Source organism: Mus musculus, chromosome Y (assembly GCF_000001635.26).
Source record: "Mus musculus strain C57BL/6J chromosome Y, GRCm38.p6 C57BL/6J".
Lineage (NCBI taxonomy): Eukaryota > Metazoa > Chordata > Mammalia > Rodentia > Muridae > Mus > Mus musculus.
Genome location: NC_000087.7, coordinates 72,316,530 through 72,604,887, shown reverse-complemented (window position 1 = coordinate 72,604,887; position 288,358 = coordinate 72,316,530). Strand labels below are relative to the sequence as shown.

At 38.8% G+C, this 288,358-nt stretch overlaps 1 protein-coding gene across 1 annotated transcript; it reads left to right on the top strand.

Moving 5' to 3' along the window:
* The first annotated feature begins 221,625 nt into the window (after positions 1 to 221,625).
* On the top strand, positions 221,626 to 222,309 carry Gm20844 (predicted gene, 20844). Its single transcript, XM_017318819.2, has one exon. The coding sequence runs from the start codon at positions 221,626 to 221,628 to the stop codon at positions 222,307 to 222,309; it is 684 nt and encodes a 227-aa protein (XP_017174308.1).
* Positions 222,310 to 288,358: the final 66,049 nt, after the last annotated feature.

The window sequence follows — 288,358 nt, the reverse complement described above, 5'->3', positions numbered from 1 at the left end:
CTCGAGTAGGTATTATATGCCCCTGACCATCTGGTGCAGATAGGTAGTGTTCTGGATAACCTGGCAAATATAAAAATTTCTTCTGATTTTTCTGGCTAGAAAGGAGAGGTTCATTAGTGTGGGGAACATGATGAACATTGTATGTTGAGCACATGGAAAAATTTTGAGAGCCCTCTAGTGTGTAGATTGATATTTGAAAGACTTTGTTAGAGATGCAGAGTACCTACAGGTTCTTGTTTGGGTGTGAACAGAGACTCTTGGACAGATAGGGAAGTTCCCAGAACCCTTTGTACAGATGGTCATGATCCTACCATTCCCTCTGCAGGTAAGGAAATTCCCAGAAGTACTTGGTAAGATGGAAAAATTCCTATTTCCTGCTTGTCACTTTCTTTATAACCTGGGCTGGACAACAAAAGTTGTTGAACTCCCTGGGCAGCTATGGGCTGTCCCAAAGTAGATTCTTGATTGAGGTAAGCTTGTCCATTCACCTGAGTAGATGGTGAGAACAATGGAGAGATTTATGCTACAAGAGTTGCTTGTGAATACAAGTTGTCACAGTTTCTTTTCATAGATGGTTGAGGGGATTGACATGCTTGTATTGGTGAGGAATGTCCAATAGGCTTTGGGACTTGTAGCAATGTTCCTGTCATCCATAGGACACATGAATACATTCCCAAAGAACCTGAGACGAAAGAAAAATGTTAATGAATACACTTGGCACACTCTGATGTTCCCAGAATCTTTTGGGAAGATGATGACTGCTGGATAGACTGTTGAGCATATAGTGAAAGGCCTAGACATGCCTCAACAGATATGAAAATTTGGTAGACTTCAAAGGTGCTAGATCCCTTGGGACTTCTAAAGAATTCTCCTGAGATCATTGGTCAGGTTGTGAATATCCTGTATGACTTGAGGGATGTGGCAAAGGGACTGTAGTACTTTGGAATATTGGTGAGGTATCCTGAGATTCTACCATGTTGACTAGTTCCCTCGCTTCTGTTGGAAAGATGCTGAATGTTCTAGAAACCCTGGGAATCGTCAGCAAAAAATCCAAAGTTTCCTGGACAGGTATAGAATATTCTGGAACTGCTTGTTTACATCTCACAGTTGTTGGAGTACCTGATGTAATTAGTGGAAATTTCTGAGCACATGGTACAGAAGACAAAGGTTTCACAGTCACTTGGGAAGATAACAATGTTTTTTTTTTTGTTGTTTGTTTGTTTTGTTTTGTTTTTGTTTTTTGTTTGTTTGTTTTTCTTTCTTTTTTTTTTTTTTTAGTTTTCCTGGTGGATGAAGAATTTTTTTCAGATGGAGATGTTTCTGACTTCCTAGGTTCAGATTTGGGAGGTCACATAACCTCTGTAGAAGGCAGAGGATTTGTAGTCCCATGGAAAGATGGCAAGGTATCTAGAGATTCTACCATGTGTGACAAGTACCATAGCTTCTTTTGGAAAGGTGCTGAATGCTCTTAGAATTCCTGAGATAGAAGTAAAAATCCCTCCTTCACCTGGACAGGAACAGAATCTTCTAGAGGCCCTTGGTTACATCTGACATTTGTTAAAGTTCCCGTCATTGTGCATGGAGGTTTCTGAGCATGTGTTGCAGTTGATGAAGGTTTCACATTCCCTTTGGAAGATAACAATGTTTTCTTAGTCCCCTGGTTAGATGGAGAAGATGTAAGAACCTCTGTATCAAATGGTAGATGTCACAGGGTATCTTACAAAAATAGAGAACGTGTAGAAGACTTCCCAAAAAAAAAAAAACTGAAAATTTTCTCAGGTCCTGGTTCAGATGGTGAATTTTTTAGGGCCTAGTTTCAGATTTGGGTAGTCCCATAGCCCCTCTAAGAGACAAAGAATGTTTCTCAGTTCCTTGAGTAGATGGAAATATTTGAGCCTTCCCATGAGCATGTTGAGTAGATCCTAAAGCCCTTGTATTACTTTGTGATAGTTCTACAGTCCCCCGTGGTGATATAGACTGTCACAGAATGTCTTATTCTGATTTGTATTTTGTACCTTTCCTTGTGGGATGATATAAAGACTCTAGTGTTCCTTGTGCCAGTGATGACATTTCAACATTTCTTTGCAAATGGAAATACCCTAGTGTAGATATTGAAGAATGCAGAGTCTGTTTATAAGGTATGTAAGTGGGCAACATGCTCTTGGGTAGACAAGAAAGTTTCCACAGTCCCTTGGTCATTTGTTGAACATTTCAAGGTATTTTAGATAGAGATGTTTTGGGACTCACCTGAGGAATAGTTGTAGCTTTTGATGTTTTTTTTTTGTTTGTTTGTTTTTTTCAGCAGGACATGATGCAAGTATTACCTTTTAACAGAATTTCTGAAGTGTCCTATTTCAGAAGGATCAACAATTAACCTGGTTTTTTTGTTTGATTGTTTGTTTTTTTTTTGTTTTTGTTTTTTTGTTTTTTGTTTTTTTTTTTTTTTAATTCCTAGAAACTGGATGCCTGTGGATCACTTTGGTAGAGGGCAAATGTCTACTGCTTTCAACCAGACAAGACAAGGAAAATAAACACTCTAGGGTAGATGGAAATAATTGTAAAGCACCCTGTTCAGATATGATAGACATATGACCTTTTGCACAGATGGTGAAGGTCTAAATTTCCTTGTGTATATGTACAAGTCTTGACAATAGCTTCAGAATTAGGAGAAGGCCCTAGAGATACCTGCGTAGATGTGGCCTCTCTTAGAGCTTCATGGACATGTGTAAAAGGTCTAAGAGCCTCATGGGCATTTAGTGAAATTTTTAGACCTCCTTGTGTAACAGTGGAAGTTCCAAGAAAATTTTCTTCAGCTAGAGAATTGGATAACAACTTCTGTGTAGATATTTCAGGTGTCATAGACTACTTGATGGGCAAACAGGTTCCAAGGGCCCTTTGGAAGATGAAGTAAAATCCAGAGCTTTTTCAGGCATTTGGAATATATTATGGAGACTTATGCAGGCATGGAGAAGGACCAACAGCCCTTGTGCAGGTGGATAAGAATGTGTATTTGGAGAAGAGGGCTGATCCTCTTGAGAGATAGAGAAGTTCTCATAGTCTCCTGTGAAGTTTGGGGAGATCATATGAATTCTTGTGCACAGGTAGAATACATGGAATTCCCTTCTTAGGCTGTACAGGATGCTACAGACTCCTGTGCGTGCAAATCACATCCGATAGCACCATGTTCACATAGGATTGGATCCAGACCCTTCTTTACAGATGGAATCTGTCCTAGAACATCTTTTGAAGATGTATCATATCCATGAGCCATTTCTAAAGATGGGACTGTGGCTAGAACTCTCTTCTGTAGATTTATCCTGTACTACAGTCCCTTTATGTGATAGAGTAGTATGCAGAGAGTCCTGTACAGGTTTTGGAAATCCTAGAAACTTGGACATATATGGGGAATTCTTCACAGCCTCTAGTGTGCCCAGTGGCAGCTGAGAGGGTGATATCCTCTTAGTTGTGTATTCTACGACAAATATTGAAATTGTTTAGCTCACTGGAAGTGTTTTGGAATAATCTCTCAGGTGTTTGGGGCCTGCTGACAAATCAAGAGGGCTCTTTTGGCTGATAAGAGATATCTGAATAATTCTTGATCAGATCAGGACTTTCTGAAGACCCATTGTTTGGACAGAGCATCTTTCAGTCTTCTACTAGAATGACAATGTTTGTGTCACATTTCATAGCAGGAGAATGATATAATCTTCCTTTCTGTGGTAGAGAAAACTTAAGAACTGTCTTTGAATCTGTTCCATAGAGGGGGATAATCTTCTTGGCCCCCTGACAGAATGAGAATTTATCATAACCCCTGGGGAAGTTGCCTATGGTTCTAGTTCACTTTGTGCAGAAGTAAAGTAGAGTCCCTTTGGAGGACTTAAGTGATTCTACCACATCTTGAGTATGTGTGGAACACTCAAGTGCAATTCCATGAATGGCAAAGTACTTGAGCTCCTTGTGGAATTTTTTTCTCTCTGCTTGGGCAGGTATGAGCTGTGTGAGGCTCACTTAGGAAGTTGTGCATTTAATTCCCTTTTACTGTAAGAGATGACATGAGCCCATTTTATAATGATAAATGACTTTGAAATCCCTCTTGGTTTAATGGGGAAGTTTTGAAACCCCCTTGTTCAGCAGGGTCCGCTCTCAAACTCATTTTACTAAAAGCAGATTGCATATGGCACTTTGGGGGAGAAAGGGAACATCTTTGGCTGTCATTTTGAGAGGACTTAGCTCTCTTCCCCGCCTTGGCATCTGTCAAACATGTTGAATTCTCCTGGGAAGAGGAGGTGGGACTTGATGCATTAGGGACTAATAAGACATCACTGACATTACCGTTAGGCGAAGAAGGTTTGGAGCCCTCTTTGTCTGATGGGGCCTGTTGCTTGACAAGAGAGTTCTTCTCCAAAATGCTTTGGAGGAGAATTGGAAAGAATACAGTTATGTAGGGTAGGGAACAAACTTTTGAACTCCTTCTGGAAGAGGAGGCATTTATGAATTTCTTTTAAGCACACGTGGGAAGTCTATGGGATGCCTGGGCAGATGTGCAATGTCCCATAGAGTCTTGGAAACTTTGCGTTAGTTCTCAAAACTTTTTGGTACATAAGGACCTGCCCTGAGAATTTGAAGATCCCAGATCTCCTTGGTTAGATTGGGAAGGGTGTAGGGAACCTTGAATGTGTGGGTAAATTACCTGTCCATGTTGTCCAGCAGACGATGGCCCAGGCACTGTGTTATCTTCTTTGAATTTGTGACTGGTATCTCCAGCCCTGTGTTTGGAAGATGCTGCAGGCACTCTGGCACCCGACTGGTCAAAATCCCTAGGTTCTTCAAACCCAGTGGACATAGGCTGGCTTCTTTTCACCTATCTATGCATGGACACAGCAGATGAGGCCACTCATTTTCTGGTGGAAGGTGGTAAAACAGATTGTCTGGTACCCTACTCAGTGGGTTACTCATGAACTCAGGAAACATCAGAGAAAGTGTAACTGATCATTTTTTTTTTTGTTCTCTTTTAGCTCCTTCAGAGGGCCCAGGGTCGTGTAAATGGCTAAACGCTTTATAAGAGCTTTGGGTTTCTGTAGCTCGTCTGCAACATGAGCATCAGATTTTTTTGAATGTGTGGTCTTCATAGGGCTTTAGGCACCTGAACTTGTGCCGTTTCTGTATAAGGAGCCCTGGAGGCACAAAGTCCTTCGGGTCTCTGCTGGTCAAATGCTTCCCCTGTTGGCTTAAGGTGTTAAATACAGCTGGGGGTCAGTGAAGTGGGCCCCAGGCTATTCCCCGATTGGGGTAGGGTATCACCTTTCTTTGGGCGACACTGAAGGCAGTACCAGGCTCTAGAAGCAGGGAAACCTGTGGTCTGTGGTCATAGGGTCAAGTCTGTGCTGAGGCTCGCTGCCATCTCTCCACATGTCTTGCCATTTAATCATTAAGAAAATTGTTCAAGAAACATGAAATGGGCGACTGACCCTTAAAGGGGCAAGGAATGGACTTGCCAATGGTGACTTGCAGAAAGAAACAATGAAGCAGCATCCTTTAAGAGTGATGCTCTCTCCTGAAAATTTTGGACATATCGTAAGGCAAATCGCACAGAATATAAGTAACAGTGGCCTCAGGAATCAAGCAAATTTTGAGAACGGCTGTCCTCATGCCTTCTCGGGCCTGTCCCGAGCCTAGATAATGGCTACCCTCTTGCCTGCACAGGCCAATCTGGAACCTGTAGATTGGTTGTCCTTGTTCTTGCACTGGCCAATCCTAGGCTGCCTCACTTTGCAGTTCTGCTTCAGGTAGCACGGCAATCGTCCAAAGTTTCTGAATGAGGAAGGACCCCAAGGACTCTCTTCTTTAGGGTTCAGAGTGCTACCTGGTCTGGTGCCCACTCTAAGGGGTCATGACAAGGAATTGTTGAAGTCAGAGCATGATATGAAATAATGGACATGTTCTTAGGAGGCTGTGATCTCAAGTCCATTTTAAACCAGGATAGATCCCTATAACCTGTGGTAGTCAGTGAGATTTTCAGTGACGTCAGTTTCCATCTCATAAATGAATGGGTAAGTTTTATCCATACAATTCCTCCTCAGAGGCTATGGGGATAGACAAACACTGGCATACTTGCTAGGGAAAGAACTGGTGATAGTATTTGAATAGAGCAAAGAATGCATGGAATTGATATCACAGATATTATTCTGTATTTTAAAAACGAACTCTCCTAGATAAATTTGTGACAACTGTGAGTCTAACTGGATGCTGAAAGACATCTCTGAATGACTAATACTTACTGAAATATTACTGTGCAATTAACATGTTATTGTTCAGAGAATAAGGGCAAAACAGTAATCTATTTATAGTACAGATGCAAGTTTTATTTCCAATATTTTAACTGTTTTTGACTAGATTCAGAACACAGACAAAGTTGGACTCCTGAATGTAGCACTAGTGGCCTTAAAGAATTGTTTTGTCTGGCACAGTTAGCAAGTTGGGTTCTTATTCATTTTCATATTTGGATTGCTTGTTGAAGGTCATATAAATCTCCTGAAGCACAACAGGATAATGGCTCACATCAGTGGCAACACATGGAAAATTCAGTTTATGTCCAATGATGCAGCTGGAATATAGTTGCACAGGATTGTTTATTAAACACTTAGTCAAGCTGATTCTTTGAAAGGTCATGTTTTATAGAAATTGGTACACTGAGAAAGTGTAAAATTGAGGCTATAAGTGAAGATCCTACTTTACTGACACAGAAACTTGTTTTGCCTGTTTTGTACACTTTGCCAGTTTTCTAAGAGCAGTTTTTGATCTTGCTGGATGAAAGGTGTTTATTGGCTCCTCTCTTTGATTTTTGTGAAGGATTTCTGTTTCCCTTTGGCTATGCAGCAATAAAGGCTTGCATCATTCAGAAACTCAGGGACACTTTCTATCAACCAGTTATTTCCTTGTGCCATTGCCTCAGTGCTATGCCATAAGTTCTTTCTTCTTGGAATTCTTGAATGCTTTACCACCCCCTCTCTTTTTTTTTTAACTCCAACTTATCTCAGGAGTTTATATTTAAAAGCTATTTGCTGTCAGAATATCCACTCTTCTCCTACAATCTGGGGTAACTTGTATTCCTGGCTAATTCTGTATTAACTATTCTTATCTGAATTTCTAGTTGGTCTTTTGCTATCTCTGAAAACATTGAATTTAAGTTACTGAACAATCCTGGTAGGCATGAAGAACTTGCTGCATGGTAAAATGGGTAGGAAATTATATGTACCGATTCAGATAATATACACCTTTTGAGAATTAGCTGTGCAATCTTAATGTCAGAACAAAATAGCTTTCTGGATTTAAGTTACTGTTACTATGTTTCTTTCAGATAATCTATAAAGGCAAAATGAGTAGTGGTTTATAAATGGAGAAATGCTTGATTTAAGCATGGTGATATTGAAAAGAAAGTTCAATTTTTCACTTTGAAATTAAATCTATGAAGGTGATTACTTGACTTATGTTTTGAAAAGTTTTCTGTGAATTTTTCTAAATATTGGATATGTTTTTAAACATATCATTATTAATAACAGCATTATAATGTTGTTCAAATAAAATGACTTTTATTCATTGTAAATGTAATAATGAAAATAACTGAATAGGTTTGTAGCATTTAACACAGTAATTAATATTCTTTAATAAAGCTTTTAAAATCTATTCCTTTTCTTAAGTTTATTCTCTTACATGAACAAACAACTGAATGACCAGGAAAGACATAAGACCAAGTCTTTTTGTAAACTAAATTAATATCTTTTGACATTTGGCATGTTAATAGCTTGACACTGGAAGTCAGTCAAACAAAATGTTGGTTTGGATATTTAATAGGGCCTTGGTGTACTTTCTTTTTCATGACTGGAGCTGTATTGATGACACCATTGTGCTTTTATGCTATTTCTCCTAGCAGAGTTTTGTGGGAACAGTAAGACACTCTTGTTTGTCCTGTCTTAATGTTTTCTTACAATTTATCTTCTTATGACTCCTCCTCATCCCTTCTCTCTTTCTCTCAGTCTCTGTCTTTCTGTTTTTCTGTGTCTCTGTCTATCTTTCTCTGTCTCTCTGTCTCTGTCTCTGTCTCTCTCTCTCTCTCTTTCTCTCTCTCTCTCTCTGTGTGTGTGTGTGTGTGTGTGTGTGTGTGTGTGTGTGTGTGAGTGTTTGTGTGTGTGTAGAGTGGATGAGGGAGAATGGAGGTGGATCTTAATGGCATGTATATATAATGTTTTTTCATGTATGAAGCTGTACATATATGTAAGTGTATATGTTCATGTGTGTGCATGTGCATGTACAGACCACATGTTAAAGCTGTGTAATTTGATGACTTTCACTCTGTTTACTGAGCAGGGTTTGGGTTGTCTAGCAAGGCAGCTTGACCCAGGATTTCCAGTCTTCCTCTGCTCAGAGTATAGGTGAGCAGACACACTCACTCACCACTGGGTACTGGGTTATCTGAACTCTTTTCCTCACATTTGTGTGGCAAGCACAATATCCCCTTAACTATTTCCCAGCTCCTATTATTTTTAAAAAAAATGTTATTAGGAATTGGCTTTTACTTCCTTTATTTCTTTCTCAGCAAGTTCATTGATGGCATATATAAATATGTTGATTTTTTAATGTGACTTTGTATCACTCCAATTTGCTGAAACTGTTTGTATATAAGTTTTCTGTTGAAACTATTAAGGACAGGATTGCATTTTCTACAAATGGGGATCAATTGACTACTTCCTCTCCCATATGTATCCATGGTGGTATGTAAACATGGGCAGCACTGTGTAAATTAGTACACTGGTTTTCAAAACTAGACTTATGAGATAGTCTAGCTGTCACACACCAAGACAAATACTTAAAGATCCCACGTCCTACATCTGATATATGTTCAATGCATGTTTATTGCAATATTCACAATAGCTAGGAAATGGAACCGTTTCTTTTCCATTATGAACTTAATAGATGAAATGTGGTATATAGGGCCGGTGAGATGGCTCAGTGGTTGAGCGCTCTGACTGCTTTTCTGAAGGTCCAGATTTCAAATCCCAGTAACTACTAGGTGGCTCACAACCATCCATAATGAGATCTAATGCCTTCTCCTGGGGTACCTGAATAGAGCTGGAGTGTATATATATATATATGATATAATTTTAGTCAACTGAAAGGTAGCTTGCCACAGACAAACCTCACTTGGGTCCTTGCTCCATGGGCATATCTTGGATTCTGAGTAAAGGTGGGCAAGGATTTAACAAGAAGAGAGGCTGAGAAACAGACAAGACACAAAGGAGTGTGGATCTGAATGTAATTTGTCTCAAAGGGAGCAATAGTCTTATAAGTGACTTTTACACAAAATAGAGGAATGCCTACAAAGGACTGGCAGGGACCAATTGGGATAAAATTCAATGTTAAAAACTGGGATCAAAAGTAGCCTTCCCTAAGGTTTGCTTAATCTTAGAAGTCATAGGCAATGGTTTTGCGCCCTTGCAATAGTTCCTCTTCTAGTCTATCATATAATACCTCGGGCCCCTAGGTCATTGCAAATTCCTGTGTATGTTTGAAGCTCAAATATCTATAGTTCTAATTATCTATTCTGGTTTCTTCTTATAACACAACCTTTCTTATTCCTAGATAATAGTAAATTCTTGCATATGGTAGTAGTTTGCCCTGAGAATTCTAACTCTGTGGAACAGATAGTAATGCCTGATTTCTTTCATTATCTCTCTTACAGTACTAGAGGTAAATCTGAATGTCACTGAATAGGCAGCATCCTTGGTGAATTCAAAGACCATAGTTTGCTCAAGGAATGCCTAGGACAGGAATTCCTAGGTGAGGTATCTAACTTAGCAATATGTCAAAATCAATCCTTAGAGGCACTTACAAAAACCAATATTAAGGGAAAGCACACAGATCCATTTACCGACTAAAACAAGGACATTGGAACATTCATTATACAGGTTACCATGAATACAGGAGACTAAGTTTCCGTGAAGTTTTCGCCTCGGGACCATTTCTAGGCTTTTCGGCCTGTCAGGTGGGTCACTACTGGTGTGTTTGTAGCAGTAGCTGAAATCAAGGCATTTGGAGGAAAATGGATGGAAGGAGAGTGTTTTGTTAGGTGAGTTAACACAGATTTGGAATAAGGTAATTAACATAGTTTTGCTCTCATACGGGTTTGAGGCCATTTTTATATAATTTCGTGCATGTGTGAGGTTGAGTGATAGTATTCTCTTGCAGAAAGATAGAAAACTTAATATATTACTTATCATAATGAACATAAAGGGGAGTTAGCAATTGCTGTATTATTGCTGTGATCAACCACTATTACCAAGGCAACTAGTAGAAGGAAAGCTTTTTTTGTCTTATCATTCCAGAGGGATAAGACTTTATCATGATGCCACAACTCTTCCCTGCAGCAGAGCTGGTGCTCCAGAACTCCTCCCACATACAGAGATATCTTGACTACTAGGAGGTCTGTCATAGCCAAGCTCACAGATGAGATACCGCTTGCCACAATACTGTGCCTACCTGGGACCTCAAGGGGCCCAGTGAAAGCAAACCATATCTGTCTTGCCCTGGTAGAGATACATTTTCCTTCTGGCCGAAAACTCGGCCTGGGCCAGAGCCACTGCTCCAGATCCAGTCCCACAACCATCGACAACTTTGATTCCCGGAAGCTCCACCACAACCAGTTCACAATCAGCTCGTTGGAGGAACAGGATCCAGTCAGAAACAATAAGGCCAGTAAAAATGTGAGATAAACAAATGGTGAGAGGCAAATATAAAAATTGCAAAAGACCCAAAAAACACTGAAAGTTTAAAAAAATCAGGAAAACCAAAAAAAGAAAAAAAAAATATATATATATATATATATATATATATATATATATGCATATATATATATACATATATATATATATATATATATATATATATATATATATATATATATATATATATATATATATGACCCTAAAGCCCTAACAAAATATACCAAATTTCTAAAAAATAAAATAAAATAAACAATGACAAACAAACAAACAAAACAAAAGCCTTAAAAAAATAGAAATTAAAAAAAATCCTAAAATCCTTTAAAAGCCCTAAAAGACCCTAATACCCTAAAATACTTTAAAATTCAAAAGAAATCAAGAAACATCCATCCCTCTCCAAATATAGACCTCAAGAAAACCCTAAAATCCCAAAAAATCCAGAAATATTTTTAAATCATAAAAAACTAAAACCCTACATAAAATCCCTGTCATTCAAGCCCCCCATCCTAAAAACTCTAAAATACTTAAAACTCCCTAAAAGACTCCTAAAATCTTAAAAAAGAAAACCCTAAAACACTTTAGAATCTTTAACCAAACACTAAAAGAGACCTAAAAAGCTTTTAAAATAACCTAAAATACTTTATATTTATCTATCTACCTATCTACCTTTCTAACTATCATCTACCTACCTACCTACCTAACTACCTACCTACCTACCTATCTTATCTATGTATCTTATCTTATCTATCTATATCTATCTATCTATCTGTCTATCTATCTATCTATCTATCTATCTATCTATCTATCTATCTATCTATCTATCTATCTATCTATCTACCTATCTACCTACCTACCTATCTATCTATCTATATACTTTTTACGGTTTTTCAAGACAGTGTTTCTCTGTGTAATTCTGCCTGTCCTGGAAATCACTTTTTAGACAAGGCTGGCCTTGAAATCAGAAATCTGCCTGCCTCTGCCTGCCATATGCTGGGATTAAAGCCATTGGACATCACAGAAAGGAGACCCGAAAATACTTAAACAAACAAACAAAACAAAAAATAAAACAAAAATACAAAACAAAACAAAACAAAACAAACAAACAAACAAAAAAACAGGAACTCTAAAAAGACCATTAAAAATTCTAAAAACACTTTAAAAATGCCCTAAAATTCCCCAAAATCTCAAGAACCCTAAAAAGACCTTAAAAATTGTAAAAGCAAAAAAAAAAAAAAACAAAAAAAAACAAAACAGAAGAACAAAACAAACAATAACAACAACAACAACAACAACAACAACAACATGTCTTTAAAAAGTTGCCTGAAACACTGAGGAAACCCTAAAATTATTTTTATATGAAAGAACTTAAAAAAAAAATCCTAAAAGACATAATTAAAACTTTACAAACCCTAAAGAAAAATCTAAAATTCTAAAGAGAACTCAAGAAGTCTTACTAAAAAAACAAATGAAACAAAGAAACGAAATATAAAACAAACTAATGAAAAAAAAAACCTAAAACTCTAAAATAACCTTAAAAAAATAGAACCCCAAAAAAGACACTAAAAACCGCAATGCCCAAAAACCCTGTGTACTGTGGCATGAGAATAGGCACACACGAATATATTAAATGAACAAATGAATTTGAATAAATAAATACAAATATTTTGACTTTAGGCCATGTTTCTGCTATAAGCATTAAAGTTGGCAAAATCAGAGCTGGCAAGAAGGCTCAGCAAGTCAAATTTCTTTTTTTGCTCCCTGGCATCTGGATTTCAAGGACTGAATCCATATGGGAGAAAGGTAGAATTTCACTGAGTTATTCTTATACACAATAAACAAGCAAAAATAATCAATCTGTAATAATTAAGGCCAAATGTTGGCTATTGCATTAACTGTGGTGGAATTAGAACTGGTTATGCTATACATGTTGCTGAATTCCAAATTGGTTGATGAATGAGTTTTACTGGGATTCCTTACAGGAATAAGTGTGAGGGGTTACTTACAGGAGCAGAAATGACTCAGGGACAGCTGCACCACCAAACCCACCCCACTGTGGTCCACAAAAACGGGAACCTGGAGAATAGAGCAGACAGCTCAACAGGTTGGAGAGAATCCTTTCAATGTAGCTCAGTGGATCTAAACCTCTTCCAGGCAAGGTAGCTCCAGCTCCCTCTTGTTTCTGCTTCTTTCAGACAACTAGTCTCAACTTCACCAAGACTCTGTAAGACCCCCAAAGCTGGGCCTCCACTCAAGTCCCAGGATGAGCTGCCCAGCACCCCAAAGACTCAAGAGAAAACCACACCTAATGCAAACTGCAAGAGGTTTTATTATCAGGTAGCTGAGGAGGAACTCCTTCTGCCATGCAGGGCAGGGGAGTTTGACCCTGAGCAGTAACATTACAGGACTTTAACAGCTAGCTGAGGAATTGGAAGAAGTTGGAAGGAGAGTTGGCTATAGGTGGGGGTATAGTGGGGGAGTAGTCTGCACCTCCTCTCTATATCCATATCTTTGTAGGTCTTCCTACAATTATCGCATCTCTGGCTGTAAGGCACAGAAACAAAAAGCCTTTTGCTGGCAATAGAATACAAAGAGCTTCTTTCTGATGTTTATTTAGAGATCAAGGGAAAAAAAAAGGTTGGGAAATGTCCAGGGGCTCTTCCTTCCAGGGATAAATGCTATAAGACAGGGTCTCACATACCCTACTCCTTCTAGTAAATAGTTCTAATATTAGAACTAGGAAAATTAAACCTCTGGCCCAGCTGTCAAATAAAGCCAACATGAGGTCACATCTTCAGAATTTGTTACATTGAGAGCCCCAGAAGCGCTTTAATGAGACTAAAGAGTTTCTCACCAGAGGTGGGATGGAGGGAGGAGGTTCAGTTCCTGAGCCAAGGCCAGTTAGTGCAAGCAGGGCTGGGTCAGTGGGCCTCAGTGGGGCCAATAGGAGGAGCCAGACACAGGCTGGAGGAGCAGCAGCAGAGCTTGTCACAAGCACCAGTTAGGGTCCTTTTCGTCTGGGTTTATGGTTGTTAGAAAGGTGGTGTCAGGCAAGGATAGGATGCTCTATTTGAAATTGATGTGGTCCCATTGTGGTTCCTGGTACCTATGTATTGTTTGTTTGTTTGTTTGTGTGTGTGTGTCTGTGTGTGTGTCTGTGTGTCTGTGTGTCTTTGTTTGATTTTTTTCAGCAATTCCCAGGAATCATTTTTGATCAGTTATAGGGCCTTCAAGTGAGCTGGCAGGGGTTGGGAAAAAGGAACACCAGGTCAAACATTCTCCCTGCTTCATTAGGTCTCCCATGGAGGAGTTCAAAGGGTGTAAGTATAAATTTCCCTGGGAACAAGGCGAAGGAGTGTTGTCCAAACTTTTCTGCTGGTCTCTAAAGCCAATCTAGTTAAGGTTTACTTTAATGTTCTCTTTATCTGCTCTATCTGTCCTGAAATCTGGGGTCTATAAGCAATTGTCTTATCTGAGCAACGAAGGAGGGGATGTTGTCTGATGAAATTACCTTAGGGATGTCAAATATTGGGAAAATTTCCTCTAATATCTTCTTTACCATGACATTGGTGGTCTCCTTCTTAGTGTGGAAGGCTTCCATTCACCCTGAAAAAGTGTCTAAAAAAACTAATAAATATTTATTACTGTACTTGGCTGGATTAACGTCAGTAAAATTTATTGCCCAGTATGCCCCTAGTGTGTCACCTCTTAGCTGCTTTCCCGGGGCGAAGCCTGAATTTTAACTGTTAGCAACAGAGTATTCCCGGAAGACTGACAAGGGAATAAAACACCCAGTTCTAAGAGCCTTTTGAGGTGAGGTCTGATGCCCTTGAAGGCCTCTTTGTTCATGGGGTATTATCATACCCCAATAGGAGTCGCACCAGCTTTGAGCATCACAACGATGGGGGCACCCTTTTTGTCATTTTTATACCTGCAGTCTCTGGCCAGGCTTGAGGATATCTCTCTAACCAGTTCCCTTCTAGAACTTTTCTCTAACAGGTTTGAGGCTCACTTTATCTATATTAGTTTTCTGATTTTCAAGCTAAAATTATAGAGATGGTGGAATCCAAGAGACTGAAGTTCCTTCTGAAAAGAAACTTATGTGGGCTTTTATTTTGATAGTAAGTCTCTCCCCAACAATGGGGTGGAGCATTCAGGAATGATGAGAAAGTAATGAGTTACTTGGCTTCTTCTTAAATCAACTTTATTATCAGTGGTCCAAGAGTATGGATTCTGACAAGTAGCCACTATTACTACAGTTATCTTGTTCTTCAATTTCCCCAGTGGCTCTTTCAGGACTAAAAATTCTGCTCTGGTATCAACAAGGAAATATGTTGTGGTCGCCTCCACAGTTAGGATTACCCTAGGCTCGGGGAGGGGGGCCTGAGGCCCATCTGCCCTAGGCATTGTCATCTGGGTTAAGGACCTTGGGAGGACTGATATCTATTTTTTTGGGGGGGGGCAGTCTTTTGCCCAGTGTCCATTTTTTTTTTATTGGTCCTTATCTAGAGGTGGTTGCGAAGGTCCTCTGGAGTTTTGACATCTTCTTGGTGCTGTGTTACCCAGGTACACTGTCTGCCTACATCCTCCTCCCTTTCTATAATATTCCTTATCACCTGGAATTATGTCTAAAACCCTAGTTAAATTTCTTACAGCCTTCTATCTCGTATAATTTATTTTTTTTCAGACTCTCTCTTTACTCTTTCTCTTTTTTCTTCTCCAGTCTCTCTCTTATAGTACACTTTCTCTGTCTCCTTAACCAGATCTTTCAAACATAATATTTGCAGACTCTATAGACACTGTAACCTTTTAATGTCAGAAGCAGACTGGCCAATGAAAGCCATGGCCATCGCTGCCTGCTGGCCCTCTGATGTAGGGTCAAAGTGAGTGTAAGGCCTGTATGGTTCTAAGAGGTGCTCAAAAAAAACACTGCTGGGTGCTACTTTTCCTCTTGTAGGATCCCTCTTACCTTGGCCAAATTAGTGGGGCACCTGCCAGCTCCTTTCAGCCCTGTTACTAGAGCCCAGAGGAAAACTGTCAACTGCCCCCTACTGTGAGGATTTTCAGGGTCCCAGTCAGGACTTGTCAGAGGCAAGCCTGCATCTATTTCATTCAGAAGATGTGACAGCCATTCATTGACCCCTAGCATGTTCTTTCTGGCCTCCAGCAGTATCTTTTTTTTCTCCTCTGTGGTGAAAAGAATGCTCAAATTCTGTTGACAGTTATCCCTAGTGGGCTGATGAGAGAACATGAGAGATTACATTAGATGAGTATGGCTAGAGGGATTTCCAGAAAAGGGGGCATGATATGCCTTCAAATTATAGGATCAGTAGAGGAAAATGGCCAGTACTAAAGGGACTGCAGTTGTCTGGGTTCTGATGGAGGAGGGCCGTAAGTATATAAAGGCAGCACTGTGCAGTCTGTTTCCTCTAGGTTCCGAGCTCAACAGCCTCAGGTTCCAGCTGCTGGTCCCACCCCCACATCTCCAGCGGCACCTCAGACATGTTGAGAGGTCTGGGAGGGGACGAGTTGGGGATATGGTGGTAGGGTGTTATGCCATTGTGGAGGTTCTTCTAACTCTGGATATATCTTTGTGGGAGCCAGGGTTGCAGTTCAGACTCCACTATTTTTATCTCAGTTTTTTTTTTTTTCTCTGAGTGGCAGAGAGTTAGGTCTCAGGAGTCTGGCTTTTTCCACTGAACTCAAGGTTTCAACAAGGATGGGGGGGGATCCTTGGCTAAATTTTTTTAGATGAGATTCTATGGCACTTGATTTGGTTGAGACCCTGGTCCCCTCTGCCTAAACAACATTTTTAAGGGCAGAAATCACAATCAAATCAAGAGTGTCCTCTGGTGTTAAACCAACACCAAAAGTGTGCCATTCCCTAGAGCAGAAAGTTCTTCAAAATCTCTTTCTGACATCTACAGACGGGTTGTGAATCCTAGTCTTAATTTCAGTCCAAATCACAAGACTCATACGAGGGGAGTGCTAAGAGTCTGTCTCATTGTCAGAGTCACATTCAGGGAGACAAACAAGATATACACACAATAAATTACGATAACTGCAACCAGTACCCAATCAGACAGCCGAGTAAGCACACTCTTAACTTTGCACCCAGTAACAGAAACAGATGACTGAGTGAGCACACTCTCACTTGGCACCCAGTAACAGAAATGGATTGCTGAGTGAGCACCTTTCAATTGGCACACAGTAACAGAAACCGATGGTTGAGTGAGCACCACTCAATTAGCACCTAGTAACAGAAACAGACGGGTGAGTGAGCACAGTCTCAATTGGCTCCCCGATGGGAAATACCCAGGCATCCCTGGAGCTCCCTCAGACCTTCTGGGATGTCTCCCAGGTTGGCAGGCAGTTACTCCTGACACGTCTGTCAGTAACACTCCCCTCCATCCCAGACAGGGAATTTGTTGCTCTCATGTGCACAGGCTACTGTAAACTAAGAATACAAAATTCAAAAAAAGCCTGCAGACAAAGACATAGACAAAGACATAGACAAAGGCAGGATCTTACCTCTCAGCAGGGATTTCTGAGAACTGGGGTAGGCCACAAATCTCAGCAAATGAGCACCCACATGTAAGACCACCAAAAGCTGGGCCTCCACTCAAGTCCTAGGATGAGCTGGCCAGCACTCCAAAGACTCAAGAGAAAACCCCCCCTGATGCCAAATTCAAGAGTTTTTACTAAATCTAGCTGAGGACAAACTCCTTCTGCCTTGCAGGGCAGGGGAGTTTGACCCTGAGCAGTAAGAACAGGGGGTTTTAACAGCTAGATGAAGAATTGGGAGGAGTTGGGAGGAGAGTTCGGAGGAGATGGGGAGAGTTGGGAGGAGTTGGGAGTAAACTTGGCTATGGGTGGGGAGTAGTCTGCATATCCTCTCTATCTCCATATCCCTATAGGTCTTCCTACAATTATCACATCTCTGGCTGTAAGGCACAGAAACAAAAAGGCTTTTTGCTGGCTATAGAGAACTAAGAGCTTCTTTCTGAATGTATTTTAGAGATTAGGGAAAACAAGGTTGGGGATTGTCCAGGGTTTTACCTTCCAGGGAGAAATGCTCTAAGCCTTGGCCTCATATTTCTCTTTTGTACCTCATCTTTCTGCATATGAGAGGGACTCTCAGCTTTTATTCCTTTCTCTGGCAGGGAGAAGCCTACTGACTTTTGTCAGTTTGAGGGACTCCTTGAAGCTCTTTGAAGGTGTTTGCCTTCCTGCTTAAAGAGCTTCCTGGATTTCTTTTGAGTTGTTTATCTCTCTGCTTAAGGAGCTTCCTGTAGGGTGGAAGGTTTCAATCCTCTGAGGATACTATTATACAAATGTATATTAAGGGCTTTTGGAGTTATAGTAGTAATAAATTCAATGTTTCTTGTATTGTACAGTTAATAATTTTATGTCACAAAATAATATTATACTAATAATTATTTAAACTGTGTCTTATACTGCTAATATGGTTTCACATATACATGGGAGTTTTGTAGCCTCAGGACTCTGTCCAGGTAGCTGGATCATGTTAATGAATTTTACACTCAGATTGCCATTCATTTTATTTTTAGTTGCCAATTTCAAGGGCACACCATTTACTTTGCGACTACCAGTACTTTAGATTTTTTTTTTTTATTTTCATGACAGGGTTTCTGTGTATACCCCCAGCTGTCCTGAAACACACTTTGAACAGCAGCCTGGCCTCGAACTCAAAAATCTGCCTGCCTCTGCCTCCAAAGTGCTGGGATTAAAGTCCAGTGCCACCACCACCTGGCTAGTACTTTAGATTTCTAAATGGTCCCCTCTGGTAAGTTGGAACAGGAAGAAAATTGTACAGCTAGTCCCCAAAACACACAATCCTGACTAGGTGAGAAAAAGTATAATCGAGGCTGTGTACCCAACATATCCAGTATAGCCCACAAAGGGCATGGTACCTGATACCTGCATTGACATTTTTTTTCGGTCCTGTCAGAGATTAGAGAAACTAGACAAGGAATAGATGTTTTGTTCAAAGTGGTTTGGGAATCCACACCATTGAATTTCCCAAGTGACTGCATTAAAGAATGTTTGGCCCAGGCATGTGGGGCTTCCAGCTGAAGTTTAAATCACCCTTCCATTAGGTAGGTCAGTTTTCCCCAACAACTTAAGTATTAGTTCAATTTTGGTTTTGGTTTTGTCCAGGATCTCATTATGTAGGTCAGAGTAATCTGGAACACACTGTGTAAACCAGGCTAGCCTCAAAATCACAGAGGATTCTGACTCTGGAGTGCTTAGGTTTAAACACATGTGCTATTACCACTCCTAGTCCCAATAATTGAAGTTTTAGTGAGTCAAGATTTGTAGCAGGACCGGGGAACCTTGTCTCATACAAAGGATTACAGGAATCCAGTTCTTTTTTTTTTTTTTTTAATCTATCCAGGCCATAGTTCTTCCATGTTAGTTTTTTCACATGCATGGCCAAAATACACCCTTAGCTACTGGACTCTAGTGTCTACCAGGATGCCGCACATGCACACTGTAGTGAAGTCTGCTTGGCAGTCCAAGAGCCCTGGAAGCACTCATGAGTCAAAGAGTTTCAAAATGAACTCAACTCCTGGAGCTTTGGCATTCTCATAACCCACATATTCATACCCTATCCCCTTGTTAGTCTGGTGTACAGATCCATGTGCTCTCTTTTAGTAATATCTTATTATAAGTGCCTTTTAAGATTGATTTCTGACATAGCTAAGCCTTTGCCAGTGTTCCAATGTCCTAGAAAGTCCTTGAGCTGACCATGGGTTTGGAATTCAATGTTGCCTATTCAGTGACATTCAGAATTGCCTTTGGTATTACACTATCACTTAGAATAAAAGCCAAATCACTCCCACATACAGGAATTTACAATGGTTTAGGCAGTAGATCTGGCTGTGGTTTTAGGGTAATGAGATGGTTAGCTAGAGCCAAACTCCCTAATTAGAAATATGAATTGGGTGTGAAAGCCATTGCCCTAGGAGTGTAAGACCTCACACCTGGCTTCTAAGACTTTAGGTGACCTTAGATAGGGCTGACTTTGTCTCAGTTGTTTTATTGACCAGTTCCTACCTGTCTTTGTGTTTACATTCCTCTGTTTTGTGTAAGAGCCATTAAGCACCCAGTAACCTCATTTGTACTTTGCCAAGGTGTCACCTAACTTCCCTATTTTCTTGTGTATAAAAAGTTTGATGCTCAATTTGACAAATGACATTCAGATAGTACACAATCTCACGTGTTCATCTTTCTGTCATTCGCAGACTCTTTGCCCATCTCAGACTAGTGACTCTTTCCATGCAGAAAGAGGGACCCAGAGGGTCTGTGGCAACAGGACCAAAAACAGATTTCTTGCTATGGGAGCAATGAGAAATGGGCTAATTTTTATTTCCTCATGAAAAGAATGGAAGATCTGGATGTCACTTAATGCATGATAGAAACTCTCTTGACATTTAACACAGACACTGTGATCGTGCCCTTTCCAATCTGCCAGCCAGTATTCTGTCAGGGGTTTCTTAAGTTAGTGATATTGAAATTAGAATGTTTCCAGGTCCCTAGTTGACAGTCTGATGCAGAAGGCTCCTTTTGAAGGAGCTCCATTTTTGCACTTGTAGTGCCAGGTTGTTCATAAGATGTGCTTCCAGTAGGAAATGTAAAAATGGGCTTTAGGGGTACATCTGGCCAGAGTTGAAGGATGTTCACATATATAGTTATCATTTAGCCTGTATGCCCACTCTGAGTGCTACCACTGACTCAATGAAGTTGATCAGCCATAATCTAGGTTTGCAGAGACATATAAAATTATTGACACTGGTTGTCCTAGGTTAGAGAATAGTAACTTTTGGATCATTTGTCCCTGTCCTAAGGGATGGCTCTGGTCGTCTTGTCATTCCACTGTTGGGGAAAACTGCATATCAAAAAATAATGTCTCCCATGTTGGTAGATGGAGTTTGTGATTTTTTTTATACTTGAAAAGTGGATGTGACAAATGAAGCTGGGTCCAAGTAAATCCTTATCCCAAATGAGTCAGACAAATACAGTAGATAACAGAATTAGCAGGCTGGGCCCACAAAGCAGGGGAAGATCAGTCCAAGCAAGTAGTTAAAAAAAAAAATCTGTTCATGCTGTAGGCAGCCAGCACCTAAAAGATGGTGCTGGTCTCCGGTACACCATCGCAGTAAACAACACCACTGAGCAGGTGCTAGACCAAATCTGGCACCAACCCCTCCTGAGTGGGTGCATGCAAATTAACATGTCTGCAGACTGACCAACCCTAGCAGGAAGCATAGCCCTCCCCAGTGCTGGGGTGTATTTAAGCAGTCCTCCCTGGGTTCCTGGGGTTCCTGTAGCATTGAGGCATTCCTGCTCTTAAGCTGTTGAAAAGAATTCAACTGTGTTGAATTCTCTTTACCAGGAAGAGGTAGGCGAAACATCACCCCAGCAATTGTGTTCCTCTTTTCTTGCCTTTGGGAGGGCCTCAGCAAACCTAGCCCTTTCTGAGCTTCCTAAAACTTTGAAGTTTTATTTGCTTCTGAGTTGTAGGATCCTCCATCCTCCTTATAGGAAAAAATGTATGAGAATTTTGCTTCCTATAAAAACCCAGCAATGTTATATGTGTATTTTTTTTTATTTTGTTTTGTTTTAATCTCATGTCTGTCCCCAGCTGCAGATAGTTTTTGTTTGAAATTCTAGTGATTCTTGAGAGTGAATAAAAGAAAGAGCTCCTGAGAGGACCTAGGGCAGATGCTGCTCCTGCTGCACCTGCTTTTGTTATCACAGGATTAAATGAGCAATGCTCTTGTGAATGGAGCAAGTTTGTGGATTTATTTGTGTCAAAGGGCACTGATGGACATACATTGTTGCAAGGAGAAAAACAAGTGCATAATTTAGCATTCTTAGTGATTAGGTAAGGTTAGGTTATCTGAATTTATCTGAAGGCCAAGCCAAATGAAATGTTGTTTTGATTCCTTTTTGGGAATACAAAAATCCATGTCTCAAACTAATATTTATAGATTTTGTCAGTTGCTTTTAATGTGTTAGTGTTATGAAATATTACATGGCAAGGGAATACATTTGCTGGACCCATGCATGTTGTGACCTTCAGAAATTACACCACGGAACAGACCTGGTATAAAGGGAATGATTGGGAGAGGGTAGAGGAGTGAGGAAATGGGGGAGGTATAGAGGCATAGAGGCAGAAACAAAACCATTAGGTCAGAAAAATGTGGGGCAAAGAACAGATAGAGGGCTAGCTGAAAACAAAGAGAGAGACAGAGCTATAGAAACAAGAACAATGGGAACAGAGAGGTTGGGCCTAGAACAGAGAGAGGGGGCTAATCAGTCCTTTTATCCTGCCTTGAAGTTAGCAGTTTAGTTTCTTTCAAGAAAGAAATATATTTTCTATGAATTTTGTAAGTTAACAGGAAATATTTTCATCTCTGAGAGCAATGTTAATTTTAAAGTGTTTATAGGAAATTTTTGTGGGACTACTTTCTTAAGAACAATATAAGCCTGGTATGTTGTCACATACCTGTAATAATACCTACATGGAATGCTGAGATCACCTGGAACCTAAACATTCTAGAACTTCTTGGACAATACACAACATACTATGTGCCTATTTCAAAAATGAAATGAAGTGAAATAAAATCAACCCAATGTACCTTCTTTATTTGTATCTCTTACCTTTGGAAACTAATAAGATAATGAATCAAAAAATAAATAAATTTCAATTATCTGTATGAATGAAAACAATTTTAAATGTTAAGAAGGTTAAAAAAATCACTACAGTGATGGGGAGGAAAGAGCCTGGGTGGGAAATGGGACAAGAAGGTGAACATGATCAGGTATTATGTGTGTGGGGAACATAACTGAAGTGCTGAGGAAAAGCAAAAAGAATGGAAACAGGCAACTTTTTGAGGTAGGAGGTGAGAAAACCCTCGGTTATATCAGAGACCTGGGAGGTGAGAGACCCTAAGGACTCAAAGGGAGGGACCTTAGAAGAAATGCCCTACAGTGGGGAGAGGGAACTTGTAGAGTCCTCCTCCAGTGGAGGGACAGGACATCAAGTGGAAAGATTGAGTTACCATCCCACAGTAAAAAGCTCTAACCCAGAATTGTTCCTGTCTGAAAGAACTGCAAGGAAAAATCATGGAGAAAAGCCTAAAGAAAAGGAGATCCAGTGACAAGACCAAATTGTGATAAAGCTCAAGGAGAGGCATCAAGGCCTGACACTATTACTGATGCTATTCTGTGCTCACGAAAAATGGGCTTATCGTGACTGCTCTCTGAAAGACCAAACCAGCAGGTGAAAGAGTCAGATGCTCAAATTTATATGCAACAAATAGACAGAAGCTGGGAACCCCTGTGGATGAATTGGGGAAAAGCTGGAAGAAGCTGAGGAAGAGGTCTACCCGGTAGGAGGACCAACAATCTCAAATAACCTGGACCTCCCAGGATGTCTCAGACACTGAGCCAGCAACCAGGCTTCATACACCAGATGATATAAAGCCACCAACACATATACAGAAAAGGACTGCCAGGTCTGGACTCAGTCAGATGAGGTCCATCTAATCCTCAAGGGACTTCAGGCCCCAGGGAGCAGGGAGGTCTGGTGGAGAGGGGACAGGATGGTGGGGACATACTCTTGGAGATGGGGATTGTGGGCTTGGGGCCCTGGGAGCATGGGGGCATATAGGCAGGAGATATGGGGTGTGGAACAGTAAGAGGGGGAACTAGGAGAAGAATAAAATCTCGACTTTAAAAAAAGTATAAGAATAAATTTTAAATAATTCAACTATATTAGTGTGTGGAATTTCAGTCCACGGGACTATATACCATTCACATATTCATTTAGATTTCCTTTGGAAGTTAATATAAAGATGCACTTACACTTAAACAAGAAAATGATTAAAGATATTTAAAAATAAAGAAGTTCTATTTTAACTCTAAAGGTATAACTGCTAGTTAACTTTGTAATCACATCACTGGGATTAACTTCCTTCTCAGAATCATCAGAATAACAAGGATTAAAGAAACTTTAAAACTCTGTTTCATAGGAAACAAAAAAGTTAGAGATTTTTTTATTTGTTTTATATATATACCAGCAAGTGAAAATTTTTCATGCTTCATTTTTCTGAAGATGGGAAAGTAGAAGAGTACTTCAGATTATTCTCCATGATGGCTCTTTCAAACATAGACATTTTTTTTTCTCAGTTCACCATCTACACCAAAAAGCATATCTTAGTTCTTGGTCCCCAAGTTCATCAAAACCTAAAACAGAAAAGTACCTCTTATTAAATAAATTTCCAAGGATACAAATATGAAAGATTCTGTGCAGATGATGTATAGGGTAAAGGTTAAGGTCAGGATTAGGATTAGGGTTAGTGTTAGGGTTATGTTTAATAAAGCAGGATAATTATAGTGTTATTAAAGTATGAGGTACATCTGAGGTCAAATTCCCATTTTATCATTTTATATCTTTAATAATTCATACAAAGCCATTAGGATTTTATGGATAATAGCAGTCATTTCAGTAAGAAATAATTCAAAATAATAAGTAGTTAAAACTTTATGATTATTAAAACATATTTAGATTCCTAAGGTCATTTTATGGACCATGTGCAACATACCTCCATGGACTTCTCATGCATTTCTTTAACTGCTTCCAGGGTCTGGTTCTGACTACATTTGGACAGTTTCAATGCTTGTTGTTCTTTTTGACAACTATTCTACAAATGTAAAAGGAAAACATTAGTATAACAATTCTGTTTATTTTTGTTGTTACTGCCATGCAACATGCATGGCAGTCTAACAATAAAACACTAAATGTATATCTAATACTAAAACATTTATGTAAGCAAAAATAATTCTATATGAAAGTTAAAAGGAATAGTTTTCCAACTGATTTAAAATTTTAACAACTATTTTGACTAAATATATATATATATTTACAATAATATGAAATAACATTATGCTACCAATTGTGGGGTAGGAATTTTTTTTAATGTGAAAGAGTTTTTCATAATGCACAGACTGGCCTTAGCCTCCCAAGTTCTTATGTTTATAGGCATGCACCATGTATACATGAACTCGGTAAAATCCTAGTCTTGGAAGCTTAGATTGGTTTTCTCTAGATTCCAATCTCAAGCAACATATAGAAGTAGTAACATAAAGTTCTCATTGTATTCTTTAGGGTTGCGCACAACCTTGATAATTTGCATTTAAAAAAAATTAAGACAAGCCCTTTACACCTTTTCACCTTGGGCTACTACAATCCTGTTTTGCCCTTTATTCACTGTGATCAATTTTTTACCTCACATTTGCACTCAAATCATCACAATTAAGTAAAATTACCTCTAATTTGCAATGCTTATCTTTAAAAAAAGTGCACCTGCATACATTTGGAGACAAAGGGTTAATATTGGGTGTCATCTTTGATTTCACAGTACTGTTTCAGAGACAGAATCTCACTAAACCTAGAGCTCATCATTTATGCTACACCTGGTGGCTACAAAGATCTGGAGATCTTCTTTTCTCTGAACTAAATCTGAGATTGGTTGTTTTAAAATGCTCACAACCACACCAACTTTTTTTTTGTTGTTGTGGTGGTGGTTTGTTTTTAGTGTTGCTAGTTTGTTGTTGTTTATTTTGTTGTTGGTGGTGGTGGTGTGGGCATTCATCCCAATGCAGGGAATATAAGCTGGGGTCTCCATGCCTACACGGGAGAAAGATTACCAATTAAACCATCTTCCAGCCCTGTAAATCAATCTTATTGGGCCCACATGCAGCATATGACACATTTAGGGATCTTTTCTTCTTTAAAACTTTCCTTCACTCATGGTAGTTTTCTTTCTACCAGTGGTTCTCTTCCTTTACTGGCTCCCTCTCACCAGCTGCCATATGCAGAATTACAAATTTTGAAGTACCCTGCTGTTCTGTCTTTAGACTCCTTATTTACAGGGATGATCACTTTCCCTTAAAATGTCATCCAGAGTCCAATGTTTAAAAACTGTCTTCAATTGGAGTATTTATTATTTATCTTTAGTTCCTATCTCTTTCCAGAACTGACTCATAATGGCAGGTTCCTCAATGCCTTCTGAGGCAAGAATGAATTTGCTGTTCCTTTCAAATTGAATACTTTCCAAACTATTAACCAGTAAATAAAATAAAATAGTTAATATGATTATCGTTGTCTCAGATCTTACTTAGAAACCAGGTGATGACTCTACAGGTAGAGTAATGGAGACGTGATCTAAAATTGTTTGCTGATATTCTTCCACAGGAAAATTCTTCCAGGGCTGTTGAGATTGTTTGTTTCCATCCTCTGTTGTTACTAAATCTTTACTAAATTTAGGACTGTAAGAACTGATTTACCAAATTGAGTTGGTTTTTTAATATAAACAACAGAGTCCAGGTGAAACCAATAAATAAGCTTTCTCTCTTCTTTGAACTCTGATATATTGTGGTTTTTTTGTTTTTTTGTTTTTTTGTTTTTTTTTTTTTTTTTTTTGTAGTCACTGGTAATCATCTCTTGATCTTTCTGCAAATGTCTGCCTCTTGAAAATTTATGATCTGGTATACCATAAAATGCCTAGTCGTTTTCATTGATATAGTATGCAATCAATAGTTTATATCTCAGTAAGACTAGAACAGAAGCAAGGATAGATAGATAATGGAACTTAATTTAGTTTCATATGCTCAACTCAAGGCTAGTTGTTCCATTCCTACTTAGTAATACTAGGTTAAATATTAAGTTTTTTTTTATGGTACCAACCACTGATTTTTCTTTTTCTTCATTGAATTTCTGTACATCCATATCAGACTTCTGAAATGTAGTTATATACTGCTCACAAAATTTGTTGTTGATGTTCTTCCTGTAAAGCACAGTAACAAAAGCAGGCACATTTCATACCAATATGAAAATGAACACTCAGAACAAATTCAATTGAACATTTCATACTATAAAAAGAAAAATAGCAGTATAAAATATCTAATGGGAAATCATTATAGATTTTTCCGCTAACATATTATCAGAGAGGTTTTCATTTACGTTTTAGCTTTTCAAAATTAAAGAAATATAAACACACACAACACACACGTAACACACACACACACACACACACACACACACACACACACATATATATATATATATATATATACATGTACAAAATTTAATTATATTTCAATGTGGTTTTTTTTTCATTATTTTCTACCAAATATAAGTTCTAATTTATTTTTCATACATTGCCTTAGTAAAGACAGTGCAAAACATGTCAACTAAAATATACAAATTGTCTGCATATGTAATTGTAGTTGTTCCTTTTGAATATTGTTAAACATAATAATCCATAAATTACATTCCTAAGACTATGTGCAAGACTTCTGTATTTCCACAATGAATGTAAATTAAAATTTAAATCTCATTAACATTGACTTAAAGCAGAAAATAAAATTTTCATAGATTTCTATGAATTAGATTTAGTTTGCTTGAAGGCATGATGTTATAGGGTTAACTGTTTAGACAAAATCAAAGCCACACATTTTTACTAAAGAATCAGACATGATATATTTTTTTTTTAAACTTCAGCCACATATAATTTTTAAAATGATACACATTTGACCCTACAAATATAACAACTCTACCTCTCTCGTTCGTTCGTTTTGCAAAATCTTTCTAATTTCTGGTTGCTGCCTTTGAAAGATTCTTTGACATAAGTTTCCATCCATTTTCTCTTTATGTGAAGCGTCTTATAAATGTCATCTATATTAAAAATAAAGAGTCATTTTGAAGAAAAATTAGATGATTCCATGTATTTAAGTAAAAATAGATATAGATAAATTTCATTCAATAATGCTATGGAAACTTAAAATTAAATGATAGATATCACAAACATGCTTCATACTTTAGAATACTTAGGGTTTGGTATGTTCAGATGAAGGATGTTCAACCTGTAAAGTCTACAGAAATGTTCCACAACATAGAAAAAAACAGTCCATGTATTTTGGATAAGAAATATCTAATCTTATCTGAATTTTAATTTCTGTAAGGAAAATAATTTTGAGCTTCAAGAACAGTTTTCAAAAGAACAAATGCACAAAACAAAGGATCAAAAGTATACTTAATTCTTCATAAGGAAACACTTTTAATAAAGGCTAATTCTTTTCCAAATCTAAAAAAGATGATGCAACTGAAAGAACAAACTTGACTGTGGAACTGTTAGACCCATTGTTTAAAATATTCAATTAAAATAAGAGGGCAACCGGTCATATTGGTTCCCATGTTAATCCTAGTATTCTGGAGGAAAAGGCAGAGAGATATTTGTGTGTTCCAGGTTAACCTGGTCAACATACTGAGTTCCAGGACAGACAGAGCTACAAATGAGACCCTGTCAGAATCAAACCTGCGTTTGATTCCTAGCACCTACATAATGTGCACAAATATCTCCAACTCCAGTTCCAGGGGATGTGATGCCCTGTTCTAAATTCTGCATGCACCAGGTACATATGTATATGACTCACAGACATACTTATAGGCAAAATACCTATATAAATAAAAATAGATAAAAATGTTAAAATCTATGTTTAAAACAATGATCTCCAAGTTTTTTTTTAATCAAAATAAAATTATTTCTAAAGTGAATTGGTAATTATATTTCAGAACATATCCTTTAAAAAAACACTTGAAGAAAATTATGGTAGGAACTTTTGATCAGTAACTGCTGCAGTTCATGAAAATTGTAATGCTTCAGAAAATGTTTAGTACCTTTCTAGCATGCACAGTTAGCTTTCAGTAACTAGGATGAAGCTATATTTCGGTGTACATGTTTAATATTCTCACCATACATAGTACTAGACAAAATCAGATTATTAAATGATTATTCTGCCTCCTCTAAATAGAGCAAATCCTTCAGTTGAAAAAAAATAATTTGGTAAAATGGGTAACTTGAAAGAAGCAAAATATTATTTTTTAAAATATAATATTGTTTCATGGGGGTAGAGATATGGCTCAGCAGTTAAGAGTACTTCCTGTTCTTTGCAAAGGACATAGGTTTGGTGTCTAGCACTCATATGGTGGCTCACAACTATCTGACTCCAGTTCCAGGTATCTGAAATAATCAACTGATATCTGAACAACAGGTACACATGTGGTGCACATATATAACTGTAAGCAAAACACTAATACACATAAATAAGTCCAAAAATAGGTATTAGGAGCATTGTTTAGTAAGCCATGTAAAGATGTTTTTTTTTTGTGTGTATGATCCTAGTATTGGAAGCTTAAGCAGGAGATTTCCAGTGTAAAGACTGCATAGGTTAAATAGGAAAATGCAGGCCAGCCTGAACTACATAATGACACCATATCTCAAAGACAAGTTACTGTCTTCTGAGAAAGCTCACTTAGCATTCAGTTACATATAATTTAAAACAGATACTTTAGAATCTGAGTATCATTCTCTCATTGTTTAGTAAGTTGTCTTCCACTTACAGTTACATAATTCATTTCATAAAAAGAAAAAAAAAAACCAATGAAGGGATTGGAGAGATGATTCAGCAGTTAAGAGCACTGGTTCCCTTCCAGCTTTCTGAGATTGGAGTACCAAAACCCACAAGGTGGCTCACTACCTATAACTTCAGTTTCAGGGGATTCAAGGCCTTCATCTGGCTTCCTCAGGTACAAGACACACTAGTTGTGCACATACACACGTGAAAGAAAAAAAAAATAACCATAACATAAAATTTAAAAATAAGTTATAAGGGTTACATTAAAGAATTCAGTTTTGCACTGTGCCATATAAAGAAGGAAGCACAGAAGACTCCTAGAAAAGAAACTGACTTAATATAAAATTAGCACTGGATCAATGAAAATATGTTTCATGTACAGAATTTTGTATACATATCACTTAGCTATGAGTACATGGAACTGTGAAATTGTTTACATCTATTTTTTTTCCTTTTAAAATTCCTTCAAAGCTGTTACAAAAAAGCCTCAGTAGTCAAGAGGGCCTACTGTGAAAAGAGGAGGTTCACAAAGTACTTTTTTTTTGTTTTTTAAGGTAAGTAATGTTACTTCATGCTTATCAAAGGATAATTCATCAAAGATGAACTCACAATTCTGAATATCTATGCTCCAAATACAAGGGCAACCAAATTCATAAAGAAATTTTACTAGAACTCAAAGTACATATTGTACCCCATATAATAATAGTGAGAAACTTCAACACCCCACTCTGAGCAACGCAGAGGTCCTGGAAAAAAAGAAATGAAAAAGAGACACTGTGAAACTAATGAGAAGTTATGAAACTATCGGATTCATCAGATACATATATATGTATCTGTCACACACACACAGACACACACATCCAAACATGCACACATATATTGAAGCAAATTCACACACAGTTCTCACTAGATGAAGAGAAATTATTTGAAAAAAAATCAACAAACCTTCATGATAATAGTCTTGGATAGATTAAGAATTTTAAGCACATACCTAAATATAGAAGCAAACCAGAAGCCAACATTAAATTAAATGGAAAGAAACTTGATGCAATCCCACTAAAATAAGACAAGACAGGACTAGACAAGGCTTCTTACTCTTTCCCTACCAATTCACTATAGTACTACAAGTTCTAGACAGAGCAACTAGAAAACAAAAATTGGTCAAAGGAATAAAAATTGGAAAGGAATAAATCAAAATATCACTATTAGCAGATAATAAAATAGTATACTTAAGTGACCACAAAAATTCCATCAGAGAACCCATAAACCTGAAAAACAACTTCAGCAAAGTGGCTAGATATACAATTAACTCAAACAAAACAGTACCTTTCTTCTACTCAAAAGATAAACAGGATGAAAGGCAATTATGGAAACAACACCTTTCAAAAGTCACAAATTATAGTTCCTTGATGTGACTCAAACCAAGCAGGTGAAAGATTTCTATGACAAGAACTTCAAGTCTCTGAAGAAAGAAACTGAAAAATCTCAGAAGATGGAAAGGTCTCCCATGGTCATAGATTAAGTTAGTAAAAATGGCTGTCTTCCCAAAAGCAATCTGCAGATTCCATGCACTCTCCATCAAAATTTAAACTCAATTCTTCGTAGAGACAGAAAGAGCAATATGCAAAACCATTCGGAATATCAAAACTCCAGAATATCCCAAAACTATTCTCAACAATAAAAGAACTTCAGGGGGAATCATCCCTGACCTTAAGCTGTATTATGCAGAAATAGTGATACAAAAATGTATGGTAATGGTACAGAGACAATGCCTTCATGAAATGGAGAGATCTAAAATATATCATCCTGTGTGATCTCAAAGGAAAAAAAAACATGGTATGCACTCACTGATAAGTGGATATTATCCTAAAAGCTCAGAATACCCAAAATGTAATTCACAGACCACATGAAGCTGAAGAAGAAGGAAGACAAAAGTGTAGGTGTTTCAGTCCTTCTTAGAATGGGGAACATAACATTCCTGATAGGAAATGTGGAGATCAGGGCAGAGACTTAAGGAATGACCATCCAGATTCTGTCCAACCTTTGGATCCATCCCATATACAGAAACCAGGCACAGTCACTATTGTGGATACCAACAAGTGCTTGCTGATAGGAGCATAATATGACTGTCTCCTGAGAGGCTCTGCCAGGGCTTGGCAAGAACAGAGGCTGATGCTCACAGCCAACAATCAGACTGATCATGGGGTCCCCAGGGGAGCAGTTAGAGGAAGAACTGAAGGAGCTGAAGGGGTTTGCAACCTTACAGGAAGAACAACAATATGAACCGAGCAGACAGACCAGAGCACTCAGGGACTAAGCCACCAAACAAAGAGGGGCACCCATGACTCTAGCGGCATATAGAGCAGAGGATGGTATTGTCAGACATCAGTGGGAGGAGAGGTCCTTGGTCCTGTGAAAGCTCCATGCCCCAGTGTAGGCAAATGCCAGGGTAGGGAGGTGGAGTATGTGGGTGAGTGAACAGGCTCATAGAAACAAAGCAAGTGTCAAATGGAATAGGGATTTCCTGGGATTAAACCAGGAAATGGCTGATATTTGAAATGTAAATAAATACACACACACTCACACACACACACACACACACACACACACACACACACACACACACACACACACACAGATGGCTTTAACTGTGTCTTCAGGTGGGTTTACATCTAATCACAGGATGATCTAAATTTTTCCCATTCCTGCTAGTTTTTTGATAAATTAGAGTAAATGTGTCTGCATCTCAATCTCCAAATAAAATCATAGTTGCTCTTATCACAACCAAGCTCCTCAACCTTTTTCATCACAATACAAATCTAAGACAAATCTTAAATATAAAATTCTTCCTGGCTGGACAAATATTTTACTGCTACAGCAAGAAGCTCTGGTTTCAATCTTCAGGAATGAAAAATAAAAACCCCCAAAATTTAGATATAAAAAATAAAGAAGGCATGATTCCTCGGGCCCCATTACATTTCTGAGGCTGAGGACTTCAGGTACAAGGCCAGTCCAGGCTGCAATTGAGGTTTCAGACAATCCTGAGATATAGAGCTAGAGGTTACTTTCCTAAACCAAAACAACAAATAAATAAAGACAGCCTGGTCTGAATTATGTCTGAATTCCCAGCACTTCTGAGGCTGAGAGAAGCCTCTAGTATTTGAGGCAGTTTGGAACCTATATATAGAAATTTCGGCAATGTGGCATTTTCACAACACGTTAAAATGTAGACTGGTCTTCAGTTTCTTTTTAATAAATTCCTGGTGGGAAGCAGTTGCACAGAAGAGGGTTTTGTCTGTTTCATCCACTAAGTGAAGTCCAGTTTACTCACACCTCACATCCCCAGTCCCCAAGAATACTTTCAGGGTCTCCATTTCCTTGGCCTTCCTGATTTCTGCTAGGAGCTAGTCTGTTCAAACTCTTGCACTTACAGTGAAGTTCTCAGTTTTTCTCAGCAGAGGCCTAAGTGGGAAAGGTCGATTGTGAACCTGGAAGTAGCAACTTCCTGAGTCCAGTGAGGGTCACCTAATCTCATTACTCCTGAAGAAACACCTCCAAAACTCCACCTTCATCCCCACCCAGACCCCTAGCTGAACCAGGATTAACCAACAGACAATTGACTACCTCCACTGAGACTTCATCCTACCATGATTCCTCAAGAATTTTGCTTCCTCAAGAACTCTTTGTAGCCACCATACTGGGTAACAGGGTTTGAACAGCAGGAAAATAATCTCAGCCAAGCCCATTGCTGATTGGCTGTGTTTGCACATGAGTACTAAGGGTAAGAGAGGCTCTTTCAGTCATCTGTGATTAAAGCTTCAAAAAGCGGGTAGTATTTTAACTTCCACTACTACCCAGAGGCTTTCCATTTTCTAAGTTTGCAATACTAACTTGAAAGTTAAAATAAAATGAACTCCAAAGACGACTCTCCTACTTTGTTTCAGATGAAGGGACTGTTCTGTGTAACTCTAAATTGTTTTTTTTTGTTTGTTTGTTTGTTTTGTTTTTTTGTTTCTTTTTTTTTGGTTTTTTTTTTTAAACTAAAGTGTTTTTGCATGTTTGTATTTATATAACATGTATGACTAGTTCCCCTAGAAACTAGAATAGGATGCCAAAATCCCTGGATCTAGAATTAAAAATGATTTTGAGAATTATGTGGGTTCCAGGAACTAAACCTTGGTTCTGTACAAAAGCAACAAGTGTTCTTAATTTCTAAGCCATCTTTCCATTCCTATCCTGTGTGTGTTTTAAGGTGTGCTGGACCATTTCTCACGATAGATGTTTAATTTTACTATATAATGGAGAGTATAAAAAATGACTTTGTTAATGTTGTCTATTTCCAGAAACAGAAAAACAAACAAACAAACAAACAAAACAGCAACAAAAAAACCATAATTTTAATGGATTGTGTAAATCATAAATAGTTTCAGGATAAAAATGGAGTGTATACATTTCAGTATATGGGTGCATAAGGAGGCCAGATATAGACATCTGTTTTATTCTCAATTATATTCCAAATTTCTTTTTCATTTTCAGTTTTTTTTTTCAAGTCAGGGTTTATCTGTATAGCTCTGGTTAACCAGGAACTCACCCTGTATACCAGGGTGGCATCAAAATCAAAAATCTCCCTGCCTCTGCCTTCCAACGTCTGGGATTAAGGCATGTGCCACCACTGACTGACCCAACTTAAAACTTGAGATAGGTTCTCTCTGAATATGCAGCTAACCAATGCCACTACCTCGGCTAGCCAGCAAGCTGTCTCCACCTACTCAGCACTGGTTGGCAGCCTGCATTTTAGAAGTGGATTCTAGGCCCCCACTTTTATTTTCAAGAAAAACATTTTACTAAAACAGCCATCTCTCTAGCCACTCTTCAAGGTTTGTTCTGTTGCTATAGACACTGCAATTTTTTGTTTGTTTGTTTTTTGTTTGTTTGGTTTCTTTTTCTATTTCTCTAATCATGGCTAAGTTTAGGCTCCTAAAATGCTTAGTGGTGGTTTTGCTTGTTTCCTTACAACAGCAAATTGGTTTTCTTGCTCACTTTACAATTTGCAGCTAATTTGGCACACTGGACGAACTGACATTTCATTTACTAGTCTTATTGCTGTGTTTTGTTTCTTTGGTGCTTTTTTTTTTTTTTTTTTTAATTTGCTGGGTTTGTTTTTTTTTTGCTGGTTTTCTGTTTTTGTTTTTGTTTTCACCACTGAAGATGAAATTTATAACTTTTAATGCTGCTTTACCACTGAGCTACATCTTTAGTTAATCTTTAGTTTTGAATGTTGGATGAGAAGTTATCTGTGTGTATTTTTTAACGAAAACTATAATTTCTGTGAAGCCTACAATTATCCCCCTATGCTATAGGTTCTATAGAGATCTGTTTCCCTCGTTTGGCCTCTTCAAGAAACAGGGAAATATTTCTAAAACACATACCTCCAGATTTATCCAACATACTGCCTACTTCATGTCTGTGAAGACAGAACAATAAAAAATTAAAGCAAGAAATATAGTAGACTGGTAGGCCATTTTTTTTTACCACACACAAAACTTTACACAGAACCTTCTTTAATTTTTTATAATAAATATATAATGTTTGGTTTGGAACAAATGTCATATGCATATAAAATATATGGTGGACTACCAACTTGAACTTGAATTATTTACTTTTAACAATTCATACGTTTACACCCCACAAGGAGTTTATTCATAACTCTCCCACAATTGCCAAGACCCTTTTTTCCCCCAGATAGTCCCCTACTTATTTTTATGATGTTTCTCCTTTTCTTTGAGTGTGTCAAAGATCACATGCAGGTGGTCCTATTGTATGAGTTCCTATGTGTTTGTGATCACAAAGTCTAAAGGATCCCAAGCTGGGCTTGAACTTAACATATATCAGCATCTGACATTGAAATGCTGATCTTCCTGAATCTAGTTTTCCAGTGAAGGTAACACAAACACTACTTTTGAAGTACTCTATTGAACTGGCAAAAAAAAAAAAAGAAAGAAAAAAAAAGAGAAAAAAAGAAAAAGAATTGAAAATATTACCCCATGTCTTCATCTCCTTTTACTTGAGGCGATATATTTTCATCTTTACCAATTGCTGGATTATTTACTGTATTGACAATAGAAAATGTAAACATTTGAAAGTATGCAATATTAGTAATAGTTAATAAAGTACTATCAATTTGAATTTCTTTGGAAAAACTGCCCATTTTGAGTTTTTGAAACAGATTTTAAAAATTAAGTAAAATTAAGTACATCCAGGAAATCTAGGACACAAGGAGAAGAAAAAACATAAGGATAACAGGTATAGATGAGAAGTAAGATTTCCAAATTATAGGGCCAGTGAATATCTTCAACAAAACTATAAAAGAAACCTTTCCTAACCTAATGAAAGAGATGTCCATGAACATACAAGAAGCATGCAGAACTCCAAATAGTTTGGACCAGAAAAACAACAACAAAAACAAAAATCCCTGCCATCATATATTAATCAAAGCACCAAATGAACAAAACAAAGAAAGAATATTACAAGCAGTAAGGTAAAATGGTCAAGTAACATATACAGGAATTCCTATCAGAATTACACCTAACTTCTCCCCAGAGACTATGAAAGCCATAAGATCCACGGTAGATATCATACAGACACTAAGAGAGCAGAAATAAGAGCCAAAGCTATAATATGCAGTAAAACTATTTTACCATAGATTGAGAAAACAAGGTATTCCGTGAAAAAACAATATTTACACAATATCTTTGAACAAACCAAACCCTTCAAGGGATAATAAAGGGAAAACTCCAATATAAGGAGGGAAATCACATGCTAGCAAAAGCAAGATATTAATATTGAAGTAAACCTAAAAGAAGATAGCTACATGAACAAAATTCCAACAAAAATAACAGGAAGAAACAAAGACTTTGTCTTAGTATCTCTTAATATCACCATATTCTATTCACCAATTAGAAAGAAATAGACAAACAGACTGGATGTGTAAGCAAGACCCAGCATACCAGAAACAAACCTCAGGGACAAAGACAGACATTTCCTCACAGTAAAAGGCTGGAAAACAATTTTCTAAGCAAATGTTCCAAAGAAACAAATTTGGAGTAGCCATTCTAATATCAAATAAATTTGACTTTCAACCCAATGTTATCAAAAAAGACAAGGAGTGGCACTTCATATTCATCAAAGTTAAAATTTACCAAGATGAATTTTCAATTCTAAACATTTATAGTCCAAATGCAATGGCATCCATATTCATATAAGAAACTTTAGTACAGCTCAAAATGCACATTGCACCACACACAATAATAGCAGAAGACTTCAACAACCCTCCTCATCAATGGAAAGATCCTGGAAAGAAAAATTAAAAAAAGACACAGTTAAACTAACAGAAGTTATGAAACAAATACATTAGTTGATATCTATAGAACATTTTATTTTAGAACAAAAATTGTCCATTCTGCTCAGCACCTCATGACGCCTTCTCCAAAATTAACAATATAATCAGTCACAAAACATGCCTCAACAGATATAAAAATATCCAAATAATCTCATACATCCTATCTAATCACCAAGGACTAAGGCTGATCTGAAATAATAATATAAATAATTGAAAACCCATGTACATGTAGAAGGTGAACAAAAATCCAGTCAGTGATAAATCAGGTAGGGAAGAAATAAAAAAAAAAAAAATAAATGTAAGACTTTTTAGAGTTTAAAAAAAAAATGAAGTTACTACATACCGAAAGTTGTGGAACACAACTAAAGCAGTGTTAAAGGGAATCTCATAGCTCTGAATGCCTCTAAATAGAAACTGGAGAGAAGATACAGTAGTAGGTTGACAGCACACCTAAAACCCCTTGAATAACAGGAAGGAAATTCACCCAAGAGGAGTTGAAGGCAGGAACTAATCACACTCAGGGCTGAAATCAAACAAGTGGAAACAAAGGAACTATAACATAAAATCAAACAAACTAGGAGCTGGACCTTTGAGAAAGTCAACAAGATAGATAAAACATAAGCCAGACTAATTACAGGGCACAGGGAAAATATCAACATTAACAAAACCAGTAATGAAAAGGGAGACATAACAACAGATACTTAGTAAATCCAAAAAAATCATCAGATCCTACTATATAAGCCTGTAACTTAGCAAAAGTGGAAAATCTGGATGAATTGGACAATTATCTAGACAGATGTCAGGTACTAAATTTCAATCAGGTTGAGATAAACCCTGTAAACTCTCCCATAATCCCCAAAGAAATAGAAGCAGTCATTAAGAGCTCCCCCCTCAAAAAAAAAAAAAAAAGCCCCGTATCTGATGGGTTTAGTACAGATTTCTATCAGGCTTTCAATGAAACACCAATACCAACAATCTTCAATCTATTATGCAAAAACAAAAGAAAATGAACACTACTTAATTTGTTCTATGAAGCCACATTTACTCTTATACCCAAACCATACAAAAACCCAATGAAGACAGGATACTTCAGACCAATTTAACTTATAAATATTGATGCAAAAATACTCAATAACATCCTGTTAAACACAATCCAAGAACACATCAAAATGATCATCCTTCATGATCAAGCGGCTTCATCCCAGGGATACAGGAATGGTTCAATATATGGGAATCCATCAATGTAATCCAATATGTAAAGAATCTCAAGGAAAAAAACACAGTATTATCTCATTAGACGCTGAGGAATCATTTAAAAAAAATCAACACACCTTCATGATGAAGTCTTGGATAGATTCAGAAAGCAAGGCCCATAACTAAACATAGTAGCAAACCAGGATCCAACATCAAAATAAATGGAGAGAAACTCGATGCAATCCCACTAATATATGACAAGGCTTCCCACTCTCTCCCTACCTATTCACTATAGTACTATAAGTTCTAGCCAGATTAAATAGACAACAAAAAGAGGTCAAAAAGTTAAAAATTGGAAAAGAACAAATGAAAATATCACTATTAATAGGTAATAAGGTAGTATATTTAGTGACCCCAAAAAAATCCTCTAAAGAACCCTTAAGCCTGAGAAACAACTTTAGCAAAGTGATTGGATATACAATTAACTCAAATAGATCAGTAGCCTTCCTCTACTCAAAGGATAAACAGGCTGAAAAGGAAGTTATGGAAGCAACACTCTTCACAATAGTCTCATATTTTAATAACTTGGTGTGACACGAAAAAAGCAAGTCAAAGTTCTGTAGGACAAGAACTTCATGTCTCTGAAGATAGAATTGAAATTCTCAGAAGATGGAAAGATCTCCCATGGCCATAGATTGGTGTCCCAAATAATTTAGTAAAAATGTCTATCTTGCCATAAGTAAGCTCTGATTCCATGCCCTCTCCATCAATATTCAAACTTAATTCTTTATAAAGATAGAAAGAGCAATATGCAAAATCATTTAGAATAACGAAAATCCAGGATATTGTAAAACTATTCACAACAATAAAAGAACTTCAGGGGGAATCATCCCTGACCTCAAGCTGTATTATAGAGAAATAGTGATAAAAATGTATAGTGACCATAAAGAAAAAATGACTTCAGGAAGTTCACACGCAAACGGATAGGTCTAAAGTATATCATCCTGTATGAGGTAACACAATCCCAAAGGAAAAAATATGGTATGCACTCACTGATAAGTGGATATTATCCTAAAAGTTCAGAATACCCAAAATGTAATTCACAGACCACATAAACCTTAAGAAGGAAGAAAAAAGTGTGCATGTTTCCGTCCTTCTCAGAATGGGGAACAAAATACTACTGGGAGGAAATATGGAGACAAAGTGCAGGCCAGAGACTGAAGGAACGACCATTCAGAATCTGCCCCACCTGTGGATCCATCCCGTATATAAACACCAGACCCTGTCACTATTGTGGATACCAACAAATGATTGCTGAAAGGAGCCTAATAAGGCTGTGCCCTTAGGGGCTCTGCCAGAGGTTGGCAAAAACAGAGGCTCATGCTCACAGCCAACAATCAGACTGATTATGGGGTCCACAGTGGAGGAGTTAGAGGAAGGACTGAAGGAGCTGAAGGGGTTTGTAATCTTACAGGAAGAACAATAATATGAACCAAGCAGACCGCCCCCCTCCCCCCAGAGCACTCAGGGACGAAGCCAGCAAACAAAGAGGGGGACCATGGCTCCAGCTAAATACATAGCAGAGGATGTCCTTGTCAAACATCAGTGAGAGGAGAGGTCCTTGGTCATGTGAAGTTTGGTGTCCCAGTGTAGGCAAATACCAGAGCAGGGACATGGGTGTTGGTGGGTGGGGGAACATGCTCATAGAAGCAGAGGGAGGGTGGAATGGTAAAGGGAATTTCTGGGGTGAAACCAGGAAATGACTAATATTTGAAATGTAAATAAACACACACACACACACACACACACACACACACACACACACACACACACCTAATATGATGGCTTTAACTGTGACTTCAAGTGGGTTTATATGCAATCACAGGATGATCTAAATTTTGGTCCCATTGTTGCTAGGGTTTTGATAAATTAGAGTAAATGTGTTTGCATCTCAATCTCCAAATGAAATCATGGTTGCTTTTATCATAACCAAGCTCCTCAATTTTTTTCATCATAATACAAATCTAAAGCAGATCTAAAATATAAAGTTTTTCTGGCTGGACAAATATTTTACTGCTACAGCAAGAAGCTCTGGTTTCAATCTTCAACAAGGAAAAAAGGAATAAAAAACAAACAAACAAACAAACAAACAAACAAAAATTTAAATATAAAAAATAAAGAACACATATTTCCTCAGGCCCAGGTACATTTGTAAGGCTGGGGACTTCAGTTTCAAGGCCAGTCAAAGCTGCAGGTGAGGTTTCAGACAATCCTGAGATATAGAGTTAGAGCTTACTGTCCTAAACCAAAACAACAAATAAATAACAACAACCTGGCCTGAATTATGTCTGAAGTCCCAGCACTTCTGAGGCTGAGAGGAGCCTCTGTATTTTGAGGCAATTGGAGCCTATACATAGAAATTTCGGGAATCTGCCATTTTAACAACAGGTAGAGGTAAATGAAGACTGGTTTTCAGTTCGTTTTTAATGAATTCCTGGCAGGCAGCAGCAGCTAAAAGAAGGTTTTAGTCTGTTGGCTCCACTAACTGACTTCCAATTTACTCACTCCTCACCTCCCCAAGCCCCAAGAAGACTTCCAGGGTCTCCAATTCCCTGGCCTTCCTGATTTCTGTTAGAAGATAATTCTGTTCAAACCCCTGCCCTTAGCGAAGTTCTCTGTTTTTCTCAGCAGAGAACTAAGTGGGAAAAGTTGATTGTGAGCCTGGAAGCAGTACCTTCCTGAGTCCAGTGAGGGTCACCTCCTCTCCTTACTCCTAAAGTAACACCTCCACCCCTCCACCTTCTTCCCCACACAGGCCCCCAGCTCAAACAGTATTAATCATCTTTCAACAGACAATTGACTACCTCTACTGAGACTTCTCCCTACCATGCTTCCACAAGAACTCGGCTTGATGACTACCACAAAGCATACTGGGTAACAGGGTTTGGATAGCGGGAAAACAATCTCAGCCAAGGCCCTTGCTGATTGGCAGTGTTTGCACATGTGTACTAAGGGTGAGAAAGGCTCAATCAGTCGTCTGTCATTGAAGAGCAAAAAGGAGGTAGTATTTTAGCTGCCACTACTACCCAGAGGCTTTCCATTTTCCAAGTTTACAATACTAACTTGAAAGCTAAAATAAAACGGACCCCAAACAAGACTCTCCTACTTTGTTTCAGATGAAGGTGCTGTTGTTTGTAATTTTCAATTGTTTTATTTATTTAAGTAATTTGTTTTTGCATGTTTGTGTTTATAAACATGCATGTGTGGTGCACATAGAAACTAGAAGAGAATTCCAAAACCCATGGATATAGAATTAAAAATGGTTTTGAGCCATTGTGTGGGTCCTAGGAACTAAAACTTGGTTCTGTCCAAGAACAACAAGTGCTCTTAATTTCTAAGCCATCTTTCCATCCCTGTCCTTTGTGTCTTTTAAGGTGTGCTGATCATTTTTCTTGAAAGATGTTTCTTTGTACTATACAGTGGAGATTACAAAATTATAACACTTTCTTAATATTGACAATTTGCTCATAGAGAAAAAACAAAAAGACAAAAACCATCATTTTAATGGATTGTGTAAATCAGATAAAGAGTATTGTAAAAAACTGATGTATATACATTCCAGTATAAGTATGCATAAGAGGGCGACAAATAGACATTTGCTGCATTCTCAATCACATTCCAACTTCCTTTTTTTTTTTTTTCAAGGCAGGGTTGTAGTCCTGGACCTCACCCTGGTTACCAACTGCTGGGATTATGGCATGAACCACCTCTGACTGCCCAAATTTAAAACATGAGACAGGTTCTCTCTGAATCTGCAGCTCACCAATGCCACTAGCCTGGCTAGCCAGCAAGCTGTCTCCAACTACTTTTCACTGGGTTGCAGCCTGCATTTTTAAAGCCGATTTAAGACCCCCTCCTTAATTTATATACTTTCAAATAAAGCACATTACCAAAACAGCCATCTCTCTAGCCCCTCTGAGAGGTTTGTTCTCTTGTGGTAGCCACTGTATATTTTTTTTTTATTCTCTAATCATGCCTAAGTTTAGGCTCCTAAAATGCTTATTGCTGGTTTTGCTTGTTTCCTTACAAGAGCAAACTGGGTTTCTTGCTCATTTTACAATTTGCAGTTAATTTGGCAAACTGGACAACCTAACATTTCATTTGCAAGACTTATAACTGTGTTTTGCTTGTTTGGTAGGATTTTTGTTAATTTGGTGCATTTGTTGGTTTCTTTGGGGTTTTTATTGTTATTGTTTTGTTTCTTTGTTTGTTTTTGTTTGTTTATTTTTGCCACTGAAGATGAAACTCATCACTTTTAAATGGTGATTTACCACTGAGCTACATCTTCAGCTAATCTTGCATTCTGAATGTTTGCTGAGAAGTTATCTCATATGTGTTTTAAAGGAAACTACAATTACTGTGAACCCAAAATTATCCCCTTTTGCTATACAGTCTAGAAATCTGATGCCCTCTTCTGACCTCTTTAAAAAACAGGCAAATACCTCCAAAAACACATACCTTCAGATTTATCCAACATACTGTCTACTTCATCTCTGTGAAGAAAGGAAAATAAAAAAATTAATGCAAGAAATATAGTGGACTGGTAGGCATTTTTCTTACCCACACAAAACTTTAAAAAGAACTTTCTTTTAATTATTTATAATAAATATATAATGTTTGGTTAAGAACAAATGTCATATATATATATATATATACATATATACATATGTATATGTATGTGTAGATATGTATATGTATGTATGTATATATATGTATGTATGTATATATATATATATATATATATATATATATATATATATATATATATATATGTATGTATATATTACATGGTGGAGTATCAAAGTGATCTTGTATCCTTTACTTTTACCAATTCATACATTTACACCCACAGTAGTTTATTCATTACTCTCCCACTCTTGCTGAGACCCTTGTTCTTGCCAGATGGTCCCCCTCTTATTTTCATGATTTTTCTCCTTTTCTTTGTGTGTATATCTTGGAAGATCTCAGGCAGGTGGTCATATTATACTAGTTGCTATGTGTTTGTTATCACAAGGTCTGAAGGACCTCAAGCTGGGCTTGAACTCAACATATAGCAGTGTCTGATTTGTATTGCTATCTTCCTGAATCTACTTCTCCAGTGAAGGTAATACAAACACTACTTATGAAGTAATCTATTGAGCTGGCAAAAAATATTGAAAATGTTACCCCATATCTTCATCTGCTTCTGCTTGAGGCGATATATTCTCATTTTTATCAAATGCTGGGCTCTTTACTGTATTAACAATAGAAAACAGAAACATTTGAAAGGATTCTATATAAGTAATAGTTAATAAAGTACTATCGATTTGAATTTATCTGGAAAAACTCTCCATGTAAATTTTTGGAAGAGATTTTAGAAAGGAAATATTTACACCGAGAAAATCCAGGACACAAGGAGATGACAAAACTTAAGGATAATAGGTATCAATGACAAGTAAGTTTTTCAAATTTAGGGACAGTGAATATATTCAACAAAATTATAGAAGAAAACTTCCCTAACCTAAAGAAAGAGTTGCCTATGAATATACAAGTAGCCTACAAAACTCCAAATAGTTTGGACCACAAGAGAAATTTCTTCCATCATATAGAAATCAAAACTCCAAATGCATAATAAAAAAAAAGAAAAGAAAAAGAAGAATATTAAAAGCACTAAGGGAAAATGGTCAAGTGACTTATAAAGGAAATCCTATCAAAACTATACCTAACTTATCCCCAGAGATTATGAAAGCCATAATATCCAGGGCAGATGTCATACAGACCCTAAGGGAAAAGAAATGCCAGACAAGGCTACTAGATGCATCAAAAAATTTTACAATAGATTGAGAAAACAAGGTATTCTGTGAAAAAAAAACGATATCTACACAATATGCTCGAACAAATCCAGCCCATCAAGTGGGTAATAATGGGAAAACTCCAATATAAGGAGGGAAATTACACTCTAGAAAAACCAAGAAATTGATCTTGAAGCAAACCTAAAAGAAGAAAGCTACATGAATCACATTCCAACTCTAACAACAAAAATAACAGGAAGCAACAACTACTTTTCCTTAATATCTCATAATATCAGCGGACACAATTCACCAATAAAAAAACATAGAATAACAGACAGGATGTTTAAGCAAGACCAAGCATACTAGAAACAAATCTCAGGGACAAATACAGATATTACCTTAGAGTAAAAGGCTGGAAAACAATTATCCAAGGAAATGTTACAAAGAAACAAGTTGGAGTAGCCATTCTAATATCAAATAAATTCGACTTTCAACCCAAAGTTATCAAAAAAAAAAAGAGGAGGGACACTTCATATTCATCAATGTTAAAATTTGCCAAAATGAATTCCCAATTCTGAACATTTATACGCCAAATGCAATGTCATCCACACTCATAAAAGAAACTTTAGTAAAGCTCAAAAACACACATGAATAGAGCATTAAAAGAAACCTTGACTAAATTGGTTTTAGAGACCTGCAGAAAAGATTATGCAGCTCTTTTTCCCTTCACCTTGTTCTGAGTATGGAACACCACAGGGAAATTTAAACTTACACCATTCGAACTCCTCAACTGGGGACCCCCCCCCCTTTAACAGAAGCAGGTGGAATGTTTGACCCTCATGTTTCTTTTTCAGAACTCCCACTAGCTCACTTGAAGGACCTACAACTGGTCAGAAAAGATGCCTTGGAAATGTTGAAACACAATAAAAAACTTAAACAAAAACAAAAAAACAAAAAACATACGAACCAGAAACCATCTTGGTGCCCCATAAATTTCAAACAGGAGTACCTGTCCTGGTCTGGTGCCACCATTCTGGCAAACTTGAACTCAGATCAAAAGGACTTTCCCTGATGATTCTCACAAGCCCTGCTGCCACACCTCCAGTATGTGCCCAGTTCTGGCATCCAGCCTGCCATGGCCCACTGGCCTGGCACTGCTCACACACAGTGGGCACTGCACAGGAACCTCCCTCCCTCCCTCCTCCCAATGGCAAGAGGCTCTTTTGTCTCATTCAATGGGCTTCTGAGGTTCTCAATCTTACATATCCTAAAGCTGTGACCTCATGTTGGCTTTGTTTGGCAGCTGGGCCAGAGGTTTAATTTTCTAACTTATAAGATCAGAACTATGTACTAGAAGGAGTGGGAAATGTGAGACCACAACATAGAGCGTTTCTCCCTGGAAGGTAAAGCACCTGGACATTCTCCAAGATTGTTTTCCCTGATTTATAAAAATACAGCCAGAAAGAGACTCTATGTTCTCTACAGCCACCAAAAATCCTTTTGGTTTCTGAGCCTTACAGCTAGAGATTCAAAATTGGAGTTTTGACAAGGACATCTGGGCAGAGAAGAACACTCCTCCCATCTCTTCCCAACTCCTCCAAACTCTCCTCCCAACTCATCCCAATTCCTCAGCTAGCTAATAAAAACCTTCTTCTGTCACATCTCAGAGTCATACGCCCCTGCCCTGCACAGTGGAAGGAGTTTGTCCTTAGCTAGCTGATAATAAAAACTCTTGCAGTTTGCATCAGGTATCGATTTCTCTCAAGTCATTGGGGTGCTGGCCAGCTCATCCCGGGACTTTACTGGACTTGAGAGGAGGTCCATCTTCGGGGTCTTACACATGGAGACCTAAGACCAAAATTCTTCAAACTAATATGCAAAATCAAAAGAGAAGGAACACTATTGAATTTGTTCTATGAAGCCAGATTACAATTATATTCAAACCATACAAAAACACAATGAAGAAAGGAAACTTCAGACCATTTTCCCTTATGAATTTCGAAGCAAAAATACTCAATAAAATCACTGCAAACCAAATAAAAGAATACATCAAAACGATCATCCATCATGGTCAAGTAGACTTCATCCCTGTAATGCAGGGATGGTTTAATATATGGAAATTTGTCAACTTAATCCACTATAGAAACAAACTCAAAGATGAAAACAACATGATCACCTCATTAGATGCTGAGAAAGCATTTGACAAAACACAACACCCATTCATAATAAAAGTCCAGGAAAGGTCAGGAATTCAAGGCCCATATCTAAACATAAAAAAAAAAATACAATAGACAGCAAACGAGTAGGAAACATTAAACTAAATGAAACAATCTCATTAAAATCAGGGACTAGACAAGGCTGCCCACTTTCTTCATACCTATTGAATATAGTAGTTGAAGTCCTAACCAGAGCAATTAGACAACAAAAGGAAAACAAATGAATACAAATTGGAAAGGAAGAAGTCAAAATATCACTATTTCCAGAATATATGATAGCATGTATCAGTGACCCAAAAATGCACCAGAGAAATCGTAACCATATATATGACTTCAGTGCAGTAGGTGAATATAAAATTAACTCAAACATATCAGTGGCCTTTCTCTACTCAAAGGAAAAAGAGGATGAGAAAGAAATTTGGGAAAACTCACCCTTCACAATACTCACAAATAATATAAAATAGCTTGGTGTGACTCTAAATTAGAAAGTGAAAGATATATATGATAAAAACTTCATGTCTCTGAAGAAAGAAATGAAACAAGATCTCAGAACATGGAAAGAACTCCCATGCTCATGGATTGGAAGGATTAATATAGTAAAAATGGCTGTTCTGCCAAAAGTAGTTTATAGATTCAATATAATCCCCATCAAAATTCCAACTCAATTCTTTACTGAGTTAGAAAGGGCAATTTACAAATTCTCCTGGAATTTGAAAAAAACAAACAAGCAACAACAACAACAACAACAAAAAACCAACAACAACAACAACAACAAAAAACAAAAACCTGGTATAGGAAAAACTATTCCCAACAATAAAAGAACCTCTTGTGGAATCACCATGCCTGACCTCAAAGTGCACTACAAAGCAATTGTGATAAACACTACATGGTACAGGTATAGTGGTAGACAGGTAGATAAATGAAATAGAACTGAAGTCAGAGAAATAAACCTTTAGTCACTTGATCTTTGACAAAGGAGCTAAAACCATCTAGTGGAAAGGAGACAGCATTTTCAACAAATGGTGTTGGTTCAATTGGCAGTTAGCATGTAGGAGAATGTAAATTGATCTATTCTCATCCCCTGTGCAATGCTCAAGTCTAAGTCGATCAAGGGACTGCACATAAAACCAGAGACACTGAAACTTATAGAGGAGAAAGTGGGGAATAGCCTGGAATACATGGGCAAAGGGGGGATATTCTTGAAAAAAAAATACTACCAATGTCTTGTGCTATAAGATTAAAAATGGACAAATGGGACCTCATAAAACTGATAAGGTTATACCCAGAAGTTCAAACTTGTAATAAGGAAACATGCTTCACTTTGTCCATAGCAGCCTTTTGTATAATAACAAGAAGCTGAAATGAACCCAGATGACTCTCTTTAGAGGAATGTATATAGAAAATATGGCACATTTACTTAATGAATTACTACACAGCTATTAAAAACAATGAATTCATGAAATTTTTATACAAATGGATGGATCTGGATGATATCTTCCTAAGAGAGTTAACCCAATCACAAAAAACACACATGATATTCACACATTGATGAGTGGATATTATCCCTGAAGCTCAGAATAACCAAGGTAAAATGTGCAAAACCCATGAAACTGAAGAAGGAAGACCAAAGTGTGGATATGCCGTTCCTTCTTAGAATGGGGAACCAAATAATCATGGAGGGAGTTACAGAGACAAAGATTGGAGCTGAGAATAAAAGAATACAGAGACTGCCTCACTTGGGGATCCATCCCATATACAACCACCAAATCTACTGAAGATGCCAACAAGGGATTGGGTGCAGGAGAATGATATAGTTGTCTCCTGAGAGGATCTGCTAATGCCTGACAAATAAAAAAGTGGATGTTCACAGACATCCTTTGGACTTAGCACAGGGTCCCCAATTATGGAGCTGGAGAAAATACCTAAGGAGCTTAAGGAGTTTGCAGGCCCCTAGAAGAAAAAACAACATGAACTAACAAGTACCCCACAATTCCATGGGATTAAACCACCAATCAATGAAAACAAATAATGGGATATATGATTCCAGCTTCTTATGTAGCAGAGGATGGACTAGTCAGGCATCAATGGGAGGAGAGACACTTGTTCCTGTAAAGATCCTATGCCCCAGTATGGGGGAATACCTGGGTTAGGAATTGGTAGATGATGTGTTGGGGAGATGGGGGAGAGGGGAGAGGACAGGAGATTTTTTGGAGTGGAAACTAGAAACGGGGATAATATTTGAAATGTAAATAAGGAAAAGTTATAATAGAAAAAGAAAGGAAATAATTTATTTGCAAGTTTTATGAAATAAATTCATGTTTGGCAAACATATTATACGAACAATGTTCATGTCTTTTCTTGAGGTGAAATCAAGAAAGTTCTTCTCTCTCAACATATGCTGATATAGTTCCAAGAGTAGGTTTATGTGCTGCAAAACCTTGTATATAGGAATAGAGAGATATAGGTAAAATTAGAAATGAAGTATATGTAAACTCTTAACAAAGACTTCTTCCATTTCAGGTGACTAGGTAAAGTCTAATGAACTGCAGGACACAATTAATACTGGAAATGCGATACCTTCCGAAAGAGCCTCCTCTGAAACTTTTATGTCATCGTCCTCATCATCAAAGTCCAAAAGTAATAAGTAACCTTCCTTTGGTATCACCTTCAATTTCTTAAGAGCCATTCTTCTCATAAGAACTCAGTAGTCTTCTTAGTTTAAAAAAAAAAAAACAATAAAAATAAAAAGGAAAAAAAAAGAACTTAGTTACCTGATTAAAAATTATCATTTAAATAATTAAAAATAACAAAAAATCAAATAATTATTTTAGCTCAATGAAAGATCATTTCTTTTTTTACTTAACATGTATATTTTTAATCAATTGCCTTTATCAGAGAGTTCTCTGTACATATTCAATATGGTGATGCATATATATATATACACTTACCCGTACCATTTCCTCCGTGTATCCCATTTATCATGTCCCTCTCCCTCACAACTTGTTTTAAAAACTTCTTTAACTCACTTCTTTAAAAACCTCCTTTAGAACCTAAATTATTAGTCTGCCATTTCTCAGTTTAAAAAGAGACAAAAACTGGCCAACCTTCAACATATGAGTCCTCCCCTCCTCCCAAAAAACGATGAGCAACATCCTTTAACCTTTGAGGTATCTGAATTTTGGTCCTATCTCCCACAGAATATTTTTAAACAAAACATCAGCAATTCTGTTTACCAGTTTATCTCAGTCTAACGTAAACTCACAGTTCTATCCAGAAAGATAAAGAACATGGTAACTGTATATTCATATCAAAAAGATCCACCACTAAGTCTACAAAAAAACATGAACTACCACCACCACCCACACAGAAAGACCTTATATTGGAGAAATTAGGGATTTGGGGAAGCCGAGGATTTCAAACATCTGAAGATTGTAAGTTCAAGGCCAGGCCAAGCCGGGCCAGCTGAAACTACAAAGATAGATCCCATCCTACAGAAACTAAACTGAGAGAAAAAGCTGAACTTGGTGGTGCAAGTCTTTAATCCCAATACATGGGAGACTGAGACAGAAAGATCTGTGGTCAGAATCCATCCCCAATGACTTATGAATCTCTTACAATTATCTCCTCTTCTTCTTTTCATTCATCTTCCTATGCCATTCTACTGTCTGCAATGTTCATACAGTCTATACTAAAGGAACACACCATAGAGAAGACAATGAGGAGGGAGGAATCCTCAGTGTGTTTCTAAGGGATCCTGAATATCACACAGGACAATCGCCAAGGCATCTCACCAATGGCTCCCTGTTCCCTGACCCACAGTCCTGCAGCTGGTTCTCTGATCCTATCCCCAGGCCCCAAGCTTTTCTCTTCCAAGGGTTCCCAATTCTCTATGGCCCTGACCTGTTCGATCCTCTTCCATGAATATGGTCCTCCACCTTCCATTCACCCTCAGATTCCACAGAAAATGGCGATCAGGAGGCTTTTCCTCACATAGTGGCCTCCTGGGCCTGAGATTCCCCACCCTGTCACACCTCGATTAACTGTCCAACAACCCTGATCAGGGCAGACTATCACTTACAGCTCATCTAAGAGGAGAACACCTTCCAAACCGCACCCTTCTGTGCTTAGCTCCTCAATGGCAAAAAAAAAAAAAAAAAAAAAAACCGTTGTCAGGGGCCACACCCAGACAGAAGACTCAGAGGATCCTTTGTGATGCCAGCTGGAGCAAATAGGTCTCACCAAAGGACTGTGCTGATTGGCTGAATACACCCTGCGCATGCGTTCACGGAATACCAAGTACTTTGAAGGGAGATTTTAGAAGGTGGGAGTAATCTACTGGCTTTAAGACAAATGATTTCCAGTTTGTTGGTTGACAAGTGCTTACAAACTTGAAAATCCAGAACAAATATGTAACATATGAAATACAGCAAATGGCTCTACTTAATTTCAGCTGTAGAGGCTCTTGTAAGCATTTTTGGTTTTTTATTTATTTATGTGCATAAACATTTAATAATGTGGACTTCTGCATGTACACACGCACACCAGAAGAGTCTATGCTGCCCTAAGAGTTCAGAAGGGAACATGCAGATTTCCTACAACCCCTGGTACTCTCCTTTCTCTACTTTCCTAGTCCTCAGCTTGATAGAAGAGTGTGCTAGGCAGTGCAGGCCCTCTCTCTCTCACTTATGTGCTTGGCCACTCAGGCCCACTCTCTCACTTAGGAGTTAGGCTGGGCAGGTCCTCTCTCTCTCTCTCTCTCTCTCTCTCTCTCTCTCTCTCTCTCTCTTAGGTGCTAGGCTTCACATGTCCTCTCTCTCTCTTATGTGCTAGACTGCCCAGGGCCCTTCTCTCTCTTATGTGCTAGGCTTCCCAGGACCTCCCTCTCACTTAGATGTTAGTCCTTGCAGGCCCTCTTTTTCACTTATGTGCTAGGCTGGGCAGGGCCTCTCTCTCACTTATATGCTGGGCTGCCCAGGTCCCCTCTCTCACTTATGTGCTAGGCTGAGCAGCCCCTCTCTCTCACTTATGCCTCTGTTGCCTACAGACGCTGCAAGAGAGCACTGTTTCTCTGAAACTGTGATTGTGCATATGTTATGAGCCACAATGTGGGTGCTTTGTGCCTGGTCCTCTGCATAGAATAGGTGCTTTTATTATTATTATTATTATTATTATTATTATTATTATTATTATTATTATTATTATTATTATTAAATTTCAAGACAGGGTTTTTCAGTGTAGCACTGTCTGTCCTGGAACTTACACCAGGCTGATTTTGAACTCAAAAATCCTTGTCCTCTGCCTCCCAAGTGCTGTGATTGAAGGCATGAACCACCACTGCCTAACCAAAAGTTGCCCTTAACAGCTAGTTTTTCCATTTTTTCAACTAGTCTAGTGTGTATTTCATGTACCCAAGAGCATTCCGCCCATTAACTTGCAGTGTTTTCCTACTTGTGCATTAGATTTCCAAGGCTGGTTTGGTGGAAAGAAATGAAAGGAAGTAGTTAGACACTTTAATAATAATAATAATAATAATAATAATAATAATAATAATAGAAACATTTTAATGTGTTTAAGTCTATCATTTTTAAAATGTATGAGTCCTCTTTTTATGGGTTCACCTTCATGAAAGAAGGGGTCATCAGATCACTTTGTATATGGTAGTAAGCCACCATGTTGTTGCTGGGAATTGAACTCAGGAACTGTAAAATAATAGCCGGTTCTCATAACTGCTGAGCAATCCCACCAGTTCTAGAAATATATTTTGATTTAATTTTTATTGCATTATGATAAGAAAATATACATAATTTCAATTTATCTGAATTTGTTAACATCTAAAAACATATTTTGAGTAAACAGACTTACATCACATTCTTCTTTTTATTTTATACCCCAACTCTTCCAGCTGATGCCCACTCAAAACCTATCAACCTTCCATTTTTTATCATGTTCCTTAATATTTATAAAATATTGTAACAATAAAAATGAATATTAAAAATGTTGTTTGATAGAAACAACAATCAATTTATATATTTGTCTGCAGCAATACTGAAAATTCTTTTTTCTCATAAATTTTAAATAACTGCAAATATATTAACTGTATGATATATTAAAATAATATATCACTATTAGTTTTTTTGGTGAACATAAATAGTCTTTTGGTTTGTTTGTTGTTTGTTTGTTTGTTTGTTTGTTGTGTTTTTAGGAGATCTTAAAATTCTTGACTTACAGATTATGCTAACAGGACCCTGAAGTTGTCTTGTGTGAGGATAGTCCAGTGACTGGCAAATACAGAAGTGGATGCTCACAATCATCTATTGGATGGAACACAGGACTCCCAATGGAGGAGCTAGAGAAAGTACCCAAGGAACTGAGATGGTTTGAAACCCTAAATAAGAACAACAATATTAACTAACCAGTACCTCCAGAGCTCATGTCTCTAGTTGAATGTGTAGCAGGAGATGGCCTGGTAGGCCATCTGTGGGGAGAGAGGCCTATGGTTTTGTGAAGGTTATATGCCTCAGCTCACGGTACTGCTAGGGAATGTAGGTGGGAGTAGGTATGTTGGGGATCAAGGAGAGGTAAGGGGGGAGGCGGGAGGGGACTTTTGGAATGTAAACGAAGAAAGTATATAATAATTGTAAAATTTAAAAAAAAAATCTTGGCTTACTGTGATACAAAAAAAAAAAGAAAAGAAAAAAAGAAGAACAATTTATGGACACTGGATTTCATTGTAATAAGGCTGTACTTGAATGTCCCTCACATCACCAAAGTATTTTACCTCCATAGTACTAAGGGTAGAGTTGATATATCTGCTGTGGCAAGGAATGAACTGTAGGCATGATTTTTGGATACTAATTTCCTGCTATGTTCAAAGCTATTTGATTTGAGTGATTGTTGTCATTCTCAGGCCACATGTAACAGGGTACATTCACTTATGGAATGGGTGTTTATTAAGATGGTCTATCCATGAAGTCATTGATCAACTGTTTCAATGAAGAATTGTTCTGCTTGGAGAGTGTCACAGAAGTTAGTTGATGATAGAATTCAGTTTTATTGGATGTGATGTTTTTTCAAAAGCATTCACCTTAGAATAATAGTAACTTATAAAGTCCTCTTCAGAATTTATACAATAATAATAAATATCAAGCAAAGCCTTTAGTCTCACTCTTTGCTGTTCTCTTATAAGCCACCTCCCAAATTAATTGTCTACATTTATTTTGGTTTATAAAGAGTTTTGAAAAATTTAAGCTGTTCTGAAAACCATAGTATAGTGTAAAAATATCAAATAAACAATCCTACTAATACAGAGGCTGAGATAGGGGAACCATGTTTTCAAGACCATTATGTGGCACACAGCAATACAGTGTTATGTATAAACAAGAAGAAAGAATATATGGATTATACAATATTGGACTTATTAATCCTATTTACGAAATTAGGAACAACATAATGAAAAACGGACAATTTCTAATTCCTCATATTTTTGAATTTCATTCAATTAGGTTATGATGGTAATATTAATTTTCATATTAATAGATATTAAGGTAAAGTGATTGTTACTTTCTATTAGTTTTATTCTTAGAGGTGGAAGCATGTTTTTGTGGATTTGTTGTAAGATTACTTTCTTGTTTCTTCTATGGTGTAGTTTCACTCCTTGTGTTGTTGTATTCCACCTATTATTCTTTGTAGGGCTGGATTTAAGGAAAGATTATGTGTAAAATTGGCTTTGTCGTTGTATATATTGTTTTCTCCGTCTATGGTGATTGAGAGTTTTGTTAGGTATAGGAGCCTAGGCTGGCATTCATGTTCTCTAGAGGTGGAATAGATGCTGGGATTAATATCTTTTTTATGAAAATACATCCATGAGTTGAGAGAGGAGGACTTCCACTGGCCTTTGTACCCTAGTGCCATGTTCTAGGTGCTGCTAGTGAATGGGGAAATAAGTGACACCCCAGTGACAACAGAAACCACCTCTTTCAGAATCCAACCTAAGAATGTCAGGCAGAGTTTATTTTGGCTGACTCATGGTAACCAGATCTTATATAGAGAGGGTGGGACTCATGTATCACTTCAGAAAATGCTTTTAAGTTTAGTCTTATATATTTTACAGAGAAGGAAAAGAGAGAAATAACTTCATGAAGGATAACACCCAAGAAAGCAAATGATCAAGGCAGCTTTATAGCAACACACAAATCTGCCCAACAGTAGTGTTTACTAGTGGTTTGTTGGTGTTAAAAAGCCATGGAGGCTACTGGACCATAGAGGGGCTGGAGAAAGTCAGATTGCTTTTTGTTATTGTTTTATTTTATTTTAACATTTCCCTTTTGAATTCAGGCAGTCTCATTTTAGATTTTTCCTGCTGCTAAGACCACTAGTGTTCTCTGGTACATTCAACCTTACTGATCTCCAGGCGACTAGACTTGTCAGGATCAGAGTGGAAACTGGATATTTTACAACCAATTATCTGGTCCACTTGCCTACCTCTGGTTATCCCAGTTTCTCCACCTAAATTCGTTACTGATAATTTCCTCAGTATGCAGCCTGCCATGATTCACAGACAGGTACAACAACTGCTTCTGACTCAGTATTAAATTCAAGTCCTTTCTCTTCTTCAGGAATGTTAATATTTGACGATATACAAATTTATTTATCTGAGGTAGAATGGGCTATGCTAACCCATGGAAGAAGACACTCTACAGTGTTGTAATGCTGGCCATCTACAAGCTAACCACCTGACTAGTTTAACTGGTTAACTATAACTCCTTTCCTTTGTGTATACATTGTGTAACCTGGACTGTAACAGTGAAAAATATACTCTGGGCGATATTGCCTTTTGGATTATAATTGATTTAGATTGCTTCTTCACTGTTGAATCAGGAACTGCTACAGAAAAATAAAATATTTTCTATGTTATTTTTTGTTTTGGGGTTGTTTGTTTTCTTTGTTTTTTTAACATACAATTTCTCTGCATAACCCTGGCTGTCCTCAAGATCAATCTGTACAGCAGGTTTACCACAAACTCACCTGCCTTTGTGTCCCAAGTTCTGGGTTTAAAACACACACCACCACCATCCAGCTCAGCGTGAAAGTTCTTAATTTTAGTGAGGATCAATTATTTCTCTTAGAATGAATATTTCTTCCATGAAATCTAGCACTCTTAACTCTCTTAATCATACATATACTCCAATTTTCCTAAATTTTTTTTGTTCTTACCTGCCCTTGTGAATTATTTTACATACAGTATGAAGTTGAGATTGAGTGTGAGGCTGACTCTTTTACCTATTATGTGTCACTGCTCTCGGGTGAAACAAAACATACAGCACAAATTATATATATGCATAATTTTATAAAACTATGGTGTATATATTATATATAATTTATTTTATATGTAATATATTTTATCATTTATAATATTTTGTTATATAATATACTGTAAATGTAATTTAAATATACTTTAAAGTGAATTACAGGGTGTGATCCAACAATAGCTGTCTACCAACTGATATTCTAAGAACCTCATAGTTATTCAGTCAATGAGGTGGATTGTCTCAGGTAGTCTCCAGTGTATTATGGAATACTGAAAATGGCCTGTATTGACTGTGAAGAAATGGGCTTCCCAATGAGGGCAAACAGGCAAAGAAAACAAAGTTTCTTCTTCCATGTCTTTCATATAGGTTGCAGAACATTTATATAAGTGTGTGCCAGGTTTAAAGTGACTTTTCCCACTTGAAAGATTCAGATTCAAAATGGATCTTGCCATCTCAAATTACTAAGAAAAAAATCCATTAATGTCTTGCCCAGTCATTTGGATTTTAGTTAATTTTTGATGCAGTAAAGTTCAAACCCAAGAACACTCATCACATTGTCCAATTTGCTCCCCATCATTTATTGACATTTATAGCCTTCCTTCATTGAATTGCTTGTGTGTTTTGTTAAAAGTTACTTGGCAATTTGTATACATATGTCCAGACTGAGCTGATTGACTTTTTGTTGTTATTATTTAACTCTTAAACAATTATAGATAAGCCCTCATATCTATTATACAATATTTTTCTATTTTATTCATTCTTGTTATTCTTTGCATTGTGAAGAAAGAGATGGCTCAATTCTTAAACAGTACATGTTAAACTTCCCGTTCTGTTTATAGCACCAAATATAGTTTAACAAAAAAACTGTCTAATGTCAGGCAGTGTGGGAACAGGTCTTCAATCCCAGCATTTGGGGGGTGGGGGCATAGGCAGGCGAATTTCTGAGTTTGAGGCCACCTTGGTCTACAGAGTGAGTTTTTGGAAAGCCAGGGGTAAACAAACAAACTTTGTCTAGAAAACAAAACAAAACAAAACAAAACAAAAGAACAAAAAAAAAAACAAGAATAAAAACCTACTTGTGTCTCTAAGTCTTCTGGTCTCTTTGGATTCTGAATACATATCACACACACACACACACACACACATGCACCCTCACACACAGAAAAACACCGTTCAGATTTTAAAATACATTATCTGACTCACTAAGAAATAAAACTACATCTGTGTTCCTGTTGCCAGAAAACCTTTAATCATAATACAAATTTAGTTGAACATGAATGATTTTATACAGGAGAGAATCCTGTTTAACTGTATTGAATGTGGGAGACCATTCCTTCAAAAATGTCACCTCATTAAGCACCAGCTGACCCACATTGCTGACCATCCCTATACATGTAACCTGTGTGAGAAAATGTTTAACAGATGATCAAGGCTTCTCAGACACCAGAATGTACTTAGTCAGAAAACTCAGACAGAATGGCCAAGCTAAGGAAAATTAGCATATTGCAGGGACAGAATGTAAAGAAGGTTTAAAATCTAGAAAATTTGGGAGAGTTATGTTTCATATCATAAAAAAAGATACAATAGAATTCTACATTGTTTCCCACTGTCTTTCATTATCTGTGTTATCCACAAATTTTTTGTATTAGTAATAAAAGAAATGAGTATTTGTTTGACATTTGTATCCATACCTATGTTTTTGTTAGACATCTGTGTCCATAGCAATGTTTTCTTAGACACTATCCTCTGGTTTCAGGTACCATGGACTATGATTTAATTCTTCACTTTTCTCAGAAGAGATGTAAAATGCTATTATGGCCCTTGAAGTCAGAAAGAATTAATATTCATGGCATAGTTTCAGTGGCTATAATGTTGACCGTCATAGAATACCAAAACAAAGATTCAGGTAAATTTATGAACAAGATGATAAGACTGTGTCTTCCTTCAGTGTAAGCATGGTAGTTGTCACCTCAGTTTCTCCCTTGACATTGTCTATTTTCAAGGAAGCTTGGGGAACACAAGAAGACCTGAAAGCCAGCACAAACCTAAGAAAGTTGTAAGCATTTGAATTCCACTTACAGATCTCACTGTCCATACTAGTTATCCATCTCTGTGGAAGTAAAAGAGAGCAGTAAAGTGACTTTGATTATTTTGGCTTTTATTACACAAATTGGAATTTTTAAATGATTGCATACCACTCCTGTGCCTAAAGGGATGTACAATTTGTGATTTCTTAATTTTAAATGAGTATAGCAGTTTTCTCTATAGAAAAGTTTGAGCATTAATTTATTGATAAGGTCAGTGCATGGGAGCTTCTGTACCCTCTCCAACATGGTATGCATCTGATACTCGAGGGTCTCATCCACTAGTAGTCTGGCAGAGAAACACATGTGGCTTATACATTTGGTCCCAATTAGAAGCAGGGTAGATTGAATCCCAGGTTTATGTTGAAATAACAACTGCTTGGTCAGGAGGATACTTCTTAAGATGGCCGTGTAGTCAGAGAAGTGAATCCTGGCTTGTGAGTTCATGAAAGACAAATTATATTTTGCTAGCTACTTTAAGCAACATAGTAGGTTCACACACCAAGACACACAGACACAGACACAAACACCAATACGAATTCACTGTAGGATCTCAGATAATAAAATTCTCCTTAATAATAATTGTTGAGATGAGTTTTCTCTAACACCAGAAAATAATCTGTCCTGGAGCTGATTTTTTAAATTAGTTAATCAATCAACATCCCAAACCTAGTATTCCTTCTCTTCTCTGCTCCCTGACTTCTCCTCCACTCCTGCTACCCCAATCCACTCTTCCTCAATTTTTCTTCAGAAAAGAGATCTTCCATGATAACTTCTAGTTTTGGCTATTGTAGTTGCACATCCACTCATATTGATGATAGACAAGGCCTGGCAGAATTTCATTCCATTGGCTATGGAAATAGAGCTAAGTGGAAGACAGGCTATGTGAACAAATCTTAACAAAAATTTACTCTCATTAACCATAAAGTCTTTTTTATTTCTCTTTTTATTAATTAGGTATTTTCCTCGTTTACATTTCCAATGCTATCCCAAAAGTTGCCCATACCATCCCCCCACTCCCCTACCCACCCACTCCCCCTTTTTGGCCCTGGCGTCCCCCTGTACTGGAGCATATAAAGTTTGCAAGTCCAAAGGGCCTCTCTTTCCTGTGATGGCTCACTAGGCCATCTTTTGATACATATGCAGCTAGAGACAAGAGCTCTGGGGTACTGATTAGTTCATATTGTTGTTCCACCTATAGGGTTGCAGTTCCCTTTAGCACCTTGGGTACTTTCTTTAGCTCCTTCATTGGGGGCCGTTTGACCCATTCCAATAGGTAACTGTGAGCATCCACTTCTGTGTTTGCTAGGCCTCGGCATAGTCTCACAAGAGACAGCTATATCTGGATCCTTTCAGCAAAATCTTGCTAGTGTATGCAATGGTGTCAGCGTTTGGAAGCTAATTATGGGATGTATCCCTGGATATGGCAATCACTAGATGCTCCATCTTTTCGTCACAGCTCCAAATTTTGTCTCTGTAACTCCTTCCATGGGTGTTTTGTTAACTATATTACAAGTACATCTTTACATTTTTTTCTTTAATATTTTTACATTTTCTACATCTTCCAAGCCTGGTGGACAAAGTGCTCTTTTAGTCAAATTGTATTAATTCATACCAATATTGTCCAGGGAAGTTTCTTGGTAAGCCCTTTAGAGCATCAGTTTCTTGCTTTCAGCTGTTCCTTCATCATGAGGAATAAAGTATAAACACAGTACATAGCCACAGTTTCTGTCATCGATGAGGACTTGGTCTGTGAAAGATACTATGCAGATTCTTAGCCTCTGAACTTGGCAATGGTTTACAGATGCTGATGTGAGCAAAATGAGGAACTAAAGGACAACTTTGTTAGGTCTCAGGTCTTCTTGTGCACACTGTTAACAGATAATAATATGGGGAATGAGATCTAGTTTTTTAGTGCAGAGTCATTTGCCCCTGGTCAATATTAAAAGTTTTAAACATTTCTTGAATATCATTTACTGAAATTGAATAAATTTTAAATTTAAATTATGTAATTATAACAAAAAGAAAAACAACAGCAATTAATAATAATAATAATAATAATAATAATAATAATAATAATAATAATAAACAATAATACAGTGAGACTGATGAGCCTTCAGTGACAGGACTTGAGTGTCTATGATAGAATTTGAGTCAGGCATTGTGTACTCACACATTAATTATGAGGATCTTGCTTAATTTTGTGTACATAGAACTGGATTATCACATGGATATTTTCCCCCTCTTATATTCTGAGCATGTGAAGAAAAGTGATGTTTCTCTTTCTTATACAATTAAACAGATTCCATAAAAGCTTATCTTCTCCCACTTCTAAATAAGCATTTTCGTTTAATTTATTGCCATGTTGTATGCTTTAACTGTTTGGTAGTTGTCTGTTAATTTTTGGTTTATCTTACATATAAAGCAAGTTTGAAAAAAATTTGGTACGGAATTTTATGCATTTTATAATTGTAAAAATATTATTTTCACTCAACTCAAAGTGCTCTGTGGTTATAAATTGGCCTCTCAGTTAGTAATACACAACACAAATTCAATTCCACTTAACCCTTCTGAAAATGAACTTGCATGGTATTGTCTGATTTGAAGCTAATAAATCTATTTAACTAAACCAGAGACATTTGTGTTAGGAAGGAAACTACTACTGTCTGTTGTTTAGAAAATGGAAAAGTTACTTCTACAGTAAAAGAAAGAAAGGAGGGCCTGCCTTCAGCAATTGTGGGAAGTCTGTGTTGCATGTGCATTTTTCAGTTCAGCAGCATCTAGGGCACTCAGAATACACAGAGATTTCTTCATATGTGGTGAGAAAAACCAAATCTACAGGAATCCCAGGCAAGTGCTTCAAGCGAAGTCTTAGTCGTGCGAAAGTAGATGTAAAACCTCCCTTCTGCATGGGAGGTTTGTAGGAAACAAACAAGCTCCAAATCCTATAAATGTAGTCTCTCTGAAACTTCCAGTAGGAGGTCTGCTTGTTTTTATATGATTTTATACATTTTAATGTACTTACATTATGGGTACATGTGTTTGATTAAGTACATATGTGTGTAACTGTGCACAAACCACTGCACATGTGTAGAGATTGCAGGACAGTGTGGAAGAGACAATCCTCTTCTTCTACCATGTATATTATTTCAGAGATGAAGTTCAGGTACGCGGTCTTGAGTGGCTAGTAAACTTACTTGAGTGGCTAGTGGGCCACCTCATACATTCCTTGAGCTTTAATTCTTTACATCCTCTGAAGATTGCCTGTTCATTCATCATGTCAAAACCCACAGAGACTATGAAGGTGGTCATGCTGCAAACCAGCATGAGTATAGAAAATGAAGCAACCAAAGTTTAAATGAGCCATTGATATTTCTTATCATTCTATCACTCCCATAGGTCGAAGTGGTTAAAACTCTCACCCAAGGCCTTCTAATATCAGTTGCATTGAACTAAAAGTGTCTGTAGCAGTATCTGTATGCACAGCGCCTGCAAGGTCTGAGATAGAAAGAGCCCAAGCAATGAGAGGGAAGGGCGTGCATGCCACTATCTTTATCTCAGAAGTTATTTCTAGTTTGTAGCTTGGAAAGGAAAACATTCAAATTTCCACTAGGGTATCACTGGGTATGCAAACCATGCTTAAATCTAAGTCTCTAGTTCAGCATTGCCTGGCAAATGAAAATCAAACTGGATAATAATCTTGGAGGTCCTTTATATAATAAGGTATTGGCAGGGTTCTTTAAAGAATACCTTAAGGGTCCTTTGTTTATATATTATGGTTTGCAGTTTTTTTTGTTTTTATGGGATTTCTGAGTGTTTGTGAACATATATGTCTCTGTGTCTACATGTATATTTCTTGTGCTTTTTCTTTGCCTCTTTTTCATTATGTTTGCTTTGTTCTGTTCTGGTTCATTTGTTTATTTTGTATCTTAATCTTCATTATTATTGTCATTAGTATCATTAATAGTATCATTATTATTTAGATGCCTGTTTGTATTTTAATAAAGGGAGAAAGAAAAAGTGTGAATTTGGGTGGGTCGAGAAGTGGAGAGGTTGTAGAAGGATTTGGGGGGACAGTAATCTGAATCTATTGAATGAAAAACTGTATTTTCAATGAAAAGTGTCTTCCCAGAAATTTTGATCTTACTATTAGTACAAAGGAATCAAAAACTTATTTTTTAAAGAATCATATTGTATACAGAGGAAAAAAATGAGAGCTTTTCCAACTGAGAAATGTTTCATTTTGCAAGTATGGTAAGGACCCTAGAGTTAATAATCAAGAACACAGAGCACAACACAAAGCAGAAAAAAGTACAAAGCACACACAAATATACAGGCAGGAATCAAATTAGTCAATTTATTGACCTTTTTAATGGAGCACAAATCCTCATCCATTCTCCATTCGGACAAAACAGATTTGCTGTTGTCTCCAATGACTTTGAGTAGGAATTCATCCAGTAACCTTTCTCATCTATTTCATTAGAGCTGACTCATCCCTGCCAAGATTCCAGGACAGGAAAAATAGACTCCATCATCCACTTGGGTATGTGTGTTTCCAAGTTCCTTCATATATATTCTTCCTTATGCTTGGTGAACCCCTACATTAAATTATTTTTTCCTACCTCATAACTATAATTTCCTACTGTTATAAATCCTAACATACATACCTGACATAAAGATAGTCTTAGACAACTCCAGATGATCACATGATTAAACAACTAAAATAGATCACATCTATCCTAGTACAGTTCTGGAAGGCAGAAAGTGTAAAAATCAAGGAGCTGGCTAGTCTTACTAGTATTTCCTGGCACTGTGAATGGCAACCTATAAGTTCTAAGTCCTTGTGACACTTTCATGGGAGTTGTCTAGGACTATCTTTATGTCAGGTATTTATGTTAGGATTTATAACAGTAGGAAATTACAGTTATGAAGTAGGAAAAAATAATTCTATGTAAGGGCTCACCAAGCATGAGGAAGAATATATATGAAGGAACTGTAGCATTAGAAAGGTTGAGAACCACTCTCTGGATGCTTGAAAACAGAAAGCATAATGGAGTCATAGGCTGGTCTTGGCATCAGTCTGATATCTGCTTCAGACTAATATCTTGCTTCCTTTTGTTTCTTGTGACCATGAGGGGAATAACCTAGATAGTATAGTCAAAGGACCAATCTGAGGACATGTTCAGAATCCATTTTGTGAAAACATGTGCTGTTGTATCATTTGGACAGGGCTGTCTTTGGAACCAGTGCATGCACATGAGTGCTTTGGTGCTTTGCTCTTTCTTTCTTTCTTTCTTTCTTTCTTTCTTTCTTTCTTTCTTTCTTTCTTTCTTTCTTTCTTTCTTTCTTTCTTTCTTACTATCTTTCTTTCTTTCTTATTTTTTTTGAGGCAGGTTTTCTCTGTGTAGGCTTGGCTGTTGTAGAACTCATTCTGAAAACCTGGTTGGCCTTGAACTCATAAATTTGCCTGCCTCTGCCTACCAAGTCCAGGGAATAAAGGCTTGCAACACCACACCCAGCTTCTTTGATTTTTTTTTTATTCTGCTATTAACTTATTGTTCCCAAGGTTTTTTATTTTATTATTTTATTTTATTAGATATTTTCTATATTTACATTTTAAATGTTATCCCATTTCAAGTTTTCCCCTCTAAAAACCCAATAACATGTCCCTCCTCCCCCTACTGACCAACCTAAGCACTCCTGCTTCCCTGTCATGCCATTCCCTTACACTGAGGTATAGAGTCTCTCAGGACCAGGATCCCCTCCTCTCACTGTGTCCAACTAGGCCATCATTTGCTACATATTCGGTGGCAGCGATGGGCCCCTCACTTTGCATTATTTGGTTGGTCTTTTTTTTTAATTACATATATTTTAACTTACATTTCAAATGTTGTATTCTTTCCCAGTTTCCCACTCCTCCAGAAACCCCCTATCACATCCCCTGTCCCCCTGCTTCAATGAGGGTGTTCCTTCACCTGTGCACCCTCTCCCACCTCACAGTGTGGTGGCTAACAAGTTTATATCTCTGTATCCTTATCATTCAACACCATATTGGAGATCCTGCAGCTTATAGGGAAAAGATGTCCAGATTCTGAGAACTGCAGGGTACCATCCAATACATCAATCTCAAGCCACATGTGGGTACATCTTCCTAAAAAACGTGTCGTCCTGTTAATAGCTTTCAGTTGGATCTTTAAGTACCTCAGCCAAGATTGAGGTGACTGCTCCCTGCATAATCACTGCCCACTTCATTTTGGGGAGCATCTGTGCCAGGAAGTCAGGGTAGATATCCACATAGTTGATGTGGATTTCAGTGGCCTGCAGGCACAGATGGAAGTCATGCATGTCCAAGCCTTACACATTTGAGCTTAGGAGATAGTATGTGAGCAGTTTCATGTTGTCATTTTGGATTTCTGCATAGGACATATTGTCTTTCATTAATTTTGGGATTTATTTACATTTTAAATGATAGCTCCTTTCCCATTTTCCATTCAACAAATCCCCAACCCATCCACCATCTCCTCCCTTCCCTTTGAAAAAAGGCTTAGTTTGTATTATATTTCTATATTGCACTCCATCACTGAGTGAAATCAAGACAGGACACATGTAGGAGTATAGGCAGGGTACATGGAGAAAGGCTGCTTATTGGATTGCTTTCTCAGCACAGTTTTCTCAGCTTTTTTTCTTACAAAATTTAAAAGCTTTTTTTTTAACTTTTATTTTAATAACATACCCACAAACACACACACGCACACACACCCACACACACACACACACACACACACAAGACATAAGATCACTAAAGAACAAGCGAAATGATTGTAAAGCAATGTCCTAAATGTATTTCATTATCTCCAGTGCCACATTTATAAGTCAATTCTAGAGGCCTTATGTCTAATCATATTTGGCAAATGGATATAACCCATTATGCAGAATTTGGAAAACTAAAATATGAACATGTTTGTATCGATACTTGTTCAGGATTTCTTTTTGCTTTTTTCTGCTTCTCTGCATAAAGGAAAGGTTTCTAAAAACGTAATTGATCATTGCCCACAAGCATTTAATGCAATAGGATTGCCTAAACATATCAAAACAGATAATGGGCCATCCTATTCTAGTAAAAATTTTATTTCATTCTTTAAGGAATTTGGAATCAAACATAAAACGTGAATTCCTTATAAGCCCATGGCAAACGGAATAGTTCAATGTGCTCATCAGACCTTAAAAAATTGGCCTTTTATGACAAAACAGTGGCAGTTATATCCCCCAAGGTCACCAAAGGCGCATCTTGCCTTTACTTTATTTGATCTAAATTTTTTGCAAACTGATATTAAAGGTCAGTCTGCAGCAGATCACCACTGGCATCCAGTTACTTCTAATTCTTATGCATTGATAAAATGAAAGGACACACTAACTAAGGAATGTAAGGGTCCAGATCCGATTCGAATCTGGGGAAGGGCTCGGTTTGCATTTTTTCATAAGAACATGGAGCACAGAGGCTGCCCAAGAGATTAATTTGTTAGCTGAACACAGATCCTGAATCTTCTTATAATTATCACTCTGAGAACTAAAATTCCTCTTTTGCATAGAATTTAGTTGGGGACTCAGCCTCCCAGAAAAGCTGTTTTCTTGCTACTCTCAGAGCTTTGCAATTTGCAACTGAATAAAGTATCTGGACTTCCCCAAAAGAAGCTTTGCATTGCTACTTTCTCATTGTCTGGGTCTCTTTTTCTTAAGCAGGTCAATCAACATCCTCCAATCAGACTGCAGGGGGAGTGCATCCCTGCAAACAAAGGCTTAAGGTGGCAACTGCTATTTTCATTCTAAAGACATTCTACCATGCATTTTGGCTTTATGTCTGATTTGAAAAATAGGTTTATTAGAAGGGCTAGGAAGGCAGATATTTCAAATATTAGAAGAGATTGGTTTTTATTCTGATAGATGGTCTTAGTCCCTTTGCTGGTCTCTGGTTCTCCATCCTTGCTGTTATTGCAAGCTCCCCTAATTTCCTCAGGCTGTGGGAATAACAGAGATGAGGAGGATGACCTCCAGCTCCTAATATAGCCTAAAAGCCACAAATTGTGATGTTACCAGTGGTATAATTCTTGTTGAGGCCTTGCTAAATCTGCTGTTGGCAATACTCCTTTAGGAGATGCACAGTACTGAGAACTGTGCATACTGATTCCTGATGATATGAATACAGTATGGGTACAGCTTCGGTGCAGATATTTACTGTATAATATCATGGGTATTCAGTGTTCTTTGTCTAATATCCACGTAGCAGTGAGTGCATACCATGTGTGTTCTTGTCTTAGGGAGAGATGTTCCACATGTATCTGTTAAATCCATTTGGTCCATGACTTCTATAAGTTTCACAGTGTCTCTGAGTTGAATGGTAGGGATATAAAGTAGGGAAAGAATTTGTTCAACCCATATTACATGAAAAAAAATTAAATTAATATATACTTTTTTTAATCCAAAAAGCATGCCTATAGACCCATCTAATGTAGGGAGATCCTATTTGATGTTTCCTCTTCGTAGGTGACTCTAGATTTTCACAAGTTGGCATAAGATTACTAGCACACTCAGATTAACATAAACACATTTTCAGTCATGTCTAAAACCATCACACCAATCAACCGAGATATTCTCTGTACATTCCATGGGCTAAATGTCAGAAACATGTGTGTTTTACAGTGTGTCTCAGCTTTAAAGTGTAAATCCTGAAAGGAGGGCCATGGTCAACCTTCCTACTTCCTGCTTCTAGGCCACTATTTGCTGCACTGTGGCACTACAAAGGCTTCTTTGTTAATCAGGTACCACTGTGCCATAGATATCTTGAAGTGACAGAGTGTACAAGCATCCATGGGACCTAGATGCTGATGAGAACACTCTTACACCATCTCCTGCCTTCACAACATACTTATTAAGATGGTGAAATATTGGGAAAGTCATGGTAGAACAAATTCTTTAAAGCCCAGGGCTGTTCTCAACAGTCATCTCCTGATTTTCTATATGGACCTCATATGTTACACTTTGAAGTCAACCCACAATCTCATGTTTCTTGTGCAAGTCATTAGAGTGTCAATTAAATCTAGACTTTGGGAATATATCAATAAGTCTGCATTATCTTCATATTCCCTGCCCTTAATTATGGTAACCTTGCCAAGAATAGATGTCTCACCATTCTCACTGACAGTTTACCTGGTAAATAGATAGTTGAGAAAAAGACATTCTTCTAAGGCCCAAATAGCCTAGTTAATCAGTATATGAGAAGCAGGGCTGACATCACTCAGCACAAAAGCTAAAGAGAGTCTCTTGTTTTGTGGAGAACTGAGAGAACAGCAGGGACAGGGGCCTTAATGATAGTCAGTCCAGACCTGGAGGCTGGGTCTAACAGCATCCAAAGGAATACAGGCCAATTTCCTCCAGCTTCCTGGAGGAGCACTGTTTCTCTTCAAAATGTGACAGGGATGGCACCCACAAGGGGGAAGAATGCAGTGTGTTCTAGACTTATTTTGAGCCATCAGGGTAATGATCCTCCCACATTTCCCTTGCTATTACAAATGATCAACCTCAATAGGGGTCATGTAAGCTCTGCTGACACCAGAATCTCTAATTGCAAAACCCTTACAGGAAAGACCAGTTTTCCTCCACTCTAAGGATAAAAAGCAAGGATTGGGCTCATATGGCTAAGCATTTTCTGACTAGCTTTGAGAGAACAGCGTGGTCCAAGGCCCAGATTTCAGATTTGGTGATTACTGACAGTTTAAAAATAAGTACCTGTAACGTTTGCTCTGTGGTACTGAAAAATATTGTCCCCAAATGTATGAACACAAAACGGTGAGCATGTAGCCTAAGGAGCAACATTTCCCTGATTTAACACCAGGCACTTGGCATTCATTCTATACACAGAAATACCCCCCGAGTCTCCAGACCACCCTCCTCAACTGTACATTACAAGCATTACAAGTTTTTGTTATAGCCCATAAGATACAAGTCTTCAAGAAAACACAATCAGACACAAGGCAGAAACAAGAACTCATGTATTGATCAAATTGCATTATCAATAAAAAAATGTCAGCAATGGGTTGACATTGCTTAGTGTCTGCATAAAATTGGTATAAATGGACCTAAAAGTTCTGTAACAGTTCATGAGTACAAGAAAAACAAGATTATAATTTCTTAGTAATAAAGAGAGAAACACTTTCTGTTAAAGTATTCAAAACCCTGTCTAAGGTAGATTTGTCACTCAATGGTAGTATTTGATTTGTAACTTCAAAAGCTGACCCGTCCAGCAGGTCCAGTTATTCGAGGGTCTCGAGAGGACTTTCTCCTAAGAAATAAATGGGGTGTAGAGAGAGATGAGGATATTGTGCGAACAAAGATATGGAAATGTTCTGAATTACATCAGGACCCCAATGTATTAGCCATGACCAAGGTTTAAATGCACAAGCAAAAGGGGAAGTGCCTTTCAGCAGGAGAAATGGGGCAGAAGCAATGCACCTCAGCAGGAGGGATGGGGCAGCAGGGTGGGGGGGAGAGGAAGTACTTCTCAGCAGAAAGGAAGGGGCAGCGGAAATTTTTCTTTTGGCGACTATTGGTGGAAGCAGGAACTTGGTGTTATCAGGGTACATCTTTAGGTCAGGACATCCAGCACTGACTTAGGGTTGGAACAATCTGTAGTTGTTCTCGGAGCAGTGAGTCTGTGGCCTGCTTTTAACCCTCTTTTCTTATCGGGGGGGGGGGAGAGACCCAATTCAGAGATCAGGACAATAGCGTTGCAGTAATAGCTCCCAACAAAAAGCATAGATGCACTCCCCACCACCAGAAAATTAAAAAAACAAAACAATACAAAACAAAAACAAACAAACAAACAAACAAACAAGCAAAAAAAGCAAAAGATACTCCAATGCACTGTATCTGCTTTGTTGTGAGTAAATCCACAAACTTGAATGGATAGCAACACAGGAAGGAATTATGCACAGCAAGGCACACACACACACACACACACACACACACACACACACACACACACACACACAAAAGTAAAAAGAAACAGTCCAGTCAAGAAGCTATTGAAGAGAGTCCTTTAAAATTTATGATAAAGAAGATGAAGTGTATTTCTTCACAATTGATGATTTCTGGTGGAGGGCAAGGAAGATTCATTTTTATAGCTTGTGTTTGATATTTTCTAGGTTCTTCTTTTTATACTCCAAAACACTAGATAGGACAGAAATAAAGGTAGAGAGAGGAATTAGAAAATCTCTGAATCTAATTTTTTTCGTAGTGCTTCTTCTTTAACTATGGATATGAAAAAACCACAACCAACTTGCGTAACCAACCACCAAACACCAGACAAAATGTACTAGCTTTGACACTCAATCTTGTGCAAAGTTAATGCAGCAGGAGTTTTTCACTAATGTATGTTGTATGTAAATATAGTATTCCACCAAACTTAGTAACTCTGTATTCCATACTTCCTGCATTCAGCTGTTCACTATTTTAATATTAGTCATACCTATTCCATGCTGTGCCATGTGTTTTGATGCAATTAAGTTTCATCTGGGGACCTCATATGAAATGCAAATATTGTGTGTAAATCTCCCTTAGTGTTACTTCATAAACATGTTTCATCTATGGAGTAACAGTATTAATGCTTTCTGTTTGAAGTACACTTTCAGTGTGCATAAGTAGATACTCCTCTTTAGTATTTTATGATACACTAAATATAACATATAGTGTATACTTAGAAGATGAATCCAGTAAAGGATTTTTAAAATGTTGTGTGAGGGCTTTGTGATTTAAAAAAAAAAGTGTTCTCAATAGTATTGGCTGAGATTCTGCAGTCTTGTGTGTGCTCTTTTCTAATGAATCATAATTAACGTTTATGCTGAGACTCGGGGAGGCAAGCTTATCAGTAGAAAGAAAGCCATTATCTTGGAATCTCTCCTTTTATAAGTACTCCTATAAGTATATAAATGTCTGGGTGGCCAATTAGACAGAATGATGTTACCCAGAGAGATGTAACCCAAATTCATAGGGCAACAATGTCTAGGTAACTGTCTGGCATTGAACAGTCACTCCACTGTTCTGAACAAACTGATTGTAACAAGTAGTTTAAGCACAGGCAGATAGCATAAGTGTAAGTATGCAAGCCTGTCTTGATTTCAATGTGATAAAGATCGGGGCCCAAAACTACAAAAGGAGGTAATGGGTTCTTTCTGTTTACAAGTCTCAGCTTGTAAATTGCATGATCTAGGAAAGTCAGGACAGAACTTGATTCAGAGCTGGTAAGTAGAGGCAGAAACTGAAGCAGAGATTATGGAAGAACTCTGGATTACTTTCCTCCAAGTCATAGGTATGCGAGGTCCTAGGGGATGCAAAACAGAAAAGAAAGAAAAAATAAGTACCAAACATATCACAATGGTTGACCTACATGCATACTTTAAAGTCTGCTCTTGATAATATTTGTATTCATTTGGAAATCAAGTTCTACATGGCAATTGGTAAACAGCATACTTTTCATTATTTCTATTGGATGGACATTTTTACCTGAAGGAGTGTATTTGTTGGATGTGAACATTCCTGGACTACATGGAGGTCCTAAGTTAGCTTGTATCAGATCCCCTAAAACAGGACTTACATGTGGCTGTGACACACAGGATGATCACTGGGAATTGAATCCCAGACCCTCTGCAAGAGCAGCCAATGATCTTATACTCTGAGTCATGTAAAGATCTCCACATTTCTGGAGAGAGAAGGAAGGTGTAGGAAGAGAACATTACTCAAAATGTCCAAATTCATCTAAGAATAAATTAATGCTTGCAAGGGTCTGTCAAGATACACAACAAAAACAAGAAAAAAATAGAAGGTGTGTAAAAATTTAAAAGAATGTTTGTTTCTGCTCTGTTGTGTGTTCTGACCAGGACTAAATGAACACACTAAATGAAGCTGCACTGAGAAGCATAAAGAAGGGAGGTACCACACTCTGACAAGTGCTAAGGTTGTTTCAACTGTATTTGTGTAATCCTTCAGGGGCTTCTTGTCAAATATAAACCCCCTTTATCAAATCCCCAACAGTAAATTCTGTGTGTCTCATTTGGAGACTGGGCAGAAGATATGTGAGATGCACCAGGAATGATTAAACTTTATGTTCTCTTGCTCAGAAACCATTTTCAGGGATCCTATGAAATCCAAATGTCAGCTCCAGACTGCATAGTATCAGGTTTTTCTTGGCCAATTCAAAATTAGAGCCAATATCTAAAAAGATGACTTATCTGTTACACAAAGTTGCTGCTACCAAATAGGAGGTGGCTATGATTCCCAACACCAACACTGTGGATCGATCTCTCTCTCTCTCTCTCTCTCTCTCTCTCTCTCTCTCTCTCTCTCTCTCTCTCTCTCTCTCTCTCCCTCTCTCTCTCTCTCTCTCTCTCTCTCTCTCTCTCTCTCTCTCTCTCTCTCTCTCTCTCTCTCTCTCTCTCTCTCTCTCTGTCTCACTCTCTGTTTCTGTCTGATTGTGTCTGTGTGTGTTTCTGTGTGTGTCTGTCTGTTTCTGTGAGTCTGAATGTGATTGAGTGTGTGTGTTATTATAATGTAGCCCATTCTTAAAATAAGAAAGGCACTTTCACTTTGTGTTTTTTTTTCTTTCCATTTTGGCCAAATTGTATTGATTAGCACTGGCTGGCCTCAAATTGGCTATGTATGTATGGCTTTCTTAGAAGTCAAAAGAGATATGATATAAGACCCATAGTCATCTGGTTAAAAGCAGGAATCACTGTGATACGCTTCCATTTTGTAATATTATAAGGTTTGAACTATATGAAGGTATGTAAGTAGTCTTCAAAATTAATTCCTAGGTGCCAGGGAATGGGGGCAAACACACATTTAATCCCAGGACTTATTATGCTGAGGCAGGAAAATCTCTAAATTCCTTGTCAGTCTCGTCTATAGAGCAAATTCCAGTTCAGCCAAAGATATTCCATGGAATGCAGCCTGGAAAAAAAAAACTTGAAATGAATAAACTTCATAGTTAAGTAATGAATAATTAAAAAAAAAAACGCTGCGAAAGATGAGTGAAATATGCAATTATCTAGACATATACCAAATCCATAAGATAAACCATCTAAACAGCACCTTAACACCTTAAGCAATAGAACCAATCATGATAATCTCCCACCAAAACAACCCTGGGACTAGATGGCTGTAGTGCAGAATTCTATCAGACCATCAAAGAAGAACTAATACCAATTCTCATGAAAGTGTTCCACAAATTAGAAACAGAAGGAACAATACCGAATTCATTCTATGAAGCCACAGTTACACTGCATATTCTCCTGTGGAGATGGAATGGTCACTGCCTAATGAGGAACTGGTCACTTCTTCCTTTCATACAGGACTTTGTTTGAGATTATTTTTTGCTTCTACCATGGTTAATATTACAAATAGATTTTAAATACAGTTTTAACATATATGAATTTTTGCTTTCGAAAATATCATGTATATTTAACAGGCTTTTAACAATCATAACTTATATTCACAACATAAAAGCAAAAGAAGTTACAACCTATTTAATCAATGAGAGAAAATTAGAGACTATTCTAACCAAATTGAACCAGGAGGAAAATAAGAACTGTACTGAAAAACTGATTTTTAGTAATAAAAATAACAAAAATAATGATAATAATAATAATAATAATAATAATAATGAAATACATTAGAAATTAAAAAAATGAATACATATATTTTGCTAGTTTAAGTAAAAAATACTAATGAATAATAAGAAATATGTTCACCTGATTTCGAAATCCCAATCCTCTCATTCTATGAAAATTTTGGTTGGAATTTGAAAGATTAGCTTTGTGAATAGTTGTCCAGGAAATTGACAGATGCCCTTAGGTTATGTTGCTTTCAGTTGTTATGGAGACAATGCCTCAATTACACTCCTTTCTGTGGCTTGCAATTCTAGGTCCTCAGTCTGCCACTGCCTCCACCTCCACCTCCATTTCCGCCTCTGCTCTACCTCTGCCTCCTCCTTCTTCCCTCTTTCCTTGTCCATGTCCCTGTCCCTGTCCCAGTCCCTCTCCATGTCCCTGTCTCTCTCCCTGTCCCTGTCCCTGTCCCTGTCCCTGTCCCTGTCCCTGTCCCTGTCCCTGTCCCTGTCCCTCTCCCTCTCCCTGTCCCTGTCCCTCTCCCTCTCCAGCTCCCTCTCCCTCTAGCCTCCCCACTAGCACACAGATAACCCTCAGATTAGTTCAGTTTTAGTACTGATCTACTCTAGAATTTTTTTTTCCTTCATGTCTACTTCCTTCCTAGCTTGTTGTAAAGCTATTTAATTCAATTTGAATCTTCCACATAATAAGAAATTTATTCAAAATTCATAGGCCAACTATTGCTAAGTAAGTGTCTGGTGTTCATCAACCACTCCACTCTTCTAAAGGAAGTGTTTTGTAATCAGAATTTTAAGCACAGGCAGATATCTTTAGTGTTAGTGTAAAATTCTGTCTTGTGTTCAATGTGATAAAGATCAGGACCAAAACTGTTAGAAACCAGGCCTTACCTAACTTGAACTGTGTTTCACCTGGGAGGCAAACAGAGGCTGAAAAGAGAGGGGAACTATATAGGTGAGAGAAAAATGGAGCCAAGACAATTTTCTGATCTAGGCTCAAATATTTAATAAAAGTTTTCACTTATAAAGGGGGAAACCCATTCTCTACCATGCCAAGTTTCTTGCTTTCCTGATACCAAGTTGTCAGCACAGCCTTTTAGCACTAAGTCACCAAATTCACAGATTGCAGTTAACTACAGAAAATCTTGGAGAACCAATTTGGCCTCATGGCAGATGGCAGGTAGTTTCACATCAAAGGAAACTAGCTGAGGAGCTGCACTGCAGGTGGCCCTGCCTCAATGGCATAAGGTCTGAACCTGCATAGGTTGGAGGAGGTTATACTCCCCCCCGTTAATAATATTTTAAAAAGTGCTAAACTGAGGCATAAAATGTATTTATGCTCTATAGTCTTGCCTGGGAGTTATGGTGACTGCAGGCCACACCTCCCTTAGGAAATCTTAGATCTTCCTGAAGCATCAAATTCCATTATGGATGCTACGTGCAACTAGTTTGTGTTATATATCACACAAAACATGGCTCTGTGTTGTGTTATCAACAGTCATGGATTTTGGCATGTACCTCTGTCTTAGATTGGTATGGTTCTGAGATCTGGATGTCTGTCATTGAATGTCCAGTCCTCATTATCACACCTTATTCCCAATTCAGACCAAAGTCATAATATGTACTAGAATGAAGATCAATAACTGCCACCTTCACTGTTGGAGGCAAGGCTGTACATCTGCTACAGTCAGGCTGAAGGACTTGGATGACCTGCTTGAGAAACAAAGTTGGGACAGTGATAAGCAAGAGTATGAAAGTTTCTTTGGAGAAGTCCAGGTACCCCATTCAGTTGCAAATTAGCAATGATCAAGCTTAGTCTTAGAGATTCTGGTGTGGGGAGGTAGCTTTGAGAATTGCAGAAAGGCTGCAGCCTCTCTGGGAGTGGAGGCTGTGCTCCAAATTAAATTTGCTAGCTAATTAAGATTTTAGCTATCTTCCCTAATTCTTCTAATACTGGAATTATTAATAGACCAGTCCAATATTGAATTAGGATACCTGGTCACAGTGAAGTTAGAAGATGAATCACTATAACTCTATCTTGAGACTAATCTTTCTAAATCAGATTACACAGTCTCTACTGTTCTATATCCCATAATTCTTAAAAACCTTGAAGTAAAGCATCTTAGCTTGTCCAAACTGGGAAAATGATAAACAAAGGTAGGTCAAAAACATATACCCAATTCAGCTTTCTTGTCACTACAGTCAGGGCACTAAGCAAACACACCTGTTAGTGTGTCACAAAAATTAGCCTTCATATATCTGCAGCATTCTGTGAAGAGAACCTATTCTTGTCCCTTTCCCAATAAAGTAGCTACTTAGGATCAAGCCATATACCAATAAGTAGATTTTTTTCATTTGACCTAGACATGATTATGTCTCCTATTTAAGATATTATCAGGCATTTTTAAGTTCTTTGACATCCAAATTTCAAAGTTCTTAAAGTGTGATTTAAATAATGTGCATGGGGATATAATTTATCTTGTCCTTTGTTTTTTTAAAAAGAAGAGTTTTTTAAAGTTCCACATTACCCTGTATAAAAAAATAATAAATTGTTTACAAAACATTTCAAATGCTTTACTGTTATAGTCAGTATTAATATAACAAGGCCAGCGACTAATTACACTTTCAATTGTTTATCTTGAAGAGCGGATTTAACTAGAAAGCTTTAAAATGTATTAATAGTCCCCCTCTTCCTTTCTCTTTCTCACTTCCTCCATTTCCAGCAGCAGTCTTCTTGCCTCTGCAGGTATTTTACACATGAAGTGTCCAAGCAAAATGGCATGTACACAAACAACCATACCCAGCATCAAAGTTTATAAAATAAAAGAAATGATGTGTAGACTATGATAATAATTTTTCTGGGAAAGGTAGTATAGGAGAGAGGAATCACTGTGTGTGGACTCACAAAGACACAAAGAACCCCCCAAATAGATCCAATTTACCACTCCTTAGAAACACAAACACCACAGTCAGGAGGAGGGATTTTGAATGAGGAACACTTTCCTTGTCTTTCCAAGTGCTTTGGTGGATGAGCACAACTATAGGAAAAGGGTCTCACAGCAGGTAAACTCCCACCACCACCCCACACAAAGGCAAAGTCACCTTGGTCGAACCAGGAGCAAATCACCTGCCTCTGCAGGTTGTTTCTGTTTAGCTGCATTTGGAGAAAGCAGTTGGAGCAGTTGCTGCCTGCTCTTGAGAAGGGCTCTAAGGGTACAATGTATAGGTCTGTAGAATTGCAACAAGTTTGGACCCTAGAAAAGTAATGGGTTGCTGAAATGGTCCTGGACTGTGAATCTTAGGGTCTTGCTAGGGAATTTCTTAATCTACAGTGACATTTAGACATTGGAGCAAGCAGAGTTGCTTTGATCCTTATCTTAGGCACTCAAAGTTGTCCTGGAAGACAATCGTTGTGACTGTTTGTGAGGCTTTGCTGGAGGAGAGGGGATATTGACAGCCCTCTACACGATCTGCATGGCACACAACTAGAGCTTTCTTTCTTATGAAGCATAGAAGTGACTGAGGGCAAAACACCACAGGAGACAACTATATCAGCGTCCCTTAAGTAAAATCTTGCTGGTGTATGAAATAGTGTGCCTTGCAAATACTGAAGTGAGTGCTCACAGTCATCGATAGGATGGAATACAGGGCCCCCAATATAGGAGCTAAAGAAAGTACCCAAAAACTGAAGGGGTCTGCAACCCTATAGGCTGAACAACAATATGAACTAACCAGTACCCACAGAACTTGTTCCTCTAGCTGCATATGTAGCAGAAGATTGCCTAGTCGGCTATCATTGGGAAGAGAGGCCCTTGGTCTAGCAAAATTTATATTCCACAGTTCAGGGGAATGCCAAGGCCAAGAAGTGGGAGTGAGTGGGTAGGTGAGCAGGGGGCAGGAGGTATAGGGGACTTTTGGGATAGCATTTGAAAGGTAAAAGAAGAACATATGTAATAAAAAATGTGTGGGAAAATAAAGAGACGAGGTCGTTTCTACAATTAGGAAAAGTCTCATTACTTTATCCCATTAAATGTGCACATTAAAAAAAAAGTGGCTAATGGCTTTGAACAGGATCCTTGCTGAGGACAGGATCTTATAAAGGGTTCCAGATAGACAACTCATTTACAGTTTTACAAGCTAGTACTTATAAACAATTGATCATTGGGAGCCTCAAGCTGAGACACCCGATCACTGGGCATAAGTGTTGAGATAATTTGAAGATATTTCCATTGTTTTGAATAATCTGTATGATATTGGATACATTTACTCTATGGAAGGAGTATGTGTGTGGAGTCCCTTGTGTCACTGAAGTAGGAGTTGTAAAACACCTGTGGCGATGATGCAAGTTCATATCTATGATGTGTTTGTGATGTCAGTATTTATAAAGGAGGAGGCATCTCTGAGATGCAATAACACATTTAAAAAAGAAAACCACAAGACAAAACGGAAAGGGAATATTGCCTTATGTTGTTGTATTTCTGTTTTGTGTGTGTTGTGTGTGTGTTTTGTTTTTTGTTTTTGTTTGTTTGTTTGTTTGTTTTCTTATTTGTGTGTATGGTCTGATTTTTGGATTTTTTCGAGACAGGAATTCTCTATATGCCCCTGGCTGTCCTGGAACTCACTCTGTAGACCATGCTGGCCTTGTACTCAGAAATCTACCTACGTCTGCCTCCCAAGTGCTGGGATTGAAGCTGTGCACCACCAACACCCTGCAAATATTGCCATTTTTAGTGAGATATTTTTAATGTTTTTTTTACTGATTTATGTAAGATATTTCAAATGGTGTGTCCATTTTTTTTCACGTTGTTGCATTATTCCTTTCAAAGTTTGTTGATTATTGCTAACGAATACAGGATTTAACATCAGGACACTGACATTCTTCTTTTTCATTTCATTCCTCTCCTTTTTTTCTGTTTAACTTATCTGGAAATGGATTTTTCTGTATAGTCCTAGCAATTCTGGGCCTTCTTGTGCAGTTCAGTCCTGAATTCAAATCTACTGGATTTTATCACCAAATCCTGAGATTAAACCCCTTTCTAAGCAGACATCAACATTTTTTTTAATTTTCTGTCTCACAATACTTCTTTAGAAGATGTCCTCATCACAGTTCCCAAGTAATGCCTTCAGACACTTCTAACTTTCTGTAGCAACCTTACCATATAGAGCCTATGTAAGGCATCCTGTTGGGTAGCATTCTGCCTTAAGCTGTCCACATCCAAAGTGTTTGTATTCTTCACAGTGGCCTGTGAGGTTAGTGTGATAAATCTGGGATGAGCTGTCAGGTGAGGAATTATTCACCACTGCAGCCACAAAGCTTGCAGTTTCCACTGCTCCTGATCATGATGCTGCAGAAGGTTTCTTTGATTATCATAGACACTGGCTTCTTATTCCCAAATCTTGGTAGTGGTACTGTATTCTGCCTGTCTGTGTAAACAATTAGACATGAACCATGTCTTAGTATACTGGTTGAATCTTGAGAAGTTTGTTGTTCTTTTCTGCTGGATAGGCTGTTACTGGGGAAATCAGGCCATCAAGATTATTCTTAGCCTGGAAGGTACAGAGTCAGGGTCAGAGGAAGTGTGAAGTCTGGGTAAGGACTAGTTCTTAATCCAGATATTCCCTATGTATAAGAACCGTAATTGTCAACATTTCTCATTAAAAAAAAAAAAAAAACACTTGAGGTTTATATGTGTTATTCTCAAATGACAGCTGTAAGTTTTTTCCACTTAAACACACCCCTCAATATACAATAACAGATATCTACAGGGCCCTTTATAAACTATTCAGAGTTGTGCATCCCCATGGTCTCTGGTCTGTTTCCATTGTGAAAGGACATATGTTGAGAGAGATTTGTTTACCTTTGTTCTAATGATGTCCCTGGTCTTAATGTCTCAGTATTCATCCTGGTGTGAATACTGTGGAAATCGAAAATGTTAAAGGAACCGTGAAGAAAAATGTTAATTGGTGTGAAAGAGTTAATGGGAACAGCCGTTAGTTTCCACTGACTGAAACTAAAATATTCATTACCTGTTATATTTCACAAAAACATAATTATTGCTCATTTGTTCAAAGTGGACAGCCAGGTACAAATGAAATGATTTTATCCACTGGGCTGTTTTTTTTTTCAAAGCCTGGGCATGCTTCAACAAAGGAGTGCCTGAGAGCACCTGAATGTTCAGATAAAGTTTACTGAGGTCTCCTTGGCCTGAGAGTGCCTGTCCAGCCGCACTTTTGAACAAGAGGAATGGGTGGGACATACTTTGATAGAAACAGCAGGAGCTTGGTTGCCAGTCAGAAAATTGTTGAAGAACAGCAGCAGGCTGTAGTGTTTGACATTGTCAGACACCCTGTGAAAATTGCAAAACCCAAAGTAACTTGGAGCTAAAAAGTTAGAGATCTGATTAAGAGGTAAGATCTTGGATGTTGTAGTGAAGAGCAAAAACTTATAATTTTGCGCCTCATAGCATTGTGGTATGTAAGTTCAAGAAATTCAGGGCTGAAGAATAGACCAAGGCGGGTCCAGGCACAGCCAAACCCACCCTGTAGCTAAGAATGTCCAGCCATAAAAGATAAAAAAGAGAATGCAGGAACTAGCCACTGCTATCAGGGCGGACCAAATGGCCATCTGGCAGGATGGCACCTCCCTATAGATCCCCATAAATCATACATTGACCAGGTGTCCTGCTGACCTCGAGAAGTCCCAAGCCCTTGTGCCTCCCTACACCTTAGCATGCACATATTACCCTGTTAATTTGTAATCATCCCGCCAACATTTAAATAAGCCTATCATGTGTAATGGCCCAAATTCTTTTGGCTCCCCTGTTTTTGGTTTGTGGTTTTTGCCTTTATATGCCTGTAAAAAGTTTGGGCCGGGGTTGAACTTCCCTGCCCCCTGCGCAGTGCATGAGATTCGACCCCAGCATGCTGGCTTGGGCGCTCCTTTTTTGTTTGTGTGTTTGTGTGAGATTAAAGCTTGTATAGTTACAGCGAGTTCCGCCTCAGTGTCCTACTGGGTGCGCACCTCCCTGAAGAGGGACTCACTGAAGGGTTCTTTCATGTGGTGGGTCGGCTGGGAGATGTGTGACCACCCAGGTGTCCTAGACCCACTTGGACGTAAGGCCCTCTATCTTGTCTTGGTTTTGTCTCTATATTCTGTCTGAAATCTTGTGAGATCACAGTTTCAGTTTTGCAAACTCTCTTATGAGACAGTGCTTCGAAGGGAGAGCAAAGTGGATAAGGACAGATGTGTCTAGGTGTCCACCATTTGTTCTCCCTGGGAGACTTTCAGGGAAGTCAGGGGGAGGGCCAGGGATGCCTAGTGAACCTCCTCGGGAAAAGTCAGGGATAAATTTTCTCCTTGACGATCTGTTTCTGAGACCTGTTCCTAGGCCGTCTGATTCTTTTCAGGAACTCTGGTTGACACAGAGTAGGCGACTGGTTTTGCTTTTGAGTCTTGTAGCCTTGGTAATCCTTTTTAACATGTGTGTGACAGAGCTTAACATGGGAAAGACTGTGACGACCCCACTAACACTTACTCAGAACCATTGAACAGACGTTATGACTAGGGCCAACAATCTTTTCTTTGATGTCAAGAAGGGACCTTGGCAAACTTTTTGCTCCTCTAAATGGCCAGCTTTTGGTGTGGGCTGGCCTTCGCAGGGAAATTTTAGCCTGCCTGTTATTCTAGGTGTCAAGTTATTTTTCAGACTGCAGGAGGGCATCCTGATCCGGTACCTTATATAATTGTGTGGCAGGATTTGGTACAAAATCTGCCACCCTGACTGGGTTCCTGGACTTCCGGAGCTGAGGCAGCGATGGTGGCAGTAGCCATGAAACCGAAAATGATGCATGCGGGTCTGCCAGAGCACGTTCCATCGGCCCCCCTGAGGATCTATCCTGAAATTGATGATGCCTTTTTCATTGACTCCTTCCCACCCCCTTACCCCCAAAGAACTTCTAATCCTGATCCCTCACAGCTGCCCACCCCAGCAGACCCCAGGGTGGCCTCTGTGACAGGACCGTTGGGAGGGACTCCTAGCTGTGAAGGCCATAGTTCAGAGGGAAGTGAATCTAAACCAGATTCCACTGTTGCTTTGCCTTTAAGAGCTTATGTAGGAGGACCTGCCCATGCCCCGGGGCAGTTAGTCCCATTGCAGTACTGGCCATTTTCATTGATAGATATGTTGGCAGATATGTATAACAGATATGTATAACTAATCACTCCTCTTTCTCATAGAATCCCTCAGGCTTAACAGGACTCCTTGAGTTCCTAATGTTCTCCTACTAGCCCACTTGGGATGACTGCCAGCAACTTTTGCAGGTCCCCTTTAGAACTGAAGAGAGAGAGAGGATCCTGCTAGAAGCCAGAAAAAAACGTCCCAGGACCAGATGGGACCCCCACTAATCTCCCCAACCTTATAAATGCAGCTTTCCCCTTGGCCCGTTCTGCCTTAGAGTTCAATACTGTGAAAGATAGGGAGCGTCTCACAGTCTACTGATGGACTCTAGTGGCAGGGATAGAGCGGGCTGCATGGTGACCCACCAATTTGGCCAAGGTAAGAGAAGTCCTTCAGGGTTCAATGGAGCTGCCCTCCGTTTTCTTAGCACGACTAATGGAGTCTTATAGGAGATAGCCCCATTTGATCCCTCTTAGGAGGGACAGCATGCAGCTGTAGCCATAGATTTCATTGGTCAGAATGACTCTGATATTATGAGAAAGTTACAGAGGTTAGAGGGTCTCCAAGATTATACTCTGCAAGATTTAGTAAAAGAAGCTGAGAAAGTGTACCACAAGAGAGAGACTGAGGAAGAAAAGCAAGAGAGAGAAGAGAAAGAGGTAGAGGAAAGAGAAAACCGGCATGAACGCCAGGAGGATAGGAACTTGACTAAGATTTTGGCCGCAGTGGTAGGTGGAGAAAGTTCAGAGAAGGGTCAGTCAGGGTACCTGCGCAACAGGGCAAGAAGACCCCCAGGAGAACAGAGACCTCCACTTGAGAAAGACCACTGCACATACTGCAAGAAAAAAGAATATTGGGCCAGAGACTGCCCAAAAAAGAAGCAGAGAAGCCCCAAAGTATCTGCCCTTGAAGAAGACAAGGGAAGTTGGGGCTCGGTCCCCCTCCCCAAGCCTAGGGTAACTCACTCTGTGGAGGGGACCCCCGTTAATTTTCTAATAGACACAGGAGCTGAATATTCAGTCTTGACTGAACCTTTAGGACAATTAGGATCAAAGAAGATTTTAGTTATGGGAGCCACTGGTAGCAAGCTTTATCCCTGGACAACCAAAAGGATTTTAGACATAGGAAAAAATAAAGTGACGCATTCTTTTCTTGTGATACCTGAGTGCCCAGCACCCCTGCTAGGCTGGGACCTTTGTAAAAAATTGAAAGCACAAGTCCAGTTTACTTCTGATGGACCTGAGGTATCATGGAAGAAGAATCCAGTGGCATGCTTAGTTTTAAATTTAGAAGAAGAATATCACCTCCACGAACAGAAGTCTGAGACTTTACCCTTTAAAGAACGATTGACAGGTTTTCCAGAGGTTTGGGCAGAGCAGGCTGGGATGGAATTAGCTAGGCAAGTGCCACCCAACATAGTCGAGCTAAAAATGGCTGCCAAACCCATTTCAGTCAGGCAATACCCCATGAGTCAAGGGGCTAAAAACAGCATTCGACCACATATCCAGAGACTGCTATAACAGGGTATATTGGTCCCGTGACAGTCCCATTGGAATACCCCCTTCCTGCCAGTGTGTAAACCTGGGACAAATGACTATGTGCCTGTCCAGGACTTAAGAAAAGTCAATAAGCGGGTACAGGACATTCACTCAACTGTGCCCAACCCTCACAACTTGCTGAGTTCCTTACCACCTGAACGGTCCTGGTACACTGTCCTGGATTTGAAAGATGCCTTTTTCTGTCTCAGATTACACCTGAACAGTCAACTTCTGTGTGCTTTTGAGTGGCGAGTCCCTGAAGGAGGATATACGGATCAGCTAATTTTGACTAGGCTGCGACAGAGGTTCAAAAATTCACCCACTTTTTTTGATGAAGTGGTCCACCACAACCTTATGCCCTTTAGGGAACAGAACCTCCAAATTTCTCTCCTGGAGTATGGAGATGATTTAATCCTTGCAGCTTCAACCCAGGAACTGTGCCTTGACAGGATCAAGAAGCTTCTAAATGAAAAAAGTGAATTGGTGTACTCCTAAGAAAGCTCAGCTATGCCATATGGACTTGACCTACCTAGGATACTCCCTCCGAGAAGGAAAGCAGTGGTTCTCCGAAGCTGGAAAGAAGACTGTGATGCAGATCCCAACCCCCACCACTCTGTGACAAGTACGTGAGTTTCTGGGAACGGCAGGCTTTTGTAGACTCTGAATACCAGGGTCCACAATGTTGGCGGCACCTCTGTACCCACTCACTAAAGAAAAAGTCCCGTTCACCTGGACAGAGGAACACCAAAAAGCCTTTAACAGCACAAAGGCTGCTCTGCTTGCAGCCCAGGCTTTGGCCCTGCCAGATTTGACTAAGCCTTTCACCATATACGTTGATGAGCCAGCTGGAGTAGCCCGCAGAGTCCTGACTCAGACTCTGGGGCCCTGGAAGAGGCCAGTGGCCTACCTGTCTAAAAAATTGGACCCAGTTGCCAGTGAATGGCCCTCCTGCCTAAAAGCCATCGCTGCAGTAGCCCTACTTGTTAAAGATACTGGCAAGCTTACTCTAGGTCAGCATGTGAGTGTAATCACTCCCCATGCGTTAAAGAGTATTGTATGACAGCCCCCTGACCATTGGATGACAAATGCCCGGATGACCCACTACCACAGCCTGTTGCTAAATGACCGAGTGACTTTTGCCCTACCTGCCATCCACAATCCTACCACCCTCCTCCCCAAGACGGATGCCTCTACCTGGGTACACCAATGTGCTGATATCCTGGCTGAAGAAACTGGATCGAGAAAGGATCTGACTGACCGAACTTGGCCAGGTGTGCCTGACTGGTACACAGATGGTAGAAGCTTTGTGGTGGAGGGAAAATAAAGAGCAGGAGAGGCAGTGGTTGACAGAAAACATGTAATTTGGGCAAGTTAACTTCCAGAAGGAACTTCGGCTCAGAAGGCTGAGCTCCTGACGCTAACTAAAGCTCTGCGGCTGGCAGAAGGTAAGGCAATCAATATTTACACTGACAGCCACTATGCTTTTGCCACAGCCCACATTCATGGGGCCATCTATAGACAAAGGGGGCTACTTACTTCGGCAGGCAAGGAAATCAAAAATAAAGAAGAAATCTTGGCCCTCCTAGAGGCTATACACATGCCCAAGAAAGTGGCCATCATCCTCTGCCTTGTCCATCAAAAGGGGCAAGGTGCTGTAGCCCAGGGAAATCAGATGGCAGGTTGGGTGGCCAAACAGGTGGTACAAGGCATCCCTGCGCTGCCTGTAGAGAGTATAGAAGAACCAAAAGGGACCCCAGAGATCAGTTTTGAATACACCTCCAAAGATTATGAGATGAATGAAGATCTTGAAGAACAAGGGAAGTCCAAAGGATTTAGCTACCATGGGATAGCAAGAACAAAAGAAGGAAAAATTATTTTGCCCTATAGAGAAGGAAAGGCATATGTAAAACGCATCCATCCCCTGACACATCTGGGAGCAAAGAAATTGTGTGATTAAATCCAGTCCTCAAACTATTATGTGCTCAGGCTACTAGACGAACAAGTAACTAAATCCTGCAAGTGTGTTCCCTAATTAATGCTGCACGCCCCTTTAATGAACAAGGAAAACGACAACTGGGGGATAGACCTGGAGTTTACTGGGAAGTAGACTTCACTGAGATCAAACCAGGAAAATATGGTAATAAATAGTTACTAGTTTTCATAGACACTTTCTCAGGATGGGTAGAAGCCTTCCCCACCAAGTCTGAAACTGCTCAGGTGGTGACCAAGAAGATCGTTGAAGAGATCCTACCCCAGTTTGGGATCCCCAGGGTAATATGCTTGGATAATGGGCCTGCATTTGTTGCCCAGGTAAGTCAGGAATTAGCCACACATTTGGGGAACAATTGGAAGTTATATTGTGCTTATAAACCCCAGAGATCAGTATAGGTAGAAGGAATGAACAGGACTCTAAAAGAAACCCTAACTAAATTAGCTTTTGAGACCAGTGGTAAAGACTGGGTGACCCTCCTTCCCTTTGTGCTCCTTAGGGCCCGAAACACACCTGGGTGTTTCGGCATTACTCCTTATGAAATTCTACATGGGGGACCACCCCCCTTGACCGAGTCTGATGGGATATTGAATTCCAGTGCTGACTCTTCCTCACCCTCTTCTCTGTTTACCCATTTAAAGGCCGTAGAAGTTGTCAGAACACAGATCTGGGACCAGATTAAAGAAGCCTACACACCAGGGAGCAGTGCAGTGCCCCACAGGTTCCAGGACGGGGACTCAGTTCTGGTCTGACAACATCGAGCTGGCATGCTTGAGCCACGGTGGAAGGGACCTTATCTAGTGCTGCTGACCAGCGCCAAGGTAGCAAAGGTAGACAGGATCGCTGCCTGGATCCACGCATCCCACATAAAAAAAAAGCATCCAACCAGGATGAAGACGACCTCAGAGAAAATTGGACAGTGGCCGCTACTGATAATTCTCTTAAACTGTGCCTTCGCTGTACACCAACCTTGGGTAATAATCCTCACACTCTTATGACCCTGACATGGGAGGCCATCTCTCAAGCTGGAGATACTGTATGGAGTACTTCAAAGCCCCCCCCTTATACATGGTGTCCCCCTCTGTTTCCTGAAATCTGTGCCCTGATAGATGGATTAGATGCCTGGGATATCCCTGAAGAGTCACATGAAACGGTGCCCCAAGATGAGGTAATCTATCACAAGCAGCCATATCACCAGGGGTTAAGTTCCCAAGGAAAGTACATTGCAGATATACCAGGCTGTAGTAGCAGGTCTCAACAGAGGAGACTTTGTCAGGAGCCCTTTTATGTCTGTCCCAGGGATAGGGCAAATAAAAAAGAGGCTCGCTGGTGTGGGGGAATAGAGGGCAACTTCTGTAGTCAGTGGAGATGTGAAACCACTGGTACCACTCATTGGGACCCTTCCTCTAGCTTGATATTATTATAGTATCCAGATGAAATAAGGGCCATGATTCCTTAAACATCACTTTTACTCAAAAAGCAAAAGAGACAAAAAAGATTGGATAAAGGGAAGACTGTGGGGCCTAACATTTTATGTGACAGGGACGGGCCCTGGATTCACATTTAAGATACGGCTAAAGATGAAGTGTCCCCCAACCCAGGCAGTAGGACCTACCCCCGTTCTTGTTAAAAAACCTCCAATGCCCCTTCCCAGACCTACTTTTCCCGGACATACCCTAGTTGGTCCAGCTATTCCAACAGAAGTCTATACCCCTTCCTCAGACCTGAAACTTACATTGCCCCTACTCCCCCAGATACTGAAAACTGTCTGTTTAGTATGGTACAGGGGGCTTTTTGGTACGCAATTGTACCAATCCCAACATCACTAAGTCTTGTTGGCTGTGTTATGCCTCCAATCCCCCATATTATGAGGGAGTTGCTCAAGTCAAGACATACAATAAGGCTGAGGACAATTCTCAGTGTCCTTGGGGAGAAAACAGAAAACTAACATTAGCAGCTGTCTCGGGAAATGGACTTTGCCTGGAACAAGTCCCACATGACAAACGGTAACTCTGTAATCAGACTCATCATCTCCAGTCTTCCAGTAATAGAGGTCAGTACTTAGTCCCTCCCTTAGTCACAGTATGGGCTTGCAACACTGGACTCACTCCCTGTGTATTTACTTCTGTTTTTAATACTTCTAAAGATTATTGTCGTTTAGTTCAGAGGGTTCCTAGGCTTCTGTATCATGATGACAGTTTTTTGTCAATGGATTCAACCACTGGACCCGGTATAAAAGGGAACCCATTACCATGACCTTAGCAGTGCTTTTGGGTCTAGGAACAGCAGCTGGGGTCGGCACAGCCACAACTGCCTTGATACAGACCCCTCACTATATTCATGAATTGCACAACCGCTATGGATGCAGACCTAGGAGCACTAGAGCAGTCCATCACCAAACTTGAAGAATCATTGACCTCGCTACAGAACAGGAGGGGGCTAGATCTACTTTTTCTCAAAGAAGGTGGACTCTGTGCTGCACTAAAAGAAGAGTGTTGTTTTTATGTAGACCATTCTGGTCTTATCAGGGACTCCATGGCTAAGCTCAGAGAAAGGTTAGAAAAATGAAGCAAAGAAAGAGAAGCGTATTAAGGATGGTATGAAAATTGGTTTAACAGGTCTCCCTGTTTTACGACACTGATTCCACCCTGGCAGGCCCTCTGATTATTTTTTTCCTCCTTCTTTCTTTTGGGCCATGTATTTTAAATAAGCTGGTTGCTTTTGTTAAAGATAAAATAAACACCATACAAGTCATGGTCCTCAGACAGCAATATCAACAAGAAGAAAGGTCGTTCTAAGATTAGAGCTATCCACTAAAAGAAGTGGGTAATGAACAGCAAAAACTTATAATTTTGGGTCTTATAGCATTGTGGTATGTAAGTTCAAGAAATTCAGGGCTGAAGAATAGACCCAGGCGGGTCCAGGCACAGCCATACTCACCCTGTAGCTAAGAATTTCCGGCCATAAAAGATTAAAAAGAGAATGCAGGAACTAGCCACTGCTATCAGGGCGGACCAAATGGCCATCTGGCAGGATGGCACCTCCCTATAGACCCCATAAATCATACATTGACCAGGTGTCCTGCTGACTTCGAGAAGTCCCAAGCCCTTGTGTCTTTCTCCATTTTAGCAGGTACATATTACCCTGCTAATTTGTAATCATCCTGCCGCCATTTAAATAAGCCAATTATGTGTAATGGCGCAAATTCTTTTGGCTCCCCTGTTTTTGGTTTGTGGTTTTTGCCTTTATAAGCCTGTAAAAAGTTTGGGCTGGGGTTGAACTCCCCTGCCCCCTGCGCGGTGCATGAGTTTCGTCCTCAGCATTCTGGCTTGAGCGAACCTTTGTTGTTTGTGTGTTTTTACGCCATTAAAGCCTTGTATAATTACAGTGAGTTCGGTCTCAGTGTCCTACTGGGTGCGTGCTTGCCCGAGAAGGGACTCCCCATGGGGGTCTTTCAGTAGGTTTTCTGAATAAGTTTGTATTACATGGCAAAAAAAAAAAAAGATTTATTATATTCATTTCCTTCCTTCTCATGGTGTTTAAGGCATATATAATGCAATTGAATACTGCACATTCGGATTATTAACAGTTTTATACCAAGTTCCAAATTTAACATACCACGAAATGAGAAAGCGTACAATATATATTCCAATCATGAATAAGCAAATGAATGTAGGGAAATAGTTTTCAGGTACTAAGATACATAGCTATTAAGACATGATCAGAACAATTTAGATCAGAGGATATTAGCCTAAGCCCTATGACTTAAATTTCCCCTTGGCTGTATACTCAGAGCTCTGTGTCCTGTCTGTTGCTGATTGGAACAATGCTTTGTTTTTCAGTAGCTTCCTGCATGAATTTAACATGGTCATACACTATAGACCGTCTTAGCAGGAATCAACTTAATGTGGATCTAGGAATCTGTTACCTGTAGAGAAGGGCCTCTCTGTTAAGAATGATCAGTGACCATTGTACCTCATTGTTTCTACAGAGGATCCTAAAGGGTGCATAACCTGCTGTGAAAAAGATCTAGGCCCTCTAATCCATGACACAAGCCTAGTTTCCATTTGTTCAGTTATGTCAGATTTTGTACTAATATATTCAGGCAAAGTAATTACTGTTATATATCTGTTCTATCCAAGATTTTAATACTATTGGTTGCTATTTTGCATTGAATCCTAGAGCTGATGAACCAAGTAAAGAACACTGGGAAATCACCTAGATAAAAGAGATAAAGTGTGTGATGGTTACACCTTGTAATGGCAATGACTCTTTGAATTAAGAGGCCTTAAAAAGAAATGAAATAGAAACTTGAGTTTCTCAGTAATGTGAGTCACTCTGGTATCAGGTCTCTTTAGCCTGAGGATACAAGAGAAGACTCTAACCAACATCATTGACAGTCTTGGTCTTAGGTCATCATGATATCCCTTTCTATGATCCCAAGTGTATTACAATATAATAAGTAGACCCACTAAAGGCAATAAAGTAAAGACAGCACTAATCACTGAGTCCTAGGCATCCTAAATGCTAGGCAGTCACTCTGTCAACTGAGCTATGTACAGACTCTGTTCCCAATATTCACAGATTTAAGGTTTTCCAATGAAGCCTAGAAGCTGCTTTCGAAGGAAGATGTGTTCTATGACTATGTCCTAGCACAGTCTGCTGGAAATGGCACCTCAGTTTCTGGTCAGTACTAGGAGAGCAACAGCAGGGAGGTAAAAGCTATTCACTATTGCGTCCCGCTCGACCGGCAAGAAAGATACAACAAACTAGAATCTTCCACAGTAAGAGCTTTATTGCTTGCTTATCAGGAAGATCCCGAACCGGGAAAATGGCGCTGCTTTTATAACCTGCAGCGTGACATTTCAGCACCTGATATGGCATGACAGCTCCTGATTCATTGCTTGCCCATCACCTGAATATTTCACCCCGAGAATGGGAGTGACTAGGAGTGAATTCACTCTCGCACCTTCGTACAAGACTTCTTTACTAGTTAGCCACAGCGGAGGCCCGCGCCATCTTATATGCTCGCGGCACACACAGCTCTCCTCAGAGATTACTGGTGGCATGCACGAGATTGCTTGCAGTACGTACCTGCTCTCCACATCTTCCCCTTTTTATTTTATTAAAACTTGAGGCTGGTCTAGGCCTGTGTAACTTTGCCCATCCACTGTGGCTCCTGTCTTAGGTCATTCCTCCAATGTCACAGCCTTTCCTGTCATAGGGTAACCCTATCGCCACCGGGCCCCGTGTCTTAGGTTGATCTGTGCATGAGGAAAGTTGCCCGTCCCTGGATACCACAGTGCTATGTGACATTAACTACTAAATAAACTAGGGCGAACTCTATAAAAGAGGACAGCCACCAATGTCAATTAATTTTTGAGCATAGATAGCCAGATTTCAGGGAAGGCCCCTTGCTTGATGGCAGCAAGTGCTTGGGTTATCAAAACCTTGTCACGTGTTTGTTGGGTTCTGAGCTTGCAAACCAACCAGAGCATGACCACAAGTCCACAGCAGGTGGCAACGCCAAATAAACCTACCCCCAACCATTCCTTAAAATAAGAAAAGGCAGATGAAATCCAGGAGGAGAGGACCTCTGTCAATGACAGGTCCACTCGTGTTGAGTTGATCTTTAGAACGGCTGCTCTAAGGACCTCAAGGGTCTCATCGAATCTTTCAGACCAGTTTCCTGCAAGATATAAAGAAACCTGTCTAGACAAATTAGCTGCATAAGTAAAATTTCATATTGGACACTGGTAATGCACAGAGCTTCCAGTTTTCTTTCACAACCCAACTGGGCCATCTGGTATAGAACACCTATCTGTTCTTCCGCCAGGTCAAGGCACTGATTCAAAGTCATCAGCCCTCCCTTTAACTTGGTACTAGCAGAAGTTTGGACAGTGATGGCATCAGCCAGATCTGCTGAAAGCTGATTTAATTTTGTGCCTGATTGAACCGCACTAAACATAGCATACCCTGCAGCTGTAGCAGCAGCTGCACTGGCTGAAATTGCTATGATCACGGCAGCAGTAATGCCAAAATCTCTCTTTTTTCAAAACATAGATAAGATGGAGGTTGTATCCACCAGAACAGGGATCCAACGTGGGATCCGTGCCACCATGGCACGGGTGTTCTTTGTTACATCCCAACATTGAGAAATCCAACAATTATCATTGGAACAGATTTCAAAAGAATCATTTGAAAGAATAAACAAGAAAGCGGGGTAAACACAGACTGTGGTAGATGGATAATTAATCTGGTTTACCAAAGTTTTATTAAACCCAGTGATCTCTGCACTGGTATTACTATATCCATAAGAGTCCAGGGAGGCATCATGTATTCCCCAATACTGAGCAAATCTTGAGATGCCAGTAAAAGAAGCCTTTACAACTGCTCCTCCCTGGATAAAGATCAAAGGATTGAGTTCTGTACAACTGCCATTGACTCCACAAAGCACCCACTTGTGAAAGGGATGCATTCTAATATCCTGTATGAAAAGTCCCTTTTTCATAAAAAATTCCTTCTCTGGGTTATCTATCATGTTGGGAGAAAAGAAAAAGGTTTTACTCTGATCTGCCCAATGAGTGATGGAGGATTGACAATCAGACCAAGGCAGGATCAGCCCTTCATCTTCCAAACTACAATGAGGGGCTATTTTTGGTTGGTGTGGACGTTTTTTGTCTGAAAAGTTAGGTGGTAGAAATGTACCATTAACCCAATTTACCTCGTGCCAAAAGGTCCGATTTGTAAAGGTTATCTCTACATTGGAAGTATCTTGGGTTGTGCTCACGCAACCTCCTCTATGCTCATTAAACTTCCCCAAAGCTTGGGCTGTGAGGTTGATACAATTTCCTGGTCCATTAATTCGAAAACATAAAGAACCCTGTTCTAGTAAAGTGCGATTTTCTCCTAATGGTGCTCGGGTTGGGATCATAGGGTAAATATGGCAAATCCACTGTTTTATCAGTAGTAAAGAATTTTGGAAAAACTATAGCATCATAGCGAACTGGCATTGGTTTAGGGAAAGTTGAGAGAATAGCCCATCTCTGCTGGCCCATTATACTAGGAACCTGAGACAAGTTCAGCATTGTCAGGATCAGGAACAGTCCTCGGGAGGTCAGCATCTTCTGCACCATCCTTGATGAATATCCTGGGGATGAGTCATTCCGGCAGCCAAAATGGGTTGTCTTCACTCTGTGAAAAAACACAAACAGCTCCCCAGGATCTGATTAAGATAGGATCCGGGCCTTTCCACTGACCAGTTAAAACATCCTTCCCTTTGACCATTTCTTTTGGTCTATCAGGGTCTGAGCTATGTCGCTCAGCTGCAGAGTGTCCCTGCTCGTCGAGATTCAAAAAATTAAGTGTAAAGAGTGCCATAGATACTGCTATTCTTGGCACTGAGGTCAGAGTCTCATCAACTCCCCCTTTCTGTTTTATAAGATTTGAGTTTGGGGTGGGCACGTTCCACAATGCCTTGTCCTTGAGTATTATAAGGAAGGCCAGTCAAATGAGTGACATCCATTTGATGACAAAATTGTTGAAATTAAGTAGATTTATATGCTGGCCCATTATCCGTTTTTAGAATTGTGGGCTTGCCCCACACACTCCACGCTTCTAGGCAGTGCTGTATAACATGAGAGGCTTTTTCACCTGTTAAAGGTGTGGCAAATATTACACCAGAGCAGGTGTCAATAGAAACATGTAAATATTGATTTCTCCCAAAGGAGGAAATATGACTGACATCCATTTGCCAGACCTGTAATGTCCTGACGCCACGAGGATTTACCCCTACATGAGGAGTAGGTAAAAATTGACAACAGTTTTGACATTGGGTGACAATGTCACGAGATTCTTTCCTGGTTAAAGTAAAACGGTGGTGTAATGTCTCAGGTGTCACATGAAAGCATTCATGAAATTCTCTTGCAGCCTCTGCCTGTGAGGACAAAGCAGCAGCCACGATTCTAGTGGCTTTGTCTGCTAAGTCATTTCCATGAGACATGAGGCCAGGAAGGCCAGAATGAGCTCAAACATGAGTAATATAGACAAGATGTCTTCTGTATAACAAGGCTGACTGAATCTTTTGAAAAATGTGAGCAAGCTTACTAGTTGGTTTAATTAAGCCTGCAACTTCAAGCATATTAACTGCATTGAACACATATAAGGAATCAGATACAATATTGAGCGGTCCCAGGAAAGTTTCAAGGACTTCTAGAACTACCAAACACTCTACAACATGGGGTGATGAATCATTATATTGTTTAGATGTTACTTGGCCATTTACTACATATGCACCTATACCAGATTTGGATCCATCTGTATACACTACTACCCCATCCGGAAGTGGGTGTTTGACTGTTATTATTGGAAACACTATAGCTTGGCTTAAGGCAAATTGTAAAATTGTATGTTTTGGATAATGGTTATCAATTTGTCCTGAATAGGAGGCAACCAAGACTGCCCAATCGTTGGTTGTTGCTGCCAGGGTTTGAACTTGAGCAGAAGTATAAGGTACACTTACTATATAAGGTTCTTACCCGAAATAAGTAATGGCTGCTTTTATCCCCCTAAGTGCAAGTTGAGCAACTGCATTAGGATACCACTCAATGATTTTTGCAGGGGAAGCATTAGGATGGACCCACAACAAGGGCCCATTTTGCCATAAGACCACTGTTGGTAACTGTGCAGTTTTTAATATGCACAATTCAAATGACTTTGACTCGTCAATTCGTTGTAATTGAGCATCTTGTAGGGCCTTTTCCACAATTTGTAAAGCTTGACATGCAGCTGGGGTAAGTGCTCTGTGGGAGGAGATATGGGTATCTCCCTCTAATGTGTCAAATAAGGGCTTTAATTCTGCTGATGGAATTTTCAAAAAGGGTCTCAGCCAATTAATATCTCATAACAATTTTTGAAAATCATTCAAGGTATGTAGTTGATCTTTGCGAATCTCTAATTTTTGAGGAACAATTTTGTCAGGATAAATAAGTGACCCTAGGAAGGCTCCCATTCGAGCAACTTGCACCTTTTCGGTGGCCACCTGCAATCCCCATTGCCCTAACGTTTTTATTAATATAAGGTATGCATCTTGCAATAACTCTGAATTTTTATGGCAAATCAAAATGTCATCCATATAAATTATCACCTGTAATGATGGAAAATGTTCTCTAACTGACTTAAGTGCCAATTGTACATACAGTTGACACATGGTGGGGCTATTCGCCATCCCCTTAGGTAGGACCTTCCATTGGTATCTTTGATCTGGCTCTAAGTAATTAATGGCTGGGATCGTAAATGCAAATCTTTGCTTATCTTGAGGGCATAAAGGTATAGAGAAAAAGCAATTTTTAATGTCTAGGATTATAATTTCCCAATTTTTGGGTAAGGCAGAAAGTAATGGTAGCCCTTGCTGAACTGGTCCAAACAGATGCATTTGCGCATTAATTGCTCTAAGATCATGTAATAAGCGCCATTTGCCAGATTTTTTTCTTAATTAAGAAAATAGGTGTATTCCAGGGTGAGGTAGAAGGCTCTAAATGACCCAAGTGTAGCTGTTCAGAAATTAGTTTTGTGGCTGCTTCTAATTTTTCAGAGGAGAGAGGCCATTGGGGAACCCATACAACTTCCTCTGTAAGCCATGGTATGGGCATGGAACCCTCAACAGCTGTCTCTAGAAAAAATCCAAACCTTGTCTCCCATTATTACCTTTTTGAGGGATAGGTTCAAGTTTACCCTGCTCTCCTTTTCCTAATCCCCTTCCTTCTTTATAGCATATTTTCTTAATCATTCGAACAGCTTGTGGCGAGCATGCATTAGTTAAGGTCAGTCCTAGTGCCTGTAAGATGTCTTTCCCCCAGAGATTTACTGGGAGTGGTAAGACATAAGGAGTGAATCGTCCCATTTGACCTTCAGGCGCTGTCCAGCTCAAAGAACGGGAACTAATAGTGGGACAGGACTGATAACCGAAACCTTGCAAAGAATGTGATGACTGAATAACTGGCCAAGTTTTCGGCCACCAGTGAGAAGAAATAATACTTTTGTCTGCTGCTGTGTCTAAAATCCCCTTAAATTGTTTCCCTTCTATAACTAACTCTAAAGAAGGCCTGGAATCTAAAGGCATTATTAAATAAGCCGAATCATTTCCAATAGAACCAATCCCTCTGGTAGCTTGAGGGACACCAGAAGAGGGAAAACAGCCATGTAGGCTTGGCTGAATTACTAACTGAGCTATTCTATCTCCTTGTGAAATAGAAACGACACCCTGAGGACAGGAACAGAGAACTTGAAGTCCCCCTTCATAATCTTGATCTACATCTCCAGGGTGAACAATAAGACCTTGTAGTGTAAGGGAAGCCCTGCCCAATATTAGGCCGACACTCCCAGATGGCAGAGGTCCTTTATAGTTAGTAGGTATAGGCTGCACTCCCATTTGAGGGATCAGCATGAATTGGGTGTTGCCCTCAGACTGTGGGGTCCACCTTTCGCCTGTCGAGGTCCCATATGTTTTCGGGCCCTGAGACCTGAGGGCCCTGTACTGGTTTTTTGAAATGGTGTCATTATCTACTGCTTGAGGGAATCCTGGCTGCAGGAGCCTGCCTCGAATGTCCCTGATTGAACGACAAGCGCTAGTCCAATGATATCATTTTCCACACTTAGTGCACAATCCTGGTGCTCTCCTTTTAACAAGGGCTCTACAGTCCTTTTTTAAGTGTCCCAGTTTGCCACGATTATAGCAGAGTTTGAACTCAGCCATGTCAGTGCATTTTTGCACTTGTAGAATGGCAGCTGCTAAACCTGCATTAGTGAGTGGCCCACCAAGTTCACGGCAAACCTTCGACCAGTCCTGCAGTCCCTTGCTTTTTCCAGGTGTAATAGCCGCCCTGCATTCCTGGGTAGCCTGTTCATATATCAACTGTCCAATTAAAGGCATAGCTGCTTTTGTATCTCAAAATATTCTCGTGCTGCCTCTGTCATTCTAGCCACAAAATCTGAGTACGACTCCTGGGAGCCCTGAGTGATCTTGGTCAAATGCCCACTTGCCTCTCCCTTCTTAGAGAGTGCCTTCCATGCCTTAACAGTGGCAGCTGAGATCTGGGCGTATGCTCCCCAATGATAATCTGTTTGGTTAGCAGCATGCTGTCCCTGACCTGTAAGCAATTCAAATGTCCATGTCCTTTGGTTTCCTTCCATGGTGGCATTGGCCCTTGCCTGCGTCTGACAGGAGTCCTGCCACAAAGCGTTCCATTCAAGATACATCCCCATACTGGGGGCTGCAGCTTTTACTACAGTCTGGCAATCACCAGGAGTCATAATGTGAGTTGCAAGCCTTTCAACTTGTGCTACAGTGAAATTAGCTCTGACTCCATAACACGGACTGTTTCTGCAAGCTCCTTAATCTGTATATATTCTACTGGAGCGTGAACACGCCCTCCCTCAGCTCTTTCAAAAACTGGAAATGCCTGTTGTATCTTCCTCTGTTCCTCTTTTGGTATAAATGAGTCTGAATGATACCTCTGCACATAAGGCTCAGAATGGTGCCTCTGCACATAAGGCGGAGGTGCACTAGAACCCTGAAGTTGCATATCCGAAGACCGCGCAATGATTTGACATTTGTCTCTAGCTGCTTTCATGTTATTCTGTAACTGATTAACTTGTCTTTCATCTGACTGGTATCTTTCTCCCTCACAACCTGTCGCTTTCTTCTCTAAGTCTGTTTCCTCATAGGAATAAGTTCCTTATCTGATTCTGAGCTACTGACAGCTAGCTGCTTAAACTCATCTAGTGGTGGGTAGAGGCTTCTTTCCTTATGTGCCTCTCCAGCTCGATCTCCCTTCTTCTCTCCCTTTCCATCCTTTTTTCTAATCTCTCCCCAGGTATTTTCCCTGACATTCTCTTTTCCTCGTTCTCAAGGCTCATGGAAAGGCCTAAATTCTTCAGTGCACTTTGTTTCCTCTCTATTTTTCCTCTCTCTCCCCGCTCTACCTCTGATAGACTTTCTTGAATTTCGTCCAGAACTTTCTGCCCCGCTTCTACCATTTGCTGACAATCCTCATCTCTTAAACACGATTTCACCAATTTCATAGCGGCATAATCCCTCCTTTAAGTTTGCCTTTCTGTTGTTCCCTAACTAGATCTCCTTTCAGTTTGTCCCAAGAGGCGACAGTTAATGATAATGAGCAAGCATACCATGGTGCAACACGGTCTATCTCTCTGACAAATCCCTCTTAGGTCTTAGTGGCGATTTTTAGGCCACACTGCTTCAGGACTGAGCGTAGGCCCACTACTATAGAATGGGAGATTCCCATACTGCCGCTGTCCAGGCCTGACCGGGCCTGAAATTGGTTGCTGTCCAGGTGCTGTCCAGGCCTGACTGCGACTAAGAACCAGTCAACAGTTCCAGTGGTGGAAACAAAACGAAACGAAAAGGAAAAGTGTAATCGCCATGCAAACAATCAAAAGGGCTTCTAACTCTGGAGAAACTTCAAGATTGTACGTACCTTGTAGAGACTTTTGTCCCACAGTTCTGATTCTGCCCCGTGAATGAAGGATCTTCCTTGCGCTGGTGTGATGACAGTTCCCGGGTTTTGGCACCACTTATTGCGTCCAGCTCGACCAGCAAGAAAGATGCAACAAACCAGAATCTTCCTCAGCAAGAGCTTTATTGCTTGCTTCTCAGGAAGATCCCGATCCGGGAAAATGGCACTGCTTTTATAAACAGCAGCGAGACGTTTCAGCACCTGATATGGCATGACAGCTCCTGATTCATTGCTTGCCCATCACCCCACTATTACACCCCGAGAATGGGAGTGACTAGGAGTAAATTCACTCTCGCACCTGCGTACAAGGCTTGTTTACTAGTTAGGCACAGTGGAGGCCCGCACCATCTTATAATGGTGATTGCTCACGGCACACATGGCTCTTCTCAGTGATTACTGGCGGCACGCACGTAATTGCTCGCAGCACGTACCGGCTCTCCACAATTCACCACGATATCTGCAGTCCCTTCTATGAATAGTCTGTTGTAACCTGGAGAGTTCTGGTCATCCACTATGATACCACTACTGTTGTAGCAACTTGAACTTCTCTTAAACCAGTCAGTCCCTTTCTATAGAGATGATTCATCCCTGAAGCATCTACATGGGAGAGAGAATGGGGAGCATAGAAATCAGAGAGAGGCAGAAGTAATCTAGACTTCAAGCTGAGAAAAGAAAAAGTGGTCCTGGGGAAAATACAGTGATTTCTGGGTAGAGAATATGGAGCATCCCAGTAAAGGTAGTTCTGAACTGGCTTGTTTATCTTGAAGGCAGACTTGGGCATTGTATAAAGCTCTCTTGTAAGATCTCATACACAAAATTTTGCTCAATGTCTGACTCAGAAGTAATATTTCAGCAGTATCTAGAATTCATGCTGGAAAAAACTGGAGAAAAGAAATCAGGATTTTTGTGGGCCAAGGTCCATGACATAAGGCTTCAGATATCTAAATTGGCAAAGCTCATGCAGCCAAGAGAAACCTTTACACAGACACCTAGAGTCTTGTGGCAATGAGCCAGGATCAAATTCACCATAACTATCCATATTTTAGCATTCCTTGTGCTATGATAATAAAGGACACAGCCTGAGTTCATATAAATCATTAGGTCTGCTTTTATTGGGTTCTAACTTCCTGGGGCGGGGCTCTAAAGCAGGACAAATCTTTCCTCTGATCAGCAGAAGACATAACATGACCTAGTCATGTCGGGCACGCATGCAGAGCTTAGAGAATGAGAACCCTGAAGGGGCATAGAACCTCAAGAGATTAAGAAAGAAATTGACTTCTGTTTGGTATTTGCCTGTCAGAGAGAGAAGCACTTAAGGCAGGGTCATCTCTGCCTTTCATTGTTTCAGGACTCAACACTCTGCAACTTTGTTTCAATACCTTCTTTCTGTTAGCCATTAGCTTGCCTTTAGCCTCCTAGACTCAGTGTTGCTGAGTGTGAAACAGATTATACTCCTGACAGCCTCAGGAGCATGTAGATGTGTAATTCACACACAAGTACCAATTCAAATGTGTTGTGTCTGGCCAGCGGCTCACATGTCTGGGTTCTAATCTGGAAAGGAATCTTGGAAACCTGGAAGAGAACAGGGAGCTAGGCAGAGAAGAGAAAGATGTAGCTAAGGCAAAATTCTGAACAAAGCTCAATTTTACTATTTCTGAAACTCATTTATGAAGCAGAGGTAGGGACCTGATTCCCGCCAAATCATCTTGGAGTAAAGTTGCAGGTGAACACGTGATGGGTCCAGAAATGCTAGTTGGAAAGCAGCAGCAGTGGGAGTGGCAGGGTTATAGAGCTGCAAGCTCTGCTGAGATGCTCTCTAATACTGAAACCTGAGCAGATCAGCTGAAAATGAAAGGAAGCTTGTTCAGGTATAAGACTAAAAATAAGGGTTCTGGGCATGGAGGAACGACACTTGGGAAATATCAATCTGATATATAAGGACAAACAGAAATAGACTAGCAACAACCAGTCCCAGAGAATAGAGGGAGATAGCTTACGAGGTTAGTCAAGCACCATTTGCTCTTTGGAATGCCTAACTGCTCATCCATCCAATTTTGCTTTTAACCATCTCCTTTCTAATCTACCAGCCAGATAATATGCAAAGCCTGAGGCACCTTCTAACATTCAGTCCTACAAGGGAGGTCACCATCAAATCTCCACCTCAGTGTTCAGGAAACACTGTAATAAAAGACAGAAACAGTGTAGGATCATAAAAACTATCTTGATTGTAACTACTAGAATTTAGTCCTAGCTACACACTTTTATTAAAAAACTGACATCAATGAAATTTATATTTTAGAGTTGTTTCTACAACAGAACAAACGATCTACATTTGGGGTTGGTCTTCCTATTTCACATAATCAAATCAGGAAAAAAAAATTCCTCACAGGTGCCCCAAATTCCCAGAGTTTTAGTGAATTCCTAATATTATCAGGGTTACAACCAAGACTAGCCATCATAAGTATACCTCTTGTCAATAAGACATACAATCATATCTCCTTATATTATATTAATTTCCAAAGGAAAGCAATAGTTATGCCTAGCATAGTATCCTATATCCAATATACAACTGCAAATAAAGTATATGAATTTTCAGGGCAGAATCATGCTTAACATGAGATAAAATTCCATATACAACTACAATCATATTTTATCTTTTAGAATAGATTACAATTTCTTAATTGTAACACAATATAAAATCAAATTCAAAGCATTGTTTACTTTCAAAGTACACTGACATGATTATACATTCTCATTCAAAATAAAGGAAAAGAAACATAAACAGGAAATATTGGGAAAATCAAGATCAAATCTAGCTAGACAAACCCCAAATCCTAAATTTATGTACATTGTGGCTTAAAAAGCTCTTCCTATCTAGTTTCATGACTACAATATATTTCTCTGTCTTGGAATGGTTCCATTCTTTGTGTGTAGCTTTCTTTGAGAGATATCGCACAGCTGTGGACCTTCTTACATCCTGATTGCTATATCACAATATAGGCTTCCCTTTCATACCTTCACTAAAAGCCTTTCTAGGCATCTATGCAGGGACTTCGCTGCAACCTGGATGCCCTCAGTGGCTTTCCATAACCACGTAGGAAGACTCCATGGCTCTTTTCCTTCTGTATCCTTCATTAATCTGATGAAAGAACTACATGGTGGATGTTGCCAAGTTCTTTTGCCTGCTTTAGATAGAACCTGCCTGCTTCCTTGAATATTTTTTCATAAATTTAATATGTTGTTTTTCTGCTATAAACAGATCAATCCTTGGGACATTTCTTTGCACAAGTTGCAGGATTAGCTTGGTGGATACTCACCTCGAGGAAACAATTCCCTTTATTATATTACTCCTTATATCTTTCAACACTAGCTATGGCTCCCACAAAAAAATTTCTGGTGCTCTTTTTTTCTCCAAACTTAAATTCTAGCTCATCCCTTAAAGAATGAGTACAATCAGGAAAACAAAAGTCAAGAAGCATTAGCGATGTGGGAATAAAGTACAGCTGTACTGCTGGTGGGTGCTTAAGTTGGTACATCCAGGATAAAATCAGTGTGGAATTTGCTAAAAATATCTAAAAATAGAACTAACTGGTGACTCACCTATATCACACTTGAGTGTAGAAAAGATAGCATGGTTATCTATTGATACTTGCTCAGTCATTTTTGTTGATTTTCTTTTCAAAAAAGGAGATGCAATCAGCTGTAACTAAATTTGCTAGAGAGTATATGGAATTTGAAAATACTATATAATAAATGCGTTAAGTCAGGCCTATAAAGAGAAATGCTACGTGTCTGTAATCACATTTGGTCTAGCTTCAACTATTAGATTTTTTGTTTAACTTGGAGTATCTGTGGAGATAAGGAACCCCAAAGTGGCACATGGCATGGAAGAAAGGATGAAGCCTTTAGGGAAGGAGGGAATGACAGAACACATGCAACATAGTAGGAGGAGGAAACATTAGAGATTGCAAGTTTAGGTAAGCATGAGTATAGGATTATGTCTGTTATTCCATACGGAATGTCACATTTTAGGAAGTTTATTTAAAATATTACATTTAAGTGGAATTACTCTTGGTTACAGTCCAAAACTTGATACTACAACACTTTCTGAAGAAACCACATACTCGAGTAATAGAACATGAATAAATAAAGTTATAAACAATCTTTAAATTTAATTCTTAGGGCTTGCAGTTATATAGTGGCAGAATGTTCTGTTTATGCTACTAGCAGAGAAAGTAATCAAGCATATTACACATCTGTGATCCCTGACAACAAGATTAGTGACTCATTTGAAATATACTGTGTACATATATATCATCTAGGTTAAAAGTAATATATTCCTGTTATCTATTTTTCTGTGTTTACTTCTAGATCATAGGAACTATTTTACTGTTACCTAGAACTGATTTTAGAACGAGGACAGAATACTTTGTCTTAATAATTTCATGCCTACCTAAACATAAATACACAATATTGTTTAAAAATAATAATTATGAATATTTTCTACCTGCATTGGGTAGTGCCATAATAAGTTCGTATTTCAAACTACTGATTAATAATATGAAACAAAAAAATGTTAAATTTTAGGATAGATAGTTATAATACTTCAGAAAGTTGTCAACAAATTACACAGGGAAGGAGAAATAGAATACATCGTTTTCTCCACCTATGGTTATTGAGATTTTGGCCAGGTATAGTAGCCTGGGTTGGCATTTGAGTTCTCTTAGTGTCTGTATAACATCTGTTCAGGCTCTTCTGGCTTTCCTAGTCTCTGGTGAAAAGTCTGGTGTAATTCTGATAGGCCTGCCGTTATATGTTACTTGACCATTCTCCCTTACTGCTTATAATGTTCTATCTTTTTTTAGTGAATGTGTTTTTCTGATTATTATGTGTTGGGAGGAATTTCTTTTCTGGTCAAGTCTATTTGGAGTTCTGTAGGCTTTTTTTATGTTCATGGACATCTCTTTCTTTAGGTTTGAAAAGTTTTCTTCTATAATTATTTTGAAGATATTTGCTGCCCCTTTAAGTTGAAAATCTTCATTCTCATCAACTCCTATTATCTGTAGGTTTGGTCTTCTCATTGTGTCCTGTATTTCCTGGATGTTTTGAGTTAGGATCCTTTTGCATTTTGCATTTTCTTTGATTGTTGTGCTGATGTTCTCTATGGAATCTTCTACACCTGACATTCTCTCTTCCATCACTTGTATTCTGTTGCTGATGCTTGCATCTATGGTTCCAGATATCTTTCCTAGGGTTTCTATCTCCAGCGTTGCCTCACTTTGGGTTTTCTTTATTGTGTCTACTTCCATTTTTAGGTCTAGTATGGTTTTGTTCATTTCCATCACCTGTTCGGATGTGTTTTCCTGTTTTTCTTTAAGGAATTCTACCTGTTTGGTTGTGTTTTCCTGTTTTTCTTTAAGGACTTGTAACACTTTAGCAGTGTTCTCCTGTATTTCTTTAAGTGAATTATTAAAGTCCTTCTTGATGTCTTCTACCATCTTCATGAGATATGCTTTTAAATCCGGGTCTAGCTTTTCGGTTTTGTTGGGGTGCACATGACTAGGTGGAGTGGGAGTGCTGTGTTCTTGATTTCTGTAAGTACAATTCTTACATTTGCCTTTGGCCATCTGGTAATCTCTGGAGCTAGTTGTTATAGTTTTCTCTGGTTAGAGCTTGTTCCTCAGGTGATTGTGTTAGCCTCTATCAGCAGACCTGGTAGACTACATCTCTCCTCTGAGTTTCAGTTGTCAGAGCACTCTCTGCAGGCAAGCTCTCCTCTCACGGGAAAGGTGCACAGATATATGGCCTTAAGACCTCCCTCCTGGCCGAAGAAGAAGGCCCAAAACAGGACCTGTCCTGAAGCTGAGTTGCTTTGGCCTGTCCCAGAAGGTGTTAGCTTCTGTATTCTACACTCTCACACGTCCAGAATACACTCTGTGGAGTCCTGGAACCAAGATGTCTGCAGCTGATGCTCAGGCAAAGCACTCCTGCACTGGGCAGACCCCTTTCCTCTGGCTGGGAAAGTGGCCAGATGTCTGAAGCCTGTGCAGAATACTCTCGGCTGGGTCCAGGAACCAAGATATCTGCTGCCGCCGATGCTCCGTCAAAGCACTCCCGCACTGGTCACACCCCTTTCCTCTGGCCTGGACATTTGCCAGTTGTCTGGGGCCCGAAAAGTGGGCTGCCTTAGAAGCTCTGTGGCTCCCACCTCTCCCAGAAGCTTTTGGCTTCTGTATTCCGTACTCTCACCTGTGCAGAATACACCCGGTGGGGTCCTAGAACCAAGATGTCTGTTGCCGATGCTCAGGCAAAGCACTTCTGCACCCGGCGGACCCCCTTTACTCTGGTTCGGAAAGTGGCCGGATGTTTGGGGCCTTTGCAGAATACACTTGGCAGGGACCTGGACCAGTCTTGTGCTTCTTCAGAAAATTGACATAGTACTACCAGAAGAAGCAGCAACACTTCTCCTGGGAAAATACTCAGAAGATGTTCCGATGTGTAATAAGGATTCATTCTCTATGATGTTCATACCAGCCTTATTTATTTATTTTGTTAATATTTTTTATTATTACGTATTTTCCTCAATTACATTTAGAATGTACATTTAGAAAGTCCCCCATACCGTACCCCCCACTTCCCTAACCACGCATTCCCATTTTTTGTCTCTGGCATTCCCCTGTACTGTGGCATATAAAGTTTGCATGTCCAACGGGCCTCTCTTTCCAGTGATGGCCTACTAGGCCATCTTTTGATACATATGCAGTCAAGAGCTCCGGGGTACTGGTTAGTTCATAATGTTATTGGACCTACAGCATTGCAGATCTCTTTAGCTCCTTGGATACTTTCTCAAGCTCTTCCATTGAGAATCCTGTGCTCCATCCAATAGCTGACTTTGAGCATCTACTTAAGTATTTGCTATGCCCCAGCCTTGTCTCATAAGAGACAGCTATATCCGGGTATTTTCAGCAAAATCTTGCTAGTTTATGCAACGGTTTCATCGTTTGGAGGCTAATTATGGGATGGATCTCTGGACATGTCAGTCTCTAGATGGTCCATCCTTTTGTCTCAGATCCAAACTTTGTCTCTGTAACAGTCTGGCGGTTCCTCAGAAAATTGGACATGGTACTACTAGAGGATCCCACAATACCTCTCCTGGGCATATATCCAGAAGATGTCCCAACCAGCAAGAAGGAATCCTGCTCCACTATGTTCATAACAGCCTTATTTATAATAGCCAGAGGCTGGAAATAACTCAGATGCCCCTCAACATTGGAATGGATACAAAAAATGTGGTACATTTACACAGTGGAGTACTACTCAGCTATTAAAAAATGAATTTATGAAATTCCTAGGCAAGTGGATGGATGTGGAGGGCATCATCCTGAGTGAGGTAACACAATCACAAAAGAACTCAAATGATATTTACACACTGATAAGTGGATATTAGCCCGGAAACTTAGCATACCCGAGATATAAGATACAATTTGCAAAACACATGAAACTAAAGAATGAAGACCAAATTGTGGACACTTTGCCCCTTCTTAGAATTGGAAGCAGTCACCAGCATTATTTATAATAGCCATTTGCTCGAAAGAACTCAGATGTTGCTCAACAGAAGAATATATGATACAGAATGGATACAGAAATTCTAGTACATTTAAACAATGGAGTACTATTCAGCAGTTAAAAACAATGAACTTATGAATTTCTTAGGCAAAAGCATGTATCTGGAGGATATCATCCTGAGTATGGTAATCCAATCACAAAAGAACACATATGATATGTACTAACTTATAAGCCGATATTAGCCCCCAAACAGACTACTCAAGATACAATTTGCAAAACGCATGAAACTCGAGATGAAGGAAGACCAAAGTGTGGATACTTCATTGGTTCTTATAATGGGGAACAAAATACCCATGGAAGGAGTTACAGAGACATTTTGGAGGTGAGAAAAAAGAAAGGACCATCCAGAGACTGCTCCACCTGGTGATGCATCCCATAGACAACCACCAAACCCAGACAATATTGCATATGCCAGCAAAATTTTTTGACAGGACACTGGAATAGCTATCTCTTGTGAGGCTATGCCAGTTCCTGGCAAATACAGAATTGGATACTCACAGTCATCTATTGGATGGTACACAAGGCCCTTAATGTGCAATCTAGAGAAAGTACCCAAGGAGCTAAAGGGTCTGCAAACTTAAAGGAGGATCAACATTATGAACTAACCAGTAACCCCCTGAACTATGTATCTAGTTGCATATGTGGCAGAGGATGGCCTAGTCAGCCATCAAAGAGAGGAGAGTCACTTGGTCTTGTGAAGATAATATACCCAAGTACAGGGGAATGCCAGGGCCAGGAAGCAGGAGTGGGTGAGTTGGCAAGCAGGGTAGGGGAAGGTATAGGAAACTTTCAGGATAGCATTTGAAATGTAAATGAAGAAAAATATCTAATGAAAATGAGTTAAAAAATATTAGCAAAACCTTATATTAGCACGTTAACAGCACATCCTAAAGATCTCAAACACAAAGAAGAAATGACACCCAAAAGATGTGGTGGCAGGAAATAGTAAAACTCAGGGTGGAAAAAAAATAAAATAGAAAGAAAAATACAAATAATTTTTGGAACAAATATTGGTTCTTTGACAAGATCACTAAGATCAACAAACTATTATTCAAGTTAACTAAAATAAAAAAGATAATATCCAAATTAGCAAAATCAGATATTAAATGGGGGGACATAACAACAGACACCTGATAGGTCAGAAAGTTTCGCAAAGTGCTTCTTCCTCCTAGAAGCACACTTGCTCAACCATATTAATTGCTGCTGTATTCATAATTATCTGCAACTGGAAACAACCTACATGTCCATAAACTGAAGAATGTATAACATATATGTTATATTTATACAATGGAACATTACTCAGCTGTTATGAAATGGATGGAAACAGAAAAAAATAAAAAAAAAACAAAACTAAAAACAAAAACATAACCTGAATAACGTATCCCAGTCCCAGGAAGATAAATATGCTATGTGTTGATTTATATGTTGATATTGACTGGGCTGGATAGTTTTTTGTCAACTTGTCACAAAGTAAAGTCCCCTGAGAGTAGGGAATCTCAATTGAGAAAATGTCTCCATAAGATTGGTCTGTGCAGGCAGGACTGCAGGGCAGTTTCTTAATTAATGATTGATGGGTAGGATTTCTGCCAATTGTTGATACTGCCATCCATGTGCTTGTGGTTCTGAGTTCTCTATGAGAAAGCATGAAACCATGGGGAACTAACCACTAAGCAGAATGCTGCAGACACTCTGGGCCCCTTTGTCTGCGTGGAACGGATTTCTAGTCACAGGTGGGCAAAGCGTTGGATGAAATGATAGACAGATACACAGAGGAGAGGTTGTGTAGAATCTGAATGTAATGTGTCAAATTGAGCATCAAACTTTTTATACAGAAGAGAATAGGAAAGTTGGGTGACACACAAGCAAGGTACAAAGAGGTTACTGGATTCTTACAGAAAACGGAGGAATACAAACTCAGAAGTTCTCACAGGAAACACCTGGGATAAAATTCACTGTTAACAACTGGGATCAAAAAGAGCTCCACCAAATATCCACATAATCTTAGAAGTCAGGGTCAAGGGCTTCGTGCCCTTGCTATAGTTCCTATTTTAGTCTATTGTATAGACCACCTTCCCCCTAGGCAATTGTAAATACGTGTATATGGGTGGAACTCAGCTATCTATAGTTCTAAGTATGTACTCTGCTTCCTCCTTAGGTCTCAAACTTCCTTCTTCCTAGATGATGATAAATTCTTGTGTAGGGCAGTGACTTAGCTTTTATTCAAAGTGGTAGTATAATACCAGAGGCAATTCTGAATGCCACTGAATAGACAACATTCTTACTGAATTCTAAGCCCATGGTCAGCTCAAGGACTTTCTAGGATATTGGAACACTGGCAAAAGCTTAGCTATATCAGAATTCAATCTTAAAAATAACTTATAATAAGATAACACTAAAAGAGAGCATGTGGATCCATACACCAGACTAACGCGGGAATAGGGGATGAGTATATGGGTTAATGAGAAGGCCAAAACTCCAGAAGGTGAGCTTCCGTGAAACTCTTTGCCTCATGAGTGCTTCCAGGCCTCTCGGCCTGTCAAGCTGACTCGACTGGTGTGCGTGGCAGCAGTACCCATCCATGGTCTCTGTATTAGCTCCTGCCTCTAGGTACCTGGCCCATTTCAGTTCCTGTTCTGTCTGTCTTCAGATGATGAATAGCAATGAAGAAGTGTAAATCAAATAAGTCCTACCCTCCCCAACTTGTGCTTGGGTTATAGTTTTTGGTGACAGCAATACAAAGATTAACACATTCTACATTACATATGTGATGGCCTGTCTACAATCTGTAGATCCAGTGAAGTTAGGTATAGAGGAAGGACTTGGGTGCATACATTGATGCCCATGGTATGGGGATATAGAATGGATTTTATTAGTGGACAAAGATGGACAAGAAAGAGAAGATCAGGTGGCATAGTGGAGGGAGATGGGGTTGAATAAGGAAATGCAGGAAGAGATATTTGAAAGAGAAGTATTTGATGAATGATGACCGAAAGGTGGAGGAACTGGAGATGATGGGAGGTAGTGAAAGAACCGTGGGGAGTAAAATTTGGGGGGACTGTAAGCAGGGTATATTAAATGAGAAATTAATATTATTTTTAATTTTATTAGAATATTAAGCATGGCAGAGGGTCTCCCAGGAATGTACATTTTACCTCCAAAATACTGGGCTTTGATGGATTCTTGGTGAGGTGAACCACTTAAAAGCTCTTACCACTCTTAAACACTTAAAAGCTGGTACCACTCTGTTACCACTCATGCTGTTGTAGAGTTTCTCTCTACTTGCTGCCCTCACATCACATCCCTCATAATCTATGGATTGTATGAAAATTTAAGGGGGGTTCCAGCCCCTCACTGGGCAATATCATTGCCACCAACAGTGTTAGTTAGATCTAACTTTCTCAAGGATTGCAGCTGATGCAGATTAATACTTCAACCACGATCTTGGAAAGAATTACTACGAAAAGCATGCCTTTTTTTTTTCAAAATTCAGGCTGGTGTTCAGATGATTATTATTTCTTTGTACCTATTTCCTCCCTCTAATTCCTGATATGATTTAAGAAAAACATGGTTAATGAACAAATGTGCACCCTGAGGATTCAAAGTAGAAAGGGATGATAGGTTTTTACATAAAAGTTTAGTTTTGTGATTCTTTTAAGATTTTTGAAGGATTAATTTTTGAGATAGATAAAAACTAATCCTTTATGTATAACAGCAAATTTCAGTCTACCAGTAAGAGAAACTGTCTGAAAAAAATACCTTACTTGCTTACAACTTGTTAATCTATAACAAGTTTTTTAGTTAGAAATGTGTGTTGGTTCTTGGGGATAATATTGGATATTTATAAACATAATTTATAAATAGCTCATCATAAAAGTATAGTGAGAAGATTCTTTTCCTTATATATTCTCATAATTATTCACTAGAAGAAAATAGAAAGTAACCAGTATAAATTTTATACTAATTGAAAGATTGTGCAGAGATATATAAGCAGTGTGAGAAAAATAAAGTTGGTGCTTTGTTCCATCCACCAAATGTGAGTATATATGGAAAGTGGTTGAAGCTTTGCACTGTCCAACAAATGTGTGTGTGTGTGTGTGTGTGATTGTTTGTGCTTCTTAAAGCTTGCTTCTTCTACCATGTATGTAAATGTGTCTTGCCTGCTTTATATGCCATCTAACCAACATCCCCTCCTTGAATCATTGAACACTCTATCACAGCTACTCTTGGAAAGGCAAACAGACAGCAAACACACAGAACCCTACTGGGCATAACTTGAACATGTATGAGACCACCCACCTCTTCCAGTGACACCCTTCCTCCAACAAGGAAACACCTAGTCCAACAAGGTTACTCATCCGAATACAGCCTATGGGCCGATGGGAACCAATTACATTAAAACTACCACACCTACCTAGCTAAATGCATACATATATTCATGCATAAGAGATAAACAGAGAAAGAGGGTGAGAGAAATAGAAAGAGAAAGAGTGATTGGTAGATGATAGAGAAATAGTTGCATACATATCTATATAAATACATTCAATCATTACTTCATACATACATACATACATACATACATATATAGATGATGGATAGACAGATAATGATATGTGTTATTAATCTAAACACTAAAGACATGGTGCCCTTTAACTCACACACACACACCCTGAGCATTGTTTACAATCCTCAATTAAGACATAAAGTTTGGACATTCGAACTACAAAGACATATAAAAACAAATCCACAAAACTCACAATGTTCATTTGGTGTGCATAGATTTGATTAATATCTAGGATTTTCTTTTTTGTGTATATTATGAGAGATTACACCCTAAAATCTTTCCCAAACTTGTCCATTATTTTAGTTACTACCGTGTACAACCTGATACTTATAATCCACTAGATAGTAACGTTACAGAAGGTATTTATTGTGCTGAAGATATTCAGTCATACCCCTCAGCTCCAAAATATATCTTTTAAAGACACATAGTAAGGAACGATCTTCCAAATGACCTGAAATGAAACTGTCACCTGGTGGAAAATAACACAGCACAGGAAGAAATTTACACATAAAATTTATATTCATGTGAATATTGGTCAAAATGATTACAATTGTAAAGTTGAATTACATAGTGGTATGTCTTTGAAACAATAGGAAAAAATGATGTGCATACATTGTGCTTTCCAAAAAGAGTAGGAAATGTAAAACATTTAAGCAGTGGCATGTTGGTTTCTAATGCCAGGAGATGACTAACATAGCAACAGACTAATAATGTATCCTCTTCAAAAGTTAAAAGAAAACAGCAACAACAAGAAGAGAACAACAATCACAAGGAACCATGTCATCCGTGGCATCTTCAGGAGGATGTGCAGCACTCTGAACATGGTTCCAAGGACTTTAGTAGATGTCTATTGCATTGTCAGCCTGACAAGTTTGTGTTCAACCATCCATGTCTGTATACTAAGGTTGGGAACAATCCATCGGGGATGAGTGACCTAAAGATGATGAGTTCTACTCCCCACTCTCCTTGCTGCTCTGGAGACTTCAAACCTGAGGGGAGGAATGTTATATTGATGAGTATGAGAATGCTCAAATCCTTTTTGTCTACATTGTGTAAATGTGGCATCTCTTTAAGTGAAATGTAAGAACTGCTTGGCCAGAAGGTACAACCAGAGGCCTGTTGAATAAAGATGCTACTATAGAGACCCCATGTAATGAGAAAGGTCTTTCTGAAGTACCCTTGGATAGAGGTGGAATTTAAGATCCAATTATTCAAAAATGGCATGTAGGCACTACTGTTGGCCTTATTGTCATACCGAGAACATCCCCAACACTAATCAGAGATGTATGGCTAGTGGTCAGAGGTGATTGGGTAATGGACATTGGGAAGAAGTGAGACCCTATGAGCCATGAAAAATAGATAGGACCCCAATGGTCAGAGGGGAAATACACGAGGGCATCTTTGTGAGAATTTGGAAATCTAAAACCCCTTTGTACAGGTAAACTAGTATGTTTGGTTGGGTAGAGTTTAAATTTGCATGTTCTTTCCTTGACGTGAGCTCAAAGACTCAGCCTACCTCATGCAGTGGAGCCCATTCCAGGTACTTCCTTACAGCTAGCAACTCCTCATCAGAGAATAGAGCATCTGTCCACTGTAGTAAATGTGGTGCCGGATCAGGAAGCAGTCTGAGCACTCACCAAAAACCTGGCTGACAGTTCCACACTAGTTCTTCTTCTCAGGCATATGTTCTTCTCCTGGGTCTAGGTATGAATCGTGAGGAGTACATCATTTTAGTTTCTGCATTGAGGAAATGAGCTTTTGTTCTGGGCTGTACTTCTTAATGTTCGGCTCAGGTACTTTAAGCTTGGGTGGTCTGGAGGTCCATTTGGGAGTTAAAATTAGAGGAGGGGGTGACTAAGTGTCTCCATCAGAGGAGAACATTGCAAGGTCATTTTTAGTCAGAAAAGCATATTTGATGACCACTTGGGGAAAATGAGATCTGAGGCCCCTGGTAACTCAGAGTCAGTAGATTGAAAACTTTTTGGTCAAAGCAGAAGGATCTGAGGCCCAATTAAATAGACTTAGTAAGTTTACTCCCACAGGGGCATATTTAGAATGTCTGAGAACCCTTTGGATATTGGTGGACGGTAGCTCTCTATTAGAACAGGGAGGGCTGGTAGATCTTTTGGTGAAAAGTGGAATATTTCAGGTATAGTCTAAAAGCAAATTCAGTAAAAAGACAGTAATTGGAATACTTTGGGCAAGGAGAGACATATGCAGTATCCCTATGTGCAGGAGAAGAATTGTTTCTTCCCGTCTCAGGATTGGTGATAGATCTAAGATTCTCTAAAATAGGAGGATGGTTATAGGAGCTTCATAGGATTGTATAGAATAGTTTTATCCTGTTATTCCTATGTCTGCAGCACTATTGATCAGAAATTGAACACTGATTGATACCTTGAGAATTCTAGGACATTCCAGGTACTTACTCCTTCATCAGCTCCAAACATGAAATCACAATCAAGAATACACATCATCTGAATGTCAGTGGTAGGCATGACAACAATCTTAGAAGTCTTTTAAGAGGGTGTAATGTAGTATTTTCTGGTTTAGTGTCTTCCTTAAATATATGTCTATCCACACATTCCTCTGCATGGAGGCCAGGATGTCTCTGTCTAAAGTAACAAAACAAAGATAGTAAACTGATTTACCCTTACCTTGATACTCTTCTGTTTGGGATTTCAGTCCAGAGTGTTCAGAAATCTCTTAGGTCAGAACAGTGCTTCCCAGACCACGGAAATTAGAAGTTATAGGTAGGACATACACTGGGAAGATGGAGAATCTGGGGGATTTCCTCAAACACACTGTGCTCCACACAGGTTGGAGCACTCTCTGTTGTGAATGTCTAAATCTTCCTAAAGGAAGATAGGGGAGGAGCTTGGGCAGTTTTGCACAGAAGTAGAATGGTTGTGCCCTTCATCAAAGAGGTAATGTGGCAAACTTCATGAGAATAAGGAAGTTGAAGCATTCTGGTCATAAGCAGCATTTCTGTGACACTTTGCAAGTGTGAAATTCTAAACCTACTTGTAAGAAGGGTCAAATCTCTGGCTATTTTCAATAAATAAGAAATACCATTTCACATTGGTGAAAATGCAAATACCTTCTGGAGAAGAGGGAGTCCCAGTATTACTTGATTTGCTTACAAATCTTTTTTTGTAGAATTTAGGATATCCACATATTTTATGTAGTGTGTGGAAAGCAGGCAGCAATTGTTTCAGTATTCCAACAGGTTGGATGGTTATCTTTGGTCTATGAAACCTTTAGTCAGATGACATAAGAGCAAGGCCACTTTTCTTGAATGGAGGAATGTCTCCGAATATTTGTAACAGGAAGAAGTTTGGAAGTAATCTTAGACAGTTGTAATATAGCAGGCACACATAGTCAATAAGACAAGATCTATTTACACTTTACAAGAGAGTGTAGGTATGTGTCCACCACTGAAAAAAAAAGGAAATATTTCAGTCAAATATGGGCATTTGAGAAGGCTTTGTTGCCCAATAGACACAGGGAGAAGAGGAAATATTTATGACTAGATGTGGTGTGTCTGAGGCTTCCATAGGGAGAGGGAGAGGCACTGAAGCCCTGGTATGACTGGATGACATTTATAGACCTCTTCGACAGAGGATGTGAATTTGAGAACCACTGGAACAAAAAGAGTCATTCTGGTGCCCCTTTCAAATGAGGAGTTCGATGTGAGACACAGTTAAATGGAAATTTTTGCCCTCCATCAGATAGAGAATAGTTTGGAATTCTTTCTGATCAGAGAGGGTAATTATTGAAGACCTTTTGGATTGGAAGTGAAGTTTGGGGCCTGGGGCAGGTAGAGATGATCTCAGGCCTGTCAGGCTTACAAGACAGATATTGGACCCTCATGTATACAGAGGGTGCATTTGATATATAATGGACACAAATTAGTGGTCTAAGTATTGATGTTTAGGAGTAGAAGATTAAAGCAGAATTAGAGTCTGCTTAATGTCCCCAACCTCTTTAGGGTTAAGGAAGTGGCCTAGCCTACCTTAAGCAGGAGAGGTAGGACTGCTTCACAACTTAGAAGATTCCCGTCTTCACATACACCTTGGTAAGCCTGGCAGCAATACAAGTATTATGCACCAGGCATGACTGTAAGTCTCTAAGCACTCTTGAAGCTTATCATCAGTTATATGGGTGTTTTCATGAAGGATGGTACGAAGGATAGATGACCTAAGTTTCAGGCTCTGTTAATGCAGGGCAGAATTAAGTGAAGTATAATTTCCTAGAGACCATCGTTGGAGGGAAATGATCTAAAGCTCATGATTGGAGTGTTATATTTGAGGCTCATATGTATGTAAGGATGCTCTTAGGATACCTGAATTTTGGTACCCTTGGGAAAAATGAAAATTCTGAGATTCCAATAGTAAACTACAGTCATAATTATGACTGACCTTGGGCAGAAATGGAAGGTTTTGGGTATTGTTGGTAACAGCAGTAGGTCATGAAGACCACCTATCCCAAGTGAAATTCTGATGACCCTTCATCCAAAGGTGATGGTATGAGATACCTTGAAAACAGGTTGAGTAGCATTTGTTCATACCTACAACTTCTATGACCTTCCGGACCCATTTTCTTAAAAAGAAAGAACCTGGGGCTGGAGAGATGATTCAGTGGTTAAGAACACTGACGGCTCTCCCAGGGCTCCTGAGTTCACAAACATCTGTAATGGTATCCAGTGCCATCTTCTAATGTGCAGGCACACATGCATAGAGAACACTGTATATATAATAAATAAATAAATACTTAAAAAAGAAAGGAACAAAGGAATGAAGGAAGGAAGGAAGGAAGGAAGGAAGGAAGAAGGAAAGAAGAGAAATAAATTTAGGAGGGAAGAAAGGAAGGAAGGAAGAAAGAAAGAATGAAAGAAAGAAAGAGAGAAAGAAAGAAAGAGAAAGAAAGAAGGAGAGAAAGAGAATGAAGGAGTTAGAGAGAGAGAGATAGAAAGAAAGAGACAGAAAGCAAGAGAGAGAGAAAAAAAAGAAAGAAAGAAAGAAAGAAAGAAAGAAAGAAAGAAAGAAAGAAAGAAAGAAAGAAAGAAAGAAAGAAAGAAAGAAAGAAAGAAAGAAAGAAAGAAAGAAAGAAAGAAAGAAAGAAAGGAAGGAAGGAAGGAGGGAGGGAAGAAAGTAAGAAAGAAAGAAAGTAAGAAAGAGAGAGAGAACGAAAGAAAAAGAAAGAAAGGAAGGAAGGAAGGAAGGGAGAGAGAGAGAGAGAGAGAGAGAGAGAGAGAGAGAGAGAGAGAGAGAGAGAGAGAGAGAGAGTAAGTTAGTTAGTTTTAGGCCATGATTAACCAAGTAGCAGGATCAAGTAACCACATTGTGCAAAAGGGAAAAATCTAGTTTATCTTGGGTAGAGGGAGAACAGAATGGTAGTGCATAGTTTGCTTCCATCTAGTCTCCCCACCTTCCATTATCCATATATTGTATATACTGTTGGGAAGAATACAAGGAACAATCAGCACACTCTTCCAACAGGGAGAGTGGTTGTCTGACCTGAGGTTGTATTTGTCTGTACCTATCTATAACTGAGAGACAGGAACACACCATTTCTGACACCTAACTCTAGGAAGATCACATGCATATTAGTTTTCTTTCTATGTTCTGCCCTCTGCCCTACACTCAGAAACATGTGAGAGCCCACTGAGAAGTTGCAATTGTGTTTGCCTTGCAATCTTTCTAATAGAGAGTGGCACTGAGGTAGTATGAGTTTAAGTCAAGTTTAAGGTGCCCTTGAAAAGAATACTCTTGGGCATCCCAAGAGGCTATATCTGAAACTCCTATGACTACAGGTATAATAAATGAGACCCTCTTGGCCATAGGATCCAAACCTAAGATCTCTGTCATCATTGCTCCATGACACATACACCCTTGGCAAGCAATTAGATGTCTATGTTCCTTGAGGTTGAAGGAGGTAATTATAGCCCCCTTTTGTACTACAATGAACTGCATGTGAGTGGACATCATTCTACTTTTTTTGTGGGAATGGCATAAAGCTTACTTAGTCTGGGGTATCTTTTTTTTTATTAGATATTTTCTTTAATTACATTTCAAATATTATCTACCTTCCTAGATTGCCTTCTGAAAATTTCCTATGCCTTCTCCCTCACCCCGCTCCCCAACCTACCTACTCCTGCTTCCTGGCCCTGGCATTTGCCTATAATGGGGAATAGAGCCTTCACAGGACCAAGGTCCTCTCTTCCCATTGATGAACTCCTAGGCCATCCTATGCTACACTTGTGGTTAGAGCCACAAGTTCCACCATGTGTTTTCTTTGATTGGTGGCATAGTTCCAAGGAGCTCTGGGGGAGGGGTACTAGTTAGTTCATATTGATGTTCCTTCTATGGGGCTTCAGTCCCCTTCATGTCCCTGGGTATTTCTCTGGCTCCTTCATTGAGGACCTTATGCTCTGTCCAATGGATGACTGTGAGCATCCACTTTTGTATTTGGCAGGCAGTGGTTTGGGACATCTTTTGTCACAAGAGAAATGACTGAGTCCCACATTCAACGAAACTGAAAGTTTGAGGGTATTTCTACTAAATGAGTACTTTAGACAATCTTGGGCAAATAGAGAAGGTCTGCAGGAGGCTTAGTCATAGGAGGAATGTCTGACATTCTCTTCAGTGAAAAACAAAACAAAACAAAGAACTGAGGTAACTTGGGAAGAGAGGAAGTACTGGGCACTTAGGAGTAAGAGAAAATAATGAGACCTGGTTGGTACAATGGCATGCATTAGAAAAACCTTGGAGAGGGGGTAAGTGCCATGCAACATCCTGTTATGTATGAATGTCCCTTTTACCTTGATCAGTAAAGGAATTCCCTCCACTGCTCTTCAGCTTCCAAATCTTCCTTAGTTGGTAAAAGTTCCACATCCTGTGTTTAGTCTGGGGGAGTTCAGATAACATTCCAAGCCTTTTCAAACAGCCTGGATGTCTGTCCCTGGCTAGGTTGCCACCTTCAGTTTGTCTTAATATGTACATATATAGGCAACAACAATTCAATTGGATTGCAAAGCATAACATAGGATCCAGTCAATACTTATATATATATATATATGACCTGGAACCACAAACCAGAGAAAAACAATATATTTCCCCTGTCATCCTTATAAAAGGGAAAGGCTTGAATCTTACTTAATTAGAGAATATACATTTGATATATTTCAAAGTCATAAGTGAATGCTTGAGGATACAAGGCACCATGCATTATTATTCAAAAGAGCATATCTAATGGCATTTTATGAATAAAGAATAGTGTGACCTTCCTTTGGTCAAACACAGTGGTTAATGCCCCCCTCCCTTGCAGAAATGGACAAGATCCAAGGCCATATTTTGAGGGAAGGAAAAGACTGAACCTCACTCAGCCTCACCCAGGTTAGTTCTCTTGGCTACTTCAAAAAACAAGGAGTGTGAGAGGAATCCTGGGAACATAGGAGTTATGAGAACCTCTTCTCAGAATGGTAAGTTCCAAGACCACCTTCAACAGAGAAAAAATCGTGAATGTCTTAGTTCCTAAAGTAGAGGTCCCCAGTCATATTTTGCAGGTCAGAAATATCCAGTTCACCCATGGTCAACAGGGTAAGTTTCTAGGCTTCACTGGGTACTGGAGGAATGTTCAGACTCTGCCTCACTAGCTTCCAAGTATTTCCCCCATATGCATACCCTGTGTAACATCTTTGAGAGTCCAGTCAGTGGTCACAACAATCTCCCAGCATAAGTAGTTATGCAAGCATTGATGTTTCCTCGAGGCTGTGTTCAGCTGCACACATCTGTGAATAAGAGATAGGAATGGTGCATTTTGATGACCATTTTTGAAGCACAGGATACGAGAGCCAATTTCAGATTTCTATTTTCTGTCCTATGATCTAAAAGGATAGAAAATGTGAGGTGTCATTGGTCGTGTATGTATTGTATGGATATGTTAAAAGCAAACTTAGTTAATAGGGGTATTTGCGAGGCACAGCCAGAAGAGAATCTCTGGTGGTTCAATAATTGCACAGATGGACCTGAAGTGTCCTAGTACAGAGAGTAGATGTATGAAACGCCCCTTTGACACAGGAGCTAGTTCTGAGAGCCCTTTCAATAGTCTTTGATTTCCCAGGACCCCCTTTGTAGAAACTGAAGTTCTAAAATCCACTTGGTGAATTGAAGTAGACAATAGGCCCAGATTCCTACTGGGAAAACAGGGAATGTTAGATTCTCTTTTATGTAGAATGAGTGGTATAAGTCTCTTATGGTCTGACATCCCTTTAAGGAAAAATGATTCAAAGCTACTTGGTAGGATTAGGAATATTCCTTATAAGGCATAATACATGTTTTAGGCGACATTTGCCCAATAGGGTCTAAGGCAATGTTAGCCCTAGGAGAGTTCTGACATTCTATTCAGTGTAGTGAGAAAAAAATGAGTTACCATGGGGAAATGTGGGCCCCATGTAAAAAAGGAAATCTCAAAGGCCCTCCTGAAAGAGGAGGGCAGACTCCTCTTGAGGCAGAATGTGAAATTGCCATATACACCTCTGTCAAAGGTAAAGGTCCCTGGTACCTTATAGAGTGGAGAATGTTTCCAGGCATGATCATAAGTTTCCAATTCTTATTCAGAGTTTTTATTTTCATAGTTTGTGTTCATTCATGAGAGACATGGCAGCAATATATATATTTTTTTCTTCCAAAGGCTTTCAATGACTGTTGCTGGCTAGTATACTTCTTTGACTTTATTCATCTATCCAGGTCTAGGCAGAATTAATGAAGTTATTACATTTCTATTGACTTGCCTAAAGGCAGATGGCACAGGTACTTTGCTCTGATTTGTAACTTGGACTATGGGACCTCAAACCAGAATGGTCTAGGGTACATTGTTTACAGAAGGAGTCACTTTTGGAAATATGGCTGACCAGCTAGGTATAAAACTACTTTGAAGTATACATTCACATATATACTTCATATATTTGAATGACATTTTTGAGAAAGAGAACGTGTTGGGTGGATAAGGAAGAGAAGGAAGGTCACAGAATCCCTCAGACAAAAGTTTACCTTGGGAATTGGAAGATGTCAAAAATAACTTATCAAGTGCAAATGTCCTCATAGTCCAGAATACCCATGTGTTCTGAGACTTTGAGTTTTGCTTGCCAACAATCAGAGCAGTTTTCTTTCAAATTGTTTGGTAAACTCTAGCTCTATGTTCTCCATAAGCTGTACAGCAGCATCCCAGGCATAGGCACCAAAATGGAATTGATCCATTTCAAGTGACAGGCTTAAAATTAAAAATTAGATTAGGGTTCATATAATTACTGTCATGTCCCAGGACATCATTTCAGAGTGTTTGACATCCCTTCTTTTATTTGAGCATGCCTGGCCATCCAGGTCTGAAGGGAAACTTTAGGACCTCCTAGAGGAATAGACCTCATGGTTCTATGGATAAAAGTGGATTTTCTGAGGTAAGCATAGTCAAGAGAAGTTGATTTAAAGTTTCCTTGAGGAAAAAAAAAGAAAAAAAAAGAACATTGGCTTGAGTTTTTCATGTCAGTGGCTTTTCTGTAGGCTCCATAAGCAGCAGAATTTGTATTAATCCCCGGTCAAATATAAGGGTGATTCTATTTTTCCCTAATTCAAAGATAAAATGAAAGATTCTTCCTTGACAGAGTATCTATGTCAAAGATTCTTCATTGAAACCTTTTTGAACCTAGAGTTTACCTTGAACTGAAGGAAAAGTCTCAGAAACATTAGGAAAAACATCTAAGGTTCAGTCCATAATATCAGCAAGCTCTGTGGGATTCCTCGACTTAAATGAATGTCCAAGCCTGCTTTGGACAAACTGGTATGATCTGAGGCTCCCTTTGCTTCAGTAGGAATATGTGATGCCTCCTTAATTAAAGGTAGAAGGAATGAGTAGCCCTGGGGAGAAAGGAGTTGCTGATATCCTTGTAACAGGAGAGATGATCGGAGTATAAAATTCCCCATAATATTTTGAGCAAAAATTAAATTGTTTACCTTAGCTCATGAGGTCCTAGCATGGCCACAACTTCTGACAGTTCTTCACAGCCTGGGGTATCCATATCCTTAGCTGAATTAGCAAGGCATGAAATATAGATACCATGATTCATGAAAAGCTTCGGATTGTATCCTCAGCATGATTGCCTCCTAAGAATTATGTTCAACCAACCAGAACTGAGTTATAATGATGATTTCACACAATGTCATGTGACTATACTCAAGGAAGTGGCATAAGGTTCCAGGATTGGCCTCCTCCTCTTGATTTCTGTGAACTTTGAGCAGAGGGAGCAATTCTCCTTGGTCAGAGGTAAAATATCCCATGGGTTCCTGAACGGAAGGGATTTTTATGATTGCCCATTGCATCAAAGGTGTACATTTTATGACCTTGATCACCACAGGAAGGAAAATACTATAGGTTTGGAAAGTAGAAAGTCCCTCAACCCTGTTGGACAGTAGGGGAGTTGCCCTGTTCACCTTCTGTAGAGGAGTTTGTTCCAGGCACTCCAGGCCTCCACATCTTCAGAGAACTCTAAAAAATCTCTTAGGACTCCATGAAGATTTGACAGCAATCTGAGGTTTCTTCTGACAAGTTGGCTCAAAGTCCCTGGATTTGTTGCCTATTAAACTTACAACAAAGCACACAGGTGTGGGTGTAGTGTACAGTTACCTTTCTGATGACCAGCTTAAAGAGAGCCTTGGATCCAGGCTGAGGTTTTTATACATTGGCCATGGGACTTGACTCTGGAGTTCTGTGAGGTTTGTTTTGTTTGTTTGTTTGTTTTTGGTGGTCAAAAGCGTATTCCCTAACCAATAAGGTCTGAGGGAGAAGCTCTTAGTTGAGTGGTAGACCTGATTCCACCATGAACAAAGACTGAAGCTCTTGTGTATTCTTGGTACCAAGGATTCAGCCTGAAGCACACTAGAGCTGAGCCTGAATATTTGAGATAAACTTCTCACTCACAAGGTCAGTTCTATACCTTGCTTCATCAGAGAGGCATGTCTCAGACCCTTCCAGTGCAGAAGGAGGAAGAATAAAGCGTTTTACTCAAGGTCAGCTGACCCCTTTGGCATACACATAATGTCAGGGGATACTATGGTTAGAGGAAGCAAGGTTTAGGTGCTCTTCAAAAGATAAACCAACTGGGTGTCAGCCCCCTTGAAGTTATGGGATACTTTACATCGAGGGGGCCTGACGTGATGGAGTTGATATTTATGCTGGAGGTATAAATTATCCTGGGTCTAGAAGGGTACATCTGAGTCCCCATTGTAACTTCATCAATGCTATTGCATGCTGATAGTAAAAGAGCCAACTTTGTGGCTTTCTTAAAATGTTGTTGGGGTCTGTTGATAAGTCCTTTGCTTATCATGTCATATGTATCAGGGCATCTTCAGTTATTGAGGACCTATGTGACACCTTTGTTCTGAAGTGGTAATTCTGAGGGAAATTAACGAAATTCTGAGGTTTCTGGTTCTCATATGATAATGCTGCCTTCAATACTCGGGAGTTTCTAACATATTTGATTTCGGGGTTACATCTGAATCCCCCTTGAGTTATTGGTGTAAGTTGTGAGTCACATAGGTTCTATTTCATGTATGTGGGTATACTGTCATTGTCTTCAGACACACCATAAGGTGGCATCAGGTCCCATGACAGATGGTTGTGGTACAACAAGTGATTGCTGAGAATTGAACTCAGGACCTGTGGAAGAGAAGTCAGTGCTTTTACCTGCTGAGCCATCTCTCCAGCCCCAGCACATTGGTTCTAGACAGGTAAGATGAAGGTCACTTAGGCTATTGGGGATGATCTGAGGATCCCTGGTTCAGAATGGGCATATCAGAAGTTCCCTTGGTCCATACAGTAGTTTAGAAGATCTGTGGTTCTTAATCTGTAGGTCTGAACCTTACCAGAGAAGAATGCCTGGAGTGTTTTTGAATTCCTAATTTAGACAAAGTGTACCTGATGACTCCTTGAGCCACTGAGAGTGATTTAAGCTCCACTTCAAGAATGGGGGGACAGTGTGAGTCTTTTTGGTGCTGAAGGGATAATTCTGAGGTTTGTGTGTCAGAAACAGGACTTGGAGGACCCAGTGACAGAGTGATAATGTTGATGTATCCACAAACAATCTATAAAGGATGCCATCCTTTAGAGGCAGAAAGGTTCACACCATGTTGGGGAAAGTAGAAATGCCAAAGACTATTGTATCTGTACAAGATCAAGGGTCGATATGGAGAGGAGAGAAGGCCTGAACATTTCATGATTGAGACGTCCTGGGAACCTAGAACACGCAAATCATGCAGGCCATGCAACAGCTTAATCAATCTCCAGTGTGCTAGGAGACATTTCCCAGCTAGTTCTCCTGATAAATCTGCTGCCTACTTATAAAAATGGCAAGGCTTTCTCATTTTTGCTGGTCAGCTTAATGTCTATGTCTTGGGTTCATTAACGTGCTGGCTACTCTTAAGCTCTGAGACTTCAGGAACCCGGGTCCTGATCCTTGGACAGGGGTAATTAGGTCAGAGGATCAGAATAAGAAGCACTTGGTGCACCTTAGATCAAGGGAGTGGAATTTTCATGGACTAGATCAGATCTAGTAGGTAGGTCTAGGTCCTCAATGTTCAGAAGAATCACATAATACTCTCCATGAGGTGAAAATTATATAGCACATTCTTCTGGATACAATTGTGATCTAATCTTAATCAGAAAGAGGATTCTTGTCCTGCTTTTAGTCACAGGGGCATAGATGAGGCTTCAATGTGCATCTGAGGCAGCTAGGAGTGGAAATTGTAAGTTTGATAGACAGTTGATGAAAAGAAAAAGTTCTAAATTCATGTTGTTCATAAGGGGCATAGAAAGGGAAAATATGAGGGCAGCTTCTGTATCAAAAAAGAACTGAAAATGCCAGAGTAAGAGAGAGTAGGGCCCAGGCCACCCTCTTGAGATGGACTGCCTTACAGGTTCCGTTTGGCAGGCTGGGAAGCTCTGGTGTGTCCCTGGGCAGAAGGAGGAAGTCAGAAGCAAGGAGTAAGTCGTAAGCCTCCTAGAGCATTTTCGATATCTCTTTTGTCATAAAAAGCACTGGTGAGGCCCAGTTTCTTAGATGGAGCATTTGAGGGGCCACCTATTTCAGCCTGAAGCATTCTGAGCCTTTCTGAAACAGGGATCACAAAGCCAGTGTCCCTTTGGTGAGAACTGGAAAGTCTGAGTCCACATTGGTCTGATTGAGAAGGTCCGACACCTCCTTTAGGGAAGAGGAAAGAACTACAACTCCCCTTTTGCAGTGCGATCCTGTTGAGATTGATTTTCAAATGATGTGTATATTTGTGGCCTCCTAGGACAGAATGGTCACAAAGGGGGAACGCAAATTTATATTGTAATGATGGGTCTCTCCGAGGACAGGAGACAGCAGGTACCACATCCTCTGCTTGAGATATTGTATGTTTGTCATATCTTCGCATAACAGGGAATGTTCCAAAAGGGAATGTGGTACTCCCTTTTGGAGGTATGAATGCCCATAGGATAGGCACAAAAGCTATGGGCTCCTGTTTGGCACTTCTGGAAGTTTTCTCTCCCTCTTGGACATTAGGAATATGTTTTGAGTCTTCCTTAGTAGAAAAAGAATGGCTGATATCCTCTTGGGGTGATGATGAGTGTTGCACACCTCTATGGGGACTGTCTCCATCTGGAGATGACTCAATGCATTCTTGATCTGTAGGGGAAGCTTGCAGGGCTCCTTGGGTAACAGAGGCTTTCCTCTGTTTTCTCTTGGTAGAAGTAGCGTGTCTGGGAATCTCATGAGGAAGGTGGGATGCCTGAGGCTGTCTTCATGAGAAAGAGTGGTTCGCATGCACTCTTCTGTAAGGATGGAGGATGGCTTGTCAACCTTATGCTCTGAATTGGAAGCTTTGGTGTCCCATTGGTCTGAAGGGGCTTTTTCTGATGGGGTTTCAGTAGACTTAGATGGTCTGTGAATGCCTTGGCTTGGTAGGGGACTTCTGAGGCCCACCTCATGAGATGGTGAGCATCTGCAGGCTCCTTTAGCAGAATCAGATGTGGCGAAGTTTATGTTAGTCATAGTTTTAAGCTTTACAACTCTTTCTTAAATTTGCAAACTCTTACCCAAATTTTGGAAGAATGGCAGTGTTTCCAACCCGCATGTTTTGAGCTCACATATTTCAGGCCCTCTTGATCTACAGAGGAAGGGCTTGGTCTAGTTTTCCTCAATTTAGAAGGTGTGGGGCAATTTCCTGGAGGAGGAGAATGACTGAGACCTTTTTTACAAAGAATACTAGATCTGAAACTCAATTGAGATGATTTTAAGGGGGAGATGCTCCTTTGAGGAGTAGAGGTAGGACTGGATTCCTTTTCTGCATACTTGGAAGATGTGAGGCTACTTACGGCAGAAGAGATACATTTTAAGGCATCAAGTTCTGAAAGGCAGTATCTGATATCCCTTTCAGGAATTGGGACATGTTTCAATATCCTTTGGTTAGATTTCAAACGTCTAGGGTTCTTTTTGAGATAAGAGAAATTTCTCCATCCATCTTCATGAGGAGGGGTAGGCATAATGTCCCCTTCTGCACAAAGGGACAGTCCCTGAAACTCTGTTGAAAAGGAAGTATCCACGGTTTCTTGGTGAGATGTCACAGGTTTTAGAGGCCCCTGGGCAGGTTGAGAAAGTTCTAGACTTTCCTGGGGAAATGCTGGTGTTCTCAGGATCCCTTGTTCAGATACTAAAGGGCCCAGAGCACCTTCATTGGGTTTCAAAAAACACAGAGACCCTAACACAGATGCCAAAGCTTCTGGAGTCCCTGGCACAGATTTTGAACTCTTAGAAATGGATTGTGTATATGTCAGAGGTTCTTCTGTCTCTGGACTAAGTGGTGAAGGAACTGGTAATTTGGGAGAATCTTGTGTGGCTGACAAAGATTCTATGACCTCTTGGGTGACAGATGGTATTTCTGTACTATTTTGCATACATGCCCATATTTCTAGTGTGTCCTGGGAAGAATCAGAAAGTCCAAGATCTTCAGGATTGGATGGTAAATATCCTAAAGCCTCCTTTTCCAACCAGTGTCCTGGAGGCTCTTGAGGTAACAAGGAAGTTTCTGTAAGCCCTTGGGAAGATATTGATGTTTCTAGTACACCTTGGGCAGACATGGAAGGTCTCCAAGACATTAAGACAGAATGTTACTCTTTCAAATCCAATTGGACAGATGGAGAAGGTCCTAGACTCACTATGGTAGATGCTGAAATTTCCAAAGCTCGTGATGAAGCATTGGATATTCCTGGATTGCCATGTGTACAGGTACAAACTTCCAGGTTCCCCTATAAAGACAGCCAAGGGCCTCCAGCTTCTTGAACAGATAACAAATGTCCTGGATTCCCTTGAGCAGATAGGGACAATGTCAAAGGCTCTAGGGCAGATGATATAGATCCTAGTGTTCCTCGATCAGATAAAGAAATTACCATGGGTCCTTTGGAAGAATGCATAGATCCTGAAGGATCTGAAGTAGATGGATCTGTTTGTTGAACCCCTTGTAGAGAATTCAAAGACTCATTTGGTCCCTGGAATGAAGTTAAAGGTCCCTCTGTAGGTTTAGAGAGGTCTAAAGGCTCTTCTGTGGAAAGGGAAGATCCAAAAGGCTTAGGGAAGAAAGTGAGGAACTAAGTTGGGCAGAAATTGCAAGTTCCAGAGGTGAGTCATTGGATATCATATGTCCTGGGGTAGCTGTTGAAAATTTTTGTGCTCCTCATGCAAATGATGAATATCCTAGAGCCCCCTGGGGAGGCAGCAATGTTTCTACAGAGCCTGTGTATTTGCTGAAATCCTCAGAGATCCCTGGTCAGATCTCAAAATCCTTGCTGTATTTTGAGCAGGGTGGTTATATCCCTGACACACTGGTAAAGATGGTGAGTCTGCTACTGTGTAGTGTGTAGATGTGGAGTGAGTTCCTATACCTTGTGTATGTAAAGAAGGACTTGAAAACCTTTTGGAAGATGTAGAATGTTGGGTAGACCTTTGTGGACATGTGGACAGATGTATGGTCCCCTTGTGCAGAGACTGGGACTCACACCTCCTTGAGCAGAATCAGAAGATCCTGGAGTCCTTTGTTCTGAGGATGAAAGACCCAGAGGATTATGAGAACATTCATAGCATTGTGATGTATTCATCATTGCCTGGGCTGAGATAGAATGTTTCAGAGGCCCCTGGGCAGATTGCAAAATTGCTAGATACCCTTGACCAAATGGGAAAGTCTTTGCACCTCCTTGGTCAGAACAGGAATGTCTACCAGGTGTTGGCGATGATGGTGGCAATGTTCCTAGATTTGCTGAAGTAGACTGAGAAGATGCTACAGCCTGCCTCACTTGTGGAAAAAGGCCTATAGCACTGTGTGACTCTTCATATTGTGCAAATATCCCTGTGGCATCTGTTGAATTTTCTCGATTTCTTTGTTTGGGGAAAAAAGAACTTTGCATGAGCAAAGTTCCCTCTTGTGCCCTGGAAAATTTCTTGTGCTTTTGAAAAGATGACAAAGCTTCTAGAACCTCTGGAGTAGATACAAGATGCTCCTGAACACCCAGTACTGATGGTGTAGGATAAAAGGTTTCTTGAGTTTTCTGGCTAAGTAGGAAAGTTCGAGTGTCCCTTGGGAAACCTGGGGATCTTTGTGCAAAATGATGGGCAGTTGGAGAAAATCCTATTTCTGTCTGACAAGAAGTTGGAGGATGCAAAGTATCTTGAGCAAATGAAACACTTTGTGTATTCCCCTGTTTAAAATTGGGCTTTTAGATACCCTTGGGAAAAACAGAAATGTCCGAAAGCCTCTTGGAAAGATGAAGAACCTAGGGTTCCTTGTGAAGATAAACAAATTCCCAGAGACATCTGCTCAGATGACACAGATTCTGGTCGCACCTGAGTATTTTGGGTAGACCCCAGATGTCCTGGAGTGGGAAGCAAAGCTCCCACAGTCTCCTTTGCAGACAGGGACTTTCCTACTGTGGCTTCTGCAGATAAAAAAATCCCCTCAGTGCCCTGAGCAGATGTGGAAGACCCTAGAGTTGTTTCTTTAGATTTAGTCACTTCTAGATGGCATTATTCAGTTGAACAAAGTCCTAGAGTTCCTTGCTCAGATCTCAATAATGATGGTGACAACTGTAGTGATGTAGTAAGATCCAGGAGCAGTCCAGCACATCTGAAAGTGTCTGAAGTCCCTTGGGTAGATGGAGAACATTCATTTGTTTCTGAAACTGTTGGGGAAGGAGTTGAATGCAGTAGAGCCCCTTCAGCATATCCAGAATATGGGTCATTGCCTGGGCTGAGCTTGAAAGTGTCAGAGGCCCCTGGGCTGACTGCAAATGTGCTAGGGTCCCAGGACCAGATGGGAATGTTTCTGCACCTCCTTGAGTAAAAGATGAATGTGTACCAGGTTCTCGAGGTGATGGTGGCAAAGGTCCTAGAGTAGACAAAGCAGATGTAGAAGATTCTGTATTCTCCCTCACTAGAGGCAAAGGGCCTGAGGTAGTCTGTGTGTGATTACATTGCCCCAAGCCCAATATCCCTGAGGAATCTGCCGAAGGTTCTATTTTCCTTCGGGTGGATGACAAAGAACTTAGCACAGGCAAAGTCCCCTCTGCAGCTGTGGAAAAGTCCTTACACTTTTGAGAGGTTAGCACATATCCTTGAGAGTCTTTACTACATAGAGGATGCTCCTGAGAACCTAGTACAGATGGTGAATGTGTTACATATGCTTGTGAATATGGAATGGATTTTTGAGATTTCTGGCTAGGTAGTAATGTCCCAAAGTCCCTTGAGGAAAGTTGGGATCTTTGTCTAGAATGTTCAGAAGGGGGAGAAAATCTCATACCTTTCTGGCAATAAGTTGGATGTTGCACAGTCTTTGGAGAAAATGGCACAGTTTTTACACTCCCTTGCTTAGTTGTGGGCAGTTTTAGAGACCCTTGGTCAGAAAGGGAATTTCCAGAAGCCTCTATGGAAGATGAAGAGCTTAGAGTTCCTGGTAAAGAGGAAGAAATTCCCAGAGGCTTCTGATCAGATGGAAAAGACTCTGAGACCACCCGAGTGATTTGGGTGGACCCTAAAGGTCCTGGAGTGGGAGGCAAAGTTCCCACTGTCTACCTTGCAGACATGGACTTTCCTGCTTTGGCTTGTGCCAATAAGGAATGACCCCTAGTGCCCTGAGCAGATGCATAAAACCCTACAGTTGTTTCCTTAGATTTAGTCCCTTCAGGTATGCAAGGTCCCAGAGATCCTTGCTCAGATCTCAAAGATGATGGTGACACCTGTAATAATGTAGTATGATCCAGGTGCAGTTCAGCACATCTGGAAGTGTCTGAAGTCCCTCAGGTAGAAGGAGAATATTCATTTGTTTCTGAAACTGCTGGGGAAGGAACTGAATGCAGTAGAGCCCCTTCAGCAGATACAGAGATATGAGTCATTGCCTGGGCTGAGATGGAATGTGTCAGAGGCCCCTGGGATGATTGCAAATGTGCTAGGTTCCCGGGACTAGATGGGAATGTTTCTGCACCTCCTTGAGTAAAAGATGAATGTGTACCAGGTTCTCGAGGTGATGGTGGCAAAGGTCCTAGAGTAGACAAAGCAGATGTAGAAGATTCTGTATTCTCCCTCACTAGAGGCAAAGGGCCCGAGGTAGTCTCTGTGTGATTACATTGCCCCAAGCCCAATATCCCTGAGGAATCTGCCGAAGGTTCTATTTTCCTTCGGGTGGATGACAAAGAACTTAGCACAGACAAAGTCCCCTCTGCAGCTGTGGAAAAGTCCTTACACTTTTGAGAGGTTAGCACATATCCTTGAGAGTCTTTACTACATAGAGGATACTCCTGAGAACCTAGTACAGATGGTGAATGTGTTACATATGCTTGTGAATATGGAATGGATTTTTGAGATTTCTGGCTAGGTAGTAATGTCCCAAAGTCCCTTGAGGAAATTTGGGATCTTTGTCTAGAATGTTCAGAAGGGGGAGAAAATCTCATACCTTTCTGGCAATAAGTTGGATGTTGCACAGTCTTTGGAGAAAATGGCACAGTTTTTACACTCCCTTGCTTAGTTGTGGACAGTTTTAGAGACCTTGGTCAGAAAGGGAATTTCCAGAAGCCTCTATGGAAGATGAAGAGCTTAGAGTTCCTGGTAAAGAGGAAGAAATTCCCAGAGGCTTCTGATCAGATGGAAAAGACTCTGAGACCACCCGAGTGATTTGGGTGGACCCTAAAGGTCCTGGAGTGGGAGGCAAAGTTCCCACTGTCTACCTTGCAGACATGGACTTTCCTGCTTTGGCTTGTGCCAATAAGGAATGACCCCTAGTGCCCTGAGCAGATGCATAAAACCCTACAGTTGTTTCCTTAGATTTAGTCCCTTCAGGTATGCAAGGTCCCAGAGATCCTTGCTCAGATCTCAAAGATGATGGTGAAACCTGTAATAATGGAGTATGATCCAGGTGCAGTTCAGCACATCTGGAAGTGTCTGAAGTCCCTCAGGTAGAAGGAGAATATTCATTTGTTTCTGAAACTGCTGGGGAAGGAGCTGAATGCAGTAGAGCCCCTTCAGCAGATACAGAGATATGAGTCATTGCCTGGGCTGAGATGGAATGTGTCAGAGGCCCCTGGGATGATTCCAAATGTGCTAGGTTCCCGGGACTAGATGGGAATGTTTCTGCACCTCCTTGAGTAAAAGATGAATGTGTACCAGGTTCTCGAGGTGATGGTGGCAAAGGTCCAAGAGTAGGAAAAAATATGTAGAAGATTCAGTATTCTCCCTCACTAGAGGCAAAGGGCCCGAGGTAGTCTCTGTGTGTTTACATTGTCCCATGACCAATATCCCTGTGGAATCTACGGAAGGTTCTAGATTCATTCGTGTGGATGACAAAGAACTTTGCACAGGCAAAATCCCCTCTGCAGCTGTGGAAAAGTCCTTACACTTTTGAGAGGATAGCACATATCCTTGAGAGTTTTTACTAGATAGAGAATGCTCCTGAGATCCTAGTACAGATGGTGAGTGTTTCCCATCTGCTGGTGAATATGAAAAGGATTTTTGAGATTTCTGGCTAGGTAGTAACGGCCCAATATCCCTTGAGGAAGCTGGGGATCTTTGTCCAGAAGGTTCAGAAAGGGGAGAAAATCTCATACATTTCTGGCAATAAGTTGGATGTTGCACAGTCTTTGGAGAAGACGGCACAGTTTGTACACTCCCTTGCCTAGTTGTGGACAGATTTAAAGACGCTTGGTCAGAAAGGCAATGTCCAGAAGGCTCTATGGAAGAAGAAGAGCCTAGAGTTCCTGGTGAAGAGGAAGAAATTCCCAGAGGCTTCTGATCAGATCCGAGTGATTTGGGTAGACCCTAAAGGTCCTGGAGTGGGAGGCAAAGTTCCCACAGACTGCTTTGCAGACATTGGCTTTTCTACTGTGTCTTGTGCAGATAAGGAATGCCCCCTAGTACCCTGAGCAGATGCAGAAAACCCTACAGTTGTTTCCTTAGATTTAGTTGCTTTAGATGAGAAAGGTCCCACAGTTCCTTGCTCAGATCTCAAAGATGATGGGGACACCTCTAGTGATGTAGTAAGATTCAGGTGCAATCCAGCATATCTGGGAGTGTCTGAAGTCCCTTGGGTAGATGGAGCAAAAAATACAGCAACTCATTCATCATCTTTACTTTGTGCTTGCAGGCTGGTTGCAATTATCTTGTAAGCATTAAAAATCAGTCTAACATACTGCCTATGTTCCATAGGGTTTCATTGATGTGAGGAGACATCATGACTCAGGCAACTCTTATAAGGAAAATTTAAATGATGTTGTCTTACAGTTTCAGAGGGTCAGTACATTATTATCTGTGTAGGAAGCATGGCAGCACCCCGGTAGAAGAGGTCCTGGAGAAGGAACTAAGTGGTCTATATCTTAGTCTGAAGGCTACCAGAAGGAAGCTTGTGGCCACAGGTAGCAAGGAAGAGGATTGATTTTTGTCTCTGAGCAGAGATTGAGCACTACACAAAAGCAAGCCTACACAATGATACACTTCCTCTAACAAGCCAACACCTTGTAATAATGCCACATACTATGGGCAAAAGATATTCTAATCAACACATTGCGTCATAGGACATAAAGAAAGATACTGCATGATTGCATTCCTCTAGTCACAGGTGCGACATACCTACAAGCTTATATGAACACACACACACACACACACACACACACACACACACACACACACACACACCAATCAGATATGCACGTGCATACATATATATTTGTCTATTTATTTACTTACTTACTTACTTACTTACTTACTTACTTACTTACTTACTTACTTACTTTGTTTTAAATTTGTTGGGTAAGAACTTTCTACATACACATAAATGAGTTTTAGCAAATTCATCCCTATCTTCTCCTCCTTGAATTGTTACCCATTTCTCCTGTATCACTTTTATCCTTAATTACATTTTCATTTTTATATAGACGGCTGTGTAGTGCCATGCCCTGAGCAATCGCGTGCATGCCGCAAGCAATCACTGAGAAGAGCAGTGCATGCCATGAGCAATCGCCATTATAAGATGGTGCTGGCCTCCCCTGTGCCTAACTAGTAAACAAGCCTTGTACGCAGGTGCAAGAGTGAACTCACTCCTAGTCACTGCCCATTCTCGGGGCATAATAGTGGGGTGATGGGCAAGCAACGAATCAGGAGCTGTCACGTCACATCAGGTGCTGAAACGTCATGCTGTTGGCGCCATTTTCCCGGATCATGGTCTTCCTGATAAGTAAGCAATAAATCTTTTGCCACAGAAGATTCCGGTTTGTTACTTCTTTCTTGCCGGTCGAGTGGGATGCAATAAGTGGCACCGAGGAACCCGGGAACTTTATACCATCACACCAGTGCAAGGAAGATCCCTTGTTCGCGGGGCGGAATCAGAACTGCGGGATGAAAGGCTCTGTAAGGTACATACAGTTTTGAAATTTCTCCAGAGTTAGACACCCTTTTGATTGTTTGCACAGCGATTGCACTTTTCCTTTCAGTTTCGTTTTTCTTCCACTGCTTCCACTGCTGACTGGTTCTTAGTCACGGTCAGGCCTGGATAGCGCCTGGACAGCGACCAGTTTCAGTCACGGTCAGGACTGGACAGTGCATGGACAGCGTCCATTTTCAGTCACAGTCAGGCCTGTACAGCAGCAGTATGAGAATCTCGCATTCTATAATAGTGGCCTTACACTCGGTCCTGAAGCAGTGTGGCCTAAAATGTGCCACTAATACCTTAGAGGGATTTGTCAGGGAGATAGACCATGTGGCACCATGGTATGCTTGCTTAGGGTCATTTAGGACTTTTCATGGGCCTTGATCCCGAGGAAAAGATATAAAAAGAAAAGAATGCCTTGGGAGAGATTAGAAAAGGGATGGAAAGGGAGAGAAGAAGGGAGATCCAGCTGGAGAGGCACATAAGGAAAGGAGCCTCTACGTGCCACTAGATGAGTTTAAGCAGCTAGCTCTTAGTAGCTCAGAATCTGATGAAGGGCTTAGCTCCTCTGAAGAAACGGACTTGGAGGAGGAAGCAGTTCATTATAAGGGAGAAAGGTACCTGCAAGATAAAATGCAAGCTACTCAGTAAAGAAAAAGTCCAACAACGACTGGTGAAAGCCAGCTTGCTGCTCGGCCTCGGAATTGTTGGCTTCAGTGTCCTAGTGAACCTCTGCCTTATGTGCATAGGTAGTTGTCAATTTTTGCCTACACCTCATGTAGGGGTAAACCCTCGAGGCATCAGGCCATTACAAGTCTGGCAAATGGATGACACTCATATTTCCTCCTTTGGGAGAAATCAGTACTTACATATTTCCTTTGACACCTGCAATGCTGTAATGTTTGCCACACCTTTAACAGGGGAAAAAGCCTCTCATGTTATACAGCACTGCCTAGAAGTGTGGAGTGCTGGGGCAAGGCCACAATTCTTAAAACGGTTAATGGAGTAGCATATACTTCTACTAAATTTCAACAATTTTGTCATTAAATGGATGTCACTCACTTGACTGGCCTTCCTTATAATCCTCAAGGACAAGGCATTGTGGAATGTGCCCACCACACACTCAAGTCTTATCTTATAAAACAAAAAGGGGGAGTTGATGAGACTCTGCCCTCAGTGCCAAGAGTAGCAGTATCTATGTCACTCTTTACACTTAATTTTTTGAATCTTGACGAGCAGGGACGTTCTGCAGCTGAGCGACATAGCTCAGACCCTGATAGACCAAAAGAAATGGTCAAACGGAAGGATGTTTTAACTAGTCTCTGGAAAGGCCCGGATCCTATCTTAATCAGATCCCGGGGAGCTGTTTGTGTTTTTCCACAGAGTGAAGACAACCCATTTTTGCTACCGGATTGACTCACCCGCAGGATATTCATCAACGATGGTGCAAAAATGCTGACCTCCTTAGGACTGTTCCTGATCCTGACAATGCTGAACTTGTCTCAGGTTCCTAGTATAATGGGTGAACAGATATGTGCTATTCTCTCGACTTTCCCTAAACCAATGTCAGTTCGCCATGATACTATAGTTTTTCCAAAATTCTTTACTACTAATAAAACAGTAGATTTGCCATATTTACCCTATGATCCAACTCGTTATTATCATTAGGAGAAAATCACTCCTTACTAGAACAGGGTTTTTTATGTTTTCAAATTAATGGACAAGGACATTGTATCAACCTCCCAGCCTGAGCTTTAGGGAGGTTTAATGAGCACCGAGGAGGTTGGGTGAGCACAACCCAAGATACTTCTAATGTAGATATAACCTTTACAAATCGGACCTTTTGGCAGGATGCAATTTGGGTTAATGGTACATTTGTACCACCTAACTTTTCAGACAAAGAACGTCCCCACCAACCAAAAATAGCCCCTCATTGTGTCTTGGAAGATGAAGGTCTGATCCTGCCTTGGTCTGATTGTCAATCCTCCATCACTTGTTGGGCAGATCAGAGTAAAACTTTTTCCTTTTCTTCCAACATGACAGATGACCCAAAGAATGAATTTTTTATGAAAAAGAGATTTTTCATTCAGGACTTTAGAATGCATTCCTTTCACAAGTGTGTGCTTTGAGGAGTCAATGGCAATTGTACAGATTTCAATCCTTTGATTTTTATCCAGGGAGGAGCAGTTGTAAAGGCTTCTTTTACTGGCATCTCAAGATTTGCTCAGCACTGGGGAATACATGATGCCTCCCAGGACTCTTATGGACATACTAATATCAGAGTAGAGATCACTGGGTTCAATAAAACTTTGGTAAACCAGATTAATTATACATCTCCCCCAGTCTGTGTTTACCCCCCTTTCTTGTTTATATTCTTTCACGTGATTCATTTGAAGTCTGTTCCAATGATTCTTGATGGATTTCTCAATGTTGGCATGTAACAATAAACACCCATGCCATGGTGCCACGGATCCCACTTTGGGTCCCTGTTCTGGTGGAAACACCCTCCACCTTGAAAGTAAATGGGAGAAATGCCCTAAAGATACATGAAGTACACACTAGATTAGTTGAAAAGTGGAAAATTAGCTGATAAGAGCAACTGTTGTTTGGGCAGTGGTGCTTTATGTCTTTAATCCTATCACTTGGTTGGCAGAGGCCAAGAATGTCTGAGTCTGAGACCAGCTTGGTATACAGAGTGTGTTCCAAGACAGCCAGGTCTACACAGAGAAACCCTCTCTCAAAAAATAAACAAACAAACAACAAGCACCTGTTCTATGAAGAGGACCTGGGACAATGCACCCACATAGTGGCTTACAATTTATGCACAGCTACAGTTTTAGAGAATCACTGCTCTCTTTTAGCCTCTGTAGGCTATAGAGGCATAAGTGAGAGAGAGGGCATGAGCAGACTAGCACAGAAGTGAGAGAGGGTATAGCACATAGGTGAGAGAGAGTTCCTGAGCACTCTAGCACATAAGGGAGAAAAAGGGGCTGGGCATCCAAGCACATAAGTGAGGGAGAGAGGGCCTGCACATCCTAGCACACTCTTGTAATCAAGCTCAGTACTAGGAAGGTTGAGGTGGGAGTTTACCAGGGATTGTAGGGAATCTGGATGTTCTCTTCTGATCTATTAGGACAGCATGGACTGTTCTGTTGTGGGTATGTACATACAGAAAAAGTACACACATTTTAATTTTTATGCACATAAATAAATAACAAAAATTATTACAGTTGAAATTAGTAGTGCCATTTCCAGTACTTTCATGTTACACATTTGTTCATGTTTTTTCAATTCTGCAAATGCTTATCAACCTAGAAACTGGAAATCATTTGTCTTAAAGATGGTAGCTCATTTCCACCTCCTGAGACCTCCCTTCTAATCAATGGTGCCTGGTACTCCATGCCAGCATACACAGGGTATATTCAGCCAAAGGGTGAAATCCCTGGATGAGACCTGTTTTCTATATCTGGCATCACAAAGGGTCCTCAGAGACATGTGGGTCTCTCCTGATAACGTTTTATTTATTTGTTTGTTTGTTTGTTTGATTTTGTTTTGTTTTTTATTTTTGTTATTGTTTTGTTTTTTATTTGTTTTATTTTTGTTTTGTTTTTTGTTTTTGTTTTTGTTTTTGTTTGTTTGTTTGTTTGTTTGTTTTTCCCATTGAGCAGACAAGCAAGGAAAGGTGCGGTTGTGAAGGAGTTCACTTCTGAATGACCTGGAAGAGATAACCAGCTCTGATCAGGGTTATTGGACTGTTAAAGGATGTGTGACTGGAGGGAAATCTCAGTCGCAAGAGGCCACTATGTGAGGAAAAACCTCCCGATCTGCATTTCCAAGGCTTCTGAGGGTTAAATGAAGGAGGAAGATCATATTTATTTATTTTTCCTTTTTTTTTTAACTAAGAAGACATTATAGTTTTTAAGAGAAGAATGGCTCTTAAGAAAATAATGGTGATTCCAAAGAAAGATTACTTATTACTTTTGGACTTTGATGATGAAGAAGATGACATAAATATTTCGGAGGAGTCTCTTTCTGAAGGTTACTGCATATTCAGTGTTGGGTATTAATTGTGTGTTGTGCAGTTCACTAGACTTTTACCTAGTCACCTGAAATGGAAGAAGTCTTTTCTCAGAGATTTTATATAGTTCATTTGAAATTTTACCTATCTATCTATATCTATATATTCCTATACCCGAGTTTTAGCAACACATATAACTACTCTTGACATTGTAGTCAGAATATGTTGATAAAAAATAACTTGTTATGATTTTGCCACCGGAAAATACCTGAACATTGTTCCAATAATATGTTTGCAAAACTTGAATTTATTTCAAGAACATTACAAATAATTTATTTCATTCTTTTTTTTTATTATTTATTTTCTTTTTTTCTTTTTTTTTACATTTCAAATGTTATTCCCTTTTCTGTTTTCCCCTCAAAAAATCCCAGTCCTCTCCCCTCTATCCCTGCTTTCCAACACACCTACTCCCAATTCCTGGCCCAGGCATTCCCAAAACTTGGTCATAGGAACTTTACAAGAACAAGTGTCTCTCCTCCCATTGATGACATACTAGTCCATCCTCTGCTACATATGCAGCTGTAGGCATAAGTCACAACTTATGTTTACTTTGATTGGAGATTTAATCTCAGGGAACTCTGGGAGTACTTGTTAGTTGTTTTTCCTCATAGAATGTTCCTTGTGTACTTTCTCTAGCTCCATAATTAGGGACCCCGTGCTCAGTCCAATGGATTTCTTTGAGCATCCACTTCTGTATTTGTCAGGAAATGGCAGATCGTCTCAGGAGACAACTATATCAGTCTCCTGTCCCTAAGCTCTTGTTTGGCTGTTCAACAGTATCTGGGTTTGGTGGTTGTTTATGGTATGGATCACAGAATGAAGCAGTGTCTGGATTCCTTCAGTCTTAGTTCCAAACTTTTTCTCTGTAACTCTTTCCATGGATCTTTTGTTCCCAATTCTAAGAAGGAACGACATATCCACACTTTGGTCTTCCTTCTTGTTGAGTTTCATGGGTTTTGCAAATTTTACCTTGTTTTTTTCTGAGCTTCAAGGATAACATCCACTTATCAGTGAGTATATATCATGTGCTTTCTTTTGTGATTGAGTTATCTCACTTAGGAACATATCATCCAGATCCATCCATTTGTCTAAGAATTTCATGAATTCATTGATTTTAATAGTGATGTAGTATTTCATTATGTAAATGTACTATATTTTCTGTATTCATTCCTCTGAAGACAGGCATCAGGTTTATTTTCAGCTTCTTGCTATTATAAATAAGTTTGCTATGAACATAGTGATGCATGTATCCTTATTACAAGTTGGAATATCTTCTGGATATATGCCAAGGAGGACTATTGCTGGATCTTCAGTAGAACTATTACCACTTTTCCGAGGAAACCCCATCTGCTTTCCAGAGTGGTAGTACCAACTTGCAATTCCACAAGCAATGGAGGAGTGTTCCTACTTCATCACATACCCACCAGCAACTATTGTCATCTGAGTTTTAGATCTTAGCCATTCTGACTCTGTGAGGTGGAATCTTAGGGTTATTTTGACTTTCTGTTCCCTGATGATTAAGGATTTTGAACATTTATGAGGTGCTTCTCAGCCATTCAGTGTTTCTTAATTTAGAATTCTTTGTTTAGAACCGTCCCCATTTTTTAAAATAGTGTTATCTGATTTTCTGGAATCCAGCTTCTTGAGTTCTTTGTATATATTGAATATTAGTCCCTTATCTGATTTAGCATTGATAAAGACTTTTTCCCCGATTTGTTCTAATGATAGTGCCCCTTGCCTTACAGAAGTTTTGCAATTTTTGAGGTCCCATTTGTCTATTTTTAATCTTATAATAACAGCCATTGCTGTTTTGTTCAGGAATATTCCCCATTTAACCTTGTCTTCGAGGCTCTTCCACACTTTCTCCTCTATAAGTTTCAGTGTCTCTGGTTTTATGTGCAGTTCCTTGATCCAATTAGACTTGAGCATTGTACAAGGAGATGAGAACAGATCAATTTGCTTTCCTCAATATGCTAACTGCCAGTTGAGCCAGCACCATTTTTTGAAAATGCCATTTTCTTTCCACTGGATGGTTTTATCTCCTTTGTAAAAGATCAAGTGACCACATGAGTTTGGGTTCATTTCTCTGTCTTCAGTTCTGTTCCATTTATCTACCTGTCTAACACTATTCCTGTACCATGAAGTTTTTATCATAATTGCTCTGTAGTACAGCTTGAGGTCAGGCATGGTGATTACAAAAGACATTCTTCTATTGTTGAGTATAGTTTTGGATATAGTAGGTTTTTTTTTTCAAGATGAATTTGCAAATTGCCCTTTCTAACTCAGTGAAGAAATGAGTTGGAGTTTTGATGGTGATTGCAATGCATATCAGATTGCTTTTTGAAAGATAGCCATTTTTACTATATTAATCCTGCCAAATCATTAGCATGGGAGATTTTACCATCTTCAGAGATCTTCTTTGATTTCTTTCTTGAAGAATCTTGAAGTGTTTATCATACATATATTTCACTTTCTCAGAGTCACACCAAGGAATTTTATATTATTTGTGACTACTATGAAGCACGTTTTTTCCTAATTTCTTTCTCATACTATGTGTCTTTTCTGCAGAGAAATTCCACTGTTATGTTTAAATTTATTCTAAATTCAGCTCCTAAGCTGAAAATGTGTATCAGGATTAGGTTTTCTCTGTTGTAATTTTTGGGGTCATATATACATGCTATCATATCTTCTGGAAATAGAGAAATTTTGACTTCTTCCTTTCCAATTTGTATTCATCTGTTTTCGTTTTGTTTTGTTTTGTTTTGTTTTGTTTTTGTTGTTGTTGTTTTGTTTTGTTTTATTTTGTTTTGTTTTGTTTTGTTTTTTTGTGTAATTGCTCTGGCTAGTATTTCAAGTATTCTATTAAATAGGTAGGGAGAAAGTGGGCAGCCTTGTCCAGTCCCAGATTTTAGTTGGATTCCTTCTGGTTTCTGACCATTTAGATTAAAGTTAAATCCTGGGCCTTCTTTTCTTTTCTTTTTTTTTTTTCTTTTCTTTTCTTCTCCTTCTTTTTATTTTTTTTTAGGTGTATGCCTTGAATTCCTGGTCTTTCCTGGACTTATTATGAATGGCCATTGTATTTATCCAACTATTTGCTCAGCATCTAATCGAATAATCATGGGGTTTTTGTACTTGAGTTTTTTTGTTTTGTTTTTGTTTTTGTTTTTGTTTTTTTTTCTATAATGGATTTAATTGATGGATTTTCGATATTAAACTCTCCCTGAATCATAAGAAGGAGGCCAACTAGGTCATGATAATTTATCCTTTTGATGTATTCTCGGACGCGTTTTGAAAGGATTTTATTTAGTATTTTTGCATCGATATTCATAATGGAAATTGGAATAAAGTTTCGTTTCTTCATTAGGTTTTGTATAGTTGTAATCTTGCTTCATAGAACATATTAAATAGTGTTCCTTCTTTTTTAATTTTGCATAATAGTTTGAGGAGTATTGGTATTAGGTCTCCATGAATATCTGATAGAATTCTGAACTAAACCCATCAGACCCTGGGCTTATTTTTGGTTGGGAGACTATTAACGATTGCTTCTAATTCTTTAGGGGTGTTATGACCCACACTACAGTCTTGCCAGAAAGAATGCCCACAGGACACTCGGATCCTTCTGCAGTAAAGCTTTAATGCATCTCGAGAGATAGATGATCAGCTTCAGGACAGGAGACCCAGAGAGCAGAAAACCCCTCCCTTATATAGGCTGTGAAGACAGTTAGAAGTATGGTTGGAGACGTGCACCACCGGAATTGTCTGCCCACCATCAGCCTGATGATGCCATTGGAGAGACAGGGCTCAGGTAATGGAAAGATACCCCGATGCCTGTGCACACTCACCACGAGCAATAGTGACAATGGTGTTGTGAGCACCATCTTGTAATGGTGGCCGTGAGGACGGCTCCTCACATCTCACCCTTTTTTTTATGTTAGAAGCAACAGGCCACACAGTATGGAGAGTGGAGATAGAGGTCAAATTCCGAGTGTGCAAGCATAGGGGCCTTACACAAAACCTCCTCCCAGGCTCGTCACCCAGAGGGGTCTTGGTCAGCTCCCCTGTCGTTTTTCCTGGGGGAAGGACACTAGGACACTCAACCTTCTTGAAAGATGACATATCTCCCAGAAAGAAGCTCAAATTAGACCACAACGCCATTCCAGTGCAGTGCTTCGCCCCAAAACTCTCCTGGGCTGTTAAAGCACACCCGCTCCAACCCATGCAGCAAGACTCGCCTCAGGGTTTTGTGGAGCTGGATGTCCAGCAACCTTATTGCTTGAGCATCATCGATATTCATATATTGGGGGAAACACCCTGCTCCAAAGCAACAAGTGCCTGGGTTACTACCATCCTGTCCCTCCTTGTTTGGGATTTAAGTTTGCAGATCATCCATAGTAGGAGCAGTACTCCACTGTACACAGCCACTCCAAACAAACCACCCCCACCCATTGCTTGAAGTAGGAGAATGCTGCAGAAATCCAGGTAGAAAATCCTTCCATCAATGACAGGTCAAGACATGTTGAATCGACTTATAAGATGGTGATCCTCAGCTCCCGGAGTGTCTGTTCAAATTCTATGGTCCAATTCTGTAACAAATAACAAGACAAAGCCTTTTACAGGTTAGCTGCTCTTGTAAAATTCTGAAATTGTAGTAAGGTGATACAGACGCTAGGCAGCTTATGTTTGCAACCCAGCTGAGGCATTTGCCAAAGAATATACACCTGCTCTTGGACCAGATCGATCCGTTGGTTTACCAACATGAGGCCTCTCTGTATCTGGGAGTTGGCCATGGTCTGGCTGTTCAGGGCCAATGTCACTCTTGCCGAAAGGTCATTTTATAGTTTGCGTTGTCTGAACCGTAGCAGACAAGGCAAGGGCCGAAACAGTGACAGAGGCAGCTATTGCTGCTATTGCTACCAAGCCAACTATAATAGCAGAGATTCCAAAATCTCTCTTTTCTCTAAATAAGCTTAAATTCTAGAGGCTTCCACAGGAACTGGAACAAATCTAGGCACATGAGTAACCAAAGCAAAGGGATACTTAGTAGCATCCCAACACAGGGTATAGAAACTTTAATTAAGCAAGCAATCTAACTCTAATTGATTATTATTTAAACTTTTATTACTTACCACCCACAGAAAGGGGGCCAAACACAAACCGGGGTGACAGTATAATTCACCCTTTTAAATGCTTTATATTTAGTATTAGAGGAGGAGTGATCGAATGACCCCAAACCAGCACTCAAAGTGCCCTACCACTCAAAACCCATTTGGCCCTTTTCACTATATCCACCTTCAATCATGGCCATAGGTGAAAGATCGGTACAGCTCTCATTAACCCCACAAAGTAACCATTGATCAAAAGGGTAAGCATCTGCCCGATCAGGATCCATGAAGTTAAAATCATGTCCAGCAAGGATTTCATTAATCTCTACACTTACATGTGGGGAAAAGGAAAAAAAAAATCCTTCAACCACCCAAAAGGTTTTTCTGGCCTGGCACCCAGTCCAAGGAAGCATGGAGTCCTCCGAGGATCTTCCTTTACAAAAGGGTGCCATTCTGGTTTGCTGGGGTAGTGCTTTCCTGGATTTATGACTAGGCCTCCAGCCTTGGATTATCAAGGCATTGGCTATTATTTCAGAGTGGGTTCCCCAAGCAGCTGCTTTCAACCAGGCCACTGATTGATTTTATAAGGATATACACTGGCGTTGGTCTTTCAATTCAGAGATCATTACAAAGCACAGGCTTCCTTTGAGGGAGAAGTTCTGTTTTCCATCAGAACCTGAATTTGTCCATCTAATGGTAAAAAGGCAAGTCCCAGCTCCCTATCAGTAGTAAAGAAATGTGGAAAAACTTGTGCACTGTGCATGACAGGCATGAACAGAATGCTAGACATAATACCCCAACACAATTCCCCCGATATACTAGGAACCATGATCTCCAGTAGAAGGGTCATTATCCATCGTTGTTTCCAGAATTCCCTCTTTTGTCCACATCTTCTGAAGGGGAGATCCTTCAGATGAGGCATTCTGGAACCCAAAGGGGATTGTCTTCTTCCTGTGGAAAGACACAAATAACTCCTTTGGATCTTATTAAAATAGGATGCAGGCCTCTACATTTTCCAGTTAAGACAACTTTCCATTTGATCATTTCTCTAGATCTGTTTGGTTCTGAACAGTGATGATCAGCTGCAGTGTGGCCTTGCTCATCAATATTCAAAAAATTAAGAGTAAAGAGTACCATGGAGATGTCCACTCTCAGTGTTAAGGGTAAGAGCCTCATCAACTCACCCTTTCTTTTTGATAAGGTAAGTTTTAACAGTGTGGTGGGAACGTTCCACAATGTCTTGTCCCTGTATGGCAAACCAGTTAAATAAGTTACATTCCTCTGTAGACAGAATTGTTGAAAATTTTGAGATGTGTAGTCCAGTCCATTATCTGTTCTAAGAAATTTGGTTTGTCCCCAAGCACTCCAAGCTTCAAGGCAAAGTTGAATGACATGTGTGGCTTTTTCTTAGTAGAGGATCAGTTTTACTGCCCTCTTTTCTCTCTCCCCTTCCTTCTGAATCCCTGGGAGGGCCCTTTTTCTTTGACATGTCTTTCTTTTTTCGAGCTCCCATTCTCTCATTCTGTTAGGTTTCTGACATACTGTCCTGAACCTTTTCTAGTATTCCCTGTCCCTCCACATTGGCTGTTTGGCAGGTTTCATCCTCTAGACAGTTTTATATCAGCTTGCAAATGCCTTGGTGCCCAGGCGTAAGTCTCCCTCTTCATGCCTAAGGTCAAGGTCACTTCCTAGCTTACTACATAAGGCTACAGTTAGAGACCCCGAACAAGAATACCAGGGAGAAATGCGATCCACTTCCTTAACAAAGTTCTGCAGTGTACTGGAGGCAACCTGCCTGTAATGCAGTGATCACTGACTGTGAGGAGGCCATGATAGAGTGAGTCCCTGCTACGATCTACACCCCATTTATAGTACTCCTTAAGCAAAGCGAAAGTAAACACAGTGCTCTGTTCCCTTGTCTACGGAAGGCTTAGAAGATACCTCAGTGCTGCCACTTATCTACGTCGGACTGACAACACCTCATTTTTCAGCACCAGCCTCGATGGACCTCAAATTTCAGCACCAGCCTCGATGGACAGAATAAGAAACAGAATGAGGGCCAGGGCAACCAAGAATAGAGCTTCTACTGCCCCTTCCTAGGGTGCATCTAGATTAAGACCGAAATCAATAGGGATAAGAGGGTCACGATGAGACATACCTTTCCAAACTTACCTTTTCCCTGAATTTCTGAATCCACCCCATTTCCAGGGGTTTTCCTCAATGCCAGCGATGTTGATCCTGGCTTTATGGCACCAGATGACCTGCGCTACCATCTCGCCAGCAAGAACACATGCAGGACACTCAGATCTTTCTGCAGTAAAGCTTTAATACATCTCCAGAGATAGATGAACAGCTTCAAGACAGGAGACCCAGAGAGCAGAAAACCCCTCCCTTATATAGGTTGCAAAGTATGGTTAGAAATACGGTTGGAGACGTGAATCACCGGAATTGTCTGCCCACCATCAGCCTGATGACGCCATTGGAGTGGCAGGGCTCAGGTAATGGAACGATACCCTGACGCCTGAGCGTACTCACCATGAGCAATGTTGACAATGGTGTTGTCAGCACCATCTTGTATTGGTGACCGTGAGGGCGGCTCCTCACAGTGGTAGAAGTAATTGCAGGGTTTCTCTGATCCTGATTTAAATTTGGTACCTGATATCTGTCTAGATAAGTGTCCATTTTATCCAGACTTTCAAGTTTTGTTGAGTACAGCCTTGAATAGTAGGATCTGATGATATTTAAAATTTACTAAATTTCTGGTGTTATTTCTCACTTTTCATTTCTGATTTTGCTAAATTGGATGCTGTCCTTGTGTTCTTTATTTAGTCTGTCTAATGGTTTATCTATCTTGTTGATTTTCTCAAAGAAAAAGCTCCCAGTTTGTTTGATTATTTTTGTATTGTTCCTTTGTTTCCACTTGGTTGATTTTAGCACTGAGTTTGATTATTTCCTGACTTCAACTCCTTTTGGGTGAATTTGCTTCCTTTTGTTCTATAGTGTTAAGGTGTGATGTCAACCTACTCCTATATCCTCTCTCCGGTTTTTTTTAGAGGCATTCAGAGAGAGCTATGAGTATTCCTCTTAGGGCTATTTTCATTGTGTTCCATTACTTGCAGTATGTTGTAGCTACATTTTCATTAAACTCTGAAAAGTCTTTAATTTAGTTCTATATTTCTTCCTTGACTGTTTTGTCACTGACTAGATTGTTGTACACATTCCACGTGTATGTGCGTTTTCAATTATTTATATTATTGTTGAAGTTAGTCTGTGGTGATCTGATAGGAAGCAGAAAATTATTTCAATAATTTTATATCTGTTGAGGCATGTTATGTGACTGAGTGTATGGTCAATTTTGGAGAAGGCATCGTGAAGTCCTGAGAAGAAGTGACATTCGTTTGTTTTAGGATAAAATGTTCTATAGATATCACCTAAACGTATTTGCTTCATAAATTCTGCAAGTTTCACCATGTATCTTTTTAGTTTTAGTTTCCAGGATCTGTCCATTAATGAGGGAGGGGTGTTGAAGTCTTCCAATATTATTGTGTGTGGTACAATGTGAGTTTTGAGCTTTACTAAAGTTTCTTTTATGAATGTGGATGTCATTGCATTTGGAGTATATATGTTTAGATTTGGGAGTCCATCTTGGTAAATATTAACTTGAATGAATATGACATTTCCCGCCTTGCCTATTTTAATAACTTTTGGTTGAAAGTCAATTTTATTTGATATTAGAATGGCTGCTCCACCTTATTTCTTCGGATCATTTGCTTGGAAAGTTCTTTTCCAGCCTTTTAGTCTGAGGTAATTTCTGACTTTGTCCTTGGTGTTTGTTTTTGGTATGCTGAATATTGCTTACACATCCATTTTTTTATTCTATGCCTTTTTACTGGTGAACTGAGTCCACTGATATTAAGAGATCCTAAGAAAAGTCCTTGTTGCTTTTTGTTATTTTTGTTATTAGAGTTGGAATTTTGTTCATGTAGCTATCTTCTTTTAGGTTTCCTTCACCTTTAATTTCTTCTTTTTTCTCGAGTGTAATTTCCCTCTTTATATTGAAATTGTCCCTTTATTATCGTTTGATGTGCTGGATGCATTGGAAAATATTGTGTAAATATTGTTTTGTCACAGAATACCTTGTTTTCCCAAGCTATGTTAAAAGAGTTTTGCTTCATGTCTTGGCTGGCATTTCTGCTCTCTTACATTCTGTATGACTTCAGCCCTAGATTTTCTCCTTTCATAGTCTCAGGGGAGAAGTTATGTGTAATCCTGATAGATCTTGCTTTATATATTTCTTGACCATTTTCCCTTACTGCTTTTAATATTCTTTCTTTGTTTTGTGCATTTGGTGTTTTGACTATTATATGATGGCAGAAATTATTTTTTTTCCGGTCCAAATAATTTGGCGTTCTGTAGTCTCCTTGTTTATTCATGAGCATATCTTTCTTTAAGTTAGGGATATTTTTTCCATAATATTGGTAAAAATATTCACTAGCCCTATAATTTGGAAACCTTACTTCTTATCTATGCCTATACTGGATTTCATGTACGTAATTATGTCATTTCTAAAAGCTGTTTCAAAAATTCACCTGGGCAGTATTTCCTGAGAAATTCAAATCATTAATACTTTATTCCCTTTTACTAATATAGCATATTATGTTTCCATTTTCTGTTGTCCATATAGTACAGAGCCCAGCATTTGACAAAGATGAGAATATATCACCTCAGGTAGAAACAGATGAAGATACGGTGTAATATTTTCAATTTTTTCCCATTTCAATAGAGTACTTCAAAAGTGGTGTTTGTGATCCCTTGACTGGAGAAGTAGATTCAGGAAAAAGAGTAATTCAGGGTCAGATGCTCTTATATGTGTAGTTCAAGACCAGATTGTGGTCCTTTAGACCTTGTGATCACAAAAACATAGCAACTAGTACAATACAACCACCTGCATGAGATGTTCCCAGATATACACACAAAGAAAAGGAGAACCATTATAAAAATAATAGAAGGACCATTTGGGAAGAAGAAGGATCTCAGCAATGGTAGTACAGTTATGAAGAAGTGCTGTGAGGTGTAAATGTATGAATTGTTTAAAGTAAATATTACAAGTTTTTTTTTGGAATTCTACCATGTATTTTATATGGATATGACATATGGTTCAAATCAAATATTATATATTCATTAAAAATAATTAAAATAATTTTCTGTGTAAAGTTTTGTGTGTGGTAGAAAAAATGTCCTATTGTGAGACTCCAACTTAAAGTGTATCTCGCAAGAAGGTAAATCCCCTAGACGTTTTCCAAGCTTGTTTTCCCTGATCTCTGAAAATACAGCTAGGAAGAAGCTCTTTGTTCTCTATAGCCAGCAAAAAGGCTTTTTGTTTCTATACTTTTCAACCAGAGATGCCTGCCTTCCTGTGCCAAGGACAAGGAGATAAAAATTTAGAAAGGACTCATGCCCCACTCCTGCCTTGTAAATTTCACCAAGAACATCAGGAAGAGAAGAACTCCCTTGCCCACATTTCCCAACTCCTCCCAACTCTCCTCCCAACTCCTCCCAATTCCCCAGCTAGCTGCTAAAAGCCCCTTACTGTCACAGCTCGGTGTCAAACTCCCCTGCCCTGCTAGGCAGAGTGACTTTGTCCTCAGCCAGCTAATAGTAAAACCTCTTGCAGTTTGCATCAGTTGTGGTTTTCTCTTGGGTCATTTGGGTGCTGGCCAGCTCATCCCGGGACTTGAGAGGAGGCCCAGCTTCTGAGGTCTTACATTTGGGGGCTTCTCCACCATGATTTGTGGCCTACCCCAATTCTCAGAGACCCTGCTTGGATGTAGGATTCTATCTTTGTCTGTATCTTTGTCTCTATCTATTTCTATAACTTTCCTCTATCTTTGTCTCAATTTTTTTGTGCCAGCTCTGTTTGAATTCACTATTCTCCGTTTGCAGTTGTAAATGCTCGTGAGAGCAACGAACTCCCTTTTTCAGATGGAAAAGTGTTACTGACAGACATGTCAGGAGAAACCGGCTGCCACCCTTTGGGACATCCCAGGAGTTCTGAGGGAGTTCTAGGGATACCTGGAGACCTCCTATCAGTGTGCCAAGTGAGAGTGTGCTCACTCGGCTGTCTGTTTCTGTTACTGGGTGCCAAGTGAGTGTGTGCTTTCTTGGCCATCTTATTGGGGCCTGGTCTTGGTTATTGTAATCTTTTTTGTGTATATGTTTTTTTTTTCCCCTGTATGTGACTCTGATGATGGGACCGACTATTATCATGCCCCTTGGACTGACCCTTGATCCCTCGACTGAAATTAAGACTAACACTCACATTCTCTCTGTGTATGTCTGAAATCGATTTTAGAGAACTTTCTGATCTACAGAATGGCCAGCTTTGATGATAGTTGGCCACTAGAGGGCACTCTTTGTTTGGTTCTGTTTTCAGCTCTTAAAGTTGTTTTACAGAGGGGACCAGGTTCTCAGCCAGATTACGTGCCCTACATTCTCATCTAGAAAAATTTAGCACAGGATCCCCCCTCTCCCATCCTGTTTAAAGCCTTGGGTTAAAAAGAATAATCCAGGCTCCCCAGTCCTGGCCCTCTGCCACCCAGAGGTGAAAAAAAAAAAGTTAAAACTGGCACAGGTTGAACTGCAGCCCTCGGTTTCTCCCAAGATCTATCCAGAGTTAGAAGAACCTCCAAAATGGCATAGCACCCCACCCCCATATTCCCAACTGGTCCCCTCCAAGAACTCTCAACAGGGTGCCACTAGATATTTGGGGAGGGACCAGTTGCTAAAGCCCAAGGCCAGCGAGCTCGAAGCCCAGAGTGACCAGATTCAACCATTGCACTGCCTTTATGTACTTATGACCCTCCTCCAGCAGGCCCCAGACAACTGCTGACCCTTCAGTAATGGCCCTTTTCCTCCTCTGAACTCTATAACTGGAAGGCTAATCACACCTCCCTTCTTTGAAAACCCCTCTAGCCTGCTAATCTAATGGAATCTCTCATATTCTCTCTTCAGCCTACTTGGGATGACTGTCAGCAGCTACTGATTCTTTCACCACAGAGGAGAAGGAGAGGATTCTGAGAGGAAAGAAAGAGCATGCTGGGGGCCAATTGACTACCAATAAAACTTCTGAATGAAATGGATGCAGCCTTCCCTCTGACATGTCCTGACAGGACTGACCATATGGAGCAATTGACAATTTTCTGCTGGGCTCTGATAATAGGACTGAAAGGAGCTGGCAGTTGCCCCACCAATTTGGCCAAGGTAAGAGAGATCCTACAAGAGAAAAAGGAGCCCCCAGCAGTGTTTTTAGAATACCTCTGAAAGGTATAGAGGTGTTACACTACCTTTGACCCTACTTCGGCGTGCCAGCAGGTGACAGGTGTCATGGCTTCCATTGGGCAGTATTCTTCTGACATTAGGAAAAGGTTACAGCGTCTAGAGAGTCCGAAAACATTATCTTTACAACATCTGTTTAAGGAGTCAGAGAAAGTGTACCATAAGAGAGAGAGTGACAGGTCAGCACCAGGGTATATTGTGCTCTGAGTCTGCAGACACGCTTAAGGTCCCCAAAAGACCCTAAATGGGATCATAAGACCTCTGGTGAACGGAACACAACCTCTGCTCCAATCCAATCTCACAGGTTCTGAGACTGCATTAATTAGGGAAGCAGAAAAACTGGCCTGACAATGGTCACAAGTCCCTCTGGTCTGTGCCAGCACCTGGCCAACTTGTTGGACAGAGTCTGAGGACAGCCCCAAGGTCCTCACAGAAACATCCACGAGATCTTAAGACCTTTGTGAATGGAAAACCACTTCTGCTCCAATCCTATCATGCAGGACCTGAGACTGCATTCATTAGGGAAGCAGATAAACCGGCCTGACCAGGGTCACAAGTCCCTTCCAATCCATTACAGCACCGGGCACCTTGGGGACAGAGTCTGTGGACAACCCAAAGGTCCCCACAGGACTCTCCATGGGATCTTAGTACCTCTAGTGAGTGGATTACAACATCTGCCAGGAGGAAGGTTCGAACACCAGATATCTGGGACCCTTCTCTGCAAGAGGAGATCTTGCCTGCAGAGAGTACTCTGAACACTCAAACTCAGGAGAAAACTAGTCTCCGAAGTCTGCTGATAGAGGCTAACATAATCACCTGACCATCGTTATGGCAACTATTAGAAAACAAAGCATTTAATTGGAGGCTTTGTTACATTTTCAGAAGATTGGTCAATCATCATGGGAGGTACCCCATCACTGGAGCAATAGAGAACTATTGATCCTTAGGCAAAGAGAGAGATTCCGCCATTGTATTGGCTTCTTGAAAACTCAAACTCATCCTTGTTGACACACCTATCCTCCAATGAAGCCACACCTTCTCGTATTCCTTCTAATCTTTAAACTCACTGCCACTTCCTGGTAATGAAATATTCATATAAATGTGTCTATAGGGGATTTATTATTCAAACCACCAATTTTCCCATGGCTCGATCAGCTATTTTTTTTAAATATAACCTAAAGGGCTCCCATTTATTAAGGACTACTTATGAGCTTAGCCACAGTGATGGGCCCTCCCACATCAATCATTAGACTAGAAAATAACCCATAGACTTACCTAATGACTAAGTGATTGGAGACAGATGTTCAATTGTTCTCTCTTCTCAGGTAACTGTAGATTGTCAAGATGGGAAAAAAATAATGTTCCATCACAGTAATGTTTAACTTACTCCATAACCTACACAAACATTACTCAACATCATCTATTGCATTCTGCCCCTGCATAGACACACTTCCATGTATGGCATAAGTGAAGGGTGACTACCTCCATCAGCAAGGATACTCAATAATATGTGACATGAACTGAATATTTCCTATAGCCTCACAACCCCCACATTCTACTGTGTGTTACACTTATTGGGGGACTTGCTAATCTGTCCAATATCCTGCCACCAAAGCTATGACAAAAAAAATCCTCATCATAAAATCATTTAATGATTTTAACACATTTTCACCTCCGTTCCATTTTCCCATCATTTTCTGCTACTTCATATGATATTGCAATCTATTAAAATATAGTAGTGAATACAGCGAAAGGACCAGTGTGTGAAGCAGCAAATTTCTTTATTTCTCAGACAACAGATACAGTGCCAGAATCTTCCAGGTACAACTGCTTGGTAACTTTGTGTCTAATGTTAGCATGATTCTTCCAGAAAAAAGCTTAAAGAATTAAACCATGGTTACTCTGGACCAGACAAGTCAGTATCACTAGTGAAAAACATTCATGTAAATCATTTTCATCACTGTTACAATGTGCCTTAGCAGCAAGGAAAACAGGTCCATGGTCACAAGAGTATGAAAGAGGCATCAAGGAGCACAGTTGTCCAACTTATTAGCAGCCAGTAAGCATCAACACAGGAAGCGACCAAAGACAATAAATACCTTCCAAGACATGTTCCCAATGACCATGTTCCTTTACAAGTGTCTCACCCCTTCAATGCACACCCATCAATCAATTAACTCATTGATTAAAGCCCTCAGGGTCCAATCACTTTTCAGATTGTATATATTGTTCTACCTTTGAACATTGTACTTCGGAACAAAATCTTCATCAAAGACCCACGACTGACATTGCAAACCCATTTCACCACCGAATTCTTTATGTTACAAAATGTGATAGGATCTATCTGTCTCTTTAAGGGTATCTCTGTCTAGCAGTTACAAATCAGAACGTCCAGGCCAACAGAATCATCACCACCATGAGCTTTTTTTTTTTTTTTTTAATATGAGTTCAAGAAGAAGGAAAATGCAATGCAAGTTAAGGGTCTTGATCCCTTATCCATCCATCTTAAAGCCATAGGGTGGACCCAGAAGTTTAGGTCAAAAGTGTAAATTTCACCTATACTACAAACAACTGTGATGATTTCTAGCCATCTCCAGTTTCAGTGTGGTATTTAGTCCCACCATCTACATCAAGGCATATTGCCTAATGTGAAATAATGCCAGCTGTTTATTGCAAAAACCACTATGTGTTGACTTGGATGTAAAATGAGACATCTATAATATAGATACACTTGTACACGTACACATACTCACAGAAAGAGGCAAGAAGTAGAGGAGCTGAATCTTAGGATCCCTCAATGAAGAGATAGTGGAAATCTTGTAAGGCAGAGAGGTCATTGAGACACTGTATGTCTCTATCTGCACAAAATCAGGCCAGTCTGCCTTCCATCAATGAGTTGTAGGTTCTCACTATCCATCATCCCCATTTGAGAAGGTATGGACAGTTAATGAAAGATGGAGAGTCAGTTTTCATCAAAGGTATGCCCTTTGAAGGTTATAGGTTGGCCAGGCACTACTGGTAGCCCCATATCCAAGATTTTATGGGCAACACAATTGATTTGAATGGGTTTTATCAAAAGGGAGAAAAGGAGACATGAATTTGGAAGGAGGATTTAGGTGGAAATGGATCTGGTTTTGGTTCGGGAGGAGTTATTAAGAGAACTGGAAAGTAAATTCCATCAAAATATATTGTATGAATTTCTCAAGTTATTAATGAATGTAGTTCTTAATATACAATATCTGTACTGAACCTATACAGACGACTTATATTTCCATCTCCTAAATAACAAACCCTTGTATAGCAGTTTCATTACATTAAGGGCAAAAGTAATCCAGAGATTATTTAAAATAAAGAAGGATCAGAGGTGATGGCCCAGGGGTAAATTCATGTGTGTGTTCATTTACTTACAACACCAGTGCTTAGGATTTTTAGAGGGGCAGAGACAGGAAGATGAATATGACTTCCCGAAAGCCAGTCTCAATATTAGCTCAGCAGGAAACCCTATCAAAAGCAGATAAATTAGGGAGTGAAGGAGCAAATCATACTATGCCCTTCCCTAGCATCTGAACTTACCTGTACAGATCTGTGTGCAGAAACACATGAATATAATTAAAATATACAAGAGCTTATCTTGCATAGCTTATATGCAGTGTTTTGTTATCTTAGCCTAGAGTCCTGAGGACTTTATATCATTACAGTTCCTGAAGCAAACTCCCCAGATATAGTGGATGGGTATATCTTGTTACTATGCAAAGAGACCTCAGTTAAATGTGTGTGTCAGTGACTCCAAAACACCTTTCCTTCTCTACCTTCCTTTATATGGCACAGAACGACCTGTAAATTATTAAAATATGAAAACAAAGCTTTTTCACGAATTTAGGCTTGTGTTAAAATAATATTTATAACATTTTATTGAATGGAACAGAAATCTTCAGCTCCCAGAAGAAATACAGTGAATCCTGTAGGCTTCTGTTTTGTCCCATTATGAAAAAAATTAATTGCAAATCGACAGTTCCCACACTTTTAAGTAAATCAGGATGAAGGGATATGTTTCCATACAAATAAGTAATGCCAAAGTGATTAATCAAGTAGAAATGTGGCAGGGTTAGGATGCCTTTGGCTGATGTGACAATGATGACTGATTAGTCTCTTGTTATGCAAATAACCCTAACCTCTAAGAAAAGAAAAGTAATGATATAAAATATTCCAAGAAGTGGTATGGAAAATTATTACTTGATTACAATTTCTTTTACATACTTTATTAGTTTGAATAATTGTGGCTCACAGAAGATCAAATATTCAAAGGAGTTAGTTTTCCAGGTGGTGGGACGTTTAGAAAGAATTAGGATTTGTGTTTTCATTAAAAGTGATTTGGCACTGGGCTTGAAATATCAAACAACCATTGAAATATCAAAAACTCTCTCTCATTCTCTCTCTCTCTCTCTCTCTCTCTCTCTCTCTCTCTCTCTATTTCTCTCTCTCTTTCTCTCTCTCTCTCTGTCACTCTCTCTCATTCTCTCTCATGTTTTAAGCCATTCATCAAGTGGTTGACATCTAGTATTAATCCATTGCGTGTTAATTATACACAGTAAGGCAATCAACATTTATGATATGGATGTGAAATGGTCCTTCTTGCTTTTTTTTTTTTTTTTTTTAGTTAACTCAACCTGGGAATATAGAACCTCAGATAAAGAACTGCCTCCATCACATTGGCCAGTTGCCACACCTTTAAGGAAGGATCTTTCTTGGATGGCTGTTGTTGAAGGGTCTAGCCCACTATGGGTAGTGTCATCATCTATGAAAAGGATATACAAAGTGTGGTGGTGACCGTGGAAGGGCCAGAAATTGATGTTTCTGGAAGAACTGAAGATCTATATGGCATGAAAAATTAAAGTGCCCGCTAATTTGTAAGTAAATTCCATACTTACCAGCGTACAATATTTTGTCTACCCATAATTCAAAAGTAAAATTATCGAATATATTTCACCCTGTTTTACTGCATTTAATCTATGAAATTACTTGTAACCAGAAATACTGAAAAAATTTAAAGGCCTTTAAAACATGACTGGTTGATATTGGGTTTGTTTAACTTTATCACAACTTTGAAGGCAGGACCAAGAGCTAGATTGTCTTCTCATTTTACAAAGAATCCATGATTCAAGGTTGCAACTGGCTTCAATACAAGGTACTTAACACTGTAAAATTTCTGCTTTGTTTGAATAAAATAGTAATTGCTCTAACTTTGGGTTTTCATAAACAGAATTTTGATGTGCTATCCAGTGTGCTGCCTCAAAGAGTCTGGCACCATTTCTGACACTAAGAACAGTTGAAAGATAACCAGGGAAAGTTTGGAACAGGGAAAATAACCACCAAGGATGTTGGTGAATCAGAAACTGAAGGCTTTCACAGGAGGAAAATAATAACAAAAGCAAAACAAAGCAATCAACAAACAAATAAACAGAAACCCAACCACCAAAAAAATAAAAACAATACAAGAGTGATTTACTTGGGCAGAATGTGACTCAGGTCATCAGGACATTTCTGCAGGGATTTCATTTTGGATTTCAAAGAGGCCATATGAAAAGGTAAAGCCTAGATGGTTAATGTTTCTGAGTGTAATTAGGGAAGGAACCAGCATGACTGGGGTTCTATGATACGAGCTGAACTAGGTGATGTCACAGAGCACTGGTCATAGATTGCACATCTATTCCACTTAGAGACACTAGAATCCCTAGACGGTGTGTCCACTATTTTCCCAGTGGTGTGTGAAAGGCAGGCCAGCTCCTGAACCCCAACTTGTTCCTCAAGCTTTTGTGCCCTGGTCTGTATCAAAAGACAGAATCTTGACGACTAAGACATTTTCTTTGGGTAAAAACATTTATGAAGTAACTGGGACCATCATAGCTATAGAAAGCTGAAAGTTTTCCCTCCCACACTGAGTAACTGTACATTCTAAATTCTCCCATGTTTGGGGCCAGGGGCATGGCTGATCCAGTTTAGTTGATCTCCTGAATTTATTATCCTTGCTAACGATATCTCCTTCAAAATTCCATCAAAATGCCAAAGCTCTTCTTTGTCCGTATGTATTTTAGAAAATGTTACTTCTAAATGGCTGATATTGGGCCTGGAGCGATGGCTCAGCAGTTAGGAGCACTGACTGCTCTTCCAGAGGTCATGAGTTCAAATCCCAGCAACCACATGGTGGCTCACAACCATACTAATGAGATCTGACACCCTCTTCTGGAATGTCTGAGGACAGCTACAGTGTATTTAGATACAATAATAAAAGAAATCTTAAAAAAAAATGGCTGATATTGCCTGGACTTGTTGAGGCCGGAGTTGCAGTGGCATATAATCACCAAATAATCCTGAGTCTGGGTCAGGTAACACAATACAGAAGGCCAGTGTTGTGCTGTGTCCCTGGGATATTTGTGAATATTGCCACCTATTTGACATCTTGCAGGTACAAGAGAGGGTAAGTAACAACTCTGGCTCATTTTCTTTATTCTGTTCTCTCCTTGATCATTTTGGGTAAAAGGCATACCAACTTCCACATTGACATAGACATGCAAGGAGATGTTCCTCAGAAGAGGCAAATTAGCTCAGGGCTGAAGACATATTCATCTGAGTATGTTATTCTGAGCTGTGGAGAATTACTTGTTATTTTCCCTTTGATAATTTCCTTGTTTCCCTTATTTATTTGTTTGTTGTTGTTGTTGTTGTTGTTGTTTTGTTTGTTTGTTTTTTCTTTGGATGGGTGTTTAATTTTACTTTGAGTGTGTTTGTGTGTAGCTTTGACTGTTAGGAAAATCACTTTGTAGAATAGACTAGCCTTTATCTCACTAAGTTTTGCCTCCCTCTGCCTCTTGAGTACTAGGATTAAAGACTTGGGTTACTACCATCTCCTATTAACTTCTGATTTGATTTTTTGTTTTGTTTTGTTTTGTTTGTTTTTCTTTTTTGTTTTTTGTTTGTTTTGTTTTGTTTTTGTTGGTTTTTTGTTTTAGTTGTTAATGTTGTAGCTGATTTGCAGACATTTTTCCTTTGTCTACCACTGGCTGCCCTGGAACTCACTTGTAGACCAGGCTGGTCTCTAAGTCAGAAATCTGCCTGACCCTGCCTTCTAAAAGCTGGGATTAAATGAGTGTGCCACCATAGCTAGATTATGATCTACTTATTTTGATCAAATTAAGTTTAGAAGCCCAAACATGTTTATCATAGCCTTCTTGACCTGCTCAAAATTTCCATTAGAGAAGAGCCTTGGTCCAGCATTCTCTCCAACCCTACACCCATTGCCTTTTAGTAACTCATATATATGACAGTAGCAACAGCATTGTGTCTGGTTTAAACAGGCAATATCTTCAATCCAAGGCAATGGGCAAGTATATTTGAACACAGAATGATAGCCACAAGACATCTGCCTGGGTTTGGTATGGTATACCACAGCAAGGCTACAGCCATGTAGAAGAAAATACCTTTGAAGAGGCTTAGCATGTCCTCCCTCATGAAGAAGAGGAGGAGGAAGTCTTCTTCCAACACCCTGAGGAATATTGTCGGCTGCAGAATTTCTCATTGTTGGAAGGAAGGTAATGAGCCTGTCTCCCAATGGAAGGCCATAGTTCTAGGTCAACTGCCAACAAACCCTTCTCTTTACTTGGTGAAGTATGATGGAATTGACGGCATCTATGGACAGGAGCTCTACAGTGATGACAAGATTTTAAACCTTAAGGTTTTGCCTCCCATAGTAGTATTTCCTCAGGTGAGGGATGCCCACCTTGCCAGAGCCCTGGTTGGCAGAGCGGTACAACAAAAATTTGAGGGGAAAGATGGCTCTGAGGTCAACTGGAGGGGGGTGGTGCTAGCCCAGGTGCCAACCATGAAGGATTTGTTTTACATTACCTACAAGAAGGATCCAGCTCTCTATGCTTATCAGCTCCTGGATGACTACAAGGAAGGTAACCTCCACATGATTCCAGACACTCCTCCGGCTGAGGAGAGATCAGGAGGTGACAGTGATGTGTTGATAGGTAACTGGATGCAGTACACCAGAAAAGATGGTTCTAAAAAGTTCGGAAAGGTTGTTTACCAAGTTCTAGACAATCCTTCCGTGTACTTTATCAAGTTTCATGGTGACATCCATATCTATGTCTATACTATGGTGCCAAAGATTCTTGAAGTTGAAAAATCATAAAGTACAGAAATGTAAACATATAGGACTGGAAGAAAAAAAAAGTTTTTTTTCCTGTGTTAGCTATATAAGGGTCTTTGACAATCCCAGTATCTTTGCCAATAAAATGTATTTTGTTCTAAAAATGTAAATGTGTGACATGACATGCTGTGAGTGAACAATTTGCTGGAAGAGATGGCCTACAGTGGAAGGAACGTCAAATGAAGATGAAAGTTTCATTTCAGGCGGTGAACAGTACATAAACCTAAAATCATACATGCTAAAATGAACAGCTTCTCTGGTCTGCATGAAGAATAAGGAAATGGAGATGGAACTTGGAGGAGCAGGGATGGCAGAAAAAGATGGATGTTTAGGAAGTAGGGGAGAAGGACAGGACATAGGTAGAACCTCTGATGTGAAGACTGAAGGAGAAACAAAAATTTTGGGAAAGTGGGACATTTAAAAGAAATGTGGCCTTGTTGCACAAGGTGAAACCCAGAAAACTGATTGAAATAGACTCAGAAATCAGAGAAAATCAGGTTTTCTTTGAATAATGACACTTAAAGAAACCTGTCTCACATTTTAAGATTTATTATCTTTACTTATGTGGGTGGGGATATGGCATGTGCTTTTGAGTACAGGTGAACATAGAGACATGCGTTGTCAGGTACTCTGGAGCTGCCATTAAAGGTGATTATTTGCCATTGGATATGAAATCAAGAAACCAAATCCATTTTTCTTGTGGTGCAAAAGTGCTTGCTACCATTGATTCATCTCTCTAATCCCACAAAGATATCTTTTTTAAGAAATCCAAAATTCACATTCATAAAACAGACCAGATTGAAGATAAGAAAGTTCTAATTGATGGTGACCATTAAAAGTAATAAGGGACACACAAAGAGTAGAGGACAATGAGAGACAAATGAATTCTAAGTTGGAGTTCTCAAAAAGTTAAGCTGGAGACACAGAAAGAAGAGAAATTTTAAGGAAATAGTCAAACTTGGGCCATATCCACATTGGCTTCTTTGTTTTCTTAACAAATAGCCAGCCTGTCATTACAGATGGGTGTGTTTGTGTGTGTGTGTGTGTGTGTGTGTGTGTGTGTGTGTGTGTGTGTGTGTGTGTTTGTGAGTGTGTGTGTCCATTTTTACACAGGCAATCTAGACTAGTGAATGTTTATATTTATGAGACTCCCTAAATCATCACAGAAACCTTGATTTTGTGTAATCAGTTCCAAAAGTAAAGTAAAACAGAAAATGAATATGCTGTGAGATAATTTTGGGTTGGAATGGATCCTGAGTTCCTTCCGTGAGCACTCTTTCCCTGTGATGAATCCTGTGATCTTTTGCAGGTCTCCAATGAGATCCCCAGATAACCATAAAAAGCCCCACAGTGGCCTGTTCCACCTAGCTCTCCTCTAAACACATGACCCCCTACATACCTATGTATAACTTCAGCCTGTCTATAGCCTGGAAATTCTAGTCTTTTACTTATATGTGACCTCATTCTCAGAAAACACTGAAGGTGTAACCAATGCATATATGCTTACCTCTTTTATACGCCAGTTGACATGGGTTTCAAATGTTATGAGTTTGCCCACTTTGTGGGTCACTTCCTGAGGAGCCCGTGTACTTCATGGAGGTCTGCCTGGGTTCCATCTATACTCTGAGAGGTTTTTTTTTTTTTTTTTCTTTTTTGAGGCAGGAATGCCATGGACTCAGTCATTACAATTTTCCTCTCTAGAATAAGTTTGTATGCTTCAGCATTTGATAATAATCTCTATTGTTGATTAATTTTAATATCTGGGATAGTTTCTGCAGTAACTGATTCTCTTAGGGATTAGTTGCTGTGAAAAGACACCATGTCAAAGGCCACTCATAAGAGACAACATTTCATTAGGGCTTTTCTACATTTCATTACACGTTCAGAGATTTACTCCACGATCATCAAGGCAGAAAATATGGCACTGTCTAGGCAGACATGGTGGTGGAGAGGAAGTTTAGAATTATGCATCTTCATCCAAATGCTTCCAGGAAAAACTATGTATTCTGTATGCAGGGAGGGTCTCTTCCACACTGGTAGAGCTTTAAAGCCCCAAAATGATATGCTTCCTCCAGCAAGGCCCGACCTATTCCTACAAGGCCACACCTCCTCATAGACATAATACATTTAGAATGCCACACTGGTTTCATAACAATTGACCAGATCTAGGTTCATCAAAGAGGAGGAGCCTCAGTTGAGAAGATGCCTCCACAAGATCCAGCTGTTAGGAAATTTCATAATTGGTGGGAGAGCACCCACTCCATTGTGGGTGTTGACATCCTTGTATTAGTAGTCCTGGGTTCTTTAAGAAAGCAAGCTAAGCAAGACTAGAGGAGCAAGACAATAAGCATCACCACACCATAGCCTCTGAATAAGCTCCTGGCTCCAGGATCCTTTGTTGTTTCAGTTTCTGTCCCAACTTCTTTGATAATTAACAACAATGTGGAAGTATAAGCTGAATAAAACCTTTGCTATGGAATTTGCTCTTTGGACATGGTGGATCCTTACAACAATAAACATAGTAAGACATTCATCAGAAAAATGTCTAACAGTGCCAATGCCATTTATCTTAAAACCACAAATAATAATGTGTAGACATTTTATTTTATTTAAAGGTAAGATATACTCGTGTACCTACCTGAGATGTAAATGTTCTAGTTTGCTTCTTTCTCACTATGTAGAATACTACAATCAAAAATTACTTGGAAATAGAAGGGTTATAGTCTATCACCGAGGAAGACAAAACAGGAAGTTGTATCAGTAACAGCAAAAAACTGCTTATTGGCTTGCCACTGTCTTAGTCACTCTTTTATTGATGTGAAGAGATACCATGGATAAGGCAACTATTAGAAAACAAAACATTTAACTAGAGGCTTGCTTACATATTCAGAAGTTTGGTCATTCACCAAGGGAGGGATCCCAACACTTGAGCAATAGAGAACTATTGATCCTTAAGCAAAGAGAGAGATTCTGCCATTGCTTTGGCTTCTTGAAAACTCAAACCCATCCTTGTTGACACACCCACTTCCTCCAATAAAGCCACACCTTCTCTTATTCCTTCTAATCTTTAAACTCACTGCCACTTCCCAGTGACTAAGTATTCATATATATGTGTCTATAGAGAACTTTCTTATTCAAACTACCAATTTTCTATGGCTTGATCAGCTTTTATTATTTTAGTACAGTCTAAAAGGCTCCCAATTAAAATGACTACTGTTGAGCTTAGCCACAGTGGTGGGCCCTCCCACATCAATCATTACCCAAGAAAATATCCTATAGACTTACCTAATAACCAAGTGAATAGAGACAGATCTTCAATTGCTCTCTCTGATAAGGTATCCGTTGATTGTCAAGATTGGGAAAAAATAAAGTCCCATCACAGGAATATTTTACTGACTCCACAACCTACCCAAACATTACTGAACAGCATTTCCTCCTCTCTGCCCCTTCATAGACCCACTTCCATGCATGGCATAAGTGAAGGATAACTTCTTTCATCAGCATTGATACTCAATAATAGGTGAAATGATGTGAATATGTCCTATAGCCACACAACCCCCCACATTCTACTGTGTGTTACACTTACTGGGGTACAACCCAATCTGTCCAATTTTCTGCCAACTCAGCTATGAGAAAAAAAAATCTCCTCATCAATAGATCCAATGAATTTTACCTGATTTCTTTCTCCTGGGGCAACTCAGTGTTATCCCTTCATGCATATATTGGTGTCTTATTCATCTGTACTAAAACCACTACTATTAATAGATACATCACAGGAGATATGACAAATACCAACTCCCATGAGCAGCTGCACAGTTGGCCAAGCCTTTTCAGTGCTTTTTTGAAGTTTCCTTTGTATACTAAAAAATCAATTGATTTCTTTAAGTGTATAATTTAATGATTCTAACACATTTTCACCTCCATTCCATTTCCCCTCATTTTCTGCTTCTTCATATGATATTGCAATCTATTAAAATACAGTACTGAAGGCAGAGGGAGGATCAGTGTGGGAAGCTGCAAAGTTCTTTAATTCTAAAACAACAGATACACTGTCTGAATATTCCAGATACAACTTTTTGGTAACTTTGGGTCTACTGTTAGCATGAAATTTCTAGAAAAAAAAAACTTAAAGAATTAAGCCATGGTTCCTCTGGACCAGAGAGTTTAGTATCACTAATGAGTCATATTCATGTCAATCATTTTCATCACTGTTACAAGATGCCTAGCAACAAGGAAAACAGGTCCATGGTCACAAGAGTATGAAAGGGGCATGAATGAGCACAATTGTCCAAATTATTGGCAGACAGTAAACATCAACACAGGAAGCAACCAAATACAATAAACACCTTCCAAGACATGTTCCCAATGACCAAGTTCCTTTACAAGTTTCTCACCCCTTCCATTCACACCCATTAATCAACGCATAGATTAAAGGCCTCAGGGTCCAATCACTTTTCAGATTGTATATATTGTTCTACCTTTGAACATTGTACTTCGGAACAAAACCTTCATCAAAGACCCAGGACAGACATTTCAAACCCATTTCACCACAGCATTCTTTATGCTACACAAAGTGATAGGATCTATCTGTCTCTTTAAGGGTATCTCTATCAAGCAGTTCCAAAAGGAAAATGTCCAGGTAAACAGCATCAGCACCTCCAGGAGCTTTTATAAATGTGAGTTCAAGAAGAGCGAAATTGCAATGCAATTTAAGGGTCTTTGTCCCCCATCTCTGCATCTTAAAACCATAGGGTGAACACAGAAATGTAGGTCAAAAGTGTAAATTGCACCTATACTACAACTAATTTGGATGATTTCTAGCCATCTCTACGTTCTGTCTGTTACGGAGTCCACCATGTCTGCCTCAAGGCATATTGCCTAGTGTTAAATAGTGCCAGCAGTTGATTGCAAACAACACTATGTGTTGACTTGCATGTAAAATGAGACATGTATAATATAGACATATTTGTACATACACACATACTCACAGAAAGAGGCAAGCAGTAGAGGAGCTTTGTCTTAGGAACTCTCACGGAAGAGATGGTAGAAATCTTGTAAGGCAGAGAGGTCACTGAGACACTGTATGTCTCTATCTGCACAAAATCAGGCCAGTCTGCCTTGCATCCCTAAGTGGTATGGTATCACTATCCATCATCCCCATCTGCGAATATATGGACTATTGATGAAGGATGGAGAATCAGTTTTCATCAAAGGTAAGGCTTTTGTATGTGATAGGTTTGCCATGCTCTACTGGTTTCCGCATGTCCAAGAGTTTAGGGGCAACACAATTGATTTGAATTGGGTTGTATCAAAGGGGAGAAAAGTAGACTTGAACTTGGGAGGAGGATTAAGGTGGGAATGGGTCTGGTTTTAGTCTGGGAGGAGTTATCAAGAGAATTGGAAAGTGAATTCCATCAAAAAAAATTGTATGAAGTTCTCAAGGAATTAATTAATGTAGTTCTTAATATACAATGTCTTTACTGAACATATACAGACCACTTATATTTCAATCTCCTAAATAGCAACTCATTTTGTAGCACTTACATTACATTAAGTGCAAAAGTAATCCAGAGATTATTTAAAATAAAGAAGGATCAGGGGATATGGCCCAGAGACAATGCCATGTGTGTGTTCAAACATTCACCTACAACACCAGTGCTTATGATTTTGGGAGGGGCAGAGATAGGAAGATGACTGTGGCTTCCTGAAAGCCAGCTCAGCAAGAAACCCAGTCACAAGGGGATAAGTTATGTAGGAAAAGAGTAGATCACACTATACCCTTCCCTAGCCTCTGAAATTACCTGTACAGTTCTCTATGCAGACTCACATAAATATGATTAAAATATGCAAGAGGTTATTTTGCATAGCTTATATTCAAAAGCAATGTTGTTTTAGACTAGAAACCTGAGGACTTTATATCATTATAGTTCCTGGAGCAAACTCCCAAGATATAGATGATGGGTATATCTTCTTACTGTGCAAAGGAAACCTCAGTTAAGTGTGTGTGTCAGTGACTCCAAACAGCTTTCCTCCTCTATGTTACTTTATATAGCATAGAATGATCTGTAAATAATGAAAATATGAAAACAAAGCTTTTTTGAGATTTTAGGCTTGTGTTAAAATCATATTTATAACATTGTATTAAATGGAAGTGAAATCTTCAGCTCTCAGGAACAATACAGTCAATGCTGTAGGCTTCTGTTTTGTCCCATTGTGAACAAAATTAATTGCACATCAACAGGTCCCACACTTTTAACTAAATCAGGGAGAAGGGCTATGTTTCCGTACAAATAAGTAATGTCAATGTGATTATTCAAGTAGAAATCTGGCAGGGTTAGGATGCGTTTGGCTTATGTGATAGTGATGACTGATTAGTCTCTTGTTATTCAAATAACCCTTACCTCTGAGAAAAGACAAGTAATGATATAAGATATACTACAAAGTGACATGGACACTTATTACTAGATTTCATTTTCCTTTACATACTTTAGTTGTTTGAAAAATTGTGGCCCACAGAAGCTCAAATATTCAAAGGTGTTAGTTTTCCAGGTGGTGAGATGTTAAGAAAGAATTAGGATTTGTATTTTTATTAAAGGAGATTGGTCACTATTCTTTGAAATATCAAAAATCCATCAGGCTCTCTCTCTCTCATTCTTACTCTCTCCTCATTCTCTCTGTCTCTGTCTCTTTGTCTCTGTCTCTGTCTCTGTCTCTATCTCTGTCGCTCTCTCTCTCTTTCATTCTCTGTCTTTCTCTGTCTCTGTTTGTTGTCTGTAGTATTGCTTGTGAGCTCTCAGCTACTGCTCTACACATGTGTGCCTGCGTGTTGCCATGGTGTTTACCATGATGTCCTGGAGTCGCCTTCTGAAACTGTAAGACCACAATTAAATATTTCATCTTATAATTTGGTGTGGTCATGATGTCTCACATCATTAGAACAGTAACCAAGACATCCATATTCCAGTTAATTTTTTCAATCGTTCTGTATTTATTTCATTAAATTTACCTTTTGTCCATTGAAAAGTTTTAAGAATACTTTTAAAGATCCTGAACAAATAGTGCCAGTAGGAGTGGCACTGTTAGGAGGTGTGGCCTTGTTGAAGTATGTGTGACCCTGTTGGAGTAGATGTGGCCTTGTTGGAGGAAATGTAATACTGTGCTTGTGGACTTTGAGGTCCGTTATGCTTAAGCTGTCCCCAGTGTGACACACAGTCTCCATCTTCTACCTGTGTATCAAGATGTAAAACTCTCAGCTCCTTCTCTAGCATTGTGTCTGTCAGAATGCTTCCATATTTCCAGTCATGATAATAATGGAGTAAACCTCTGAAAACAAGTTACAAAGTGTTCAAGAGTTACTGTGATCCTGGAGACTCTTCATGGCAATAAAACCCAAACTAACACAAACACAAACATTCAAAAACACATTTGATATTTTGACTATTCTTGGCCTAGGGAGTGGCACTACTGGGAGCTAATAACCTTGTTGAAGTAAGTTTGGCCTTGTTGAAAGAAATTTATCTTTGTGAACATGGACTTTAATGCCCTCTGCCTAGCTGCCTGAAAGCTAATCATTTCCTAGCACCCTTCAGATGAAGATGTAGAACTCTCAGCTCCAAATGCACGTGCCTGCCAGGATCCTGCCATATTCCTACCTTGATGATAATGGACTGAATTTCTGAACCTGTAAGCCAGGGTAAATTGAAAAGTGTCTCTGCTGATAGTTGGTTGCTATTCCAGAAAGACCAAAAGTTATGACGTACCATCCAGAGTCTGAGAATACATTGGTTTAGCTTCTAGCATTTGACAGAAAACAGAATTAACAAGACAATGAGAATATAAAACTTCGTATTTCATACTTAGAGACACATGGGTTATAGATCTGCGGAACTCAAGGTTTTATGGGTGGTATGGTAGAGTGATTAGTGTCTGTATATGAGTGCAGTTTCTGTTCCCAAGTCTGATGTCACACATACACATATGTTCAGTAATGAGTAGAATATCTTCAACACTTGCTCTCTTAGAGTGAAACCCTCTCACCATTTTGACTAGTTTGACTGTCCAATACACTATTGGGATATCTACCTGTCTCCACCCCACAGTGTTGCAGATATGAATAGACATGCCTGGAATTTTACAGAGGTGCTGAGCATACATGAACTCCACTGAGCCATCTTCTCAGCCCCCAGCAGGGTATTGTTTATTGAAATCAATGATCATATCAGTAGAGAAATGAAAACCAACATGACCCTGATATTTTATCTTACCTCCACCTTACACCAACTAAATGAATTTTAAATATAAATTTAATTTATGTCCAAATGAATCAGATTACATTCTAATGAAAGATAAAATTGGAGTGTATCCAGATGAAAGCTATGTTAGTATATTTTTGGCCATTTATATGGAGAATAACCTATATTTTCAGTACACTAGGAGAGCAAATGCATGTAAATGAGTTCAACCAAAGAAAATCTTTGTTCCAGTGAATTTCTTTGTAAAATAACGTTGAAAATCATGCCATTTCAGTTATATATATTTAATTATTTTGAGTATGTTATTATGGGAACATGTGAGTTTTCTTGGATTCCGATTGCAGAATTAGAGTATAGGGGACCTGATTATGTGGCACTATTATTTTTTATTAATTAGTTCATTCATTGTCCACCTTCCTACTGTTCCACATCCCATATCTACTGCCCATCCCCTGTCTCCAAGGGCAAGTCCCCATCCTACCGGATCTCTAAACACCTTGAAGTCTCTAGTTTGTTGAGAATTTGGTACATCATTTCTGATTGAATAGAGATCAAGCAGATTTTTTTCTGTGTATGTTTTAGAGACCTTCTGATAGTTCATATATGCTGCCTGTTTGGTTGTCTAGCATTTGGGAGAATTCTAGGTCCATAGTATTTGAGACAACTGGTCCTGTCAGCCTCCTTCAGTCTTTCTCAAATTAAACCAATGGTTCTGCAGATTCTGTCCATTGGTTGTTTGCATACATCTGCATCTCACTGTTTCACCTGCTCATTATTTCTTCATAAGTACAGTCATCCTAGCATTAATATTACAAGTATCTGAATTCAGAAACATACAGAGGCTGTGTACTGCAAGCAGGTCTTCTGCAAAAGCAATATATAATATAAGTACTAAAATTGATATCAGTGCTCTACAATATTCTATTCTCTGTGATGAAATATCTCTCTCTCTCTTTCTCTCTCTCTCTCAATATATATATTCCTCTAACACTTAGTATGAATAAAGATTCTCTTATATTCTCTCCTACAAAGGGGATGATATTGGCATGTCATCTGCAACATTCATTCACTTTCCTACACAGTTTGTGCTTTCTCTTAGCAATCAACTAATATCTAAATCACACATGCACTCAGATTACAAAGTAAGGTATCTGAGCTCATGCAAACTGTTATTCTGAGTCAGAGTAGGGGGAGGACAATTCCAAACTGTAGTTACATCCAAGAGCATGGACTTTAACAACTTGTGAATCAGTAGAAGAAAAGACAATGTATAGACACGGTTGTTTCTTTTGGTTTGGTTTGGTTTAGCTTTGCTTATTTCAGTTACCCACAATCATTATAAGAAACACAGAGAAACACAGATTAATGCCTGTATCTTGAACTGAATGCAAACAGGGGCCTTAGAACCAACATTTTATTTCTGTTACAATATACAATATATATTTTTAGAGATTTTTTTTATTTATTAGCTATTATACCCACTGCAACAAGTTTAAGAAATATTCCTAGTGACCCAAATAGCAGCTTTATGATTCAGATGCAGATATTTTCACCCAATCAATGGATTGAAGCATCTGACCCCTGTTGTTGAATTAATGAGGTCAAAGATATTAAAGAAGAGGGCATCCCTGTGGTAGGATACCTGTCTCAATTGAAGTGTTCCCCCAAGATGTCTGAAATTGTGGCCCAACAAAGAGACAGAATGCACCTGCTGATATGAGGCCTCCAACACACATACAGGAGAGGATTGCTGGGAGGAGAACTCTACAATTCCACTCTCCCCACTGGAGGGCATTTCATCTAATGTTTTTTTTTTTTTTTTTTTAATTCCTGAGAGTCTCTCACATCCCAGGTCTCTGGTATACTCTAGAGTGTTTTCTCATTTCCTCCTTCACAAAGTTGCCTGTTTCCATTCTTTTCGCTGGTCTTCATCAATTCAGTCCTGTTTCCCACAACCACAGTACCTGATAAAATTCCTCTATTCTCCTTCTTGTCCCATTTCCCACCCAGGTCTCTCCCTTCCCCTATCTGTATTGATTTTTTAACCTTCTTATCATTTCTAATTATGTTTATGACTAATAAAATAATTGAAGTTTATTTTTTTGATTCATTATCTTATTAGTTTCCAAAGGGATGATATACAAATACCAAAGGTACATTGGTTTAATTTTATTTCATTTCATTTGATTTTTGAGATAGGCAGTTAGTATGTTTTGTATTCTCCAGGAAGGTCTAGAGTGTTGAGGTTCAGCATTCCATGCTAGTACCATTACAGGTATGTAAAAACTTACCTGGCTTTAATTGCTTATAATAAAATAGTCCCAAAATATCTATAAACACTATAAAATAAACACCTTCCAGTCTGAGAGATGAAAATATTTCCTCTTCATTTACAAACCTCATTGATAGAAAGTATATTTGTTTCTTGAAACAAACTAAACTGCAAACTGAGTGCCATGATTAGCCCCCTCTCTGGTTTCCAGGCTCAGCCGCTTCTCTCTGTTCCCATTATTATTGATGCTCTCGAACAGGGGAATGCCAGGCCTACGACATGAGAGTGAGTGGGTAAGGGGAAGGGTTGGGGGAACATACAGGGGAATTTTGGGATAGCATTTGAAATCTAAATGAAGAAAACATCTAATTGAAAAAACAAACTTAAGTGTATTCACATATGTACACAGGGACATGTGGCACATATGTACATAATTTAAAATTATCATTCCTTTTCAATACTCTGTTTTTCATTTATTTTATTATTATTATTAATATATATGGCAATTCTGAAACTTACTTTGTAGACTAGAATGTCCTCAAACTGAGATTTGCCTACCTCTACCTTCCAAAAACTGAGATAAAAGGTGTGTGCCACCACCACCTGGCTTCCGAAATATTTTTTACTTAGTGGGAGATGTCCATTATTTTTTTCCTGTTCGGATATATCAAAATCATCAAGATGTCATTTTTCCTTTATCAATTTATGAGATTAAATCAATCCTGTAAAAATATTTCAGGTACTTTTGGAGACAGGTAAGTTTACAAGAAACATCATTTAAAAAATATTTTATTTCTGGAGCCAAAACCTTGAGTAGACCTTGCATGCAAACTCTGTAGCTAGCCTTATAACACCCGGAGGCAACTCCACTGCCAATCATCTAACATTCATAGGATCCGATGATCAGACAAGAGGAAGACACAACATCATTCCCCAACACCTGGAGTAGAGGGTACCAGAAAGACACAGGCATGCAGGAACTCCACCAGACCAGTGGTATGGATTGCATCCATTCTGTCTGGGACAGCGCCCTGAGCAGTCCTTGGATGCAAACTCAGCAGCCAGCCCCATAACACCCAGAGGAAGCTCCACTACCTGAAGATCTAATATGGCCAGGGTCAGAGGATCCCAGGATCCTAGGAGCTTAGTCACACCAGGATCTCAAGGTTCCAAGGGCAGCTTGACTCCCAGGATGTCAGACCCACCCAGCATCTCATAATCACAGTATACCGTAATAACAGGATCACAGAGACAGCTAGACTTTGAAGAGTTATGACACAACCAATATCACAGGAAGGACAGTCTGATGTAGCCAGGGCATGTAGCACTTGAGATATCCAGATGGTGAGAGGCAAGGATAAGTTAATAAGCAAGAGAAACCAAAGTTATTTAGAATAATCAGCACCCAACACTTGCACCATATCAAGTGGATACCCCAACACACCCTAAAAGTAAGACATGGATCTAAAGTCACTTCTCATAGTGATGATGAAGGACTTTAAGAAGGACATTAGTAACTCTCTTAACGAAATGCAGGAGAACACAGATAAACATGTAGAAGTCCTTAAAGAGGATACACAAAAATCTGTTAAATAGATTCAGGAAAACACAATCAAACAGGTGAAGGAGCAGAACAAAACCATCCATAATCTAAAAATGGAAATAGAAACAATTGACAATTCTCACTCAGGCCATGAAGCTATGGAATATTCCCATTTACTGAGATCCAGAGGAGTAGCCATTTGGAAGATTGTGTCCCTAAATGTGAAGGTTGTGCTGAAACTCTTATGAAAATTGAGAACAATTTTAAATATGAAAGAAAAAACACACATTAAAAATTCATGTAGGCAAAATTGACAGCCTTCTATATGTCACAAAACACACAAGCAGAGATTACAATTACAATAATTATTTTTATATCAAGGGGTCAAAACTCCTGATACAATCAATGTCCAAGAAGAGATATTTAGAGCACACACTCACCGGGGACAAACTGTCATGACTGGGACAGCATGGCAGGAAACAAAATGTTGATCTGTTTCATTGAGGGCCAGCATGGGGCCTTCTTACACTTTTGTGGAATAAGCAGCCAAGAGTTAGGTCAGAAATAGCCAGCGCCCTCAATTATGCCAAAGTAACCTATTTCTGCTAGGGAACAGTCCCAAATGTTCCACAAACTTGCTAGACTGTTCCACTAGTTTGAGACACCTGAGACTGTGGGAAAATTTCACACCCAATCTTAATGAAACTGAAACAGGCATGTGTAAAATACTTTTTGAAAATAGTTTCATTTCAATTCAGGAAAAAGGACAGAGAGCCCTGCTTTGTAATGGATGGAGTTAGTCTTTAGCTTCCATTGTGCACCCTAAATGAAACATAGTGTAAACGAAGCAGTTTTCTATGCAGCAAGTAAAGAGTGAAAACAACACACTAATGGAGATAAAATGCAAAGAACCGGGATATATAGTAACAATTCCAATTGTAAGTGTGAAAAAACAAATATACATATATGTGAGTTGTGCTTGTTATTTTCCTACTGGTTTGATTGTACAGGATAAAAAAAACAATAGTCTGTCCGTATTGGCCACAGTTTCATTCATCATTGTGTTAGTGGACCCAATCTAGGAATTAATCATCAGGGTTTGACAGCAAAATCCATCGGCTCAATACACCAGACATTAGCTGGAAAGTGAGGTACAAGTAGGTCATGTCCTTTGGTTTCTTCTCTCTGAGTCTGTTATATGGGCGTCCTGTCATTGTTTGTTATTGTTGTTGGTTGTTGTTTTAAAATTTGAAATATTGAATGCAAAAGCAAGTGGCAGGAGCCCAACAGGTCTTTGCATTCTTACTTTCTCCTTTCCATCACTCTCCAATTCTTCCAATCCCCAGCTTTCATTCAAACATAAAGAAACAATGTGAAAATAAGACTCCTTCATCATCTTTACTTTGTGCTTGCATGTTGGCTGTAATCATCTTGAAAACATTAAAAATCAGGCTAAGATTCTGCCTATGTTTGATAGGGTTTCATTGCTGTGAAGAGACACCATGACTCAGGCAACTCTTATAAAGGAAAATTTAATAGAGGTTGTCTTACAGTTTTAGAGGGTCAGGTCAGTACATTATTATCATGGTGGGAAGCATGGCAACATCCAGGTAGAAGGGGTGATGTAGAAGGAAAGAAGTTTTCTATATCTTAATCTGAAAGCATACAGGAGGAAGCTTGTGGCCAAAGCAGCAAGGAAAAGAATCTCTCTTCATCACTGGGCAGAGTTTGAGCACTAGATAAAAGCCAGCCTACACAATGATCAAGGCCACATCTGCTAATAGTGCCACTTCCCATGGGCCAAGGATATTCTAATCATCAAACTGCTACATACCTGCAAACACTCCTGTATGCATGTATGCACACACACACAAAGACACACACACACAAACACACACACACACTTTCATGCCTATTGCACGTGATATTGCATAAAAATATATTTGTTTATTTACTCATATATTTATTTTTTACTTACTTGCTTGCTTGCTTATTACTTACTTATTTACTTATTTACTTACTTACTTAGTTTTAAATGTTTTGCTGAAGAACTTTGTACATAAACATAATGAGTTTGAGTAAATCCATCCCCATCTTCTCCTACTTGAATTGCTCTCCATTTCTCCTGTATCACTTTTAGCTTTAATTCCATGCACATTTTAATAAAGACCACTGAGTGAATTTAGTGCTGACTACATATGTGGGGTTAGGGAAACACATCCACTGGAACATGGGCAGCCTCTGAGGAGCCAAATCTATGAAGAAAACTGGCCCTCACACCTGCAGCCACTAATTGCCAATTTTTTGGGGTGAAATTTTCTCTGCTCCCCCATCTATTCTTCAAGAACTGTGAGACAGAAAATTTTAAAAAAAGGTGTTGAGATCTGCTTAGAAAGGACTTTAATCTCAGGATATGGGAATCAAAACCAGGTAGAGATGAATTCAGGGAAGAAACAGGGAGGAATTGGAAAGTACAAATAAGAATTTGAATGTACAGATTGTAAATCCTGTCTCTGGGAGTAATAATCAAGATACTTTGAAAGGAACAATCAAGCCATGTTTAAAAGACTGGACACACCATTTGGCATATGTTATATAAATCAGTAAAAATAATTAAAAATGTCTCATTAAAATTCACAACAGTCCCCTTAAGTTTTTTCTTCTGGTTTTCTTCTTCAAATATCTTATTGAATCTGAAGTGATGGCTCAGCATTTCTGAACACTGGCAGCTCATGCACAGCATACACTTGGACTTGCCACATTTCCATTGGCTGTTTACAACTTCTTCTATTTTAGTAACCACAGGGAATCCACACTCCCCCTTCCCATGAGACAATGTATCCATACCTATACAGAGAATTCAAAATAAACAAAATCTCTTCAATCTGTCTCACCAATCATACATTAGGTCCAATGCTTGGGTGCTTTCTGTTTCAGGCTCACAATGATCAATGGTATATACTTTCTAGGTTGTATAACTGCACTTCATTTCTCTACAGGAACCTTTCCTCAGATTCTGTCCTCATCAAGAATCCCATCTAATACCATCAGATACTTCTATGTATCAGAGGGAACAAGGTCTAGCTGTGTGCCTTGCAGGTTGGGTAGAGCACTGTCAATATCCCTTCTCCTCCAGCAAACCCTCTCAAGGCTCACAACGGTTGTCTTCCAGAATAAAATCTGATTGCCTAAGAGAAGGAGCAAATCATCTCTGCTTGCTCTAATGTCTAAATGACATTGCAGATTAAGAAAAAACATGGAGCTTCCCTAAGATTCTCAGTCCGGAAGCATTTGGACAATCCATTACTTTCATAGGGTCCAAAATTGTTTGAATTCTACAGACCAATGAATTGTCCCATTAGAAGCCAACTTTCCAGCAGGTAGCAGCAGCTCCAACTCTTGTCTCCAAAGGCAGTTAAACAAAAGCAACCTGAAGAGGCAGGTGAACTGCTCCTGGTCCCACCAAGGTGACTTTGGTTTCTGGTGGGAGGGGGCAATTACATGCTGTGAGAACTCTGTTCTGTTGATGTGCTCACCCACCAAAACACTCCTCTTGGAAAGACCAGGAATGAGTTCCTCTTCCAAAATCCCTCCTCTTGCATGTGGTGTTCATTCCATGGGTGTGGGGAGTAGGCTCTATTCCTTGGGTACTCTGTTTCTAAATGAGGTGACACACAGTGATCACTCTCTCCTATCTTTCACAGATGATTGAGACTCCTAATCTAGACATTATTTATTTATTTATTTTTTCAATCTGCGAAGGCAGATATGGTTGTTTGCTAACATTACAGTTTGCATGGACACTTCATATATGTAATACATCAGAGGACAGAAGAGGATACAGCAGCATATGCTGCTGGAATTACAGGGAGGATGAGAAAGAAAGGGGGGGCAGGGAGTGAGAGGGAAAGAGAGAAACACAGACTGAGACTGAGATACATGGAGATAGCAATACAGAGAGTGGGAAAGTTAGAAGGAAAGAGAGAGAGGCAGAGAGACAGAGAGACAGAGAGACAGATAGAGAGACAGAGAAACAGTCACAATGTAATTGCTGGAAATTGAAGCCACGACCTGTGTGATAGCAGCAAGTCTGTCCAATACATACATTGTCTCTTGAGATTTTGGCTCCAATTTTAATTGGCCAAGAAAGACCTGATGCTATGTATTCTGGAGCTGACCTTTTGTATATCATCGTATTCCTGGAAACAGTTTCACATCTAGGGAACATGACCTTTAATCAGTCTTGATGCATCTCACATATCCTATGCCCAGACACCAAAGGAGACATATAGAAGGTTTCCTGTTGTGGTCTGGTAAATGCTCGCAATTCCTGACAAGAATCTCCAGAAGAATAAAGCCAATACAGTCGAAACAACCTTAGCCCTGTTCAGAGTGAGATACCTGCCTTCTTAATGCTTCTCAGTACAGCTTTATATAGTGTATTAGCTTACTCTTGGTCAGAATTCACCATAGATCACAAACATCCTATTCAGATTTCTCTCTCTTTATCAATTTTTTCTTGCTGTAGTGGTGGTGATTTTTTAAGAGAGCCTTATAAGAATTAATTTACTCTTAGATGAATTTGGACCTTTTGAGAAAGATTGTATTCCTACACCATTTTTCGCTCATGAGAAAATGGGGAGGTGGTACATGGCTTAGAGTATAAGATCATTGGCCCCTGTGCACAGGTTACAGGATTCAATTACCAGGGCCCATCTTGTTTGTCACAGCCACAGGTAAGTGCTGTTGCAGGGGATCTAATACTATCTAACTTCTGATCTCTACACGGTCCAGTTTAGTGCACAGGCAGCAGACACACCCCTTCAGGTAAAACATTCATAAAATAGAAATAATGAAAATTCTACAGTTTAACAATTGCCATATAAAACTTGATTTCCAAATGATCACACATACTATTAGGAGAGGACCTCAAAATGTGGATGTAGGTCAAAAATTTTGATATATTTGATACTTATTTTTTCTTTCTTTTCTGTTTTACACCACCTAGGACCCCACATCCCAATGACCTGGAGGAGAGTAAGCCAGAGTTCTTCCATAGTCTTTGCTTCAGTTCCTGTCTCCACTTACCAGCTCTAATTAAGGTGTTGTCCAGACTTCCCTAGATAACACAGTTTAAAACCTGAAAGTTGAAAACAGAAAGAATCCATTACATCATTTGGTAGATTTGGGTCCCAATTTTTACCTCATTGAAATCAAGACAGGACTGTATGCTTGCAATAATGTTATCTGCCTGTGCTTAAACTTCTGACTAAAAAACTCTTTGTTCAAAACAGTGCAGTGACTGATGAGCATCAGACAGTTACATAGCAATTGTTGCCCTATGAATTTGGATACATCTCTGATTATATTGAAGTTCAAATTCAATTAAATGGTTTTAGTAGTAGGTAGACAGGCACCTAGTGTTGAGGTAAAACAAATTCCACAGTAGATCAGTTCTAAAACTACATTATTCTGCATGATATCTCAGCACTAATGAATAGGCAGCTGCACAAGCAAAAGAAGAGGAAAAGGAAGAAACACAGGCAGACACAGATGCAGAGGTTGAGAAACAGGCTGAGATAGAGAATGAAGAAGGAGAAAAGGAAGGGCAGGCAGAGTCACAGGGACAGTCAAAGGGAGATTCAGAATCAGAGACAGAGTCAGAATGTGTGGTGTGCATGTACCTAGTGTGTGTCTTTCTAATTTTTAGACCTTTTAGGAAGTTACATTAACTCAAGTGTCCTGAGAGATGGAGTGATTGGTTGCAACAAATTTCTCAGATTACAACCAGTATACCAAGACATGGTTTCTGTCTAATTGGCCACCCAGACCCAAGGAATACTTATAATAGGAGAGATCCCAGGCTAATGGTTTTCTTTCTTATAATAAGTCTGCTTCTCCCAGTCACAGAATAAAAGGAAATTATGATTCATTGGAAAAGAACACATAAATGGCTCCAGAAACTCAGCCAAGTCTATTAAGATATATATATTATCACAAAGCTCTCACACAACTTTTTAAAAATCCTCTACTGGATTCATCTTCTAAGTATACACTGTATGTTATGTATAGTATATCATAAAATACTAAATAGGAATATCTAGCTATGTACACTGAATGTATACTGTGAGGAGCTGCCCTTTCAATCTCCATTACAAGATGGCGCTGACATCCGTTGTTCTAACTGGTAAAGAAATAGTCTGTGTATGTGCTGGGGTATTTTTCCATTCTTTGTGCCCTTCCTGTTCTGTGGCGTCATATGGGCTGATAGTGAGCAGCCCTTAGGGTGAAATATGTCTCTAACACTTCTTGTGGTCTATTTAAGGACCGAGTTTCCTGTGTTCTAAGCCTCCTCGCCCAAAAGCTAATCATCTTTCTCTTGAGATGGATTAAAGCTATGCTGCAGAAAGATCTGAGTGTGTCCTGTGTGTGTGTGTTATCGACGGTGAGACTCTTTATCATCACAAACACAGTATACTGAATGCACAAAGCATTAGTACTGTAACTCCATGGATAAATCATGTTCATGAAGTAACACTAACAGAGATTTACACACAATATTTGCATTTCATTTGTGTTCCCGAGATGAAAATTATTTTCATCAACACACATGGCACTGCATAGAACAGGTATGACTAATATTAAAATAGTAAACAGCTGACTGCAAGAAGTATAGAAATCAGAGTTAGTAAGACTTTGGTGGAATACTATATTTACATACTCACAACATCCATTAGTGAAGAACTCCTGCTGCATTAACTTTGCACAAGATTTATTGTCAAAACTTGTACTTTTAGTCTGGTGGTTGGTGGTTGGTTACACAAGTTGGTTGTGGTTTGTTAGTAGCCATAATTAAAGGAGAAGAACAAGGAAAAAAATTAAATTCAGAGATTTTCTAATTCCTCTCTCTAATATACCCTTATTTCTGTTCTATCTAGCTTTAGGGGTTATAAAAAGAAGATCCTAGAAAATATCAAACACCAACTATAAAAATGAATCCTTAATTACTGTCCACCAGAAACCACCAATTGTGAAGAAATACACTTTATCTTCTTTATCATAAGTTTTAAAGGACTCTCTTCAATAGCTTCCTGACTGGACTGTTCTTTTTTCTTCTGTGTTCTTTTTCCTTGTGTGTGTGTGTGTATGTGTGTGTGTGTGTGTGTGTGCATGAGGGTGAGTGTGTGTGACTTCCTTTGCATAATACCTTCCTGTGTTGTTAACCATTCATATTTGCTGTGGATTTACTCACAACAAACAGATAAAGTGAATTGTGAGTATCTTTTTTTTTGTGTCTGTTTTGTTTTTCTTTTCTGGTGGTGGGTTTAGCATGTATGTAAATCAAACACTACCATCGAGTCACATCTCTAGCTTAGACAGGGTTTTGAATTCTTTAACACTAGTTATTTCTCTCCATATTACTGTAACATTATAATGTTTTTATTGTACTCCTGATCTGTTACTGAAATTTTATTTCTATTTACTCCAAATTTATGTAGGTGCTAAGCAACGTCAACCCATTGCTGATATTTTTTGTCAATAAGGCAAGTTGATCAATAAATGACTTTTTTTTTCTGACTAGTGCCATATTGTGTTTTCTTGAAGACTTGTATCTTATGAGCCGGAGCAGAAACTTGTAATGTACACTTGAGGAGGGTTTTTTTGGGATTTGGAGGGTACTTCAGTGTATTAAATGAATGTCAGGTGCCTGATGTTCTATCAGGGTAATGGTGCTCCTTAAGCTACATGTTCATCTTTATTTTCTCCTACACTTTTCATAACAATATTTTTCAGTACCACAGAGCAAATGTTACAGGTTCTTAGCTTTTAAACTCTCAGTAAACACCAAAGTCTCAATTTTGGACTTCAGTGCAGCCTCTTCTCTAAAAGCTAGTCAGAGGATGCTTAGTCCTGTGAGCCCAATCCTTTCTTTTTATTCCAAGCATGGAGGGAAGCTGGCATTCCCTGTAAGGGTTTTGCAATTAGAGATTCTGGTGTCAGCAGATCTTACTTGTCACCCTATTGAGTTTGCTCATTTGTAATAGCAAGTGAAAGAGTGGTAATCAGTACCATGATGGCTCAAAAGAAGTCTAGAACACCACTGCATTCTGCCCCCTTGTGGGTGCCATCCCTGTCACATTTTGAAGAGAAACAGTGCTCCTTCCAGGAAGCTGCTGGGAATTGAACTGCACTCCTCTGCATGCTGTCAGACCCAGCCTCCAGGTCTGGACTGACTCTCCTTAAGGATAGTCACTTACCCTCCTGGCCCCAGTCCCTAATTCTCTCTCAGTTCTCCACAAAACAGGAGACTCTCTTTATTTTTTGTGCCAAATGATGCCAGCTTCATTTCAAATATCCTGATAAACTAAACTGGTTGGGTCTTAAAATATATTCTCTCTCTCAAACACCTATTTATCAGGAAAACTGTCAGTGAGAATGGCTGAGACATCTAGTCTGGGCGAGTTTCCCATGATTAAGGGCAGGGAATATGAAGATAAGGCCAACTTATTAATATACTTCCAAAGTCTAGTTTTAATTGGCATCTCTAATGCTGTGCAGAAGAAATGTGAGATTGTGAGGTGACTTCACAGATTAATATAAGAGGTGAGTCTAGAAAATCAGGAGCTGTCTATTGAGAACAGCACTGGACCATGGCCCTCCTTTGAGGATTTACACTTTAAAGCTGAGATAAACTGTAAAAAAATTATGTCTTTCTGAAATTTATGCCATGGAACGTCCACATAATATCTTAGTTCATTTGTGTGATGTTTTTATACATGGCTGTAAATGCTTTTATGTTAACCTGTGTGTGCTAGTAAGTGTTTGCCTTCTTAACATGAAGCTAAAGTCACCTGGGAAGAGGGAACCTCAAATTGGATCTGTCTACATTAGATGAGGCTATAGCCATGTTTATTTGTTTTCTTAGAAATTTTTCTTTAAATTTTCCATCTTATGTGACCTGAAAGTATCCATCTCCCTGTTTATCCTCCTACCATCGAACTCAGAGACACAGTGAAACTAACAGAAGTTATGGGCCAAATGAATTTAACAGATACCTATAGAACATCACCCAAAAACAAGAACACACATAATATGCACTCATTCTTAAGTGTATATTAGGCAAAAAAAAAAACATGGAATACCCATGATACAATTCATTGATACTATCCATTATCTCTACCTATGGTCAGGATTATTTTTCTGATTTTTCTTTGTATAGATTCCTGATTCTTGAAGGAGAGAGCTCGATAAAGGCATCCTCTTTAATCTTTAATTCTCTGAGTCTCTCACTCTCTGTGCATTGTCCAGTTGTGTCTTTCTGTGATTATTACCAGTTTTGTAGGAAACTCACCTCTGATGAAGGCTGAGGCATATATACTAACATATGGGTGGAGCCATTAGGATTCATGAGAAGTCATTTTACTGCTGTGGTTATTTAACAAAATTTATGATGGCAGATTTTCACTTAGTGTTTTATGACCTTTCTAGTCTCAGATCTTGGCCTGATATTTCCCTCCACATTTAACCCTCCTATTTTAGTGTCTTCTTCATTCCTTTATACCACTATATTCTACTTCCCCTTCCTTGGAAGAGCTCCTCCTTCTTTATGGTTCCTTACTAGATAGCTCATCTCTGTTACCCTAAATGAAAAACAAACATATATAAACCTTACAAGCTAACTCCATACATAGGTGAAAACATTCCATTTGTGTCGTTCTGGGTCTGATTTGACTGTTGGATATTTTCCCTTTTTTTGTTTTTTTGGTTTTTTTTTTGTTTTTGTTTTTGTTTTTTTTTTGATACTTCAATCCTTCTTTTTTAAAAAAATATTTTTATTACGTATTTTCCTCAATTACATTTCCAATGCTACACCAAAAGTTCCCCATACCCTCCTCCCCAGTTCCCTACCCACAAATTCCCATTTATTTTTTGGCTCTGGCGTTGCCCTGTACTGGGGCATATAAAGTTTGGTTGTCCAATGGGCCTCTCTTTCAGTGATGGCTGACTAGGTCACCTTTTGATACAAATGTAGCTAGAGTCCAGAGCTCCGTGGTACTGATAAGTTAATAATGTGGTTCCATCTGTAGGGTTGCAGATTCCTTTAGCTTCTTGTGTACTTTCTCTAGTCCTCCATTGGGAGCCCTGTGATCCATATAATAGCTGACTGTGAGTATCCACGTCTGTGTTTGCTAGGCCCTGGCATAGTCTCACATGAGACAGCTGATTAACAGTTGATGGGAGAGGATCCAGTACTCAGTGAGTGGTGCTATCTCTGCAAAGATGGTGATAAAATATATAAGAAAGCAACCTGAGGGTAGTGTTTGAAAAATGAGTCAGTGTTTAAGAGAACTGGCTGCTCTCTTAGAAGGACAGGATTAGAATCACAGAACTCAGGTGGCAGCTCACAGCCTCATGAAGCTCCAATATCAAGGGACCAAGCTCCCTCTTATGGACTCTGTGAACCCTGGACAAAAAAGGCCCACAGACATTCACGCAAACAAAACATTTTTATATATACATATATGATATTAAAATAAAAGTTAAAAGGCATTTTTAAATTTTGTAAGTAGAAAAGCTGAGAAAACTGTGTTGAGAAACAAGCCAATAAGCAGCCTTGCTCCATGTACCCTGCCTATAATCCTACATGGGTTCCTGCCCTGATTTCACTCAGTGATGGAGTGTGATGTGGAAGAATAACACAAACTAATCTTGTTCAAAAGAGAAGGGAGGAGAGGGGGATTGGAATGGGGATTTGTTGATGGGAAACTGTGAAGGAAGTTATCATTTAAATTGTAAATAGATAACTAAATTAATGATGAAAAAAATAAGTCCTGTCAAGAACTCCAATGTGACAGTGTGAAACTCCTTATCTACAACCTGCTAAACTCACATGTGCGGGGTGTGGGCATGCAAGTGTTCTGTCTGAGCCTGCAGGCCACTTAAATCCTCAAAAACCCTGTGGAGTTCAACCCTGACTTCCTGGCACAGATGATCCCCAAAGTGTATTGGGAAGTGCTTGTGCAGGTAGCAGACACCTCAATCTTGGCCCAGGTACACAAATAGCCAACTAGCTGCTATGAACAGGACAAGATACTTTTGAGGAAGATGTACCCACGTGTGGCTTGAGATTGATGTACTGGATGGTACTCTGCAATGGTCAGAATCCAGTGTTCTTTTCCCCATCATCCACAGGATCACCAATATGCTGTAGAATGATGAGGAGACAGAGAGGTAACCTTGCTAGCCACCACAATGCGATGTGGGAATGGGTATCCAGATGGAGGAAGACCCTCATGAAACAGTGGGGAGGGGATGGGATAGAGGGTTTCTGGAAGGGTGGGAAACTGAAAACGGACATCATTTGAAATGTATATAAAGAAAATATACAATTAAAAAAAGACCAACCAAAGAGTACATAGGGCGGGGCCCATGGCTGCAGCTTCATATGTAGCAGAGAATGGCCTATTTGGACACCAGTGAGAGGTGAAGCTCCTGTTCAAGAGAAGGCTCTATACCCCAGTGTAAGGGAATATCAGGACTAGGAAGTAGGAGTGGGTATTTTGTTGATTACTGAGAGGAGGGATGGCATAGTGGGTTTTCAGAGGGGAAACCAGGGAAGGGGATAACATTTGAAATGAAAATAAAGAAAATGCCTCATAAAATAAAATAAAATAAAACAAAATAGATTGAAAACAACCACCTAGACACAATAAGTTAATAGCAGAATAATAAATAAGACAGTGTAGTGGTGCATACCTTTTATCCCTGCTCTTGGTAGGCAGAGGCAGGGGCAGGCAAATTTATGAGTTCAAGGCCAGCCTGAACTCCAGATTGAATTCCATGACAACCAGGGCTAAACAGAGAATCCCTGCCTCGAAAAAACAAAAAACAATAAACAAATAAAGAGAAAATGAATGACACACAGGCATACAGAAGAGGACTGGTCCCAAAGACAGCTCTGTCCTAAATATACTAGAGCACATTGCTTCACAAAATGAATTCTGAACATGCTCTCACATAGTGCATTTGAATATACTTTCTAGGTTAACCCCATATGATCACAAGAAACAAAAGGTAACAAGAAGATCAGAGTCAGAAGTATATCTCAGACTCATGTCAAAGACAGTCTGGGAGGCACACCATGCTTCGGTTTTCAAAGTTCAATAGAGTGGTTCTCCACCTTTTTAATACTGCGGTTCCTTCATATATATACTTCCTTATGCTGTGTGGTGCCCCAACCGTAAAAATATTTTTTGCTGCTTCATAACTGAAATGTCCTACTGATATGAATTGTAACATACATTTCTGACATACAGATAGTCTTAGACAACTCCTGTGAAATTTGTCACAAGGAATAGCAACCTACAGGTTGCCAACCACAGTGCCAGCAACTAGGAAAACTAGCCAGCCCCTTGATTTTTACAATGTTGCCTTCCGTAACTGTGGTAGAATAGATGTGCTCTATTTTAGTGGTCTAAGCATGTTAGGATCTGTAACACTACCTGGAAACACACATACCAAATTGGATGAGGGAGTCTATTTTTTCTGTCCTGGACCTTGCAGGTTTGAGTCAGTTCTAACGAAATAGAAGAGAAAGGATACTGGATGAATTCCTACTCAAAGTCTTTGGAGACAACAGGGATTTTATTGGGTTCTCATGGAGAATGGGAGAGTGTTTGTGCTCCATTAAAAAGGTACTCACATTCACTATTTTGATGCCTTTCTTTCTATTTGAGTGTGCTTTGTACTTTTGTCTGCTATGTGTTGTGTTCTGTGTTCTTTGTTACTAACTCTAGGGTTCTTCCCATACTTGGAAAATGAAAGTCAGTTTGAAAACCTTTCATATTTGTTCTCTGTATAGAAACTCTCTCTCTCTCTCTCTCTCTCTCTCTCTCTCTCTCTCTCTCTCTCTCTCTCTCTCTCTCTCTCTCTCTCTTTGAGTTTTCAAGACAGTGTTTCTCTGTGTAGCCATGTTGTTCTGGAAATCACCCTGTAGACCAGGTTGGCCTCGAACTTAGAAATTCACCTGTCTCTGCTTTTCGAGTGCTGGGGTTAAAGTTGTTTGCCACCACCACTTGGAAATATGATTCTTTTAAAAAATTAGATTATGAGTCCTTTGTACCAAAAATGAGATCAAAATTTCAAGGAAGGTACTTTTAATTGAAAATGCATCTTTCTGATAAAAAAAAATGGGGTATTCCATGGAGATACAGAAGGTTGAAAATGACCCAAAAGGTATTGTTCTTCAACTAATTCCTTATCAGCTTGTAATTTTCTGAGGATATTGGCCACTGAGGCTTGAAGTATCAAAAACCCATCAGGCTATCTCTCTCTCATTCTTTCTCTCTCTTTCTCATTCTTTCACTCTCTCTCATTTTTTCTCTCTCCTCATTCTCTCTCTCTTTCTCTCTCTCTTTCTCTCTCTTTCTCTCTCTTTCTCTCTCTTTCTCTCTCTTTCTCTCTCTTTCTCTCTCTCTCTCTCTCTCTCTCTCTCTCTCTCTCTCTCTCTCTCTCTCTCTCTCTCGTTTTAAGCCATTCATCCAGTGGTTGGCATCTAATGTTAATCCATTTCTTGTCTATTTCACACAGTGAGGCAATCAATATTGATGATATGACTGTGAAATGGTCCTTCTTACTTTTTTTTTCTTTTGCTTTTTTGAGACAGGCATGCCATGGACTCATTCATAACAGTTTTTCTCTCTAGAATAAGTTTGCATGCTTTAGCACTTGATAATAATCTCGATTGTTGATTTATTTTAATATCTGTGAGTTTCTGCAGTAACTGATTCTATTAGTTAGTGATTAGTTGCTGTGAAAAGACACCATGACCAAGGCCACTCATAAGAGACTCATTTCATTAGGGCTTTTCTACATTTCATTACACGTTCAGAGGTTCACTCCATGATCATCAAGGCAAAAAATATGGCACTGTCTAGGCAGACATGGTGGTGGAGCGGAAGTTTCGATTATGCACCTTCATCCAAATGCTTCGAGGAAAAACTATGTATTTTGCAAACAGGGAGGGTCTCTTCCACACTGGTAGAGCTTTAAAGCCCCAGAGTGATATGCTTCCTCCAGCAAGGCCAGACCTACTCCTACAAAGCCGCACCTCCTCATAGGCCAACTATATTTAGAATGCCACACTGGTTTAATAGCAACTTGACAAGATCTAGAGTCTTCAAAGAGAAGGAGACTCAGTTGAGAAGATGCCTCCATAAGATCCAGCTGTTAGGAATTTTCTTAATTGATGGGAGAGCACCCACTCCATTGTGGGTGTTGACATCCTTGTGGTGGTAGTCCTGGGTTCTTTAAGAAAGCAAGCTAAGCAAGATTAGAGGAGCAAGACAATAAGCATCACCAATCCATAGCCTATGAATGAGCCTCTGATTCCAGGATCCTGTGTTGTTTCAGTTTCTGTCCCAACTTATTTGGTGATAAACAGCAATGTGGAAGTATAAGCTGAATAAAACCTTTGCTATGGAATTTGCTCTTTGGACATGGTGAATCCTTACAACAATAAAAAACAGTAAGGTATTCTTAGGGAAAAAATGTCTAACAGTGCCAATGTCACTTGTCTTATAACCACAAATAATAATGTGTAGACATTTTATTTTTACTTAGAGATAAGCTATACTCATGTACCTACCTGAGATGTAATTGTTCTAGTTTTCTTCTTTCTCACCATGTAGAATACTACAATAAAAAATAACTTGGAAATAAAAATGATACAGATTGTAACTGAGGAAGACAAAACAGAAAGTTGAGTCAGTAACAGCAAACACTGCTTATTGGCTTGCCACTGTCTTAGCCACTGTTCTATTGCTATGAAGAGACACATTTGGTGACGGCAACTATTAGAAAACAAGGCATTCTTTGTGTAGAGAAAGGCCATTGACTTGTTTGAGTTAATTTTATATCCAGCTACTTCACCGAAACTGTTTATCAGGTTTTGGTGTTCTCTGGTGGAATTTTTAGGGTCACTTACATATACTATCATATCATCTGCAAAAAGTGATATTTTTACTTCCTCTTTTCCAATTTATATCCACTTGATCTCCTTTTGTTGTCAAATTGCTCTGGCTCATTCTTCAAGTACTATATAATAAACAGGATGAGAAAGAAATTAGGGAAACAACACCCTTCTCAATACTCACAAATAATAAAAAATATCTCAGCGTGACTCTAACTAAAGAAGTGAAAGATCTGTGTGATAAAATCTTCAAGTCTCTGAAGAAAGAAATTAAAGAAGATCTCAGAAGATGGAAAGATCTCCCATGCTCATGGATTGGCAGGATCAACATTGTAAAAATGGCTATCATGCCAAAAGCAATCTACAGTTTCAATGCAATCCCCATCAAAATTCCAACTCAATTCTTCAACGAATTAGAAGGAGCAATTTGCAAATTCATCTGGAATAACAAAAAACCTAGGATAGCAAAAACTCATCTCAAGGATAAAAGAACCTCTGGTGGAATCACCATGCCTGATCTAAAGCTTTACTACAGAGCAATTGTGATAAAAACTGCATGATACTGGTATAGAGACAGACAAGTACACCAATGGAACAGAATTGAAGATCCAGAAATGAACCCACACACCTATGGTCACTTGATCTTCGACAAGAGAGCTAAAACCATCCAGTGGAAGAAAGACAGCATTTTCAACAATTGGTGCTGGCACAACTGGTTGTTATCATGTAGAAGAATGCGAATCGATCCATACATATCTCCTTGTAGTAAGGTCAAATCTAAGTGGATCAAGGAACTTCACATAAAACCAGAGACACTGAAACTTATAGAGGAGAAAGTGGGGAAAAGCCTTGAAGATATGGGCACAGGGGAAAAATTCCTGAACGGAACAGCAATGGCTTGTGCTGTAAGATCGAAAATTGACAAACGGGACCTAATGAAACTCTAAATTTTCTGCAAGGCAAAAGGCACCGTCAATAAGACAAAAAGACCACCAACAGATTGGGAAAGGATCTTTACCTATCCTAAATCAGATAGGGGACTAATATCCAACATATATAAAGAACTCAAGAAGGTGGACTTCAGAAAATCAAATAACCCCATTAAAAAATGGGGCTCAGAACTGAACAAAGATTTCTCACCTGAGGAATACCGAATGGCAGAGAAGCACCTGAAAAAATGTTCAACATCCTTAATCATCAGGGAAATGCAAATCAAAACAACCCTGAGATTCCAACTTACACCAGTCAGAATGGCTAAGATCAAAAATTCAGGTGACAGCAGATGCTGGCGTGGATGTGGAGAAAGAGGAACACTCCTCCATTGTTGGTGGGATTGCAGGCTTGTACAACCACTCTGGAAATCAGTCTGGCGGTTCCTCAGAAAATTGGTCATAGTACTACCAGAGGATCCAGCAATACCTCTCCAGGGCATATATCCAGAAGATGCCCCAACTGGTAAGAAGGACACATGCTCCACTATGTTCATCGCCACCTTATTTATAATAGTCAGAAGCTGGAAAGAACTCAGATACCCCTCAACAGAGGAATGGATACAGAAAATGTGGTACATCTACACAATGGAGTACTACTCAGCTATTAAAAAGAATGAATTTATGAAATTCCTAGCCAAATGGATGGACCTGGAGGGCATCATCCTGAGTGAGGTAACACATTCACAAAGGAACTCACACAATATGTACTCACTGATAAGTGGATATTAGCCCAAAACCTAGGATACCCAAGATATAAGATACAATTTCCTAAACACATGAAACTCAAGAAAAATGAAGACTGAAGTGTGGACACTATTCTTCTCCTTAGAAGTGGGAACAAAACTCCCATGGAAGGAGTTACAAAGTTTGGAGCTGAGATGAAAGGATGGACCATGTAGAGACTGCCATATCCAGGGATTCACCCCATAATCAGCATCCAAAAGCTGACACCATTGCATACACTAGCAAGATTTTATCGAAAGGACCCAGATGTAGCTGTCTCTTGTGAGACTATGCGGGGCCTAGCAAACACAGATGTGGATGCTCACAGTCAGCTAATGGATGGATCACAGAGCTCCCAATGGAGGAGTTAGATAAAGTACCCAGGGAGCTAAAGGGATCTGCAACCCTATAGGTGGAACAACATTATGAACTAACCAGTACCCCGGAGCTCTTGACTCTAGCTGCATATGTATCAAAAGATGGCCTAGTCAGCCATCACTGGAAAGAGAGGCCCATTGGACAAGCAAACTTTATATGCCCCAGTACAGAGGAATGCCAGAGCCAAAAAGGGGGAGTGGGTGGTTAGGGGAGTAGGGGTGGGTGGGTATGGGGGACTTTTGGTATAGCATTTGAAATGTAAATGAGCTAAATACCTAATAAAAAAATGGGAAAAAAAAGAAAAAGAAGAAAACACCGCATTTAACTGGAGGCTTGCTTACATTTTCAGAAGATTGTACAATCATCACGAGAGGGACCCCATCACTGGAGCAATAGAGAACTATTGATCCTTAGGCAAAGAGATAGATTCTGCCATTGCATTGGCTTCTTGAAAACTCAAACCCATCCTTGTTGATACGCCCACTTTCTCCAATGAAGCCACACCTTCTCTTATTCCTTCTAAATTTAAACTCACTGCCACTTCCTGGTGACTAAATATTCATATATATGTGTCTATACGTGACTTTATTATTCAAACCACCACTTTTCCCATGGCTCGTTCAGCTATTTTTTTTAAAATACAGCCTAAAAGGCTCCCATTTACTAAGGACTACTGATGAGCTTAGCCACAGTGATGGGCCCTCCCACATCAATCATTAGCGAATAGAATATCCCATAGACTTACCTAATGAACAAGTAAGTGAATAGAGACTGATCTTCAATTGTTCTCTCTTCTTAGGTAACTGTGGATTGTCAAAATTGGAAAAAAAAATAATATCCCATCACAGTAATGTTTAACTTACACCATAACCTACAAAAACATTACTCAACACCATCTATTGCATTCTGCCCCTGCATAGACACACTTCCATGTATGGCATAAGTGAAGGGTGACTACCTCCATCAGCAAGGATACTCAATAATAGGTCACATGAGCTGAATATTTCCTATAGCCTCACAACCCCGAAATTCTACTGTGTATTACACTTACTGGGGGACTTGCCAATCTGTCCAATTTTATGCCACCAAAGCTATGACAAAAAGACTCCTCATCAAGAAATCTAATGAATTTTACCTGATTTCTTTCTCCTGAGGCAACTGAGTATTATCCCTTCATGCTTATATTGGTGTTTGATTCATCTGTAATAAACCCACTACTATTTACAGCTACATCACAGGAGGTATGACAAATACCATCTCCCATGAGTTGGCCAAACCTTTTCAGCAGCTTTTTTTGTAGTATCCTTTCTATAATAAAAATACATTGATTTCTTTATTTTTAAGTGTGTAATTTAATGATTCTAACACATTTTCATCTCCTTCCATTTCCCCTCATTTTCTGCTACTTCATATGATATTGCAATCTATTAAAATACAGTAATGAATACAGTGGAAAAAACAGTGTGGGAAGAATCAAAGTTCTTTATTACAAAGACAACAGATACACTGGCAGAATCTTCCAGGTACAACTATTTGGTAACTTTCGGTCTAATGTTAGCATGATTCTTCTAGAAAAAAGCTTAAAGAATTAAGGCATGGTTACAATGGACCAGAAAAGTCAGTATCACTAGTGAGACACACTCATGTAAATAATTTTCATCACTGTTCCGATATGCCTAGCAACAAGGAAAACAGGTCCATAGTCACAAGAGTATGAAAGGGACATGAAGCAGAACAGTTGTCCAACTTATTATTACCCAGTAAGCATCAACACAGGAAGTGACCAAAGACAATAAATAACTTCCAAGACATGTTCCCAATATCCAAGTTCCTTTACAAGTGTCTCACCCCTTCAATGCACACCCATCAATCAATTAACTCATTGATTAAAGCCCTCAGGGTCCAATCACTTTTCAGATTGTGTATAGTGTTCTATCTTTGAACATTGTACTTGGGGCCAAAACCTTCATCAAAGAACCACGACTGACATTGCAAACCCATTTCACCACACAATTCTTTATGTTACAAAAAGTGATAGGATCTATCTGTCTCTTTGAGGATATCTCTGTATAGCAGTTACAAAAGCAAAACGTCCAGGCCAACAGAATCATCACCTCCATGAGGTATTTTAAAATATGAGTTCAAGAAGAAGGAAAGTGCAATGAAAGTTAAGGTTCTTGATCCCACATCCCTCTATTTTAAAGCCATAGGGTGGACCCAGAAGTTTAGGTCAAAAGTGTAAATTTCACCTATACTACAACCAACTGTGATGATTTCTAGCCATCTCCAGTTTCAGTGTGGTATTTAGTCCCACCATCTGCATCACAGCATATTGCCTAGTGTGAAATAGTGCCAGCAGTTGATTGCAAACCCCACTATGCGTTGACTTGGATGTAAAATGAGACATCTATAATATAGACACACTTGTACACACACACATACTCACAGAAAGAGGCAAGAAGTAGAGGAGCTGAGTCTTAGGATCCCTCAATGAAGAGATAGTGGAAATCTTGTAAGGTAGAGAGGTCATTGAGAAACTGTATGTCTCTATCTGCACAAAATCAGGCCAGTCTGCCTTCCATCAATAAGTGGTAGGTTCTCACTATCAATCATCCCCATCTGAGAATGTATGGACAGTTAATGAAAGATGGAGAGTCAGTTTTCATCAAAGGTATGCCCTTTGAAGGTTATAGGTTGGCCAGGCACTACTGGTAGCTCCATGTCCAAGAGTTTATGGGCAACACAATTGATTTGAATGGGTTTTATCAAAAGGGAGAAAAGGAGACATGAAGTTGGAAGGAGGATTAAGGTGGGAATGGATCTGGTTTTGGTCCGGGAGGAGTTATTAAGAGAACTGGAAAATAAATTCCATCAAAATACATTGTATGAATTTCTCAAGGAATTAATGAATGTAGTTCTTAATATATAATGTCTGTACTGAACATATACAGACGACTTATATTTCCATTTCCTAAATAACAAACCCTTGTGTAGCAGTTTCATTACATTAAGGGCAAAAGTAATCCAGAGATTATTTAAAATAAAGAAGGATCAGAGGTTATGGCCCAGGGGCAAATTCATGCCTGTGTTTATTTACTTACAACACCAGTGCTTAGGATTTTGGGAGCGGCAGAGACAGGAAGATGACTGTAGCTTCCTGAAAGCCAGCCTCAATATTAGCTCAGCAAGAAACCCTGTAGAAAGGGGATAAATTAGGGAGTGAAGGAGCAAATCACACTATACCCTTCGCTACCTTTGAACTTACCTGTACAGATCTGTGTGCAGACACACATGAATATAAATAAAATATACAAGAGCTTATCTTTCATAGCTTATAAGCAGTGTTCTGTTATCTTAGCCTAGAATCCTGAGGACTTTATATCATTAGAGTTCCTGAAGCAAACTCCCCAGATATAGCGATGGGTATATCTTGTACTATGCAAAGAGACCTCAGTTAAATGTATGTCAGTGACTCCAAAACAGCTTTTCTTCTCTACCTTTCTTTATATGGCACAGAACGACCTGTAAATAATTAAAATATGAAAACAAAGCTTTTTCACGAATTTAGGCTTGTGTTAAAATAATATTTATAACATTTTACTAAATGGAAGGGAAATCTTCAGCTCCCAGGAACAATCCTGTAGGCTTCTGTTTTGTCCCATTATGAACAAAATTAATTGCACATTGAAAATTCCCACGGTTTTAACTAAATCAGGATGAAGGGATATGTTTCCATACAAATAAGTAATGCCAATGTGATTAATCAAGTAGAAATGTGGCAGGGTTAGGATGCCTTTGGCTGATGTGACAATGATGACTGATTAGTCTCTTGTTATGCAAATAACCCTAACCTCTAAGAAAAGAAAAGTAATGATATAGAATATTCCAAGAAGTGGCATGGACAATTATTACTTGATTTCAATTTCTTTTACATACTTTATTAGTTTGAATAATTGTGGCTCACAGAAGATCAAATATTCAAAGGAGTTAGTTTTCTAGGTGGTGGGATGTTTAGAAAGAATTAGGATTTGTGTTTTCATTAAAAGTGATTTGGCACTGGGCTTGAAATATCAAACACCCTTTGGCATATCAAAAACTCTCTCTCATTCTTTCTTTCTCTCTCTCTCTCTCTCTGTCACTCTCTCTCTCTCTCTCATGTTTTAAGCCATCCATCCAGTGGTTGACATCTAGTACTAATCCATCGCATGTTTATTGCACACACTAAGGCAATCAACATTTATGATATGGATGTGAAATGGTCCTTCTTGCATTTTTTTTTTTTTTAGTTAACTCAACCTGGGAATATAGAACCGCAGATAAAGAACTGCCTCCATCACATTGGTCAGTTGCCACACCTGTAAGGAATGATCTTTTTTGGATGGCTGATGTTGAAGGGTCTAGCCCACTATGGGTAGTGTCAACATCTATGAAAAAAATATACAAGGTGTGGTGGTTATCGTGTAAGGGCCTGAAATTAATTTTTCTGGAAGAACTAAAGATCTATATGGCATGAAAAATTAAAGTGCCTGATAATTTGTAAGTAAATTCCATACTTACCAGCATTCAATATTTTGTCTACCCATATTTCAAAAGTAAAATTATCAAATCTATTTCACCCTGTTTTACTGCATTTAATCTATTAAATTACTTGTAACCAGAAATACTAATAATTTTTAAAGGCCTTTAAAACATGACTGGTTGATATTGTGTTTAACTTCATCACAACTTTGTAAGCAGGAACAAGAGCTAGATTGCCTTCTCATTTTCCAAAGAATCCATGATTCACGGTTGCAAATAGCTTCAATACAAGGTACTTAACCCTGTAAAATTCCTGCTTTGTTTGAATAAAATATTTATTGCTCTAACTTTGGGTTTTCATAAACAGAATTTTGATGTGCTATCCAATGTGCTGCCTCAAAGAGTCTGGCACAATTTCTGACACTAAGAACAGTTTAAAGATAACCAGGGAAAGGTTGGAACAGGGAAAATAACCACCAAGGATGTTGGTGAGTCAGAAACTGAAGGCTTTCACAGGAGGAAAATAAAAACAAAAACAAAACAAACAATCAACAAATGAATAAACAGAAACCCAACCACCAAAATGATAAAAACAATACAGGAGTGAATTACTTGGGCAGAATGTGACTCAAGTCATCAGGACATTTCAGTAGGGATTATATTTTGTATTTTGAGAAGGCCATATGAAAAGGTAAAGCCTAGATGGTTAATGTCTCTGGTGTAATTAGGGAAGGAACCAGCATGAGTGGTGTTCTATCATGCAAGCTGAACTAGGTGATGTCACAGAGCACTGGCCATAGATTGCACATCTATTCCACTTGGAGGCACTAGAATCCCTAGAAGGTGTGTCCACTATTTTCCCAGTGGTGTATGAAAGGCAGGCCAGCTCCTGAACCCCAACGTTGTTCCTCAAGTTTTTTTTGCCTGGTCTGTATCAAAAGACAGAATCTTGATGACTAAGACATTTTCTTTGGGTAAGTACATTTATGAAGTGAATGGGACCCTCATAGCTATAGAAAGCTGAAAGTTTTCCCTCCCACACTGAGTAACTGTACATTCTAAATTCTCCCATGTTTGGGGCCAGGGGCATGGTTGATACAGTTTAGTTGATCTCCTGAATTTATTATCCTTGCTAACAATATCTCCTTCACAATTCCATTAAAATGTCAAAGCTCTTCTTTGTCCGTATGTATTTTAGAAAATGTTAGTTCTAAATGGCTGATATTGCCTGGACTTGTTTAGGCCAGAGTTGCAGTGGCAAATAATCACCAAATAATCCTGAGGCTGGGTCAGGTGACATAATACAGAAGGCCAGTGGTGTGCTGTGTCCCTGGGATATTTGTGAATATTGCCACCTAATTCAGAGCTTGCAGGTACAAGAGAGGGTAGGTGACAACTCTGACTCATTTTCTTTATTCTTTAATCCTTGATCATTTTGTAAAAGGCATACCAACTTCCACATTGACATAGACATGCAAGGAGATGTTCCTCAGCAGAGGCAAATTAGCTCAGGGCTGAAGACATATTCATCTGAGTATGTTATTCTGAGCTCTCAAGAATTACTTGTTAATTTCCCTTCGATAATTTCCTTGTTTCCCTTATTTATTTATTTATTTATTTATTTATTTATTTATTTATTTATTTTTTGTTTTGTTTGTTCATTTTTTCTTTGGATGGGTGATTAATTTTAATTTGAGTGTGTTTTTGTGTAGCTTTGGCTGTTAGGAAAATCACTCTGTAGAATAGACTAGCCTTTATCTCACTAAGGTTTGCCTCCCTCTGCCTCTTGAGTACTAGGATTTAAGACTTGGGTCACTAACACCTCCTATTAACTTCTGATTTGATTGTTTGTTTTGTTTTTTGTTTGTTTTTCATTTTTTTTTGTTTTGTTTGTTTGTTTGTTTGTTGTTGTTGTTGTTGTTTTGTTTAAGTTGTTAATGTTGTTGCTGATTTGGAGACATGGTTCCTTTGTCTAACACTGGCTGCCCTGGAACTCACTTTGTAGACCAGGCTGGTCTCTAAGTCAGAAATCTGCAATATCCTGCCTTCTGAATGCTGAGTTTAAATGCTTGTGCCACCATAGCTGGATTATGAACTTCTTATTTGGATCAAATTAAGTTTAGAAGCCCAAACATGTTTAGCATAGCCTTCTTGACCTACTCAAAAATTCCATTAGAGAAGAGCATTTCTCCAGCATTCTCTCCCATCCTACACTCATTGCCTTTCAGTAACTCATATATATGACAGTAGCAACAGCATTGTGTCTGGTGTAAACAGGCAATACCTTCAATCCAAGGCAATGGGCAAGTATGATATTTGAACACAGAATGATAACCACAAGACATCTGCCCAGGGTTGGTGTGGTCTACCACACCAGGGCTACAGCCATGTAGAAGACAATACCTCTGAAGAGTCTTAGCATGACATCCCTCATGAAGAAAAAGAGGAGGATGTCTTCTTCCAACGTCTTGAGGAATATTGTTGGCTGCAGAATTTCTCAAGGTTGGAAGGAAGGTAATGAGCCTGTCACTCAATGGAAGACCATAGTTCTAGGTCAACTGCCAACAAACCCTTCTCTTTATTTGGTGAAGTATGATGGAAATGACAGCGTCTATGGACAGGAGCTCTACAATGATGACAGGATTTTAAACCTTAAGGTTTTGCCTCCCAAAGTAAGATTTCCTCAGGTAAGGGATGCCCACCTCGCCAGAGCCCTGGTTGGCAGAGCGGTAAAACACAAATTTAAGGGTGAAGTTGGCTCTGAGGACAACTGGAGGAAGGTTGTGCTAGCCCAGGTGCCAATCATGAAGGATTTGTTTTACAGTACCTACAAGAAGGATCCAGCTCTCTACTTCTATCAGCTCCTGGATGACTACAAGAAAGGGAACCTCCACATCATTCCAGACACTCCTCTGGCTGAGGAGAGATCAGGAGATGACAGTGATGTGTTGATAGGTAACTGGGTGCAGTACACCAGAAAAGGTGGTTCCAAATAGTTCAGAAAGGTTGTTTACCAAATTCTAGCCAATCCTTCACATTCAATTTCACATTTGCAAAGTGTCACAGAAATGCTGCTTATGACCAGAGTGCTTAAACTTCCTTATTCTCATGAAGTTTGTCACATTACCTCCTTGATGAAGGGCACAACCATCCTACTTCTGTGCAAAATTGCCCAAGCTCCTCCCCTATCTTACTTTAGGAAGATTTAGACATTCACAACAGAGAGTACTCCAACCTGTGTTGAGCACAGTGTGTTTGAGGAAATCCCCCAGATTCACCATCTTCCCAGTGTATGTCCTACCTATAACTTCTAATTTCCGTGGTCTGGGAAGCACTGTTCTGACCTAAGATATTTCTGAACACTCTGGACTGAAATCCCAAACAGAAGAGTATCAAGGTAAGGGTAAATCAGATTACTATCTTTGTTTTGTTACCTTAGACAGAGACATCATGGCCTCCATGCAGAGGAATGTGTGGATGGACATATATTTAAGGAAGACACTAAACCAGAAAATACCACATTACACCCTCTTAAAAGACTTCTAAGATTGTTGTCATGCCTACCACAGACATTCAGATGATGTGTATTCTTGATTGTGATTTCATTTTTCTAGCTGATGAAGGAGAAAGTACCTGGAATGTCCTAGAATTCTCAAGGTATCAATCAGTGTTCAATTTCTGCTCAATAGTGCTGCAGACATAGGAATAACAGGATAAAACTATTCTATACAATCCTATGAAGCTCCTATCACCATCCTCCTATTTTAGAGAATCTTAGATCTATCACTAATCCTGAGACAGGCAGAAACAATTCTTCTCCTGCACATAGGGGTACTGCATATGTCTCCCCTTACCCAAAGTATTCAACTTACTGTCTTTTACTGAATTGGCTTTTAGACTATACCTGAAATATTCCACTTTTCACCAAAGGATCTACCAGCCCTCCCTGTTCTAATAGAGAGCTACAGTCCACCAATATCCAAAGGGTTCTCAGACATTCTAAATATGCCCCTGTGGGAGTAAACTTACTAAGTCTATTTAATTGGGCCTCAGATCCTTCTGCTTTGACCAAAAGGATTTCAATCTACTGACTCTGAGTTACCAGGGGCCTCAGATCTCATTTTCCCCAAGTGGTCATCAGATGTCCCTTTCTGACCAATAATGACCTTGCAATGTTCTCCTCTGATGCAGACACTTAGACACCCCCCCTCCAATTTTAACTCCCAAATGGACCTCCAGACCACCCAAGCTTAAAGTACCTGAGCCGAACATTAAGAAGTACAGCCCAGAACAAAAGCTCATTTCCTCAAGGCAGAAACTAAAATGATGTTCTCCTCACCATTCATACCTAGACCCAGGAGATGAACATATGCCTGAGAAGAAGAACTAGTGTGGAACTGTCAGCCAGGTTTTTGATGAGTGCTCAGACTGCTTCCTGATCCGGCACCACATTTACTATAGTGGACAGATGCTCTAGTCTCTGATGAGGAGTTGCTAGCTGTTAGGAAAAACCTGGAATGGGCTCCACTGCATGAGGTAAGCTGTGTCTTTGATCTCACGTCAAGGAAAGAACATGCAAATTTGAACTCTACCCAACCAAACATACTAGTTTACCTGTACAAAGGGGATTTAGATTTCCAATTTCTCACAAAGATACCCCTCTTACCATTGAGTTCCTATCTATTTTTCATGGCTCATAGGGTCTCATTTCTTCCCAATGTCCATTACTGGCTCACTTCTGACCACTAGCCATACATCTCTGATTAGTGTTGGGGGTGTTCTCGGTATGACACTAAGGCCAACAATAGTGCCTACATGCCATTTCTGAATAATTGGATCTTAAATTCCACCATTGTCCAAGTGTACTTCTGAAAGACTTTTCTCATTACATGGGGTCTCTACAGTAGCATCTTTGTTCATCAGGCCTCTAGTTGTACCTTCTGGCCTAAGCAGGTCTTATACTTCACTTAAAGAGATGCCAAATTTACACAATGTAGACAAAGATGCATTGAGCATTCTCATACTCATTAATATAACATTCCTCCCCTCAGGTTTGAAGTCTCCAGAGCAGCAAAGAGAGTGGGGAGTAGAACTCATCATCTTTAGGTCACTCAGCATCGATGGGTTGTTTGCAACCTTAGTATACAGACATGGATGGTTGAACACAAACCTGTCAGGCTGATAAAGAACTAGACATCTACTAACGTCCTTGGAACCATGTTCAGATTGCTGCACATCCTCCTGAAGATGCCACAGATGACATGGTTCCTTGTGATTGTTGTTCTCTTCTTGTTGTTGTTGTTTTCTTTTAACTTTTGAAGAGGATACTTTATTAGTCTGTTGCTATGTTAGTCATCTCCTGGCATTAGAAACCAACATCCCAATGTTTAAATGTTTTACATTTCCTACTCTTTTTGGAAAACACAACGTATGCACATCATTTTTTCCTATTGTTTCAAAGACATACCACTATGTAATTCAACTTTACAATTGTAAACATTTGACCAATATTCACATGAATATAAATTTTATGTGTAAACTTCTTCCTGTGCTGTGTTATTTTTCACCAGATGACAGTTTCATTTGAGGTCATTTGAAAGATCGTTCCTTACTATGTGTCTTTAAAAGATATATTTTGGAGCTGAGGGGTATGGCTGAATACCTTCAGCACAATAAACACCTTCTATAACATTACTATCTAGTGGATTATAAGTATCAGATTGTACACAGTAGTAACTAAAATAATGGACAATTTGAGAAAGATTTTAGGGTGAAATCTCTCATAATATACAGAAAAAAAGGAAATCCTAGATATTAATCAAATCTATGCACACCAAATGAACATTGTGGGTTTTGTGGGTTTGTTTGTATATGTCTTTGTAGTTCGAATGTCCAACCTTTATGTCTTAATTGATGATTGTAAACAGTGCTCAGAGTGTGTGCATGTGAATTAAAGGGCACCATGTCTTTAGTGTTTAGATTAATTTCACATATAATTATCTGTCTATCTGTCATCTATGTATGTATGTATGTATGTATGTATGTATGTATGTATGTATGTAGTAATGATTGAATGTATTTATATAGATATGTATGCAACTATTTCTCTATCATCTACCTATCTCTCTCTCTTTCTATTTCTCTCACCCTCTTTCTCTGTTTATCTCTTATGCATGAATATATGCATGCATGTAGCTAGGTAGGTGTGGTATTTTTAATGTAATTGGTTCCCATCGGCCCATAGGCTGTATTAGGATGATTAACCTTGTTGGACTAGGTGTTTCCTTGTTGGAGGAAGGGTGTCACTGGAGGAGGTGGGTGGTCTCACACATGTTCAAGTTAGTTATGCCCAGTAGGGCTCTGTGTGTTTGCTGTCTCTCTGTCTTTCCAAGAGTAGCTGTGATAGAGTGTTCAGTGATTCAAGGAGGGGATGTTGGTTAGATGGCATATAAAGCAGGCAAGACACATTTACATACATGTTAGAAGAAGCAAGCTTTAAGAAGCACAAACAATCACACACACACACACACACACACACACATTTGTTGGACAGTGCAAAGCTTCAACCACTTTAAATATATACTCACATTTGGTGGATGGAACAAAGCACTAACTTTATTTTTCTCACACTGCTTATATATCTCTGCACAATCTTTCAATTAGTATAAAATTTATACTGGTTACTTTCTATTTTCTTCTAGTGAATAATTATGAGTATGTATAAGGAGAAGCATCTTCTCACTATACTTTTATGATGAGCTATTTATAAATTATGTTTATAAATATCCAATATTATTCCCAAGAACCAACACGCATTTCTAACTAAAAAACTTGTTATAGATTAACAAGTTGTAAGCAAGTAGGGTAATTTTTATTTCAGCCAGTTTCTCTTACTGGTAGACTGAAATTTGCCGTTATACAGAAAGGATTAGTTTTTATCTATCTCAAAAATTAATCCTTCAAAAATCTTAAAAGAATCACAAAACTAAACTTATATATAAAAACCTATCATCCCTTTCTACTTTGAATCCTCAGGGTGCACATCTGTTCATTAACCATGTTTTTCTTAAATCATATCAGGAATCAGAATGAGGAAATAGGTACAAGGAAATAATAATCATCTGAACACCAGCCTGACTTTGAAAAAAAAAAGGCATGTTTTTTGTAGTAATTCTTTCCAAGATTGTGGTTGAAGTATTAATCGCATCAGCTGCAATCCTTGAGAAAGTTCGATCTAAATAACACTGTGTGTGGCAATGATATTGCCCAGTGAGGGGCTGGAACCCCCCTTAAATTTTCATACAATCCATAGATTATGAGGAATGTGATGTGAGGGCAGCAAGTAGGGAGAAACTCTACAACAGCATGAGTGGTAACAGAGTGGTACCAGCTTTTAAGTGTTTAAGAGTGGTAAGAGTTTTAAGTGGTTCACCTCACCAAGAATCCATCAAAGCCCTGTATTTTGGAGGTAAAATGTACATTCTGGGGAGCCCCTCTGCCATGCTTAATATTCTAATAAAATTAAAAATAATATTAATTTCTCATTTAATAGACCCTGCTTACAGTCCCCCCAAATTTTACTCCCCACGGTTCTTTTACTACCTCCCATCCTCTCCAGTTCCTCCCCCTTTCGGTCATCATTCATCAAATACTTCTCTTTCAAATATCTCTTCCTGCATTTCCTTATTCAACCCCATCTCCCTCCACCATGCCACCTGATCTTCTCCTTCTTGTCCACCTTTGTACACTAATAAATCCATTCTATTTCTCCATACCATGGGCATCCATGTATGCACCCAAGTCCTTCCTCTATACCTAACTTCACTGGATCTACAGATTGTAGACAGGCCATCACATATGTAATGTTGAATGTCTTAATGTTTCTATTGCTGTCACCAAAAACTATAACCCAAGCACAAGTTGGGGAGGGTAGGACTTATTTGCAATGTGGGTACTGTAAAGAAAAGAGACACTGAGCAAGAGACTGCCCCAAGAAAGAGACAGATACCAGACCACCTAAGTCCTTTTCTCAGAGGATGATGACTACATGATATGGGGAACAGACACCCTACGTGACACTAGGGTAACCCCAGCTGTGGAAGAGACCCTTATGGCTTCCCTTCATGATATCAGAGCAGAGTTTTTAGTCCTGACAGAGCCACTGGAGAAATTGAGGACCCAGAAATCCTTAGTATTCGGGGCTACTGGTCAGAAACCATACTCTTAGACCACTGATAAGAAAGTTAATCTATGAATAAGCCAAGTAACTCATTCCTCCCTCATCATTCCTCAAGCCCCACCACATTGTTGTGGAGAGACATACTAGCATATTTAAAATCCCAAATAAGCTGCTCTTTGGAAGGAACTTCAATCCCTTGGCAAGCCTGTCCCTATAAATTTAACTTTAAAATTAGAAGAAGAATATAGATTACATGAGTCTCAAGCCCCGTCAAGAAAAGTACTAGAATGGACCTATTTAGAGAGATATCCAACAGCCTGGGCAGAGACTGGTGGTATAATTGAGACAAAAATGGTGTCCCCCCCATCATTGTGACATTGAAATCTGGTGAGATTCCTTTCGGGGTACAACAATACACCATGAGCAAAGAGGCCAGTGAGGGCATCAGACCTCACCTTCAAGGGCTCTTAGAACTAGGCGTGTTTGGTCCTTTGTCAGTCTTCCTGGAATACTCTGTTGCTACCAGTTAAAAAGCAAGGCTTTGCCACCTGGCACTCCCTAATAATCCCCCCTTACTAAAGAGAATGGGACTTTCTCATGGACCCAATATATGGGGAGGCCTTTAAAAAGATTAAAAAATCGTGCTTAGTGCCTCAGCCCTAGTCCTGACAGATGTGACCGAGCCATTCACTCTCTATTTAGATAAAAGAGCAGAAATAGTGAGATAGGTCCTGAACTAAGCTCTGGGGACATAGAAAAGACTTGTGGCCTACTTGTAAAAAAAAATAGACCCAATGCCCAGTGGATGGCCGTCTTTCTTAAAAGATATCAATACTTCTCAAAGATGCTGACAAACTGACTCTAGGTCAAGGAACTATAGTAGTAGCCCCCCTCTGCCCCCATGCCTTAGAAAGCATTGTTAGGCAGCTGCCAGATTGCTGGATGACTAATGCTCACAGGACCCATTATCAGAGCCTCTTTCTGACTGAGAGAGTGTAGAGAGAGTGTAATTTGCACCCCTGCTATCCTGAATCCTTCCACCTTGCTGCCTGAAGCTGACAACTCCCTACCAGTGAAGGTGTATAGACATCCTGGCAGAAGAAACCAAAACTAAGAAAGAAGTCATTGACCAGCCATGGTCAGGTTGCCCCAATTGGTACACAGATGGTATCAGCTTTTTGATTGAAGGTAAAAGAAAAGTGGTGCCAGCAGTGGTCAACGGAAAAGAAACCATCCGTGTAAGCAGCTTTACTGAAGAAATGACAGTCCAGGGAGAAGAGCTAATCACACATACCCAAGCCTTGCAGCTGGCCATAGAAAAGAACATCAATATCTAAACAGACAGCATGTATGCCTTTGCCACACGCATGGTAGTATCTGTAGAAAAAGGATGCTACTCACTTCTACTGGGGAAGATATTAAAAATAAAAAGGAAACCTTGAGACTATTAGAAGCCATACACTTTGCAAAAAACTGGACATCATACATTGCCATTGTCACCACAAAGTCCATGAGGCCATAGTGAAGGGAAATCTGATGCCTGAACTGACTGGCCTAAAAAAAATAAATGAATAAAATAAAGAACGTGAAGACCATTATAAACTCAAAGATGCAGGCTTTGACTATACTCCAGAAGATCAGAAATTAACAGGCAAAATACCTGATATATGTGGGTGTACTACCCAGGGAGTCTCTAGGACCAAGATGGTTGCTCTGTCCTGCCCACAATAGAAAGGTAACAATATGTCTCCAATCTAAACCACCTCATGCACTTGGAAATTGAGAAGGTCAAAGAAAATGTTGAGAGCTAAAACTGCAATGTTATAAGATTGCCAGATGTTGCCCAGGGGATTGTTAATGAATGCCAAGCATGTGCCCTCACCATTGCTGGGCACCACAAGAACACCCCCCCCCAGAAGGTGGATAAGAGTTGACTGGCTATGAGCATACTGAAAAGTAGACTTTACTGAAGTTAAACCAGCCAAGTACAGTAATAAATATCTATTTGTTTTTTTGTAAACACCTTTTCAGGCTTGGTCGAAGCCTTCCCCACTAATAACAAGAACACCCATGCCATGGGAAAGAAGATATTAGAGGAAAATTTCCCAAGATTTGGCATCTCTAAGGTACTTTCATCAGACAATGGCCCCTCCTTCATTGTCCAGGTAAGCCAAGGGTTAGCCAGACAATGGGGGATTCATTGGAAGATACATTGTTCTTACAGATTCCAGACTTCAGGACAGGTAGAGTGGATGAATAGAGCATTAAAAGAAACCTTGACTAAATTGGTTTTAGAGACCTACAGAAAAGATTATGCAGCTCTTTTTCCCTTTGCCTTGTTCTGAGTATGGAACACCACAGGGAAATTTAAACTTACACCATTCAAACTCCTCAACTTGGGACGCCCCTCCCTTTAACAGAAGCAGGTGCAATGTTTGAACTTGATATTTCTTTTTCAGAACCCCCTCTAGCTCACTTGAAGGCCCTACAATTGGTCAGAAAAGATGCCTTGGAAATGCTGAAACACAATAAAAAACAAAAACAAAAACAAAAAAACAAAAAAACATACTAACCAGGAACCATCTTCGTGCCACATAAATTTCAAACAGAAGATCCTGTCCGGGTCCGGTGCCACCATTCTGGGAAACTTGAACTCAGATCAAAAGGATGCTCCCTGGTGCTTCTGACAAGCCCTGCTGCCGCACCTCCAGCATGTAACCGCTTCTGGCCTGCCATGGCCCACTGGCCTGGCACTGCACAGGATCCCCCCTTCTTCCCTCCTCCCACTGGCAAGAGTCTCTTTCGTCTCATTCAAGGGGCTTCTGAGGTTCTCAATCTTACAAATCCTAAAGCTGTGACCTCAGGTTGGCTTTATTTGGCAGCTGGGCCAGAGGTTTAATTTTCTAACTTATAAAATTAGAACTATGTACTAGAAGGAGTGGGAAATGTGAGAACCCAACTTAGAGCATTTCTCCCTGGAAGGTGAAGCCCCTGGACATTCTCCAAGCTTTTATTCCCTGAGCTCTAAAAATACAGCCAGAAAGAAGCTCTATGTTCTCTACAGCCACCAAAAAGCATTTTGGTTTCTGAGCCTTACAGCTAGAGATTCGAAAATTGGAGTTTTGCCAAGGACTTGTGGGCAGAGAAGAACACTCCTCCCGACTCTTCCCAACTCTCCAAACTCTCCTCCCAACTCATCTCAATTCCTCAGGTAGCTAATAAAAACCCTCTTCTGTCACATCTCAGAGTCATACGCCCCTGCCCTGCACAGTGGAAGGAGTTTGTCCTTAGCTAGCTGATAATAAAACCTCTTACAGTTTGCATCAGGTGTGGATTTCTCTCAAGTCATTTGGGTGCTGGCCATCTCATCTGAGGACTTTAATGGACTTGAGAGGAGGTCCATCTTCTGGGTCTTACACATGGAGACCTAAGACCAAAATTCTTCAAACTATTATGCAAAATCAAAAGAGAAGGAACACTATTGAATTTGTTCTATGAAGCCAGATTACAATTATATTCAAACCATACAAAAACTCAATGAAGAAAGGAAACTTCAGATCATTTTCCCTTATGAATATCGAAGCAATAATACTCAATAAAATCACTGCAAACCAAATAAAAGAATACATCAAAACGATCATCCATCATGGTCAAGTAGGCTTCATCCCTGTGATGCAGGGATGGTTTAATATATGGAAATTTGTCAACTTAATCCACTATAGAAACAAACTCAAAGACGAAAACAACATGATCACCTCATTAGATGCTGAGAAAGTATTTGACAAAATACAACACCCATTCATAATAAAAGTCCAGGAAAGGTCAGGAATTCAAGGCCCATACCTAATATATAAAAAAAAAAAGTCAGCAAACCAGTAGGAAACATTAAACTAAAAGAAACAATCGCATTAAAATCAGGGACGAGACAAGACTGCCCACTTTCTTCATACCTATTGAATATAGTAGTTGAAGTCCTAACCAGAGCAATTAGACAACAAAAGGAAAACAAATGAATACAAATTGGAAAGGAAGAAGTCAAAATATCACTATTTCCAGAATATATGATAGTATGTATCAGTGACCCAAAAATGCAAAAAAGAGAAATCATAAACCTTATATACGACTTCAGTGCAGTAGGTGAATATAAAATTAACTCAAACATATCAGTGGGCTTTCCCTACACAAAGGAAAAGGAGGATGAGAAAGAAATTAGGGAAAAAACACCCTTCACAATACTCACAAATAATATAAAAAAGCTTTGTGTGATTCTAACTTAGAAAGTGAAAGATACATATGATAAAAACTTCAAGTCTCTGAGGAAAGAAATGAAACAAGATCTCAGAACATGGAAAGATCTCCCATGCTCATGGATTGGAAGGATTAATATAGTAAAAATGTGTGTTCTGCCAAAAGTAGTTTAAAGATTCAATGCAATCCCCATCAAAATTCCAACTCAATTCTTTACTGAGTTAGAAAAGGCAATTTACAAATTCACCTGGAATTTAAAAAAAAACCCAACAACAACAACAACAAAAAAAACCTAGTATAAGAAAACTATTCCCAACAATAAAAGAACCTCTTGTGGAATCACCATGCCTGAACTCAAGCTGCACTACAAAGCAATTGTGATAAAAACTACATGGTACAGGTTTAGTGGTAGGCAGGTATATAAATGAAATAGAACTGAAGTCAGAAAAATAAACCCACACACCTATAGTCACTTGATCTTTGACAAAGGAGCTAAAACCATCTAGTGGAAAGAAGACAGCATTTTCAACAAATGGTGCTGGCTTAATTGGCAGTTAGCATGTAGTAGAATGTAAATTGATCTATTCTCATCCCCTGTACAATGCTCAAGTCTAAGTCGATCAAGGAACTGCACATAAAACCAGAGACACTGAAACTTATAGAAGAGAAAGTGGGGAATAGCCTGGAATACATGGGCAAAGGGGGAATATTCTTGAAAAAAAAATACCAGCAATATCTTGTGCTATAAGATTAAAAATGGACAAATGGGACCTCATAAAATTGATAAGATTATACCCAGAAGTTCAAACTTGTAATAAGGATACATGCTTCACTATGTCCTTATGTATAATAACAAGAAGCTGAAATGAACCCTGATGACTCTCTTTAGAGGAATGTATATAGAAAATATGGTACATTTATTTAATGAATTACTACACAGCTATTAAAAACAATGAATTCATGAAATTTTTATACAAATGGATGGATCTGTATGATATCTTTCTAAGTGAGATAACCCAATCACAAAAATCACACATGATATTCACTCATTGGTGAGTGGATATTATCCCTGAAGCTCAGAATAACCAAGGTAAAATATGCAAAACCCATGAAACTGAAGAAGATAGACCAAAGTGTGGATAAGTACCCCACAATTCCCTGGGACTAAACCACCAATCAATGAAAACAAACAATGGGACATATGATTCCAGCTTTCTATGTAGCAGAGGATGGACTAGTCAGGCATCAATGAGAGGAGAGACACTTTTTCCTGTAAAGATCCTATGCCCCAGTATGGGGGAATACCTGGGCTGGAATTGTTAGATGGTGTGTTGGGGAGATGGGGGAGAAGGGAGAGGACAGGAGATTTTTGGAGTGTAAACTAGAAACGGGGATAATATTTGAAATGTAAATAAGGAAAATATACAATAGAAAAAGAAAGGAAATAATTTATTTGAAGGTTTTATGAGATAAATTCATGTTTGGCAAACATATTATACGAACAATGTTCAGGTCTTTTGTTGAGGCAAAATCAAAAAAGTTCTTCTTTCTCAAAATATGGTGATATAGTTCCAAGAGTAGGTATATGTGCTGCTAAACCTTGTATATAAGAATAGATAAATATAGGTAAAATTAGAAATGAAGTATATGTAAACTTAACAAGACTTCCTCCATTTCAGGTGACTAGGTAAAATCTAATGAACTGCAGGACACAATTAATACCTGACACTGGAAATGCTATACCTTCCAAAAGAGCCTCCTCTGAAACTTTTATGTCATCGTGCTCATCATCAAAGTCCAAGTGTAATAAGTAACCTTCCTTTGGTATCACCATCAATTTCTTAAGTGCCATTCTTCTCTTAAGAACTCAGTAGTCTTAGTTAAAAAACAAACAATTAAAATAAAAAGGAAAAAAAAGAACTTAGTTACCTGACTAAAAATTATCATTTAAATAATTAAAAATAACAAAACATCAAATAATTATTTTAGCTCAATGAAAGATAATTTCTTTTGTTACTTAACATGTATATTTTTAATCAATTGCCTTTATCAGAGAGTTCTGTATACATATTCAATATGGTGATGCATATATATATACTTACCCGTACCATTTTCTCCATGTATCCCATTTATCATGTCCCTCTCCCTCACAACTTGTTTTAAAAACTTCTTTAACTCACTTCTTTAAAAACCTCCTTTAGAACCAAAGTTATCAATCTGCCATTTCTCAGTTTAAAAAAAAAAACAAAACAAAAACTGGCCAACCTTCAACATGTGAGTCCTCCCCTCCTCCCAATAAACAATGAGCAACATCCTTTAACCTTTGAGGCATCTGAATTTTGGTCCTATCTCCCACAGATTCTTTTTAAACAAAACATCAGCAATTCTGTTTAACAGTTTATCTCAGTCTAAGGTATACTCACAGTTCTATCCAGAAAGATAAAGAACATGGTAACTGTATATTCATATCAAAAAGATCCACCACTAAGTCTACAAAAAAACATGAACTACCACCACCACCCACACAGAAAGACCTTATATTGGAGAAATTAGGGATTTGGGGAAGCCGAGGATTTCAAACATCTGAAGATTGTAAGTTAAAGGCCAGACCAAGCTGGGCCAGCTGAAACTACAAAGATAGATCCCATCCTACAGAACCTAAACTGAGAGAAAAAGCTGAACTTGGTGGTGCAAGTCTTTAATCCCAATACATGGGAGATTGGGACAGAAGGATCTGTGGTCAGAATCCATCCCCAATGACTTATGAATCTCTTACAATATCTCCTCTTCTTCTTTTCATTCATCTTCCTATGCCATTCTACTGTCTGCAATGTTCATACAGTCTATACCAAAGGAACACACCATAGAGAACACAATGAGGAGGGACGAATCCTCAGTGTGTTTCTAAGGGATCCTGTACAGCACACAGGACAAGCGCCAAGGCATCTCATCCATGGCTCCCTGTTCCCTGACCCACAGTCCTGCAGCTGGTTCTCTGATCCTATCTCCAGGCCCAAAGCTTTTCTCTTCCAAGGGTTCCGAATTCTCTATGGCCCTGACCTGTTCAATCCTCTTCCATGAATACGGTCCTCCACCTTCCATTCACCCTCAGATTCCACAGGAAATGGCGATCAGGAGGCTTTTCCTCACTTAGTGGCCTCCTGGGCCTGAGATTCCCCACCCTGTCACACCTCGATTAACTGTACAACAACCCTGATCAGGGCAGATTATCACTTACAGGTCATGTATGAGCAGAACACCTTCACAACTGCACCCTTCTGTGCTTAGCTCCTCAATGGCAAAAAAAAAAAAAAAAAAAAAAAAAAAAAAGTTGTCAGGAGCCAGACCCGGACAGAAGCCTAAGAGGATCCTTTGTGATGCCAGCTGGAGCAAACAGGTCTCACCAAAGGACTGTGCTGATTGGCTAAATACCCCCTGCACATGCGTTCATGGAATACCAAGTACCAACACTTTGAAGGGAGATTTTAGAAGGTGGGAATAAGCCACTGGCTTTAAGGCAAATGATTTCCAGTTTGTTGGTTGATAATTGCTTACAAACTTGAAAATCCAGAACAAATATGAAACATATGAAATACAGCAAATGGCTCTACTTAATTTCAGCTGTAGAGGCTCTTGTACGCATTTTTGGTTTTTTATTTATTTATGTGCATAAACATTTAATAATGTGGACTTCTGCATGTACACACGCACACCAGAAGAGTCTATGCTGCCCTAAGAGTTCAGAAGGGAGCATACACATTTCCTTCAACCCCTGGTACTCTCCTGTCTCTACTTTCCTAGTCCTCAGCTTGATTAGAAGAGTGTGCTATGCAGTGCAGGCCCTCTCTCTCTCACTTATGTGCTTGGCCACTCAGGCCCACTCTCTCACTTAGGCATTAGGCTGGGCAGGCACTCTCTGTCTCTCTCTTTCTCTCTCTGTCTCTCTCTGTCTCTCTCTCTGTCTCTCTCTTTGTCTCTTTGTCTCTTTGTCTCTCTGTCTCTGTCTCTGTCTCTGTCTCTGTCTCTGTCTCTGTCTCTGTCTCTGTCTCTGTCTCTGTCTCTGTCTCTCTCTCTCTCTCTCTCTCTCTCTCTCTCTCTCTCTCACTCTCTCTCACTTAAGTGCTAGGCTGCACATGTCCTCTCTCTCTCTCTTATGTGCTAGACTGCCCAGGGCCCCTCTCTCTCTTATATGCTAGGCTTCCCAGGACCTCTCTCTCACTTAGTTGTTAGTCCTTGCAGGCCCTCTTTCTCACTTATGTGCTAGGCTGGGCAGGGCCTCTCTCTCACTTATGTGCTAGCTGCCCAGGTCACCTCTCTCACTTATGTGCTAGGCTGAGAAGCCCCTCTCTCTCACTTATGCCGCAAGAGAGCACTGATTCTCTGAAACTGTGATTGTGCATATGTTATGAGCCACAATGTGGGTGCTTTGTGCCTGGTCCTCTACATAGAACAGGTGCTTTTCTTTTTTTTTTTGTTTTTATTTTTATTATTATTATTATTATTATTATTATTATTATTATTATTATTATTGTTGTTGTTATTATTATTATTAAATTTCAAGACAGGGATTCTCAGTGTAGCACTGTCTTTCCTGGAACTTACACCAGGCTGGCTTTGAACTCAAAAATCCTTGTCCTCTGCTTCCCAAGTGCTGTGATTGAAGGCATGAACCACCACTGCCCAACCAACAGTTGCTCTTAACAGCTAGTTTTTCCATTTTTTCAACTAGTCTAGTGTGTATTTCATGTATCCTAGAGCATTCCGCCCATTTACTTGCAGTGTTTTCCTACTTGTGCATTAGATTTTCAAGGCTGGTTTGGTGAAAAGAAATGAAAGGAAGTAGTTAGGCACTTTAATAATAATAATAATAATAATAATAATAATAATAATAATAATAGAAACATTTTAATGTGTTTAAGTCTATCATTTTTAAAATGTATGAGTGCTCTGTTTATGGGTTCACCTTCATGAAAGAAGGGGACATCAGATCACTTTATATATGGTAGTAAGCCACCATGTTATTGCTGGGAATTGAAATCAGCAACTGTAAAATAACAGCCCCTTCTCATAACTGCTAAGCAATCCCACCAGTTCTAGAAATATGTTTTGATTTAATTTTTATTGCATTATGATAAGAAAATATACATAATTTCAATTTATCTGAATTTGTTAACAACTAAAAACATATTTTGAGTAAACAGACTTACATCACATTCTTCTTTTTATTTTGTACCCCAACTCCTCCAGCTGATGCCCACTCAAAACCTATCAAACCTTTCATTTTTATCATGTTCCTTAATATTTATAAAATATTTAACAATAAAAATGAATATTAAAAAAGTTGTTTGATATAAAACAACAATCAATTGAATAGTCTTATTGATATGTTTGTCTGCAGCAATACTGAAAATACATTTCTCTCATAAATTTTAAATAACTCCAAATATATTAACTGTATGATATATTAAAATAATATATCACTATTAGTTTTTTTGGTGAACATAAATAGTCTTTTGGTTTGTTTGTTGTTTGTTTGTTTTGTTTTTAGGAGATCTTAAAATTCTTGACTTACAGATTATGCTAACAGGACCCTGAAGTTGTCTTGTGTGAGGATAGTCCAGTGACTGGCAAATACAGAAGTGGATGCTCACAATCATCTATTGGATGGAACACAGGACCCCCAATGGAGGAGCTAGAGAAAGTACCCTAGGAACTGAGGTTGTTTGAAACCCTAAATAAGAACAACAATATTAACTAACCAGTACCTCCAGAGCTCATGTCTCTAGTTGAATGTGTAGCAGGGGATGGCCTGGTAGGCCATGTGTGGGGGGAGAGGCCTATGGTTTTGTGAAGGTTATATGCCTCAGCTCAAGGTACTACTAGGGCCTGGAGGTGGGAATAGGTATTTTGGGGATCAAGGAGGGGGGAGAGGGGAGGCGGGAGGGGACTTTTGGAATGTAAATGAAGAAAGTATCTAATAAATATAAAATTAATATAAAATCTTGGCTTACTGTGATACAAAAAAAAAAGAAAAAAAGAAGAACAGTTTATGGACACTGGATTTCATTGTAATAAGGCTGTACTTGAATGTCCCTCACATCACCAAAGTATTTTACCTCCATAGTAGCTAAGGGAAGAGTTGACATATCTGCTGCAGCAAGGAATGAACTGTAGGCATTATTTTTGGATACTAATTTCCTGGTATGTACAAAGCTATTTGATTTGAGTGATTGTTGTCATTCTCAGGCCACAGGTAACAGGGTACATTCACTTAAGGAATGGGTGTTTATTAAGATGGTCTATCCATGATGTCATTGATCAACAGTTTCAATGAAGAATTGTTCTGCTTCGAGAGAGTCACAGACGTTAGTTGATGATAGAATTCAGTTTCATTGGATGTGATGTTTTTTGCAAAAGCATTCATCTCAGAATAATAGTAACTTTATTGCAAACTTGAAAAATGGAAAAACTCAGAGTAGAAGTGGAAGCTAAAATACAACCACCTTTTTGCTACTGTGATGACAGATGACTGATAAATCCTCTCTCACTCTTTGTAGGAATGTGTAAAAAAGGAACAATCAGCAATGGGTTTGGCTAAGATTGTTTTCCTGCTGTCCAAACCCTGTTACTCAGTATGCTTTGTGGTGGCCAGGAAGCTGAGTTCCTGAGGAAGTAAAGTTCTGGAGGAAGCATGGTAGGCAGAAGTCTCTGTGGAGGGAGTCAGTGAACTGTTGAAAGATGGTTAATCCTGGTTCAGCTGGGGGTCCCAGTGGGATGATGGTGGAGGGATGGAGGTGTTACTAAAGGAGAAAGGAGAGCAGGTGACCCTCATTGGACTCCTGTGGTTAATGCTTCTGGGTTCACAATCCACTTTACCCAAGAAAAACAGAGAACTTTTTCGCTATGGGCAGGAGATTGAACAAATTATCACCTAGCTGAAACCAGGAAGGCTAGGGAATTGGAGACCCTAAAAGTATTCTTGGGGCCTGGGGATGTGAGTTGTGAGTAAACTGGCGGTCAGTTACTGGTGGAAACAGACTAGATCCTTTTCTGTACTGCTGCTGCCCACCAGGAATTCAAAAAACAAACTGAAGACCAGTCTTCATTTTCCTTTACCTGGTTTTGAAAGGCCAGATTTCCAAAATTTGCGTATATAGGCGCCAAAGTGCTTCCAAATCCAGAGGCTCCTCTCAACCTCAGAAGAGCTGGTACTTCAGACATGATTCAGGGAAGGCTGTGTTTATGTATGTGTTGTTTTGGTATAGGAAGGTAAGCTCTAACTCTGTATCTCAGTATTATCTTAGCACATGTGCAGTTTGGACTGGCCTTGAAAATGAAGTACTCAGCCTTACAAATTTACTGGGGCCTAAGGAAACATGTCTTCTATATTTTTTATACTTAAATTTTATTTTTTATTTATTTATTTTTTCATTGTTGAAGATTGAATCCAGAGCTTCTTTGTGTAGCATTAAAATATAAGTCCAGTCAGGCGAAAAGTATTTCATTAATATTTGCAAAAATAATAATAATAATAATAATTGTTTATATATCTTGTTGTATTACCAAACAAGAACAGAATCTTCAGTAACTAATGATAATTAAAATGCAAATTCTGAAGAAGTAATTGGAGATACAGTGTATTATGTTCAAACTTATTATTTCCTTCTTAGTGTAAGTATTTCAATGAAAGTATAATTGATTGTATAGCAAGTAATCTATGTTAACATTTTGTATATGATGTATATTCCAAACAATAATTCTGTATGATTAATCTTTAATTTTAATGGTTTTCTTGGAGGGTATAGTGTTGTGGGTCAAACTCTCATTGTCATGCCTGTATGTCAAAAGCTGAGCCATCAAACTCTAAGATCTGCATCTGTACTTTTTAAAACATTAATTTCTTTATAGATTTCCAGTACAAAATCTTCAGGGAAAATTTGAAGGTACATTTTTGGATATATAATTTTTTAAACTATATAGTATTAGCATAATTTCTATATTAGGAAATATTAGTTAATATACTGTATGACATCATAGTGAATTATTCTTTTTATATGTAGTATTTTGTAACTATTTTTATTTTTATTTATTTATCTATCTATCTATTTATTTATTTATTTTTACTAGATATTATGTTTCTTTACATTTCAAATATTAGTCATTTCTTTGTTTCACCCCAGATAATCCCTATTCCATTTACCCTCTCTGTGTTTTTATGAGGGTCTCCTCCATCTTTCAATTTTACCCTCCCCACCCTGGTACATGCCTACACTGGGGAATCAAGCCTTCACAGGACCAAGAACCTCTCCTCCCACAGATGTCTGACAAGGTCATACTCTGCTATATATGCAGCTGGAACCATGGGTTGGTGCTTAGTCCCTGGGTGCTCTGGACAGTCTGGTTGGTTCATATTGTTGTTATTCCTATAAGGTTGCAAACCCATTCAGCTCCTTCAGTTCTTCCTGTATCTTATCTACTGGGAACCCCATGATCAGTCTGATATTTGTCTGTGAGCATCAGCCTCTTTTCTTGCCAAGAAATGGCTGAGCTTCTCAGGAGATAGCCATATTTGGCTCCTGTCAGCAAGCAAGTGTTGGTATCCACAATAGTGACTGGGTTTGGTGTCTGTATATGGGATGGATCCACAGGTTGGGCAAACAATGGATAGTTATTCCTTCAGTCTCTGCTCTGCACTTTGTCTCCATATTATTTTCCAAGGAGTATTTTGTTCCCCATTCTAAGAGGGATTGAAACACCCACACTCTCATCTTCCTTCTGCTTGAGCTTCATGTGGTCTGTGAATTACATTTTGGATATTCTGAATTTTTAGAATAGTATCCCTTTATCAGTGAGTGTGTACCATGTTTGTAATTTGGGGATTGGGTTACCTCACACAGGATGATATATTTTATATCCTTCCATTTGCCTGTGTATTTAATAAAGTCATTGTCTTTGTATCATTTGCATATATTTTTATCTCTATTGCTCTATTCTACAGCTTGAGGTCGAGGATGTTTCCCCCTGTACTTCTTTTATTGTTGAGAATAGTTTTTCAATATCCTGGATTTTTTTTTATTTCAGATGATTTTGTAAATTGTTCTTTCTATCTTTATGAATAATTGAGCTTGAATTTTGATTGTGATTTCACTGAATTTATAGATTGCTTTTGGTAAGATCACCATTTTTACTGAATTAATCGTGCCAATCTATGAGCATGGTAGGTCTTTCCATTTTCTGAGATTTTCAATTTCTTTCTTCAGAGACTTGAAGTTCTTGTCACACAGATCTTTCACTTGCTTGGTGCGAGTAACAGAAAAGTATTTTCTACTTTAAGTAAATGTTAATGAGACTTTAAATTTTGATTTACATTTGTTGTGGAAATACGGAAGTATTGCACAAAGTTTTAGAAATGTACTTTATGGTTTATTATGTTTAACAGTATAGAAAAAATCAGTTACATAATCAGGCAATTTGTATATTTTAATTGAATTATGTTTTACACTAAGTCTTAACTGAGTCAATATAGGAAAAAAAATTAGACTTTCTATTTGGTAGAACAGAATAAAACCCTACTTTGAAATACAATTAATTTACTAAAAAAGATTACCTATCTATCTATCTATCTATCTATCTATCTATCTATCTATCTATCTATCTATCTATCATCTATCTACCTCTCTATTTTCTATCTATCTATCATCTATCTATCTATCTATCTGTCTGTCTGTAAACTTTAATTTTGAAAATCTAAAACATAAAATAAAACTTCTCTGATAATCTCTTAGAAAAAAAATCTGCAATTACTTCCCATTAGATGATTTTTTACTGCTATTTTTCTTTTTATAGTATGAAAAGAACAATTTAATTTTTTTGAGCGTTCTTTTCCTATTTGTATAAATTTGACTGCTTTCATTACTTTGCTTTACAGGGTCATGATCAACAACAAATTATATGAGCAGTATAAAAATATGTTTCAGAAGTTGTATGTGGGTGTAGAGAAATTCGATAAAGAACAAGAAAAACAAGTGGTTGGTATAGTAAGTAACTTTATAATTAACCTCGTATACCTATGTATCAATTAGGAATGGAGAAACTAACCTTGTGTTCGACACTTGAAACTAAATTAAGTCTCATTATCTAACTATCCTTGGTTCTGTTCAAGTCCTACTGAATTGTAAATCAGAGAGGTATGGTCACATACTATACCAATGAAAACCACTAAGAATTTTAATGGAGACGAGATCATAAATTTCCAAGAGACAGACATTTGCTGAGAGATGAAGAGAGGATTACCAGTTTTTACAATATGTCAGCCTCAGGTATAGTTGAAAGATAGAGAAAGATTACTTACTGTTGTCATCTGGACTCTGTCGTTAATTTTAGAAAACCAAATCAAACTAGCAAAGTAGTTTTAAAATCCTAAACTTAGTCCCTATTTAGTAAAAAAAAAAAAAAAAAAAAAAAAAAAAAAAAAAAAAAAAAAAGTGTATGGAAACAACTTTCCTAACAACCATGGCAAAATAATCCTGTGTAATAATATCACCAAACTATTTTAGATCGTCTCCCCGTAAATGTAACAATCATTGTAGTCATCAAATGGTTTCCAAGTAAGATCTGAGGCAATTACCATATTAACCATTTTTTTTTTGGTTGGTTAATTGTTTGGGGGGTATTCAATTTGAAATAAACAGGAGATCATTTCCTGCATGAGAACAACGTGGAGGGAGCTGCCATTTTGAGTCAGTTCAGGAAACAGATAGGGACTAAAGATAAAAAATAAATAAATACTCCAAATGAAGGCAATTTTTAAACCTTTCATAGCATGGCAAAAAACACTGTAGTCATTTACATACCAAAAGCTAGAACCTCTTTGTAGTGTTGGCATTGGGCTTACCATCCTAGTCTCAGTATACTAACTTACTTGAAAATTATCATAAAAACATACACTGAATATTTTGTCTTTAGATCTCTAAAAACCTCAGAAAAACTTATCAAAATAACAGACTACAATAAATTCAAGAGAATCAGTTTCATTTTATTTCAAAAAAATTTAGGCTTTTTATAATATTAAATATTTGTTATGAGTAATTCTAGCTCATTTGGTCATAAATATATATGTTTTTAGGAAAATAATTCTAAAAACTTAAAATGCATGTTTTGTATTATTATGTATAACATTGGCAAATTAGATAAGACATGCTCATTCATGTTAAACTCATAAATCTACTCCTATTTTCTGAATCTCTTAAAATCAGAAACCTCGCTAGGCAAGATCTTAAACTACTGTTCTCCTGTAGGCCATGACATTTTTAGCAGATATTTAAATGTATTAACTGATCTACTAATGAGTAGAAATCTGAAAGACCAGAATCTCTGTTGCCTTTCACATAATGACTCTATTCAATGTAAACTATGACTACAATTAGAAAAATACTGAAATCCTAAAGTCAAATCCTCACCTCTTTTATCAGTCATAGAAAATCTTTTAATAGCTATGATACTGTAATCTGTAATCCCAGCACTTGGCAGTTGAATGCAAGAGGATCAAGGCCTTTGACTGTCCATAGCTATATAGCAAGTTTGAGGTCAGCATGAGTAATGTAGGACTGTCTCAAATAAACCTGTCCCCTACAAATCAAACAGAAATATAATGTTAGTATAAAGATATAAAAATAGTAAATATTGCTGTCACTTCAGTAGGAAATTGTTGACCAGAAATACTAAAATAAATGTACAATTGGAATTTTTTTACTATAATTTTGAAGGGAAAACTATTGAAATCTGGATATCCATAGAGTTCCCTGTTTAGAACATTATCCTGACAGCATATAGCCCAGAACTGGTAAGAAGCAAGGCTTGGAGAATCACAGGAGTTGCCTTGCCCAGACTTTAGAGATGGCAGCAAATAACTATAAGTATCACCTGTTATTTTAGACTGAGGAAGTGCAATTGATGATGACATGTTCCAATATAATAATAGAAAAACAAACAAACAAACAAAAAACTAGTATTTCTGCTTTAGATCTTGGCAGGGCCATTCTAGCCCCATCGTTTGACAAAAGCACAGCACACCTCAGAAAATTGTTTTGATGACATCAACAATTGTCAGACTTAAAATCTATTGATGTGCTTCAAACATCTCTCATCTTCCGGGGTTATACATGGTGGTATTTATGAGACCTCTAAATGATCCCTAGGAATAGGAGCATAGTGTGTAGAGTTGGGAGAGGATATATAGACTGGAGAGATAAAATGGGAAGCATGGTGATCCTTGGATTGCCTGTGCCACATACCTTTGCAGTTGTGCTAATAGATTCAGTGCAGATTGCCAATACCTTCTATGAGCACTACCCTAGCACACAGTACAGTGCTTTCTATTCTTTTTCCGGGCTTTTGCCTGTGAGAGGGAATGTAGCTTGGAAACTACTGGTTGGTGTGTGGAAGATAAAAATCATTGGATCGGTTCAAAGCTATGGGAGCTGCCAGTTAATAGGCTAAGCTTCAGACTACATCTTTCCAATGGATAACTAGGGTCCAGTCTAGATGAATTTCTGGATCCCCAGGATACATGAATAGCATGCAGTATTCTAGAGTAGTATCCAGCTTAATGATACTTCTGTTGCTCTTGTGTCTTTCCCTCTTCTGTATCCCACAAGTTCATTCCGCTTTCTTGGCATGACTCACAAATGAGCATTGTGTATTAACCTGTGATATATGAGAGGAGTTGTCTGAATAGAGATGAAATATTGAGTCATGGCAAACAAAACTGTGGAAATGGAAACCATCCAGGGGCAAATGTTGTAAAATTAACATAGTCTGTGAAAGAAAAATGCTTTTGCTTTCAGAAGGAGAGTGAATGGAGTTTTTCACTAAGCTGGAAGGGGGCTAATAAAGACCTTTTTTAACTGGAGAATTTAATAAGAATTAACCAAAACCCAGGTGCAATTATTCTTACAGGAGTGAACTGGATAGATGGGTAGAGTTTGGCTAGTATAAGATACTTGATTTAATGACTTTTGAGGTCCTTTTTCGAAATCATGATCAATAAATTCTGCCCTCTGTGACATTTCTACTATATTTGTTTGAAGGATGAATGAACTAGGATACATAGATATAACTTTATATTATAGTTCTTGAACTTTCATGATGTGACAATTAAATCTGTATGATCAGGACATATTGTAGAGCTCTGCATTAGGCACACATAATCTATAGCTCCTGGGGACATACACGCAAATGAACAAACATGACTTTATAGTGTTTCTTGTTTTCAGAATGGAATACATTTTATAAATAATCTAAAAGCAATAGGTTCAGTTTCTATGTTCTTAGAGATAGAACCTTAAAGACCCTAAAAACTCTAAAAAATAAAAAAAAAAAGAAAAAAGAAGAGAAAAGAAAATAAACTTGAAGCTTTAAATAAACAACAAAAACCCTAAAAACAAACAAACAAACAAACAATAAAAAAACATATTTTTTTGAAAAAATAAAACTAAAAGAACCTAAAACCCTAAAAAAACAAACAAACAAACAAACAAAAAAAAATCTAGATATCTACAAAGACCCAAAAAAACAAAAAATCATTACCACAAACAAACAAACAAACAAGGAAAGAACAATAACCACACTAAGCCTTAAAAAAAAAAAATCTCGCCAAATACACTGAGAACAACCCTAAAATCATTTAAAAAAACGTAAAAAAAAAAACCCTAAAACAATAAAGCAAAACCTGAAACCTTAAAAACGCTAAAATTATTAAACAAACACTAAATGACCGAAAAAAGCTATTTTTTAATCTTAATAAACATTTTTAATACCCTACAATTCTATAAATAAGAAAACACAAGAACTCTAAAGAGACCCTAAAAAAATTATAAAACCCTAAAAAAAAATCCAAAACTCTACAAGTCTAGATCCCTAATGAGACAATAAAAAAAAAAAAATTAAAAAAAAAAAAGATAATGAAAAGATACAAAACCACCACCCCAACAACTACAAATTCTTCTGCCTTAAAAAATCGCCAAAAACACTGGAAAAGAAAATCATTTTACAAACCTTATTAAAAAAATGCTTAAAACAAATTTTAAAAATTCCTTAATTAAATTAAAAAACAAAACAAAACTAAAAAATAAAGAAAAACCCTAAAATTCTAAAACAATCTCAACAACAGTAAAAAGACCCAAAAGAACTGTAAAACCCTAAAAAAAGTTTTTTTAAAAAGTTCTAAAAACACATCAAAACTCTGAAACTCAAAAAAAAAAAAAACTTGAAAACCCGCTTAAAAAAGCAAAACAACAAAAACAAACAAATAAACAAACAAAAAACAACAACAACAAAACACCTAAAAAAAAAAACCCTGAAACCCTAACTAAAATCCTGAGACTATAAAAACAACCCTACCCCCCCAAAAGGCTTACAAAACCCTGAAACATTAACTAAATTCCTAAGATACAAAAATAATCCTAAACCCATAAAAAAAAAGCAAACACACACACAAGAAAACAAAAAACCTTTACAAAATTCTAAAACCCTATAAAACACTAAAAGTATAAAAAGAAACAAAAACAAAACAAAACAAAACAACAAGAAGATCAAAAACACACAAAAAACTACAATTATCCTAAAATTATTCATAAACCCTAAAAAGCCCTAAAACCCTGAAATACCTTAAATTTCTAGGAGAAATCAAGATCTAAAATAAATAAATAAATACATAAATAAACACATAAATAAATACATAAATAAACAAACAAACCTCAACCCTACCAAAAACAAACAAACAAACAAACAAACAAACAAACAAACAAAAAACTTGTAAGGACAAAACAACCTCCCAAATTTAAAACCATTAAAACCCTAAAACTCTAAATAACCCAAAGGGCTTTACCCTCCTGCACCCCCCCCAAAAAAAAAAAAACCCGAAAACTGTAAAATACTAAAAAGCCCGAAAAAAAAGCCTAAAACATTAGAAGAAGTAAATAGAAAAAAAAATCTAGAATCTTTAAACAAATACTGAAATAGTCCTAAAATCAAAAAAAAAAAAAAAAAAAAAAAAAAAAAAGAAAAGAAAAGAAAATAAAAGAAAAAGAAAAGAAAAAGAAAAAGAAAATTCTGAAAACACACCTATCAGCTAGGCAGTCATTCAACTTACATATTTTAGCCTGCTTCTGAGTGCTGGTATTAAAGGGGAATAAAACTATACTTGACTCCTTTTTGTTTGTATAATTGTTTTCTAAAATATTTTTTTCTCTGTGGGTGAGTATATGTGTGTGTGTGTGTGTGTGTGTGTGTGTGTGTGTGTGTGTGTGTGTGTGTGCGTGCGTGTGTGTGTGTCTGTGTGTGTGTGTGTTGTCCAAAGAGGTCATCAGATCGTCTAGAACTAGAATTGCAGGTGGTTGTGAACAACCATGTGGGTGTTAGAAATTGAACCCTGGTCCTGTGCAAAAGCAATCAGTGGGCCTAAGCAGTGAGCTATCTCCTCAGTCCTTTCTGCTTGCTCTAATCTCTACTTCACTATTCATCTTGCCCAAATATGTCTTTAATTCTTACTTCTTCTGTCTTTTTTTCTGTGATGAATTCTTGTTTGCTTTTCTCTTGCTTCTCCAATTACAGCACCAAGATTCTGCATTTCCTTTTGTTTTGGAAGATTCTCAAGGAATCCTAAATCCAGATTTTAGGGCAGTTATTTAAAATTCTTGCTGGTGATTCTGACAATGGTTTCCTCATTTTTTAAAAAATTAGGTATTTTTTCATTTACATTTCCAATACTATCTCAAAAGTCCCCACATACCCACCTCAACCACACCCCCACCACCACCACCACATCTTGTCCCTGGCATACCCCTGAATTAAGGCATATAAAGTTTGCAAGACTGATGGGGCTCTCTTTCCAATGATAACCAACTAGTCCATCTTCTGATACAACTGCAGCTAGAAACATGAGCTCTGATATGCTGCTAGAAAAATGAGCTCTGGGGGGTTTCTTTAGTTCATATTGTTGTTCCACTTATGGGATTGCAGACCCCTTAAGCTCCTTGGGTACCTTCTCTACCTCCTCCATTTCGGTCCCTGTGATTCATCCAATAGATGACTGTGAGCATCCACTTCTGTGTTTGCTAGGCCATGGCAAAGCCTCACAAGAGACAGCTAAATCTGGGTCCTTCCAGCAAAATCTTGCCAGTGTATACAATGGTGTCAGTGTTTGGAGGCTGCTTATGGATGGATTAGTGGATTGAAAACCACTAATTTGGACACAATGGGGCTACTGCTGCCAATGTAGACTGTTTATCCAGTGTTGCTGGTCAGAAATCTCCGTTCTTTGAAGGCAATGGGTTTTCCTAGAACAGGCTTCTTCTGAGTCCCCAAACTTCTGTCAACACCTGTTCACATTGATGATGATCACTGATGTATCAAATGACCATACTTAGTAAATTAGAGTAATACAGTTTTCTTTTCCACCCTAGAAAGTGGGGATTCTAAAAATATGTGTACTAGCTAAAAGCAGTGATGGTGCTCTTCCTAGGGTTCCTTACATAGTGTCCTCCTTGGATGTTCCTCTCTGATCTATACTCACCATCTATGCAGCTTCCTCTCATGAACAGCACACATGATAACACTCAACACATCTGATCTTCAGTCAGCAGAAATATACTAATTATATTTCCCATATGGCCCAGTTGCTCATGATTCTGAGGCATAATCATACATGTTGTATTGCCAAACAAAATGACACTAATTGTCTAGTATATAATGAAGCATATTTTGTATGACTCTTTTCAGGAGTCTGTATATTCAATGATGAACACACCATCAGCAAATGAGTGAATTCTTGTGAGATGATGTCATCACAGTGGGAACCAATGGGCTAAAAAGAGAAAAGAGAGAGCCAAACTCCCTTTCATAATTAAACCTTTTCTATAACAGCATTATTAAATTATTTTTATATGTAAGTCATATCCCTCCTGACCCATTCAATTTCTTCCAAATATATTCACACCTGGGGATTAATCTTCAGAAAATTATTCTTGGGAAACACATGTGATTATTTCAACATCTATAGTAGTGTGGGGGCATTATTCTCCCTACGTCATGTACACTTAATATCTTTAGATACCTCCTTCCCTGTGATAGCCTTGCAGCTCACTGAGTGACATGTGCATTTGATGATAAATGATACACAAACATTGAAGCACCTTACCATATCCTGTCACCCATATCATGTACAACATAGCAAGAACCACACTTGAGTTGAAAAATACAAATATATTTTATAGTGTCTTGAAGCTAAAATCCCCAAATTAATCAAAATATTATTTGGACTCTGTTATTTTATACCAGTGTTTTTTAAGTGTACAAGTCGCAGGCCTTTTCTGTGACCCTTTGCACAGGTTTATAGTGTCCTTTTACCATCTTCATCCTCCCCACTATCCTCCATTGGTATCAAATCTCCCCCTGCTGCTGCGCCTACTCTTCCAAAATACCTCCTATTTTTTAATGCCTCTTATTAAATTTATATTTTCACAATTGTCATTTTGAGTTTTACTTGTCTAACCTAATATATAGTATTTTAACGTTCCATCCATTTTTTTGAAAACAAAGCCCTGCACTAATACACATAGATGAGAAATATATTTCTCTCTCTCTCTCTCTCTCTCTCTCTCTCTCTCTCTCTCTCTCTCTCTCTCTTTCTCTCTGTCTCTCCTTTTTAAGGCATTCATCCAGTAGTTGACATCTAAAATCACTCCATAGCATGTATGTTTCATACAGTGAGGCAATCAATATTGATGATATGGATATGTAGTGGTCCTTCTTAGATTTTTTTTTTTTGAACTTAAATCAACCTGGGAAGATAGAATCTCAGATAAAGATCCTCCATCACATTGGCCTGTGGCCACACCTTAAGGAATGATTTTTTTTTATGACTGTTGTTGAAGGATCTAGCTCTCTATGGATAGTGTCATATTCTATGAAGATGATGTACAGGGTGTGGTGGGGACCATGGAATGTACTGAAAACGATTTTTTTTTGAAGAACTGAAGATCTATGTGGCATGAACAATTAAAGTGTCCTCTAATTTGTAAGTAAATTTTATACATACCTGTGTCCAGTATTCTGTCTACACATATTTCAAAACTAAAATTACCTCATCTATTTCATCCTGTTTTACTGCATTTAATCTCTGAAATTCCTTGTAATCAGAAGTGCTGGTAAATTTTAAAAACCTTTAAAATATGACTGGGAGATATCAGGTTTGTTTTAATTTTATCACAACTTTGTAAGCATGCCCAAGATCTATGTTTTCCTCTTACTTTCCAAAGAATCCATAATTCATGATTGCCATTGGTTTCAATATATGTCATTTAACCCTGTCAAATTCCAGGTTTGTTTGCATAAAAATAGTCCTCCTCTAACTGTGGGTTTTCATAAAGTGAAAATTGGTGTGCTATCCAGTGTGCTGCCTCAAAGAGTCTGGCAATATTTATGATAAGAAGCACAGCTTAAAGATAACCAAGGGAAAGGTTGGAACATGAAAAATAACCACCATGGATGTTGTCAAGTCAGAAACCGAAGACTTTCTCAGAACGAAAATAAAACAAAAATGAAACAAAACAAAACACAAACCAAACAAATAAATAAAAATCCAACAACCAAACAATAAAAACAATGCAAGGGTGAAATTCTTTGGCAGAATATTACTCAGATCATCAGGCCTTTCAGTTGGGATTTATTTATTATTTCTAGGAGGCCATATGAAAAGGTAAATTCGAGATGCTGAACGTTTCTGAGTGTAACTAGGGAAGGAACCAGCCTGAGAGGGGTTCTATGATGTAAGCTGAACTAGGGTGATGTCACAGAGCACTGGCTGGAGGTTGCGCATCTATTCCACTTGGAGGCGCTAGAATCCATTGAAGGTGAGTTCACTATCTTCACAGTGGTGTGTCAAAGCCAGGTCATTTTTTCCCACAGGCTTTTGGTGCCTGGTCTGTATCAGGAGACAGAATCTTGACAACTAGGATATTTTTCTATGGGTAAGTATATTTATGAAGTAATTAGGACCCTCATAGCTACAGAAAGCTAAAAATTTTCTCTCCTACAGAGAGTTACTGTACAATTTACTTTCTCCATGTTTATTAGCTAGGGAGATGAATGGTCTAGGTTAGTTTATCTCCTGAATTTATTATCCTTGCTAACAATATCTAGATCACAATTCCACTAAAATGCCAAATCTCCTCTTTGTCCAAGTGCATGTTAGAAGATATTAGTTCTAAATGGCTGATATTGCCTCAAATTGTTGAGTTGTTCTTGAGTTCACTGATGCAATGGCTTCATCAAATAATTCTGAAGCTGGGTCAGGAGAAACAATAAAGAAAAACAGTGGTGTGCTGTGTCCCTGGGAAGATATTTGTGAATGCAGGCACTTAGCTCAGACCTTACACTTACAAGAGAGTCATGGTGACCCTTCTGGCCCTTTTATTTTTTTTTTTCTCTTCTTCTTGATCATTGGGTGTAATAGTCATAGCACAACCTAAATTGACATAGAATTTCAAGGAGATGATCCTCATCAGAGACAAATTAACTCAGGGCTGAAGAAATAAATGTTGATCTGAGTATATTCTTCTGAGCTCTAGAGAATTACTTGTTAATTACACTATTTTTATTTCCTTGTTTTTTTGTTTCTTTGTTTCTTTGTTTGTTTGTTTGCCTGCTTGGTTAATTTTATTTGAGTTTCTGTATGTTTAGATTTGGCTGTCAGGAAACTCACTGTGTAGACCAGACTAGCCTTTATCTCACTAAGGTCTGCCTCACTCTGCCTCTTGAGTACTATGATTAAAGTTATGGGTCACCACCACTTCCTATTAACTTCTCCATTTGATTGTTTGTTTTGTTATTTTTTGTTTGAATTTCTCTTTTGTTTGTTTTTCGTTTGATTTTCTTCTGTTTTCTTTTACTTGTTGTTGTTGTTGTTGTTGTTGAGACAGGGTTCCTCTCTATAGCACTGGCTTCCGTGGAACTCACTTTGTAGACCAGGCTGGTCTCTAATTTAGAAATCTGCCTGTCCTTGCCTTCTGAGTTCTGGGATTAAATGCGTGTACCACCATGGCTGACTTATTAACTTCTTATTTTTATAAAATTAATTTTAGGAGCTCAAATCTGTTTAGCATAGTCTTCTTCACATGCTCAGAAGTTCTCGTAGAGAAGAGTCTTGGTCCAGCATTCACTCCCAACCCATAACCATTGCCCATCAGGAATTCATATATATGACAGAGGCAACAGCATTGTGTCTGGCGTAAACGGGCAAGATCTTCAGTCCCAGGCAATGGGCAAGTATGATATTTGAAGAGAATGGAAGCCACTTAGACAGTGTGATCTAGCACAACAGGTCTACAGCCAGGTAGAAGACAATACCTCTGAAGAGTCTGAGCATGACATCACTCAAGAAGAAGAGTAGGAGGAAGCCTTCTTCCCAGGCCCTGGGGAATATTGTTGGCTGCAGAATTTCTCACGGGTGGAAGGAAGGTAATGAGCCTGTCACCCATTGGAAGGCCATCATTCTAGGTCAACTGCCAACAAACCCTTCTCTTTATTTGGTGAAGTATGACGGAATTGACAGTGTCTACGGACAGGAGCTCCACAGCGATGAGAGGATTTTAAATCTTAAGGTCTTGCCTCCCAAAGTAGTTTTTCTTCAGGTGAGGGATGTCCACCTCGCCAGCGCCCTGGTTTGCAGAGAGGTACAACACAAATTTGAGGGGAAAGATGGCTCTGAGGACAACTGGAGTGGGATGGTGCTAGCCCAGGTGCCATTCTTACAGGACTATTTTTACATTTCCTACAAGAAGGATCCGGTCCTCTACGTCTATCAGCTCCTGGATGACTACAAGGAAGGTAACCTCCACATCATTCCAGAGACCCCTCTGGCTGAGGCGAGATCAGGTGATGACAATGACTTCTTAATAGGTTCCTGGGTGCAGTACACCAGAGATGATGGATCCAAAAAGTTCGGAAAGGTTGTTTACAAAGTTCTAGCCAATTCTACTGTGTACTTTATCAAATTTCTTGGTGACCTACATATCTATGTCTATATTCTGGTGTCAAATATCACTTAAATTAAAAAAAAATCACAAAGTACAGAAATGTAAACTTATAGGATTGAAAAAAATGTTTATTTTCCTGTGTTGGGTACCTATGGGTCTTTGACAACCTCAGTATCTTTGTCAATAAAATTTGTTTTGTTCTAAAAATTAATACGTGTGACATGGCATGCTTTTAGTGAACACATTGTTGGAAGAGATGGACTATGGTGGAAAGAACATCAAAGCAAGATGAAAGTTGCAACTCAGGCTGTGAACAGTGCATACATCTAATATTACACAGGCTAAAATGGACAGGACTTAGATTCTGAGGTCTGCATAGTGAGCAAGGAATTGGAGATATGACTTAGAGGAGCAGGGATGGCAGCAATAGATGGATTTTTAGGAAGAAGGGGAGAAAGACAGGACATAGATAGAATCTCTGGAATGAAGTCTGAGGGAGAAACAACAAGTTGGGGGAAAGAGTGATAGATAAAAGGAATGTGACCTTGTTACACAAAGTGCAACCCAGAAAACTGATCCAAAGAGACTCAGAAATCAGACAAAATCAGGTTCATTTGAATAATGAAACCAAATGAAACTTGTCTCTCATTTTAAGATTTATTATCTTTATTTATATGGGTGGGTAGTAGCTTGAGAGTATAGGTGACCACAGAGACATGAGTTGTCAGATCCCATGGAGCTGGCATTAAAGCTGATTGTTAACCATTGGATATGAATTCAAGAAAACAAATCCAGTTTTTTTGCGGTACAAAAGTGCTCTTGACAACATGGTCATCTCTCAATTCCCATTAAGATATCTTTTTAAGAAATCCAATATTAACATGCAGAAAAGAGACCAGGAAGAAGTTAAGAAAGATTAAATTGATGGTGACCTTTAAAAACAATAAAGGACACACAAAGGAGTAGAGGACACTGAGGAACAAAAATATTCTAAGATGAAGTTCTCAAAATGTGAAGCAGGAGACCCAGGAAGAATAGCAATTTTCTGCAAGTAGTTAAAATTGGACATATCCACATTAGGTTCTTTGGTTTCTTAACAAATAGCCAGCCGATCAGGTCAAATAGTAATTTAAAAGAGAAAATGAGTATACGGTGAGATAATATATGGTGGGGCATGGATCCTGAGTGCTTTCCCTGAGCACTCTTTGCCTGGGATGAATCCTGTGATCTTTTGGATGTCTCTGTGGAGTGCCCCAGATGACCATCAAAATGTTCCCCATGGCCTGTTCCCCTGGCTCTCCTCCAAACATCTGACTCCCAACATACCTATGTACCATTTCAGCCTGTCTATTCCCTGGAAATTCCAGTCTTAAATTTATGTGTGACCTCATTCTCATAAAACAGTGAAGGTGTACTCAATGCATATGTGCTGACCTCTTTTCTATGCCAGTTCTCATGGGTTTCAAACTCTATGAGGTTGCCCAATAAGTTGGTCACTACTCCTGAGTAGCCCCTGTGCTTCATGGGGGTCTTACTGGGTCCCATATGCACTCTGAGTGTTTCTTTTGTTTGTTTGTTTTTATTGTTGTTGTAGTTTTGTTTTTGTTTTTGTTTTCTTTGGTTTTTTTTGTTTGTTTTTGTTTTTGTATTGTTTTTTTTTTGTTTTTTTTTTTTTTGTTTTTAGTCAGGCTTGTCATGGACTCAATCATTTGTGTTTTTTCTCTAGAATAAGTTTAAATGCCAAATGACTTGAAAATACTCTCTATTGTTGATTAATTTTGGTATTTAAGAGAGTTTTTGTGCTAGCTGGATGTCTTAATTAGGGTTCCAATGCTGTGAAAAATCACTATGACTAAGGCAACTCATTAGAAACATTTCATTAGGGCTTTTCAACATTTCATTGCAGTTTCAAAGGTTCAGTCCACTATCATCAAGGAAGTAAACATGCAAGTGGCTGGGAATATGTGGTGGTGGAGAGGAAGCTTAGAGTCTTCTGCATGCAGGGATGGTGTCTTCCACACTGAGCAGAGCTTTAAAGCCTCACAGTGATATGCTTCCTCCAAAGAGGCTACACCTACACCTATAAGGCCACACCTCCTCGTAGTCCAACTACATTCAGAGTGCCATACTGGTTTCATAGAAACTTGACAAGATCTAGAGTCTTGAAAGAGGAGGAGCCTCAGTTGAGAAAATGCCTCTTTAAGATCAAGCTGTAAGGAATTTTCTTAATTGGTGGGAGAGGACCCAGTTCATTGTGGGTGGTGACATCCTTGTGGTGGTAGTCTTGTGCTCCTTATGGAAGCAAGACTTAAGGAGCATGTCAATAAGCATCACCACTCCATGGCCTATGCATGAGCTTCTGGATCCAAGAACCTGTGTTGTTTCAGTTTCTTTCCCAACTACTTTGATGATGAACAGCAATGTGGAATATAAGCTGAATAAAACTTTTGCTATGGAAATAGCTCTTTGGACATGGTATGTCCTTACAACAATAGAAATTTTAAGTAAGACAATTTCTTAGAGAAACAAAATATCTAATAGTACCACTGTCACTTATCCTATAAGGACAAATAATGTGTAGGTGTTTTATTTTAATTTAAAGGTAAGATATTCTCATGTATATAATGACATGCAATTGTTCTAGTTTGCATCTTTCTCACACTGATGAATACTAACATCAAACATAACTTGGGAATATAAGGGTTATTAGCTTACATGTTACAGACTATTACCAAGGAAGGCAAAACAGGAACTTGAAGCATTACCAGGAAAGAGTGCTTATTGCTTGACCCTATCTTAGTGATTGTTCTATTGCTGTGAAGAGACATCATGGATAAAACAACTATTATGAAACAAAGCATTAACTGGGGGCTTGAATACACTTACAGAAGTTTAGTCCAACATCAAGTTAGTGACCGCAGCACTGGAGCAATAGAACTATTGATCCTTAGACAGAGACAGATATTCTGCCATTACATTGGTTTCTTGAAAACTCAAAGACCACCCTTATTGACACTACCACTTCCTCCAATGAAGCCACATCTTCTCTCATTCCTTCTAATCCTTAAACACACTGCCAATCCCTGGTGACTAAATATCCATATATATGAATCTATAGGGGATATTCTTATTCAAACCACCAAAAATCATGTGGCTTGATCAAATATTTTATTTTAAATACAGAGTAAAAGCCTCCCTTTTATAAATGACTACTGATGAGCTTACCCACAGTTGCCTACCCTCACACATCGACCATCAAGGAAGAAAATGTCCCATAGACTTACCCAAAAACCAAGTGAATAGAGACAATTCTTCAATTGTTCTCTCTCCTAAGGTGATGCTAGATTGTCAAGTTGGAGATAAAAAAAATCCCAGCACATTAAGGTTTATCCTGCTCCATAACCCACACAAACATTATTCATCCCAATCTCCTCCTTCTGACTAGGTATAGACCCACTTCCCTCCATGGCAGAAGTGAAGGGTAAGTACCTCCAACAGCAAGAATACTCAATGATAGGTGACAAGTAGTGAATATGTCTTATAGCCTCACAACACCTACATTCTAATGTGTGTTACACTTTCTGGGAGACACTCCAATCTGTCAAACTTCCTGCCAAGTCAGCTTTAACCAGAAAAAATTCTCATCAATTAATCCAATGACTTTTAATTGATTTATTTCTCCTGAGGGAATGGAGTGTTACCCCTTCATGGATGTATTGGTGTCTGATTCATAAGTAATAAAACCCACTACTATTAACAGCTAAATCACAGGTGCTATGACAAATAACAACTCACATGAGAAGCATCACATTTAGTTAAGCCTTTTCAGAAGTTTTATTGGAGTTTTATTTATGTACTATATAAATCCTTTGATTTATTTATTTTTAAGTGTGTAATTTAATAATTCTAAACACATCTCACCACTGTCATTTTTCACTCATTTTTCTGGTACTTCATATGATATTGAAATCTACTAAAATACAATAGTGAATTCAGAAAAAAGACCAGTGGTGTGGGTAGCAGCAAAGTTCTTGAGTCTCAAAGACAACAGATACCGTGGCTGAATATTCCAACTACAACAACTAGGTAACATTGGTTCTACACTTAGCATGCCGTTTCTAGAAAAAAAAATTAAAGAATTAAGCCATGTTTCCTCTGAACCTGACATGTTACTATCACAAATGAAAGAAGGATCCATGATCACATGAATATGAAAGGGGCATGAAGCAGCAAAATTGTTCAACTTATTGGCAGCTAGTCAGCATTAACACAAGAAGGGACAAAGACAATAAACAGCTTTGAAGACATGTCCAAATGACCACGTTCATTTACAAGTTTTTTACCCATTCCATGCACATTTATTGATTGATTAACTCATTGATTAAAGCCCTCAGGTTCCAATCACTTTTCAGAGAGCATATTGTACTACCTATGAACATTGTACTGTGGAACAAAGCCTTCATCAAAGACCCATGACTGACATTTCAAAACAATTTAACCACAGAAATCTTTATTTGAAACAAAGTGATAGGATCCATCTATCTCTTCAAGGATATCTCCGTTTTGTTCAAAAAGAACAAAAATGCAATGCAAGTTCAGGATATTGATCACCTACCTATGCATCTTAAACCCATAGGTTCTAGCCAGAATGTAAGGTCAGAAGTCTAAACTTCACCTATACTACAACTAACTCTGAAGATATCTAGCAATTTCCAGTTCCTTTCTGATACTTACCCACACCAAGTCTGCATTAAGGAATATAGTCTAGTGTGAGATAGTGCCAGCAGTTAATTGCAAAATCCCACTCTGAGTTGAGTTGTATGTAAACTCAGACATCTGTAATATAGACACACATGCATATTCACAAATACTCACAGAAAGAGGCAAGAAGTAGAGGAGCTGAATCTTAGAAATCCTCAAGGAAGAGAATGAAAATCTTGTAAGGCACAGAGGTAAGAGAAAAACTGTGTCTTTCTGCACAAAATCAGGCCATTCTGTCTTCCATCACTGAACGGGAAGGCTCACTATCACTTATCGCTATCTGATAAGGTATAGACAGTTGATGAAGGATGAATAGTCAGTTTTCATCAAAGGTATTGACTTTGAAGGTGATAGATTGTTCATTCTCTACTGGAAGCCAGATGTCCAAGAGTTTATGGGAAACACAAATGATTTGAATGGGTTGTAACAAAGGGGAGAAGACGAGATATGAAGTTGGCAGGAGGAGTTAGGTGGGAGTGGGCCAGGTTTTGTTCTGGGAGGAGTTACTAAAAGAATTGGAATGTAAATTCCATCAAAATATAGTGTATGAAATTCTCAAGGAATTAAGGAAAGTAGTTCTTAATATACCATGTCTGTACTGAACACACACAGACCACTTATATGTCCATCTTCTAAATAACAAATTCTTATACAGCAGTTTCATTACATTGAGGGCAAAAGTAATCCAGAGGTTATTTAAAATAAAGAAGAATCTGGGGAGATGTCCCAGGGGTAAAGCCAAGTGTTTGGTCAAACATTCACCTACAACACCAGTGCTTAGGAATTGGAGTGGCAGAGACAGAAGGATGACTGTGGCTTCCTGAATGTCAGCCTCACTCCTAGCTCAGCAAGAAACCCTGTCACAAGGGGAAAATTAGGGAGTGAAGTAGCAGAAAACAGTATACCCTTCCCTATCCTCTGGACTTACCTGTATATTTCTGTATGCATACACACATCAATATGATTACTGTATAAAAGAGGTTACTTTCCATAAATTATAGGCAAAAGCAATGTTGTTTTAACCTAGAGACCTGAAGACTTTTATATCATTAGGGTCCTGGAGAAACTCTCCAGATATAGAGGATTGATATATCTTCTTCCTGTGCTAAGGAAACCTCAGTTAAGTGTGTGTGTCAGTGACTTTAAACACCTTTCTTCCTCTAGATTCCTATTTATACCACAGAATGGTCTGTAAATAATGAAAATATGAAAATAAGACTTTTTCAGGGTGTTGCCTTCTTTTAAAATCATATTTATAATATTTTACTAAATCGATGGGAAATCTTCTGCTCCAAGGAACAATGGATTCAATCCTGTTGACTTCTGTTTTATCCCATTATGAATAGGAATTAATTATACATCAACATTTCTCACGATTTGAACTAAATCAGGAATAAGGGATATGTTTCCATGAAAATAAGTAATGCTAATATGGTTAATCAAGTAGAAATGTGTGTGTGGGTGTGGGGTGGGGTTAGGATGCCTTTGGATTGTTTGAGAATGATGGCTGATCAGAAATATGTTATGCAAATAACCCTAAACTGTGAGAAATGAAAAGTAATGATATAAACTATACTACCAAGTGTCATGGCCACTTATTAGTTGATTTCATTTTCTTTTTCATTCCTTTATTCTTTTGAATAAATGTGTGCCAAAGATGATCACACGTTCAAATGTGTTAGTTTTCCAGGTGATGGGCTGTTTAGAATGAATTAGAATTTGTTTTATTATTAAAGGAGACTTGTCACAGAGCCTTGAAATATCAAAACCCATCAGGCTCTCTCTCTCTCTCTAACTCTCTCTCTCTCTCTCTCTCTCTCTCTCTCTCTCTCTCTCTCTCTCTCTCCTCTCTCTCTCTCTAACTCTCTCTCTCTCTCTCTCTCTCTCTCTCTCTCTCTCTCTCTCTCTCTCTCCCTCTTTCATTACTCTCTGCCATCTCCATCATAAGTTGTTCGCTCTCAACTACTGCTCTACATGTTTTGCCTCTGTGTTGCCATGGTGTCTACCATGATATCCTGGACTTGCCCTCTGGAACTCTAAGACCACAATTAAATGTTTCCTCTTATAAGTTGGTTTGGTCATGATGTCTCTCACAGCAAGAGAACAGTAACCAAGACATACATACTCCTGTTTATTTTTTGAAACATTCTTTATTTCTTTCATTAAAGTTACCTTTAATGAAAGGTCCATTGAACAGTTTTAAGAATAATGTTAATGGGCCCATATAAATAGTGCCAATAGGTGTGGCACTCTCAGGAGGTGTGGAATAGTTTCAGGAGGTGTGACATTGGTGGAGTAGTTGGGACAATGATGGAGATGTGTCTTTGTTGAGTTGGTGTGATCTTGTTGGAAGAAATGTAACAATTTGGTGGTAGGCTTGGATGTCTGCTGTCCTTAAGCAATCTCCCGTTTGACACAGTCTCCATCTGCTTCCTGTATATCAAGACCTAAAACTCATCTCCTTCTCCAACACTGTGTCTGTCTGAAGGCAACCATGTTTCCAGCCATGAAAATAATGGAGTAAACATCTGAAAAGAAGTTACAAAGTGTTCAAAATTTACTATGATCCTGGTGACACTTCATGTCAATAGAACCCATACTAATACTCACATAAACACTCAAAAACACATTTGATGTTGAGTGGGAACAGACTTTAATGCCCTCTGCCTACTGCCAGGAAGCTATTCATTTCCAAGCAACTATCAGATGAAGATGTAGAACTCTCAGCTCCAAATGAACCATGACTGCCTGGATCCTGACATATTCTTAACTTGATGATAATGGACTGAACTTCTGAACCTGTAAGCCAGCCCCAATTAAATGGTTTTCAAATAAAACATGCATTGATAAGTGTGTCTGTTTACAGCAATAAAATCCTAACACACACATGTACATATTCACCTAGATATACTGAGTCACAGACACACACACATGGAAATATTCACACACACACACACACACACACACACACACACACACACACACACACACACACACACACACAAACACATTCATTTACAGGGACTTTAGATTCAGCCAGTACCCATGCAATTTAATTGGGGTGTCGAATACAGGTGTTTGTGGAACATGACTATTGCTCTTTCTTTTAGGAATTATGTGGACAAAATCTGCACACTCACTTCATTCCTCCTCAACATCAGAAATCTCAATTTAAAGAAAGTGAGATAATGAGAAGTAGTTTTAGATACCTCTTTTTTTTTTTTCATTTGAGCAGCTTCGACTTCAAATCACCAAGGAAAAATAAACATAACAGGAAAGAAATTCATATTAAAATGCCCTTGACAAGCTCATAATACATTCTCCATAATGAATATAAACTTTTATTTAGAATTCCCAAGGAAATGAGACTTTTGAAAAATCCTTAATTTCAGATAGGCTTTGGTATTTCATTTCCCTGCAAAGGAAAACCAATGTAAAAAGACAGAATCTAGATTGCATTGTGCACAAGTTGAATCAGAAACATTTGATATTGTGCATTCAGGGACTCACCACATTTTTACAAATATATATATATATATACATATATATATATATATATATATATTGGGGGGGTGAAAGAAGACATCTGGAGAACAATAAGACCCTCATTAGCATTTAACATTCCTGAAGTCAAGTAATAACCTCTAACAACATCAATAACAACAACAACAAAAACAACAACAAGAATAGATGTTCATTAGAAAGAATTTTTTTAATAACCTTCCATTAGCCTCAGAAAGAGGGGGCATGATCCATCTGCAACACTTTATAGATACTTATTACAATTACCACTAAAGTTTTTAAAATAATATGGATTTTTAAAAATGAAATTGAATTAAAATAGATTTTTTTAGCTGTTAAAAGGGGGAAAATGTGTTCTAGAACGAAATAAAGAGTGTAAGAACTAATTGATTTTTTTAATAAAGAACATCCTTATAACTCATGTGTCAGTAAGTATCAGAATTATAATGCAGTTGATTTTCTCATTGTAGAATAATTTTAATGTGTTTGAAAATTTCCAGTTGCAAGAATGGATCTCAGAATTTTCACAAGACAAGAAGAAGTCACCAAGTAGTTTCTCGCTTTTGTTTCAAAAGTCTTCGTTCCTTTTCTGCAGAGTCCCAGACATTCCAGGGAAGGGTTTGAAACATCCAACAACTTCTGAGACCATAACCTCAGAGGGAAGCTACCTTTCTCAGTAAATGGAACTAGGAAAGCTGAAAAGATTCATCCAATCGCTTTAGAACAAAAGTGGCAGCTGGTTCACAGAACAAGGTATCATTTAGCAACTCAGCCAAGAAATAAGAGGATTTGAAATGATAATAACACAGAGTAATAAAAACCACTATGCAATTGTAATTTAATCGCATATATATACTTTGGACAGAGAAAGCAATCAAATCTTGGGATCTCTCTGCTCAGCACAATGAAACTCTGGGTCATGCTGCAGATGTCCCAAGTTTATGGCTCATCACAGATACTGGAAGTCTCTGGGAAACTAGAACTACATCATGTAAGTGCTGTGAGTCTAAAGACATGACTTCATAAATTGTTCAAGTCCTCATCTTGCTTGGAAAAAAAATCACAAGCACCAGAAGTAATAAGAAGTTCATGGTATCAATGTCAACAGGTAAGCACTACTAACAAATATCTGTTAAGCATTGGATTGTTACCAAAACAAATGAGGAGATGATTTTTAAATTTAAATGCAGTTACATTTTAATAATTCGTAGTAATGTTAAGTGTCCAGTGTGAAACTGTGGGTTTAGGGGAAGTTTATGAAGTGAGAGAGAATATGGCCAGCAGAAGGTTCTGTGCTCTGTGAAGGCTGACATGGGAGGAGTGAAGGATAATTACCATGCATCCCTGGTTGTGCATCTGGTTGTGTAAATCCACTGACACTACACGAATGGGGGTGAACTAGGGGAAGGCAATGGTACCAGATTCTTAGTCTCTGGCATCCCATATTGGGCCTTAAAAAAACATAGACAGTCTAATGTTTTAGAGCTTTATTTTAGACAGCAGTGAGAAAAACAAAGGGTAAAAAGATTGTTAGACATGCCATGGCCAAAAGGAGAGATGGGGAAAGACATAGAAGGAAGGACAGAAAGCAAGTTAGAGAGTAAGAAAGGTGAACACTTAGAGAAAGAGGTAAAAGTTTACAAAGAGTAAGGATTGTAAAAGTTAGAGAGAGAGAGAGAGAGAGAGAGAGAGAGAGAGAGGGAGAGACTGATGTAGGGCTAAGTAGCCTCTCATATATTGGGCTTGTTATCTTGCTGTTGCTAGGTAACTAGAAGTTATCTAACCCGAAGATCAGAACCTTTGGTCATTTTGTATGTGACTGCTAGCCATTAGCCACTGCTGGGCGGGAGTGCTTGTGGGTTTGGTAACTTTACCAGGAGCCAGGGTTTCAGAAACACTGAGTAAATGCCTTCCTTCCCATGTAGGTGAAAATTACGACCCATTAGGCTTCATCAGGTTTAAGGACTTCAGCATGACTGGAGACCAGGCATTTTGTACATAGCACAATGCCCCAAGCTCAATGATCAAATTTAACTCTAGCCCCTAGATTTTGTGGTTTCTCAGGCAGAACACCAGGAAAGAGGATGTGAGTTTGAAACTCTGGACACTCCCACCATAAGAAATCAAGGCATGGAGGTGGGGTGGGGTAAAATGATCTTAGAAGAAATCTGTAAAACAGTGAAAGGACAATTGAAAAGACATATGGAAAAGACCAGTAACAGGGGATGCCTCAGGAGACCATCCTTGTTTTCATAGCTTGGCAAGACAAAATTCAAATGACCATTAGTACTGGAGGAGAGTCTGTGAATGCATCAGGGAGGGTAGGGTAAGGGTAGGAGGGAGTCAGGGAGGGTGAGATAGAGAAAAATGTAGAAGAAGAAAAAGAAAGTGAAGGAGAAGAATATGGAGAGGAAGAGAGAAGAAGGAAAGGAAGAGGAATGGGTGGAGCAGAACGACAAGGAGAAGGAGAAGGAAGAAGAACAAAAGAAGAGGAAGAGCAAAAAGAAGGAGGAGGACTTGGAGAAGTAGAAAAGGAGAAGGTTAAATAAGGAGGAGAGAAGGAGAGAAGGAGAATAAGAGAAGGAGGAAGAGAAGGAGAAGTCAAAGGCATAGAAGAAGAAGAAGAAGAAGAAGAAGAAGAAGAAGAAGAAGAAGAAGAAGAAGAAGAAGAAGAAGAAGAAGAAGAAGAAGAATGAGGAGGAGAAGGAGACCAAAGACAATATCAAGAAGAACAAGAAGAACAAGAACAAGAACAAAGAAGGAAGAAGAATAAGGAAGAAGAATAAGGAAGAAGAATAAGGAAGAAGAAGAAGAAGAAGAAGAAGAAGAAGAAGAAGAAGAAGAAGAAGAAGAAGAAGAAGAAGAAGAAGAAGAAGAAGAAGAAGAAGAAGAAGAAGAAGAAGAAGAAGAAACAGGAGTAGGAGGAGAAGGCGAAGGAAAAGGAGAAGCAGAAGGAGAAAAGAATAAGGAGGAGAAGGATAAGGCAAAGAAGGAGAAACAATAGAAGAAGAAGGTAAACAAGGAGAAGAAATGAGAAAAGATGAGAGGCATAGATAGACAGACAGAGACAGAAAGACAGAGAAACTTAGACATACAGAGTGAGACATGCACATAAACATTCACACAGAGAAACACAAGTAGGCACAGAGACAGAGAAAAATATACATAGAAAGAGAGACATGCACAGAGACATTCACAGAGTTACACACATTCACACAACTTAATTAAGAAGTATTTAGAAAAATATATCTATGAAATCACGAGGATATTAAGTACTAAATTATGTGAGCAATGAGGAGGAATGAGATCCAAAATAAATTTTGCAAGTCCTCCAACATTCTCCATGCTTCCACACAGCTTAAGCTGTGGGAGTATCAGTTATAGGGCTGTGACTTTTGTTTTCTTCATTTATAATTTACTGTGAATCTCCTTTCTCCACCATTCAATATGGTCAGTAGTTTCCATGTGGAAGGACTTTCCAAAGCATGTCATCTAGTGACAAAGAGAAAACAATTTAAAAAAAGAGTCTCTATGCTAGAGCCAACTGTACAAACAATTCGTAGTTATTCTCTAAATGCAGGGCTCAAAGAACACAGAGGCTCCTCTAGCTGCTACACAGATCTTAAGTATGGCCCCACAGCATCACTGGGAATCTATTGACAATTCTCACTCAGGTCATAAAACTATGGAGCATTCCAATTTCTTGAGTTCCAGAAAAAAAGCCATTTGGAAGCTTATCTCCATAAAAGTAAAGATTGCACTGAAATTTATGAAATGTGAGAATAATTTTAAACGTGAAAAATCATTCCACACACACACATTAAAAAAATACATGTAGGCAAAATTGACAGCAATCTATTTGACACAACACCCACCCACACACCCACACACACACACACAGAGAGAGAGAGAGAGAGAGAGAGAGAGAGAGAGAGAGAGAGAGAGAGAGAGAGAGAGAGAGAGAGAGAGAGAGAGAGGAAGTGAAGGAGGGAAGGAAGGAAGGAAGGAAGGAGGGGAGAGGGGTATGGGTAGGGGAAGAGGTGGAGAGACAGATGTACACTTACAATAATTATTTTTAAGTTAATTTGTCAAAACTCCTGACACAATGAATGTACAGGAAGAGATGTATATGGCAAAAACTCACCAGGGAAAGACTGGCATGATAAGGACAGCATAGTAGGAAACAACAAGTTCATCTGTGGCATTAAGAGCCTGAATGGGCCCTTCTCACATTTGGTTGGATTTAGAAGCCAAGATTTAGGTCAGAACTAGCCAGTTCCCTCCTTCTTGCGCCAGTGACCTCCTTCTGCTAGGGCACAGTCACAAAGGTTCCACAACCTTTCTAGAGAGTTTTTCCAGTTTGAGACAACTGAGAATGTGGGAGAAATCCCTCCCACCCCACAATCTTAATTAAACTAAGTCAGGCAAGTGCAAAACATTTTGAAAACAGTTTAATTTCAATTTTGAAAAGAGAACAGAGAGCTCTACTTTGAAATGGACTAAATTAGTCTTTAGGTTCCATTGTGCACACTAAATGAAATACAATGTAAAAGATTCCGTTTTCTATGTAGCAAATGGGGCTGAAAAGAACACACTTATGGAGATAAAATGCAAAAAAAACTGGGATATATAGTAACAATTCAAACTGACAGTGTGAAAAACAATCTATTTACTTAACTGTCCTGTTGACCACAGTGTCATTCATCATTGTGTTAGGGGATACAATCTAGTGATTAATCATCAGGGTTTGACAGTAAAATCCTTAGGCTCAATACACCAGACATTAGCTGGAAAATGATTTACAAGAATGTAATGCCCTTTGGTGTCTTCTCTGTGAATCTGTTGTATGGATGCCCTGTTGTTGGTTGTTTTAGTTGTTGGTGTTGTTTTAAAATAAAAATATTGATTGCAAAAGCAAGTGACAGGTGCCCAATAGGTCTTTGCATCCTCTCTTTCTCCTTCCCATAACTTTTTAATTTTCCCAATCCCCATATTCATTCAAAAATTCAGAAGTTCAAAAAATACAGAAACTCATTTGTCATCTTTACTTTGTCTTTGCATGCTGGTTGCAATCATCTTGTAAGCATTAAAATCAGGCTAACATACTGCGTATGTTCTACAGGGTTTCATTGATGTGAAGAGACATCATGACTCAGGAAAGAAACTCTTATAGGGAAAATTTAATTGAGGTTGTCTTACAGTTTCAGAGGGTCAGTACATTTTGATCTTGGTAGGAAGCATGGCAGCATCCAGGTAGAGGAGGTGCTGGGGAAGGAACTGATTGGTCTATATCTTAGTCTGAAGGCAACCAGGTGGAATCTTGTGGCCATAGGTAGCAAAGAAGAGGATCGATTTTTGTCACTGGGTAGAGATTGTGCACTACATAAAAGCAAGCCTACACAATGATGCACTTCCTAAAACAAGCCAACACCTTGTAATAGTGCCACATCCCATGGGCAAAAGATATTCTAATCAACACACTTCATCATAGAAAATTGGCAGAGAGACATAAAGAAAGATACTGCATGATTGCATTCCTCTAGTCACAGGTGCTACATATCTACATGCTTATATGCACACACATGTGCACACACACACACACACACACACATATCCTATCTGATATGTATGTCCATCCAAATATATTTGTCTATTTATTTAATTACTTACTTACTTACTTTGTTTTAAATTTGTTTGTGAAGAACTTTCTACATACATGTAAATGAGTTTGAGCAAATCCATCACTATCTTCTCCTCCTTGAAATGTTCCCCACTTCTCCTGTATCACTCTTATCCTTAAGTCCATATGCATTTTTATATAGATAGCTGAGTCCATTTAGTCCTGACTACATATGTGTGGGTAGGGACAAATATATACTGGAACACGGGCAACCTTTCACTAGCCAAATCCATGAAGAAAACTGGCCCTCTCACCTGAAGCCATTAATTTCCAATAACTCCTTTGTTGGGGGTGAAAGTTTCTGAGTCTCCCCAATCTATTCTTGGATTTGTCTGTGAAAATTTTGTTGATGGAAACTTAGCCACGGTGAGTAACACACAAACACACACACACACACACACACACACACACACACACACACACACACACACACACACACACACACACACACACACACACACATACACACCAAATTTTAAAACCAGAGGATTGTTTAAAAGTTTACACAACGTCCAAAATTCAATTCATTTTTGTTGAAACATTTGAATTCCATACGAGATCTTAATACTATCTGTATAAAATTAGATTATAACAATGAATATTTTAAAATTCAGTGGATCTTTATGTGTTAAATAGCACCTATTGAACAAAATCCGTTAGTGCCAAAACACTGATGGCTGCACAAAAAAAAAAAGTGTAAATCAGTGTCCAAAGGTAAGAATCCACAAGGTAAGGGGGTTGTCAGAGATTAAGGGCATGCAGGATAGTGTATGGAAGCTCTGTAGACCAAAACAGGTATACCGTTAGCAAATAGCCTGGAAAATCTGCCATTCATTCCTTCACAATCTTATACTAGGGAAAATTCAGGTGTAAGTACCCTCAAAAGTGGGAGTAAGAAAACTTTAATATACTCCAGGTCTCTTGACTACTAAAAGGAATGTGGACTGAAATCTACAGTGTGAAAGAATTTAGAAATGGCAATGTCCGTTTTTATCTTTTCTGTGACAAAACTTTGTTATTGAGGGGCTGGAGAGATGGCTCAGAACCCTTTGCATCCTCCCATCTGTCTCTAAGTCTGGGAGATCTGACTTCTTCTTCTGGCCATTCCAGGTACTGCAGCCATGTGGCATACACAAAACCTACTTTATATATTTTAAATGAGATATTTAGTTGTTATTAGTGCCCCACATTTTGAGACTCTCTTATAAACATCATCTGTCAATTAAATAATGTGTATGACAAATGAGCTGAGGAAGAAAATATGAGGTGAGACTTTTCAAAAAGAGAGTATTCTATGAAATATTAGGAGAATAAACAGATTCAGGGACAGATGCTGGCACATATGCTAAGGGAGATATTTAGGAAGATGCTAAGTAAATAGATAAAGGGGTAACTAAAAATGTACAAAACATAAAATATTTTGAATGTGTTAAATACGTTATTCTGGGAATAAGCCACAGTTTGTGGCCCAGGCATTTGTTAATAAGTAGTCTAAGACAAAACTGTCTTTTTTTTTCCTTACAAATTTTATTTTCTCCTCATTATTGTCATACAAATTTGTAAGATGCTAACATATGGACATCATGAGTAGGGAATACAGGAAATTGCGAGTATCCTAGAGAATTCTAAAATAAGTGTGTTTTTTTAATTTGAAGTTGGTAGAGGTTTTTGTTTTTTTTTTAATTTACATTTTTAAGTTTCAGTATATTCTAAAATATATGTGCTTATATGCACTGTAGAAAATATCTATGTGATGTAAGGAGACATTAATCAAATCTACTAAATTGCTTTCTGGAATTCAGTTAGCTTTAGACACTGACAGCTGTGATGATTTAAGATAGGCAGCAGAGTGCTCACAGTATCACTAAGAGATGAACATTAGCTTGTTGTCATATTCACCCACACTCACACATACATAAACACACACAAACATACACACACACATAAACACACACAACACTCACACAAACACACACGCACTCACACACCCACACACACACACACAAACGCACACCAGCCATTGGAACACAAACCCCAGTAGTGACTCCCGTGACAGTTCTAAATATTTAGACACAGTCCCTAGTCAAAAAGTTCATGGAAACTAAGTCTTCAGGAACCATCCTGGAAAAAATGCATCAAACTTGTCCTTACATTAGTAAGTGATTGAATCTTTGTGACTTCTTTCAATGTTGTTTTATTATAAGTGCCTCCAAGTAATGACTTGGCAAATATCTAAGCAATATCCAACTTTGTTCCCTGTCCTTCACCAATATTCTAGGTAGTCCTTGAGCAGATCCTGGGCTTGGAATTCAGTAAGAATGTTAGCTGTAACAACCAGAGTTACCTCTAGTATTATAAGAGAGATTGTGACAGCCATTGCTATATACTACATAGAGTTAGAAATCTCAGGACAACTTTAGGAAAGTATGTTTAGAATATTTGTTATACTTATGCATGGCAGGCTACATTAGTTGTTAGTAGAAAGATTCCCCCATACAATCCCTCTCATATACAGGAATTTACAATGGTTTAGGAAATAACTTGTGCTGTGGTTTGAGGGGGAACAACAGTTTTGAATTATTCATGAGAAGATTAGCTAGAAAGAAACTCCCTAATTAGAACCATGGCTTGAGTGTGAAATCCATTTGCATGGTGTGATCATAAAGTGTTCAAACCTAGCTTCAAAGAATATAGCTGACTTTAGAGAAGAATTCATTTCAGTTATTTTATTGCTCAGTCCCTGCCAGTCATTATGTTTTTATTGCTCTATTTTGGACATGAGTCTTTAAGAATTCAGTAACCTCATTTACCTGGCTGATTTGAAAACCAACTTCCCTATTTGTTTCTATATTAATAATCTGATGATTTCTTTGAGAAATTACATTCAGATACAGCACCCCCTCTGTGTTTGTATCTGATTGACACTTAAATGTCAGCTTCCTGCCCACCTATACCAGGACAACGATTTCTCCCAGAGATTGAGGAGGGCTGATTGAGGCCAGTCTGCAGCAGGCCATCCATTAAAAGCAGTACCTAAGCTTTGGTTGTGGCTTCAAGAATCTGCAACAGTGGCATTGGCTTTTGTTATTTCTTATTTTAGCCATTCTGTCTAGTCTTCCCTATTCCAGAACTTTTTTTCTTTTCTGCATGTGTTTATGTGTGTGTGTGTGTGTGTGTGTGTGTGTGTGTGTGTGTGTGTGTGTGTGTGTGTGTGTTTAAGAGATACCATGCGTGTTGGCAATTATAAGAGAAAGAACAGTATATATGAAGGTTTTTCCTCTACATGTGCATGCAGACACTTGTTGAAGCCCAAAGTGGATTCAGGAAATGACCCTAATGTGTTGTCTATCTTTTCACGGAGGCAAGGTCTCTTAATTAGAGGAAAAGCTTCTTGGTATGGGTCATCTTTCTAGACAGGTTTCTCTGGGCATCCTTCCCCTGCATTCTGTGATCCTCTAATAGACGATTTCTACATCCACAGGGCATTTATGTTAGTTTTGTAGGGAGCAAGTGATTAACTGCTAGGCTTTCAGTCTAGCCCCTTCCAAAACTCTCTGTTGCAACTCTTTGTCACATTTTCTTTTTAGATGTATCAAGCGTGCTTCACAAACGGAAACTGTATGAATTTGGTGTATGAGGCATGGGGTTCTGAAGAAAAGAAATATTGTAAAAATGATTCTTTTTTTCTTTCTTTCAATATTACATTAGATATTTTCTTCATTTACGTTTTAAAATCAAGACCATCCATCATCTCATCACCCCATTCTATTTCTCTATGTCTCTGTCTCTGTCCATATCCACTCTGTCTCTGTCACTCTAAGATCTATTCCCTTGACATATTCCATATACAGAGAACACCACTGACAATTATTTTCAGTTCACTGTTGCCAGGCTCCAAGGTAAGTTCATTTTTTACCTGTACATTGTTGTACATTCTAGACAGTCTATTTCTCAAATAGAAAACTAAATACATTTGTTATCCTGTTAAAACCCTCTAAATGGATACTTGTTGTCCTGAGGGTAAGTTGAAAAGTCTTTCTGATGATAGTTGGATGCTATTCCAGAAAGACAAAATGTTGTGTTCTACCATCCTGAATCTGAGAATACATTGGTTTAATTTCTGGAATTTAAGAGAAAACAGGATTAACAAGACAATGAGAATATAAATCTTCCCATTTCATACTTAGAGACACATAGGTTATGGAACTGCTGAACTCAAGGTTTCATGTGTGGTATGCAAGAGGGTTTCCTGGCTTCATATGAGTGGAGTGTCTGTTCCCAATTGTGAGGTCACACCATGAACATACACATATGTTCAGATATGAGTAGAATGTCCTCACCGTTTGGTCTCTCAGAGTGTATTACACCCACCATTTTGACGAGTTTGAATAGCCAGTACACTATTGGGATATCTACCTGTTCCCACCCACAGTGTTGCAGACATGAATAGAAATGCCTGGAATTTTACAGAGGTGCCAAGAATATATTCTCTCCATGGAGCCTTCTTTCCAGTGCCCAGCAGGTTATTGTTCTTTTAAACCAATGCCCATATCAGTAGAGAAATGAAAAAGACATTACCCTGATATTCTACTTTACATCCATGTTACAACAAATAACTGAAATTTAAATATAAATTTAATGTATATCTAACTGAATCCAGATTATATTCTAATGAAAGGTATAATTGGTGTGGATCTAGATAAAATTATGTTGGGAGATTTTCCCAGATAAAAACTATGTTAGGAGATTTTGGCCTTTTATATGGAGAACAATCCATATTTTGGGTAGATTAGGAGAACAAATGTATGTAAATTAATGGAACAAAAGAAAAACTCTGTTCCACTGTATTTCTTTGTAAAATGAACTTCAAAATCATGGAATTTCAGTTATATGTGTGTGTGTATTTTTTAGTTATATTTTTGAGTGTGCTGTTATGTGAACATGTGAGTTTTCTTGGATTATGATTAAAGAATTAGAGTATATGGGGCGTGGTTACTTGGCAGTATTCTTTTTTATTTATTAATTCATTCATTCATTGAACCCTGTCCACCCTCCTACTGTTCCACATGCCATATCGACTGGCCATCCCCTGTCTCCAAGAGCATGTACCCATTCCATCTGATTTCTAAACACCCTGGGGTCTCTAGGTTCTTGAGAATCATTGCATCATTTCTGATTGAACAGAGACCAAGAATTTTTTTTTTCTGTGTATGTTTTGGGGACCTTCTAACTATAGTTGGTGTAAGCTGCCATTTTGGTTGTCTAGCATTTGGGAGAATTCTGGGTCCATATTAATGGAGACATCTAGTCCTCCTACAGGGTTGATCTCCTCCTCAGTCTCCTTCAGTTTTTCTCCAATTAAACCAATGGTTCAACATATTCTGTCCGTTGGTTGGTTGCATACAACTTCATCTGATTGTTTCACCTACTTGTTAGTTCTTAAGAAGTACAGTCATGGTAGTATTAATATTACAAATGTGTGAATTCAGAAAACTGCAGAGGTTGCTTACTGCAAGAAGGTATTCTGCAAAAGCAATAGATGATAAAAGTACTGAAATATCTATCAGTGCTCTACAATATTATATTCTAGGTGATGAAATTTCTCTTTCTCTCTGTCTCTGTGTCTGTGTCTCTGTCTCTATCTCTATGTCTGTCTGTCTGTTTGTGTCTCTCTTTCTCTCTCTCTCAATTTCTACTTCTCTAATACTTATTATGAATTATGATTCTTTTATCTTATTCCCTCCAATGGGAATGATATTGGAATGGCATCTCTAACATTCATTCACATTCCTACACAATTTGTGCTTTCTATTAACAATCAACTAATATCAAAGTCACACATTCACTCAGATTACAAAATAAGATATCTGAGCTCATGTAAAGTGATATTCTGAATCAGAGTAGGGGAAGGGCACTTCCAATGTGTAGTTTCACTCAAGAGCATGGCTTTTAAGAACTGGTCAATTGGAAGAAGATGAGACAATGTATAGAAGAGGGTGTTTGTTTTGGTTTAGTTTGGTTTAGCTTTGTTTCTTTAGGTTACCCACAGTCATTTTAAGAAACATTGAGAAACACTGTTTATTACCTATATCTTGAACTGAATGTGAATAGGTCCCTTAGAACCAACGTTATATTTCTCAGTTACAATATGCAATATATTTTTGATATTATTTTGATTCATTATCTAGTACATACACTACAACAAGTTTAAGACATGTACCTCATTAGGAACTAGCAGGTGAAGGATTCAGCTGCAGATATTTGCAACCAACTAATGGACTGGAGCATCTGACGCTTGTTGTTGAATTAACAAAGTTTAAAAAAATGTTAAAAACAAGGGTATCCCTCTAGGAAGACCCACAGTCTCATTTAAACTGTTCAACCATGAAGTCTGAAACTCTGACCCTTCAAAGATACAGAATTCACCTGCTCATATGAGGCCTCCAATACACATACAGAAGAGGACTGCTGGGAGAACTCTACAAGTCCCCTTTCCCAACTGGAGGGCATTTCATCTAAGGTCACTCCCTTTGAGTCCTGGGAGTCTCTCAGCTCCCAGGTCTCTGGTACATTCTAGAGGGTTTTCTCACCTCCTACCTCACAAAGTTGCCTGTTTCCATTCTTTTTGCTGATCTTCATCAATGCACTCCTGTTTCACAACCCCCCACAGTACTTGATCAAGTTCATCTCTTCCCCTCTGTGTGTGGTTTCTCACCCAGGTCTCTCCCTCCCCCTTCTTGTAGTAATTGTTTAACCTTCTTAACATTTCTAATTATTTTTATCATAAAGATAATTGAATTTTTTGATTCATTATCTTATAAACTTCCCAATGCACTAGATACAATTATCGAAGGTACATTTGTTTGATTTTATTTCACTTCATTTTAGTGTTGAGGTAGGCACTTAGTATGTTATGTATTCTCTAGGAAGTGATAGAGTGTTGCGGTTCAGCATTCCGTGTTGGTGCTAATACAGGTATGTTTAAACATACCTGGCTTTAATTGTTCTTCGGAAAATAGACCCAAAAAAACTCCTATAACCACAATAAAATTTCCACAGGCAGTTCTGAGAGATGGAAATATTTCCTGTTCACTTATAAAATTCATTGAAAGAAAGTATATTTGTTTCTTGAACCAAAATAAAATGCTACCTGAGAGGAAGGATAAAATGACTGATTGGCCCCTTTCTCTTTCCCAGGACCAGCCCCTACTCTCTGTTCCCATTGTACTTGATGCTCCAGTACAGTGGAATTCCAGGACAAAGAAATGGGAGTGAGTGGGTAGGGGATCAGGGCAGGGGGAAGGGAGGGGAAAGGCTAAAGGTGACTGTTATGATAGCATTTGAAATGTAAATGGAGAAAATAACTACTAAAATTAAAAAAAAAAATTAAAAAAACATAAGTGTATTTACATATGTGCACAGGGATATGTGGCTAACAACCACATAATATAAAATTATCATTCCTTTCCAGGACTGTCTTTTTTGTTTGATTGTTTGTTTTTTGTTTTGTTTGTTTGTTTTGTATTGTTTGTTTTTTATTATAAGTATTTTTTTTTTGTATATCTATTAGTCCTGGAAATTACTTTGTAAACTAGACTGGTCTCAATTTGAGATCTGCCTACTTCTCCCTCCAAAAACTTCGAAATATGTGTGTGCCCCCACCACGTGGCTTCAAAATTATTTTAGACTTAGTGGAGAAGGTCCATTATTTTTTCTTGTTAGGATATTTTAAAATCATCAAGATGTCATTTTTCCTTAATATATTTATAAGATTAAATCCATTCCTATAAAAATATGTCAGATATTTTTGGAGACAGGCAAGTTTGCAAGAAGCATCATTTAAAAATACTTCTGGAGCCAGTGCCTTGATCAGGCCATGCATGCAAACTCTGAAGGCAGCCCCACAACACCGAGAGGCTGCTTCAATCCAAGGTACTCCAACATTCTAAGGATCAGATAATCAGACAGGAGGAAGAACATCTGTCATCAACACATGGAGTAGCTGGAATCAGAAGGATCCAGACATGCAGGAACTGTGCCGGACAAGTGGCATGGGTTATTTCTATTCTGTCTTGGCCAAGGCCCTGAACAGTCCTTGGAAGAAAACTCAGCAGCCAGCCCCATAACACCCAGAGTTCTAACATGGCCAGGTGCAGAGGATCTCAGGATCCCAGGATCTTGGTCCCACCAGGATTTCATGGTCCAAAAGGCAACTTGACTCCCAGAAGATCAGACAGACCAAGGATATCTACCTTTTCTATAAACTTCTTTATCACCTGTGAATACAGCCGCAAACCTAGTTACATTTTTTTCAAGGCTTCTATCTCGTCAATTTTCTCTTTCCTCAGCCTCTCTCTTTTTTATTTGTCTTTTTTCTTTTTCAGTCTCAATCTCTTTTTAATATATTTTATTATGTATTTTTTTCATCTAAATTTCCAACACTATCCCAAAAGTCTCGCATACCCTCCCCCTCCCCCACTCCCTTACCCACTCACTACCACTTTTTGACACTGGCGTTCCCCTGTACTGGGGCATAATTAGTGTGCATGCCCAATCGGGCTCTCTTTCCAGGGATGGCCTACTAGGCAATCTTTTGATACATATGCAGCTACAGTCAAGAGCTTTGGGGTACTGGTTAGTTCATAATGTTTTTTTACCTAGAGGATTGCAGATCCCTTTAGCTGCTTGGATATTTTCTCTAGCTCCTCCATTGGGGCCATGTGATCCATCCAATAGATTACTGTGAGCATCCACTTCTTTGCTAGGCCCCGGTATAATCTCACAAGAGACAGCTATATCAGGGTCCACTCAGCAAAACCTTGCAAGTGTATGGAGTGGTGTCAGTGTTTGGAGACTGATTAGTGGATGGATCCCTGCATATGGCAATCTCTCGAAGGTCCATCCTTTTGTCTATGCTCCAAACTTTGTCTCTGTAACTACTTCCATGGGTGTTTTGTTTCCAATTCTAAGAAGGGGCAAGTGTCCACACTTTGGTTTTCATTCTTCTTGAGTTTCATGTATTTGGCAAATTGTGTCTTATACCTTGGGGTTATTCTAGGTTTCAGGGCTAATATCCACTTATTAGTGAGTACATATCATTAGCATTCTTTTGTGATTGAGTTACCTCACTCAGGATGATGCTCTCCAGGTCCAACCATTTGCCTATAAATTTCATAAACTCATTCTTTTCAATAGCTGTACTATTAGTAGTAGTACTCCATTGTGTAAATGTACCACAATTTTGTAAACATTTTCTGTTGACAGGCATCTGGATTCTTTCCAGCTTCTGGCTACTATAAATAAGGCTGCTCTGAACATAGTGGAGCATGTGTCTTACTAGTTGGAACAGCTTCTGGATATATGCCCAGGACAGGTATTGTGTGAGCCTATGGTAGTACAATTTCCAATTTTCTGATTTCCAGAGTTGATTTAAAACTTGCAATTCCAACAACAATGGAGGAGTTTTCTGCTTTCTCCACATCCTTGCCAGCATCTGCTGTCATCTGAATATTTGATCTTAGCCATTCTGTCTGGTGTGAGATGGAATCTCAGGGTTGTTTTGATTTACATTTCACTGCTGATTAAGGATGGTGAACATTGTTTCAGGTGCTTCTTAGCCATTTGGTATTCCTCAGGTGAGAATTCTTTCTTTAGCTCTGAGCCCCATTTTTAAATGGAGTTATTTGATTTTCTGGAGTCCACCTTCTGAGTTCTTTATATATATTTGATATTACTCCCCTATCTAATTTAGGATAGTGAAAGATCCTTTCACAATCTGTTGGTGACCTTTTTGTCTTATTGAAGGTGTCTTTTGCCTTACAAAAGATTTGCAGGTTTATGAGGTCCCATTTGTCAATTCTAAATCTTACAATACAAGCCATTTGTCTTTTATTCAGGAATTTTTCCCCTGTTCCCATATCTTTGAGGCTTTTCCTCATTTTCTCCTCTACAAGTTTCAGTATGATTTTATGTGGAGCTCCTTGATCCACTTACATTTGACCTTAGTACAAGGAGATAGGAATGGATTGATTCACATTCTTCTACATGATAACCACCAATTGTACCAGCACCATTTGTTGAAAATGCAGTCTTTTTTCCACTAGATGGTTTTAGCTCCCGTGTAGATGATCAATTGACAATAGGTGTGTTGGATCATTTCTGGGTTTTCAATCATATTTCATTGGTCTACTTGTCTGTCACTATATCAGTACCATGCAGTTTTTATCACAATTGCTTTGTAGTATAGGTTTGGGTCAGGTATGGTGATTGCACCAGAGGTTCTTTTATCCATGAGAAGAGTTTTTGCTATCCTAGGTTTTGTTTATTCCCAATGTATTTGCAGATTGCCCTTTCTAATTCATTGAAGAATTGATTTGGAATTTTAATGGAGATTTTATTGAATCTGTAGATTTCTTTTCGCAAGATGGCCATTTTTACAATGTTGATACTGCCAATCCATGATAATGGACGATCTTTCCATCTTCTGAGATATTCTCTAATTTCTTTCTTTAGAGACTTGAAGTTCTTATCATAGAGATCTTTCCCTTCCTTAGTTAAAGTCACTCCAAAGTATTTTATATTATTTGTGACTATTGAGAAGGGTGATGCTTCTCTTATTTCATTTTCAGCCTGTTTATTCTTTGTGAAGAGAAAGGTCATTGATATGTTTGATTAATTTTATATCCAGCTATTTCACTGACGTTGTTTTTCAAGTTTAGGAGTTCTGTGGTGGAATGTTTAGGTTCATTTATATATACTATCATATCATCTGCAAAAAAGTGATATTTTGATTTCTTCTTTTCCAATTTGTATCCCCTTGGACTCCTTTCGTTGTCAAATTGCTCTGCCTAGGACTTCAAGAACAATGTTGAATAGGTCGGAGAAAGTGGGCAGCCTTGTCTAGTCACTGATTTTAGTGGGATTGCTTCCAGCTTCATACCATTTCATTTGATGTTGGGTACTGGTTTACTGTAAATTGCTTTTATCCTGTTTATGTATGGACCTTGTATTCCTGATCCTTCCAAGACTTTTATCATGAACGGGTTTTGGATATATTTAAATGATTTATTTGCATCTAATGAGATGATCATGTGGTTTTGTCTTTGAGGTTGTTTATATAATGGATTATGTTGATGGATTGCCATATATTAAACCATCCCTGTATCCCTGGTATAAAACCTACTTGGTAAGGATGAATGAAATTTTTAATGTGGTCTTGGATATGATTAGGGATAATTTTACTGAGTATTTTTGTTTCGATATTCATAAGGGCCATTGTTCTGAAGTTCTTTATCTTTGTTGGATCTTTCTGTGGTTTAGGTATCAGAGTAATGTGGTTTCATAGAATGAGTTGGGTAGTGCATCTTCTACTGCTATTTTGTGGAATTGTTCATGCAGAACTGGAATTAAATATTCTTTGAAGGTCTGACAGAACTCTGCATTAAACCCATCTGTTCCTGGGCTTTTTTTTTTTTTTTTTTTTGATTGGGGGACTATTAATTCCTCCTTCTATTTCTTTAGGGTATATGGGACTGTATATGTCGTTAACTTGATCCTGTTTTAACTTTGTTACCTGGTATCTGTCTAGAAATGTGTCCATTTTGTCCATGTTATCCTGTTCTGTTGAGTATAGCCTGTGGTAGAAGGATCTGATGGTGTTTTGGATTTCGTCAGGATCTGTTTTTATGTCTCTCTTTTCAATTCTGATTTTGTTAATTAGGATGCTGTCTCTGTGCCTTAAGGGATGCTAGCTAAGGGTTTATCTATCTTGTTGATTTTCTCAAAGAACCAGCTCCTCTTTGGTTGATTCTTTAAGTAGTTCTTGTTTCCACTTGGTTAATTTCACCACTGAGTTTTATTATTTCCTTACATCTTCTCCTCTTGAGTGAATTTGCTTCCTTAATTCTGGAGATTTTTTATGTGATTTCAAGCTGCTTGTATGTGCTCTCTCTGGTTTCTTTTTTGAGGCACTCAAATCTGTGAGTTTCCCTCTTAGTAATGATTTCATTGAGTCTCATAAGTTAGGGAATGTTGTGGCTTTATTTTCATTAAACTCTAATATGTCTTTAATTTCCTTCTTTATTCCTCCTTGACCAAGGTATCACTGATAAGACTATTGTTCATTATCAACGTAAACGTTGGCTTTCCATTATTTATGTTGTTATTGAAGATCAATCATCCTTAGTCTTTGGTGGTCTGATAGGATGTTTTGGACAATTGCAATATTTTTTATCAGTTGAGGTCTGTTTTATGATCAATTATATGGTCAATTTTGGAGAAGGTACCATGATGTGCTGAGAAAAAGTTATATCCTTTTGTTTCAGGATAAAACGTTCTGTAGATATCTATTAAGTCCATTTGTTTAATAACTTCTTTTAGTTTCACTGTGTCCCTGTTTAGTTTCTGTTTCCAAGGTATGTCCATTGATAAAAGTGGTTTTTTAAGTCTCCCACTATTATTGTGTGAGCTGCAATGTGTGCTTTGAGCTTTCTTTAATGAATGGGACTGCCTTTTCATTTGGAGCATAGATATTCAGAATTGAGAGTTCCTCTTGGAAGATTTTAACTTTGATGAGTATGTGTCCTTCTTTGTCTTTTTTGATAACTTTAGGTTGGAAATCAATTTTAATCGATATTTGAATGGTTACTCCAGCTGATTTCTTCAGACCATTTGCTTGGAAAATTATTTTCTAGCCTTTCACTCTGAGACAGTGTCTGTCTTTTTCCCTGAGATGGGTTTCCTGTAAGCAGCAGACTATTGGATCCTGTTTTTATAGCCAGTCTATATCTTTTTATTGGGGAACTGAATCCATTGATATGAAGAGATATTAAGGAAATGTAATTGTTGCTTCGATTATTTTTGTTGTTAGAGTTTGCATTCTGTTCTTGTGGCTGTCTTCTTTTTGGTTTGTTGAGGGATTACTTTCTTGCTTTTTCTAGGGCGTTGTTCCTGTCCTTGTATTGGTTTTTTTTTTTTTTTCTGTTATTATTCTTTGAAAGGCTGGATTCATGGAAAGTTAATGTGTGAATTTGTTTTTTATCGTGAAATACTTTGGTTTCTCCATCTGTGGTAATTGAGAGTTTGGCTGGGTTTAATAGCCTGGGCTGGCATTTGTGTTCTCTTAGTATCTGTATAACATCTGTCCAGGATATTCTGTCTTTCATAGTCTCTGGTGAAAAGTCTGGTGTAATTCTGATAGGCCTGCCTTTATATGTTACCTGACCTTTTTCCCTTACTACTTTTAACAGTATATCTCTATTTAGTGCATTTCTTCTTCTGATTATTATGTGTCAGGAGGAATTTCTTTTCTGGTCCAGTCTATATGGAATTCTGTAGGCTTTTTTTATATTCATGGGCATGTGTTTCTTTAGGTTTGACAAGTTTTCTTCTATAATATTTTTGAAGATATGTGCTGGCCCTTTAACTTGAAAATCTTCATTCTCATCTACTCCTATTACCAGTAGGTTTGGACTTCACATTGTGTCCTGGATTTCCTGGATATTTGAGATAACATCTTTTGCATTTTGTATTTTATTTGATTGTTGTTCCAATATTCTCTATGGAATCTTCTGCATCTGTCATTCTCTCTTCCATGTCTTGTATTCTGGTGCTGATGCTCGCATCTATGGTTCCAGATTTCTTGCCTAGGTATTCTATCTCCAGTGTTGCCTTACTTTGGGTTTTCTTTATTGTGTCTACTTCACTTTTTAGGTCTTGGATGGTTTTACTCAATTCCATCACCTGTTTGGTCGTGTTTTCCTTCAATTCTTTAAGTTTTTTTTTTTTTTTTTTTTTTTTTTTTGTGCTTCCTCTTAAGGTTCTACCTATTTAGCAGTGTTCTCCTGTATTTCTTTAAGTGAGTTTTTAAAGTCCTTCTTGATGTCCTCTACCTTCAACCTGAGATATGCTTTTAAATATGGGACTACCTTTTCGGGTGTTTTTGCGTTTCCAGGACTGGATGAGGTGGGAGTGCTGTAATTCTTATGATGGTGAGTGGTCTTGGTTTCTGTTAGTAAGATTCTTATGTTTGCCTTTCATCATCTGGTAATCTCTGGAGTTAGTTGTTATAATTGTCTCTGGTTATATCTTGTTCCTCAGATGATTATGTAATCCTCTATCAGTAGACCTGGGAGACTAGTTTTCTCCTGAGTTTCAGTGTTCAGAGTACTCTATGCAGGCAAGATCTCCACTTGCAGAGAAGGGACCCAGATATCTGGTGTTCGAACCTTCCTCCTGGCAGATGTTGTGATCCACTCACTAGAGGTACTAAGTTCCCATGGAGAGTCCTGTGGGGACCTTTGGGGTGTCCACAGACTCTGCCCACAAGGTGCCCGATGCTGTCATGGACTGGAAGGGACTTGTGACCCTGATCATACCGGTTTCTCTGCTTCCCTAATGAATGCAGTCACAAGTCCTGCATGATAGGATTGGAGCGGAAGTTGTTTTCCACTCACCAAAGGTCTTAAGATCTCATGGATGTTTCTGTGAGGACCTTGGGGCTGTCCTCAGACTCTGCCCAATATGTTGCCCAGGTGCTGGCACAGATCAGAGGGACTTGAGACCATTGTCAGGCCAGTTTTTCTGCTTCCCTAATTAATGCAGTCTCAGATCCTGTGAGATTGGATTGGAGCAGAGGTTGTGTTACATTCAACAGAGGTCTTATGATCCTATTGAGGGTCTTGTGGGGACCTTAGGGGTGTCTGCAGACTCCGAGCCCAATGTGCCCTTGTGCTGGCTTGTCAGTCTCTCTCTTATGGTACACTTTCTCTGCCTCCTTAAACAGATGTTGTAAAGATAATGTTTTCAGACTCTCTAGACCCAGTAACCTTTTCCTAATTTCAGAAGAGGACTGCCCTATAGAAGCCATGACACCTGTCACCTGCTGGCACACTGAAGTAGGGTCAAAGGTAGTGTAACACTTCTATACCTTTAAGAGGTACTCTAAAAACACTGCTGGGGGCTCCTTTTTCTCTTGTAGGATCTCTCTTACCTTGGTCAAATTGGTGGGGCACCTGCCAGCCCCTTTCAGTCCTATTATCAGAGCCCAGCAGAAAATTGTCAATTGCTCCATATGGTCAGTCCTATCAGGACATGTCAGAGGGAAGGCTGCATCTATTTCATTCAGAAGTTTTATTAGTAGTCAATTGGCCCCCAGTATGCTCTTTCTTTCCTCTCAGAATCCTCTCCTTCTCCTCTGTGGTGAAAGAACCTGTAAAAGCTGCTGACAGTCATCCCAAATAGGCTGAAGAGAGAATATGAGAGATTCCTTTAGATTAGCAAGGCTAGAGGGGTTTTCAACGAAGGGGATTGTGATTTGCCTTCCAGTTATAGAGATCAGAGGAGGAAAAAGGCCATTACTGAAGGGGCTGCAGTTGTCTGGGGTCCGCTGGATGAGGGTCATAAGTACACAAAGGCAGTGCGATGGTTGATTCTGGTCCCTCTGGGCTTTGAGCTCGCTGGTCTTGGGCTTTAGCAACTGGTCCCTCCCCAAATATCTAGTGGCACCCTGTTGAGAGTTCTTGGGGGGACCAGTTGGGACAATGCGGGTGGGGTGCAGTGCCATTTTGGAGGTTCTTCTAACTCTGGATAGATCTTGGGAGAAACCGATGGCTGCAGTTTAACCGGTGCCAGATTTACCTTTTTATTTTCCCTCTCTGGATGGCAGAGGGCCAGGACTGGGGAGCCTGGACTATTCTTTTGAACCCAAGGCTTTAAACACGATAGGAGAGGGGGGATCCTGTGCTAATTTTTTCTAGATGAGAATGTAGGGCACTCAATCTGGCTGAGACCCTGGTCCCCTCTGTAAAACAACTTTAAGAGCTGAAAACAGAACCAAACTAAGGGTGCCCTCTAGTGGCCAACTAACATCAAAGCTGGCCATTCTGTAGAGCACAAAGTTCTCTAAAATCTATTTCAGACATCCACTGAGAAAATGTGAGTCTTAGTCTTAATTTCAGTACTGTGCACTAGGGTCAGTCCAAGGGGCATGCTAATAGTCGGTCCCATCATCAGAGTTACATACAGGGGAAAAACCAATATATACACACAAAAAGATTACAATAACCAAGAACAGGCCCCAATAAGATGGCCGAGAGAGCACACACTCACTTGGCACCCAGTAACAGAAACAGACAGCCGAGTGAGCACACTCTCACTTGGCACCCTGATAGGAGATCTCCAGGTATCCCTGGAACTTCCTCAGAACTGGGGAGTGACTTCTTTCTGAATTTTTATCTCCTTGTCCGTGGCAAAGGAAGGCAGGCATCTCTGGTTGTAAAGTATAAAAAAAAAAAATGCTTTATTGCTGGCTATAGAGAACAAAGAGCTTCTTCCTAGCTGTATTTAAATAGATCAGGGAAAACAATCTTGGGGAATGTCTAGGGGCTTTACCTTACTGGGAGATATACTTTAAGTTAGAATCTCCCAGTAGGATATTTTTTCTACAACACACAAAACTTTACACAGAAAATTATTTCAATTATTTATAATAAATATATAATATTTGGTTTGAACCAAATGTTAAATCCATATAAAATACATGGTAGTATTCCAAAAAAACTTGTAATATTTACTTTAAACAATTTATACATTTACACCCCACAGCACTTCTTCATAACTGTACTACCCTTGCTGAGATCCTTCTTCTTCCCAAATGGTCCCTCTCTTATTTTTATAATGGTTCTCCTTTTCTTTGTGTGTATATATGGAAACATCTCATGAAGGTGGTTGTATTGTACTCATTGCTATTTTTTTGTGATCACAAGGTCTAAAGGACCACAATCTGGTCTTCAACTACACATATAAGAGCATCTGACCCTGAATTGCTCTTTTTCCTGAATCGACTTCTCCAGTCAAGGGATCACAAACACCACTTTTGAAGTACTCTATTGAAATGGGAAAAAATTGAAAATATTGTACTGTATCTTCATCTGTTTCTACCTGAGGTGATATATTCTCATCTTTGTCAAATGCTGGGCTCTGTACTATATGGACAACAGAAAATGGAAACATAATATGCTATATTAGTAAAAGGGAATAAAGTTTTAATGATTTGAATTTCTCAGGAAATACTGCCCATGTGAATTTTTTAAACAGCTTTGAGAAATGACGTAATTACATACATGATATTCGGTATAGGTATAGATGAGAAGTAAGTTTTCCAAATTATAGGGCCATTGAATATCTTTACCAATATTATAGAAAAAAAAACCTCCCTAACTTAAATAAAGATATGTTCATGAATATACAAGAAGCCTACAGAACGCCAAATTATTTGGACCAGAAAAAAAAAATCTTGCCATCATATAATAGTCAAAACACCAAATGCACAAAACAAAGAAAGAATATTAAAAGCAGTAAGGGAAAATGGTCAAGTAATATATAAAGCAAGATCTATCAGGATTACACATAACTTTTCCCTTAGACTAAGAAAGCCAGAAAATCTAGGGCAGATGTCATACAGAATGTAAGAGAGCAGAAATGCCAGCCAAGACTACTATATGAAGCAAAACTCTTTTAACATAGCTTGAGACAACAAGGTATTCTGTGACAAAACAATATTTACAAAATATCTTCCAATGCATCCAGCACTTCAAACGATAATAAAGAGACAATTCCAATATATCGAGGGAAATTACATTCAAGAAAAAGCAAGAAATTAAACTTGAAGGAAACCTAAAAGAAGATAGCTACATGAACAAAATTCCAACTCTAATAACAAAAATAACAGGAAGCAACAAGAATTTTTCCTTAGTATCTCTTAATATCAGTGGACTCAGTTCACCAGTAAAAAGGCATAGAATAACAAAATGGATGTGTAAGCAATATTCAGCACACCAGAAACAAACACCAAGGACAAAGTCAGACATTACCTCAGACTAAAAGGCTGGAAAAGAACTTTCCAAGCAAATGATCCGAAGAAATAAGGTGGAGCAGCCATTCTAATATCAAATAAAATTGACTTTCAACCCAAAGTTATAAAAAAAAGTCAAGGAAGGAAACTTCATATTCATTAAAGTTAATATTTACCAAAATGGACTCCCAAATCTAAACATTTATACTCCAAATGCAATGACATCCACATTGATAAAAGAAACTTTAGTAAACTCAAAACACACATTGTACTACACACAATAATATTGGAAGACTTCAACACCCCTTCTTCATTAATGGACAGATCCTGGAAACTAAAACTAAAAAGATACATGGTGAAACTCACAGAATTTATGAAACAAATACATTTAGTTCATATCTATAGAACATTTTATCCTAAAACAAACGAATGTCCCTTCTTCTCATCACCTCACAATGCCTTCTCCAAAATTGACCATACACTCAGTCACAAAACATGCCTCAACAGATATAAAATTATTGAAATAATGTCATGCTTCCTAACAGATCACCACAGACTAAGGCTGATCTTCAACAATAATATGAATAATTGAAAACCCACATACACGTGGAATGTGTATAAAAATCTAGTCAGTGACAAAACAGTCAAGGAAGTAATCTAGAACTAAATTAAAGACTTTTTAGAGTTTAATGAAAATGTAGCTACAACATACTGCAAGTTATGGGACACAATGAAAATAGCCCTAAGATGGACTCTCATAGCTCTCTCTGAATGCCTCTAAAAAAGAAACTGGAGAGAGGATATAGGAGTAGGTTGATATCACACTTTAACACTATAAAACAAAAGGAAGCAATTTCACCCAAAAGGAGTTGAAATCAGGAAGTAATCAAATTCAGTGCTAAAATCAACCAAGTGGAAACAAAGGAACAATACAAAAATAATCAAACAAACTGGGAGCTTGTTCTTTGAGACAATCAACAAGATAGACAAACCATTAGACAGAATGAATACAGAACACAAGAACAGTATCCAATTTAGTAAAACCAGAAATCAAAAGGGAGAAATAACAACAGAAATTTAGTAAATTTGAAATATCATCAGATCCTACTATACAAGGCTGTACTCAACAAAACTGAAAATTCTGGATAAAATTGACACTTATCTAGACAGATATCAGGTACCAAATTCAAATCAGGATCAGATAAACCCTGTAATTACTTCTACCACTGTGAAAAGCCGCCCTCATGGTCGCCATTACAATATGGTGCTGACAACACCATTTTCACCATTGCTCATGGTGAGTGCGCGCGGGTGTCAGAATATCTTTCCATTACCTGAGCCCTGCCTCTCCCATGGCATCATCAGGCTGATAGTGGGCAGCCAATCCCATGGTGCACGTCCCCAACCTTACTTCTAACCATACTTCGCAGCCAATATAAGGGAGGAGTTTTCTGCTTTCTAAGTCTCCTGTCCTGAAGCTGTTCATCTATATCTCGAGATGTATTACAGCTTTACTACAGAAAGATCCGAGTGTCCTAGATGCGTTCTTGCTGGCAAGATGGTAGCGTGGGTCATCTGGTGCCAGAAACCCAGGATCAACATTGCTGGCATTGAGGGGAACCCCTGAAGAAGGGATGGATTCAGAACTGCATGGAAAAGGTAAGTTCGGAGAAGTATGTCTGATCATGAACCTCTTATCCCTTTTGATTTCGGTCTTAATCTAGATGCAACTTAGGAAGGGGCAGTAGAAGCTCTTGTTTTGGTTGCCCTGGCCCTCATTCTGTTTCTTATTCTGTCCATCGAGGCTGGTGCTGAAATTTGAGGTAAATCGCGGCTGGTGCTGAAAAATGAGGTGTTGTCAGTCCAATGTAGATAAGTGGCAGCACTGAGGTATCTTCTAAGCTTTCCATAGATAAGGGAGCAAAGTGCTGTGTTTACTTTCACTTTGCAAAAGGAATACTATAAGTCGGGTGTAGATCAGCCGCAGGCACTCACTCTATCATGGGCTCCTCACAGTCAGTGATCACCACATTACAGTCAGTGCTAAAGCAACGTGACCTGCAGGTTGCCTCCCGTATGCTGCAGAACTTTGTTAAGGAGGTGGATCACATTTCTCCCTGGTATGCCTATTCGGGGTCTCTAACTGTAGCCTTATAGAATAAGCTAGGAAGGGACCTTGACCATAAGCATGAAGAGGAAGACTTATGCCTGGGCACCAAGGCAATTTGGAAGCTGATAAAAAACTGTCTAGAGGATGAAACCTGCCGACCAGCCAATGTGGAGGGACAGGGAATATTAGAAGAGGTTCAGGACAGTATGTCAGAAACCTAACAGAATGAGAGAAAGGGAGCTCGAAAAAAGAAAGACACGTCACGAAAAAGGGCCCTCCCCAGGATTCAGAAAGAAGGGATGGAGAAAAGAGGGCAGCAAAATTGATCCCTCTACTAAGAAAAAGCCTCACATGTAATTCAACATTACCTTGAAGCTTGGAGTGCTTGGGGACAACCCAAATTTCTTAGAACAGATAATGGACTGGCCTACACCTCTCAAAAATTTCAACAGTTCTGTCTCCAGATGAATGTATCTTATTTAACTGGTTTGCCATACAGGGACAAAGCATTGTGGAACATGCCCACCACACTCTTATAACCTACCTTATCAAACTAAAAGGGTGAGTCGATGAGGGCCTGCCCTTAACACTGAGAGTGGCCATCTCCATGGTACTCTTTACTCTTAATTTTTTGAATATTGATGAACAAGGCCACACTGCGGCTGATCATCACTGTTCAGAACCAAATAGATCTAGAGAAATGATCAAATGGAAAGATATCTTAACCGGAAAATGGAGAGGCCCGGATCCTATTTTAATAAGATCCAGGGTAGTTATTTGTGTCTTTCCACAGGAAGAAGACAATCCTCTTTGCGTTCCGGGATGCCTCATCTAAAGGATCTCCCCTTCAGAAGATGTGGACAAAAGAGGGAATACTGAAACAAAGAAGGCTACTGACCCTTCTACTGGAGATCCTGGTTCCTAGTATATAGGGGAAATTGTGTTGGGGTATTATGTCCACCTTTCCTCTGCCCATGCCTGTCATGCACAGTGCACAAGTGTTTCCACATTTCTTTACTACTGATAGGGAGCTTCAACTTGCCTTTTTACCATTAGATGGGCAAATTCAGGCTCTGATGGAAAACAGAACTTTTCCCTCAAAAGTTGCATATGTAGCAGAGGATGGACTAGTAAGTCATCAATAGCAGGAGAGACACTTGTTCTTGTAAAGTTCCTATGACCAAGTTTTGGGAATGCCTGGGCCAGGAATTGGGAGTGGGTGTGTAGGAGAGCAGGGCGAGAGGGGAGAGGACTGGGATTTTTGGAGGGGAAAATAGTAAAGGGAATAACATTTGAAATGTAAAAAAAAAAAAAAGAAAAAAGAAAATAAATAATAAAAAAAGAATGAAATAAATTATTCGTAGTATTCTTGAAATAAATTCAAGTTTTACAAACATATCATTGGAACAATGTTCAGGTATTTTCCGTTGGCAAAATAATAACAAGTTATTTTTTATCAACATATTGTGACTACAGTGCCAAGAATAGTTATATATTAGTTGCTAAAACTCTGGTATAGGAATATATAGATATAGGTAAAATTTCAAATGAATTATACAAAATCTCTTAGAAAAGACTTCTTCCAATTCAGCTGACTAGGTAAAAGTCTAGTGAACTGCAAGACACGCAATTAATACCCAACCCTGAATATGCAATAACCTTCAGAAAGAGACTCCTCCGAAATATTTATGTCATCTTCTTCATCATCAAAGTCCAAAAGTAATAAGTAATCTCCTTTGGAATCACCATCATTTTCTTAACAGCCATTCTTCTCTTAAAAACTGTAATGTCTTCTTAGTTAAAAAAAAATGGAAAACAAGGAAAAAAAATCTTAGTAATCTGAATCCAAAGGTATCATTTAAGTAGTTAAAAATATCAAAAATGAAATAATTATATGCACTTCCTCTTTCCAGTTCCTCCATGTGTCCCATTTATTATGTCCCTCTCCCTCACAACATTGTTTTAAAATCTTCTTTAACTTACTTCTATAAAAAACTCCTTTAGAACCAGAGTTAACAATATGTCAGATCCCAGTTTAAATAAGGGGAAAAAGGCCAGCCTTGAATATGTGAGACTTCTTAACTACCCAAAGACGATGAGGAAAATGTATTTGCATTTAATTTCTGAGTCATCTGATTCTTGTTCCTATTTCCCACAGATTCTTTTTAAACAAAACATTAGCAATTTTGTTTATCAGTGTGTCTCTGTCTTTAAATAAACTCACACTGCTATCAAGATAGATAATGAATATGGTAACTGTATATTCATTTGAGAAGACCCAAAGCTCCCTCTACAATAAACACCCAACAGCACCAGCACCCACACAGAAAGACCTTCTATTGGAGAAAGCAGGGATTTGGGGAAGACTTGGTTTTCAAATATCTGGATATTGTAAGTCCAAGGCCAGCCCAAACCAAGACAGCCTGAGCTACAAACGAAGAACCCATCCTACAGAAGGAAAACGGAGAGAAAAGGCTGATCTCCGTGGTGCAAGTCTTTAATAGAAATACTTGGGGAATGAGAGGGGAGGATCTGTGCTCAGAATCCATCTTAGAAGACTTATGAATCTTCTGCATTGTCTGCTCTTATTCTTTTCATTTATTCTTCCTATGCCACTCCCCTTTCTGTAGTATCCATACAGTCTCTACCAAAGAAATACACACTAGAGAAGACAGTGAGGGTAGAGGAATCCTCAGTGTGTCTCTAATAGATTTTGGACTACACACAGGACAAGTGCCAATTTCAACCCTAAGGTCTCTTTCAGCACATAGGACAATCGCCAAGACTCCTCACCAATGGCACCCTGATCCCCTGACCCCCAGTCCTGCAGCCGGCTCTCTGATCCTCTCCCTAGGCCCCAAGCTTGTGTCCTCCAAGGGTTTTCAATCCTCTAAGCCCCTGTCCTGTTCAATCCTATGCAATGAATATGATCCTCCTCCTTCATTTTACCCTCAGAAGCCATAGGAAATGCCGATCGGGAGGCTTTTCCTCACAGAGTGGCCTCCTGAGACTGAGATTTCCCACCAGTCACACATCTGTTAATAGTCCAATTACCCTGATCAGAGCTGGTTATCAGTAGCAGGTCATTCAAAAGTGAACACCTTCACAACTGAACCCTTTCTTGCTTGGCTGCTCAATGAAAAAAAAAAAAAAAAAAACAAAAAACAAAAACAACAACAACAAAAAAAAAAACCAAACCAAAACAAAACAAACAAACAAAAAAAAACTAAGCAAAAAACAAAACAAAAAACAAAACAAAACAAAAAAATCAAAATCAAAACAGATAAAAACAAAACAAAAAACAAAAAGAAAAACAAAAACAAAACAAAAAGAAAAATAAAAACAAAACAAAACAAAAAGAAACAAACAAACAATCAAACAAACAAACAAACAAAACGTTATCAGGAGAGACCCAGATGGAGTACTCTGAGGAGCCTTTGTGATGCCAGATGGAGAAAACAGGTCTCTTCCAGGGATTTCACTATTTGGCTTAATATACCCTGTGTATGCTGTCATGGAGTACCAGGCACCATTGATTGGAAGGGAGTTCTCAGGAGGTGGAAAAGAGCTACCATCTTTAAGACAAATGATTTCGAATTTCTAGGTTGAAAAGCATTTGCAGACTTGAAAAACATGTACAAATGTGTAACATATGAAAGCACTGGAAATGGCACTACTAATTTCAACTGTAATATTTTTTGTTATTTATTTATGTGCATAAAAATTAAAATGTGTGCACTTTTTCTGTATGTACATTCCCACAACAGAAGAGTCCATGCTGTCCTAATAGATCAGAAGAGAACATCCAGATTCACTACAATCCCTGGTAAACTCCCACCTCCACCTTCCTAGTACTGAGCTTGTTTACAATAGTGTGCTAGGATGTGCAGGCCCTCTCTCCCTCAATTATGTGCTAAGCTGCCCAGCCCCTTTTTCTCCCTTATGTGCTAGAGTGCTCATGCCTATTCTCTCACTTATGCCTCTATGGCCTACAGAGGCTGAAAGAGAGCAGTGATTCTCTAAAACTGTGGCTGTGCATAAATTGTAAGCCACTATGTGGGAGCATTGTGCCCGGTCCTCTTCATAGAACAGGTGCTTTTTGTTTGTTTGTTTGTTTGTTTGTTTGTTTGTTTTATTATTTTTTGAGAGAGGGTTACTCTGTGTAGACCTGGCTGTCCTGGAACTCACTCTGTATACCAAGCTGGTCTCGGACTCCCAAAATCTTGGCCTCTGCCACCCAAGTGATGGGATTAAAGGCATAAACCACCACTGCCCAAACAGCAGTTGCTCTTATCAGCTAATTTTTCCATTTTTCAACTAATCTAGTGTGTACTTCATGTATCTTTACTGCATTTCTCCCATTTACTTTCAAGGTGGAGGGTGTTTCCACCGGAACAGTGATCCAAAGTGGGATCCGAGCCACCATGGCATGGGTGTTCTTTGTTACATCCCAACATTGAGAAATCCAACAAGAATCATTGGAACAGACTTCAAATGAATCACTTGAAAGAATATAAACAAGAAAGGGGGGTAAACACAGACTGGGGGAGATGTATAATTAATCTGGTTTACCAAAGTTTTATTGAACCCAGTGATCTCTACACTGATATTAGTATGTCCATAAGAGTCCTGGGAGGCATCATATATTCCCCAATGCTGAGCAAATCTTGAGATGCCTGTAAAAGAAGCCTTTACAACTGTTCCTCCCTGGATAAAATTCAAAGGATTTAGTTCTGTACAACTGCCATTGACTCCACAAAGCAACCACTTGTGAAAGGGATGCATTCTAAAGTCCTGTATGACAAATCTCTTTTTCATAACAAATTCCTTCTCTGGGTCATCTGTCATGTTGGAAGAAAAGGAAAAAGTTTTACTCTGATCTGCCCAACAAATGATGGAGGATCGACAATCAGATCAAGACAGGATCAGCCTTTCATCTTCCAAGATACAATGAGGGGCTATTTTTGTTTGGTGGGGATGTTCTTTTTCTGAAAAGTTAGGTTGTAGAATTGTACCATTAACCCAAATTGCCTCTTGCCAAAAGGTCCGATTTATAAAGGTTATATCTACATTGGAAGTATCTTGGCTTGTGCTCACCCAACCTCCTCGGTGCTCATTAAACTTCCCTAAAGCTCGGGCTGGGAGGTTGATACAATTTCTGGTCCATTAATTTGAAAACATAAAGACCCCTGTTCTAGTAAGGAGTGATTTTCTCCTAATGGTGCTCGAGTGGGATCATAGGTTAAATATGGCAAATCCACTGTTTTATTAGTAGTAAAGAATTTTGGAAAAACTATAGCATCATGACGAACTGACATTGGTTTAGGGAAAGTCAAGAGAATAGCCCATCTCTGTTATACTAGAAAACTGATACAAGTTCAGCATTGTCAGGATCAGGAACAGTCCTGGGGAGGTCAGCATCTTCTGCACCATCCTTGATGAATATCCTGCGGGTGAGTCGTTCCAGCAGCCAAAATGGGTTGTCTTCACTCTGTGGAAAAACACAAACAGCTCCCCAGGATCTGATTAAGATAGGATCTGGGCCTTTCCACAGACCAGTTAAAACATCCTTCTGTTTGACCATTTCTTTTGGTCTATCAGGGTCTGAGTTATGTCGCTCAGCTGCAGAACATCCCTGCTCGTCGTGATTCAAAAAATTAAGTGTAAAGAGTGACATAGATACCAATACTCTTGGCACTGAGGGCAGAGTCTCATCAACTCTCCCTTTTTGTTTTATAAGATAAGACTTGAGTGTGTGGTGGTCACATTCCACAATGCCTTGTCCTTGAGGTTTATAAGGAAGGCCAGTCAAGTGACTGACATCCATTTGATGACAAAATTGTTGAAATTTAGTAGAAGTATATGCTGCCCCGTTATCCGTTTTAAGAATTGTGGGCTTGTCCAAAGCACTCCACTCTTCTAGGCAGTGCTGTATAACATGAGAGGCTTTTTCCCCTGTTAAAGGTATGGCAAACATTACACCATTGCAGGTGTCAATGGAAATATGTAAATACTGATTTATAATGGCGATTGCACGTGGCACGCAAGCTCTTCTCAGCAATTGCTTGTGGCACGCACACGATTGCTTGGGACATGGCACTACACAGCTGTCTATATAAAAATGAAAATGTAATTAAGGATAAAAGTGATACAGGAGAAATGGGGAACAATTCAAGGAGGAGAAGATAGGGATGAATTTGCTAAAACTCATTTATATGTATGCAGAATGTTCTTACCCAACAAATTTAAAACAAAGTAAGTAAGTATGTAAGCAAATAAATAAAAAAAATATATTTGTATGCACATGCATATCCGATAGGCGTGTGTGCGTGTGTGTGTGTGTGTGTGTGTGTGTGTGTGTGTGTGTGTGTGTGTGTGTGTGTGCATATAAGGGTGTAGGTATGTAGCACCTGTGACTAGAGGAATGCAATCATGCATTATCTTTCTTTATGTTCTATGATGCAGTGTGTTGATTAGAATATCTTTTGACCATGGGATGTGGCACTATTATGATCTTTAAGTGGCACTATTATTATCTTTAAGTGCTCCTTAGCCATTTTAGACTCTTCTGACTTGACATCTCTATTTAGATATATACCCCATATTTGATTGGTTTATTTCGTTTCTTGAGTTCTTTATATATTTTGGATATTAGCCGTTTATTGGATGTGAGGTTAGTTAAGATTTTTTTCTCCAGTCTGTAGGTTGATGATTAGTCTCATTGCCTATATGCTTTGCTTACAGAAGCTTTCCAGTTTCATGAGGTCACATTTATGAATTGTTGATCTTAGAGCATGAATCACGGGAGAGGTTTTTAGGACAATTCCCTCTCTGTGTCAATGAGTTCATCTTCTATTAGATTCAGTGTATCTTATTTTATGTTGATAATCGTGTTCAACTTGAAACTGAGCTTTGTGCAAGGTGATCAATATGGATTTTTTTTTCAACATACAGACTGCAAATTAGAACCGCACAATTTATTGAAAATCCTTTCTTTATTCCATCGTATATATATACATATATATTTTGCTTCTTTGTCAAATATCAAGTATCCATAAATGTGTGGTTTTCTTTCTGGTTCTTCTGTTCTAGTCCACTGATCCATCTGTCAGTCTCTGTATCAATACCATGTAGTTTTTTTTTTTTTGTTTTGTTTTGTTTTGTTTTGTTTTGTTTTGTTTTAATCACTTTTGCTCTATAGTAGAGTTTGAGGGCCAGGATTGCACTGAGGCAGGATAACAGTGGAGTCACAGAGTAGAACCCTGGCAATGTCTTTAAAATCTAAGTGTCCCAGGGCTTTCTAGCTCTCTCATTGTACTGAAATGCTGATGATAACTTCTAAAAAGTACTTTGTCTTTCTGAGGGTAGGCTGGCTTAGGTGATTAACACCTGTAGCCTAACAGAGGAGGATTAAGGAAAGCAGACTTTTTTCCAGCTCAGCAGGAATTACTGGGCTTTAATTTTGAGCTTACTAGCCAGATGTCACTGGAAGAGAAGGAATTTAGAGAAGTCATTATAGAAGTTATTACTAAGTTATAAAAAATTTCCTATGAAAGTTATATAAGGGCAAAAGCAGAAAGATCCTAAGTGCGGAAAGGGAAAAATTCTTCTAAGTGGGGAAAAGGAAAAAAAAAATAAAAAAAAAAAAGTCTAAGTGGAGAAAAGAAAAAAAAAACTTCTCTCTTGATTTTCCTCGTCTCTTTGTCCTCAGCACTTATACATATTTCAGAATACATGACCACATGCTACAAAGTTCATCAACTGTCTCAGATCAACAAGTTCACTGAAGGTATCAAACCATAACTAAGATATTAGTGAAGTTTTGTATAGGTAAACCCAATCAATATTTTATCTTTTACCCTAGAACCTATAATAAATCTTTAGTTCCCTTCTGATGACCTTTGGTTAATTGTTATACAACCTCTTGGAATGTGCTCTGAGTAGGAGAAAGTCTGGTTACTATCTAAGAGCAATTATCCAGTGACACTTGGAAAACTGGCAGTTCTCATTGTAGTTTTGACTATCAGAAAATGACCTAATAGCCCTTTTAGTTTGGGGAGAATTTTATTGAGTATTTTTGCATTGATATACATAAGAGAAGTTGGTCTGAAGTTGCCTTAATCTGGAATCAATTCACCATTAAAAACAAATAGACTAACAGACTGACTATATAAACAATACACAATATTTTGCTGCATAAAAGAAACCCACCTCAGGGACAAAACCAGATACTACCTCATAGTAAAAGGCTGGAAAAAAATTTCCAAGCAAATGGTCTGAAGAAATAAGCTGGAGTAGCCATTCTAATATAGAATAAAATCAATTTCCAACCCAAAGTTATCAAAAAAGACAAGAAGGGACAGTTAAGGCTCATGAAAGGTAAACTCTTCCAAGATGAACCCTCAATTCTGAATATCTATGCTCCAAATGCACAGGCATCCACATTCATTAAAGAAACTTTAGTAAAACTCAAATCACTCATTGCACTGCACACCATAATAGTGGGAGACTTCAACAACCCGCTCTTATCAATAGAAAGATCCTGGAAATAGAAACTAAACAGAGACACATTGAAGATAACAGAATTTATGAAACAAATGGATTTGATAGATATCTACAGAACATTTTACCCTAAAACAAAAGGTTATAACTTCCTCTTAGCACCTCATGGTCCCTTCTCCACAATAGACCACAATCAGTCATAAAACAGGACTCAACAAAAATATTGAAAGTATCCCATACACCCTATCACATCACCATGGACGAAGGCTGATCTTCAATAACAACATAAATAAGAGAAAGCCAACATTCACGTGAAAGCTAAACAACCCTCTACTCAATGATAACTTGGTCAAGGAAGAAATAAAGAAGAAATTAAACACTTTTTAGAGTTTAATGAAAATGAAGGTACAATATACCCAAACTTATGGGACAAAATGAATGTAGTCCCACAAAGAAAACCAAAAGCTCTGAGTGCGACCAAAAAGAAACCAGAGAGAGCACACACTAAGAGCTTGACAGCACACCTAAAAGCTCTAGAGCAAAAGGAGGCAAATTTACAAGGGTGAGTAGATAGCAGAAAATCATCAAACTCAGGGCTTGAATCAAACAAGTGGGCACAAAAAGAACTATTCAAAGTATCAAACAATCCAGGAGCCTGTTCTTTGAAAATAGTATCAAGATAGATAAACCCTTAGAATGATGAACTGGAGTGCACAGGGATAGTATGCTAATTAACAAAATCATAAATGAAAAGGGAGACATAAGACCAGAACCTGAGGAAATCCTAGGCATCATCACATCCTACTACAAAAGGCTATACTAAACAAAACTGGAAAACTTGGACAAAATGGACAATTTTCTAGACAGAAATCAAGTACCAAAGTTAAATACAGATCAGAATAAAGATCTAAACAGCCCCATATCCCCTAAAGAATTAGAAGCAGTCACTAATACTCTCCCAACCAAATAATGCCCAGGAACACCCACATGGGTTTAGTGTAGAGTTCTATCAGACCTTCAAAAAAGAACTAATTCCAACTGTTCTCAGACTATTTCACAAATTAGAAACAGAACGTACTCTATTCAATTCATTCTATAGAAGCCACAATTACTCTGATAACTAAACATATAAAGTCCCAACAAAATAGAGGACTTCAGACCAATTTCCCTTCTGAATACCGATGCAAAAAATATTCAATAAAGTCCATGCAAACTGAATCCAAGAACATATCACAAAGATCATCAATAATGATCAAGTAGGCTTCATCCCAGGGATGCAGGGATGCTTTAATATAAGGAAACACATCAACATAATCCACTATATATAAGCAAACTCAAAAACAAAAACCACATGATCATCTCCTTAGATGCTGAGAAATCATTTAAGGAAATCCAACACCCATTCATGATAAAAGTCATGGAAAGACCAGGAATTCAAGGCCCATACTTAAACATAATAAAAGCAGTATATAGCAAAACAGTAGTCAACATCAAACTAAATGGAGAGAAACTAAAACCAATCCCACTAAAATCAGGGACTAGACAAGGCTGCCCACTTTCTTCCTATCTATTCAATATAGCACTTGAAATCCTAGCCAGAGCAATTGGACAACAGAAGTAGATCAAGGGACACCATGGTCCCTGGCCCGGGGGATTCTTCGGACACCCGCAAGGACCCATACAGGATACTCCATGGGATCCTAAGCCCTCTGGTGAGTGGAACACAGCGCCTGGTCCAATCCAATCGCGCAGGACCCTAGACTGCATATTATTATTATGCATATCAGATAGGCATGTGTGTGTGTGTGTTTGTGTGTGTATGTGTGTGTTTGTGTGTGCATATAAGCATGTAGGTATGTAGCACTTGTGACCAGAGGAATGCAATCATGCAGTATCTTTCTTTATGTCTCTCTGCCATTTTCCTATGATGCAGTGTGTTTATTAGAATATCTTTTGCCCATGGGATGTGGCACTATTGCAAGGTGATGGCTTGTTTGAGGAAGTGTATCATTGTTTAGGCTTGCTTTTATGTAGTGCACAATGTCTGCCCAGTGACAAAAATCGATCCTCTTCCTTGCTACCTGTGGCCACAAGCTTCCTCCTGGTTGCCTTCAGTCTAAGATATAGACCAATTAGTTCCTTCCTCAGTACCTCCTCTACCTGGATGCTGCCATGCTTCCTACCAATATAATAATGTACTGACTCTATAAGAGTTTCCTGAGTCATGATATCTCTTCACATCAATGAAACCCTATTGAACATGGGCAGTATGTTAGCCTGAATTTTAATGATTACAAGATAATTGCAAACAGCATGGAAGCACAAAGTAAAGATGATGAATGAGTCTCTGTATTTTTTGAACTTCTGAATTTTTGAATGAATGTGGGGATTGGGAAAATTAGAAAGTTATGGGAAGGAGAAAAAGAGGATGCAAAGACCTTTTGGGCTCCTGCCACTTGCTTTTGCATTCAATATTTCTATTTTAAAACAACACCAACAACTAAAACAACCAATGACAAGGCATCCATACAACAGATTCACAGAGAAGTCACCAAAGGGCATTACATTCTTGTAAATCATTTTCCAGCTAATGTCTGGTGTATTGAGCCTAAAGATTTTACTGTCAAACCCTGATGATTAATCACTAGATTGGATCCCCTAACACAATGATGAATGACACTGTGGTCAAAAGGACAGTTAACATGTATAAATACATCGTTTTTCACACTGTCAGTTTGAATTGTTACTATATATCCCAGTTTTTTTTTTTTGCATTTTATCTCCATTACTGTGTTGTTTTCAGCCCTCACTTGCTACATAGAAAATGGATTCTTTTACACTATATTTTATTTAGGGTGCACAATGGAACCTAAAGACTAATTCAGTCCATTTCAAGTAGAGCTCTCTGTTCTCTTTACAAAATTGCAATTAAATAGTTTTCAAAAATATTTTGCACTTGTGTGGCTTAGTTTAATTAAGATTGGGGGGGTTATATCTCCCACATTCTCAGTTGTCTCAAACTGGGAAAACTGTCTAGAAATGTTGTGGAATCTTTGTGACTGTGCCCTAGCAGAAGTAGATCACTGGGACAAGATGGAGGGAGCTGGGTGGTTCTGAACTAAATCTTGGCTTCTAAATCCAACCAAATGTGAGAAGGGCCCATTCAGGCTCTCAATGCCACAGATCAACTTGTTGTTTCCTCCAATGCTGTCCTTATCATGACAGTCTGTCCCCTGTAACTGTTTGCCATATACATCTCTTCTTTTTTTTTCTTTTTCATTTTTATTATGTATTTAGCTCATTTACATTTCCAATGCTATACCAAAAGTCCCCCATAGCCACCCACCCCCAATCCCTTATACACCCACTCCCCCTTTTTGGCCCTGGCGTTTCCCTGTACTGGGGCATATAAAGTTTGCATGTCCAATGAGCCTCTCTTTCCAGTGATGGCCGACTAGGCCATCTTTTGATACATATGCAGATAGAGTCAAGAGCTCCGGGGAACTGTTGAGTTCATAATGTTGTTCCACCTATAGGGTTGCAGATCCTTGGGTACTTTCTCTAGCTCCTACATTGGGAGCCCTGTGATCCATCCATTAGCTGACTGTGGGCATCCTCTTCAGTGTTTGCTAGGCCCCGGCATAGTCTCACAAGTCACAGGTACATCTGGGTCCTTTCGATAAAATCTTGCTAGTGTACGCAATGGTGTCAAAGTTTGGATGCTGATTATGGGGTGGATCCCTGGATATGGCAGTCTCTACATGGTCCATCCTTTTATCTCAGCTCTAAACTTTGTTTCTGTAACTCCTTCCAAGGGAGTTTTGTTCCCACTTCTAAGGAGGGGCATAGTGTCCACACTTCAGTCCTCATTTTTCTTGAGCTTCATGTGTTTAGAAAATTGTATCTTATATCTTAGGTATCCTAGGTTTTGGATTAATATCCACTTATCAGTGAGTACATATTGTGTGAGTTACTTTGTGAATGTGTTACCTCACTCAGGATGATGCATTCCAGGTCCATCCATTTGGCTAGGAATTTCATAAATTCATTCTTTTTAATAGCTGAGTAGTACTCCATTGTGTAGATGTACCATATTTTCTGTATCCATTTCTCTGTTGAGGGGCATCTGGGTTCTTTCCAGCCCTGGCTATTATAAATAAGGATGCTATGAACATAGTGGAGCATGTGTCCTTCTTACCAGTTGGGGTATCTTCTGGATATATGCCCAGGAGATGTATTGCTGGATCCTCCGGTATTACTATGTACAATTTTCTGATGAACTGCCAGACTGATTTCCAGAGTGGTTGTATAAGCCTGCCATCCCACCAACAATGGAGGAGTGTTCCTCTTTCTCCACATCCACGCCAGCATCTGCTGTCACCTGAATTTTTGATCTTAGCCATTCTGACTGGTGTGAGGTGGAATCTCAGGGTTGTTTTGATTTGCAATTCCCTGATGATTAAGGATGTTGGACATTTTTTTTTTCAGGTGCTTCTCTGTCATTCGGTATTCCTCAGGTGAAAATTCTTTGTTCAGTTCTGAGCCACATTTTTGTATGGGGGTTATTTGATTTTCTGAAGTCCACCTTCTTGAGTTCTTTATATATGTTGGATATTAGTCCCCTATCTGATTTAGGATAGGTAAAGATCCTTTCCCGATCTGTTGGTGGTCTTTTTGTCTTATTGATGGTGTCTTTTGCCTTGCAGAAACTTTGGAGTTTCATTAGGTCCCATTTGTCAATTCTCGATCTTACAGCACAAGCCATTTCTGTTCTGTTCAGGAATTTTTCCCCTGTGCCCATATCTTCAAGGCTTTTCCCCCCTTTCTCCTCTATAAATTTCAGTGTCTCTGGTTTTATGTGAAGTTCCTTGATCCACTTAGATTTGACCATATTACAAGGAGATAAGCATGGATCGATTCGCATTCTTCTACATGATTACAACTAGTTGTGCCAGAACCAATTGTTGAAAATGCTGTCTTTCTTCCACTGCAAGGTTTTAGCTCCCTTGTCGAATATCAAGTGACCATAGGTGTGTGGGTTCATTTCTGGGTCTTCAATTCTGTTCCATTGGTCTACGTGTCTGTCTCTATACCAGTACCATGCAGTTTTTATCACAATTGCTCTGTAGTAAAGCTTAGGTTAGGCATGGTGATTCCACCAGATGTTCTGTTATCCTTGAGAAGAGTTTTTACAATCCTAGAATTTTTTGTTATTCTAGATAAATTTGCAAATTTCTCCTTCTAATTCGTTGAAGAATTGAGTTGGAATTTTGATGGGGATTGCATTGAATCTGTAGATTGCTTTTGGCAAGATAGCCATTTTTACAATGTTGATCCTGCCAATCCATGAGCATGGGAGATCTTTCCATCTTCTGAGATCTTCTTTTATTTCTTTCTTCAGAGACTTGAAGTTTTTATCATACAGATCATTCACTTTCTTAGTTAGAGTCACGCCGAGATATTTTATATTATTTGTGACTATAGAGAAGGGTGTTGTTTCCCTAACTTCTTTCTCAGCCTATTTATTCTTTGTGTAGAGAAAAACCATTGACTGGATTGAGTTAATTTTATATCCAGCTACTTCACCGAAGCTGTTTATCAGGTTTAGGTGTTCTCTGGTGGAATTTTTAGTGTCACTTATATATACTATAATATCATCTGGAAAAAGTGATATTTTGACTTCCTCTTTTCCAATTTGTATCCCCTTGATCTCCTTTTGTTGTCGAATTGTTCTGCCTAATACTTCAAGTACTATGTTGAAAAGGTAGGGAGAAAGTGGGCAGCCTTGTCTAGTCCCTGATTTTAGTGGGATTGCTTCCAGCTTCTCTCCATTTACTTTGATGTTGGCTACTGGTTTGCTGTAGATTGCTTTTATCATGTTTAGGTATGGGCCTTGAATTCCTGATCTTTCCAAGACTTTTATCATGAATGGGTGTTGGATATTGCCAAATGCTTTTTCTGCATCTAATGAGATGATCATGTGGTTTTTGTCTTTGAGTTTGTTTATATAATGGATTACATTGATGGATTTTCGTATATTAAACCATCCGTGCATCCCTGGAATAAAACCTACTTGGTCAGGATGGATGAGTGCTTTAATGTGTTCTTGGATTCGGTTAGTGAGAATTTTATTGAGGATTTTTGCATCGATATTCATAAGAGAAATTGGTCTGAAGTTCTCTATCTTTGTTGGATCTTTCTGTGGTTTAGGTATCAGAGGAATAGTGGCTTCATAAAATGAGTTGGGTAGAGTAACTTCTACTTCTATTTTGTGAAATAGTTTGTGCAGAACTGGAATTAGATCTTCTTTGAAGGTCTGATAGAACTCTGCACTAAACCCATCTGGTCCTGGGCTTTTTTTGGCTGGGAGACTATTAATAACTGCTTCTATTTCTTTAGGGGATATGGGACTGTTTAGATGGTCAACATGATCCTGATTCAACTTTGGTACCTGGTATCTGTCCAGAAATTTGTCCATTTCGTCCAGGTTTTCCAGTTTTGTTGAGTATAGCCTTTTGTAGAAGGATCTGATGGTGTTTTGGATTTCTTCAGGATCTGTTGTTATGTCTCCCTTTTCATTTCTGATTTTGTTAATTAGGATTTTCTTCCTGTGCCCTCTAGTGAGTCTAGAAAAGGTTTATCTATCTTGTTGATTTTCTCAAAGAACCAACTCCTCGTTTGGTTAATTCTTTGAATAGTTCTTCTTAATTCCACTTGGTTGATTTCACCCCTGAGTTTGATTATTTCCTGCCATCTACTCCTCTTGGGTGAATTTGCTTCCTTTTTTTCTAGAGCTTTTAGATGTGTTGTCAAGCTGCTCGTATGTGCTCTCTCCCGTTTCTTCTTGGAGTCACTCAGAGCTATGTGTTTCCCTCTTAGAAATGCTTTCATTTTGTCCCATTGGTTTGGGTACGTTGTGGCTTCATTTTCATTAAACTCTAAAAAGTCTTTAATTTCTTTCTTTATTCCTTCCTTGACCAAGATATCATTGAGAAGAGTGTTGTTCAGTTTCCACGTGAATGTTGGCTTTCTATAATTTATTTTGTTATTGAAGATCAGCCTTAGTCCTTGGTAGTCTGATAGGATGCATGGGACAATTTCAATATTTTTGTATGTGTTGAGGCTTGTTTTGTGACTAATTATGTGGTCAAATTTGGAGAAGATACCATGAGGTGCTGAGAAGAAGGTATATCCTTTTGTTTTAGGATAAAATGTTCTGTAGATATCTGTCAGGTCTACTTGTTCCATAACTTCTGTTAGTTTCACTGTGTCCCTGTTTAGTTTCTGTTTCCACGATCTGTCCATTGATGAAAGTGGTGTGTTGAAGTCTCCCACTATTATTGTGTGAGGTGCAATGTGTGCTTTGAGCTTTACTAAAGTGTATTTAATGAATGTGGCTGCCCTTGAATTTGGAGCGTAGATATTCAGAATTGAGAGTTCCTCTTGGAGGATTTTTACCTTTGATGAGTATGAAGTCTCCCTCCTTGTCTTTTTTGATAACTTTGGGTTGGAAGTCGATTTTATCTGATATTAGAATGGCTACTCCAGCTTGTTTCTTCAGACTATTTGCTTGGAAAATTGTTTTCCAAGCAAATTTGATTTTATAGGGTGTAGTTTATTTGACTAGTGGCTCTGAGTCAATAAGACAAAAAGACCACCAACAGATTGGGAAAGGATCTTTACCTATCCCAAATCGGACAGGGGACTAATATCCAATATGTATAAAGAACTCAAGAAGGTAGACTCCATAAAATCAAATAACCCCATTAAAATATAGGCCTCAGAACTGAACAAAGATTTCTCCCCCGAGGAATACCGAATGGCATAGAAGCACCTGAAAAAATGTTCAACATCTTTAATCATCAGGGAAATGCAAATCAAAAGTCTTATTTTCATATTTTCATTATTTACAGACCATTGTGTGTTATAAATAGAAATCTAGAGGAGGAAAGATGTTTAGAGTCACTGACACACACACTTAACTGAGGTTTCCTTTGCACAGGAAGAAGATATACCCATCCTCTATATCTGGAGAGTTTCTCTAGGACCCTAATGATATAAAAGTCTTCAAGTATCTAGGCTAAAACAACATTGCTTTTGCCTATATTTATGCAAAGTAACCTCTTTTATACAGTAATCATATTGATGTGTGTATGCATACCGAAATATACAGGTAAGTGCAGAGGATTGGGAAGGGTATACTGTTTTCTGTTACTTCAGTCCCTAATTTTCCCCTCGTCATAGGGTTTCTTGCTGAACTAGGAGTGAGGCTGACATTCAGTCATCCTTCTGTCTCTTCCACTCCCATTCCTAAGCACCAGTGTTGCAGGTGAAAGTTTGACCAAACACTTGGCTTTAACCCTGGGCCATCTCCCCAGATTCTTCTTTATTTTAAATAACCTATGGATTACTTTTGCTCTCAATGTAATGAAACTGCTGTATAAGAAGTTGTTATTTAGAAGATGGCAATATAAGTGGTCTGTATGTGTTCAGTACACACATGGTATATTAAGAACTACTTTCCTTAATACCTTGAGAATTGCATACAAATATTTTGATGTAATTTACTTTCCAATCCTTTTAGTAACTCCTCCCAGAACAAAATACGGCCCATTCCCACCTAACTCCTCCTGCCAACTTCATATCTTATCTTCTCTCTTTTGTTACAACCCATTCAAAATCATTTGTGTTTCCCATAAACTCTTGGACATCTGGCTTCCACTAGAGCATGGCCAATCTATCACCTTCAAAGGCAATACCTTTGATGAAAACTGACTGTTCATCCCTCATCAACTGTCTATACCTTATTAGATAGTGATGAGGGATAGTGAGCCCTCCCCATTCAGTGATGGAAGACAGAATGGCCTGATTTTGTGCAGAAAGAAACAGTTTTATAATTTTTTAAGGTCTTTTTAGAGTTCTTGTGTTTTCTTATTTATAGAATTTTATGGTTTTAAAAATATTTATTAAGAATTAAAAAAATAGCTTTTTGGGTCATTTAGTGTTTGTTTAATAATTTTTTGTTTTTTTAGGGTTTTAGGTTTTGCTTTATTGTTTTAGTTTTTTTTTATTAAGGTAAAGTGATTGTTAGTTTCTATTAGTTTTATTCTTAGAGGTGGAAGCATGTGTTTGTGGATTTGTTGTAAGATTACTTTCTTGTTTCTTCTATGGTGTAGTTTCACTCCTTGTGTTGTTGTTTTTCACCTATTATTCTTTGTAGGGGTGGATTTAAGGAAAGATTATGTGTAAAATTGGCTTTGTCGTGGAATATATTGTTTTCTCCGTCTATGGTGATTGAGAGTTTTGTTAGGTATAGGAGCCTAGGCTAGCATTCATGTTCTCTAGAGGTGGAATAGATGCTGGTATTAATATCTTTTTATGAAAATACATCCATGAGTTGAGAGAGGAGGACTTCCACTGGCCTTTGTACCCTAGTGCCATGTTCTAGGTGCTGCTAGTGAATAGGGAACTAAGTGACACCCCAGTGACAACAGAAAACACCTCTTTCAGAATCATACCTAAGAATGTCAGGCAGAGTTTATTTTGGCTGACTCATGGTAACCAGATCTTGTATAGAGAGGGTGGGACTCATGTATCACTTCAGAAAATGCTTTTAAGCTTAGTCTTATATATTTTACAGAGAAGGAAAAGAGAGAAATAACTTCATGAAGGATAACACCCAAGAAAGCAAATGATCAAGGCAGCTTTACAGCAACACACAAATCTGCCCAACACTAGTGTTTACTAGTGGTTTGTTGGTGTTAAATAGCCAAGGAGGCTACTGGACCATAGAGGGGCTGGAGAAAGTCAGATTGCTTTTTGTTATTGTTTTATTTTATTTTAACATTTCCCTTTTGAATTCAGCCAGTCTCATTTTAGATTTTTCCTGCTGCTAAGACCACTAGTGTTCTCTGGTACATTCAACCTTACTGATCTCCAGGCGACTAGACTTGTCAGGGTCAGAGTGGAAACTGGATATTTTACAACCAATTATCTGGGCCACTTGCCTACCGCTGGTCACCTCAGTTTCTCTACCTAAATTCCTTACTGATAATTTCCTCAGCATGCAGCCTGCCATGATTCACAGACAGGTACAACAACTGCTTCTGCCTCAGTATTAAATTCAAGTCCTTTCTCTTCTTCAGGAATGTTAATATTTGACTATATACAAATGCATTTATCTGAGAAAGAATGGCCTATGCTAACCCATCGAAGAAGACACTCTACAGTGTTGTAATTCTCGTCATCTACAAGCTAACCACCTGTCTAGGTTAACTGATTAACTATAACTCATTTCCTTTGTGTATACATTGTGTAACCTGGACTGTAATGGTGAAAAATACACCCTGGGAGATATTACCTTTTGGGTTATAATTGATTTAGATTGCTTCTTCACTGTTGAAGCAGGAACTGCTACAGAAAAAAAAATTTCTATGTTATTTTTTTTTGGGTTATTTGTTTTCTTTGTTTTTTAAAGATACAATTTCTCTGCATAACCCTGGCTGTCTTCAAGATCAATCTGTACAGCAGGTTTACCACAAACTCACCTGCCTTTGTCTCCCAAGTTCTGGGTTTAAAACATGCACCACCATCATCCAGCTCAGTGTGAAAGTTCTTAATTTTAGTGAGGATCAATTATTTCTCTTAGAATGAATATTTCTTCCATGAAATCTAGAACTCTTAACTCTATTAATCATACATATACTCCAATTTTCCTAAATCTTTTATTTTGTTCTTACATTAAGTCCATGCCCTTGTGAATTATTTTACATACAGTATGAAGTTGAGATTGAGTGTGAGGCTTACTCTTTTACCTATTATGTGTCACTGCTCTCGAGAGAAACAAAACATACAGCACAAATTACATATATGCATAATGTTATAAAACTATGGTGTATATATTATATATAATTTATTTTATATGTAATATATTTTATCATTTATAATATTTTGTTATATAATATACTTTAAATGTAGTTTAAATAGACTTTAAAGTGAATTACAGGGTGTGATCCAACAATAGCTGTCTACCAACTGATATTCTAAGAACATAATAGTTATTCAGTCAATGAGGTGGATTGTCTCAGGTAGTCTCCAGTGTATTATGGAATACTGAAAATGGCCTGTATTGACAGTGAAGGAATGGGCTTCCCAATGAGGGCAAACAGGCAAAGAAAACAAACTTTCTTCTTCCACGTCTTTCATATAGGTTGCAGAACATTTATATAAGTGTGTGCCAGGTTTAAGGTGACTTTTCCCACTTGAAAGATTCAGATTCAAAATGGAGCTTGCCATTTCAAAGTATTAAGAAAAAAAAATCCTTTAACGTCTTGCTCAGTCAGTTGGATTTTAATTAATTCTTGATGCAGTAAAGTTCAAAACCAAGAACACTCATCACATTGTCCAATTGGCTCCCCATAATTTATTGACATTTATAGCCTTCCTTCATTGAATTGCTTGTGTATTTTGTTGAAAGTTACTTCGCAATTGGTATACATATGTCCAGACTGAGCTGTTTGACTTTTTGTTGTTATTATTTAACTCTTAAACAATTATAGATAAGCCCTCATATCTATTACACAATTTTTTTCTACTTTATTCATTCTTGTTATTCTTTGCATTGTGAAGAAAGAGATGGCTCAATTCTTGAACAGTACATGTTAAACTTCCCGTTCTGTTTATAGCACCAAATATAGTTTAACAAAAAAACTGTCTAATGCCAGGCAGTGAGGGAACAGGTCTTCAATCTCAGCATTTGGGGGTTGGGGGCATAGGCAGGCGAATTTCTGAGTTTGAGGCCACCATGATCTACAGACTGAGTTTTGGGAAAGCCAGGGGTAAACAAACAAACTTTGTCTAAAAAACAAAACAAAACAAAACAAAACAAAACAAAAAAAACAAAAGATCAAAAAAACAAGAATAAAAACTTACTTGTATCTCTAGGTCTTCCGGTCTCTTTAGACCCTGAATACATATCACACACACACACACACACACACACACACACACACACGCACCCTCACACGCAGAAAAACACCGTTCAGATTTTAAAATACATTATCTGACTCACTAAGAAATAAAACTACATCAGTGTTCCTGGTGCCAGAAACCTTTAATCATAATACAAATTTAGTTGAACATCAATGATTTTATACAGGAGAGAATCCTGTTTAACTGTATTGAATGTGGGAGGCCATTCCTTCAGAAATGTCACCTCATTAAGCACCAGCTGACCCACATTGCTGACCATCCCTATACATTTAACCTGTGTGAGAAAATGTTTAACAGACAATCAAGGCTTCTAAGACACCAGAACGTGTCAGAAAACAAGAATAAAAACTTACTTGTATCTCTAGGTCTTCTGGTCTCTTTGGACCCTGAATACATATCACACACACACACACACACACACACACACACACACACACACACACACACACACACACACACATGCACCCTCACTTAGTCAAAAAACTCAGACAGAATTGCCAAGCTAAGGAAAATTAGCATATTGCAGGGACAGAATGTAAAGAATGTTTAAAATCTAGAAAATTTGGCAGAGTTATGTTTCATATAAAAAAAAAGATAAAATAGAATAATAAGTTGCTTCCCACTGTCTTTCATTATCTGTGTTATCCACACAATTTTTTTTTTGTATTAGGAATAAAAGAAATGAGTATTTGTTTGACATTTGTATCCAACCTATGTTTTTGTTTGACATCTGTGTCCATAGCAATGTTTTCTTAGACACTATCATCTGGTTTCAGGTACCATGGACTATGATTTAATTCTTCACTTTTCTCAGAAGAGATGTAAAATGCAATTAGGGCCCTTGAAGTCAGAAAGAATTAATATTCATGGCATAGATTCAGTGGCTATAATGTTGACTGTCATACAATACCAAAACAAAGATTCAGGTAAATTTATGAACAAGATGACAAGACTGTGTCTTCCTTCAGTGTTACCATGGTAGTTGTCACTTCAGTCTCTCCCTTGACATTGTCTATTTTCATGGAAGCTTGGGGAACACAAGACCAGAAAGCCAACACAAACCTAAGAAACTTGTAAGCATTTGAAGTCCACTTACAGATCTCACTGTCCATACTAGTTATCCATCTCTGTGGAAGTAAAAGAGAGCAGTAAAGTGACTTTGATTATTTTGGCTTTTATTACACACACTGGAATTTTTAAATGATTGCATACCACTCCTGTGCCTAAAGGGATGTACAATTTGTGATTTCTTAATTTTAAATGAGTATAGCAGTTTTCTCTATAGAAAAGTTTGAGCATTAATTTATTGATAAGGTCAGTGCATGGGAGCTTATGTACCCTCTCCAACATGGTATGCATCTGATACTCGAGGGTCTCATCCACTAGTAGTCTGGCAGAGAAAGACATGTGGCTTATACATTTGGTCCCAATTAGAAGCAGGGTAGATTGAATCCCAGGTTTATGTTGAAATAACAACTGCTTGGTCAGGAGGATACTTCTTAAGATGGCCATGTAGTCAGAGAAGTGAATCCTGGCTTGTGAGTTCATGAAAGACAAATTATATTTTGCTAGCTACTTTAAGCAACATAGTAGGTTCACACACCAAGACACACAGACACAGACACAAACACCAATACAAATTCACTGTAGGATCTCAGATAATAAAATTCTCCTTAATAATAATTGTTGAGATGAGTTTTCTCTAACACCAGAAAATAAACTGTCCTGGAGCTGATTTTTTTAAATTAGTTAATCAATCAACATCCCAAACCTAGTATTCCTTCTCTTCTCTGCTCCCTGACTTCTCCTCCACTTCTGCTACCCCAATCCACTCTTCCTCAATTTTTCTTCAGAAAAGAGATCTTCCATGATAACTTCTAGTTTTGGCTATTGTAGTTGCACATCGACTCATATTGATGATAGACAAGGCCTGGCAGAATTTCATTCCATTGGCTATGGAAATAGAGCTAAGTGGAAGACAGGCTATGTGAACAAATCTTAACAAAAATTTACCCTCATTAACCATAAACTCTTTTTTGTTTCTCTTTTAATTAATTAGGTATTTTCCTCGTTTACATTTCCAATGCTATCCCAAAAGTTGCCCATACCCATCCCCCCACTCCCCTACCCACCCACTCCCCCTTTTTGGCCCTGGCGTCCCCCTGTACTGGAGCATATAAAGTTTGCAAGTCCAAAGGGCCTCTCTTTCCTGTGATGGCTCACTAGGCCATCGTTTGATACATATGCAGCTAGAGACAAGAGCTCTGGGGTACTGATTAGTTCATATTGTTGTTCCACCTATAGGGTTGCAGTTCCCTTTAGCCCCTTGGGTACTTTCTCTAGCTCCTGCATTGGGGGCCATTTGACCCATTCCAATAGGTAACTGTGAGCATCCTCTTCTGTGTTTGCTAGGCCTCAGCATAGTCTCACAAAAGACAGCTATATCTGGATCCTTTCAGCAAAATCTTGCTAGTGTATGCAATGGTGTCAGCGTTTGGAAGCTGATTATGGGATGTATCCCTGGATATGGCAATCACTAGATGCTCCATCTTTTCGTTACAGCTCCAAATTTTGTCTCTGTAACTCCTTCCATGGGTGTTTTAACTATATTACAAGTACAGCTTTACATTTTTCTCTTTAATATTTTTACATTTTCTACATCTTCCAAGCCTGGTGGACAAAGTGCTCTTTTAGTCAAATTGTACTAATTCATACCAATATTGTCCAGGGAAGTTTCTTGGTAAGCCCTTTAGAGCATCAGTTTCTTGCTTTCAGCTCTTCCTTCATCATGAGGAATAAAGTATAAACACAGTACATAGCCACAGTTTCTGTCATCGATGAGGACTTGGTCTGTGAAAGATACTATGCAGATTCTTAGCCTCTGAACTTGGCAATGGTTTACAGATGCTGATGTGAGCAAAATGAGGAACTAAAGGACAACTTTGTTAGGTCTCGGGTCTTCTTGTGCACACTGTTAACAGATAATAATATGGGGAATGAGATCTAGTTTTTTAGTGCAGAGTCATTTGTCCCTGGTCAATATTAAAAGTTTTAAACATTTCTTGAATATCATCTACTGAAATTTAATAAATTTTAAATTTAAATTATGTAATTATAACAAAAAGAAAAACAACAGCAATTAATAAATAATAATAATAATAATAATAATAATAATAATAATAATAATAATAATAATAATAATAATAAAAACAATAATACAGTGAGACTGATGAGCCTGCAGTGACAGGACTTGAGCGTCTATGATAGAATTTGAGTCAGGCATTGTGTACTCACACATTAATTATGAGGATCTTGCTTAATTTTGTGTACATAGAACTGGATTATCACATGGATCTTTTCCCCCTCTTAAATTCTGAGCATGTGAAGAAAAGTAATGTTTCTCTTTCTTATACAATTAAACAGATTCCATAAAAGCTTATCTTCTCCCACTTCTAAATTAGCATTTCCGTTTAATTTATTGCCATGTTGTATGCTTTAACTGTTTGGTAGTTGTCTGTTAATTTTTGATTTATCTTACATATAAAGCAAGTTTGATAAAAATTTGGTACGGAATTTTATGCATTTTATAATTGTAAAAATATTATTTCCACTCAACTCAAAGTGCTCTGTGGTTATAAATTGGCCTCTCAGTTAGTAATACACAACACAAATTCAATTCCACTTAACCCTTCTGAAAATGAACTTGCATGGTATTTTCTGATTTGAAGCTAATAAATCTATTTAACTAAACCAGAGACATTTGTGTTAGGAAGGAAACTACTACTGTCTGTTGTTTAGAAAATGGAAAAGTTACTTCTACAGTAAAAGAAAGAAAGGAGTGCCTGCCTTCAGCAATTGTGGGAAGTCTGTGTTGCATGTGCATTTTTCAGTTCAGCAGCATCTAGGGCACTCAGAATACACAGAGATTTCTTCATATGTGGCGAGAAAAACCAAATCTACAGGAATCCCAGGCAAGTGCTTCAAGCGAAGTCTTAGTCGAGCGAAAGTAGATGTAAAACCTCCCTTCTGCATGGGAGGTTTGTAGGAAACAAACAAGCTCCAAATCCTATAAATGTAGTCTCTCTGAAACTTCCAGTAGAAGGTCTATTTGTTTTTATATGATTTTATACATTTTAATGTACTTACATTAAGGGTACATGTGTTTGATTAAGTACATATGTGTGTAACTGTGCACAAACCACTGCACATGTGTAGAGATTGCAGGACATTGTGGAAGAGACAATCCTCTTCTTCTACCATGTATATTATTTCAGAGATGAAGTTCAGGTACGCGGTCTTGAGTGGCTAGTAACCTTACTTGAGTGGCTAGTGGGCCACCTCATACATTCCTTGAGCTTTAATTCTTTACATCCTCTGAAGATTGCCTGTTCATTCATCATGTCAAAACCCACAGAGACTATGAAGGTGGTCATGCTGCAAACCAGCATGAGTATAGAAAATGAAGCAACCAAGTTTAAATGAGCCATTGATATTTCTTATCATCCTATCACTCCCATAGGTCGAAGTGGTTAAAACTCTCACCCAAGGCCTTCTACTATCAGTTGCATTGAACTAAAAGTGTCTGTAGCAGTATCTGTATGCACAGCGCCTGCAAGGTCTGAAATAGAAAGAGCCCAAGCAATGAGAGGGAAGGGCGTGCATGCCACTATCTTTATCTCAGAAGTTATTTCTAGTTTGTAGCTTGGAAAGGAAAACATTCAAATTTCCACTAGGGTATCACTGGGTATGCAAACCATGCTTAAATCTAAGTCTCTAGTTCAGCATTGCCTGGCAAATGAAAATCAAACTGGATAATAATCTTGGAGGTCCTTTATATAATAAGGTATTGGCAGGGTTCTTTAAAGAATACCTTAAGGGTCCTTTGTTTATATATTATGGTTTGCAGTTTTTTTTTTGTTTTTATGGGATTTCTGAGTGTTTGTGAACATATATATCTCTGTGTCTACATGTATATTTCTTGTGCTTTTTCTTTGCCTCTTTTTTATTATGTTTGCTTTGTTCTGTTCTGGTTCATTTGTTTATTTTGTATCTTAATCTTCATTATTATTGTTATTAGTATCATTAATAGTATCATTATTATTTAGATGCCTGTTTGTATTTTAATAAAGGGAGAAAGAAAAAGTGTGAATTTGGGTGGGTCGAGAAGTGGAGAGGTTGTAGAAGGATTTGGGGGGACAGTAATCTGAATCTATTGAATGAAAAACTGTATTTTCAATGAAAAGTGTCTTCCCAGAAATTTTGATCTTACTATTAGTACAAAGGTATCAAAAACTCATTTTTTAAAGAATCATATTGTATACAGAGGAAAAAAATGAGAGCTTTTCCAACTGAGAAATATTTCATTTTGCAAGTATGGTAAGGACCCTAGAGTTAATAATCAAGAACACAGAGCACAACACAAAGCAGAAAAAAGTACAAAGCACACACAAATATACAGGCAGGAATCAATTAGTCAATTTATTGACCTTTTTAATGGAGCACAAATCCTCATCCATTCTCCATTCGGACAAAACAGATTTGCTGTTGTCTCCAATGACTTTGAGTAGGAATTCATCCAGTAACCTTTCTCATCTATTTCATTAGAGCTGACTCATCCCTGCTAAGATTCCAGGACAGGAAAAATAGACTCCATCATCCTCTTGGGTATGTGTGTTTCCAAGTTCCTTCATATATATTCTTCCTTATGCTTGGTGAACCCCTATATTAAATTATTTTTACCTACTTCATAACTATAATTTCCTACTGTTATAAATCCTAACATACATACCTGACATAAAGATAGTCTTAGACAACTCCAGATGATCACATGATTAGACAACTAAAATAGATCACATCTATCCTAGTACAGTTCTGGAAGGCAGAAAGTGTAAAAATCAAGGAGCTGGCTAGTCTTACTAGTATTTCCTGGCACTGTGAATGGCAACCTATAAGTTCTAAGTCCTTGTGACACTTTCGTGGGAGTTGTCTAGGACTATCTTTATGTCAGGTATTTATGTTAGGATTTATAACAGTAGGAAATTATAGTTATGAAGTAGGAAAAAAAATAATTCTATGTAAGGGCTCACCAAGCATGAGGAAGAATATATATGAAGGAACTGTAGCATTAGAAAGGTTGAGAACCACTCTCTGGATGCTTGAAAACAGAAAGCATAATGGAGTCATAGGCTGGTCTTGGCATCAGTCTGATATCTGCTTCAGACTAATATCTTGCTTCCTTTTGTTTCTTGTCACCATGAGGGGAATAACCTAGATAGTATAGTCAAAGGAAAAATCTGAGGACATGTTCAGAATCCATTTTGTGAAAACATGTGCTGTTGTATCATTTGGAAAGGGCTGTCTTTGGAACCAGTGCATGCACATGAGTGCTTTGGTGCTTTGCTCTTTCTTTCTTTCTTTCTTTCTTTCTTTCTTTCTTTCTTTCTTTCTTTCTTTCTTTCTTTCTTTCTTACTATCTTTCTTTCTTATTTTATTTTATTTTTTTTTTTTTGAGGCAGGTTTTCTCTGTGTAGGCCTGGCTGTTGTAGAACTCATTCTGAAAACCTGGCTGGCCTTGAACTCATAAATTTGCCTGCCTCTTCCTACCAAGGCCAGGGAATAAAGGCTTGCAACACCACACCCAGCTTCTTTGATTTTTTTTTATTCTGCTATTAACTTATTGTTCCCAAGGTTGTTTATTTTATTATTTTATTTTATTAGATATTTTCTATATTGACATTTTAAATGTTATCCCATTTCAAGTTTTCCCCTCTAAAAACCCAATAACATGTCCCTCCTCCCCCTACTGACCAACCTAAGCACTCCTGCTTCCCTGTCCTGCCATTCTCTTACACTGAGGTATAGAGTCTCTCAGGACCAGGATCCCCTCCTCTCACTGTGTCCATCTAGTCCATCATTTGCTACATATTCGGTGGCAGCGATGGGCCCCTCACTTTGCATTATTTGGTTGGTCTTTTTTTTTAATTACATATATTTTAACTTACATTTCAAATGTTGTATTCTTTCCCAGTTTCCCACTCATCCAGAAACCCCCTATCACATCCTCTGTCCCCCTGCTTCAATGAGGGTGTTCCTTCACCTGTGCACCTTCTCCCACCTCACAGTGTGGTGGCTAACAAGTTTATATCTCTGTATCCTTATCATTCAACACCATATTGGGGATCCTGCATCTTATAGGGAAAAGATGTCCAGATTCTGAGAACTGAAGGGTACCATCCAATACATCAATCTCAAGCCACATGTGGGTACATCTTCCTAAAAAACGTGTCGTCCTGTTAATAGCTTTCAGTTGGATCTTTAAGTACCTCAGCCAAGATTGAGGTGACTGCTCCCTGCATAATCACTGCCCACTTCATTTTGGGGAGCATCTGTGCCAGGAAGTCAGGGTAGATATCCACATAGTTGATGCGGATTTCAGTGGCCTGCAGGCACAGATGGAAGTCATGCATGTCCAAGCCTTACACATTTGAGCTTAGGAGATAGTATGTGAGCAGTTTTATGTTGTCATTTTGGATTTCTGCATAGGACATATTGTCTTTCATTAATTTTGGGATTTATTTACATTTTAAATGATAGCTCCTTTCCCATTTTCCATTCAACAAATCCCCATCCCATCCACCATCTCCTCCCTTCCCTTTGAAAAAAGGCTTAGTTTGTATTATATTTCTATATTGCACTCCATCACTGAGTGAAATCAAGACAGGACACATGTAGGAGTATAGGCAGGGTACATGGAGAAAGGCTGCTTATTGGATTGCTTTCTCAGCACAGTTTTCTCAGCTTTTTTTTCTTACAAAATTTGAAAGCTTTTTTTTTTAACTTTTATTTTAATAACATACCCACAAACACACACACACACACACACACACACACACACACACACACACACACACACACACACAAGACATAAGATCACTAAAGAACAAGCGAAATGATTGTAAAGCAATGTCCTAAATGTATTTCATTATCTCCAGTGCCACATTTATAAGTCAATTCTAGAGGCCTTATGTCTAATCATATTTGGCAAATGGATATAACCCATTATGCAGAATTTGGAAAACTAAAATATGAACATGTTTGTATCGATACTTGTTCAGGATTTATTTTTGCTTTTTTCTGCTTCTCTCCATAAAGGAAAGGTTTCTAAAAACGTAATTGATCATTGCCCACAAGCATTTAATGCAATAGGATTGCCTAAACATATCAAAACAGAAAATGGGCTATCCTATTCTAGTAAAAATTTTATTTCATTCTGTAAGGAATTTGGAATCAAACATAAAACTTGAATTCCTTATAAGCCCATGGAAACGGAATAGTTCAATGTGCTCATCACATCTTAAAGAATTGGCCTTTTATGGCAAAACAGTGGCAGTTATATCCCCCAAGGTCACCAAAGGCGCATCTTGCCTTTACTTTATTTGATCTAAATTTTTTGCAAACTGATATTAAAGGTCAGTCTGCAGCAGATCACCACTGGCATCCAGTTACTTCTAATTCTTATGCATTGATAAAATGAAAGGACACACTAACTAAGGAATGTAAGGGTCCAGATCCGATTCGAATCTGGGGAAGGAGCTCGGTTTGCGTTTTTTCATGTGAAGATGGAGCACAGAGGCTGCCCAAGAGATTAATTTGTTAGCTGAACACAGATCCTGAATCATCTTATAAGTATCACTCTGAGAACTAAAATTCCTCTTTTGCATAGAATTTAGTTGGGGACTCAGCCTCCCAGAAAAGCTGTTTTCTTGCTACTCTCAGAGCTTTGCAATTTGCAACTGAATAAAGTATCTGGACTTCCCCAAAAGAAGCTTTGCATTGCTACTTTCTCATTGTCTGGGTCTCTTTTTCTTAAGCAGGTCAATCAACATCCTCCAATCAGACTGCAGGGGGAGTGCATCCCTGCAAACAAAGGCTTAAGGTGGCAACTGCTATTTTCATTCTAAAGACATTCTACCATGCATTTTGGCTTTAGGTCTGATTTGAAAAATAGGTTTATTAGAAGGGCTAGGAAGGCAGATATTTCAAATATTAGAAGAGATTGGTTTTTATTCTGATAGATGGTCTTAGTCCCTTTGCTGGTCTCTGGCTCTCCATCCTTGCTGTTATTGCAAGCTCCCCTAATTTCCTCAGGCTGTTGGAATAACAGAGATGAGGAGGATGACCTCCAGCTCCTAATATAGCCTAAAAGCCACAAATTGTGATGTTACCAGTGGTATAATTCTTGTTGAGGCCTTGCTAAATCTGCTGTTGGCAATACTCCTTTAGGAGATGCACAGTACTGAGAACTGTGCATACTGATTCGTGATGATATGAATACAGTATGGGTACAGCTTCGGTGCAGATATTTACAGTATAATATCATGGGTATTCCGTGTTCTTTGTCTAATATCCACGTAGCAGTGAGTGCATACCATGTGTGTTCTTGTCTTAGGGAGAGATGTTCCAAATGTATCTGTTAAATCCATTTGGTCCATGACTTCTATAAGTTTCACAGTGTCTCTGAGTTGAATGGTAGGGATATAAAGTAGGGAAAGAATTTGTTCAACCCATATTACATGAAAAAAATTAAATTAATATATACTTTTTTTAATCCAAAAAGCATGCCTATAGACCCATCTAATGTAGGGAGATTCTATTTGATGTTTCCTCTTCGTAGGTGACTCTAGATTTTCACAAGTTGGCATAAGATTACTAGCACACTCAGATTAACATAAACACATTTTCAGTCATGTCTAAAACCATTATACCAATCGACCGAGATATTCTCTGTACATTCCATGGGCTAAATGTCAGAAACATGTGTGTTTTACAGTGTGTCTCAGCTTTAAAGTGTAAATCCTGAAAGGAGGGCCATGGTCAACTTCCTACTTCCTGCTTCTAGGCCACTATTTGCTGCTCTGTGGCACTACAAAGGCTTCTTCGTTAATCAGGTACCACTGTGCCATAGATATCTTGAAGTGACAGAGTGTACAAGCATCCATGGGACCTAGATGCTGATGAGAACACTCTTACACCATCTCCTGCCTTCACAACATACTTATTAAGATGGTGAAATATTGGGAAAGTCATGGTAGAACAAATTCTTTAAAGCCCAGTGCTGTTCTCAACAGTCATCTCCTGATTTTCTATATGGACCTCATATGTTACACTTTGAAGTCAACCCACAATCTCATGTTTCTTGTGCAAGTCATTAGAGTGTCAATTAAATCTAGACTTTGGGAATATATCAATAAGTCTGCATTATCTTCATATTCCCTGCCCTTAAATATGGTAACCTTGCCAAGAATAGATGTCTCACCATTCTCACTGACAGTTTACCTGGTAAATAGATAGTTGAGAAAAAGACATTCTTCTAAGGCCCAAATAGCCTAGTTAATCAGTATATGAGAAGCAGGGCTGACATCACTCAGCACAAAAGCTAAAGAGAGTCTCTTGTTTTGTGGAGAACTGAGAGAACAGCAGGGACAGGGGCCTTAATGATAGTCAGTCCAGACCTGGAGGCTGGGTCTAACAGCATCCAAAGGAATACAGGCCAATTTCCTCCAGCTTCCTGGAGGAGCACTGTTTCTCTTCAAAATGTGACAGGGATGGCACCCACAAGGGGGAAGAATGCAGTGTGTTCTAGACTTATTTTGAGCCATCAGGGTAATGATCCTCCCACATTTCCCTTGCTATTACAAATGATCAACCTCAATAGGGGTCATGTAAGCTCTGCTGACACCAGAATCTCTAATTGCAAAACCCTTACAGGAAAGACCAGTTTTCCTCCACTCTAAGGATAATAAGCAAGGATTGGGCTCATATGGCTAAGCATTTTCTGACTAGCTTTGAGAGAACAGCGTGGTCCAAGGCCCAGATTTCAGATTTGGTGATTACTGACAGTTTAAAAAGTAAGTACCTGTAACGTTTGCTCTGTGGTACTGAAAAATATTGTCCCCAAATGTATGAACACCAAACGGTGAGCATGTAGCCTAAGGAGCAACATTTCCCTGATTTAACACCAGGCACTTGGCATTCATTCTATACACAGAAATACCCCCCGAGTCTCCAGACCACCCTCCTCAACTGTACATTACAAGCATTACAAGTTTTTGTTATAGCCCATAAGATACAAGTCTTCAAGAAAACACAATCAGACACAAGGCAGAAACAAGAACTCATGTATTGATCAAATTGCATTATCAATAAAAAAATGTCAGCAATGGGTTGACATTGCTTAGTGTCTTCATAAAATTGGTATAAATGGACCTAAAAGTTCTGTAACAGTTCATGAGTACAAGAAAAACAAGATTATAATTTCTTAGTAATAAAGAGAGAAACACTTTCTGTTAAAGTATTCAAAACCCTGTCTAAGGTAGATTTGTCACTCAATGGTAGTATTTGATTTGTAACTTCAAAAGCTGACCCGTCCAGCAGGTCCAGTTATTCGAGGGTCTCGACAGGACTTTCTCCTAAGAAATAAATGGGGTGTAGAGAGAGATGAGGATATTGTGCGAACAAGGATATGGAAATGTTCTGAATTACATCAGGACCCCAATGTATTAGCCATGACCAAGGTTTAAATGCACAAGCAAAAGGGGAAGTGCCTTTCAGCAGGAGAAATGGGGCAGAAGCAATGCACCTCAGCAGGAGGGATGGGACAGCAGGGTGGGGGGGAGAGGAAGTACTTCTCAGCAGGAAGGAAGGG

What these genes read in the sequence shown, in the direction of transcription:
- Gm20844 (XM_017318819.2), top strand. Translation starts at nt 221,626, where the DNA reads ATGACATCACTCAAGAAGAAGAGTAGGAGGAAGCCTTCTTCCCAGGCC.